Genomic DNA, 232500 nt, shown 5'->3' on the forward strand with positions numbered 1-232500 from the left:
GACAGAGACAGAGACAGAGACAGAGACAGAGAGAGAGAGAGAGAGAGAGAGAGAGAGAGAGAGAGAGCGAGGGAGAGAGACAGAGACAGACAGAGACAGACAGAGACAGACAGAGACAGACAGAGACAGACAGAGACAGACACTTCCTTTGTGACTGCATGACAGGGGAAGTTTCTGAAAGAGCTCGTTTCACTTTTGTCACTGGTACTGGAACTTTTCACTTCAAATAACTACAATGGGATGCAACGTTTACAGCCCTTACAAACACCTCCGTTAAAAGATGAGAACCCTTACACAACATGAATACATTTTACAATCGGAACGACTTCCATGAGCCTCGATATCTGTCCAGAATATTTTGTCGTTTTACGCTGGACTCGCCGATTATAAAACACACCCTTGACGTACGGTTTCATTTTCCTTAATTATAATACGTTCTTTGTGACATGAAGCTGATGAAGCAATGAAGATGTTTCGTACACTTAATAGGTACGCACTTTATGCGGGGCTCGACGTTAACTGGTGTCCCGGTGCCCAGGACGCTGATTTTTTACCGTCGGGCAACCAAATTCTACAAGCGGTTGGATTTTGGATGCCCGGTCAGGCACCCTGAAAATCGTACAATGAAATATCACCAAATTTAGAAGAACCAATCATGATTCCCAAATGTGCTGCGTTCACACGAGGTGTGCGTGAAGATGCAGCGAACTTGAAAATCCATGAACCAAGACGTACGTGAAAACGATCGGTCGATTAGGATTCACGATTTGATGATCACTACTGAGCTCCATCCAAAAGTGTGGATGTCGCACTCCACGGCCCTGAGACGCAGGACCATGACCACTTGCAGAAACCTCGCACGACTGGAACCAACCGGCGATCAAAAGGGGAGATCGTCGTTTCGATTTTCATTTGGGTGAAAAATTGCAAGTTGTCTGCAGCTACTGATATGGAATTCAAATCAAAACATTTTCATTTTTTATAAACAAGTGTTTTTTTAAAATTATTTATTTAAAAAGAGGAAAAACTGGCAAAAACCTTCACCTGGTCCTGAACCAAGAAAACCTCTTCACTGGACCCCTGTTCAGGAGGTGGAAACTCAGCATAGTGGAAAAACAAATTTCCCTCCCCCCACTGGGTGCTTCTTTAGGAGACACCATCCCCGCACTGGATGGCCGTTGTCTCCCGAAGGGAGGTCATCCACCCTTTGTCAGGTGCTGTTTTGAGTCCTGGAAGGGTGTCGCGGTCACCCGCCCCACTTAGCAACACCAGTGAGGAGTGTCGGTTTAATCACAGACAACCAGACCAATTCGGCAGGTAGCACTGGGTTACACGTTACCAGTGGCAGTCCCAAAAGGCTGAGCTGACTCCACACATCTTGCTAATGATTATAAGAAGTCAAAATTCCAGCTCGCATTCTATTGTTCCCCCCACCCCCCAATGCACACCTTCCATACCCAGATAAAGATGGATCGACATGATTGGTTCTGATGCAGAGCTTCACAAATAATTCATCAATTTCAGGAGATCATCAATAATTCATCAAAATCAAAAAATGAAGCAAAGCCTCTCCCACAGGGAGCACCGCCGCAGGGAGATCATGGCAAATGATCTGGACACGTTGCCACAACGGCTTTCATCCGAGACACGATACGTTCGATGTCGCTCACTCGATCGGGGTTTGGAGGAAAAGTGATCGATTCAGAGTCGTTTGTGACAACCATTCCGTACGATGAATCTTGGTGGCGTTAGATTGGGAATATTTTATCGCCAGTGCGCTACATGCGGGATGCCTACATCAATCGGGGATAATAATGCCCAATGCAGATGAGGCTGGAGAATGAGACCATTGTGACGTCAGGTTAATGTCACAATGGTTCAATGAAATGGTTGTAAAAATACCTCCCTGCTCGTTTGTTCCAGCGCCAGAGAATCGTGCATCGTTACAACCACGGTGGAGAGGGTGGTCGTTGGTTTATAAAGCCTTAACCACTTGAGTATCGTGCACTTCTTCAATGCTGTCAAAATAGTTCATGGATAGGCAAGGCGACACGTTTTTGTGTTCACCCATGTCTGGAACCAGGTGAGGCCAGGTAAGTGCAGATGACATTGGATCACAATGAACAGCATAGGTCAGGATTGGGCCATTTTGACTCCAAAGGGTGTGGGCAGGGGACTGTTTGCTGCACTGGCTATGATTGGCTACAGGCCTGTGCATGTGTCGAGCATCCATTGGCAGCCTCATGCTGCCTCACTCGTGCCGGTGGGGTGGAAGGTAGCGCCTGACGGGTGTGAGGTAGCGCCGGCGGAGCGTGAGGTAGCGCCGGCGGAGCGTGAGGTAGCGCCGGCGGGGTGCAAGGTAGCACCTGACGTGTGTAAGGTAGCGCCAGCGGGGTGTGAGGTAGTACCTGACGGATGTGAGGTAGTGCCGGCGGGGTGTGAGGTAGCACCTGCCAGGTGTGAGGTAGCGCCGGTGGGGTGCGAGGTAGTACCTGATGGGTGTGAGGTAGTACCTGCCAGGTGTGAGGTAGCGCCAGCACGGTGTGTGGCAGTGCTGAGATTAGAGTCCCATATGGCCATGCAGGAGCTAGTTTTAGTAAAAAGTGCTCAGAAGCTCCAAATGACTGGCTTTGGGCTAGGAGCTGTCATGAAGGAGTAGATAGCCACTCATGCTTGAGGGAGGAGGTTATCCAAGAACAGAAGCAGCTGATGGGAGCAGGTGGATCCAAAAGGGAATTGGCCCAGGGGACCATTACCTGCAGCTTTGTTTTGGCATCTGAGCATCCCAAATTGTTGAAGGAATGGCCTGTGGGGAATGTTATTCCCAGGCGAGATTTGGACCATGGAGGTTGGGGGCAGGAGAAGGGAGGGAGAATGTTAGACCAGCCTCGGGAGTGATTTGAGCTGAGATGGGCCCCACAGGGAATTTGTTGGCCGACCATGCTGGTGGTCCACACCCGTTTGGCTGTAGCCTGAGCTACCATCTCATGCTCAGTGGCTTGGACTCCAAAGGAGGTGTTGGAGACAACTTCAGACCCTTGGGGTCAGTCTTGCCTGGGCACCTATTAAGGATGTACTAGGAGGAACCACCTGGACAGACTCTGGCAGGCTGTACCTTTGTGACGGTGCTTCTGAGGGCTGAAGAGGGAACTACCCAAGCAGGTAGGAAGGCATCAGCCTCTCCTTGAGCAAGAAACCCAGCAAGAACAATGGTGTTTCAACCATACTGGCTTTGGAGCCTCATAATGCGATGATGATACAGTCAGATTGTGCATAATGTCGATACTTCCGACTTTGTCCTTGTGCACAATTATGTATCCAGTATACAAGTAGAGGTAAATTGTAATTTCATCACCACCCCAGCATCGAACAAGATTCGTTTTGTTAGTTATTTTGGTTGTACAACCTTGCTGACTATTTGGACCAGCAGCGAAACCACAACCTTATCGGTTCTCTCTCACCTGCAGGCTTATTTGAGAATATGAACTCTAATCTACTTCCTGCAGCACCTGTTTACCGCACTCACCTCAATGTGAATTCAAGGAAATACATGAAACTGGAAAGGGCTACTTTACTTATCGAACCTGTGCCAGAAGTCGAACTTTGTGAGCAGCAGAATTTTTTTTTTTTTAATTACATAAAATGTAACAATTGGAGGGGGTGTAAAAAGTTCTATGAACGAATTACTTGCAATAATCCAGACGGTTTAACTTGTATACAGCCTGGTGTTGGCTTAGCAGTTAGGGTGGCTGGCTTCGGATCTTAAGGTGCTGAGTTTGAGCCCCCTGTTGGTTGTTGAATTAACACCAGGGGTGAGGGGGGGTTGACTGAGCCTGTCATCCTTCCAAGGTTGGTGAAATGAGTACCAGCGTACTGGTAATAGAGGGCAATGCATCAGCGGCACAGCTGTGCTCCCAGAAAAGGATGCAACCAGCAGCCATAGGCTGCACCGGATAGCAGGATAACTTGCACCTTCGTAAATTAATAATATACACCTTGGTAAACGTTTTTTTGGTGAGTCTTGGCAAATTTCGAGGACGTCATTTGTGGAACCTCTTGAACACCCCACGTTGCAAAGGTCGTTGTGCGATGCACGCAGGAAGGCATTGATGTCCTGGCAGTCCCCTTAACCTCTCACTCCAGGTTATCACAAATCTCTTTTTATCCACAGCATTCCTTCAATGATAAATCACCTCCAACATGCTCTCGCCAACACGGCGGTGGATGGACGGGAGCCCTGAATCTCAAGGCAAAAAGGTCGGGGGTCTCGCTGTACAGATTGAGCATTTGCCTGTCAAGTGTCCAACTCTGCTCACTGAACCTTCTGCCTATCGAACTCGAGGTCATCTTTAGTGCATCGTGGGTTTCTGCAGTGAACACAAATAACACGTTCACCTGGATGGCATTCTTTCTCGTGCACTTCCCTTGGAGACTTGTTTCCTTCACCAGCGTCCTCAAACCTATCCTCCTTCTTGCTTACGGGACGTCGACTTCACGACCTTTCTGAAAAGTCTTCCACATCACTTTGCAAATAATTTCACTTCGTCTTGAGCAGTTCCTCATCCCAATGACAGACAGGCAGGTCACAGCTGCCTCCTTGGCTTCAGATCTTGAGTCGTTTGAAAAATAGAAAAATGAACTCTCTTGAGATAGGAAAAATTAAATGCTGGCAGTCTCACGAAAAATATCACTCGTCTAAGCCTTCAAAAAATCTTCTGTGGTTATTTTGTGGTGAACGTGCGGTCTGTGCAGCTACGTAGCCTTCAAATTTGTCATGACTTCTCATGGGCCAGTCATCTGCAAGCTGGCCTCCAAGACTTGCCATTGCATTGGAATTCTGTGCAAAGTTGTGCTTCCTTGGATGTCATCCATTGTGTCACCAACGCTGATAGCTTCATGGGGAAGGTTAAAGAGAGTCAAATAAGGCCACAGCCCGTTTTACCGTCACGGTAAGGAAGTAACTTTCTTCTTCTGTGTTCAGGTCAATATTTAATGCATTATCCTTCGTACCACTGCTGGGGGGATGGTGTTGTCAAATGTAGTGGGCAGTTCGGAAAGAACGTCGTATCCTGCTGGCTCAGGTGAAAGGTGTCATGGCGGCGGCGTAGAGCCTCTGTGGCAAGGCCACTAAATGGGAATTGTGATTGGCTCCACAGCGGGTCCCACGCACCCACTCGATTAGTGGGGAACCATGCCAATACGCAAGGCGCTACTACCAGTGGGCCTGGCCGTGGGGGACGATCGACTGCTACTGGGTGCATGGAGCTGCACAATTGGTTGGGCACCCTGCCCACATGCGCCAGCACACACTCAGGGTGAAGGGATGTGCCAGTGAGTTAATGAAAATGACAGCAGCTGTTATTGTTCCTCTCTCTGCCTTAGATCTCACTCACCTTCAAGCTGGACTGACTCCACACTTGCATTGCTTGCTGTGCCCACACCTCAGACAGCCGAGGAAGATGATAATCCACAACGCACCACCACCACCACCCTACAAAGACACGATATCCAAAAATCCAACCCGGCCCCACGTGCAACCCGAGTATTTAGATCCATCTCTGCCTGTTTAAGTTATTTATTGTGAACAACTACCTGTCTGTTTCTTTGTCCCCAAGTTTAAGGAGGTTCGTTCCATTTGTTCTATCCAGTGAGAACAAACCTATGAGCCTGGTGTGGCTTAGTGGTTAAGGTGGTGGCTTGGGATCCTGTGTTCAAGCCCTGCTGGCCGCTGAGTGAGCATCAGAGGGGTTGACAGCCTGTTATCCTTCCGAAGGTTGGTGAAATGAGCACCAGTATCCTGGAAATTATCCCTGCAGGGTCGAAGGCGAAGAAAACGTTGGCGTCAGGAAGGGTATCTGGCTGTAAAAACATTGCCACAAGAAAGGGTACCATGATTGGAGCCTGCAAAAAGCTGACCCCTGATCAGGGATAAAAGCTTTCAAATGGTGTGATGATGATATGAGTGAGAACAAACCTGGTTATATTTCATAAGAGGACATAGCTGCCTCACCTCACATCCTGCCATGATCATTGAAACATTTAGATTTGTTGGGTGTTCCCTGGAAGGAATTAAATTGAGGGGATTGTCTTGATCTGATAACTACGAGCACTTATAGAGGTTGCCAAAGGCATACTGATAATGAGGGTTCTATAAGCCCATGCTAATTAGTGTATTAATTGGCCCCCCAGGGATGGGGCTATTACCCAAGTTGGTAGACTTAACCATGGAGCCACAACCCCCAAGTTCCATGAATGGCCAATTGAAAGGTTTTCTGCCACCATGACACCCTTGACCCAGCGTTACCGTGAGGGGGAACACAGGATGAGATGTTATCAATCTAAACACTAAATTGACCACCCCCAATCAAAGGAAAGACCAAATACTGAATTGGAGTCATCAGGAGGAACTTGGATAGGATTCGGGTTTTGACTGCTACTCCTCCACCCCCAAAACCCATCCAGACGCAGCCAAGTGAACTGAACAAAAACAAAAGATTGTAATTAAAAAAGATATGTGGTCATGGGATTTATCATCACGGTTAGGTTTATGGCCTAATCTCAAATCATCAATTCAGATTCAGACCCAAATCACTGCTCCTGGTCATGGTGTCTAGTCTCCCACCAATGGACGGAGGCCCTCAATCTTAGACTTCAGATCAGAGCTGTCTTTCTGGACATATATCTCGAGCTGTTGATACAGTCTGGAAACCCACCTTGCTCTCCAAACCCCACCAACAGCATCCAAGGATAACTCCTCTCATGGCTGACAGACTTCCTCCACTCTCAGCAGGATCCTCCAATCTCCTCTCCCAGTCAAGGCTAGAGTGCCCTAAAGTAGTGTCTTTGAGCCCAGTCTTGTTCCTCATCTTCAACAATCTTACAAATTCTCTAGAAAAATCCAGCTCATGTCTGCTGAATCCACTCAAGCAGATATCTTATTCTTCAGATAGGCAGGTAGCAGCCTCTTTCCTTTCTGCAGACCTTGATAGAACCATTCTCCATCAAGCAAAGTCTTTCCTTGGCAAGTTTGAATTTTTATCAGCTTACAATGCCTTCATCTGCAGTTCAATGGAGTACTGACTGCTCCCCCTTCAGAATGGTGCCCCTGCCTCACACTTCTTGATGCCATTGGAACCAAGACCCACAAGATCATGGGAATCTCTGATGACAATACCGAATCTCTGAGCCAGTTTCTCTCACATCCCAAACACTTCTGTGATGTCTATCTTCTACCACCTCCTTTCTGGTCTTGCACCCTCTGCCCTTTCCTTGTTTCTGCATGATACAGTCTCTGCCTTATCCCACTTGTGGTGAAACTCCAAACATCCAGAAATCACTGTTCATCTCCTCATTCGTTCATCTCCGCAACCTTCTCAATCGATTGAATCTCATTCCCTCCAGGGATTCAAGATGGCTGTTCACCAACACCTCAGGTCACCCCACCCCCATGATCTTGTCTACCCTCATTAACTCTCCCCAAGCATACACCTTCCTTTCCAGGTTCTCTCCCCTATCCCTCACCCTCTTTTCGATATTTGTTCCACCAACAAAGAACCTGCCTTTATGGATACAATTCTTCCCCCAGAATTGGTGCACAACATTTTAGTATGACCAGGTAACACCTGCTCACAGCAGGAGCCACACTATGCTATACATTACTGTATGTACAGAGAGAACCTTGGAATGTCTCTTCCCCCACCCCCCCCTTTAACCACAGGGTACAATTCTTAACCAACTGAAACCTTCCTGTGAACATGCCGGGTACAACCACCGGTTTTCAACTCATTCCATCCAGTGAAATTCAGGAATACAAAGAAATCAAAACAAACAAAAAGAGACAGCAACTTGTTCCATGATGTCTCTTCAGTCCTCTTCTTCCTCTGGTTGAGCTTGTATCCAGATTGTTCACCCTGTGTCTTCCTCCCCCTCCCTTTGACCTCATTCTTACTCCACCTTGCTGTTTCCGTTTCCCCCCTTTCCATCTTGTTTGTTAAGTTGCGGTCTGTTCTGTGTTCTCTCTTCCACCAGTATGTATATGTATATGTATATGTATATGTATATGTATATGTATATGTATATGTATATGTATATGTATATGTATATATATATATATATATATATATATATATATATAAAAAACCTCACAAAGATCCACATGAAACACCCAACAAGTGAGGTCACCAAAACTTGTTAGGTACTAAACGGTGGACCCTTTGCTCAAACTGCTTTTCTTTCATTTGGGTCGTTTTATGTTCAAAACCAATTCACAACCCAATCAAGCAGTTCACTTTATTTATGGGCACAATCATTCCCACCTTCTTGTGGGGTTGGCTGGGGGAAGGATGGCCCAAGTCTTCACAAACAGCTGGCCAGGCACGACGTTTGACCAAGTAGTTTGGCCAGGAATTTGTAATTTGTGCAGGGAGCCAGCGATAGCTCGCCTACTCCTCACGAAGGACACCGTGGGATCAACATCCACCAACCAATTCCGGCTGACCGGACGCCTGTTTAACGTCCATCTGAGGGTCGGCACACACATTGATGAATCCCCTGCCTGAGAAACACCGGGACAACAGTTTATAGCTGGGTCTGGATTCAAACTCAGAGGTGAGCGAGTATCTTGGTCATCCTGTCAACAGTAGTTTAAATAAATAAATACACACCAAATTTTATCAATATTAATTGTTCAATGAAGTTTTTGTTTAACCTTGCGGTTCACATCATATCTGCACATGCTGAATATGGTAAACCTTTGTTGATGACATCACCCCTCATGGAATGCGATTTATAGCACCCGGAGTCCATCATCACGCAAGATGGATGTCCAAGGAATTATATCCCCTCAATATCTGGATGTTTCGGAGACGGTTTAAGCTCACTGGCCCTGATGAAGAACACATGAATCTTTAGTTGTTTTAATCTACCTTAGGCCATGGTTCACTGCTGCTCGCCAATGTCATCTCTGCTCCTCACAATGACCTTAACTTCCCACAACATGTTGTTAAGCATAAGAAGGTGAATTATGTCCTTTCAAAATCTACCTGTTCTAAATTTCCTGGATATCTATGGTATCCCAATGAGGAGATCATTGGTTTGGTATTCTTTCATAAATATGTATCCACAGATTCTAAACAACCAATGGTAAAAGCACTAAATAAAAAGGAAGGCATGAATAAACCTCCATCGGAAATCCACTTGAATATCAGGAAGTCTGAGGACGTGGAAATTGAAGACAGTCACACAGAACACAATGGATGACTTCAGGTATCTCAATTCCAGCTGGTTTTCTGGATTCTGACCCCGAGTAATGAGAGCCCAGAGCAGTAACAGACTGAAATGTGGTAAAGGGCAATTCTGAAAGGTGTGTGGACATCATTGAGGAGGATAACACCATCACAACAAAGAAAGAAGAACAAACAATTCCTACATCTGTACGACGATAGAAGCCTCCTCACCAAGAGGGGGGAAAAAAAATTAAATAAAAAAAGGAAACTATATCGATGTACAAGTGTTGAACCACACCAAGCCACCGGTACGAGGCCCCTACAGTGCAGAACTTCAACCTCATTGAGAAGCTGTTAAATATGGTTCAAAATGGATGAACTTTGACATGATTATATTAAAGAGTGCCAGCTTTAGCATTTTATACTTAACCTGCAAATCAGGACCAGCCTATTGTGCATCACAGGGGGAGAAAATTGAGAAAAGCAAAGGGGTCGAGGTGAGAGTGTGAGAGTGTGAGTGTAAAGGGGAAGGGGTCTGTATTGGTGAGGGTCAAACATTCTATGAATCATATTTGAATGTCGATTGCTCCTGACCTCATTTATCATATTTACATAACGACCAAATTTTTTTTTTTTTTTAATTATCGTGTTTGGTCTGACGTCACAATTGTATCCATTGTTTGTTTAAAAAAAAAGATTCTTGGCGGACAAAAAGGAAACAATTTGCGTACCGACATAGCGACAAGAGAAACTGTGCAGGAAGCAGACTCACAGCGCCGACTGGTGGTGGGTGACCATCGACTCGGATTGCTGGCCTCCGAGGCACCAGTTCCACAAAACCTTTACATTTGAACGATTTGCAATCACCAACCACGAGTTCACACACGAACCCAGAATTTACAGCAGCATTAACTGCACTCTGGACGGTGCACAACTAATTTTTTTTTTGCAACAGGAAATACCTAAAATATCCCCCTCATCCTTCAATTAAAAATAGATTCATATATTGTCCATATGTGGGCCTCCAACGCTTCACGTGAAAAATTCTATGGACTGCAAAAAGAACAAATAAATGTACATAAGGAGCACCGATAAAACACAAACAGTTACACTTTGGACATCATGTGTGCAGAAAAGGAGAGTCGAGTGAAAGAAACCACACTGGGTATGGTTGAGGGATGAAAAGGAAGAGGCAGACCTTGTACGTGTTGGATAGATGGGGTGGGTAAAGGCTACAACAAAGTTTGAGAACAGCAATGGCAGAAACATTTAAAAATAGAAGGGCACTTGGTAGAGCATGTACCTCGGCCACACAATGCCTGATCAACGAGAACATATCGGGTCCATGACATTTTTTGGAACATCATGCTGCACAGCACTAAATTGTTTTTAGCCCAATCTCTCAATGGTGTAGAATCACTGAAAAAAAAAAAAAAACAAGAAAGATCAGATCCGGACCTTCACCAAAATTGAATCAATTAATCATCACACACCTAACGTGTCCACCAAGTTTCATCCGAATCCGTCCACAACCTTTTGAGATAGTGCTATATATCGTTTTTGGCACCATCTCTCAATGGTGAAGAATCAGTTTTAAAAATTCTAGTCGGATTCGGACCTTCACCAAAATCTAATCAATTCTTCCTTGTCGTCACACACACACACACACACACACACACACACACACACACACACACACACACACACACACACACACACTAAATTTCATCCAAATCCGTCCAAAATTTTTGAGATATCCCGCACTTAAACAAAGAGACAGAGACAGGCATGAAAACATGACCTCTTTCCACCTTAGGTGGTGGAGGTAATGAGATAAAGAATGCACTGAATATAGCAATGAGATCTCTGCATTTAAGTGACATCGCATCATTTTAACGAATACATTCAGTGAAAGTCAGCAACACCACCTGCCCATTTGCAGTCAAGGGTAGGGCCATTCTCCTGCCTGTCAACTACACACAGATTCCTGCAAGATGTTCTGCCAATGAAACATCATAACAGACGGAGCAAAATTCTGGAACAAAGACCGTGCTGCCTGCCCGCTGCATGGGAAACAAAACCACCATACGTACTTCAGGGGTCGTACTTCAGGGGTCGTGATCAAAAAATTTTTTTTCCCATTTATTGATCATCATTGTGAACGCCTCGTGGATGATTCACTTCGCTTCACAGATATGCAATGGCAAAGGTAGATTCAAACCACTTTCCATCTGAAAAGGGAGAATTTTACTACATGTGAGGAGGAGGAGGAGATTGGGACCATACTCTGTGCAGAGCGTTGGTGCTGCCGAAGCATTCTCCTTGGCTATTAGACACAATCCTGGACGGGTCGCCACTCCGACACAGTACACCAGCAAGCTGGTACTCATTTTGCCGACCTCGGAAGGATGACAGGCAGAATCAAACCCACCTGGTATTAATTTAACAGTCAAGCGGGATTTGAACTCAGGATCCTCGGATGCCAAGCCCACCACCCCAATCGTCAAACCAACACCAGGCAAAGGAGATCCCACAAATGCTGAAAGTCCAAGACCCCCACCAATTAAGTATTTCACAAAGGCCGGTCAAACACGTTCCGAAACTGGTAGTTGTTCCGAGTGCGCGTGAAGGCAAGAAGGTGGAAAGATGTTGCTCATAATTAAAGAAAGGAGACTGATCTATAATAATAAATGTCAGTGCGTTTCTCCTCAATAACTCCAAAACCATGAAACCTAGCGGCCTAAAACTTTGCATGCATACTACGGGAACTCCAAGGGAGTGCATGAATGAAAACTGGGTATTAGGGTCAATTTAAAACACCCATTTTGGAGATACTCATCATAAGATAACAATCAAAGCCTTACCAAGATAGCGGCACGTCATCCTGGTCAGCTTGCTGTCACCTCATGGGGTCTTAATCTGCCGTTTTGGCCTGCTCAAAAATCCTTGGACTTGCAACAGGCCACAATGGGATCTGCATGATAAAGCACTTCAATATATATTTTTTTCATTTTCCACTTTCCTTACTCATATCAACCCTAATGTTGGCTCAAGATCCTAGGGTTGCGAGTTCAAGACACTGTTGCGCCGTTGGATTAACACCATGCGGGTCAACTCAGCCTGTCATCCTTCCGAGGTCAGCAAAATGAGTACCACGTGACTGGCAACAGGGGCACTGCATCAGCGGCACAGATGTGCTTCCAGAAAATGACAACCAGCAGCCACAGGCTGCATACGAATAAACAAACAAATTCATATCATTGAATGCCTGATCATAATGTAACACACACGTTTAACAATTCTCTTACCTTTCCATTTCCTTTGTGTTTTTGCTGAAATATATGTAAAGATGGTTTCTCAACTTCGATGTTTGTTCATTTGCAAGCCATGGCGATTAGGGCGTTCCGTTTTGCAAAAGTTTTCATTTTGAAAGGTCACTGTGTCCATCGATTGTTTGGTGAGGTAACCTTGCTGAAAAAGTTTCAGAATTTTCCCGCCATTTTGAATTTTCCAGAAATTAGTCGAATATCATAACGTACCCCAATCACACACATTCATATTTTTGAAATTCCAATATCACTATGTGCCTGTCAACTCTATATAAGCGTTTCATCTTCTCCAAAAAGTTTCTGAATTTTCCTGACATGTTTGACCAAGGGCTGCCATTTTGTAAAACATGGATTTTTCGTGAAATTTGCGAGTTTTGGCCGGTCTGTGATTTTTGTTACACTAATGCTTTTTCCTTGCAGAATAGACGACTATGAACATATAGCAGCAGCTACAGCAAAAATGCATCCTCGAGGATCAAAGAAATTATTATTTACAAAATATTTCCCTGTGTATATTTGCAGAATAGTTGACCATGGCAGCAGCTACAACAAAACAAGGACGTCCAAAAGGTTCCAAAAACAAACCTCGGCTTGAAAACGTGGAAACTGATCTTGGAGAGCGCAGTAATGGGTCTATTGTTCACAGTCATCCAGAACAACCAGAAATGGTCGCGGAAAATGCATCAACTTCAAAGCCCAGTTCTAGTGCAGTCAGTGCTTCAAACAGGAACTTTTACCTTGTTCACCAGACGTTGGATAAATTCGGATATAGTAAACTACCAAAGAACTCTCATGTCCTACGCAGATTCTTACTTGAGTTACAGCAGACCGGAACGATTAAAGCTGCAGCGGCTAAAACTGCTAGTGGACTGCGTGAAGTCTGGAAATTTAATTTCGGCTTGAAATTGATAATTGGAAAAAGTACTTCAGCAGACAAAGGAGAAGATGAATGTATGAAACTAATAATAATGACTGACAAATAGAAAAAAAAAAAAAAGATATCTGATCTGTATCATGAATGGAAGGAGTTAGAGAAAAGTAGCAAGCGCAAAGATAGATGTATGAAAAACAGTTTCAAGGAGAAGGAAAATAATTTTCTGGAGAAGTTGGAGTTACCTATGGACATCACAAAGAACAATCCAGAGGAAATTGAGAAAATCTAAAATAATAGAATGGAAAGACTATCTTACCCACTTGTGCCAGCAGCTTTCGAATGAGCAGATGGAATGTGCCATGTGATGTGATAAGATGGAAGAAGCAAGAGATAAGGCAAAGAGAAAACGAGACGAAGCAAGTAAAGAAAGAAAAACGAGAGAAGGTACAATTGTAGACGAAAAACACATTCATTAGAGTTAGAATCTTTGGAGTAGATGATGATGAATCACAAGATGAGAAAGTCAGCGATAGAAATAGACGTAAAAAGGACGTAATGTCATGTATCAGTCCCACTGCAGACAGATTAGGGATGAGTGAGGCAAAGGGCGATGATTGCGGCAAATGTTGTGAAAGGTACGGGACAATCAGTGGAAGACACGAACATATCTGTAACGAGTGCCTGGAGGCACGCTCAGGCTGATCGTGTAAAACGTGCTGAATCTATCAAATCCACATACAGTATAACATTCCAACTTTTGTGATCGTCCACTGGGACGGCAAAAACCTGACATTGAGGAAAGGAGTAACATCTGAGCGATGTTGCGTGTACATCAGTGGGGTCCCAAGTGATCAAAAGTTACTAGGCATCCCAGAGATCCCTGCCGGAACAGGATCTGCACAAGAAAGTGCTGTGACGAAGATGCTGCAAGACTGGCATGTGTATGACCAGGTCATCCGCAATGTGTTTGATACCACGGCTTCCAACACAGGTCGTTGGAGGGGAGCTTGTGCCCTAATCGAGTCCTTTCTTCGTCGAGCCATTCTCTGGATCCCATGCAGACATCACATATACGAGTTTCATATAAAACACGTCGCCGAGTGTGTCACTGGCAGACAAAGGATCCTGGTGTAAAAAATCTTTCACCACCTCAAAGCAGCTTGGAACTCTTTGTAAATCGACTACACAGAGCTGGTGAAGTTTTCGTGGGAAGATTCAGACCCTTGGCTGTGCCAGATAGCTCAGAGTGTACTAATTTGGGCTCGACAGATTTCTGGAGAACACCTTTCCCAGAGACGATTATAAAGAGCTGATTACTTTAGTTATCATCTGGTTGGGTGAAGACGTTGATAAATTCATCTTCATGCATCCGGGACCAGACCATCATGCAAAAGGTGGATGGCAAAAGCCATCCACTTTCTCAAACTGTCTCTACTACAGTCGCAGTTTACCATGGACGATGATGAGCGTACTTGTATGAACAGAACGGCTAATTTTGTCGGGCTCTTCTATGCGAAAGCATTCCTGGAATCCCAGCTCAACGTAGCAGCTCCGCGTAATGATATCAAATTAATGGCCGATATCTACCTCCACAGCGAATATGATCAGGGAGTGTCACATGCCTGCATGACATCGTGCCAGCGCCACACCTGGTATCTAACGCCTCAACTGGTTATTCTGTCGCCAGTGGACGAAGATAAACCAGCACATGAGTGAGAACTGAATGGCCAGAAACTTTTTGAAACTGAACGACCAGAGCTTCCAATCGGGGAAGCCTAAACTACCAACATTTGATTACGACTCTGGAGGAGAACCAGATCTCATAAATTTAGTGCGTGGTGAGTCATGGCTAATGTTTTATCTACTTGGATTGGATGAACCACAAGAATGGTTGCAAACCCCTGCTCATATGTGGGACAAGTTTTCTGGATACAAGAAATTCTTGGAATCTGCTTGGTCATTGCACGTCGTAAATGATGTTGCAGAGAGAGGGATTAAGTTTATTTCTGATTTTATTCCAATGTGCCATGATGAAGAGCAGCGTCAGGCCCTACTACAGTGCGTGGAAGACCACAGGAATAGATTCCCAAATTTCAATAAGACAACTCTGGCTAAGCTATAAACCTTGGTGATTCTTCACTTCATACAAGATGCTAGTCGATTGGTGTCAGTAAATGTGTGTCTATAGAGTTAAATTTGGTGGTCGTGACTATAGGACAACAGGAGTCTTTTAGTTGATTAGTATGTGCTTGGATTGGCCTGTAACGAAGTTGCGCTGTTCGAATAAGCTATTCGGTGTTGCAGAGTCTGAATATTTTGAAAATTGTTCATCGAACTTTTTTGTTTTTTCCTTCGAAAGTGTGCGAACGTGGTGATGAATTTCTAGATTTTTTTCACAACCGGCGGTTGCCAGGTAAAACTAAATGGCAGCCCTCAATATCATATTGTGGCATTCATTCGTCCAAAGAGATAAAAATGAACTTCAACAGAATTGATAGACACATTTTGGCCTTTGAATGAGTGCGCAAATGCCTAAATGTGTATTTTTCGCAAAAACTTATTTTCGTGAAATTTTCAAAATGGCAGGAAAATTCTGAAACTCTTTCAGCAAGGTTACCTCACCAAACAGAATTGATGGGTACATAGTGACCTTTCAAAATGAAAACTTTTGCAAAAACGGAACGCCCGAATGGCGATACAGTCAACAGCGGTGTAACTAACGTTTATCACAGCTGTTGCCGTTTTTGAAAATAAAATCACAAAATCGACATTGAAGACAATGCGAAGGTGATAAAGTAAACAAAGTATTCTCCATATTTACACAAGAAAATACAAATATAAAAACATATGTTCCTTTGTCTTAGTCAAGTCAGACAGAGGATTAAAATGGAAGACAAGTAACCTTAATAGTAAGAGTAATTACCATCTCAGAGTTCCAGGTCCAAGTACCATCTGCAGTAAGTCTCACCACCCCCCCCTAAGGAAAGCTCAAGTAATAATCTCTTTAAAAATGGAACATATGTTGTTTGAATGTAGCCCATTTTGTTCAATCCTGTACCAATGCCGGCAGATGGAACATCGTTTTACATCGATCCAAAGGATGGCAAACACATTTATGAACAGGCCTGCCAATGAAACGATGAGATTAATCCCACCTCTTCACTCAAGTCCTCTTCCTTCTTAGCCTCCATGAGGGGGTAAAATACTCCTCCCCCCCACTTAAATACAGTGCCTGTAGAAAGTCTACACCCCCTTTCAAAATCCTCACCTTTTGTTGCCTTGTAGCCTGAAATTAAATTGCATTAAATCAGACTTTTTCCACCCATATTTACACATTGTAACCCACAACTTCTACAAATTTCAGAAAATTAATTAAAAATACAAAACTAGAATATCTTGGTTGGATAAGTATCCACCCCCCTGAGCTAATACTTGGTGGAAGCATCTTTGACAGCAATTACAGCTGTGAGTCTGTTGGGATAGATCTGTACCAACTTTGCACACCTAGATTGGGCAATATTTGTCCATTCTTCTGTTCATTCTCAACCAAGTTGCGTGGGGAGCGTTGGACAGCAATCTTCAAGTCATGCCACAGATATTTGATTGGATTTAGGTCGGGGCTCTGACGAGGGCACTCAAGGACAATTATCTTTTTTTGTTCCTAAGCCACTCCAGTGTAGCGTTGGCTGTGTGCTTCAGGTCATCGTCATGCTGAAAGGTGAACTTCCGTCCCAATGTCAGCTTTCCAGCAGGTTTTCCTTGAGGATTTTTCTGTATTTTGTTCCATCCATTTTCCCTTCTATCCTGATGTGCCAGAGTCCCTGCTGATGAGAAACATCCCCAAAACATGATGCTATCAGTAACATGCTTTGCAGTAAGGATGGTGTACAATTGGCTCCCACCATGAGGTGGCGCTCAAAAAATAAATCAATAATATTTTTTTTTTTAAAAAGAAGACATTCTGTACCAATGAAGGTACAGAACAAAAAAAGAAGGCGTTCTGACTATATTTGTATAGAACCTTATCCACCCATGGCCCTCTGCAGTTTACTATACTGCCATGTGCATGGTGCTCTGTGAAGCGGCCAACAAGGGGGATTCTCCAAGCCACACGCAATGCTTTTAACTTACCTTAAGTCTTCTACCTGTTCTCACCTGTAAACAGGATGGAGACACGACATTTCCTTACCCTATACTGTTATGATGGACAATCACTGCTCCCTCAGTGCACATATTACACACAACTCAAACTCTGACGTGTCACTCATTCAGGTGCAACACCAACCTACTCGAGTACACATTCCATACTATTCTTAACACAACTCAACTCTGGACCCCACCTCCCACTTTACCGAATACCGAACTTGGACCCATCAAAGAACCGGCACAAACTTTGGTTTTGCTCCCAAAATCTCGGAGATTTGTTCAGTAGTTTTGTTGCATTTGCACATGTGCTGAACCAGTTTCACTCCGAGACACTATCATGGGAGGAGGAGGGGGTTGAAACTGTCACAGCACTCCTTGAACAAAATAATTGCAGCTTCCAAAAGTTAAATAAATAAAATGTATAGACTGTAAAATGGCACAAAAGGTTTATTTTAACATTTGAAGTTGTTACAACTTTAATTCAAACAGATTTGAAGAGGGGGTGGGGAATAAATCACGTCACGAATAGACAAAAAAGAAAGAAAAAAAAGAAAGAAACAAATCAAAAAAAATGAAAGGACAATGCAAAAAGAGAAACGATACTCTACAATGGTAAATGTGTAAGGATGAAAAGCGCAAGTACGCAAATAACTCGACAGTTCACATTTTAAACGATGTTCTCTATACCTGCACAGTTAGGAAACGAAAGCAACAACGGATTACAAAAGTTCCAGAATGACGAATTGCCAAAGCATGCTGCCATCTCAAAGATCCTCTAAAGTTGTTTTTTTAAATTTAACAATATCAAATACGATATCAAAGGCTTCAAAATAAAAACAATATCCAGGGTAGTACTTCCCCGTTAAGTCATTTGTGGTTTAGAAGTCGGATTATTATTGAATCGTTACATTTTGGATCTTCAATCTACTTCCTCTTCTTGTCCTGCTGTAATAAAAGAGAAATGGAAGCAGTGATCAATTTATTTTTGATGCATTCCGAACATGCTGTACAAATAACATATTGGATGTATGCAGGAACGGTCCAGGGGAGAGAAATATGGCACGCGACTCAGTGTCCTTCTCCTACCACCCCACATCCATATTAATCAGGCTTTGCGTCTTGGATTCAGTTGAGACAGCCTTATACGCCTCAAAGCATAGCACGTTCTTGTGAGAATGGACCGACAGGGATGGACCGTGAAACAAAACAGTCCAAACATTCAACCAACGTCAGACCTCTTATTCTTCATAACTGATGACCGACTGATGTACCATACTCTGGGTTGCAGAGCATCGGTTCTGCTGAAGCACTTTCTAGGTCTGGGGTCATGCTGGGTGATTTGCCATCCCTCTCCCAGCAGTAATTAGGGCAGGAATTTGTAACTTGTTCCTGATGCCAGAGATAACTCTCCTACCCTTCACAAAAGGCAGTGGGATTTCAATGTCCAACAACTAATGCCACAGATCGGACGCCAATTTAATGTCACCCGATGGACGGCGCGCACACCGACGAACCGCTCTGCCTGTGAAACACCAGGATGAAAGTGTATAACTGGGTAAGAATAGATGGCTTGGAGGTGAGCGCATATCTCGAGGCAGGCCATCCTGTCAACCACATTATTATTACTCACTGTTCTATTTGCACAAAGTTTCAATCCACCACCCAAGATGTTGTATAAATCTAAAACGGATTACATTTTGTTAATTTGTGCAACAACAATGTCCAATTTTTTCCCTCCTTGGAGTCTCCTTCTGTATACATATTGTCCACACCATGCACCCTCTCCTGCCCCCCCATTGTCTGTCCAAGTCTCTCTTTTATCTTGTCCTTCAACTCCACTGGTGGTGGTGGTTGTTCCCCCCCCACCCCCCCACATCTGTCTCTCGCTCTACCGTTCCTTTTGTCTTGTTACGGTCCTGATCTGTTCAGCATACAAGCTCTTCCACGAGCCTAGACTCTGCATACAAAAAAAAACTGACAGGCGCAAGACAGTCAAGCAGAATAACCCAACAGTGACTGGTAACTGTAAAATCCAAAACAAAGAGACTCTTTGCATTGTCATCACATTACATTACTTACAAGCTCACACAGCGAAAGGAGAAACCACACCGACCTCACCTTCTCATTCATGGCAAGAATTATCATGAGCTTGCGGAAAATGTTCACAAAATCCAGGAAAAGCTCAACACTGTGCCTGAAATAAAGCAAACGGAACGTCAGCATTATGGAGAAAACAATGGTACCAATTTCGAGAAAAACATTGGCACATTTTTAGTAACATTTCACAAATCATTAAATAGGTTGTCATTTAACAACCCAGAAACCACTCACAATTCGGGACTTTCTAAACGATGCAATCCACCCCAGAATGCTCAGCACGCATGCACACAAACCCTGAGAAACAATGATCTTCGGGGCATGTGAACTTGTGTCATACGTGCACGGAAAGGATCGTTACCCAAAATGGATCACAAAGCTCCGAAAAGTATGTGAGAAAGCTGGGGGAACACCTATGCACAACTAAAGGGTTGAGGAAGACAACACGTATCTGGTTTGGGTGTTATCTGGGGCTTGAAAAATCGATGCACACGGTAAGTTAAAAATCAACTTTAAAATGACATTTACACTTAAATAATGTTTGGGGGGGGGGCGGGGTTGTGAGTGCTGGTGTAAATATATTGTTTCTTTCCAGCACCGCAAGAGAAATTATACGAGATTTTAAAATTTATTGGTAAAAGCGCGTGTGCGTGTGTTTTAGCCAGTGTCGCTGCTTGAACTATCAACAAGAAATGGTACAAACCCCAACACCTCTCATCCATGGATATTTCTCATATTGTATATTTCCACAAGTCCATTTTTGCATCCAGCAAAACAACTACGGTTAACCATCCTGAAATTACCACCCTTTCGTTTAAATGTTAGTTATTTATTATTATTTTTAATGTTGAAGGCTTCAGTCACGGACTAAATAATCCTCATCGAGGCAAAGCCTTAAATAAAAGAACTGCATTAACAGAAAAGTAAGCAAAGACATAACAGTGAGAGAGTTTTTGAGGAAGTAAAAAATGCTGAAAAGTGTTAAAAAGACCATTTGACTTGGATTTCACGCGAGCAACGGCAGGATAAAAGTGCCCGTGCGAAGACAAATGGGTCACTGAAAACACGCGCACACATGAAATGCCTCCATCATTCATAAGTCATTTTGAAAGTCCCCTACAGTATTGCCTACAACCAGCTGCCATGCACAGCATGCAACAATTTATTCAAACAAATTACACATTCCTTTAAAAAATAAAAATAATAAAATCAAGTACTGCAGAATCAAATAATTCCGAATGAGCAGGGGAGTCATCTGCAGTCACATTGCACTGAGCTATCATGGAAACAAATTCAAGGTTATTCATCATCGACAAGCAATTCATGCACTGGAAAGACACTCGGTAGGTTTATCTACCACAAATAAAGAGTCATTCCGAGGACCAACAATGTCAATCAATTGGGGGAAAAGCCCAAATCAATTACAAAGCTTTCATTCAGTCTGGCGGAGTACTGCTGTCCCTTCTGGGGTGGTGGCTCCTGCCTCACATCTAGCTAGACTTCACGCTGTGAAAACCAAGGCTCTTCGGATCATTGATATCTCCCACGATGAAGCCAATTATTTGGGTCTCTCTCTCATCACAAGCAGGTCGGTGGTCTTTGTCTTCTCGTCTCCTCTCCGGCTTTGCTACCCCTGTTGTCTGTGATCTGTTCCCCCTGTATTTCCACAAGTCGCTCAAGGTCTGCCAAAATCAAGAATCACTGCTCACCTTCAGTTTCATTCTTTTTTCCCCCACCTCTGGAACAAACTCCCACACTCTTCAGGTCTTCAAAACAGCTGTTCCCCACCATCTCATATCTTCCCCCATCCAAAATCTTGATATTTTCTACCCCCATTAATCCACCTCCTTCAAATTCCCCGTTTTCCTCACTGAAATTCCCTGTGGTGTCCATCTTGTTTACCCTGCCCCCATCCCTCTCCCTTCCATAGATCTCATTGTCTCTGTTCCCCACTATTTTGTGCTTCCTCTCCCACCCATCTCCTGCCTTGTTATATGTTCTTTGTATTAGTTCTTACAAGAGCCTCAACATGTCATACAAAATAAATAAACAAACAACACTTGGTGGTGTAAGAATGTTTGCTCAGAGTCTGGAAGGTCGACGGTTCAAACCCCGGGCAAGTTGTAACAAAAACAAAATGGAACGGGCTGCTTCCTTGATTGACGATCAGCATTTAAAAATGATAGAGTATGGATAAACCACAGGCTGGCAATGAATGCATAAGCCTAATTGGGTCAATTATCTCCTATGTTTAAGGTCATCTGAAGAGACCAAAAATAAAGTGGAACCCGGACTTTGCACACACACACACACACACACACACACACACACACACACACACACACACACACACATACCTCTTTCAATCCTATTCTCTCCAAACGATGACATCAATTCCATTGGGTTATGCAAATTAGGCGTACTGGTACTGTACATGTCATGTCATGTCGGGGTCAAACGGGAATACAGGTTGTACTGTAAGCTCTCCACTTAATCCTATTTTGTAAAGTTTATGATTGTGAGAAATCTGCAAAATAATTTTAAAATGTCCATAGCTGCTGGCTTCAAATTCTGAGCTTTAACATTTAACCACAACCCTGAACGGATATTGCTCCTTTCAAGCAGCCAAGTATGACATCCTCCTCCTCACAAAAGTTATTTCCAGCGGAGATAACTAACAAAATGACAGTTCCACCCAAGTGCCGATTTTAAAATACCCATCTGAAGCTTTGAACATCCACCATACGAAGCATGTTATGACAATCATTCCAGCCACACAATGCTTCATGGCATGAGCACAGGATCCGAGAAATACTCACCACACATAATCCTTATCGCCATGGCGACATTTTTCCACAATGAGTTGGGTGTCAAAAAGGACAAAACCGCACATGACGATCAAGCCGAGATAGACATGGATCTGTGGCACACAGAAAACCAGACGTGAGCATCAAGAAATTCCATGAAAATGAACACGTCAGTCAAAGTGCTTCATGTTTGCATAATTTCCTGCGATGGCCACGAGTACATGGGAATTTTAAACTCTCGGGTGTATAACCGACTCTTCTTTAAGCAGCTGCACAAGCTCCTTTCCCCATGGCAGAGCAAAGGTAACAGTTAAAGCAAGTGGACGTTGTACCTTGAAAAGGATGACGGACTGGAAGAACATGTTGAAGAGAGAAGCCAAGCAAAGAAGGCACAGTGCCGATGATAGGGTTCCTGCACACAGTATGTGACCGATAAAATAATAAATAAATGCAGAGTTACATAATCTTACACCGAACAGGATGAACTGCTACGGAGTAACGAATCGCGTACGCACCGCCAAGGTAGAGGAAGGTGCGGTTGCGGGAGTACAGAGCGCTCAGCGTGAAGCACAAGAAAATAGCACTTGTGCCAAGGAATGCGGTCACGATGATGCTGCACGTGGGAAAGGGGTCAGACAAGAGAACTTCAACAAAAGTTTTTTTTTGTTTGTTTCTTTCAAACAAACATTTTATAATTGTGAATGCAACAGAAAAGGTTTGGTTCAACCATGGGGCAGAAAATATATTTCACTGGAATGAATTGAAGGATAGGTCTCTGCCTGCGCTAGATGTCGAGGGAGGGAGAGGGAGAGAGAGGGAGAGGGAGAGAGGGAGAGGGAGAGAGAGGGAGAAGAGAAGAGAGAGAGATGTCTCTGGCTGAAGTTATTGTGACAACAACGATTTTCAATTACTAGTCACACGACCATATACCTTTGCAAAACCAAGAGACATTTGACCTAATGAACCCAAAACTGAATCAGTTCATACTTTTGCCATATTTGGTTAAAATCCCTTTTGTAGTTCACAAGCTATCATGGAAACAAAAACAAAAAAAATCTGCTACGCACAGACAACCTAAAAACAAAGCCTCCCATGTCTTCGGCTGCATAGTCATAAACATCCAAGGATTTTTTTTTCGACATGCCATCATCGCTAAAGATACGATGACAGGGAACGCATAATTTGCCCAAGACTGGGTGTCCACACATGAATCTGTAAAGCACAGTCATGCATGCAATGGCACGAGTGCAGCATTTCCACCAGCCTTGAGAAGTTCAGCGTGGATGCCACAAATCCGAGGAGGTTTACCCCATTTCAACCAGTTCGCCGCAGCCTGCGTTTCCACAAATGAAGGTGGATCACAGTTGAATGGAGGGTCAGCAATTGGGATTGTAACACCTCCAACATCCAACTCAACAGCTGGTGGATCAGCCTGGTACAGCCACTCAAAGTAACTGGCCCAGCAGGCCTTCACTTCAGACTCTTGTCAAGAGCACACCGAGGGATGAGCTTGGAAGAAGGCAATGTGTGAAATCCCCTGCAAGCAGGAGAATCACTTGACCACAGGTGATCTTGCTCTACCCACTCAAATTCCTCACACATCTGCCTCCTTGTCCACCCTCATCGCATGTAGTTTTCACCTCAACTCCCTGAACAGCTCAGCTCTGCCATGAAGCCTGGCCCTGTGACTCTGGTCAATGGTATCCAATGTCCCTTGCGAGAAAAAAAGTTCTTCACCTTCCGGTGAGTTACAAGACATCCAACGGCAACACCAAGAATTGTGGTCTTGAAGGCACTCCACAACTCTTCAGGATTCCACAAAGCACCCAGACCCCCCAAATCCCCACTCAGCCTGTTTGCAAACTCCTCAGCTGCCCTCATCCTTGAGCTTGCCAACATCCATCCGAGGCTGGGATGGTACCATTCTCCCGGATTTAAGCTGCAACTTCAGAGTTCCAACAACAAGTCTGTGGTCAGTATTGAGGAACTGAGCACTCTAGTAGACCCTGCAGTTCTGGATCATCCTCCAGCGACCATCAACAAGCACATGGTAAATCTTTACCACACCGCTAACGTTGGAATACCAAATCCAGTGATGAGTCTATGGGCGCTGAAACCATGAACCAGCCACCCGAAGTCCATGACTGCTTGCAAAGTCAAGGAACTTAGTGCTATTCTGGTTCACAGTTCCAGACCCATGGGGGACCAACACACGCCTCATAACAATCCCTATCAGTTTCAATCGATGCATTGAAATCCCTCAAGACGAGAAGAGCATCTCACCTGGGGCAATGATTAACCACAAACTCGAGCGTGGCATAGAATGCATCCTTCACGGTGAGATTACTCACCTAAGTCAGAGCATATACAGAGATCAGGGAAATGACACCCAAGGAGTGACGAACCCTTAGTCTCATCATACGCTCCTTGACCGGTGTTACCTCAATTATCATTGGAGTCAACTGGACACAGACAGCAACTCCTTGAGCATGGTAACCATCAGCATGACCAGACCAATAATCAGTGTAACCACCTGCCATGATCAATCTCCGAACCTCAAATGCTGTAATACCGATGATCAAACGCTTAAGCTCAGATAACAGACAGGTGATCATCCTCTCTTAGGGAATGGACATTCCAGGCACCCACCTGAAGGGACCACCCTCAGGTTAACCCAAGGAGACCGCAGTCTGATGGAAGATAACTCGGCACCACCTTGACACACACTATCGCAACCAACCCGGGAAGGTTACCCCGTGTTTTTCCTCCCATCAAAGAATGGGGTTCCGAAGGCTTTGCCTCAATCCCGTCATCCAGCGAACTGCCCTGTGAAACAGCTGCACAGGAGGTACTCCCACTGAATGGGTTTTCAGTTTTCTTTGCGTTTTTGAGTGAAGGGTTTTACGGTATCTTCTTCCACTGAGTAGTAGTTTTATGGTGGCCGGAGTGCAAATCCTGCCATCAACCTCCTAAAAAAAAAAAAAAATACAACCCAACTGCAGGACGACGTCTGCAGACACAGTTGGGCAATAGAAATGGATGGCCGTTGGCTCACAAGGAGCTCCTCCACCCTTCGACAGGTTTTGTTTTTAATCCTATTGGGTATCCATATCCAAACACCCTCCTCAACAGAAAACCTGGTGGGGGAGATGGTGTAGTCGCCGATAAGCCGACAATTTCTCCCCCCACCTCCCCTCCCCAAAAAAGAAATATACCCATCAGAGATGGGGAATCCCCTGCCATTGAATGAAAAAAGGTCATACATATTCCAGATAATGAGGGAGGTGAATTGGAAACAAGACACCATTTGGTCATCATCTCGAAAAAGTTCCCCAGGGGTGAGGAACGTCGTAACCAAAAATAATTGAAATCAAATAAGCGGTTTTCCATTTATTACAAAAAAAATTTTTTTCAATATGGCAGCCCCAGTCAGCCATCTTTGATCCGGCCACGCCCAAAATCAATAGGGTTCTTCCTTTTCAGGTGGTACATGTGTGACTCAAATTTCAAGTCGATATGGCGAACAGTTTATGAGTTATCACACTCACAGGTATAAATGTTGACGCCCAGCCAGCCGGACGGACGGACGACCCGGGTGACAACAATATCCCCTTCCACCACGCGGCAGGGGATAAAAACCCTGCAACTTACACATTAGGTTCGAAGCAGACTCACCTGGGGTTAATGGCAATAACTGTGCTCAGTAAAGGGCCAAGGCCAAGACCTGAAAGAGAAAGAAAATAAATCAATAAAAGATCAAACCAAACCTGCAAGTATTAAAAGTTAGAATCTTTGGGGAGGGGGGAGGGGGGGGGGTGAGTGTGCCAGTGCCAGCGCCAGCGCCTGTAGAAGGTAAGAATGAAGAGTTACGTGATACTACCAGAGCACGTGCCCAGCAAAGCCAAGGACAGTCGTGACCATAATCACAAAGTGCAAATCACAAACCATTTTCTAGCTCTTCATATACAATTCCTTTCAAAATAGGTTTTTATTTCATGAAAATTGAAGACCATAACCTTGTACGTGCACCATATGCAGGACAAGGACATTAATAGACATCATTGGAATTTATCACAAGGACACAGGAAGACAATGGACGGACATGCATGGCATATAGGATTTCAACTCGTGTTCTCTGGATCACGAGCGAGAGGCTCAGTTGGAAACACCAATCAGAAGTGCATGTACACCTGGGCACAAGTCTTTCACATACTGGCTGACTAGGCCTGACAGACTGAAGGCAATTTCAGCAAGTGTTTGTAATTTTTTTTTTCAAGGTGCCAGTAACAACTCATCATCTCTTCAGGAAAGATCTTCAATGCCCACAAACGGTGAGCAGACGGGACACATGACAACATCCACACGAAGGACGATGCACTCTGTCATGGAACACCACGACGATGAAGCACCGATCGGATGGGTATTGAACCCAGGGTCACAAAGATAAGTGCGCTTGCTACCTGTGCACGCACCATCCCATTGGAACAACTGAACACCTAAACATGCAAGAACACTAAGGCATCGCTATATTGAACCCTCGAGCACAATGGTAGCCCGCCGGTCACAGTTTGAGTAAATCACAACTGTAGATCGACATATCGTTGCACCAACGGGCCAAATGCAAGACCGTTTACAAAACAGACAGAGATCAGAAATTCAAACAAATGTTGAGGTGGCAATGTTTAGTTTTTGTGTCCACCGCATGCAAATTCTAGTGAATGCTTGTATTTTTACTATGCGTGCCGCCAATCGTTTCATTGACTGGTTTAATCAAACGACAACATGATGTACATCACAAGCATATTGCATGTATCTGGGTGTCAATGAGGATGCAAAATGAAGTAAAACACACACAAAAAAAGGATAATTTATAACAAGCAATTGTTGTTTGTGTTTGTGTGCCCTTGTATATTTTTTCGTTGCTTTGAAAAGCAAGACTACATTTCCTTTGGTGTGCTCCTCCCGTGTCCTCCTGCCATCATACGACAACAAACGTTAACATTGGAACCACTGCATTAAAACTTGAGGTCCCGATTCTTCTGCCTCAATACCGGAAGCACGAGCTATTAAAACAGGTAAATATGATTAAACAAACATTTATGTTTCAAATACATTTATTAACTTTCCAACTGTATCACGTTATTTTAAGAACAAGGCGTTGGATGGAGAGATTCAGATTCTTTCATACGTACAAGATTAAAACTCGGCTCCCAGTAGACCGGTTTTTTTTATTTTGGTCCGGAATTTTTACATCATTAAAGAGAAAATATGATTAGACGTAAATGCGTTTGCAGATATGCCTCCACCTGCGTTAGACGTCAACCCACTGGAATGTTTGATGAGAGAGAGAGCTATGCAAACAAGAAAACATCAGATGCTTCCAACTCGAGTTGCGATCTGCAAAATGGATTCCCAAAAGACATGACCCTTCGCCTGTTTAACCCAAAATTTAATCGGTTAATCTTTGCAATGCACTCGATAAGTGTGCTGAGTCTGCTTGAAATCCCTCCTGCAGTTCACAAGTTGTGGGAAATATTTTAAATTAAAGGTCACATTGCCATTGACCTCTGACTGCAACATTGAATCAGCTAATCTTTGTATCATAACAGATACTGGTACAAAGTCCAGTTGAAATTCCTTTAGCGGTTCATAAGTTCTAAGAAACGATAATCTGCTACACGCACACAGAACCCAATTAGTCTCCGGCACCTTCGGCTGCGGAAGTATGAAAAGGTGTTAGTCAAATGGCACGTTCTCCTCTTTGCAAAGGAGTGTATTTTTCTTTAAGTTTCAGCATCTGCGATGAAAGATGCCCCATCTAAACATACCGATGTTCAGTGCGAATGCCGCGAGGATGCCGAGCCGCTTGAGGTCGTTGCGGCCATTCCGAGGAGTTGCCATAAGCCAGAAGAAGAGCCCGAGGCCCACAAAGGGTGAAGCGTGCACAAAAATCTAAAACACAGGATAAGAATGGGATTATAAAAACTCGTACACATCTTGTCATGCATTTAAAGCTAAAGACATTTGATGGCCTCCGACAAGAATAATCATCCGCACACCATTGTTTGAACTTTGTAACGTGAACAGGTACACTAAACAATTAAACAATTCACTCAAGCCGACTGGCAGGGTCTCCGAGCAGCCATCAAACTTACAGACTGGTGTCCTATCACTACTTTCTCAAACATCAACTCATCCTGGGAATTCTTTCAAAGAAACTTGCTCTCCCTCATGCACAGATTTATCCCCTCTCGTGTTCAGTTGTCTTACCCTTCCTCCCGCCCTTGGTTTACTGAAGCTTGTGGCGAGGCAGTTGTCCTGAAACAACTTGCCTTTGCCTCATGGAAAGCAAACCCAACTGAGGGCAATCTCAGTTCTTTCCACAAAGCTCGGAACAAGTGTGTATCTACCCTCAGGAGAGCCAGAAAACAACATCTTTCTCATCTCAAGTCTGAACTCTCAAACCTCTCTCCCTCCTCAAAATCCTGGTGGCGTTTAATCAAATCTATTTCTGGTGTATGTTCCCCCTCCATCCCCTCCCTTACCTCAAATGGCCGCACTGCTGATTCCACACGTGATAAAGCTGAATGTCTAAACTCGGTGTTTGCAGCTAAATCTTGTGTCCTAAACCCATCACTATCTCTACCCACTTTACCCAGTCGCACCCAACTGTCCCTGGACTCTGTATCCTTTTCTCCTGACAAGGTGGAGAGCTTGCTTTCAAACCTCGAGTCAGATTCTGCAACCGGTCCAGACGGCATCAGCCCACGTGTCCTCAAAGCCTGCTCTTCTGCTCTTGCTCACCCTCTCTCTGTTCTATTCACCCTCTCATTTGCCCCAGGTCATCTGCCATCTGCTTGGAAATCTGCTAACATCACTGCCCTGCAGAAAAAAAGGTGCAAAAACAGATCCCTGTAACTACAGACCAATCAGCCTTCTCCCAATCATCAGCAAGGTGATGGAATCCATCATCGCTTCAGACATGAAATCCTTCCTCTTCTCCAATGGCTTGATTTCCAATCATCAATTTGGTTTCACAGACCAGGTCACTCTACCCTGGATATGCTGCTTCTGCTCTCCCATCAATGGATGGAGGTCCTCAATGCCAGACAGGAAATCCGAGCCGTATCCCTGGACATATCACATGCTTTTGACAGTCTGGCATCCTGCCCTACTCACCAAACTCTCTTCCCATGGTATTCAAGGCCATCTCCACTCATGGCTCGCAGACTTCCTCTCCTGTCGCAGTCAACGTGTGGTCCTAAATGGAGTTCTTTCATCCCCTCTTCCTGTGCAGGCTGGAGTTCCTCAAGGTAGCGTTCTGGGCCCTGTTCTTTTTCGGTTTTCATCAATGATCTCTCGGACTCTCTGGAAAATCCTCTATTTCTCTTTGCCGATGACTCCACCCTCTGCCGTACCATCTGTCATCCCTCAGACCGGCAAGCAGCAGCTTCTTCGCTCACTGCAGATCTGGATAAAATCACAAACTGGTCCAACACGTGGAACATGTCTTTCAATCCAGACAAATCTCACTCTCACTATGTCTCTTCGAAAGGACCGTTTAGAAAACCCCCCCATCCACTTTCTCAACAATCCTCTGGAAGAAGTCTTTTCTTTCAAGCTTCTGGGTCTCACTATCTGCCATGACCTTTCCTGGGAAAGTCACATTTCCAACCTCGCCTCAAAAGCCAGTCGCCGACTGGGAATCCTCCGTCGTGCTAAGTCCTTCCTCTGCCCACTTACAAAGCTTTTGTCCGTAGCCTGATGGAGTACTGCTCTCCCCTCTGGGCTGGTGCTCCTGCCTCCCACCTTTCTCGGCTTCACGCTGTCGAAACCAGGGCATTTAAGATCATCGGCATCTCCCGCAATGAAGCTGAGTCTTTGGGCCTCTCACTCAATCACCACAGGTTGGTCGGTGGTCTTTGTCTTCTACCGACTCCTCTCCAGCCTTGCCCCCCCTGCTCTCTCAGCGATTTGTCCCCACCACATTTCCACAAGGCGCTCAAGGTCCGCCAACAACCCCCTTCTGGTAAAACTACCAAAATCACGAATCACTGCTCATCTTCACTCTTTCATTCCTCTTTTTTCCCGCCTTTGGAATAAACTTCCTCACTCTATTCTTTCCCATTCTTCCCTCCAGGCTTTCAAAACAGCTGTTCACCACCACCTCTTATCTTCCCCCATCCAAATCCTCGATATTTTCTACCCCCGATAATCCACCCAAGCCCACTTCCTTCATTTCTCCTGCTTTCCTTCCTGAAATGTCCATCTTCTCTTCGCCATGTTCCCCGTCCCATCCCCATCCCTCTCCCTTCCACAGTTCACCTAATGTGTCTGTTCCCCACTGTTTTGTCCCTTCCACTCCCGCCCCTCTTGTCTCATGCCTCCTTGCTGTGAGTTGTGTGTTAGCTCTCATACGTGCCTCGACCAAGGTATACAAAAAAAAAAAAAAAAAAAAAAAAAAAGAGATTGAAGTCTACAGCATGCCATTGCAAATCCCCATGCTTCACACCTAAAGCAAAGTTGAAAGATGGCAAAAAAGTTCCAACAAGAATGTCCTCCCATCATCAAATTTAGAGAGTTTACCTCTTTTTGGGGGGGGGGAGGGGGACTCAAAACAATACCACTCTTACTCTTGCACCTTCTTGCCATGTGGTGATCAAAACTACCAACTTTGGTGAATTTCTGCCCTAAAGTTTAGGAGGTAGCATGACAGACAGAGATAGACAGATGATTACAATATCTCCCCACTATGTTCAAAAAGCATGGGGATAAATAAATAAATAAATCTACAGCAACATTCTATGAGTAACAGGAATCTCAAAGCACAAACAGCAATGTTCAATGTTAGGCCACAGAATCTAAAATGCAATACCCATCAATTAAGAGCAGGCTCGATAAAGCTCGGTCTGCAATCGGAAAACAAACTGCAGATACATAGTCAACACTAAAGAGCAAACATCAAATATGGTCCACAAGTAGTCCTGATGAAACATGAAGGCAATCACAACACGGGTTCCTCGTCCACAAACATCACGCTTACAGCTTGTGAAATATATTTTTTAAAAGGGTCTTGGAGAGAATAACTAAATAAATAAAATAAACAACATTTTGCACCCACCCCGAGAAGTGGCTTTCACGACCTTGGTGCACCGAAAGGCCGCAAATATTAATTTGCTTGTTCGGTACCAGTATATCAGAAAAAGGGAGAGACTCGTTTCTAGCACGTCTCCCCTGGGTTTAGTTAATTAGTCGACATTAGTGTAGGCATTCGCTTTTGCTTATCCCCCATTGCATTACAAACAAACCACTCAGCCAGTTTTCTAACCAATTAAAAGAAAACAGCACCAATTTGGACCTGAAAAAAATAAATAAATGGCTGTACAACATTTTTCCTGGACAAGACGAGCTTTGACCGTGATCTATGTTTCACAAGCAATGGCACACGTTTACAAATGTGAATGAACGACAACGATTTGGTGGCATTTGCCATGCAGAGGAAGTAGGAAGATGGCCCAGTGGGAGGCTACCAGAGATGGCGCCATCTTGATTACATGAACAAAGACCATGTGCAATGGCCGCAAAAGAGAAACCAACCGGGGGGGGGGGGGTGTCAACGATGAAAACACAATCATGCGGTTATTCTACCATCACAAGACCCAAATATGGATAAACTTCTATTTTTTGTGAGGTCAAGTGCACAAGTCAAGAAAGACCAAACAAGGTCAGAAAGATGGAATCCAAAGGCCCGAGAAGAAAGCCATCCCGTGCTGTACGACGACGGGAGTTACCATAATAAAATCAGCAAATCCTGGTGCAGATCCAACATGGAGACATCGTTGCTCATGAAGTGAAATACAAATCACAGCTGTTACACTTCCATCAAAAGTAAGGGGGTCGTGCACAAGTACTGGTCACTTTAAAAGTGTCGCAAATGACTCATACATTCGTTAAAGGTGGAAGTCAGTTACAAAGTGCTGAAAAAGTGAAAGATAGCTCCAATGGAGTGATGGGTAAACAATATTACACAAGCTTTGCAGCAGTTGCGAAGCAGAAAATAAATTATCTTCAGCTCTGCATACAAAAAAAAAGCATAGTTTGAAATCCACTGGAGTTAGAAAACAAAAGAGTGCAACGTTGGTTAAGATGGTGCAACATGTCCATGTAGGTTTGACAGTCGCCGCTTCACGTCACCCAAGTGTTATAATGCGCACCTTCAACCAATTTCAACGCACTGAAGACCGCTCTTCAACGTTTCAATTACAATTCCCACATACAATTTGGTAGCTCGAGGCTCAACACGAGTACAACGATCGAAGCTAAAAGCGTCCCAAGGATTAATCAGCTAGACTCGTCGATTGGTCAAGACTAGAGTCACCGCACGACTCATCCTTCCACAGAGTTGGCGGAACACGTTTTCCTAATCATCAAGATCAAATGTCTCTCTAAACGAGGGACAGTTCAGACCCAGCCTCTCCTATTCTTGCCAATGACCAGTCAGTGAGATTTCCTGCCAGAGATCCATTTTGATAGATGCCAAGACAAGGGATTGTGCACTATCGACAGTCAGAGCCAAATATGTCACAAGCACAGAAGTCTGTTGAAACAGACAAAGCCACCAAAATGGGGCCCCGAGCACAATGATGGTTACGGTGACAGATATAGCTGTAATGGACAGCTATGACTGGTGTTGGCTTCGTGGTAAGGCTGGTGGCTTGGGATCCTAGGGTCCTGAGTTAGAGTCCAGTTTTCCACCGAATTAACACTAGGGGGTTGACTCAGCCTGTCACCCTTCTGAGGTTGGCGAAATGAGCACCATTTTACTGGTAATAGAGGCACTGCATCAGCGGCATAGCCGTGCCCCTAACCAATGATGCAACCAGCAGCCAAAAAGGCAGCACACAATGGGAATGGACAGCTCACTCATGCTTGATTGAAACTAAATTGTGAATTTTTCATGCACGACATCACCAACAGCATTCAAAACCAAGGGATCTTTATCAAATTTCCATCATGAACAGAGACTTTTTTTTTTTTTTTTTAAGAAATGTGCAGCTTGTACATTTGTTTCCCTTTTTTTTAACCAACTTAACTTGGTGATACAAAACAACAATGTGTTATAGTCAGAAGATTCAAAAATAGAGTGAAGTCAATGGCATGCCATTGCAAATTTAAAAGACAAAAGGTTCCACCAGGAATGACGTCATATCAAATTACGAGTTCCCCATTTTGACCTCTGTGACCCAAGTCCCCACCCCAAGGGCCATGAACCTGAGGGTTCAAATCCAACAAATCACATATAATATAATTATATATATAAAATATATTCCATGCATCACTCAATGTCGATTGCAAAGAGAAAATTTCATTTTCAAAAGTTTTTTTAATTTGCCTGCAATCGCAGCTTTTGGTATTCGACCTTTTGACCCTGCCGAAGGGTTTTTTTGTTTTTTTTTCAAAAAATGTGGGGATAATCGGATGCAAAAACCTTAAATTATAACGTCCTATCTCAAACGGTAATCTCATTCCCTGTAGTCGTCCGCAGTCACGTGACTAAAGTATTACAGCACAAATCACACGGCTCAAAACTTACAGCCTGAACACCGTTTAAACCAGTTTCGATGACAATATTTTACAAACAAACATCACCTGGGCATACCTGCGGGAAGGCAGAATGAAACTGCAGGATGGCTCCGGCAGCAGCAGACAACATGCAGATGCACAGACACGCGTACACGTTCTTGAGGTGTTCGCGTGTGCTCATGTCACTAAATGGAAAAGGAGGGTTTGCATTAATTCTGCCATGGAGAAGTGAAACCGCGACATAGGAAAATGGTGCAGACGATCACGTTCCACTTCAGAATCCGAGGCAACGCGAGACATGACGTACACATTCCAGAAAAAAACAATGGGGGGGAAAACCCTAATGAACACGAGGTACAGGTGGTTGCACTTTCATGATTAAAAAAGGTCCTTTAAATCAAGCTAAAGTCACATTAGTGTGCTACAATCACGAAATTGGATTAGGTTTTTGAAGAGATCTTGTGGCGTGAAAAGGGGAGGGGATGGGAGAACAAGAGGCGTGTATATTCCACGGATGTAATAGGATTTTAGGAGTGCTTTGGGGGTGGGGGGGAGGGAGGAGGTATGGGAATGTCAAACAGGAAAGTCCAATTCAAACGTTTTTCGAGATTGGAAGAAAAAGACGAAGAAGGAGAGAGACAGACCATCGTGGGGAGTTGGGGGGGGGGGGAGGAAGAGGACAGTGGGTGGAAGGATGAACTTGGCATGTTGTAGCGTTGTTTACAAAAGTTGCTTCAGAACCCCACAGCAGTATAACCGCTTGGGACAATTAACCCACAGCAAGTGCAAGGTTTATCAAAGACCTAAAAAGTTTTTGTTTTCCCCTCAACATCTTTCCATAATCACACCACCCTCAGGAGACGAAGCAGATATGATGCACGAGCAAATAATTTCAAAATTTTTTTCTACAGTGCTTGCATGAGCCTGCAGTTCAGAAAGAACAAACAAGCAGTGATAGACTGGTACTTATGAAATTGTCAACTTGACCTCTGACCTTGTTAAATAAAAGCGGTCTCTACAGAAGGGAGCGACGCAAACCAGAAGTTTCTGCAATGATTCTGTACCAAACCATCAAAAATCGAATGTTTGACCTCACTGTGACCTTGACCTTTGACAGATTTTGACCAAAATATAATCAGCACTAGTCATCACCCTCCTGAATCACGTGGTGTAATTTGACATTGGTAGCTTCTTCCATTCTCGAGTTATCGTGCCTACAAACAAACACACAAACAAACAGATGACGGAAGTCATAAATATACTTACGAAATCTTTAGATTTCGTGAGTAATAAAGCTTCAGGGACTTTTGATGCATCACAAAAAATACCAGAGAATAACCACAAGGCACGAGACGACAAACGTGGCAATGGAACGTCACCTGGGTAATGCAGGTGTGTGCACGTGACATCAAAAAGGTATCAAATGCACAAAACAAACATCAGAACCAGAACCAGGGATGTCAGGGCTGGATCGTCCGCTCCAAGTCTGCGAGGTCGGATGTTCAAACCCACACCCCGGACCAGTCATACCAAAGGCTTTTAAAATGCTACGTGCTGCTTACTTGCTTGACTCAGCATTTAAGAATAAAGCACGTACAAAAAAAAATAAAAAACACAACAAAGCAACAACAACCATAGGTTAGCATCCGTTGCAAAGGCTTTATGTGCCTAATAGCCTCGTGGCAGGTCACGTTCCTTGGAAGGGAAGTTCATGATGTGGTGATCAAATGAACCCGCAGGTGTGATCGACAGGTGTTCTCGACTCACATGTGCGAGAAGTCCATCAGGGTGCGAATGTTAAAGCTTCGTTCACGGAGTAAGCTCTCCATTTTGACAAATGTTCACCGTCTGGTGAGGGCAGGAACCAGTGCTGTCGTGAAAGTGAAGGGACGGTGGGAGAGAACGAGGTACGATGAGCACACATTGTGGACACGAGGAAAAAAATAAAATAAAAAATAAAAATAAGATAAAGTTAGTAAAGTTTAAAGATTACATAGAACATGAAAATTCCTTAACCACGAGTTTTATCACTTCCACAATTTTACAAACAAGATTAAATTGGAGAAACATTAACTCGTGGATCTGTAACAGCGAGAACCAAGTCCGTTGGAAACGCATGAGGGCCGTTTGTACAAACTCACCACAAAAAAAAAATGTACATATAAAAAAAAAAAAAAAACACAAGCACACAACCACAACCACCTTGGCTTGGAAATCGGGATGGTCACATTGCATAAACCTAAAAACATCAAAACCACCACAACCACAACCACCTTGGCTTGGGAATCGGGATGGTCACATTGCATAAACCTAAAAACATCAAAACCACCACCACACAACCACCTTGGCTTGGGAATCGGGATGGTCACATTGCATAAACCTAAAAACATCAAAACCACCACAACCACAACCACCTTGGCTTGGGAATCGGGATGGTCACATTGCATAAAACTAAAAACATCAAAACCACCACAACCACAACCACCTTGGCTTGGGAATCGGGATGGTCACATTGCATAAACCTAAAAACATCAAAACCACCACAACCACACAACCACTGCTTCCTCTTCCGAACAGCCAACATCCTCGCAGCCCGTGAGGTGGAACCCGCCCCTTGAAGCACGACCCCACCCCATCACCCTGAAGCTTCTTCCACCATATTAACACAGCATTGGATTACCGATCCCACCCTCAAAAACCTACTTCGATCTCCCTCACCACCGAGCGCGTTGCTTTTCCCTTCACAACGGACACCTTCCTGAGAGGAAACCAAAACACAACGCCCGACGCTCTCGGAAACACAACAATTACAACTAGTACGACGAACGCAAATTAAATAATCACAAAAAACCTCCGTCATTCGGTCACCACCGCAGCCCGGCACTCCGACATCGACGAGAGGGTCGACGGTGCGATGAAAAGGCGACAACGAGCCCGGAACGACACCACAAACGAGGGTTTTTGTGGAAGAGTTTTTTTTTTTTGTTTTAACGGCCGAGCACTCACCTCAAGCGTCACTCACACACGTCCGCAGATCACGTGATCTGAAAATGACTATATTCGTCATGATGACGTCAGCTTATTCTTCTTCCTCTTATTGGATTCTTCTTCATCTCGTTGGCTTCTTCTTCTTCTACTGAAAGCTCATTTAATTAAGTCGGTGGTAAATGGCTCGTTTCCTCATTTTTGTTTCATCCAATAATCCCAACCCAGAGATCGATGAAGTAATTGAGATTGAATGTGCGCTTTTTACTTTATATAGGCTTTAAAAAATTGCATAAACCTTAAAAAAATTGCATAAACGCTACCTCAAGGTAGCGTTCTGGGCCCTGTTCTTTTTCTGGTTTTCATCAATGATCTCTCGGACTCTCTGGAAAATCCTCTATTTCTCTTTGCCGACGACTCCACCCTCTGCCGTACCATCTGTCATCCCTCAGACCGGCAAGCAGCAGCTTCTTCACTCACTGCAGATCTGGATAAAATCACAAACTGGTCCAACAAGTGGAACATGTCTTTCAATCCAGACAAATCTCACAATGTCTCTTCGAAAGGACCGATTAGAACCCCCCCCCCATCCACTTTCTCAACAATCCTCTGGAAGAAGTCTTTTCTTTCAAGATTCTGGGTCTCACTATCTGCCATGACCTTTCCTGGGAAAGTCACGTTTCCAACCTCGCCTCAAAAGCCAGTCGACGACTGGGAATCCTCCGTCGTGCAAAGTCCTTCCTCGGCCCTCTTGAGCTCCTGACCACTTACAAAGCTTTTGTCCGTAGCCTGATGGAGTACTGCTCTCCCCTCTGGGCTGGTGCTCCTGCCTCCCACCTTTCTCGGCTTCACGCTGTCGAAACCAGGACATTTAAGATCATCGGCATCTCCCGCAATGAAGCTGAGTCTTTGGGCCTCTCACTCAATCACCGCAGGTTGGTCGGTGGTCTTTCTGTCTTCGACTGACTCCTCTCCAGCCTTGCCCCCCTGCTCTCTCTGCGATTTGGCCCCACCACATTTCCACAGGGCGCTCAAGGTCCGCCAACAACCCCCTTCTGGTAAAACTACCAAAATCACGAATCACTGCTCATCTTCACTCTTTCATTCCTCTTTTTTTCCCGCCTTTGGAATAAACTTCCTCACTCTATTCTTTCCCATTCTTCCCTCCAGGCTTTCAAAACAGCTGTTCACCACCACCTCTTATCTTCCCCCATCCAAATCCTCGATCTTTTCTACCCCCTATAATCCACCCAAGCCCACTTCCTTCATTTCTCCTGCTATCCTTCCTGAAAGTCCCTGTAATGTCCATCTTCTCTTCGCCATGTTCCCCGTCCCATCCCCATCCCTCTCCCTTCCACAGTTCACCTAATGTGTCTGTTCCCCACTGTTTTGTCCCTTCCACTCCCGCCCCTCTTGTCTCATGCCTCCTTGCTGTGAGTTGTGTGTTAGCTCTCATACGAGCCTCGACCAAGGTATACAAAAAAAAAAAAATTATCGACATTATCTTGCAATTAGTACGAGTCGGAGAGCACAGAGAGAGAGAGAGAGAGAGAGAGATATATATATATATATATATATATATATATATATATATATATATATATATATATATATATATATATATATATATATATATATATATATATACTGACTCAAGTTTGGATCGCTCCCCCCAAAAATCCTTACCATAATTCATGGACCGGTGTTTGTGGGTTTAGTTGGTTTCAAAAAATTTTTTTTATAATAATAATAATAATAATAATAATAAATAAATAAATAAATAAAAATTTCGAGTTGATCACTTCCGTTTGTTTGTTGGGTAGTCGATCCAGTCGAAAAAAAAAATTTACATTTTTTTTTGAGATTTGTTCTACCCTTATTATCAGTTAATACAATGGCGATTTCGATGAAACTTGGTTGGTGGGTTCATACCATGACCGAGTTGTGTGCAAATGAGAACCGTTGCTATGGACACCACCGTTGCCGAGCAACGGGACTTTGAAATTTTTGAAAAATCATAAAAAAATTATTTTTTCGAAAATCAAAAATCGGGCCACGAGCGACTGTGGGCAAGTACATTCAGCCATATTGTCAAAAATTTCCAGCCTGATCCTATGAAAACTGTCGGAGAAGATAAGACTTTGAATGAACCCTGGCGGAAAACAATAAAAAACAAAGTTCGTTATATCTCAGAGACTATGAGTCAGATATACATGAAACTGGTATGGTAGGTTCATGGTATGTCCTAGTTATGTGTGAGAAAGAACCGTTGCTATGGACCCCTCCGTTGCCTAGCAACGGCCGAAAAACCTCTAAATGTGGGGGTATTTTAATGAAAAAACAATCTGCAGCATTAACCCTTGAAGCTGGAATCATGAATTTTCTTGTGCTTAATCCTCAGGTCATTCCCCATCGAACGGGCCCATCGCATCAGGTTCTATTGGGTAGTCGACTACCCATGTCCGCCTACCGGCTTGTCTGTCTGTGTCTGTCTGTCCGTCCGCTCACCTTTAATCGCCTACAGGTCACAAGTTTAAACCGATCTTCAGGAAACTTCACCAAACGGTGGAGTTGATGGTCCGACAGAATCCTATTTCTTTTTCAGGTCAAAAGGTCATCATAGGCAAAAGGTCAACGACTTTTTCAAATTTCTAAACTTGTCCATTTTCATCCGATTGACGAGAAATTTGAATAGGATTTGCACATCGGGTCACCAAATTCGACCACCTATTATTTTTGAGGTCAACATAGGCCAAAAGGTCAACATAGGCCGGATTTCTGAAATCCTCAATTTCAATCTGATTAACTTGAAATTTGAAAAGGATTTACATATCAGGTCACTGAATTCAAGCACCTATTAGTTTTTGAGGTCAAAAGGTAAACATAGGCCAAAAGGTCAACATTGGCCAGATTTCTAAACTTGTCAATTTCCATCCAAATGACTTGAAATTTCAAGAGGATTTGCATATCAGGTCATTGAATATAACCACCAATTATTTTTGAGGTCAACAAAGGCGCAATTTCTAAAATCCTCAATTTCCATCAGATTGACTTGAAATTTTAATAGGATTTGCATATCAGGTTACCGAATTCAGCTTACTCTACTGGTACAGGGGCACTGCATCAGCGGCACAGCCAAGGCACACTTCCACAATATGAAACCACGGTCCGAAGTTAATTCCAAAGTAAAACTCAGTTTAGCGATTCTATAAGGAACCGGTTTAACTATGCTATAAAAACCGTTCAAAGCTACGACTACAAGTTTCGCATTTAGTTACATCAAGCATTATAATATTAAAAATATAATATTACACCATCATCCTCTGAAAAATTTTTTTTTAATTATTGAAACTCACCAACATCAGGTTAAACAGATTAATATTGTTGTGGAAATGTCTCCCGTGGGTTAAAATGCATCGCATGGAGCAGTTATTTCCTCAAAATGAATGTCTTACATAAGTCAGGTCAGGTCAGGTATGGGAGCATGCGCCAGAGCAGCGCGTTGCTGCGTCCAGTTTCCGCCGGTACTCCAGGGGCCTCCGTCTGGCAATCCCCCAGGTAGATGCCTGGCCCATCCCCATCTCCTTGCGATGCGGATCAACCTGCTGAAACCACGAGGCACGTGGTCGGCCCATTGGCATCCTCCACTCACAAGACTCCCTCGCTGAGAGAATCTGGTGAGCAGGATCAGCGTCAGGAAAACGAGCCACATGTCCATACAGCCGCAGCTGACGCTCACGGACTATGCAGGTAACAAATCTCATTTGAGTCTCTCTCAGCAACCGCTCCTTGGACACAAAGTCCGACCAGCGATAGCAAAGGATTCTCGAAGAGACCTGGTACCAAAGGAATTAAGTCTCCGTCTCAAATCCCCTGGTCAGACTCCAAGTCTCACATCCATAGAGCAAGACTGGAAGCACCAAGGACCTGAAGACTCGGACTTTCGTCCTCCTGCACAGGTACTGGCAGCGCCACACCCCATTATCTGGTGAATCCATGACTCCCCAGGCCCGACCCAGACGTGTATTGACCTCTGACTCACAGCCAGCACAGACATGAATATCACTGCCAAGCTAAGTGAATCTCTCCGTGACCTCAACATCCTCACGACAAACAGGCACAGACAGGACAGCAGCATCCAAGAGGTCATTGAAAGCCTGGATCTTAGTTTTTACCCAGGAAACCCGTAATCCCAGCGGCTCCGACTCCTCATTCAGCATCTCGTATGGAAACCTGTATGGAAAGATCTGAAAGGTTTGAGCGAAGGCCCCGGATATTTGAGGTCCACACTTTTAATGAAGAGGTAGGGGAGGAGGCTTTGGGTGCAGGGTGGGGGGGGGAGGGGAAGGGTAGGACAAGGGATGAGGGGGGGGGGAGGTAAGGAGGGTTGTTGAAAGAGTGTGGGGGATTGCAGAATAGCTAGGGGAGGGGCCGAATGAGGAGGAGATTTGGCTCTGTGGTGCTGGGGGAGCGCGGTGACAAGACAGGGGGAAGAAGGCAGTTGAGAATTTGAGGAGGTGGAGTGAAGAGATGGAGGTGAGAGGGCAGTGGAAGGAGGAAGCTTTGTGGATGAGAGGGGGGGGAAATTTGAGAAGGATGAGTGAGGGGGATGAATGGTGGGAGAAAGGTGAGGGGGAGATTTTGAGAGAGGTAAGAGGGAGGATTGGAGGGAGAAGAGTGGGATGGTTGCTTTGAGAGTGAGGGGTGAAAGGGGTGAGTTGGCACTGAAGTTGGAAAAAAAGAATGGTTGATGGAAAGCGAACATTCAAAGCAAACTGGGATTTTAAAAAGTTTTAGGTCAGAGATGCGATTTAACACAATTATTGATGGATGCAATAAAGGCGAATTCAGAGAATGGAGAGAAGAAATGCTGTCACAGTTGGATTTTTTAGGCAAGCTATGAAGGAGAGGTCGAATTGAGAGCAGTCAGTTTAAATAGCAGAAGAGTAGTGCATTATTATACAGTAAAGAGTACCACACGTATGAAAGAGGAAAATGAAGCATTATAAGAGATCGTTTTTGTTATTATTATTATTCATGTTTGAGAGAGTTTTCAACAGATTAGGTCATGGAAGGGTTGAAGAAAAAATATCGAGGAAGATGAAGAGGAAGAAGAGGAGATGAAGAAGAAGAAGAAGAAGAAGAAGAAGAAGAAGAAGAAGAAGAAGAAAAATTGAGACTCGTGAGTGTGCAAGGAGAAAGGTGGCGTTTTTGTTTTTTTGTTTTTTTTGAATTAAGATAAGAAATAGAGTGATTAGTTGGGAGGGATGGGGGATGTTAGGAAAGTGGGGAAGATAGAAATTGAAGGTAATGGGGAGAAAAAACAAATAAACACGATCGTACACCGAGAGTAACTAGTTGGCCTCAAGCCTCAAGGGTCGGCCTCAAGCCTCAAGGGTAGGCCTCAAGCACCCGGTAAGATAAGGTCAACAAAATCTCACAATATAGCACGATTTTTGAAACAAAACCGAATTAGGAACACACGGTAACATGTAGGTGAGAAAATAAACAGTTAAAACGGGACAGATAATGACCGGAAACTTAACTTTGAGATCGTCAGTAGAGAGCCCCGAAGGAGACCTGTCGACGCTCCAAACCCAGAACCAGAAGTTTGTTCACAATATTAAACAAATAAAATAAAATTGAGCCCATAACATCGGTTCATTTTGCTGATTCCATCCCACATTGACTTCCTCCTCAGTATAATTATTCCACTAGGTGAGCGCCTAGGGGTATTGCCCCTATTTTTACTGGTTTATCCTCTGAAATATGTCATTTGTGTTCTATTTCGTGTTTCACAAGGCTGGCAGCACAAGTTTTGGTGGCAAACTCCGTCAGGCCATCGCAACTGGGCCATGCCATCTCAGGACTAGGGGTGAGGGATCACGGGTCGCTCCATCTACCCAACTGAAACATCGTCCAATGTTAAGTGAGAGGGGAGGGGTATGGAGCATCACCAATAGCATGCATGCCCGAGTCCATAAAAGGTGGGGGCAAGGAAAAGAGTGGGCATAGAAACCCGGGAGCCCTGAGGTAAAGGCTGCATCTGGTCAGAGCTGCCTGCGGAAGCCAAGCTCCCACCCATGCAGAGCCACATCTCTCTCTCTTTCCTTCTCGGCCTGCTCACCTCCGCCACCTGTCGGGACTGTGTAGACCCATCCTGCAAGCTTTGTTGGGTTTGCATGCAACTCTCGTCCTGTGTTGTCCTGACTGCTTTGTCCATCTCATGTGGTGTGTCTGATTGGACCCTTAAGTTAGATAATTAAAATCTCCCCTCATTAGTTTGGTCCGTGGGCACGTATCGGTTGTGGGTTGAGGGGATGTTACCATTTATTTATTCCATACTGATTGCTTCTTGTATCCTCCCACCCCTTATGCTATTTACAATTAAACTGACTTGGTCTCGGGGTGAATTCTGACTGCCATGGTTCTCCTCGGGTAATTAAGAAAGGCCCGTTAAAGGAATTATAGGCCATGGTGCTCACCGCAGCACACTCAGCTCACTCGGCCAAATTAAAATCACGACACGCCAAACCTAATCGGCATATTGCTAGGCTGATTCGCATTTCCAATCCACACGGTATCATGGCATTTAGACTCGAGATCCAGTGAACACCCCAAAACGGTCAACCGTTCTGGTCATGTTGAGACGACTCGTCGGGTTCAGACCAGGCGACTGGAACGACCGGGCAATCAAAACAACGTGTTTAAATGCAGCCTGTAATGCAAACAATGAATCTGATCTACCTTTGATAGATGGCAAAACGTACGCAGTACAACAGAAATGTTCATATTCAATTCATGTGGTTTGATTTCCCAAACAGGAAAACAAAATTGAACAACTTCATTGAAGAGTCAAAACAGCAACTAACATCCTTTAACAAATATATTTTTTAACAGAGTGGTGTATAGTGTATAACAAACCAAAACGTCTTTAGAGACAAAACAGGAGTAAATGTACGGTACCTGGAATCTCTTTTTAAATGCAACATAGTACTGGACACACATACAGCTGAACAGGTTTATAAAGTACATGAAGGAGACAAGACTGTACCATCTACAACTTTACATTTCTGTATCTCAATCCGAAGCAATCACCGGTGACGGCTGCTCGACAAAATGTTCACAAACAAACAGGATGAAAAACAATATTCTTTCAGACAGAAGAGTAAAACAAGTGGTGAGCGGTGTTGCCTTTCCACAGCAAGTGGTGAATGGTGTTGCCTTTCCACAGCAAGTGGTGAGCGGTGTTGTCTTTCCACAGCAAGTGGTGAGTGATGTTGTCTTTCCACAACCCATCTGCCAACAAATACCAACCGATCCAAGAATCCCAATCTTCATCATCCACAGACTGTCAAGCCTGAGTTTCATACCTGGGGAATTGAAATTGTGATGAGAGCACACAACACAAATAGAAATACAATCAAGCAGATGAAGTTACAAAGATAAAGTTCACAATATAAGGTGTTCTTTTTACAATGGTAATCGTAGTAGTTTACATGGTTACAATGGGAATACAAAAACGAGTAAAAAGGGCAATTGAGGCGGTAAAAGGATGTTCTCTTGTTCGTTTGTTTCCTTCCCTACATGTCAACCATGAAGATTACAGCAGCTCCAGCTACTCAAATACAAAAAGATGTTCGGAACAAAAACAAGTACATTCGAGTCAATAATATTCTTCATATTCATGTCAGCAGTGAACAACGAAATTTAAACACGATGTCATTCAAAATTAAACGACATCCCCATAAATGACAATTACACGACATCTTCCATCCTGTGCTGTAGCATCCCTCAACCTTGAGATAAGCAGGCAGCAGCCTCTTCCCTCTCTGCAGACCTTGACAGAACCAGGAACGGGTCCACCACTTGAAATGTAGGTTGTTTCAGAAAGACCCGGACAACTTTGGCTTTTAATATTGTGACGTCCACGGGACTTGAACAGTCCCGCCAACGTAGAATGAGCCGAAACGATGGAGGCGGTTTATTTGTTTATAACCCAAACATGGCGGTTCTAATCGCTCTACCGCAAACGGGACGAGGAAGGTGGCATGAGTCACTTTTTACTGAGTTGATGATGTTTATTTGTTTTTATTATTATCAGAAATAACCAGACTCGGCAAGAAGAGGGATCCGGGGCGATTCGACGGGATGGTGTAGGATCGGGCGTGGGGAAAAAAACACAGACAATTCCAATGAATATACAGTTCTCAATCCCTCTAAGGCGCCAAGCACACACACACACCCACACACACACACACACACACAAAACGTAGCTATTTCTGGTGGTCAGGCTGGACCATGGTGTGGACGCAACTGTCCCTGGATCGGCGTCGGACGAGCCGGCCTTGCTCTCGTCAGGGGGGGGGCAGGAGAAACCGCGGTGCTGTCGACCTCCTGGTCCTGGCCCAAGTCCGCCCACAGCCGCCAGGGAACCAGCTCCGGCACCAAGCCGCGAGCAGGAGAGGGAGGCAGGTCCGCCCGCCGCCCGACCCCGCATTCCGAGTCAGCAGAACCCCAGAGCCAACCAAAGCAAGGCACGAGGCTCGGAAAGGCTCCCAGACACGATCAAGAACACGATCGATTCAGCACAACAACCAGGACGCTCTCTGCCGCCACAGCTTCCACACCAAAAAAACACGATCGTTCTGGTTGTAATCTTCTTCCTCTCCCTTTTCGACCCCGAACAGAACCTTTTTATCCTTCTGTCCTCGTCACTTCAATCGAGCTGTTTATTGGCCCACCGCCATCGCCTTCCGCCAATCGTGATCACGGGGCGGAGCCATCCGCTGCACTGTCCTGTGACGTCACGGCCAGTCTCCAGAGAATACCAAAAAGGGTTTACGCAGACACACTTACCCTATCCCGTGTCCCTATCTAATTACGTGACATTTATCATTTCCCCCTTGAAGAAATGAACATTTACTAGACAACTTATCACCACTGAATTGCTACTTATTACATCGAGATCCTGGTAAACTCGAACAGCATGGCATACCTAATTAAACATCCTAATTACCCTTTGAATGCATACCCCCCCCCCTCAAACGTAACACTGCCCCCTCCTCTGGTACCGCAGCTCCTGCAAGGTGTATCACAGGCGCTACCGTAGCAGCCTTAACACTTACTGACTCACACCTAATTAACCTAACGAAATAAAGTAGGAGGGGCAATGGGCAGCGAGTTGCAGCTAACTTTCCTATCCTGCTTAATGTACTACCCCCTTATGGCCTTATCCTCACCTAAACAATCATTCGTTTTTTATTTTATTTTATTTTATCAGATGAGAGCACTGAGCGAAGTTGCACTCCATCCTCTGGATCATCGCTCTTGCCCAGCACTCTTCCAGTGATCTGGGGAGGGGAAACAAAAGGTTCCACAAAAACACAACACTTATACTTTACATTCCGACTCTAAGCCTTAACGACACTATTCACAGGATATTTACAGTTGACCGCCTCCCCCAGTGGATGCTAATAGACCCAGCGTTACCTGGGGAGCCAATTTTCAAATTTGTTTGCCCCAAAATTATGCGGACATCATGCCCTTGCTGCACATGTCAAGTTGTGCGGGATCGAGTGGGACTCATACATCTTCACAACACTCACACCATGGTCATCATCACATTTCTAGGTCATGGTCCTCATTTTAAGCATGCAGGCTGAATCCCGTCATGGCCGTGGGGTGGGTTACCACAAGATGATGGGGGCATCTCAGGTGCAACCATGCCCACAGGTAAGCTTTAGTCCAACCCGGACGTTTCTCCGCCCCGCTCCCTTTGATTCCCTCCCCCCTGGTAGCCATCAGCTCTAATCCCGTACAACACTCTGGAAGGGGTCTCACTGGCTCCTCTGGCCTTCCTGGGTCGCCAAGGTCCTACCCACCTTGGTCGCCCAACCAGACCCTCTCCCAGTTGCCTCCAGACACTGTCACCATTAGCCACCAGGTGGTGAATCTCCTTGAAGGGGGTCGCAATTCACGCTCACCGTGAGCTTCAGCAATCCCTGTGGACAAGCACATCATCCCCACCCACAAAACCCACATGACTCCCCCACCTCATCGGCCTTACATGTGACACCTGCATTTCTAACAATTCGCCGACCATGACCTTCCCTATTACCACACCATGTCCAATAAAAAAATCAATGTGTGCACGATACATTTCACTTCTTAACTTAAAACAACTCACACAGCACTTGTCACCCGATCCACGCACCAGCCATTGGACAGCCACTTGTGCCCGCTTTGTTACCAATTACCCACTGTCCCGATTGTCACTCTAAAACCCAGCAGAACTTACAAACCCATGCCAATTTTCCCACAATTCTTTTTTTTTTTCCACGAAAGGAGGGCACTTCGCCACAATCTCACCAGCCGTGCATGGCCCTATATGCTCAGCCCGATCTAGTCTCCCGGACCCCCGACAGTGATCTCCGGACCCGACCTATGAAAGGGCATCTCGGATAGACCTGGCGGTTCAGCAGGAGGATTCACCCTCTCCGAGTCTAAAAGTCTATTGGAGAGTCCCTCCATCGCCGGGTACCGGCAATATCGTTGCATGTGTCCTCTTCGCCCGCACCGGAAACAACTCCCCATAAAAGGCCACCGTGAGTATCGGTGAAATGTCTCTTCCGGTTCCGGACCCCCTCGGCCATAATCGAATTGCTCTATTGGCTGGGCTGGACCCCGCCGCTTTGGCGCACTAACTACCGGATTACCCTTTATCAAACTCGACAGTTTCTGGCAAATTTCCTGAAACATTTGAGTAATGCCAATTTCTCCCAGCCCCTCTCCTTGATCCTGGATCTCCGCCTGTCGGACCGTCACCGATGGCCTCTCGGGCACCCGACCCGGCCGCCTCCACGAGGCCAGCCTGGCTGCGCACTCAGCCGCTCGGTGAACGGTGGGTGGATCCTGTAGCTCCACTAGCGCTCGGACCTCAGGGTCCGGAAGAGCAGCTAAAAATTTCTCTAGTGCCAGTCTGTCCCACGCCTCCACTGTAAGGTCCCGATACGCGATCCTGACTGATTGGTAAATGTCCTGTGCCAGTTCCTGCACTGTCTCACCCGGCTTTAATCTGCGGTGCTGGAGCTGAGCCCGCACCAGATCACAGTTTGCCACGAACCCAAACCGACGGCTCAACGCCTCGCAAATGTGGGAGCTGGTCAACATCCCCTCCGCGATCACGTTTAACCAGTCTGCGGCTGGTCCCCGCAACGTTGCCACCAAATTCCCTGTACGTTCCTGCTCATTCCACCCGTTTAGTCGGGAAATGCACTCAAATTGCGTCAGAAAAGCTTCAACGCTCCCTGACCCGTCGAAATTTACCAGGGGGATCACTTTTACGGTGGCCCGCTTCTCAGTTTCTCCCTTGTCCGAATCCAGCCCAGGGATCAAACACCCTTGTGGCTGCGTATCCTATTTCGGAGCCCACTGTGGCCAAAGATGTTTTGTGGTGAGGGTCTCATGGGTCAATTTTGCCTCCTGTTCCAAACGTTGAATGGACCGATTCACCTCTTCCCGCAGGATCTTCTGGGCCCGCACAACCTCCTCCAAGGCTCCGTCGCGAGTTTGTAGCTGCTCCTCAACCAACCCGGACACTCTACTTACAAAAGACGGCTCTACCAGGCCTTTATCCAAGACTTCATCTTGGCTCATAATTTTATCTTGTTCGTCCAAACGAGCCTCCAATCCTTTTACCTCCTCCGCCAAATTCATCCCTTGCTTCCTCAGCTCTCCCCACTCTTCAACTTGCAGCTGCATAAGAGCATCCACACAGGCACGATGACGTTCCAGGCTTTCATCCACTTTATCAACCCGAATGTTCGTTGCATCAATTTTATCTACCAATTTTTCCGTATATTTTCCCCCTCCAATGTAATTTCTACCTTTGTTTCCTCCAATCTATCCTCGAATTTACTTTGTATTTCTCCCAATTTAACATCCACACACTCCTGCATCTCAGTTTTCATTTTCTCCATCTTTTCCCCCAATTCATCCCTCATTAAATCAATCCGTGCACCCAACTGTACCCCCATTACCCCCAATTGATCTGTCATTTCTGCCCCCTGTGCCGTCATTTTTGCCATTTGTGCCGTCATTTCTGCCCTCTGTGTCACGAATTGATTTTCCATTTGTGCCGTCATTTCTGCCCTCTGTGTCACGAATTGATTTTCCATTTGTGCCGTCATTTCTGCCCTCTGTGTCACGAATTGATTTTCCATTTGTGCCGTCATTTCTGCCATTTGTGCCCCCTGTGCCGTCATTTTTGCCCCCTGTGCGGTAATTGCACTCATTAAACGTTCCAACATTGTCCAGATCGTCATCGTGCCGGTTTCCGGCGCTGCCGGCTCCGTTACGGGCGATGAAGCACGGTCCACGCTCGGAATGGGGGAGGTTCCAACCCTACCCCCGTCTCTCCCCTCTTCCCCCGACTCGCTGCCAGACACGTGGCCTTCCTCCTCAAACATCTGCACATCCGCCATGGTGCAGAAGTCCCGTTTGCTGCCAATTAATTTAAATTTGAAAAATCCCGCCAAAATTTTCCCGCGCTCACGCGCTTTTCTGTAGTTCTTTTAGATTCCAATTCGTGGCGAGATTTTAATCCTGGTATATAATTTAGAGGGGTTCGAACATCCAACACCCTGACACCAATGTGACGTCCACGGGACTTGAACAGTCCCGCCAACGTAGAATGAGCCGAAACGATGGAGGCGGTTTATTTGTTTATAACCCAAACATGGCGGTTCTAATCACTCTACCGCAAATGGGACGAGGAAGGTGGCACGAGTCACTTTTCACTGAGTTGATGATGTTTATTTGTTTTTATTATTATCAGAAATAACCAGACTCGGCAAGAAGAGGGATCCGGGGCGATTCGACGGGATGGTGTGGGATCGGGCGTGGGAAAAAAAACAGACAATTCCAATGAATATACAGTTCTCAATCCCTCTAAGGCGCCAAGCACACACACACACACACACACACACACACAAAACGTAGCTATTTCTGGTGGTCAGGCTGGACCGTGGTGTGGACGCAACTGTCCCTGGATCGGCGTCGGACGAGCCGGCCTTGCTCTCGTCAGGGGGGCAGAGAAACCGTGGTGCTGTCGACCTCCTGGTCCTGGCCCAAGTCCGCCCACAGCCGCCAGGGAACCAGCTCCGGCGCCAAGCCGCGAGCAGGAGAGGGAGGCAGGTCCGCCCGCCGCCCGACCCCGTACTCCAAGTCAGCAGAACCCCAGAGCCAACCAAAGCGAGGCACGAGGCTCGGCAAGGCTCCCAGACACGATCAAGAACACGATCGATTCAGCACAACAACCAGGATGCTCTCTGCCGCCACAGCTTCCACACCAAAAAACACGATCGTTCTGGTTGTAATCTTCTTCCTCTCCCTTTTCGACCCCGAACAGAACCTTTTTATCCTTCTGTCCTCGTCACTTCAATCGAGCCGTTTATTGGCCCACCGCCATCGCCTTCCGCCAATCGTGATCACGGGGCGGAGCCATCCGCTGCACTGTCCTGTGACGTCACGGCCAGTCTCCAGAGAATACCAAAAAGGGTTTACGCAGACACACTTACCCTATCCCGTGTCCCTATCTAATTACGTGACATTTATCATTTCCCCCTTGAAGAAATGAACATTTACTAGACAACTTATCACCACTGAATTGCTACTTATTACATCGAGATCCTGGTAAACTCGAACAGCATGGCATACCTAATTAAACATCCTAATTACCCTTTGAATGCATACCCCCCCCCCCCTCAAACGTAACAATATATTTTGAACCACAAATGATACGATGACATCCTTTGGTTTATATGATACAGAAATTCATAACGTTTTGTGCACACCATCAATACACTTCAATGTGAGCTCCGTTTGTCTATGTAGGACATCAAGGCTGCAAACGAGTTCTTGCCATGTTCGGCGCAGCATGTTTGTGTCCACCAGTGCGCATGCAGCTGTGATCCAAGAACGAAGAACTTGCAGGTTTGCTACCTTGATATTGTAAACATCTTTGACAAACTCCCACAGAAAAAAATCAAGGGGAGGTTATATCTGGTGATCGTGGGTGCCAGGCGGTTGGTCCGTCTCGACCAATCCAGCGACCTGGAAATTTTTCATTCAGGATGGTTCGAACGATCAAGGTCCAATGAGGAGGATTGCCATCCTGTTGAAAAATGATATTGGGTTGCAGGTCCTCAATCTGTGGCAAGGCGATTCCTTCCAACATGTTCAAGTAAATTGTTGAGGTCACGGTGTTCTCCACAAAGAAAAACGGACCCACCAAGTGGTCATGGAGAAGGTCACACCACACATTGACCTTTGGACTGTCACATGTTTTCAATGACTATATGGGGGTTTTCAGAGCCCCAGATCCTCACATTGTGCCAGTTGACCTTCTCCAATACATGAAAGCAAGCTTTGTTTGTGAACATGACCTTTTTTAGGTAACCTTCTTCATCCTCTACGCGACTGAGCATTTCCAAGGCAAATGCCTTGCATTTGAGTCCATCATTTGGATTGAGTTCCTGCAGAATCTGCACCTTATAGGCATGAAGTTTCAGTCTTTTCTACAAAATCCTGTGTACAGAGGTGGCTGGTAGTCCCAGTTCTCTGTATGCGCGTCCAACTGATTATCTGGGACTTTGTTGAAATGATTCACGCACTCGCTCAACGTCTGATGCACTTGAGTTTGGTCGACCAGTACTTTTCTGTTTCTGACAAATTCCAGTCTTGTGAACCTTCAACCTCTTGCACCAATCTCTGATACTAGTCCACGATGGCGGATTCCTTCCATATCTTGTGCGGAAATTACGCTGAACTTGCATGTCGGATCTCGTCTCGATGAACCATTCGACACACTGGGCTTTCTCCTGTGGAGTTGCCATTTTCTTTTACATTAAACCACCAGACATGGAAATAAAGAAAACTTTATACGAGTTTTTGTATCATATAAAACAAAGGGTATCGTTGTATCATTTGTGGTACTAAATATATATTAACAACCAAAGTTGCCCAGGTCTTTTTGGAACACCCAGTACAAGTATGTCCTTCAATCCTGATAAATCTTTCACACCCTGTACCTCCGAAAGAACCGTTTGGCAAACCCTCACATCGACTTTCTCAACAATATTCTTGAGGACATTCAGTCATTCAAACTCTTAGGTCTCACGATCAGCCATGATCTTTCTTGGGCAAACCGCATTTCAAAGTTGGCTTCCAAAGTCAGTCGCCGACTGGGCATCCTCTGTCGTACAAAGTCCTTTCTCGGCACACTTGAACTCTTATCCACCAGCAAGGCTGATATCCACCGTTTGATGGAGTACTCATCTCCCCTCTGGGCTGGCTATCCTACCTCGTACCTTACTCAGCTTGACGCCATGGAAACCAAGGCCTTCAAGATCATTTGAATCTCCCGCAATGAAGTTGAATCTATGGGTCTGTCACTTTCCCATTGCAGACAGGTCGGTGATCTCTCTGTCTCCTACTGCCTCCTTTCTGGTGTTGCTCCCTCTGCTCTTTCCATCCTTTGCCCCCCCCCCCCCAGGTTTCTGCAAGGTGCACGCAGTCCATCAGCAGCCCTTGTCTGGTGAAACTATCAAAATCCAGGATCACTGTTCACCTCCACTCATTCATTCCTCTGTGACTTTGGTTATAGTGGAGAATCAGCTGAGCCAGAGAACAACCACACTCTTAATAGCAAATGTCACCTTCAGGTTTCAAGGGATATCCAAGAAGACCACACCACAAATCTGTTTACTATGCACAGTTTCACTTCTGTTTGCTTAGTTTGTGTGACACTGTATGAAGATTATAGTTTATATAAAGTTCTTCATCGTCTTCCTGTTCTTCAAATTCAATGCTTTTCTACTGGTGTCAGGACCTCAGGATGACCGCCCAAGCATGTGCAGGATTAGTGCCTGGGACGCATGTCCAAAACATCTATTTTGGCCGTAAGTGAAGCAAAGATTGTGGTTAAAGACTTTTTTAAAGATAAATTGTTGTTAAACTTAAAGAAGCAAATTTTTTCTTTTACATGACTCGTGGCATAATGGTTAGAGCACCTGCTCTGAGTGTGGAAGATCAGCTCAGCGATTCGATTCTGACTCTGGCCAAGTTATATCAAAGACTTTTTAAAAAAATGGTACGTGCTGCTTCCTCACTTGAAGCTCAGAATTTAGAGGAGAGAGTATGGACAAACCCCATGGGCTGGCATCACCTGATGTGGACAGGGGGGTATTTATCCGTTATTTCCACGCTGATGCGGTGAGAAAAGTGATGTAATGTCACAAGTGGGCGCTACTGGCACCCAGGATACTCCGGAAGATATGTCACTGCCCCCAAAGGCTGGCTTTGTTTGGCCAAAGTCAAGTCCGGTGTTCTCTAATACAGTATATCGGGTGGATATGTGCGTGATTTGTGTGACAGCTCCTCCATGAGCATTCGACCCTGTAAAAAAAGATGTTTTTTAATGAAGTATTTATTTATAAAATACTCAAGTTGGTGCTTTTCCTTTTTGAGAGGTAGCTTGGGGGCAACTAGATTTACAAAAACTCTTGAATGGACCCCCGGGTTCAGGACGTACTGTGCGAGACGCTGCCTGAGATCTCGGATCAGCTCATTCTTCTTCTCCAGAATGGCCTTCAGGTTGCGGAATGCGGCTGTCTGTTGGAACTTCCGGTCCAGCTCCTTAGGAGGAGGAAAGGTGTAGTTTGGTGGGGGAGGTAGACAAGGTGGATTAACGAAGAAAAATTAACTCGCGGTTTTTTGGCAGATTGAAGATGCAGCAGATATTATCACAGACACATTAGAATGGAAAACAAGAAAAATGAAGAAAATGCCATCGATAATAATTAGGCATTTCACAGGACTGTGCAGTAACTGAAATGATCATTGATCTCCTAAAGGCAACCCTTTGCATCATCTCCTTTGAAGGGTAGAATGCTCCATAATTCAGCACCTCCTACTATCAACGCAGCAGAATAACAGTTTTATCGTTGTATATGCTTTCATTGAGTCTCACAAGTTGAAAGTGAACACACTTCTATTGATATACATCATGCTTCCTCAATTTCAGCATCTGCAAGCATATTACTCAATGGGTGATTGGGTGATTGCGTCATCCCGCTACAGTGATAAGGTGATTGTGTTGGCCACTCTCCAGTGATAGGATACCATTTCTCACTCCCCTACAGTCACAGGGCATTATTTCTAAGATAATATCAGTACCCAGTGACAGGTCATTCCCGTAGTGCTCCCGGCCTAAGTTACGATGTGCCCTTGGACATCTGATCCAGGACTGGAGGGGGAAATGGTGGTGGAGGGGGAAAGGGTTGGGGAGGTGAGAGGCCAGAGGGAGGAGAAAGCCGCTACTTGCTAATTACTCACATGAGCATGGATTAGTACAGGAAAAGAGTGGTGGAAGGGACGTTTTGCTGTCTCAGACAGATGCACCCACTCTTGCATGGCCCGATTAGAGTGTATATTTAGGTTGTACTTGAATGTTTAACATCATAACCTGCTCTGCAAGCTGTAGCTGAGCCTGGATGGCCAATACTTCTTGTCGACTCTTCGCCAGGCCCTCCTCAAGCACCCGTCTACAATCAGCAACCTTATCACGCTCTTTTTGTAGTCCCAGGTGCATCTTTGCCAACTCCTCTTCCAGCTCATGGTCACCACTGCTTGGTCCATGCTGTTCAGGTGTGTTACAAGAACGCGTGATGTCATAAGTTATAGCGAATATAGAAAAATGGCAAAGCTAATGTCACCATTTAAAGTATTGACCATAACCCCACCAAACGTTACTCAAAACTGCCATAACGGGCGGTCAAGCAAATAATGCACCATCAGAAGATAAACCGCAACATATCACTCCAACTGCACTCTGACATTGAACCCAGTGTAAAGCCGAGCCTAAATTCAAACTCCAACATGCACTCCACTCCAGTACTGAATTGCTGACCTGCTTCGATTCTTCCAAGTTGCGTACCTCTTGAAAGCTCTTCTCAAGGCTCAATCTCTCCTCCAGTGCTTGCGTAGCCTGCAGACCCAACCAGAACACCAAATGGAACAGTCAGTCAGTCATGGTGACTGACTCTGATGGCCACCAAAAAGGTTTCTTTGTCACATAGGCATTGTTAGAGATCGAGGACAACTCACGATAAGAGTGAGGACATCAATGAGCTTGGTTGAACAACATGATATTTTCTCAAATAATTTTAGAAGACACAAGCCTAACCATGTGCTGTGGTTGTGCTTAGTAATAGGAGAGGTGATGGGCTGCTATTCCGACCTGAGCTTCCACGGTGCTCAACCTTGTCTTCAGCTTATCATTTTCCTCCTTCAGTCGTGTGATCTCCTGAGAGGGGTAATCCAAAGGTGCCCACGTTAAAGCCGCAAACGCTCCCTCGTCTCACCGATTGCCCTCTCGCCAAAACTGCCACCCCTGCATTGTAGTATGGAACAAAATGATTTACATCCCTTATGTGTGATTACATTTACATCCCGGATGCTTGGTGCCAAACAGGTGGGATGCACGCACTTGATTTAGCAGGTCTGATGGTTCACCTTCATTCAAGGGAGCAAGTTTTGGTCTCCCTGGCTCTACGTTAGTCTGGAAGGTACAGGTTCGAGGAACTCAAGAGATACAACATTCGAGTATGAGCTTCAGGAAAGTTTGAGTTTAAGTTAATAGCAGGAATGAATCATTGTATACTCATGTGCACACACCACTGGAACACAACCAAAGACTTGTAAGATGAAAAAAAAATTCAGATTTTTGGAACATTACCTTCATGTTGGTATTGCTGAGTTCAGACGCCTCAAAATCAGCTATTTGCTCCAATAGTTCTCTGTAAATCAAAATGATATATTTTAAACAATATTCTGTGCTGAAAGTCTTCTTAAGCACACAGATGTGCGTGTGTGTGACCAGTGAGGCATTTCCATCTATGGTCACCTGTTCTCCAGTGTAGAGACATCGGCCTGCAGTGTGAGGTGCCAACGCTGGGCCTGTGCCAGAAGTTGGCGTAGAAGCAGCACGTTGGTGTGCGCCGTGTGGATCAACTCGGATTCCAACTCGCTGCGTAGAACATCACCCAGCTCATCCAGCAGCTCACACACCTCCTCTGCTGTGAACATCCCGTCCACCAATCTGGAAGAGGAGACGCATGAAGAGGTCTACAAAACGTATTTGGAAAGCTAGTACATTGGCCATTATGTTGTTGAAGAGGTGTTGAAGAGGTGTCCATGTTGGACCAGGGAAGGGTGGCTAGTCTTAATGTGTGGTGGTTTGTATCAACAGAGGGGACAGGTTGGCTTTAGTGTGAGTTGGAGCCGATGTTGATATCGCATGAGGAAGGGCTGGTGTCGAGCCAGATGGACTCCCGTTTCACTCAGCAATACCACCAATAGAGTATAAACAGGAAACATCTGAAGAATGGAGGATAATCTCACCTGCAACTTATTACAAACGTATGAACGAGTCACAGATGTCAGGCAATGGTTACAGAATGTGATTTAGGCACAGGAGGACGTATCATATATTTAACGACCACACACCAAGGCTCGTTTATGCATTGTCAATTAAATAATGTGTCCAATGACTTATAGTAGGGAGGTTATTGTACAAGGTTATAGGTCCTCTTACCTGCTCTCCTTGAGATCTGCAATGCAGGAATGCACAGCCCGCAGACGCAGCGTCCGCTGGGCACGAGCGAAGCGCAGGTAAGATACCACCTGGTGTTGGTGGTACTCATTGAGACTCGGTTCAGCCTGTCGCATGTACAGTGTACCACTCAGCCTCGTATATTGCATTCTCAGCACAAATTGTTTAAAAACCAACTTTTCATGTTATTACAAAAAAAAAAATGCGGATGGCTCATGTTGTCATGTTTCTCTGTTCGTCGGAGCAACGAATGCAGATATTGGAGACGAAGCGAGGGTCTGTGCTTTGACGGATCCTCGACAGGGTCATGCTGCAGGGATTGTAGTGTCCAATGAGTATGATGATGGAAATCTGTGCAATTGCCATTCTAAAAAACCACGAGCAACATGAGGACGACCGATGGTGAAAATGTCGCGTCAGAGGTATTCACTGCCATTGAGATAATCGTGGAGGAAAGGACAACGCTCTTGGTCCACAGCAATGCTCAAATGATCATCCGGAATGCGGCTTGGTGGCAGGAAAAAAAGGCACCCAGGTTCTACAAGGGAAACACAACAGCAACCACCACCACCACCACCCCCAATTCCACCTCCAAACTTGTGTGGTCAAAATACACAAAGATGTGATGCAAGAGTCCAGTTGAGGATCCTGAGGAGTCAGAGTTTAGTCTTTTTCTGCTGGACTCAGACTATGGATGTAAATAAGGACTTGAACTCGAAATATGACTGAGACCTGCCAGTTTTGGGGGTTTTTTTTGTTCTTCAAAACTCCAAATCGAAACATGAAATAAGCAAACGAAGCACTTGGTCAACTCCACGCAAACTTATTACAGTAATTCCTAAAATTTTATGTACCCTGATGTAAATTTTACACTTTTTATGGATTTATTCCATTTTATTATGGCTGCTGTTGGCTTATAATGGTCAAGGTGGTGGGCTATGGAACCTTGGATCCTGAGCTCAAATCCCACTCGGATGTTGAATTAATACCAGGTGGGGTTGACTCTGCCCGTCATCCTTCCGAGGTCGGTAAAATGAGAACCAGCTTGCTGGTATCCTGTGTCGGAGTGGCGACCCGTCCAGGATTGTATCCAATAGCCAAGGAGACTGCTTAAGCAGCACCAATGCTCTGCACAGGGGACGTCCCAACCTCTGTCTCTCGAAAGTGTTCCCTGTTCAGTGAACGAGCCAAACCTGGGATGATCCGAAGATTTGCATGCAGTGGTTTGGGGGTGTCATGGGGCGTGAGGGTCGTAAAGTGATGCCGTGTTGTCCTAAAGAATCGTGAAGCACTCACTTTACACGTGACCATATCCGATTGTCTGTACTACATAGTTGAAGGGTCATGGGTCACGATAGAGTGGGGCTGTTGTACATTAGTTCTGTCCAAACTGTTGAAGATCAAATTTATCATATAGTACTTAGTTGCATCCAGCAAACTCGCAATTACATCAAACACAATGTAATCCATAATAACAAATATCAGTGTGTCCGTCCATCTCCTCCATAACTCCAAAACCATGAAACATCCTCGCCCCCCTCCCCCTTAATAAAATGTAGTACTCTCCTCCCACACCTCTGTCTGTCTGTGTGTGTCTCTCTCTCTCTCTCACCCCCTCCTCGCATCCTCCCTTCTGCAGTGTATAGCAACGTTTGGTGAGGCGTCACTCTCCCCACCTCCCCCCCTTCCTCACCCACAGCTAGTTTCCCTTCCCTTCTCATTCCCTCCTCTCCTCCCTCCACCATCTCCCTCTCTCCCCACCCTCTCTCTCCTCCATCCTCTATCTCTCTCCTCCTCTCCATCCTCTCTCTCTCCCCTCCATCCTCTCTCTCTCCCCTCCATTCTCTCTCTCTCCCCTCCTTCCTCTCCCTCTCCCCTCCATCCTCTCTCTCTCCTCCTTCCTCTCTCTCCTCCTTCCTCTCCCTCCCCTCCTTCCTCTCTCTCTCCCCTCCTTCCTCTCTCTCTCCCTCCATCCTCTCTCTCCCCTCCATCCCTCCTTCCTTTCTCCTCCCTCCCTCCCTCCTCTCTCGCATCCTTCCCTCCTCTCTCCACTCCCTCCCTCCTCTCTCCCATCCCTCCATCCCTCCCCCATCCCTCCCCTCTCCCTTCCTCCTCTCTCTCCCCTCCCTCCCTCTTCTCTGTCCCCTCCCTCCCCACTGTCCCTCTTCTCTCTCTCCCGTCCCTCCTCTCCCTCCATCCTCTCTCTCTCTCTCCCCTCCATCCTCTCTCTCTCCCCTCTTTTCCTCCTCTCTCTCCCCTCTTTTCCTCCTCTCTCTCCCCTCCCTCCCTCCTCTCTCTTCTCTCCCTCTCTCCCTCTCTCCCTACCCCCTTCATGTAACCATCAGCGAGGCGATAGGTTGTATTTTCTCATCCAGTTCAGTAATTTATCGACCGACCAGACATTTATTATATATTTAATCTTACCATTTAATTTCAGTCCAATATTTCCACAGATCTGTCTTTGATAAAAACACCACAACTCCAGTAGAACTTGGTGACGCCAAAAAACAAATGAATTACTGAAATGTAAAAATAATAAATAGTTCGTCGAACCATTGACGAAGCTCCGCGAAGAATGGCGGTTAACGTTTCCATGGAGACGCATCCGGGGGGATTCTTCTTCAAACCAAGTTGGCGCCTGCGCACAGCTCCACTTCCTCCCACGATGTTAACCTCGAATCCAACATTAAACAACGTAATCACGTTTCCACAAGTTTATTCATGTTACCGACACCGATTTGTCGGTCTGAAGATGTTGGTAGTAAACGCGGTAAGTTGTCTGTTCAAACTCTCACGGTTACGTCATCTGGGTGTATTACGTCATCGGTTGGTCGCTGATGCCGTATAAGGAAAATCTGGTGGTTGTGGAGGGGTCTCAGCTTGGTTTATTTTCAGAAAGTGGCCATCCCACCAGAGGACCGGCACACAATGACCTACTCTTTACAGAATGACCCGTTGGATCTGCGATATAAATTATTCAATAAATTCGTTAAAACTCCAGGAAATGGCCATGACGTCTCCTCCGAGGGACCAGGTACCCGTGATTGAACCCCCCTCCTACCTGCGAAGCACCAATCCGATTTATAAACGATCCTCCTCCGAATACAACCTACAACCCTATTTACTTTACCTGTAGCTACCTGGCACTGTGCTACCTGCTTACCTCCCATACCTATTCCCACCCCCAGATCTTGCTCCTGTGTGACAGACACACTCCAAAATTACCCCTTACATCCTGTAATCTCTATTTTCATTGTTCTTTCCCATCCCCAACACCTTACACTTGTTCAGGTTAAATTACATCTGCCAATATTTTACCAAATCTATACAAGTATCAATACTTTCCTGGATGTGATCACCACCCCCTCTGATATCCACCTTACCTCCAAGCTTTGTGTCATCTGCAAATTTGGAAAACCTACTCTTCACCCCACTATCCAAATCGTTGATGTAAATATTGAATAGTAATGGTCCGAGTACTGATCCCTGAGGTTCCCCACTACTTACATCCTCCCAGCAAGACATCCTCCCACTCACAGCCACTTACTCCTTCCTTTCACTAAACAAGTTTACAATCCAATTAACTACCTGACCAGCCACTCAAGTCCTCACTTTAGCTAACAACCTCCGATGTAGTACCTCATCAAATACCTTCTTAAAGTCAATTACTACTCGGTCCACTGCCTTTCCCTCATCCACCCAATCAGACACTGATTCATAGAAGTCCAAAAAATTTGTTCGACAGACACTACCTTTGGTAAACCCATGTTGACTATCCCAATATTGGAGTGTGGGGTAAAAACCAAAGAGAACATATTGATGAAGTTTTATTCTGAGTCATGTGGGAACAGTATAAACAAAATGCACAAATGCAATCATCTTTCATAACATGAGATCAGTTTAATGAACAATATGTAAATAAAACAGATATATATATATATCTGTGTCGGAGAGGCGACCCATCCAGGATTGTGCCCAACAGCACCAACGCTCTGCACAGAGTATGGTCCCACTGGATGGATAGGTATGTGTATATATATATATATATATATATATATATATATATATATATATATATATATATATATATATATATATATATATATATATATATATATATATATATATATATATATATATATATATATATATATATATATATATATATATATATATATATATATATATATGTCTCAAATAAAAACAAGACAAAGTAATGAACGCTTCAAAGTGGGAACATTTATAAAGATGTAAACTCTTTCCTTTCTATTGAAGTTCAAGGTCAAGGGGCATGCAAGCATCAGAAACGTCAGCGAATAATTGACAACCACGTGAAAACACCACTAACCACAAAAGCAGCGGTAAGAAGCATCGTGCGTGCAAATCCGTGCCACAAAGGTAATTGTCAGCCGCAGAAACGTCATTTTGGCAACGAGCAACCATCACATCTCCAGATATACAGTACAACTAAACTCCCCGAATGGAAAAATACACCAAAGGATGTTTCACATCTTCGCTCGACGTCACGTGTCATCTCCAACAATCTCACAACACGACCTTTTGGTGATTGGACCTCCTCATGTCAGTGCACATCATTAACTCAACACAATGGGCTCAAAAGAATGAGCAAAAGAAATAAAAAAAAAATTAAATCATAAAAACGACCGCACTACATCTCCACTGTGATTTCAGGGGTACTGCATGTCAAAGCATGCTCTCACAGGAGGAACAGTGAAGTGGATGCCGAGAGGGAATGTTTTAAATGCCAGAGCATTCTACAAATCACACTTATGACTACTACTACGACTACGACTACTACTATTCCCACCCTTTTTGGGTCGTTTGGGAAAGTTTTTGGCCCAAGTGTTTTACGTCCATCAAGTAATGCTGGTGGACGGGACGTCCGTTTAAGGTCCACCTGTGGGACGACTCACTTTGTGATAAAACCCCTTACCCGCAAAGCATCGATGCGACAGTTTATAGTCAGGTCAGGAATCGAACCCAGATTCGACCGTTCAAAGCTAAGTGCACTCCCTCTGCTCCATCCTGTCACACACAAGATTGGCAAGCTTCCTGTGTGGAAGTATTTTGACAAAGTTAAATCACAACTCAAGAAGTTCCTTCCTCAGTTGTGCGCGGGTTTCTGGAAAAAAAATAAATAAATAATAAAATCAACTTTTGCCCGTTTTTGGCCCTCATAGAATGAAGGCTTTTTTGGGGGGGCCTACTTGGCACACGACCTTTTGAAGGACCGCAAGCTGGAACACCGCAGAGGAAACAGCAACCAGAAGGATGTGCCACAAACGGGTCACAGGTGACCATGCACATAAAACCACCTTTGATTGGTGAAATTGTGGCATCGACTGTTACGGAAACAAGTGAAGGTTTCAAAATGACGACGTCGCGTCACACAAAGTGTTAGGTATGGATAAACACATTCAAACGTATGGTGTTTGTCACAGTTTGTTCGATTGCAAATCACAGACCTGTGTAAAAATATCACTACGTAGTAGGACAGAGGTAAATGTCAATGAACATGGTATATCAGTTTAAGGTAAAGACCCAATGACAATCTGAATACTTCACAAACCACGACGTAGGACATGAGTTTGTAGATTTCAGAACTCTTCTTCATTTGAAAAGATTGTCTCTGCAGGGTGGTCCATACGTCTTGTTGCCTCTTGCTCAGAAATAGACAGCGCACATATTTGTCGTCTGTTTCACAGCGATGCTCACGACGTTGGTTTATAAAAACAAGAACACACACACATGGCATTCCAATATACAACAACAGAATAACTTTTGATTGGGTGAAAATAAAACAAAGGAGGAAGGGGGGGGAAGTGTGTTAATAAGGCAAATGGACCACCCTATAGAGACAAAATGCCAATGGATACACAAGTGTGGTGAATAACTTGGCTCTAAAGAGACAATGTTAACAGCAAGCCTTGGCTCAAACACGGTTGGAACCGTCATTAGAAGAATACCTTGGCTCTAAGAGACAATGTTAAAGAGACAATGTTAAAAGGGCCCGTTAGCAAGCCTTCACGTCGTTTGTTCGGATACACCCGGTTTTCATATCCACTCCGACACACCCAACTACGAGCTCAGGATGAACATGTTCCTTGACAAGGAGTCAAAATCCATTACATCCCAAACAAAATGATCGCCGCAATACTCCTGTGGAATGTTGGTCTGTTAATTCATTATTAATTACACAAACGGGGGACAAAAAAAGATTGGTGCCGATTTTTCATTGGGAAGAATGGGAGCAGGGGACCCACGTTGTAAACAAAAACAAAGGGGCAGGGGCACTTTTCATTAAAAATGAAAGGGGGTGTAGGTTTGAAGCAAAAATTAAGTGCGACCACATGACAAACAAGGAGGGGGAGGGACAGTTTCAACAAAATTAGGAAGGGGGAACATGTTCAACAAAAATGAGGAGGGGCATTTTAAACAAGGAGGAGGAGGGGCATGCATTTTAAACAAAAACGAAGGGGGTGGAAGTTTGTAGCAAAAACAAGGGAGGGGGGCATTTTGAACAAAAACGAGGAGGGGGCATTTTAAACAAAAAAAAAAGGAGAGGGGTTTAAACAAAAACGAGGGAGGGGTTTTAAACAAAAACAGGGGGGGGGCATTTTAAACAAAAATGAGGGGTCTAAATGCAGAACAGAAAAAGGGAGGAAGGTCACATTTTGAATGAATATAAAAGGTGGGGGTGTGGTATGTTTTTAATGAATATAAAGATAGGGGGGACATTTTGAACGAATATAAAAATGGGGGCACGTTTTTAATGAATATAAAGTTGGGGGGCACATTTTGAATGAATATAAAAGGTGGGGTGTGGTACGTTTTGAATGAATATAAAGAAGGGGGAACGTTTTGAACGAATATAAAGATGGAGGGGAACGTTTTGAACGAATATAAAGTTGGGGGGCACGTTTTGAATGAATATAAAAGGTGGGGTGTGGTACGTTTTGAATGAATATAAAGAAGGGGGAACGTTTTGAACGAAAATAAAGATGGAGGGGGCACGTTTTGAATGAATATAAAAATGGGGTGCACGTTTTTAATGAATATAAAGTTGGGGGCACATTTTGAATGAATACAAAAGGTGGGGTGTGGTACGTTTTGAACGAATATAAAATTGGGGGGCACATTTTGAATGAATATAAAAGGTGGGGGTGGGTACGTTTTGAACGAATATAAAGATGGAGGGGGAACGTTTTGAACGAATATAAAGTTGGGGGGCACATTTTGAATGAATATAAAAGGTGGGGTGTGGTACGTTTTGAACGAATATAAAGATGGAGGGGGAACGTTTTGAACGAATATAAAGTTGGGGGGCACATTTTGAATGATTATAAAAGGTGGGGTGGGTACGTTTTGAATGAATATAAAGATGGAGAGGGAACGTTTTGAACGAATATAAAGTTGGGGGGCACATTTTGAACGAATATAAAAGGTGGGGTGTGGTACGTTTTGAACGAATATAAAGATGGAGGGGGAACGTTTTGAACGAATATAAAGATGGAGGGCGAACGTTTTTAACGAATATAAAGATGGGGGGAGCATTTTGAATAAATATAAAAGGTGGGGGTGTGATACGTTTTTAATGAATATAAAAGCGGAGGGGGGAGGGGAGGAGCATGTTTTGATTGAGTATATAAGAGGGGGCCACGTTTTGAATTGGGCTTCCAAACATATGGCATCAATGGCGAGTTGTGAAGTGCAAATACAATATTTTCTAAGACAGAGAATTTTATAGTGCTCTCTGTGCCATTTCATAACACAGTATTTGGGAAAAACAAACATTAGTCTGCAATCATAGAAGGGTTATCTAAAGGCCGACCCATGGAATGTGCAGCTTACAGACTTTAAAATTCCTTTCCAAACCCAATATAGAAATTCATATTTGGTAAAAAGAGCCTGCACCAGCAAAGCAACAATTTCCTAAACTCCATTTCTCCTTACTCCGTCTGAGTTCCAAACGAATCATCTAAGACATCGTCCACACTCTCCCTCAACTGCCCATCTCCACTAATCTTCTTACTCCTAGCCCTGATCATGCTTTGAACACACCCGGAATCCCCATCGGGTATCTTCGGCCTGCATTCTCTCTCTTCTTCTTCCTCATCTTCTTCTTCCTCCATGTCCTCTTCCTCATCAGTATTCTCTCCTCCAGCAGTTTCTGTCCCAGAATCTAAAAGGTAGATAAAGGGTTAGGGTTAGCCATTACTTGGGAATCAAATCCATTATCCAGTACTTTGCATTATAGAACATTGTTTAATTATTTTTCTCCACATCATACCACATTATATTGTTACAAATTTGGAATTCAATTGCACACAACATACAGGTTCCCTTAGTCAGCTATGTCGATAAGTGCTTGTTCCCTAGATAGCTCACCTTTCATTGTTTAAATGTTCAGAGATCGATTAGATGCGCTGCGGATCGATTTAATAGTTAGGGAACGAAACAATGGAGACGTCCCTCCCCCTCTTCTGCAAAGAGGAAGAAGAACCCTGCCATCCCGTGACGTCAACAACTCCCTCCCACCCGTGGTTGAGCGGGGGGCGGATCACGAGGGCATGAGTCACGCCAGGTGCGGGGGAGGGGGTGGGAAGGATAAAGAGGAGATCCTTTCTTTGTTCGCGTGGGAGTCCCGTGGCAGAGTTCGGGGGAGTCCCGTGGCAAAGTTCGTGAAGAGTCCCGTTCTGAGTCCCATGTGCAGAGTTCGTGTGCTGAGTCCCGTGGGAGGAGTAAGTTTTTTTTGCTTTGGAGAGAGCAGTCGTTCAGCAGGCCATCGGGTCCTGCTTGGCTTGCTTGGCTTGAGGCCTTCGAAAGCTTTTTGCTTCGGCTGGCTCAGTGAGCTTCGGCTGCTGCTTTGTTTTGGAATGAACTTGAGCCGGTTGTTTGGCTCGAGCTGAGAGTGGAGGCTTCTTCCTCTTCTTCTTGGTTCGTGGAGCTTTTTGTTCTCCATTTTGTTTCCCGGCTTGGTGCGACGCATCGGCCTCTTCTTGGAGTTGGATCCTCGGGGAAGTGACGCATCGACGGGAAGGATCGGCGCCTCGTCTCACCGGCACGTGTTGAGGAACGCGGGAGGATTCGCGGGAGCTCGGGAAGGAACGCGGCTCAGGTGATTTGGATCCAGTTCGCTCTCGCTGGAGCCCGGGACCGGACAAGTTGAAGACCACATGAGGTGGAGAGGTTCAAGTTTGGCTCTGAGTTTCAGCTCACCTGTCCTCCGAGCTGGAGCTCGTGATTACAGGCTTCAGCCACCATTTTGTGTGTGTGTGTGTGTGTGTGTGTGTGTGTGTGTGTGTGTGTGTGTGTGTGTGTGTGTGTGTGTGTGTGTGTGTGTGTGTGTGTGTGTGTGTGCGCGCGCGTACGCGTGTCCGTGGGCCCGTCTAATAAGTAGGAACTGCTGTTAAGTGTAAATGACTGTACATAATAAGTAGACGGTTGTAGTTCTTTTGTTGCTTGTATAATTGCATTCGTGTTTTGCCTTATTTAATTGCATACACGTTTCATTATAATAAATGTCCTTGTGTGAATGTAAACCTGCTCGATGCGTCCATTCCCTCATTGACTGAACATTTCGTGTGTTGGGAGTTAGAAAGCCGTTGGTTTGCCGTCATAGGGGGACATTTGGACCGACGGTTCTCGGAATCACACACGGACAAGCTCGCCTCGGCAGTTTGTTCCGTACGAGTTCCGTCGAGGGTGGAATACCCCGGTAGTTGGATCACGTGGGTATTTAGGTAAATTGAAGATTGGCAATCGACCCTACCCCACGTGATCTGCCGATTGGCGTATTTCGGTTCTTGTACAAGGACCCGTCGCTCGGAGTTATCCGGGCGGCGATCTATGTTCCGGGCGATCGGTCGGGCCGACTCGACTTGCGGCTCCGTTCAGAGCGGTCGGTTGGCGGCTGACCCCCGGCCCATAACAATATGTTCGCTAGGATAGCTCAGAGGGAGTAAACCCTCCTTTGAACTCTCGAGTCTGGGTTTCATCCTCGACCTGACTACAAACTCGCATCAAGGAATGTGCCACCCTTCGAAAGTGAGTTCGACCGAATCTCCCATTCATTAGCAGTTGCTGGGGAATGTAAAGGATTCTATGGTCTCTATTGAAAAAAATAATAATAATAATAAAAATAAAACGGGGTCATTCGGGAGGTATGCCTGCTTTTGGCTTAATGGTTAGGGTGGTGGGCTTGGGATCCAATGATCCTAAGTTCAAACCCCACTTGGCTGTTGAATTAATACCAGGTGGGGTTGACTCTGCCTGTCATCCTTTCGAGGTCGGCAAAATGAGTACCAGCATGCTGGTATCCTGTGTCTGAGTGGCGATCCATCCAGTATTGTGTCCAATAGCCAAGGAGACTGCTTTAGGCAGTACCAACGCTCTGCACAGAGTATGGTCCCAATGGATGGATGGATTCAGTGCTGACACCTTGGCCATATTTCAAATTCCTGAACGAAAGTGCAGGGGCACTGCATTAGCAGGACAGCCATATCTCAGCAGCGATGCAACCAGTGGGCCAAATCCATAATTGGATCCTGGTCCAATAATGCATTCATGGAAGGAATCATTCAAAATTTATATTTTAAATCAGAAAAACAGTTGCGACTATGATGGGACCAGTTTAGTTATTTCTTCAGATGTTAAAGAGTTCAAAGTATCAATTAAACAAGTGGAAATGTATTTTCATAATACCAGCAAAACCACAATTACTACTTCTTTAACGGCCACAATTAATCCCATGAATCATGTGGGAATGGCTGACCTGGGAGGGGGGGGGGGAGATTTAATCCAAGTTTTTCACAAAAAGGCTGGTCAGGTCTAGCATTAGAGTGTAGGTTCACAAATGACGACACACACACACACACACACACACACACACACACACACACACACACACACACACACACACACACACACACACACACACACACACACACACACACACACACACACACACACACACACACACACACACACACACCCCGTCACCACTTAAGAACATGGGAGATCCTTCAGCACGGGCAACCGATGAGGTAACAAGTTCAGGAAGGTTGGGCATAAGCAGGATACCTTTTGCAGCATGGGAAGGCTCAGCATTGGAACCGTCATTAGAAGACCCGGTTCCAGCTCCAATCCCAGTCTCCGACTCGGTCTCAAGTCCCGATTCAACTATTGCTCCAGTTGCAGCCACAACCTCGGTTTTGGCTCCTGCATTCATCTGCATTGGATCTTCAGGATTTTCTCCCTGGCAAGAGCATGAAAAACACCAACAGTTTTTTTTTGCTCACGCACTTGAAGAACTGTCCAACAACAATGTCACGGTTTGGATGCAATTTTCAGCTTGGGTTATGAGAGACAGAAAAGTGAAGCAAAACGGATGTTTGAAGAGCTAAGGTGTGTTGTTGTGTGGTCGGTCGGCACAGCCTGCCTGTGAGGAAGCGGAGGGCTTTGAAGGTTGTTCTACATCTTCTTGTCCCACCTCTGAATTCCCTGTTATTCTGTCGGCTCCATCCCTCACCTTGACCAAGTCCACTTGCACTTTTCTGCTGCATAGCTGTGCAAAGTAAAAATCCAAAAAGTTGCGAAATTTCAAGGTTATCGTAATTTCATAATAAAAGCTCAACAAGGTTGAGGACGTAGGACAAATATCAAGGTCTAAATGAAGAATCTCCTCAATTACCCTTCAGATGTTTCCCCTTTTCCACATCCTTTACAGACTATAATCCTGGGCCTCACCCGATCAACCTCGGCATTGAACCTCGCTGTGCTGTCCAAGAACCGCCGTTTCTTGCCCACATGCCTCTCCTCGATCTGCTGTAACTCGGCTTCAAGTTTTTGCTGGAATAGAGCAGGTGATTGTTAACCCACAGCACAGTGCTTCATCCCATTCCAAACATAGTTTTGTCAAACAAAGTATGCCCATCCATAAGGAACAATTGAAGGATGTTGCATGCAATTTCTCATCAAACACCTACGAGTATCAAGTAATCTTTTCACTTCCTAAAGCCAGGTTTAGGAAGTGAAATTATATATATATATATATATATATATATATATATATATATATATATATATATATATATATATATATATATATGTATTACCAAATACAACCCATCACTTTGCTGACGGGAATATTAATGGCGGGGGGGGGGGGGGAGAAAGAGGGAGTGGTGGGAGAGAGGAGGGATGGGAAAGATAGAGGGGAGGGGGAGTGAGAGAAAGGAGGGAAAGGGGAGGGGAGCAAGGATGGAGGAGGGGTGGGAGAGCTAGGAGGGGTGGGAGAGCTAGGAGGGGTGGGAGAGCTAGGAGGGGTGAGGAAGGGGGAGCTAGGAAGGAGGGAAGAGCAAGGAAAGGGGGGTGGGGAGAGTGACGCCTACCCAAACGGCACTATACACTCTGGGAGGGGTTGGGAGTGAGGAAGATGGGGGAAAGAGTAGGTGGGAAATGGTGAGTGGGAGGGGGTTCGGGAGGATGTAAGCGTGAGGGTAGGGGTTCTCAACTTGTGCTTGGTAGTGGGACTTGTGTAGAATGGATGGGGGGGTCGGGGAGTGTAGTACAGGATTGAACAAAATTGTGTATGTTAAAACAGCAGGCGGAGACTGCCGGGAGGTGTCCATGGGGGGGGGGGTGGAGAGGGGAGAGGGTTTGGGAGGACGTAAGACAGTGTGAGGGAAAGGGAAGGCAGTTCAAGGTGGGTTGCGGGGGTAGGGTGGGGGTAGACAGTGCGAGGGGTGGGGAAGGGTAGGGTGTTAAAACGTACCCAAGCAGCAACATTTTCTTTTTAACCACTGGTGTTATATAAAACTGGGCGGGGGAATTTAAAACCCACGCTATGTACCTGGCAAAAGCCTGCCTGTATGCATGAATGCTCGCACATGCAGCAACCCTTGCACCCCTCCAGTCGGCTCACTCTGAATCTGATTTGTGCATGCCATGGTCCCATCAACAGAGGGGGAAGGGAAGAGGAGCAGGGAGGGTGAGAGGAAAGTGGGGGGGATGGGTCGGACAGAGAGAGAGGGAGAAGGGATGGAGCGGGAAGTCAGAGAGGTGAGAGAGAGAGAGAGAGGAAGGAGAGAGAAGGGAAGGAGAGAAAGAGAGAAAGGAGAGAGAGGGGAAGGAGAGAAAGAGAGAAAGGAGAGAGAGGGGAAGGAGAGAAAGAGAGAAAGGAGAGAGAGGGGAAGGAGAGAAAGAGAGAAAGGAGAGAGAGGGGAAGGAGAGAAAGAGAAAGGAGAGAAAGAAAGAAAGAAAGAAAGAAAGAAAGAAAGAGAAAGAGAGAGAGAGAGAGGGGGTAAGGAGAGAGAGAGAGAGAGGGCAAGGAGAGAGAGAGAGAGAGGGTAAGGAGAGAGAGAGAGAGGGTAAGGAGAGAGAGAGAGGGTAAGGAGAGAGAGAGGGTAAGAGAGAGAGAGAGGGGTAAGGAGAGAGAGAGAGGGTAAGGAGAGAGAGAGGGTAAGAGAGAGAGAGAGAGGGTAAGGAGAGAGAGAGAGGGTAAGGAGAGAGAGAGAGGGTAAGGAGAGAGAGAGAGAGTAAGGAGAGAGAGAGAGAGTAAGGAGAGAGAGAGAGAGAGTAAGGAGAGAGAGAGAGAGTAAGGAGAGAGAGAGAGAGTAAGGAGAGAGAGAGAGTAAGGAGAGAGAGAGAGAGTAAGGAGAGAGAGAGAGTAAGGAGAGAGAGAGAGTAAGGAGAAAGGAGAGAGAGTAAGGAGAAAGGAGAGAGAGTAAGGAGAAAGGAGAGAGAGAAGGAGAGAGAGAAGGAGAGAGAGAGAGAGAGTAAGGAGAGAGAGAGAGAGAGAGTAAGGAGAGAGAGAGAGAGAGAGGGTAAGGAGAGAGAGAGAGAGAGAGGGTAAGGAGAGAGAGAGAGAGAGAGGAGAGAGAGAGAGAGAGAGAGGGTAAGGAGAGAGAGAGAGAGAGAGAGAGGGTAAGGAGAGAGAGAGAGAGAGAGAGGGTAAGGAGAGAGAGAGAGAGAGGGTAAGGAGAGAGAGAGAGAGAGGGTAAGGAGAGAGAGAGAGGGTAAGGAGAGAGAGAGGGTAAGAGAGAGAGAGAGAGGGGTAAGGAGAGAGAGAGAGGGTAAGGAGAGAGAGAGAGGGTAAGAGAGAGAGAGAGAGAGAGAGAGAGAGAGAGAGAGAGGGTAAGGAGAGAGAGAGAGGGTAAGGAGAGAGAGAGGGTAAGGAGAGAGAGAGAGAGGAGAGAGAGAGAGAGAGTAAGGAGAGAGAGAGAGAGTAAGGAGAGAGAGAGAGAGTAAGGAGAGAGAGAGAGTAAGGAGAGAGAGAGAGAGTAAGGAGAGAGAGAGAGTAAGGAGAGAGAGAGAGAGTAAGGAGAAAGGAGAGAGAGTAAGGAGAAAGGAGAGAGAGTAAGGAGAAAGGAGAGAGAGAGAGTAAGGAGAGAGAGAGAGAGAGTAAGGAGAGAGAGAGAGAGAGAGTAAGGAGAGAGAGAGAGAGAGAGTAAGGAGAGAGAGAGAGAGAGGGTAAGGAGAGAGAGAGAGAGAGAGAGTAAGGAGAGAGAGAGAGAGAGGGTAAGGAGAGAGAGAGAGAGAGAGGGTAAGGAGAGAGAGAGAGAGAGGGTAAGGAGAGAGAGAGAGAGAGGGTAAGGAGAGAGAGAGAGAGAGAGAGAGGGTAAGGAGAGAGAGAGAGAGAGAGGGTAAGGAGAGAGAGAGAGAGAGAGAGTAAGGAGAGAGAGAGAGAGAGAGAGGGTAAGGAGAGAGAGAGAGAGAGAGGGTAAGGAGAGAGAGAGAGAGAGAGAGGTAAGGAGAGAGAGAGAGAGAGAGGGTAAGGAGAGAGAGAGAGAGAGGGTAAGGAGAGAGAGAGAGAGAGAGAGGGTAAGGAGAGAGAGAGAGAGAGAGGGTAAGGAGAGAGAGAGAGAGAGAGAGGTAAGGAGAGAGAGAGAGAGAGAGAGAGAGAGGGTAAGGAGAGAGAGAGAGAGAGAGAGGGTAAGGAGAGAGAGAGAGAGAGAGAGAGAAAGGAGAGAGAGAGAGAGAGAGAGGGTAAGGAGAGAAAGAGAAAGAGAAAGAGAAAGAGAAAGAGAAAGAGAAAGAGAAAGAGAAAGAGAAAGAGAAAGAGAAAGAGAAAGAGAAAGAGAAAGAGAAAGAGAAAGAGAAAGAGAAAGAGAAAGAGAAAGAGAAAGAGAGAGAGAGATGATTCCGGCAGATGTGATGCCCAGTTTAACGTCCATCCGAGAGACCGCACATGCATTGATGAAGCACCCTGCCTGTGAAACACCAGTACGAGTTTATAGCTGGGTCAGGATTCAAACTGTGATATTGCCATTGAAGATTGAAGAACGTGTGCCAAGTGTCTTCACCAAGTACTCCACTAAATGGTTGAAGAAACTTTAAAAAACGAAACGTTTAATTTTTATTTGTATTTATCTATGCCGAAGTGACAGGTCGTATAATGGAAGAAGAAAGTACAAAAAAAGGGGAAACCGTGGAAAATAAAATTTCACATTTTCAGCGAGCCAGCCACCACCTGTTGCACCGCAGAACACCACGTGGCCAACGCAGGTGAGTCACGCTGACCTATGCTTAAGTTTATCGATATACAGTATTCAGTGAAAGTGTGAATATTGTATAGCGCCCACCAAGTGGCTCAAGCACTCTAACGAAACGGTTGATAAGGAATGGCTGGCTTGGCAAGTAATGATGCGTCATATTAAGCACTTCCCAGAGACACCCAAGCAATGTCTAAATTAGAGAAATGAACACTTTTAGCAGTCAGAGCTGCTGCCAAGTTCAATGCTGGAGCTTAAATGTTGTAATTATTCTTTGTTTTTGAGACTCTGGAGGTTATGGCATGTGCAGAAATGAAATAAAGCCACGAACGCTAGCATCTCTGGGCGTTTATAAGAATTGCAATGTATCCAGCGATTCATAGGTATCGATAATATGAGTGAGGAAAGTGAGAAATTGTTATGGCCTGTTCCAAGTCGGGGCACGGTTGAGCAGGCTAAAAAATATGGCGGCTTCAGACCCCAGCGAGGTAACCCAGGATATGCCTTTAGACCCCATATAGAGTGAGGTGGCCGAGCATGCGCCTGATAAAGGATATTATTTAACAAGGCCATTAACTATCTTCAAAATGGGTGTTTAAATTCACCCAAAAACCCAATTTTCACTCTTGCACTTCCTTGGAGTTTTTTTAGGATGCATGCAAAGTTTCAGGCTGCAAGGTTTCACAGTTTTGGAGTTATGGAGGAGAGACACACACTGACATTTATTAGTAGAGATATTAGTCTGACCAACTCTATACCTGATGCACCATCAGTGACTGAACCTGCCGTTTCAGTACATGCATACGGTTACAGGTGACCACAGAGCGAACTTCTGGCACAACCGTCTCATTGAAGATCTCATTTACGAGACGGTGGTTGCGCAGGAAACGCGCTGCAGCGACGTGTTTCACCGAAAATCCATCATCATAATCTGAAAAAAAAATAGGAGAGGGAGTAGAGAGAGCGAGAGCGAGAGCGAGAAAGAGAGCGAGAGAGAGAGCGAGAGAAAGAGAGAGCGAGAGAGAGAAAAAGAGAAAGGAGAAAGAAAGAGAGAGAAAGAAAGAAAGAGAGAAAGAGAAAGAGAAATAGGAAGAGACAGAGAGACACAGAGAGAAAGAGGGAGAGGGAGACAGAGAGAAAGAGGGAGAGGGAGACAGAGAAAGAGAGACAGAGTGAAAGAGAGAAAGAGAAAGAAAGAGACAGAGACATGAATGACATACCAGGTTACAAATCTTACTTTCAGAATATTACTTATTTTGCTCTTCCATCCCATCCCATTGTTGGTCTTTCCAGGAGACTCACCCTCTGGATCTTCTGCAGGTTGGATAGTCATGTATGATTCGATCTTGTCAGTTCTTTGCCGTTGCCTGCTTTCTTCCTCCATGGCAGCCTCTGCACGATTCTTTGCATTGACATATGCCAGGTAAGCCGGGGAATTCAAGTAGACCTTCATTGCTTCGTTGTACTCAATCTGGCACAGTCAGCCTCGTCAGCATTTCCCAACATTCATATATGCCCAAAGCTCTTTACTACTGTTTACTCAAACAAATAAGCCACAAATACCAATTCACATGACCAACAACAACAACAACAACAACAACAGTCAAATGTTTTGTCTGTAACACCCAAATTATCTTCTCCCCCAATGCCGCCTTTGCTTCAGCTATAAGGCACCTTCTCTGCATCGTAGTCATTGATGTACTCCTGTTTCTCATCGTCACTCAGGTCCCTCCACATTCCACCAATGATCTTGCCAATCTCCCAGAGTTTCAGCTCAGGGTTTGAAGCCTTTACCTGGTCCCAAACCTGCCAGGTAAGCCAGGGAACTGTGATGGGATGGCAGCAACACCAGCGGCAACAACCACAACAACGAGCATGGCACCGACTCTCTGACCTTGCGGCTGTATCGCATGTATGGCATGAGGGGCTTGTCCGGAGGCTTTGGGGGCTTTGGCACCGTGATCCCAGGGTTGCTCTGCATGCATAACCGCCCATAACAGTGCAATGAGCTGAAATGCAATGGCAGGCAAAAGAAAGCCGACAAGGAGGAACAACGAGGACGGTACAGCAGCAATACCATACCCATCACCTTGCAGCTGATCGGTACATGTAATCACCCAGAATAACGAGCTAAGGAATATTTATTTGAGGCTAATAGGGTGGACAGTCCAGTTCAAAAGCTCAAGGTAACAATAAGGAAGATGACACGGGACTCACTAGTCCATGACAGAAGTATGCAGCTCCCAACCATGAGTCGCGAAAATGCCTGCCAGTTAGATCATACTGCAGCCTAGCCGACAACAGCTGGGACATCTGTGTATGGGGTAGGGAGGCATGGCAGTGGGGAATGTGGATGAAAGGTGAGGGTGCGTGATCGTGGGCACAAGCTCATGGGATGCGTTGAGCTAGGAAAGAAGGTATTGAGGATCAGCCATGCGCCGAGAGAAGGTTACAACATTCGAGTGAAAGCACAGAGCATGGTCAGCAAAAAATGTAAAATAAAATAAGCAATCATGCACAGTTAAAAGCAATGGTTAAAATACATCTGGGTGCATACATGCAAGAAAGGTCAACTTGCCAAGCAGAACAGTAATGGGGGTAGTGAGGATGGCGATGGATCATTATGCCTGGTGTTGGCTTAATGGTTGGGGTGGTGGGCTTGGGATCCTCGGATCCCGAGTTCAAATCCCATTTGGCTGTTGAATTAATACCAGGTGGGGTTGACTCTGCCTGTCATCCTTCCGTGGTTGGCAAAATGAGTGCCAACTTGCTGGTAATCTTTGTTGGAGTGGCAACCTGTCTGGGATTGTGTCCAATAACCAAGGAGACTGTCTCGGCAGCACCAACGCTCTGCACAGAGTATGGTCCCAATGGATGGATGGATGGATGGATGGATTGATCATTGAGATGAGAAGTGGCATGCAGTCAGTAGCAGGTCCCTTAAAAGCATATCCTGACGTCGAGGCCTAACGCGATTTCACAAGCTGCTGCCTTTGTTGCGATATTCAAAATGAAACTGACACTTAGGAAAGAGAAGCAACAAGACCGCAATCTCAGTTTGAGTAGATGAATGCTGACGACAAAAGCTGCAGATCCTAAATATACAGGAATGTTTTGAAAATGTGGAAATTGGAGGACTTTCTACATTTAACCAAATCAGGAGAATATTTTTGCTGAGTGCGTGAGTGCGTAGAGTGAGTAGAGTGAGTAGAGTGAGTAGAGTGAGTAGAGTGAGGAGAGTGAGGAGAGTGAGGAGAGAGAGAGGAGAGAGAGAGGAGAGAGAGAGGAGAGGAGAGTGAGGAGAGAGAGAGGAGAGAGAGAGAGAGAGAGAGAGAGAGAGAGAGAGAGAGAGAGAGAGAGAGAGGAGAGAGAGAGAGAGAGAGAGAGAGAGAGAGAGAGAGAGAGAGAGAGAGAGGAGAGAGAGAGAGGAGAGAGAGAGAGAGAGAGAGAGAGAGAGAGAGGAGAGAGAGAGAGGAGAGAGAGAGAGGAGAGAGAGAGAGAGGAGAGAGAGAGAGGAGAGAGAGAGAGGAGAGAGAGAGAGGAGAGAGAGAGAGGAGAGAGAGAGAGGAGAGAGAGAGAGAGGAGAGAGAGAGAGGAGAGAGAGAGAGGAGAGAGAGAGAGGAGAGAGAGAGAGGAGAGAGAGGAGAGAGAGAGAGAGAGAGAGAGAGAGAGAGAGAGAGAGAGAGAGAGGATAGAGAGAGGAGAGAGAGAGAGAGAGAGACAGAGAGAGAGAGAGAGAGAGAGAGAGAGAGAGAGAGAGAGAGAGAGAGAGAGAGAGAGAGAGAGAGAGAGAGAGAGAGAGAGAGAGAGAGAGAGAGAGAGAGAGAGAGGAGAGAGGAGAGAGGAGAGAGAGAGAGAGAGAGAGAGTCTTTGCCCATGCCCACTACCCTGGAAAGAAAAAAAAAAAAAAAAGAAACGAACAAACAAATACATTTTTTTGGTCTGGTGTTGATGTTGCATAGGCATGATGGGCCAAATGGCCTCCCTCCTGTGTCTAATTTCCTTGTGCAATACGAAGAGCAACGTGCAGAATGAGTCTTTCGGGAACATCAAAAGGCAATAAAACTCCACTGGACATTCAAGGCCGAAAGCGTACTCGTTCAGACCAATAACAGTCTGGGATAAATACTGTGAAGGTAGTGGGCGGTTGTGTAGTGTGATGCTTTGAGGCACCGGAGCCTTGCAAAAATGTAGGCCATGATGTCATCGCCAGATTTATCATCACATCAAGTTTTAACATGACACTAAATAACCAGAGGGCATAAATCCTGGGGGGGGGGGGGGGGGAGAGGTAACCCCCACCTCTTTCCTTGGAGGAATGGTCCTAACCGTCATCCACAACCCTCCCCCCACCACCAGAATTTTCTATGCAGTGGAAAAATAAATAGGCAATCATTACAAATAATTAGGTTTTTTTTAAAAACATTAATATTAAAACTTCATGCAACTGTAATGAGGAAATTACGTATCTAAATTTACAAAGTGAATACACGCAACCACATACTGCAAACCAGAAACCACGCACACAGTCTATTTTCCAGATGTTTGAGGGTTTTCCTTCTTGTAGTTGCCAGTGGGCCTTTTGTCACATTTCTTAGTAATAATGATATTGAAGATCAGTTTACCGGATTGGTGCTGTTCAAATATTATGTGTGCAACGATGTAATATTTCTCACACCTGGGGTGTTAATTACAGAAGTACTCCATCGGTCAAAAGTTTTAGAACACCCCCATTTTTTAGTTTTTACTGAAATTTAATCAGTTCAAGTCCAGTGAATAACCTGAAATGGTACAAAGCTAAGCGGTAAACTGCCAGAGGTTAAAAAAAACAAAAACTTTAGGTTTCCAAAAACTGAAAAATAATGTAAATTTCAGAGTTGTTAAAAAGGTCCTTTTCAGGGAACAAGTAATGGGTTTGCAACTGCAGTTGTTCTGCAACAATGGAAGTAAATTAAGGCTTGAAAGTTGATGCAAAGAATTCCTACAGGTGTCACAACTTTTGTTGATTAGTTACAAACCCTCCGTCTGTATAAAAGCAGTGTTGGAACAGACTGTGTTGCTACACCCTCTGAAGCATTATTTGGACAATATTGCACTGCAGAAAGTGGTATATTGCTATCATAATGGTGAGAAAAAGACAATTAACAAAGGAAGACAGACAGACCATTATAACCCTTAAAAGTGTAGGTCTATCCTTCAGAGAAATTGCAAAAAAGCCAAGGTGTCGGTGAGTACAGTTTCCTACACCATCAAAAGGCACTTCAAAACTGGAGGAAACTCTGACAGGAAGAGGTCTGGCAGACCCAAAGCCACAACACAATCAGAAGACAAGTTTCTGAGAGTCAACACCTTGCGTGATAGGTGGCTCACAGGACAACAGCTTCAAGCACAGCTTAACACTGGTCGAAGTAAGGAAGTCTCAGTTTCAACTGTGAAGAGAAGACTTCGAGCTGCAGGTTTGACAGGTCGAGTGGCTGTAAGAAAGCCATTGCTAAAATGGCAAAATAAGAAAAAGAGGCTTTCCTGTGCCATGAAGCACTGCCAGTGGACTACTGAAAACTGGAAGAAGGTCTTATGGACCGATGAATCAAAATTTGAAATCTTCGGTTCATCACGCAGGGTTTTTGTACGTCGTCGAGTAGGCGAAAGGATGGTTCCTCAGTGTGTGACACCGACTGTCAAACATGGAGGAGGAAGCATGATGATCTGGGGCTCTTTTGCAGGATCCAGAGTCGGTGACTTGCACCCTGAACCAAAAGGGCCACCACAGCATTTTGCAGCACTATGCATTACCCTCTGGTCTACGCCTAGTTTGTCAGTGGTTCATCCGACAGCAACATAACGACCCAAAACATACCTCCAGGCTATGTCAGAACTACCTTAGAAGAAAAGAACAAGATAGCAGGCTTCAAATCATGGAATGGCCAGCACAGTCTCCAGACTTAAACCCCATCGAGCTGGTTTGGGATGAACTGGACAGAAGCGTGAAAGCAAAGCAACCTACAAGTGCAACACATTTGTGGGAACTTCTGCAACAGTGTTGGGAAGAACTTTACGAACAATATTTGATTTCCATTGCAGAAAAAAATGCCACGAGTATGTTCGGCTGTTATATCTGCAAAAGGTGGCTATTTTGACGAGTCAAAAATTTAGATTAAATTTTGTTCAACCAAGCAATTCCATGATTTCGTTTTTATCTGCAATTGTTTATTTGTTCTATGCTCTAATTTCAGAGTACATTAAAACATTAAACTGCTTAAATTTCAGTACAAACTGGAAAAATGTGGGTGTTCTAAAACTTTTGACTGGTAGAGGATGTAAGTAAAAAGAATAGGTAAGTAAAATAAAGTAACCAACGGAACACCAGCCAGGGATGATGGGTGAGGGGAAGGGGATGGAGTATTTACAATATAACGCCACCCCCCCCCCCCCACACACACACAAAATTTCAATATCATCTCCCCCACTTTTCGAAATGGACTGACACCACTGACACAAACCAATTGAGTCCCCCGAATGAGTGATAAATGAAATACACACATTCGACCATAATAAACAAAACCTTAACACTCACACCCACTTCATCTCACAATTAAGAAAAAGTCAGATCAGTCCGTCTCTCACCTCTGTTTTTAAACAAAACTATGTACAATATTTTAAGCAATATAGATAAGTTTTTTTAGTGTTATTATTATTATTATTATTACGTTTATTTTGTATCATGTCGTCAGGATGGCCTGAGAGTACGCACATTCTCCTCTCAGCTGTCTCGCCTCGGTTTGAATCACAACCCAGTGATAAACTGTCACCCCTGTGTGTCACAAGCAGCATGGCGTTTCATCAGCGCGTATGCCATCCCTCGGGTGGACATTAGGCTGGGTGTTCCATCTGCCGGCATTAGTTCTTCAGTTGGTGTCTTTCACACTTTGCATGTTTCTTCGAGTTGCCAAAAGAGATAAAGCTTTGGGGCTGGATAAACATCCGAGAGTATTGAAGGAGATGACAGGGCAGATAAGCATGATGTCATGCTTATCTGCCCTCCCAACACGGGTCCGTGCCATTGATATATTTTAGGCCTACCTTTACTTGTACAATGTGATAGGCATTCTTCACAAGAACGGCCGCATCACTGACCCATCCAGATGTTGACTCATCGTCGGCATCCAAACTCTTTGATGCCTTCACATCTCCCAGAGTGTAAATACCTTTTGTAAACACAAGATGATTCACTAAATCTGCAAATAAAATGGTTGGAAAGTTCGTCTAGCTTCTGGACATTGCTGCAGTTGGCAAGTCACATGGGTCTGCGTTTCCTGTCACAGGTATTGTTACATCATTCCCTCCACAAAGTGTCCAATATATCGACATATCCAAGCTTCGGGACAAGCTCTGACCCCAATTATTTGGCCATGAAAGCACACAAAGCACAATAACTCAACCGATTGTGCACGTGGGGGTTTTATTCCCCCCCAACTGTTGCAGAGCCAAGCTGCTCCTCGGACGCATTGAGGCGCCGTAGCGACGCTCCGGCAGCACTACACCCCTGGCAGTGGGTCTCCAAGCAGCTGCACCAGAGCGATTTAAGCCTACGGCCCTGCACGCATGATCGGATCAGTGGGAAAACGGGAGGACAGATGATACGGTGGATAACGTCACACACCTCACAAACGAGTGATCGACATTCCAGCACAAAGCACTCGATGCATGAACACTTCAGCGGAACACTTTGTCATCAACAAGCACTTAAAATTCAAAATCATGGCATAGGGTCTCCATTTTTGTTGCACTGTATTCAAGTCAGTTCAAAGGTCACAATATATCTCGCACAAGCGTACATACACTTTTTCTATGGACAAATACCTAACCTCTTAAGAGTTAGACAACCGCATAACAATCACCATTTGCATTCTCAATTGCGGTACAGACAGAAAAAAAAAAGGAGGAAAAGGGTTGTAGAAGAACTACCATCATCAAGCACACACCCTTCACTTACCTGTCAACAGTCAATGAAGTAATTACCAACGTAATTACAATCGCATATAAAAAAACTGTGGACACAGCAATTCCCAGTACCTGTACACGTCCATTTACTTGTCTACCTTTGCTCACTACGGGGGTTTTTTTGTTGTTGTTGTTGTTACATACCATCGCTCGACTGTTGCTCCCTGGCTGCCCTCCCAGCTTGAAGTTGTTGTATGCCAAGTGACTGTAAGGATTGTATCCCACGAATGCCGGATGGCTCGGCGTTTGCTGAAGAATAAAGGTCGGCAAAGGCTGCACGTTAGCTACCGGCATCAGCATGGGTCGGACAAAATGGTCATGGTTATTATCAAACGATAAGTACAAATGTGCTTATTCGTCCATTCAAAGGATCCACTTCTCAATGCCGCATAACACGGATGCCTCAATGACTGCGGTCCCCATCGTGCAGCCAGACATCAGGAAGTCAGAGCACGTGCTCTCCTGTAGCCGAGAAAGCCAAACGAGGAGCTCGGCACAAGTCTCTCCATGGGATTGAGTATTAATCCCCTAATCAGGGGGAGCACCAATCCATACCTTCCGCTCGGTTAAAAAACAACCTCTCGGAATACCAATTGGCTTGGGGAAGGGTTCAGGAAAAGGGAGGTGGTTAGGGATCAAATAGCATGCTATACATTATGTGTATATACTGTACTTGGATAATCAAATACTATCGCTTTACCGCAGGGGTAGTTGTCCCTGCAGTCGAAGGAGCTGTAACTGGTGGTCGTCCTGCAAGAGAAAATTCAGGAAACGTACAGGAGATTGACGTAGTAGAGAGGGATACAGCTTTAAACACAGCTGGCAAGATGGCATTATCAAGTTCAATGAACATTGTGAAGAATAAAAATCAATTCATTCATTCATTTACAAAACACGAGCACTAAAGTAAGGCAACTTGCAATGAAGGAGTGTGGCCAGCTGGTGGGAAAGGACCGATTGGACCTAGCCCGTGGTTTCCAGGATTAAAGGGACTGAGGAAATAGAGACTATGGTCAGCTGATGGGAAAGGACTGATCAATTGGACCTAGTCCATGGTTTTCAGGATTGAAAAGACTGAGGACATAGAGACCATGGCCAGCTGGTGGGAAAGGGCCGATCAATTGGACCTAGCCCGTGGTTCTTAGGATTGAAGGAACTAAGAACAGAAAGACCATGGCCAGCTGGTGGAAAAAGATCGATTGGACCTAGCCCGTGGTTTTCAGGATTGAAGGGACTGAGAATACAGCGACAGAGACCATGGCCGGTTGATGTAAAGGGAATTGACCATGACCGGCAGGGGGAGGGGGGAGCACATCGGAGCATCTGTGGTCCTAAGCTTGCGGGATCGAAGGGACCGAGGATCAAGACGCAAGCGATCTCGGAACCATGATCGGTGGGACTGCGGGAGGGAAAGGACATAAGACCAAAGTGGTGGCTTGCGAAATCGAAGGGATCCAAGGATAATGGCCGACGGGAAGGGACCGAAGACCTTTGTCAATGAGAGGGAGGGTAACCAAGTGATGACTATCAATAATAATAAAAATACAGTGTGTATGTGTGTGTGTATATATTATACATACATACATATTATATATATATATATATATATATATATATATATATATATATATATATATATATATATATATATATATATATATATATATATATATATATATATACATATACACATATATATATATATACATATACATATACATATACATATACATATACATATACATATACATATACATATACACACACATATATATATATAACAAACATACAGTGGGGAGAACAAGTATTTGATACACTGCCGATTTTGCAGGTTTTCCCACTTACAAAGCACGTAGAGGTCTGTAATTTTTATCATAGGTACACTTCAACTGTGAAAGATGGAATCTAAAACAAAAGTCCTGAAAATCACATTGTATGATTTTTAAATAATTAATTTGCATTTTATTGCATGAAATAAGTATTTGATCACCTACCAACCAGTAAGAATTCCGGCTCACAGACCTGTTAGTTTTGTATTTAAGAAGCCCTCCCATTCTCCACTCATTACCTGTATTAACTGCACCTGTTTGAACTCATTATCTGCATAAAAGACAGCTGTCCACACTCAATCAATCAGACTCCGACCTCTCCACAATGGGCAAGACCAGAGAGCTGTCTGAGGACATCAGGGACAAAATTGTAGACTTGCACAAGGCTGGGATGGGCTACAGGACAATAGGCAAGCAGCTTGGTGAGAATGCAACAACTGTTGGCGCAATTATTAGAAAATGGAAGAAGTTCAAGATAACAGTCAATCTCCCTCGGTCTGCGGCTCCATGCAAGATCTCACCTCGTGGAGCCTCAATGATCATGAGAAAGGTGAGAGATAAGCCCAGAATTACACGGCAGGACCTGGGCAATGACCTGAAGAGAGCTGGGACCACAGTATCAAAGAAAACCATAAGTAACACACTACGCCGTCATGGATTAAAATCCTGCAGCGCACGCAAGGTCCCTCTGCTCAAACCAGCGCATGTCCAGGCCCGTCTGAAGTTTGCCAATTACCATCTGGATGATCCAGAGGAGGAATGGGAGAAGGTCATGTGGTCTGATGAGACCAAAATAGAGATTTTTGGTTTAAACTCCACTCGCCGTGTTTGAAGGAAGAAGAAGGATGAGTACAACCCCAAGAACACCATCCCAACCGTGAAGCATGGAGGTGGAAACATCATTCTTTGGGGATGCTTTCCTGCAAAGGGGACAGGACGACTGCACCGTATTGAGGGGAGGCTGGATGGGGCCATGTATCGTGAGATCTTGGCCAACAACCTCCTTCCCTCAACAAGAGCATTGAAGATGGGGCATGGCTGGGTCTTCCAGCATGAAAACGACCCGAAACACACAGCCAGGGCAACTAAGGAGTGGCTCCGTAAGAAGCATCTCAAGGTCCTGGAGTGGCCGAGCCAGTCTCCAGACCTGAACCCAATAGAAAATCTTTGGAGGGAGCCGAAAGTCTGTGTTGCCCAGCGACAGCCCCGAAACCTGAAGGATCTGGAGAAGATCTGGATGGAGGAGTGGTCCAAAATCCCTGCTGCAGTTTGTGCAAACCTGGGTAAGAACTACAGGAAACGTCTGATCTCTGTAATTGCAAACAAAGGTTTCTGTACCAAATATTAAGTTCTGTTTTTCTGATGTATCAAATACTTATTTCATGCAATAAAATGCAAATTAATTATTTTAAAATCATACAATGTGATTTTCAGGATTTTTGTTTTAGATTCCGTCTTTCACAGTTGAAGTGTACCTATGATAAAAATTACAGACCTCTACGTGCTTTGTAAGTGGGAAAACCTACAAAATCAACAGTGTATCAAATACTTGTTCTCCCCACTGTATATAAACCACCATTACTTACTTGACATGGTTCTTCACCACACAGAATCCCAGACGCTCGGCCGGAAACAAGAAAATTAAAGGAAATTTTCGGTTTCAATGAATTCGCCGGAAACGTCCGTCGGCGCCGAACAGCTGGACCGGTGCACGACCAGGGTCCGTCGGCCAGGCCCAGGTGGACCGGTGAAAGACCAGGGTCCGTCGGCCAGGCCCAGGTGGACCGGTGCACGACCAGGGTCCGTCGGCCAGGCCCAGGTGGTCCCTCGTCGCACGACCAGGGTCCGTCGGCCAGGCCCAGGTGGTCCCTCGTCGCACGACCAGGGTCCGTCGGCCAGGCCCAGGTGGTCCCTCGTCGCACGACCAGGGTCCGTCGGCCAGGCCCAGGTGGTCCCTCGTCGCACGACCAGGGTCCGTCGGCCAGGCCCAGGTGGTCCCTCGTCGCACGACCAGGGTCCGTCGGCCAGGCCCAGGTGGTCCCTCGTCGCACGACCAGGGTCCGTCGGCCAGGCCCAGGTGGTCCCTCGTCGCACGACCAGGGTCCGTCGGCCAGGCCCAGGTGGTCCCTCGTCGCACGACCAGGGTCCGTCGGCCAGGCCCAGGTGGTCCCTCGTCGCACACAAGCGATCGGTCGAGAACCCGGACGGGCCGATCACGATGTGTGAGCCTCGGTGTCGGACGGGGATCGGGCGCGGAATGTACTGTATGTACTTCCTGGAAGCGATCCCGATCCCATCGACGATCGTCCAAACCTCCAACGACACACGCCCTCGTCTTCGTCTTCCTCTTATTCTTCTTCTTCTTCCTCTTATTCTTCTTCTTCTTCTTCTTCTTCTTCTTCGCCGTCGTCGTCGTCGTCACTGTTCAATCGATCGAAATATTTGCGAAGATTTTACAGAAATCAATTTTTAAAAAACCAACTTTATGAAACAGCTCGGTCGACGTCACAATGTGGTTAATGTCCGAATGGAGTTAATTAACCACCCAACGGTGTCTGAACTCGTGGTTCCGGGAAATGGAAGAAGGGAACATTCAATGTGTTAATTAAATAAATAAACACTAGGGGTGAAAAATAAATAAATATCAATAATCCTAATAAAAATTAATTAATTAGGTCTACGAAAGGCGTCAGGTCACTTTGACTGGGGGCGGGGGGGGGTGCAAAGCACGGAGCAAGTACAGGGATGTCCGTGGAGGTCGAGCTCCCTCCCGCACGTTTTCCGTGCAGGCCGAGCTCCCCCCCCCGCACGTTGTCCGTGCAGGCCGAGCTCCCCCCCCCCGCACGTTGTCCGTGCAGGCCGAGCTCCCCCTCCGCACGTTGTCCGTGCAGGCCGAGCTCCCCCTCCGCACGTTGTCCGTGCAGGCCGAGCTCCCCCCCTCCGCACGTTGTCCGTGCAGGCCGAGCCCCCCCCCGCACGTTGTCCGTGCAGGCCGAGCTCCCCCCCCCCGCACGTTGTCCGTGCAGGCCGAGCTCCCCCGCACGTTGTCCGTGCAGGCCGACCTCCCCCCCCCCGCACGTTGTCCGTGCAGGCCGAGCTCCCCCCCCGCACGTTGTCCGTGCAGGCCGAGCTCCCCCCCCCGCACGTTGTCCGTGCAGGCCGAGCTCCCCCCCGCACGTTGGTTGTTTTCCCCGTTTGTGGGTTTCACCATGTGGGACACGGTGTGGGACAAGATCTCCAACTCGTGTGTGTTTTTGTAACGAGTGGACCCGTTGGTCCGATGGACCAAATTTTCATTGGTCTTCCAGCCTTGTTACATCGAACCCACCTGCTGTACTATTTGAGTGTTAACTTGGTATTCCAGATGTGGTGGGGTGAGGAGATGAGATGAGGTGAGGTGGCGTGAGATGAGATGCGGTGAGGTGAGATGAGGTGGTGTGAGATGGGGTGAGGTGAGATGAGATGGGGTGAGGTGAAATGGGGTGGGGTGAGATGGGATGGGGTGAGATGAGGTGGGTGGGGTGGGTGAGATGAAATGGGGTGGGGTGAGATGAGGTGGGGTGAGATGAGATGGGGTGAGGTGAGGTGAGGTGGGGTGAGATGAGATGGGGTGAGGAGATGAGGTGGGTGGGGTGAGGTGGGTGAGATGAAATGAGGTGGGTGGGGTGAGGTGGGTGAGATGAAATGAGGTGGGTGAGATGAGGTGGGTGGGGTTGGGTGAGATGTAATGGGGTGAGGTGAGATGAGGTGGGAGGGGTGAGGGGGGGTGGGTGAGATGAGATGAGGTGGGTGGGGTGAGATGAGGTGGGTGGGGTGAGATGAGGTGGGTGTGAGGTGGGGTGGGGTGAAGTGGGGTGGGTGAGATGAGATGGGGTGGGGTGGGGTGGGGTGAGATGTGGTGGGCGTGGGTGGGTGAGATGAGATGAGATGAGATGAGATGAGATGAGATGGGGTGGGGTGGGGTGGGTGAGATGAGATGAGGTGGGTGGGGTGAGATGAGGTGGGTGAGATGAGATGAGATGAGATGAGATGGGGTGGGGTGGGGTGGGGTGAGTTGAGGATTGATGTCGATTATACATTTGTTATTATTATTGCCAAATGATAACATTCTTATTATGGTTGTAAATATTTTTAGTATTTATGAGTATTTTCTTTGTTGCTGTTATCATTGTTTTTGCTATTTGTTTTTTTTATCCCCGCCAACCAACGAAGTTGGCGGGGGATATAGAAATGGGTTCCGTCCGTCCATCCATCCATCCGTTTTAACTACAAATCCCCTCAAGATAGATTTACGAAATTTGGTCCACGTATCAAACAAGTGGTGAACTGGTGCCTTTTGATATTTTCGAATTGATAGGTCACATGGTTTGGCAGCCATGTTGGATTCAAGAAAAATATTATCTAATGTTTTCTCTGGAATCACATAACCTAACGAAGCGAAAATTTGCAACTATCATCTTCCATCATGTCTGCATACATAGTAAAAATTATGACGTCACAAGTCACATGGTTTGGTGGCCATTTTGGATAGAAAAACACACCTCATCTGATTAACACGAAACTTCACACACATATTCCACTGGAGGATTGGAGGCAGAATGTAAATTTATGATGTCATAGGTCACATGGTTCGTCAGCCATCTTGGATTGAAAATTAAAAAATTTTTAAAATCTTCTTCTCCAGAACGGCTGGACAGATTGAGGTAAAATTTCACATACACTTTCCCCAAGACATCCTTTCAGAAGTTTGTTAATTTATAATTGATAGGTCACATGGTTTGGTAGCCATATTGAATTTACCCTAAAACCTTCAAACATCTTCTTCTCCAGAACGGCTGGTCAGATCAAGGGGAAACTTCACATACATATTGCACACGCTTAGGGAATATAAGTTTGTTAATCCTAATTTACTATGGCGGGGGATATCAAAGACTTTGTCTTCAACGGATGCTAGTGATAATTACAATGCCATGCTGTGGTAGAAAGACCTGTTGAACTGCTCTATACACCTTAACATGGCGTGCGTTTAAAACATGGGAATTCTTCCTGGTTCTTTATAGTTAATTAGGAAAATAAACTCAGGAGATCATGACTATCATTTTCATGTATCACACTTCACATCAAAATGCTCCAGTCGAACTCCACAAGAAACATCACACACATACATACATACATACATACATACATACATACATACATACATACATACATACATACATACACACATACATACACACATACATACATACACACATACATACACACATACACACACACACACACACACACACACACACACACATACACACACACACACACACACACACACACACACACGTCCTTGAATTGTAAGGATTTGTTTTTAATTCAGTCTCGTTATTATTCTGCATATTTATGTACAAATGTTTGTTTGAGAAATCTTTTTATTTCGCAGTTATTCAAATTTTCATCTCGGGGGGGGGGGGGGCAAAAAGACCCCTTTTGCCCGAGGGACCACAATACCATCAGGTCGCTCCTGGAAGGGTCATTATTCATGAACCAAACTGTGAAATTTCGTTCTTATTGCCTCCTTCCAAGGGCTCTTTTCAGAATCTTCACTGAACCTCTGCCACTCTGCTGGCCTCCACTTGTAGCTCGTTTGTAGTGATATTTCCTAGAATAATTTTTAGCTCACCTGGAACGTAGTTCCAGGGAGCTTATGGGATGGTGCATCGTCCGTCCATCCTTCCACAAATACTTTCAACTTATTCTCTGAAACTGCACATCTGATTTTGATGAAACTTTACCACAATGTTCATCACCGTGTATGTACTAAAGTTTGTTCACGGCATTAAAAAGAAAATCCTATCGGAATTTACTTTCTTCTCCGTTACATATTTTTTGGGTCATCTATGCCTACCAGTGGTTCCCTTGTTATCTTAACCAGCCTCCACCGGGTGAGTGCCCAGGGGTGTTGCCCCTATGTTTGTGTTTCAGCACCATGTCTGGACGCAATGCTTTGGTTGCAATGTTCACACTTGACAGGATCATCTTGTCATACATGAGCATTTTATGTTTATTTTCAAGGATCGGATTTGGTTTATGTTTCCATGATTGTTCTGGGACCGGGATGTTGAAATGTTTGCAGATGTGCCGGTGGATTCCTCTACAGACGCTGTCATGTCTTTCTGTGTCAGGCTGTTCTGACATGAGTTTTTACATCCCGAAAGGACGTGACTGGTACTTTCTGTTTCTTCCCCACAAAACCTGCTCTTGTCCGATTGGCTCAATCCCAACATTTTCTTAAAGGCATCAGTGCCGTGTCCTCGGTCTTGGGCGTTGATGACCACTCATTCTCCATCCAAATTCATTTGACCTTTTGTTAGCCATTCCCAAGAGCCTTCCTTGTAAATCCCTACGGTGTGGGGTACATTGTGAGAATTTAATCCCACCGCTTCTGCCACGTTTCTTTGAAATCAATCTATGCAAGTATCAATACCTTCCTGAATCTGATCATCACCCCCCTCTGCTATCCACCTTACCTCCAAGTTTTGTGTCATCTGCAAATTTGGAAAAACCTACACTTCACCCCCACTATCCAAATTATTGATGTAAATAATGAATAGTAATGCCCGAGTACTGATCTGTGAGGTACCCCGCGACTTACATCCTCCCACTCACAGCCACTTTGCTTCTGACCACTAAGCCAGTTTGAAATCCAATTAGCTACCTGATCAGCCACTCCACAAGCCCTCACCTTGCCTAACAACCTCCGATGTGGTTCCTCATCAAATACCTTCTTAAAGTCGAGATATACTATGTCTACTGAAAATGTCGAAAGAAAAAGTGAAAACCGAAAAGTGCAATTACAGGCACACTTTAAACATTTTTAATGAATCTTCTCCTCTTTTTCTCATCGTAACCTGCATCCCTTGTTTGTCTTTCTCCGTCGACTTGCTCCCTCCACCCTGATATTGGCGTTTTCCCCTTCCTCCTGCTGTTCCCCTTGTTATGTTGAGTCCTGGTCTGTCCTGTGTCCTCGCGCTTCCACGAGCCTCGATCATGTTTTTTTTTATTTAAAAAAAAATGCAATTAACATTGAGGTCGCATGACATTTGTAACGATTTTTTTCATTTTACCCCCAGTGCAAGCTGCAGGAAATGGGATGATAGGGGTCAAAACAGAAGAAAAAAAAATGTTTTACTCAAAATTTGATATTGGGTCATTCATGGTGGAACTGTTTTCCATATTTCAACTTTGTTCGAGGTGAGAAGCGTGGCGATTTGTGATGATGCGCCATCGACTTCCAGATTTATTTGGCTTTTGATAAAATAATCGACTGGACCCCTTCCATATTCACGAGCCTTCTTTATTTTAAATACAGAGGGTAAAAACTTTTTCAAAAACTGGGGGCATGGAGGTGACATTTGAGATGGCAGAAGAGATCTTTCAGAGCCAATAAGGTAGGTATGATGAATGCAGAATGGAGAACAGTCTGCGTGAACAAGGGTTGTAGACAAAGCAAAAACTCAAGATCATCTCGAATGGTCCCCAATCCAAAGCCATGATCTTTTCTACCCTCGTTCACCCACCGCAATCCCTCCTCCTTCCAAGTTTCCTTCTGGATCCACCTTGTCCACCCCATTCCTCCCTAGACCCATTGTTGTCCAACTCGCCACCCTCTATCTTGTCCTTCAACTCAGCTGTTCGTTCCACCCCCCCCCATTCCTTCTCTGTACCGTTCTGTCATGCTGCATCCTAATCCGTTCAGTGTTACACCTCTTCCATGAGTCTTGACTGTTAAAAAAAAAAACGAAACAAATAAAAAAAGCCTTTGTTGGCACAAAACACCTCTTTTGCTCTGACAAGGGGTTAACTGCCAAAACATCAGCATCTCCTTGCTTCCAAAGGTAGTTATGATACTTCGATGATCGTTCTGCTGATCCCATCCCATGTATGAGAGACGGTTCAATTGTTGAACTCTACGAGCCGATTCGTGCATGATGATTCCCTAATGCTTAAAACTTTTTTTTTTGAAAGAACGAGGTTTGCAATAATTTGCTCTCTGACAAGTGAAGTTCATACTGAAGTGCTTTGAGGTTCAAGATGATTACATTCAAAGAATAAAAAGAACAAGCTCAAATGAGCTAAGATCCTCGTCCTCTTAATGATGACGTCATAAAAACGAATATGACGTCATTGTGATGTATCAGGTTTGCGATAAATTATTCGTGCTAATGCCCGGCTTGATTCCCGCAAACAAAATTCAAACAGCAGTGATGTGGGGGGTCTGAGTGCATTGGGGGATCCTGATGAGTTGTGGAGTGCCTTCAAGGCAACCGTCCTTGATGTTGCCGTTGGATGTCTTGTAACTCACTTTCAGGTGAAGAAGAATTTTTTCTCTCAAGGGACATTGGATACCATTGACCAAAGTTGCAGGGCCAGGCTTAATGGCAGAGCTGAGTTGTACAGGGAGTTGAGGCATAAAACTGTACGTGTACTGAGGATGGAAAAGGAGGTCTATGCGTGAGGAATCTGTGAGGGGGAAGAGCATCACCCGTGGTCGTGATTCTCATCGTCCATACAGGGAGTTCACGCATTGGGTTTCTCCAAGCCCATCCCTCGATGTGCTGCAGTTAGAGCGAAGAGTGGTAGGCTCTTGACAGAGGAGTCTGAAGTGAAGTCCCGCTGCGTCGGTTACTTTGAGCGGTTGTACCAGGCTGATCCACCAGCTGTCGAGGTGGATGTCAGGGGTGTTACAATCCTTATTGCTGACTCTCCCATCAACTGTGATCAACCTTTGTTTGTGGAAACACAGGCTGCGGTGAACCGGTTGAAATGAGGTAAAGCTCCAGGGATCTGTGGCATCCATGCTGAACTCAAGGCTGGTGGAAATGCCGTACTCATGTCATTGCATGCAGTACTGTGCTCTGCCTGGAATACAGGCATCATCCTAACTGACTGGAGGAGGGGCCTTGTTGTCCCTCTCTGGAAATGGAAGGGTGATCGCCAGGACCAGAACAACTACTGAGGGGTGACGCTGCTCTCAGTGCCGGGCAAGGTCTTTGCTCGGAAAATTTTTGATCGGGTTCGCCACCATCTGCTTGAGCACCAACGCCCAGAGCAGTCAGACTTTACATCAAAGAGGTCAATGATTGACTGTATCCTTGGCCTTCGGGTCATCACCAAACACAGACAAGAGTTTCAGCAGGGGCTGCTTGCAGCCTATGTTGATCTCTGTAAAGCGTTTGATTCAGTGAATCGGGATGCCTCTGGAGGATTCTTGGTCTTCGTGGGGTGTCACCAAAACTGATCAATCTGATATCTGAACTATACTCTGGTATTGTGTTGTGAGATGTGATGGATATGTGGATACAGATACACAATGTTAGTACAATTTTAAAACATTTATTGAACAAACAGATTATATGTGCCAGCACAGGAGATTCTGGACAGACAAGTTTACTCCAGATCTCTCAACATAACCGGAGAATCTTCGTCTTGATATAGTTTCCAGTAAGACACAGTTTTTATAATTTTCTGACACCAACGCCAGTTCGCCCGGTCTTGACAATTTCCAGGTGAACCTTATCTTCAGTCTTCTTTGAAAGCTCCTGCTTAAATGGTTGGAACACATATTCAAACCCGGACATATTAATCGCACAGAATGCTCGAATGACGTCAAACGCCAACCCTAATGGCCATTAAAACAAGTTTCCAATATGTAGGTTAAAAGTCAGTCTGCTTCTCCGAAAACTGGGAAGATATATTATCTTGAAGCGACCAGAGCTTCGTGAATACATCTGGACACCTTTGCAAATCCACATTCCAACTTGTTTATGTCTGTTTTAAAAATTCCTTTAGATAGCTTTTAAAATGATAGGCAATTCTTCTTATATTCAACCTGATACAAACTGTAATCGTCAGGTGATCTATCCATACAAAGGAAAAATATAATTATGTTAATTGCAAATGGATACATACTTAAAACTAGAATGGGCACTGGGTAGAGCGCATACCTTCGCCTCCGCTACTTTTTTGTTCTTGGCATGAGAGTGGGGGGAACAGAACAGTGAACATTTTGGTGTTGGTTTCATGCAAATCGGTTTTGATTTGACCGTGTGATGACAAAAACCGCATATTTTGAAAGGTCGTGACCCCACTGACCTTTGACCCCCAACCGCTAACAAGGGTAATGACTTAATTGTGTCATGTCGCCCATCACAAGATTGGGCAATGAATTCTGAACATTTTGGCATTGGCTGCATGCCAATTAGATCAAAATTGACCGCGCTATGGTAAAAATACGAATTTGACCTTTCCGTGACCTTGACCTTTGACCCAATCGCTCCCAAAATCTAATCAAATGTTCCTTGGATAATAACCCATCATCCCACCAAATTTCAAGCGATTTGGTTTAATACTTTCTGAGTTATGCGAATAACAAACAAACACACACACACACACACACACACACACACACACACACACACACTCACAAATAAATAAATAAATAAATAAATACACAGCGACCAATACATAACCTTCCGCAGAATGCGAAGGTAAAAAAAAAACACACAACATTTATGAATTTTTAAAACAGGCTACATGGGCAATCTTTGAATGAACATCTCATATTCCAAAGACATTAGCAATCTATGTACAAATCATCTTTCCCAACTCTCCCAGCCAATAAAGTTCCATTACTTGCTATTTTCCTTTGGAGGTAAACAGCGATGCAAGGATAGAGGTGCTGATCCAGCCTGGCCAGACAAATGTCACACACCTCATGCTGCCCTGGGTATCAGTCTTCATCTTCTTCCACATATGGCTTTGACACCTGGGCATATGTAGTACCTCCAGGAAAAGGGCAGTGTTGTCTCACTGTAACATGACATTTCTTGATCAGGATCAGTTTGTTTGGTTTTTCTTCTTCGGCATTTTAAGAAACTTGTGGCATTTCTCCAACCAAGAAGAAACAGCAACCACAAGCAATTTATTTCAGAAGTCCAACGCCAGCTTGCAGAATAGTATCTCTCCTGAGCCTCCTTTCCCAGCATCATTTCACAATCAGTCATGTTGAAAAGGTAACCACGTTTTATCAAACTTTGTGGATGAAAGTGGGCAGGGAGAATATGTGGAGAAGAGTAGCATCTCATGCAAAGTACTGTTGCCAAAGCCCCTCACACCACATATAGTGAAGCCGGAGGCATATTGGCACGAAGTGGTCAGGGTGGAGAAGAGTGTAGAGAGTAGGAAGTCTCGAGCACAAACTGCTTTGTTGCACCCCACCACCATTGTCCACTCTGCATATTCCAATGTCATAATCACAAGGAATTCGTTATTCAGATATTTCATTTCTTGATTCCAGCCATAAAAGGCCAGGATGTGTTGTTGTTGTTTTCTAAATAATGATATACCACTGACAAAGGACAGCAGGATCGATGATCGTCTCAGAGATAACATCTGCCCATGGTCATATTGTTGTGGGCCGGGTATTGGCTGTGAGCACGACCGCTAGGTGGAGCAGTAGGGTCGACTCTACCGAACACCCGGAACTTAGATCGTACCTTTCGGATAACTCCGACAGGTATGGGTCCCTTACCGGACTGCGAGTCGTCAATAATTACACCACGTGGTACAGGGTTATTTACCAATCTTCAAAATACCTAGAGGTCCACGTGGCGAGTTACCGAGTACTCACACCCTCGTACGAGTCGAGCCGTTAGCGTGCCCGACCCGTGCACAACCCGAGCAGATGGTTGCCGAAGTTCCGTCGGTCCAAACGTACATTTACAGTGGCAACAGCCTTTATCATTCGCCAACACGTGTCACGCTAAGCCAATGGAAGAAACACAGCAACAAACTGATACATTTAACAAATGTATTTATTTATAAAGGGACAGGGGAGCACACAAGAAGGCAGATTATCCGACTATAGAGGGAATAGCAATTTATGTACAAGCACTTATGCAGTTTTACTAAATGGACTGGTGCCACACACACACACACACACACACACACACACACACACACACACACACACACACACACACACGAACCGGTGGCCGCAGCCTTTATTGAGGCCTCCAGCTTAGAGGGAAAGGCGAGCTGAAGACCAGAGCCTGCCTCGGACCTGTCCGCCTCATGTGGGTACGTTGAGCTGGCGGGTGGCGGGACTCGGACCTTTCGCGTGTGAGGCGAACGCGACAACCACTCGTGTCAGGCAAACGCGTTCTCCACTCGTGTCACCCGTTTCTCTCTCCTTGTTCACCGACAGAGACATGGCGTGCAACCCTTGCGGTTCTTGTGGAGGAAGGATCTCTCAAGCTCTCCTCATTCACCGACAGAGACAGCGCGCAACCGACTTGCGGTTCTGGTGGAGGAGGAGGAGGATATCTCTTCGTCCGATCGTGCCGCGCCCTTATTCACCCTTCTCCAGGGGGGAGGGGACGCCTCCGCCCTCCCTCACTGGACGGTTTTGGCGCGCAGAATCGCTTGTCGCCCTGTCACTGGCCAAAACGAGCGGCAAGTCCGTCGATTGGCCCGGGGGCATGGTGACGTCACGCAGACCCCTTTCTCACAGTCGCGGGCTCTGATTGGCTGAGCGGCAGCCACCCCACCTGTAGCACGCTGATTGGTCAAGGGCTGCCGCGAGGCTCCTCCTTGAACTCCGCCCACCATGGCATCGGCGTGAGGAAGCGAGGTGAAGGTGAGGGTGATGCTGGCACTGTTGTGGTTGATGTTGGTGGTGTAAAAATAAAAGAAAACCCTGACTTATCAAAGCAACTTCGCAGCACATGTACATTTAATTACCCATTAGACACGGGACGGGGACCCTAACTAAAACACATAGTTACCGATATAACTGTTCTATAGGACCTGTATGTTTGTGTGCTCATGGCTTCCAGATTCACAACAATATAACATGCTCATTCCAAATTGCCCATGTATTTTTCAAACTTCAATGTTGCACAGATCATTAAATTCTCTCTCTGTATTGGAATTCTCATATGGGAATGATGCTTGAACAACCATTGTAGTGGCCATGGCTGCTCTCTTTAAACAACGAGTAAACAATGAAGAGAAGACAGTTATAGTACATTTGAAGAGTACAATAATAATCACAAGCATTATTATTCCAACAAAAATCCAATGAAATAATGTTGCCCATGTATTTCCTTCAGCCAATGCCAAACTTTAATCTTTTGTAATCATATAATTATTTATCCTCTGCCTTAATTTTGACATATTGACCAGTATTTCTGGTCTAAATTACCAGAAATTTAAATTAATTAAAAATAAATTAAAGTAATATTTCTAAATTACCAGAGGTTCATATTTACTTTGAGTAAAAATATTTTGTTGTATTTCTTAAATTACTAAAATGCTAACATGAAATTTGTGTGCATGTTATCGTTACAATACACAACTGGTGTGCAGAACATCAATTCAAATATTTCTTCAGTCAAGCACTAAAAATTTTCTTTTACTTCATTTCCTCTCAATAAAATATACAAGCATAATCTGTCGTTTGTCAGATAATTTTATCCTTGCCTATGGCACACCTAATTAATCCCAAAATCCTACAGAATGTTGACCAAGTTCCCAATATTTCTAGTCATAAACAATCTCATGAGTTCAGTCTCAGATAGGCATTGCATCATCATAATCTTATTTTCCTTTCATCTATACTTCATTAGTTACTTAAAATCAACAGATATTGCTGATAGTCATCATTATCATGTCAATATCATTACAGTAGTTATCCATCCTGATTTCACATTACATATTTTCCAGAAAACATCAAAATCATCGTTTTGATCTCTCAATGAGTGATGCATGAAATTTGTGTGATCATTGTCTTGGTAATGATCTTCTTCATGCAAATTGCAAGCAAATTAGCCATACATTTTACAATAATCATTTTAATACAGACAGTAAAACTACTACAAGTTCTTCACACCTTCCTGTTACAATTTTGTAAGCCACATGGCATTCACTTCCTGATGCATAGTCCAGGTAGATTTAATCTATTTCACAAAACCCTTCAGAAGGACTTGTATACTGGATTTATTTATTTTATTTTTAGAGTCTTGCCCCCCCAACTTGACAATCAGAACAATTCCAGAATCCTCACAACCAAATGTTGTTAACCTTTCATTCTATCAATTGCTTTTACTTTTGGTGTTACAGTTGAACTGAACTCTGACCCTCAACATCAACTCAGATTCGTATACAATCTACACCCCCGATTTTTAAATTTTTTTTTTAACATTTGCTGGTCAGTTTGATATCGATCAGTAACCCATCAGTAAATCATTTTAATTTGGTTTTACCAGCCTCCTACCTCTACATCACATCTTTGATCTCTGCATCATATCTCCCATGATCTAATTTACCTAAATTCGCACCTTACAAGGATTTCCAAGGAAACCCAACACAGGTGGAGGCCATTCAGCCCACCATATCTACACGAATACCATACTAGCTTATCAACACAACATCCAAGGAAGACAATACAAAAAAAAAGTTTTTAAATTAATGAGATAAAAATATTTTTCTCTCTTCCCCTCAGGAGAGGGGGCATGGGCTTGGTTTAAACACACATCAACCACACAACCCTCCTTGACAGGACCCTCACCAATAGCACTCCATACACATGCACACAATCACCCATCAATGCTCAAATTACCTAAAAGTCTTATCAACATCCCTATACACCTCTATCGCCATAGCTTCCAGGTACCTATCTAATTCTAATTTAAACTTATCTACTTTTTCTGCTGCCACTACCTTTCCAGGGAGACCATTCCATGCATTAACTACTCTCTGAGTAAAAATCCCCGACCTCACTACCGTCTTAACTCTCCTCTTCTTTACTCTCAGGCTATGGCCCCTGATATACTGTACTTAAAGAAAGCCTTGCTATTATGTTTAATATTCTTAGCCATGTCCTTCTCATACTCTCTTTCAGCTTACCGAGTTATTTCCTTAACCTGACTGGCTGTTCGTGGTCAGTCTCGGATAGACGTTGTCTCTAACATGGTCAAATCTTACTATACATCTCATTGTGACTACATCAATTATATTATTTATCAAAACTTTTCAAATCATGGACACAAAAGTTCATTGTTCTCTCGTGATGTCTCCATTGCAGATTCTCATTTTCTTTCACTTTAATGAGCACAATGTTTTCCTCTGGACCGAGATCATAGCAGTCTTTGATTGTTGCTTCAAGCAAAATGTTATCGAACTGTAAATGAGATACTCTCACAATATTTGTTAGTACAACACAAAATGTACGTAACCCATTTGATTCGTGTTCACCAGGGGGGGTTGACTCAGCCTGCCATCCTTTAGAAGTCGGCAAAATGAGTACCAGTGTGTACTGGCCGAGGGGCACTGCATCAGCGACATAGTCGCGCTTCCAAGAAATGATAGCTACCCCGGCAGCTAAGCTGCCATACGCAAGAAAAAGCAGAATGCATGCTTGTTCTGTAGTTCGCAACTCCTTGGTATGCACTCCTAAGTCCCCGCGCATGCGCAATAATCTATCTATATACTGAATTACTAAAACTCTCATCTTGTATGTATGTTCCCGAAATACAGCCAAAACGGTACACGTTAGCACAAAATTTTAGGGCTACCTTACTCACCATTCTCATGCGGTGTGCAGTATCAAGTTTCGTTCAAATCGGCAATGAAAAAAATATTTAAAAATCAATTCCCGATTCAGTCAAATACTCTTCGGGAGAATTTGATCAATGCAAACAACCTCAGCAGTATCGTTCTCTGGAGCTATCTTTTTTTCTCTCGAAATGATTTTTTCCATTAACCGACGTCACAATGGGAACCCAACGGCGTGAACAATCCATTCGATAAATAAGTACGTGCATCACTGACACACTACTTACTGCTCTTCCGGATAGCGATCACACTTCACGTATTTACTTCACGGCTATTTGGTGTTAATTTTGTGACCTAAAAATGACAAATCTCTCTCACACTGATGTTCCAAAACCGTGAGCAATACCAAAGTATTTTGCAACTCTGTATATAGTCATTCACGTCCTGGTTATCCATGAAAAAATATCTTTCCTTCAACGCGTGATGTCATTACGTCTACATTGTTTTTTTGTTTTTCCCTTCACTTCCTCATCTCTGGGAATGTATTTATTTTTAATTTGTGGCCTTAAATTGTAGAGATGTTTGAGATTAAAGCGTCACACCACTTGGAGTTAACCTTACAAAAGTGATTTTAACATCTCTTAACCACAACATCCTCCCAGACAACATACACAACACAAACCGGTGACACAACAAATCAGTGGACGAATGTTCCTTCGTGTGGGCAAACAAGGTGAATAATCTTCGAAATCTTGAGAAAATCGTTCCCGATTCATTTAATTTACGAATTTTGGTCAACAAACGACACATTCGCATAACGAGTTCATTATTGGGCATCAACACGACGCAGTACACCACAATGCAGTTCAGTATACTGTATATGACGTCATATTTGCTGAACCTTTTATTATATTATATATCATTTTAGGGGCATTTTCATCCCTTTCGCACAGACGGCCTGGCGTACCATCTCATAATGGTACCGTACATACAATGTCGGCTCCTTTTACCTTCCCAAAATCATGGAGGCATCAATAATTCCACAATCCATCACATTTATTTCTTAACCCTTATTTATGAAAGATCCTGCCCTCAATTATACATTGTAAACCAACCTAGCATTCAAATAAATCCATCCCAATTCTGTAAACTTACCAATCGCATACGTATTATGTGGACATTCAAATTAATTTATTTAATTGGACTTTTAAACCAACGAGTGCGTGTCCGTACGTGCAAAAAAAAATATATATATATTTTCAAACCTTGAAAAGGCACATACTCAGGTCCCCAGCATCAATTGTGACGTCATATCAAACGAAGAATTGTGACGTCAAGTGTGACGTCATAGCACTGTGTCCTGTAATTGGTTTAGTAAATAAATGGCCATAACTTGGGAACCACTTGTCCGATTAATATCAAACCTTAAAAAAGGCACATCCTCAGGGCCCCAGCAATATACCGGACCAGTGGTTGTCGAGAAACAGCGGTCACAGACAGACAGACAGACACACAGATTGCTGGAATTATTTAAACCAATGTCACAGCATCATAAATCTCAGCGTTACCATAGTGACCACATAACGTTTGACTCGTGGCTAATTAAATCACCCTGTTAGTTTATAAAACGACATCATTTACATGACATTTCTCCGCAGTTTAAAGAAAAATCCTCTTGTTCTTTATGCTGAAAAATTAAAGTCTAAAGAATAGACGTTAAACTCACTCACGACCTCTTGTATATGGTTCGAATCCTGAATCAAAGGTCAATTCTGCCTTCAAGCTGTTACCGAGATTAAAATTAAATGGCATTGTATGTTCCATTTTATTTCATAACCCAGGAATTCCTTTTACTCTGTTAACCAGCCTTATCATTCTTGCATTGTTATTGTTTTTTTACTTTTGACGGCTGAAAAATTATCATCCCATGTCAGTCTTGCGTGCACACAAGAGCAAACACGGTCAAATAATATCTCCAGCTTCAACACTTTATATCTTTGAACCATATTCTATGAATAATTTATTGTCGCATTTTAAATTCATTTCAATTCCACTACCCTCAGGGCATTTCCCTGTCTCACTTCTCATTTGCAATACAATACAACTTATACAGATACATAAACAGACAGGATACAACTAATCATACAAGAGCTCTTAGATCAACAATACACAAATTTTCCTCAGTTTGAACCTCAATCCCAAGCTGGAAGCACAATTCCAACCAAAAAAACCCCACTATTTCTCAATTTCCAACCTCTGTTGGACAATGCCCTATTCTCAACTATCTATGAAACACCCTGTCATCACCTCAACTATCTCTCAACTTCCAACCTCTGTTGGACAATGCTCGATTCAAGTCTGCATTGAAAGTGCCAATGCATACTGTTAAGCCAGGCAAACACCGAAAGTACCAGTGTAGCCAATCTCAACTTCCAATCTCTATTGGATAACAACCTATCTGAGTCTGCATCGAAAGTGCCAATGCAAATTAGGGAACTATCCAGGCATACACCGAAACAGTGCCAGCGCAACCATTAAAAACAGTGGACCCCTCAGCCTGATCAGGACTTTTCGGGACTCCAACAATACCTTTTGAAAACGACACGTATTCTTCAACATCAACATCAATCACTGAACCAGAAACCTCAAATCTATCCAACTCAAATTTCGTTCGAAGCTTGTTGACCTTGAACAAGGAACACGACAAGCCGGCAGCACACACACTCACAAAGATCACTATCTCTCACTTTTTCTGATCTGTGAGCTCATGCCTACCACCAGCTCTTTTAATGCTCATGCATTGGCTCGCCAATTGTAGATACAGATACACAACGTCAGTACAATTTTAACACATTTATTGAACAAACAAACAGATTATAATATGTGCTAGCACAGGAGATTCTGGACAGACAAAACTACTCCAGATCTCTCAACATAACCGGAGAATCTTCGTCTTTATATAGTTTCCAGTAAGACACAGTTTTTATAATTTTCTGACGCTGACGCCAGTTCACCCGGTCTTGACTCATTCGTTTCAAGCGTCTTTCTATGTGTGAGCGTGATGTGTACGTTGACACGCAGTCTCTATGGCATTTGAGCTCGAAGATTCGTCTGCCTGTAATCTCTGTTCAAGCTCTTCATGCATACCATCTTGTCTTGCTTTGCTTGACCGGATGATATTTCGCACTCTGTCTGGACCACCTGTTACCAGGGGGTTTCCAGCTTCAGTTGCATCGCAGGGACTGAAGAAACAGTCTCCCATGGTGATGGAGCCTCAACCTGTAACAATAGAGGTAATTATAAACATCAGTAAACATTTAAGTTCTTTGTTTGTATTTTAAAAAATTCTCAGGAAACAGGTTCCACCCTGTGTACTTTTAAAATTCAATAAAATAGTTGTTTTCAGAGAGATCATGTTAAATAATAGCAATAAAAACTTGCTTGCAAATAATATCGATCATTCTACTGTATCAGAAGACATTACTCTTACTTAAAACTCAGTTCTCCATGTTCCTTTCATTACATTACAAGCCCCCAACTTACTTGATCAGAAACAGTTCATGCTGTGGATCTTCTGAGGTCAGCCATTTCTTCACAACTGTACTGGGGACAAACCGCTCGGCGCAAGTTATTTTCAAACAGTTTTGTTGTTGTTGTATAACTGTACTGCAAAAATGCAAATCGGCACAGACAAATTCAGGTGGGGTTATGCTAATTTGCATATTAATGAGCGAAATTTCAATGTTATCAAATTGTAAGTGGGTTTATCATGACCAGTGACCCTAAAAACATGGGTGTAGACATCTCAACCAGGCTATTTGGATGCTTACTTTTGGAGATATTAAGAAAAATAGTAATTTTGACAATGGCCACCGCTAATTTTCATATTAATGGCTTTCTACAAAAATGCTCAAGGGTGCCAGAGTAGCATTATTGGGAATATTCATTCAGATGGTCTGATGATCACAAAAATGCAGAAGAAACATTGTGCGGACCCTAATGCAAGGTCATCTTGAAAAATGGTGTTTGACATCCGGACTATATTATGAGAATATCATGGAGCAGAATGTTTGGTCGAGAGCAGGGGAAACAAAGGAATGATTATGGCTGGGAACGCAAAATAGGAGAAGGTAAACACCGGGACCAATTGCATGAGATAGGCATGTAATGGGACAAACACCTATATGACCCTTCCATATAATTATGCACCCCGTGTCACACGGGATGAAGGGGACGTAGACACTGCACGCCTGAAACGAAGCAGAGTGTTTAATGAAAGGATAACTGGACATCCACTAAACACCTTTTTTTAAGCAATATCTTTACACCATACTAAAAATATGAACAAAAACAAGTGTTGGGTTTGCTCACAGCTTCCCTACTTAGCAAAGCATGGACTGCCCCTCTCAGCAGTCCCATTTTCAGGGGAAGACATATGTGAGTACCTGGATTGTAGACAAGCTAATCTAGTCCTATCTCAAACAGGAGGGACAAATAGGGATGTTAATGTGAAAGTACGAGAGAAAAACAACTGGAAAAATGAGGGATACAAATGTACACTATTTGCACTGGTACGATCCTAAGTATCAGATGAAAGGTAACTTCCTATATAGAAGGGAAAAAGATGATCACACTCCCTGATATAGGACAAATTTTGCCTCACTATCTAAGGGGGTAGAACAAGTAACTATTGAAGGACAAATTACTGGGCCAAGGACAGATACAAGGATATGAATGAATAATCTCATGGAACCCCAGGCATTATTAAAGGTACATATCCATGACGTGGTACAACATGTAAGGAAGGTAGCTGCAGAGTAACATGGTTATTTTAAGGAAGGAGGGTTTGTATCTTGGTTAATGGGAGTGTTTGGTGGAAGAGGAACACGGATACTCCACATATTGATTGTTGGGTTATGGATATTCATCGCTATTGTTGTCATCATCATATGCATAAAAGTAATGATCGGTGTGTGTGTGTGTGTGTGTGTGTGTGTGTGTGTGTGTGTGTGTGTGTGTGTGTGTGTGTGTGTGTGTGTGTGTGTGTGTGTGTGTGTGTGAAAATTTACCACAGTAACAACGAGAGTGGTGCGTGAAGTCTCCCTGGACCAATGATCTCTGAAGATCCAGAAAATGAAGAACTTGGTATAAAATTAAGTCGAGACACCGTGACGGTGGTATCTTTTAGAAAATATGAAAGTACAGACACTTGTGCCTTTGGGAATGACAAAAACCCAGTTGAAAGAATTGAACAATTATTGCTAAAGAATCAGAAGCAGATGGATGATTGTAATAAAGAGATATGGAATGATAGAAATACCTTTAAAACTTCAGGGGGAAAAGAATTTGAACGGCTTGCCCAAATTCAATCTGATTAGTATAATTGAAAAAGAAATTGCCCATTGGGTATATGTTCGGTGTGCATATGGTTCTTTTTTTTCCAAAATTGCTTAGGCGCCCCATCTCTGTGGAGGGGAGGTGGTGGCACCCTGTTGAGTTGCATCCACTTGCCAGGGTGTTAACCCAACACAGAGCGCAAGTCTTGGTGACGCGGTGGAAACGAGCCTGCTGCATGCCAAACGACAAATTTAGATTTTCAGTCGATTTGTTCTTCCAGAGCAAGCTCTTTACTTTGTTCTGTTTGAACAAAAGGGAGAAACTGTGGGAGCTGGATTATTAAATTGAATTTATAATCATGTAAAAAGCAAAATTTACTTTGTTCTTTTATTAAATTATTGAATTAACTTGGTTTAGAAATGATTTATGAGTAGAGCTGATAGACATGCATGCTGAAAAAGCTAAAATATACATGCTGAATGAGCTTGCACAGAAAATACACACATTATCTTTACTTTAGCCCCAATAACCTATTGTTGTCATATCTGTTAAATAAACTCTTCACCTGCGATCAAGTAGTCAGCAGAATGAAACAATGACTCTCTCTTACCCATCTCCTTGTATCAGAAAAACAAACTCCAACCATTGTAAGCGACATATTTGACAGACTAATACCATTGTATGTGGCATATCTGATATCTTGGTGAAAACTGTATATAAACGCTCAGAAATTCCCTGTACCCTGAAGCCTTCAACTCCCAATACCATGGGGAGTTTGAAGTCCTCATTCTGTGCACACAAGTGTCTTTTTGTTTTATTTGAATAAACGGATGGTATATGAACTTACTTGATTCCTTTCCTTGAGGTAGTAGGCCTCGGCCCCGACAATCGCCAGACTGAGGCCCCTGGAGTACCGGGGGAAAGTGGACACAGCGACAAGCTGCTCCGGCACATGCTCCCATGCCCGACTTGACTTACAAACGATCCCATTTCGACACCTCAGTATAAAAACCAGCAGGCGAGGGTGAAACACCACAAATTTTTATCATCCCAATTCATTTCCAATATAATTGGCAAAATGCATGCAGGATCTCTGTCATCCATTTAAAACAATCAATGGGACCAACATGAGACAATTCAAACAAAGAATGATCTGTGAAAATGAAAGACCTCTTTGCTTCATATTCCTTATTGCCCCCAAAGTCATAATCCATCGATTCAGCCAAATGATGTGTTAATACTCGAAACATGGAACCACTCCGCCATTGTGACACTTTTGCACGGTGAGAGCAGGTACAGGTTTAATCCACGGTGCATTGATCGGGGGAGAGGAGGGAGAGGGGGTGCCAAGAAAGAAACACACATGATGGACAAGAGTGTGATGTCTCGTTTCAATTATTTTGGGATTTTCAGTGAGGCGATACAAATTGGCGTGCAAATATCAACCGTCTCCATTTCAGCAATGACATCACAATAATATATAAAAGGACCCCACCCTTTAATACACACATCTGTGCGTGCGCACACACACAAACACACACACACACACACACACACACACACACACACACACACACCACCATTTAAAACTTTTGATGAGACTGGGAGATGAAAAAAAATGTTTTTTTTCATAATATCAAGGTGAGCAGGTCATTTCAATGCAAGACTCAGGTGTGCTCTTCAATAAGCCAGGAGGACATGGTTCAATGCTCTGAGCCAGCAGTATCCTTCATTTAAACAATGCCTGGTTTACCTCAATAGTAAACGAGAAGATTGTTTGGGACGGGGTTGGGGGGGTGGGAGGAATGGGGTGGGGGAGACAGAGGGAACCTGTGGATTGTCACCTGACTTCCTGTTCCTGTATGGCCGTTCTGGAACAGAATGTTTTAACAGCAGGAGCAGCAGCAATAATTAATACTTTCTGCCCATGAAAATGAAATGACTTCAAACCTCTACCCACATCATACACCCCAAAAACTGATATTGCCATTTCTGAATTGAGTGACACGCACAAGCCTTTGCAATACCATTACAATGCATCGTTGCCCCCACCCCACACCCTTCATCATAAAAGTCAGACACCTGGGCCTTCCCACCCGACCCCAAATCCTAATCCCCCAAAACAGCAAACTGGTTCCCCAGCTCCAGCTCGAGTGGTTTGCTTTTGTCGTCCTCTCTCGCTCGCATTCGGTGCTTCACAGTTTCAAACGTCCTCTCCAAGTCCCTTTCTCTGCAGAACAGAAATGGTACCTTTGCAGCATGACATTTAAAAAATGGACTCATAAAGCCATTTTAAAAATGGACACTTTAAACATCTCATTGGGATTTGATCATGTACAGAATTTTTCCAGAATTGCATATCAGAAAGGCAATGTGCGCAAGTGGGTGAGCTCTACTCACCTTCGGCTCTCTGTTTTGGTAGCGGCCTGTAGTGAGGGAAACTGCGCCTCGCTGGAGATCTCTGGTGGTGCCTGAGGGCCGCGTCGAGGATGGTGTGGCGTTGAGCGATATCCGGGTGGGCGGTACACCCCGCCGACGACACCGGGTGTCGATCTCGATTCCGAAACCTCAACTGATGGTCGATGGTGGGTGAGGGGGGTGGGAGGGGAGAAGTCACTTGAAATAAATAACAACTTCCGAGCAACTATCAAGGCTTCCAAATCAGAAACTCGGTCTCTAAAGGCTAAAAGAAGACACTTTCAAATTTAGCATTTTTTAAATCACAAGAAGTACAAACCTATCCAAAGGGGTTTTTCTTGTCAAAATAGGCATTCGTATCTCAGTTGCTGCGGACACCATTTTGGTTACCAAGGAAGGATTCACTGAATATGGTCACGAGTGTTCAAATCGCGATTGTTATAGCCGATGTATTCTTGTCATTCCATAAAAATCCATCAACCACCAGATGTTTAAAAAATATATATATATATCAATGTTGATTGGCCCACGTCAGCAATTTTTACCCCCACCACCGGAGGTGAAGGAGGTTACGTTTTCACCCCTTTCTGTCTGTTTGTGTGCAGGATATCTCAAAAAGTTGTGGATGGATCCGGATGAAATTTTGTGGACAGGTTCGGTGTGTGAAAAGGACAAACTGATTCGATTTTGAAGATCTGGATCTGGATCTGACTAATAGAATTTTGAAAGTGATTCTTCACCATTGAGAGATAGGGTGAGACACAGTTTCAGGACGTTTGTCTGGAGCATTCCATGGCTCTTTGGACAACTGCCCAATCATTAAAGAAAGTTCCTTAAAAAGTTATAAAAGAGAAAGGGTGGGGGTTGGGCCCCAAGGTTGTTTGCCTTGGGGGCCTGTGCTGACTCTCAACACCCCTGATGACTGTTGTTAATATCAGCACAATCTCGGTAATTAAAATAATCACACATTAACGCCCTGTCACACCTTGACGATTTAGCCAGCGTATGCCTGACGTATGCAAAATTTGGCTAAAACGCTGGCACACGTCAAATACGTTATGGGTGAGTTTGAATACGTTAAGAGCACGTTGGCATACGTCGTAGTACGCCGAGGTGTTAGACAAATTTTCCATGCTTGAAATTTTTCGACGTATGCCAGCGTATGACACACGTTCCGCATAACGCTGGCCATAAGTTGTAGGCACGTGACAGGATCGGTGACACACGTCGACACACGTTACTTGTAAGTTACTCATAAGTCGAAACACGTGGAGGTAATGTTTAGCGTACCCGAAACTTATTTCTAACCTATGAGTAACGTGTTGTAGGCACGTTACGCGATCGTTGATACAGGTTACTCATAAGTCGAAACACGTCAAGGTAATGGTTAGCGTCAGTGTTTCAGACTCCCTGGTTGTTTTTTTTTTTTGTTTTTTTATATTTTTTTTCTTCGGTATGACGGTAATGTTGACACTTCGATTTCTAGTGCGGTTATAATATAATATAATTAATAGGCTGCCGCTCAACGATTTAAATCATAACCGCACTATAAATCGAAGTGTCAACATCACCGTTATACCGAAAAAAAAAAAAGAAAAAAAAAACCCAGGGAGTCTGGAACACTGACACTAACCATTACATTGACGTGTTTCGACTTATGAGTAACGTACAAGTAACGTATGTCGACGTGTGTCAACGATCGTATAACGTGCCTACAACTTATGCCAGCGTATGCGGAATGTGTGTCATACGTCGAGTACATCGAGAAATTTTCAACATGTTGAAAATTTCTCGACGTATGCCAGCGTACTACGACGTATACAAAACTTACCCATAATGTATTCGACGTGTGCCAGCTTGGTTTGGCAAATTTTTCATACGTCGGCATACTCTGGCTAAAACGTCAAGGTGTGACAGCGGCTTCACACTTCGATGTCTAGTGCGGTTATGATTTGAATCGTCGAGCCGCAGCCTATGAATAGCCTACGCCACGTGATCGTCGACGATACGCTACCGCGCGCTATGCATAAGTTAGACTATCGTTGGGCATAGGTTGTGAACGCCGACAAACGCTCAGCATTCGTTGGTATAAGTTATCTATATGTGATTAAAACGTTATGTGTACGTTACTAATACGTTATGCATATGTCCAACACGTTATTATACGCCCAAAACTTAAAAAAAAACATCAATAGTTCAGCGTACGCCAGCATTTTACATACATTTTGAGACCTTGCCATATGCTGGCTAAATGTCAAGGTGCGACAGGGCCTTTAGGCCAGTTATGGTCCGCAAGCAACCCCCTTCTGGTAAAACTACCGAAATCAAGAATCACTGCTCACCTTCACTCTTTCATTCCTCTTTTTTTTTCCCCCACCATTGGAACAAACTCCCACACTCTCTTCAATCCCACTCTTCCCTCCAGGTCTTCAAAACAGCTGTTCATCACCATCTCTTATCTTCCCCCATCGAAAACCATGATCTTTTCTACCCCCGTTAATCCACTCCAAATCCACTTTCCCTGCTTTCCCTCCTCAAAGTCCCTGTAGTGTCCATCTTGTTTACCCCGTGTTCCCCGCCCCATCCCTCTCACGTCCACAGATCTCCTCATGTCTCTGTTCCCCACTGTTTTTCCTTCCCTCTCCCCCCTCTTGTCTCACGTTCTGTGTGTTAGCTCTCATAAGAGTCTCAACGGTGTGAACAAAAAAAAAAAGATAATAAAGTGACAACTTTATTCATTTTTCAGGATAATTCCCATAAACGTTATAAACACCATACATTTGGTTAAATTTATACAGTACACACTTATGAAAAAATTAATGTTTTGCTTAACAATGTTGAGAGCACGATTTTTTGTAAACTTTGTCTAGATTGTCGCGAGACACATTCAGCAGTAGTCTGCCGGCATACTTTCGTTCCAGAAACCTTGGTAGCGATTTTACATTGCCTCAACGTCTTGATGGAAGCATTCCCCCTGCTCGTCACTCACCGCGCCCAGGTTTTCGGGAAAGAAATCGAGATGCGAATGTAAAAATTTCCAGGACACGCGACAGCCCATTTTCTGATATGCATCGAACAGTTTCTGGACTCCGTGCGGGAGACTCGTGGTTACCCAAGAAGTTCCCACAAATTTATTTGAACATCTGCCATGCTTTTAGTTCTAAGACATAGAGGCTTTCCTCAAAGCCTTCATGCTTCAGAATGTCCCCCTGATTTGGTGCCTCACAAAGATTCCCTCCTTCAATTTCACGGCACTGATGTTTGAAAATTTCTCAACAAGGTATTGGAACCATCTCAAATTAGTCTTACCCATGGCTTTCACAAAATTATTCATCAAACCGAAGTTAATGTGCAGAGGTGGCAGGAAAATCTTCTTTGGATCGACTCAAGGAACACACTGAACACTGCTCGTTCTTGGTTGATATGTGCTTCTGTGATGCCAGTCACGTGTGATGTAATGATTGCATGAACCTCCATTAATTATAATTAAGGAAATAACCTTTCAAGTTTGATCGGTCTCATCACGAAAACTAGACATGCCAGAGGAAAACAATTTTTTTTATTTTATAATCAGCGTCTCAAGAGCTATCGAGACTACCTATACATCTGATGAAAATGACTTGCTGGCCAGTGCTAATATTATTTTGTATGCAGCCTGTGGCTGCCAGTTGCATCATTGCTGGGAGCGTGGTTGTGCCAATGATGCAGTGCCCCCGTTTCCAGTGGACTGATGCTCATTTTTCCAACCTCGGAAGTATGACGGGCTGTCAAACCACCTGGTGCTATTTAATGGCATGAACTCAAGAACCGAAGAACTCAAGCCAGCCACTTTAACAGTTAAGGCAACACCAAGCTTATTATAATAAAAGATGAAGGTGAAAACCAAACCTGTGGGCCAAATGTGGTTGCTATTCCATTAGATTGCATGCAGAGGTCGCGATGCCAGCAATGTCATGTAACCCTTCATCGACATTTAGCCAATGTGGGTGGTATGCACAAAATACATGCAGATGACAAGTCACAAACACAACAGGGGGCAACCTCCCCTACACCAACACACAAACAGAGTTGATGGCCAGGAAGCCAGAAACACAGCCGTGGATCGCTGCTTTTCCGTGAGGGGTTGGCTGACAATTTGCCAATAAAAGCCTTTTCAAGCCTGTTTAAGGCTGAATGATCTGTGGCGAGCAGTGTGTGCAACAGCTGACATCCCCACCATACCCTAAGCCCCTTCATGGATTGGAGAGTTCCATGTTTTCCACACACTGGAACTGAGCCGGAAAGTGCATTACATTTTGATAGGACATGTATGTATGGGCACCTCTTCCTTCAAAATAGGACAATGTAAAAAGTGAACCATATTGTTTGGTCGATGTCAGCCATCTTGGTTTCACGGAACAACTTCATAAACTTGCAAGGTCAACCACCTCCCCCCACCCCCCACCACCCCAAACCCCGGTCGATGTCTGTGAAGTCTTGGATTGATCAACTCAGCCACCATGGACAAGATCTTTAAAATAATTGTAAGTCCAAGATTGCCACAAAGCTGCTGAAGAGAAATTAACTCAATCTCACGACTTGTAACGACTCTGTGAAGTTGAGTTTATCGGTGTCGCAGTCCCTGAGAATAGTTGTGGCACAAAATATGGATTAATAATACTGTTGTAGAAATGGCTCCGATGGGTTAATAATGCTCAGAATTGAGCAGTTATTTCCTTAAATTGAATGTCTTGCATAAGCATAAAGTAATTATTTGCGATATTCGATATGCATTGCTTTTATGTCGAGTTGGATGATGTCCCCATTTCCCAATGTCTGTCCAAAATTATTAACCACTTTGACCGCGTTTTTAGCGTCTGCCCTCTGTCATCGATGAGTTTTTTAGGATATCACGAGGTCTTGAGGTGCTCGCTTGGCAGGAAAAGCCACGATAACCCTGTTGAGCATCAGCAGCCCTGTTCGGTGGGGCGGGAAGGTTTCGCTTCACCCACAAACGTGCTCATGGTCCAATGGTAAGTGAGAGGGGAGGAGAGGGGCGTGATAAGTCATCTGTAATGCACGGGCCAGAGACAACAGTGGGTAAGAGGTTTTATTATGGACTCGTTACATGCTGTTATTGCTTTCTTGAGTTTCCTTCCCCATGCCATTGGGTTATTAAATACACCTGGTCTTGGGGTGCATTCTGGTTGTCGTGGTTCTCCTGATTAAGAAAAACACGTGGAGGACTAATTGGCCACGGTTCTCAACAAGGTACATTCTCAACAGCGTCGCGCATCAGGTGCGCGTGCCATAATTAGCATAGGATGCGTGACGCCTAATTGGTGTAATGATGGGCAGATTCGGAATTCCAATCCGAACAGTATCACGACATTAGATGCGTAATCCGGCGGGGAAGACCCTGAAGTGGTTGATCATTATGGACGCATTGAAGCGACTCGCCAGATTTTAACCAGGCAATCGTAACAACATTCATTTACAAATCACAAGAACAACAGACTTTCAGCCAAATTGACTTGGAAGTATAAATAAGTTGTGTGCTTTCAATCATCTGGTGAGTGATTACACAATAAAGATCGAGATAAACCTCATCCTGCACAGGTCAGGTATGAGAGCATGCGCTTGAGAGAAGTGCGTCGCTGCATCCACTTTCCGCCGGTACTTCAGGGGTCTCTGTCTGGCCATCCCCCAGGCAGATGCCTGGCCAATCTTCATCTCCTCGAGATGCTGATCAACCTGCTGCAACCACGAGGCACGTGGTCGGCCCATTGGCCTCCTCCGCTCACGAGACTCCCTCGCTGAGAGAATCTGGTGAGCAGGATCAACATCAGGAAAATGAGCAACATGTCTATACAGTCGCAGCTGATGCTCACGGACTATGCAGGTAACAAATCTCATTTGAGTCTCTCTCAGCAACCGCTCGTTGGACACAAAGTCCAACCAGTGATAGCCAAGGATTCTCCGAAGACGCCTGGTACCAAAGGAATTAAGTCTCCATCTCAGACCCCTGGTCAGAGTCCAAGTCTCACATCCATAGAGCAAGACTGGAAGCACCAAGGACCTGAAGATTCAGACTTTCGTCCTCCCGCACATGTACCGGAACGGCAGCGCCACACCCCATGATCCAGTCAATCCATGACTCCCCAGGCCCGACAGACATCCGTTGACCTCTGGCTCACAACTAGCAGAGACATGTATATCACTGCCAAGCAAAGTGAATCTTTCCATGACCTCAACACCCTCACCACAAACAGGTACAGACATGATAGCAGCATCCAAGATGTCATTGAAAGCCTGGATCTTGGTTTTGACCCAAGAAACCCGTAATCCCAGCGGCTCAGACTCCTCATTCAGCATCTCGAGTACCCCCAAAAGGATATCTCGAGTCACCACAAAGATGACTGCATCATCTGCGAAATCAAGGTCTGAGATCTTGACATTCCAAAACGATGCACCGCAGCTTGATTTTGCCGACTTCCTCCCTAGAATCCAGTCCATACAAGCGCTGAAAAGTGTGGGGGCCAGCACACACCACTGATGAACTCCAGTAACAACTGGAAATAAGTCAGAGATGGTACCACCACATCTCACAGCACTCTCAGTATCAGAGTGGAGTTCACACATCAAATCGATCAGTTTTGGTGGCACCCCACGAACACCACAAATTCTCCAGAGGCCATCCCGATTCACTGAATCGAACGCTTTACAGAGATCAACATAGGCTGCAAGCAGCCTCTGCCAAAATTCTTGTCTGCATTCGGTGAGGACTCGAAGAGCAAGGATACGGTCAATCGTTGACCTCTTTGGTGTAAAGCCTGACTGCTCTGGACACTGGTGCTCAAGCAGATGGTGGCGAACCCTATCAAGAATTATATCCGAGCAAAGACCTTGCCCGGCATCAAGAGCACCGTTACCCCTCGGTAGTTGTTGCAGTCTTGGCGAACACCCTTCCCTTTCCAGAGAGGGACAACAAGGCCCCTCTTCCAGTCAGTTGAGATGATGCCTGTGTTCCAGTACATCTACATCTACACGAATGTTCATCTACACGAATGCAGCATTTCCACGAACCTCGAGAAGTTTGGCATGGATGCCACAAATCCCTGGAGCTTTACCCCATTTCAACCGGTTCACCGCAGTCTGTGTTTCCACAAACTAAGGTGGACCACAGTTGATTGGAGGGTCAGCAATCAGGATTGTACCAACCCTGACATCCAACAAGACAGCTGGTGGATCAGCCTGGTACAGCCACTCAAAGTAACCGGCCCAGCGGGCCTTCACTTCGGACTCCTTTGTCAAGAGCACACCACCCTCTGCTGCAACTGCAGTGCACCGAGGGACGGGTGTGGAGGAACGCAATGCGTGAATTCCCCTGTAAGCAGGACGAGAATCACTTGACCACAGATGATGCTCTACCCCTTCACAGATTCCTCACACATAGGCCTCCTTGTCCACCCTTCAGTGCACGTGCAGGTTTCCGCCTCAGCTCCCTAAACAGCTCAGCTCTGTCATTCAGCCTGGCCCTGCAACTCTGGGCAATGCTATCGAGTGTCCCTTGAGAGACAAAATTCTTCTTCACCCTACGGTGAGTTCCAAGACATCCACCGGCAACATCAAGGAGGGTGGTCTTGAAGGCACTCCACATCTTTTCAGGATCCCCCAAAGTACCCAGACCTCCCAAATCTCCACTCAGCCTGTTCGCAAACGCATCAGCAACCCTCTCATCGTTGAGCTTGCCAACATCCAGCCTAGACTGGGATGGCACTGTTCTCTTGGATTTACGCTGCAACTTCAGAGTTGCTACAACAAGCCGGTGGTCAGTATTGAGGAACTGAGCACTCCGGTAGACCCTGCAGTTCTGGATCATCCTCCAGCGACCATCAACAAGCACATGGTCAATCTGCTTTGCCACACCACCAGCGTTGGAATCCCAAGTCCAGCGATGAGCCTGTGGGCGCTGAAACCATGAACCAGCCACCCTAAGTCCATGACTTCTTGCAAAATCAAAGAACTCAGTGTTATTCAGGTTCACAGTTCCTGACCCATGGGGACCAACACACACCTCATAACCATCCCTATCAGTTCCAGTCAATGCATTGAAATCCCCCAAGACTAGAAGTGTATCTTGTCTGGGGCACTGATCAACCAGACTCGAGCTGGCATATAATGCATCCTTCACGGTGAGATCACTCACCTCAGTCAGAGCACATACAGAGAACAGAGAAATGACACCCAAGGAGTGACGAATCCATAATCTCATAATACGCCCGTTGACTGGTGTTATCTCAATTATGATTGGAGTCAGCTTATTGGACACAGCCACAACTCCTTGGGCATGGTGACCGTCAGAGCGACCAGACAGATAGTAGCTGTAACCACTCGCCATGGTCTCGCCGCAATCCGTTCTCCGAACTTCAGAGAGTGCTGCAATACCGATGTCCAAATGCTTGAGCTCGAATGATAACAGAGACAGGTGATCGTCCTCTCTTAGGGATAGGACATTCCAGGCACCCACCTGAAGGGACCACCTTAGGTTAACCCAAGGAGACTGCCGTGTGGACGACACCTCAGCACCACCCCGACACACACGACTGCAATCTGACCCGGGAAGGTTAAGCTGTGGTTTCCTTCCCATCAAAGATTGGGGGTCCCGAAAGCTTTGCCCCAATCCCGTCATCTGGTGAGCTGCCCTGCGACACTCCCACTGTGTGGGTTTTCAGAATTTTTTATGCTTTTGGAATGTTTTGCAGAATAAAGGGTTTTACGGTGGCCGGAGTGCAAATCCTGCCACCAACCTCCTAATATAAAGTAAGCCAACTGCAGGAGGACGTCCGCAGACACAGTTGCGAAAGAGATATGGATGGCCATTGGCTCACAAGGAGCTCCTCTGCCCTTTGACAGGTTTTGTTCTTCATCCTGCTGGGTGTCCATATCATACACCCTCCTCACCAAGAAACTTGGTCGAGGAGATGGTTTAGTCACCGACAACCCAACCATGGAACAGGTTAGTACAGGTTTACATCGTACCTGTAGGACGTCACAGATCTAATCTGGCCTGACAACTGCACAAGTAATGGCCACTTTGTGGATCATTCTTCTCGGTCAAGGTCATAAACGCGGATCATGTCACATGCAGTATACACAGGCTTCAATAATCAAGTGAAGAACCAAATACTGCATTGGAGTAATCAGAAGGAACCTGAATAAGCAAAGATCAAGTCATCAGGAGGAGCCTGGATAGGATTCGAGTTTCAGCTGCTATTCATCTCCCACCCATCCCATCCAGACACAGCCAATTAAGCCTTACAAAAGTAATTACAAGAATTCACTTCTCTGCAGATAAAGAAAGATGAAGAGTAAAGGAAATAAAAGAACAAAAAGAACAAAAAAAGAAAGAAAAAGCAAGAATTAGAATGAACTTTAACAGCACTCCTCGACGTCGTGATTGAGCTACATACCTCCGCCCACATTATTACATCATGACACATACTTGTATCAAGTTTGATTGAAATTCCTTCCGCTGTTCTCAAGTATCACATTTTTACCTGACATGACCTCTGATCATTGACCTCTCAATGCCAAAATCTAATTACTTCATCTTTCCCTCATAATATACAGTATATGTATACACTACATAGCCAAAAGTATGTGGACACCTGCTCATCCAACATGTTATTCCAAGATCATGGGCATTAATATGGAGTTGGTCCCCTTTTCGCTGCAATAGCAGTCTCCACTCTTCTGGGAACGCTTTCCACTAGATGTAGGAACATTGCTGCAGGGATTTGCTTCCTTCAGCCACAAGAGCACGAGTGAGGTCAGGCACTGATGTAGGGCGATGAGGTCTGGCTCGCACTCGATGTTCCAATTCCTCCCAAAGGTGTTCGATGGGGTTGAGGTGAGGGCTCTGTCCGGGCCAGTCAAGTTCTTCCACACCGATCTCGACAAACCATTTCTGTATGGACCTCGCTTTGTGCACAGGGCATTGTCATGATGAAACAGGAAAGGGCCTTCCCCGAACTGTTGCCACAAAGTTGAAAACAGAATCGTCGAGAATGTCGTTGTATGCTGGAGCGTTAAGATATCTCTTCACTGGAACTCAGGGGCCGACCCGGAACCATGAAAAACAGTCCCAGACCATTATTCCTCCTCCACCAAACTTTACAGTTGGCACAATGCATTTAGGCAGGTAGCGTTCTCCTGGCATCCGCCAAACCCAGATTCGTCCGTTGGACTGCCAGATGGTGAAGCGTGGTGATTCATCACTCCAGAGAACGCATTTCCACTGCTCCAGAGTCCAATGGCAGTGAGCTTTATACCACTCCAGCCGATGCTTGGCATCGCGCATGGTGATCTTAGGCTTGTGTGTGGCTGCTCGATCATGGAAACCCATTTCATGAAGATCTCGACGAACAGTGCTTGTGCTGACGTTGCTTCCAGTCAGTTTGGAACTCTGTAGTGAGTATTGCAACCGCCGACAGACAATTTTTCCATGCTACGTGCTCCAGCACGTTATGTAAACTTGTGTGGCATACCATTTCACGGCTGAGCTGTTGTTGCTCCGAGACGTTTCCACTTCACAATAACAGCACTTCCAGTTGACCGGGGAAGCTCTCGCAGGGCAGAAATTTGATGAACTGACTTGTTGGAAAGGTGGCATCCTATGTCGGTGCCATGTTGAAAGTCACCGAGCTCTTCGGTACGGCCCATTCTACTGCCAATGTTTGTGTATGGAGATTGCATGGCTGTGTGCTTGATTTTATACACCTGTCAGCAATGGATGTGGCTGAAATAGCCAAATCCACTAATTAAAACGGGTGTCTGCATACTTTTGCCCATTTAGTGTATCAAGTTTGGTCAAAAATACCATCAGTGGTTTACAAGTTCACGTAGTCACAGAACTTTTACCGAACGTGACCTCTGACCTTTCACCTCTTGACTCCATAATCTAATCCAGTGATCTTTACTGTTGTTTTAGAGGGGGTGGGGGCACTTTTGCCGATAAGACATCAGTGTGAGAGCCGCCACACCGCCTGCAGGACTCTGGAATGGCTGCGATTGGGCCCCGCCTCCACATACTCTTCTTCGTTGTGGTTAACTTGGCTGCAAGCACAATTGTTTGTACACTGCAACCATATCCTTATGTAGTTATGTTACTTTTATGCCTCGTGTTGGAACACTCATTCGAAACCATTGGGTCAATTTGACAGCATTTATGGCAGATTACAATGGAGTGTTTTCACATTTGTGAATAATCGGACACACGTCAGGGGCTGCACTTCAGGCCACCAGGGGCCGCTAGTAGCTCACGGGCCATGCAATGAAGAACAGGGATCCAATCAGTTAATCTTTGCATCATTATACATACTTTCACCAAGTTTGACTTGGATCCATTCAGCAGTTCTTAAGTTATCGTGGCAATGAAAACTCATCACGGACAGACGGAGGCACAACCGAAAAACATAAAGCCTCGGGCGACTTCATCGACGGAGACATGATAAAGAGAAATGTGAAAAAGTAGAAGGAAGTGGGAAAGGAACAGAGATCAAAAATACTGATATTAACAGGCCTACCTGCCATCCTTTTAAAGTCACAAGCGAGATTGTTGTATTTTACTGTAAAATGATGATGATCTTACCGCAATATTATGTAGAACAAGCAATGTAATGTAACAAATTGCACTTTTGTTCATCGGATAAAGAACACAACAAAGATGAAAAGTAATTAAAGAACCTGTTTGTTTGTTTGATGTTCCCATTTGAGCACACAACTCATGATGCTGTAATTCCAGGTTCAATTCTCATATACCGTGTCCATTTGTCCATTGGCATGTCTGTGATACATGTAGAAACTCTGCCATGAGTCTTAGACAGTAGGAAAAGAAATATTAAAAAAAATTGTCACCTTCAGCTGTGTTAAGCATTTGCACTCTTGGAACAGCAATTGTGATTGGCGAAGTATTTCAAGGCTGTGTTGATTGGCTGAGCTGTGCCCACTTTAGATGAACAGTTTCATGGTAATCGATGTGAATCGGTCTTTCACGGCGTTAGTAAAATCCAAACCGCGAATAATAATGCCACAAGTTGAAAACTATTTAACTCGCAATGTAATAACAATAATAAATGCTTGAAAACCACTATGACTGTGATCTTAACGAAATGCAACAATTCCTGGCAAATGTTTGTTATACCTGAAGCGGCAGGTGTGTTGGCGCTACTTTTGTTCCAGGGACCTTCGCCCCTTTCGCCCTCTCGTTGGAATCCATCACCACCCACCTCGCTTTCCTTTTCCTCCTTGCTTTCTCCGTCCTCCTCTGGCAAATCCTCACTGTATAAAGAGCACAAGTGCAACAAGTGGAAAACACATTCTCACCAGTTGTGTGAATGTTCAATCTACGTGTTCAGCGAAAGGCGGAAAGTAGGGGAAAATAAAGTAGGATGGGGTATTGAGCAAGCAAGGTAAGAGAAAAGGGGGTGATCTTTAAAAAATAATAATAAAATAAAAATTATGGGCAGGAAACGGATGATTTCACCTCTTGACCAGACAAATCTCACACTCTCATTATGTCTCTTCGAAAGGACCGTTTAGAAAAACCCCCCCATCCACTTTCTCAACAATCCTCTGGAAGAAGTCTTTTCTTTCAAGCTTCTGGGTCTCACTATCTGCCATGACCTTTCCTGGGAAAGTCACATTTCCAACCTCGCCTCAAAAGCCAGTCGCCGACTGGGAATCCTCCGTCGTGCAAAGTCCTTCCTCGGCCCTCTTGAGCTCCTGACCACTTACAAAGCTTTTGTCCGCAGCCTGATGGAGTACTGCTCTCCCCTCTGAGCTGGTGCTCCTGCCTCCCACCTTTCTCGGCTTCACGCTGTCGAAACCAAGGCATTTAAGATCATCGGCATCTCCCGCAATGAAGCTGAGTCGTTGGGCCTCTCACTCAATCACCGCAGGTTGGTCGGTGGTCTTTCTGTCTTCTACAGACTCCTCTCCAGCCTTGCCCCCCTGCTCTCTCTGCGATTTGTCCCCACCACATTTCCACAGGGCGCTCAAGGTCCGCCAACAACCCCCTTCTGGTAAAACTACCAAAATCACGAATCACTGCTCATCTTCACTCTTTCATTCCTCTTTTTTCCCGCCTTTGGAATAAACTTCCTCACTCTATTCTTTCTCATTCTTCCCTCCAGGCTTTCAAAACAGCTGTTCACCACCACCTCCTATCTTCCCCCATCCAAATCCTCGATCTTTTCTACCCCCGATAATCCACCCAAGCCCACTTCCTTCAATTCTCCTGCTTTCCTTCCTGAAAGTCCCTGTAATGTCCATCTTCTCTTCGCCATGTTCCCCGTCCCATCCCCATCTCTCTCCCTTCCACAGTTCACCTAATGTGTCTGTTCCCCACTGTTTTGTCCCTTCCACTCCCGCCCCTCTTGTCTCATGCCTCCTTGCTGCGAGTTGTGTGTTAGCTCTCATACGAGCCTCGACCAAGGTATACAAAAAAAAAAAAAAATTTTTCATGAAATATTTTAAAGAATGATTTTGGGCTGTGTTACCTCTTGAAAAGAGTAAAAAAAATTTCGGTTCCATAAAATTTTGCTCTGAAGGCCTCAACCCCAGTGTGTGGGCTGGTGTCATATATATATATATATATATATATATATATATATATATATATATATATATATATATATATATATATATATATATATATATATATATATATATATATAGTTACGGATTCGCGCCCGTCGGCGTGCTGACGGCCACGTAACTCGAATCGCGGCACGTCGCCCACCGGACGGACAATCCAGTCGTGACCCTCTCGGACTAACGCCGGGAACCAGTCACGGGTGGACCTTTCGGTCTCACCGCGATCGAGCCAATCGGCCCCCGCGTGGGATAGGGTTGCTCGCCAAATTCGACCTACCTAAGTACCCACACGGAGGGTAGACCGGGCGATCGCACCTCGCCGCAGGTCGACTTCGGATACGGGCCACTTAAGCGACCCGTTCCGTACTATCGGGATAACCGAGCGGTGTTATCGTCGGCCTCGACGGTTCGATTAATTATCGGGCGTATTCAGCCCACTACCAACCCTTTGCGTGAAGCAAGATGAGGATTCAAGGAAAGAAATGACGAAGCGAAGCGGGAAACAGTTCAACATAAAGCACATTTATTCGCGATGAACGGAAAGCACACATATACAATTCCACCAAAAGCACATAGAAAAGAAAGAGAAACACAATGCAATTTTACACAAAAAGCAAATGTAAAAGCGAAGACACAATGCAGAGCTAATACCGACTACCGAGCACACGGCAACACTTATACAATTTTACTTCACAGACGGCGCCGACAACACACATTCCCAAAGCAAAAGAAAAGAGAACCACCCTCCAGGATGAGGGGGTAGGCGGGCCTGGGGCCGAGACCGTGTCGGGCCTACCCGTCTGGTGATGAGACGCGGAGCGGCGGTGGTGCCTCAACTCCGCGGGCCTCGCGGACAGTGTCTGGTAGGGGGTGGGAAGGGGGCCCCCTTGGTCGCACTATCTCAGCGCGGGGGGAAACAGGAGGGGGTTGCTGATGCTCGGGGAAAGGAGGATTTTTACTCTGTCTCGGGTCCCGCGACGAGCGTCTCCACCTCGACCAGGTCGCGCCGTCGGCCTCCCTGGTGTGCAGCTCCCGGCACCGACGCGAGCACCCCCTCGTCTGCCTTCGCCGCCGCCGCCTCTCCACAGCTCCGTCCTCTTCGCTCCGACTCCAACTCCGAACTCTTCCTCCTGCGAACTTCCCAACTGCACTCAACTCCAACGCACACGACGACTACTTTTCTGACGAACGCAGCCGCTTATATAAGCCACGTGGCTTCGCCTTTGACCCCCTGCCTTCGACCTTTCACCTCGCTCCCCATTGGCCCGAGAAAAAGTGGGCGTGAATGCATTTTGATCCATGAATTTGCATATAGCGACCGCCCTCCAACGCCCTGGAGGCGGGGCCAAATCGCCCCTTGCTCACCGATTGGACGGAACAAAAGTGGGCGTGAGTCGTTTTTGATCCGTTTTTGGAGCGGAAAGTCCGTGGTTTTGTACACGCTGTTCGGCGCGTGCCCTGCACGAGTCCAATACCGGTACCCACAAGCGGCGCAAGAACGGTGGCGATGCGACGGTTGCGAGGTGTGACGGCAAAGGTCGTGGCCGCCGTGGCGAAGCGGCGCTGTGGTGGGTGGTTGATGTTGTGATGACTGTTGAGACGTGGCCGGCGGTGGCAATAATGGCGGTTGGTCCAAAATAAAGATAGTAAAAGAAAAACGGCTATCCTGAAGAGTCGCAGCACGCATGAATGACATGTATTCCCACTAGACCACGGGTTTGGGCCTAACTACACATATACTTACCGAGATATCTCACCTAAGGGACCTGAATGGTGGTTTGCGAATTTGGTCAACCACAACAAAATATATATATATATATATATATATATATATATATATATATATATATATATATATATATATATATATATATATATATATATATATATATATATATATATATATATATCTATCTATCTATCTATCTATCTATCTATCTATCTATCTATCTATCTATCTATCTATCTATCTATCTATCTATCTATCTATATATATATATATATATATATATATATATATATATATATATATATATATATATATATATATATATATATATATATATATATATACCGGGCGTAGTGGCGTGCGCCTGTAATCCGGCTACTCGGAGGCTTGGGTTGGAGGATCGCTTGAGGACGGGGGTTCTGCACTGGGCAGGGTGTGGAGCAGCCCGGAATCATGGCGAAACCCAAATCCTGATCCCTGTGTCGTAAGAGGCGACCAGGGTTGCGTCAGGAAGGGCATCCGGCGTAAAACCTGTGCCAAATCAGTATGCGGATCATAACGGATGATCCGCTGTGACGACCCCTAACGGGAGCAGCCGAAAGACGAACAACAACATATGTATATATATATATATATATATATATATATATATATATATATATATATATATATATATATATATATATACCAAACTGGATGGGGAAGGCAGATTATCCCTACCCTGTAGGATATTAGTGAGTCGGCTGCATTTTTACCAACAAAGTAATTCTGCTCTCTCTCTATCGAGTGCAACCTGTGGCTGCTGGTTGCATCATTGGTTGGGACGTGGCTATGCCACTGATGCAGTGTCCCCCTTACCAGTACACTGGTGCTCATTTTGCCGACCTCGGAAGGATGGCAGGCTGAGTCAACCTCCTGGTGTATTTTTTTTAATTCAGCGGCCAACGGGGCTTGAACTCATGACCCTAGGATCCCAAGCCACCACCCTTACCACTCACCAACACCAGGCTTAGTAATTCTGCTGAGGTTAGCTAAGAGTCTCGGAGGTTAGAATCCAAATGCTTTAAACTGGAAGATTGAATCATCCTGAAAATGGTCACTGGTTCAATGCAAGCGGAACAGGAATGGTTTTGAACTAGAGCTTGGAAATCTGAATGGTAAGACAGAAAACCTCACATTGTAAACATATAAATTTACTTTTTTTAAATAAATATATTGTTGCGAATTCGCGCCCGCCGGCGTGCTGGCGGCCACGTAACTCGAGTCGCGGCACGTCGCCCACCGGACGGACAATCCCGTCGTGACCCTCTCGGACTAACGCCGGGAACTAGTCACGGGTGGGCCTTTCGGCCTCACCACGATCGTGCCAATCGGCCCCCCGCGTGGGATAGGGTTGTTCGCCAAATTCGACCTACCTAAGTACCCACACGGAGGGTAGACCGGGCGATCGCACCTCGCCGCAGGTCGACTTCGGACACGGGCCACTTTAAGCGACCCGTTCCGTACTATCGGGATAACCGAGCGGTGTTATCGTCAACCTCGACGGTTCCGATTAATTATCGGGCGTATTTAGCCCACGACCAACCCTTTACGTGAAGCAAGATGAGGATTCAATGAAAGAAATGACGAAGCGAAGCGGGAAACAGTTCAACATAAAGCACATTTATTCGCGATGAACGGAAAGCACACATATACAATTATGCACCAAAAGCAAATGTAAAAGTAACACGACAATTCTGCACAAAAAGCAAATGTAACAAAAGAAGACACAATGCAGATCTACTCCCGACTACGCGAGCACACGGCAACACTTACACAGTTTTACTTCACAGACGGCGCCGACAACCCATATACTCCAAAGCAAAAGAAAAAGGGGCCACCCTCAACGATAAGGGGGCAGACGGGCCTGGGGCCGAGACCGCGTCGAGCCTACCCGTCTGGTGATGAGCCGCAAAATGGCGGCGGCGCCCCGACTCCGCGGGCCTCGCTGGCACTGCCTGGAATGGGGTGGGAACGGGACCCCCTTCTCACACTATCTCAGCGCGGGGGGGAAACAGGGGGGGGTTGTTGATGCTCGGGGGAAAGAGGATATCTGGCTGGCTTGGGTCCCGCGACGAGTGACTCCACTGCGACCTCGACCGCGTTCCCGGCCTCCCCTCTCCGCAGCTCCCCGACTCTGACACGAGCACAGACCTCCACAAAGCTCCTTGGCTTCTCCAGACTCTCCGGACCCCGACAGACACTCTCTCGACTGATTTCGCCGCCGCCACAACTCTCCAACTCTTCTCTTCGATTCGCCCCGCGCTCGGCGCTTTATAGTGCGACAGGAGAAACCACATGCAGATTTTTGGATCAGGATCGGCTCGGGGGCGGAGCCACGCTCGCCCATTGGACGGAGGAAAAGTGGGCGTGAATCATTCCTGATCCTCGAATCTGCATATATCGATTATACTCCGACGCGCCTGGAGGCGGGGCCAAATCGCCCCACGCTCGCTGATAGGACGGAACAGAAGTGGGCGTGAATCATTCTTGATCCGATTTCTCGGAGAGGCCGCTTTTTGCACCCGCTGCTCGGTGCGCGCCCTGTACGAGTCCAGGATCGGTGCCCACAAGCGGCGCGGGAATGGCGGTGATGCGATGGTTGCGAGAGCGAGTTGTGACGGTAAAGGTCGTGGCTGTTGGCGTTGTTGTTGTGAAGCGGCGTTGCGGTTGGTGGTTGTTGTGTGAAAGCGGTTGTGGAGAAGGTGGATGTTGTGAAGGCGGTTCTGGAGAAGGTGGCTGTGGTTGTCGAGATGCGGTTGGTGGTGGTTGTGGTGGTAGTAATGGCGGTTGGTCCAAAATAAAGATAGTAAAAGAAAAACGGCTATCTAAAAGGGTCGCAGCCCAAATGAATGACATTTATTCCCTCTAAACAACGGGTTTGGGCTAACTACACATATACTTAGAGATATCTCACCTACGGGACCTGAATGGTGGTTTGCGAATTTCGTCAACCACAACAATATATTTTTTAATAAAAGAGGAATGATAACTTCTGGATTCACTGTTTTTCCATTCAAGAGATGGTTTTGAAATCTCCATTTCCAAACAACAATCAAATCAATACCGGTTGAGCAATTATAGTCAGAAAAGGTACAAACTGACAAAGGAAGGGAGACTAAATAAATTAATTCAACAAGGATATACAGTGCAGTTGTTCTGCCATGTGGGGGGGGGGCAGGGGGGGAAGGGAAGGGAAGGATGACAAACACAAGGTGACAAACAATGCAAAACAAATAAGAAATCAACTTGAAGAGAAGATACTCACCCAACTTGTAAGGCTTGTATCCTTAACCCACTGTAATCAGTCTCTTTCTGCTCAAACTCTTTCCATTCCTCTTCTTCCTGTACCAAGCATACAATTTAAAGAGCATTTTGTATCATTTGCATAATATAACAAAGGATGTACATTTTCACCAAAACATATCCCAGAATGGAACATCAGAATCTGTACTGCAAAGTGGAAATGGTCAGTGTATTTGTGTATATTTGATTCCGTTCCAGTTTCTTGTCAATTATGACCAAACTTGGCATGTGTTGTCAGGTGACATAGGGAGAGGGGAGGAGGGGTTATCCCAAGGGGGTCAGCGGCACGATCCTCTGGGGATTGATCATGATGAATGTTCATACAGCTACTGAAAGTCAAGAGCGCAATATGACCTTTGGGTAAGCAATGACATTGGACGGATGAATGGTGTCAATGGAATGTCGAAAAATGAAAGCTTCATCATATATATATGTATATATATATATATATATATATATATATATATATATATATATATATATATATATATATATATATGAATCACTCATTAATTCCTTAGAGATATGCTAGAAAGCTGTACTTTTGCAGACTGATGCAACTTAAAACCAGGCTACCAAGAAAAACACATAAAAATAAAAATAATTAAAAAAAGAAAATCACAAAAACTGTTCCGAAAGTCCCTAAACTAAATTATCCGCACACAAAAGTCAGCATGTGCAGCCTCGCTCTGCTCACAGTGGGTCAGGTAATCAGAGCCAATTAGACGTCAGGTGATCTTGCATGGGAACGATTGTTCGCAAAGGTAGCTGGTGTTCCTCGTTTTTAAGACGATACGATTTGAGAAGTGCCTGTAGGTTTTTTGATTTATGGGTGATGTAGAGTTAGTGGAAGGGAATCGTAAAGATTTATAATTTACAGATGACGTACCACAGCAAGTGTGACTGCAGATTTTAGGTAACAGGCAACGGCGCAGATTAATCGGTACCTGAATCTGAGCTCGACCGGCGCTGTTTCTCTATGTAAACCACCATTCAAATCAATATGGCTTCAAGATGTGATGTTGATGGCAAAATCTAAAATCGACCCTTTCGGGATTTTTTGACACTTTGAGATTGGCAAAAAAAATTCAAATTATTTTTCCCTTCAAATTAAGATTGATTAATGATTCTCACTGATTTTCAGAAAAGAAAAAAAAATGCAGTTGGGATACCCTTTAACGTTGCAACTTTATTCATTTTTCAGTACAATTCCCATAAACGTTGTACACACCATACACTTGGTTAAATTTACACAGTACACACTTGTGAAAAAACATGTACAACAACTTAAAAACGTCCAGAAATCTTGGTGGCAATTTTCCATTGCCTGAACATCGTGATGGAAGCGTTCCCCCTGCTCGTCACCCACCGTGCCAAGGTTTTCGGGAAAGAAATCTCGATGCGAATGTAAAAAATGGTATTTCCAGGACACACGACAGCCCATTTTCTGATATGCATCGAACAGTTTCTGGACTCCATGCGGAAGACTCGTGGTTACCCAAGAAGTTCCCACAAATCTATTTGAAAGTCTCCCATGCTTTTAGTTGTAAGACATGGAGGCTTTCTTCAAAGCATTCATGCTGCAGAATCTCCCTGTGATTTGGGGCCTCACAAAGATTCCCTCCTTCAATTTCATGGCACTGATGCTTAGAAATTTCTCAACAAGGTATTGGAATCCTTTCAGATTTCACAAAATTCTTCATTAAACCGAGGTTAATGTGCAGAGGTGGCAGGAAAATCTTCTTTGGATCAACTAAAGGAAAACACTTTCAAACCTGAGTCTGTATCTACAACTTCAACCCTTTCCCCTATCGGCCTCGAAGAATACTCAGAGTTGATGTCCTCCAAACTGCTCAAGTGCACAAGAGCAGACTGTGGCTAACACATACCATGAAAGCTCCATTAAATTAGTCGATTGAAGGAAAGGATAAATGCACAACGCCTCCTTGTGAAAAGATCGACAAAAATTCCAAAACAATGGAAAGGTTTCCTCTCAAATGTTCAGAATAAGATGAATGTGAAGAACCTTGTGCTCTTTGAGGTCAGCTTTGAAATTTGCTCATCCAGGAAATATTTTTCATACCAGATAAAATGTGCACCTCTCAAGCATTAAAACCAAAGAGCATGTGGAGCCGGCTAATATCAAAAAAAAGGAAGCAGACAGGCAGCGCATCATCTTTTCCTGCTTCCATGCTGCATCATCCCTGCCATCAGACGTCTCATTGTTAGATCATCCGATACAGATGAGTTTCTGTTCGTCCTGCTTTCTGGACAGAAAGGGAAACAGGATGTCCATGCCAACACATAAGTAGGGGAAACACTCTGGGCTACTCAACTTCAAAGGTTTCGTTCTCCATGCATACATTCTTTACACTAGGTAAAGAAGAAGAATAATAATAATAAGAATAAGAAAAACAATACTCTAAGGTTCTTGAATGAACCTGAAGTGTCCAGCATTATTTACAGCAGAGAGAAAGTTTATGATTAATGAATTGATGCAAAGCAGAAGAGATGCTGCAGTAGAATCTGGATAATAAGTGTATGCGCATATTTTTAGATTTAGTGGAGCACATAATAGTCCTTGGGCTTATGTAACATTTTCTGGATTTGTCATTTTTTAGGGGTAGATTCGTGTTACCCATGTCTAAACACATCTAGAAACTTCACTGGTTTAGAAAAAAAAAGGTTGCCAGTTTTTCCATTAACATTTAGGGCCTCCATTTTGAATTTCAAAATGGCCACCACCAAAAATCTTCTTTTAAAAATAAGATTGCAAATTAACCATAACTATTCATTCAAATATCATACAATATTTATTTTATTTTATCTAAACTCATATAAAGGGGACAAAGATTCATTAGAAGCAAACTAAGAGCACCAGATATACTCTAAATATTGGGAAAAATTCAAGATGGCCACCTGATTTCGGGGTTTTTCTATGTAAAATGCCATTACTTTTGAACCATTAGACATAAGAAGATGTTTTTGGTGTCTAATCATATGTTTTGGCACAGGAGGATTCCAATAATAACAACATATTTATGATTGGAACACTCTTTGCCAATCCTCCAAAACATTTAACAGAAATAGTATAGAGCATGTAATTCAATATAAATTTATTTGGGCGGTTATACAATTAGAAGATGGATAAGCTTTTTTTACAAAGGTATGAAAATGCTACATGTATGAATCAGGAGTGTCAATGTTACTGATTAAGCATTTATAATTGTCATTGCTTCAATCATCTTCGAGATCTTCGCCAATCCTTGGTGGTGTTTTGTTCGTACAGCTGTCGCCTTCCCCACCACATTTGTAAAGCTCGGCACAGACCACACCGTTTCCTCTGCATGAGCACCTTCTTGAATACTTTGATTTCTCACAGTTACACCTGACGAGCTGCAGCACTGAGACTGGAGCTGGTGCAAACTGAGAAAAACCAATCAGTAGCATTTTGTCTTGGTTTCGCCACCCAAGGTCAAAGGGTCAAGAAAAGTTAGGTTCAATACCATATCCTGGCACCAGATATTACACTGGACATGGGCACGGCGTATATGTTCAATCCATGCTCCCTGAGTCGGTGGCAGTTTGTCAACTCCTTGTTCATCTGTGAGTTGCTTGAACAAAAACCATCTCAGCATCTTTGCTTGCCCAAAGTGGACTCCAACTGGAGAGAAAAGAGAGCAAAGAAACTCTTCACAACCATGAAGAACTTCTTCAGATGGCTCATCCCCTTCGCCAAGGTCAGCTAGTACTCTCAGAATGGTGGGGCTTGCCTTCAGGAAAGTTGTAAAGCACCCCTTCTTTCCCTTCCCTTGGATATGTCCTGTCGTATCACAGCCTGCACCGGAAATCAGCTGTATTTGATTTTGGTGTCAGAGACGTTTGCCTCTGTGTTTTGCATGCTTGCACTATGGAATGTGAAAGAGTGCGACATGTGTTGCTGAGCTCTTTGGCACGTGTGTCTGTTGTTGCAGCTTGAGTTCCTTGTAATGTCCACCTCATCATAGCAACTAGTTCTGCAGGTACACACTGTTCTTCACAATTTGTCAATGAGCCATTAAAGGTCCATTGGTTAGATTCGCAGTCTTGCAAGATAAATTGCCTGATAAGTTTTGAGCAATGAACGATGGTTTTCATGTCTCGTCTGATAGCTAAAACATCACGTTTCTCCACAACAGTATCTATTGCTGACCGAACAGTTTCCTTAGAATGAATGACTGCAGGTTTTCTTCCTTATGCTTCAGTTATTGTGAAGTTTGATATTTGTTGTTCTATTTTGGTGAGAAGCACTGCACGTGTAATCTGTGGGTTTGGAATGCCATAATTGTGCATAATTTGGTTGAATCCTGTTGCTACTTCACTCATAGTATGGATGCTTCCTTGATCTATAGATTCCTGCAATTCAGCACTGAACTCGATCGCTGCAGAAATAAATTCCACTGTATTTTCTGCCTGATGTTCTCTGTTGCTGACTCTTTCTTTGGCTTGTATGTACTTGCGCCAGTTAATGGTATGGCAATTTTTGTGATATTTAATGTCCCTTGAAAGAAAGTCACCATCAGTTATGATGTTTGCCAGGTTTACTTTCCATTGTTCATTCCCGCTAACATCAACTATGTTTTGGATTGATACTCCAATATCGACACTTCTACAAGTAATAAGGCGTTCTGTCTTACCACCACAAATCTTCTCGTTTTGACAGAAGAAACAGTGTTCCTTTTGGAATGGAGGGTAACGAGATCTAGTTAGTGTGCTGGTAGATGCAGGAGTTGCCTGCTTTGGGGTGTTAGATGTTTGTGATGTGGGAGGGCGACCACAGACTTTGCTGTATGACAATACACTTGATTCTTGAGATAAAACTGCTTTGTTATATCTAGCTTTGTCTCTCTCAATGTGTTGCTTGTGTGTTGCTTTACCATGACATGATTTGTGCCACACTGCATGTTGGTTGCTCAGTTCTTTTCCAGATATGCCACTCAGTTGTTGATGCAAATGAACATACTCAGGGTTTTGATATTGAGCCCTCTTGCTAATACAGTCCAACAATGATTGGTATGATTCCAGTTCTGGTAGTCGCAGATGCTCCAGTTGATGAACACCTTTAATGTCAGTGAACTTGTCTCCTTGACACAACAAGCAGATTCGAAAGTCAATGGAAGGTTCAGTTGCATGCTTCTTACACGATGCCATGGTTAAACTGGAATCATAACCATAAGTGAAATTAACAATTTGCCATAAATTTCAATGCCTTAAGTATTTTATAGGATGGGATGTCCACTGTGCATTTTTGGTCTTCTGAAATAAAGCAGTAAGTTATTTGGTTCACAGTGGATATGCATCATATTGCAAGCAGAAAATATTCGTCAGATACCAGTAATAAATGTCACATTCATACCAATATTTCTTGACATTAACATCAAACCTGTTGATATCCATGCAAACAGAGTTCAGATGAACAGTTGTCTCAACTACAATGCATTTGGTACCCAAACTCTATTTGCACACACTTTGAATTATATGTTCAAAATAACGTTAAATACCGAAAAATCATACATATAGGGTAAAAACGGCAGCCATTTTGAAATTCAAAATGGAGGCCCTAAAAGCTAATAGAAAAACTGGCACCTTTTTTTCTGAATCAGTGAAGTTTATCGATGTGTTTAAACACGGGAGCCAAGAATCTACCCAAAATCTTGCTATTTTTACATAAGCCCACAGACTATATGTGCTTATATGTAGAAAAAAAAATCCTGACATATGTGCTTACAATGGAAAATGTTCTTCAGATTGGCTGTCGAGATGTCAGTTTTTACATCATTGCAATTTTAATTATCCATACCTCGGAAACATACTAAATACATTTTCAGTCCTCGAGCACGTATCGGTTAAACCACGCAACAAGTTCGTTCACCATGTCCGGGAAAAAGGCCAGTCTTCCACTCCCTATCTCCTTCAAAACTTCAAAAACTTTATTTATTTTAACACAAAGTCGAGACTTGTGGAGGAGCTCGACATTACGCCCATCAAAGCCTGCACTATTATTACCAACCTATGGTTGTTTGTCCGTGTTCTATCCATTTTAAATGCTGAACGTCAAGCAAGGAAGCAGCACATACCATTTTAAAAGGCTTTAATTTGAGATTTAGAACTTTGAGCTCCAACGATGATATCGCCGATGCTCATAAAAAGGTGGAAGAACCAACTCCTGTACACAACTATGGTAGAACTGACCTCAGCTTGATAGAACTGACTGACAGCTGCAGGTCATCCTTCAAAATCCACACCTTACAGGAAAAATTCCCACGTTCAGCAGCGAAACAACTACCCTTATTCCACATGAACATTCCTTCCGGTTAGTTAGATCATTCGGGGAGTCTCGATAGTGTTAAGACATCTTCAAAGATTCTCCTGCAGTAACTTGTGGAGAACATTCTTACTCAAGAACAAAACCAATCCAATAGTGATGAGCAACATGAACAAATGGCAGTCAAATGTGGAGCAGTATTAAACATTACTGAGCATGACCGCATCGCTTTGCTGATGGAAGTTAAACACACACACACACACAAACCCTTAAACACATAAACCCTCAAACACACACAAACACACAAACCCTTAAACACACAAACCCTCAAACACACAAACCCTCAAACACACAAACCCTCAAACACACAGACAAACCCTCAAACACAAAGACAAACCCTCAAACACAAAGACAAACCCTCAAACACAAAGACACACAAACACAAACCCTCAAACCGACTCACCCACACTCAAACCCTCAAACACACACAAACCCTCTGTCGACATATGTGTATCCATAGTTATATTAGTTTATGTACGTCATTATCTATTAGTATGTCATGAGTAGTCAGTATGTAGTCAGGATAATAAGTATGTTATTATCTGTTAGTTAGACCTGTCTTGTGTGTCGTTTCAGATGATGTCTTCATCGCATGTACCGTCAAGAGCAAAATATACATCTTGAGATTACAACATTCGATGAGTTTTCTTTATGAAGACAAATCAATCCACTGAAGACTCAACGCTGACTCCACTCTGACAACAATGGTGGTCGTCTCATGCCCAGCAGCTGGCTGCACCTACCAGACCAGTGACGAGGAAGCGTCAGTAGTGGCAGTCCTACTGAACATCCACGCACTGTCAAACGCCCAGGCCACCGCCCTAGCAAGACCGAAGCTAGACCACCCCCACATCGACATTGGGGTGGAGCAGGAAACATGGAACAATTTCATCAGATGCTGGGAGGCATTCCGCACTGGATCGCACATCAGCGTGGAATCCGCCCCGACACAGTTATTCCAATGCGCCAGCGAGGCCCTAGGCGACCTCATTCTCAAATGAGACCCGAACATCCAGTCTCGCTTGATGCAGAGGTCCTTACAGTAATGCAGTCGTTTGCGGTCATCCCTGTCGCCAAAGGTGGCATCAGAGCAGAACTCATGCAGCTCCAACAAGCACCCGATGAACAGTTCCGCACATTTGCTTCTCGAGTCAAGGGTAAAGCAGAAACTTGCAGATTCTCTACCTCAGCCCCGTGCCAGTGCGGTCGAACAGTCACGGCCAACTACACCCAAGAGACAGTTTGTGACGTGCTACTGGCCGGCATCGCGGACATTGACATTAGAAGAGAAGCCTTATGCACGGAAGACATTCAGACTATGTCCGTAAATGATGTTATCGCATTTGTTGAGGGGCGTGAAACGGCACGCAATGCCACACTACTATCCTCGCTATCTGCTCTCTCTTCGTTTAAACACAACAGGACAGCACTCCATCCACAAACCTCTACCCACAAAGCGGATACACACCAACATCCAAATAAAACTGTCACACCTACATCTGCTGAGAGAACCAAAACTGCCCCTTGTCCAGATTGTGGGAGACACTTCCAACTTTATAAGGAAAGGGCCAACGGCGGCTGGAATACCAAACCCCAAAACAATGTCTGAATTGCTGGCAGTCACATAGTCGTAAAGCTACGCGCCCTTCTGAAGTCGGCGCTGCAGTGTCGACACCTGATACCGAGGATCAAATATCACAAATTTCATCTCTTGAGTGTGTTCCCAACCCCTGCGCTGAGGTCCAGACAGTAACTCTTGAGCACAAAATTTTCCAAAAGAGTGAATGGCGTACAGCAAAGTTCTCAAACCACCCACGTACTACTTTCCAACTCAGCCTGGCGGAGCCGATCAATCCCCGACAAACACAGACAGTCACTATCAACGGGGTCGCAGATACTGGGGCCCAATCCAACCTATGGGGTCTCCGTGACTTTGAAGAGAAAGGATTCTCAAGAAGTGACCTTCTTCCTGTGCGTGTGAACATTCGGGCCGCGAACAGAAATCCTATTAATATTGTTGGGGCATTTCCCGGCGTATTCAAAGGACGATCACCTGTTGGTGAAACCATATCTTGTATTTCGATGATATACGTCAGTGATTCTGTTTCAGTTATATTTGTCATTTGATACAATGGTTGATTTATTGATGCCAGATAGAAAGTTCCCAAATATGGGTAGCTGCCCCAGAGCTCCAGAGAAAGCACCGCCGGCCACAAGCCCTCAGTCATGCAACATTGATGTGTGTCAGTTGAGGTCCCTCAACGCAGGATGTACCGATCCGCAGCACGACGATCAAAGGTCCTTTAACTGCCCCCAACGATTGTCAATCCCCACCCGCCCAACATCACTACCATTCCTCCCCACCGCAGAGAACAATGATAGAATGCGCGAGTGGCTACTGGACCGCTACGCCAACTCAACATTTAACACTTATCCTCACCGGCCTCTGCCATGCATGACAGGCCCCCCGATCGAAATACACATCGACGAATCGGCCAAACCCCGGACATGCCACACCGCGGCACCAGTACCCTTACACTGGCAGGAACGGGTTCACAGTGACCTTCTTCGTGACGAGGCCCAAGGTGTGATAAAAAAGTTCCCTGTAGAGAACCAGTCTCCTGGTGCCATCGCATGGTAGTGACAAGGAAGCATGATGGGACCCCAAGACGGACAGTCGACCTCTCCCCGCTGAACAAATTCTGCAAAAGGGAAACATTTGCACAAGATTCCCCATTTCAGTTGGCACGTCGCATCCCTGATGACACTTGGAAGACAGTAACTGACGCTTGGAATGGCTACCATAGTGTTCCCCTACGCAAGTCGGACAGACACCTAACCACGTTCATAACCCCCTGTGGGCATTGGAGGTACACACGTGCCCCTCAAGGTTTCCTTGAGTATATTCGGGTGACGGCTACAATCGCCGCTTCGATGCCATTCTGTCCGATTTCCAGAAGAAGGAAAGATGTGTGGACGACACGATCCACCATGACAAAGACCTGGAAACACACTGGTGGAGGACCATAGACTTTCTGTCCACTGTAGGATCCGCAGGTGTTGTCCTCAACCCTGACAAATTTCAATTCGCCCAACGCAGTGTGGACTTCGCCGGTTTCCACATCTCCGAAGAGACGATCAAACCTCTGCCCAAGTACATCGACGCTATCAAGTTCTTCCCCACACCCACCTGCACAACAGACATTCGCAGCTGGTTCGGACTCGTCAATCAAGTCGCCAATTATGCTCAGCTTCGCGACGCCATGGCACACTTCCGCCCATTCCTGAGTCCGAAATACAAGTTTTTCTGGACCCCTGTACTGGACCAGGCATTCCATGAATCAAAGGAGGCTATCATCGAAGCTATCTACAAAGGTGTCAAAATTTTTGACATCTCGAAGCCAACATGCCTTCGTCCTGACTGGTCAGCTCGTAGAATTGGCTACTTTCTCCTTCAACAGCATTGCCACTGCAGTTCAGGTATGCCAGACTGTTTCCCGAGTAGCTGGAAAATCACACTTGCTGGATCTCGCTTTCTGACAGGGGCAGAGCAATGCTACGCACCAATTGAGGGGTAAGCTCTAGCTATAGCATGGGGTCTAGAACAGACCCGCTATTTTACTCAAGGCTGTCCACACTTACTCGTAGTCACAGACCATAAGCCTTTGAAGAAGATATTTGGAGATCGAACCCTCGATGAGATCTCAAATAACAGGCTTATCCGTCTGAAACAACGCACTTTACCATGGTATTTTCGCATTGAGCACATGCCTGGAAAAACAAACTGCGCAGCTGACGCTGCATCAAGATACCCATCACCAGACAGCCAGGTTGGTGCGGATTTCCTTGAGGACTATGCCGAATCCATGGTGGCAGCCTCCATATGCCGAGATATTGAAAGCATCTCAACTATTTCATGGCCTCTTTTAGCTAGAGAAACACAACGAGATCCTATCCTGTCCGATGTCATGTGTGCTATTGGAGACGGTTCAATGCTGGACGATCCATCCTGCAAAGAGTATGTCTGATACAAAGACTCCCTGTACTTGACAGATGGCGTTATCCTCTACAAGGACCGGGTAGTTGTCCCATCATCCCTTCGCCAGCAGATTCTTGAAGGCCTTCACTCAGCCCATCAGGGTGTCTCGGCAATGGAACTTCGCGCTCAGTCCATTGTTTTCTGGCCCGGTATGACAAATGACATTCAGCAGATCAGGTCCAGATGCCAGGATTGCAACAAGAACGCCCCATCTCAGGCCCCTCTACCATCCGAACCAGCAATCCCCCCATCCACCCCATTTGAACAGGTATTCGCAGACTTCTTCGATTTTGGAGGGCACCATTACCTTATAGTTGGTGATCGCCTCTCAGGATGGCCTGAAATCTTCTCGACACCAACGGGAACCAATCAAGCGGGAGCGCGCGGCCTAACGGCATGTTTGAGATCATTCTTTTCGACATTTGGAGGGCCGGAAGAACTATCTAGTGATGGAGGCCCATAATTCGTTGCGAGCGCCACACGTGAGTTCTTCTCTCGATGGGGGGTGAAGCATCGCAAATCATCCGCCTATCATCCATAGTCTAACAGACTTGCTGAAGTGGCTGTCAAATCAGCCAAAAGGCTCCTAATATCTAATCTCAGCCCTTCAGGAGCACTCGACAATGACAAGCTCCTTCGTGCCCTCCTTCAACTCCGGAATACCCCGGACCCAGACTGCAACATATCCCCGGCCCAAATTATATTTGGTCGCCCCATTTGCGATGCCTTCTCATTTATGAACCGTCTCGTGAAGTTCTCCAATCCAGTCATCCGCTCCACATGGCGTGAGGCCTGGGCTTCCAAAAAGTCCACACTCCGTGCGCGGTTTACCAAAACCTCCGAGGTGCTGAACGAGCACGCAAAGAGACTCACACGACTGTCAGTCGGCGATAGATGTTTCATCCAAAACCAAACAGGGAACACCCCCAAAAAATGGGACCGTACCGGCATTGTAGCAGAGGCATTACCTAGGGGTGTAAATTAACATTTTTATCCACCGGCCAGCAGGGCCGGTGACTATAAAAAGTTACCGGCCCAGCAGAATTTCTACCGGCCCAATAAAATAAAGACAAAAGTCACAAATTTGATATCAAATACTTTTCATATACTCACTTGTACTATTACAGTACTGTAGGCGGCCTAATTAACTTTGACAGACTCACTGTCTTTATGAACTGGCAACGAACAAAAATCATTAATAATGGCAACAAATTCATCACTCAGAGTCACAACAATTCAATCTGATTCAGAATGGGAAAGATAGACTGACTCATATATGTCATACTGACACCCACTCAGAATCACTCTCAGTCACTACCTGACAAATTCTGAGTCAGACTGTCAGATTGACTTTAGGTGCTGTACTGCATCACGTGGTTGGTTGTCATATATCATGACTCTCCCGCTGGGGGTGTCAGTGATGTACATCCGGGCACGCAATAAAGCGGAGTTACTGCTACGCTCTCACTCGCCATGTTCCGCTGCACCTCGGACATTACAGGTGCTACGTCGAGTACTACGCGCTTGTTACAGGTGGGGTTTTGGTGGTGTACATTTCGCGCCGATCAGCGAGGCTGGTTTCCAATAAGTAAAAAAAATTGAGGTTTTATTTTGGATGCAGAATATAATGAAATTCGAACACAAGGACGATGACGCCAAGACGTTTGTTACAGGTGGGGTTACATGTTTAGGTGCTACTACGTCGAGTACTATGCGCCAAACCGTCAAATCTCGCACAATCACACGTGATTTGGAACGAGATGAAAACAGACAAACTGGCCGCCGCAGAATTACCGGTGATTTCTGCGGACGAAAACAGTAGTTCTAGTTGAGAAAACTAGTAGAGAAGCTAGTACAAATTGTACAAAATAACAGGAATCCCCGGTGATTCGCCAGCCAGGCAGGTAAGGCAGTATTGTGTACCCGCCCAGCACAAAAGTTAGGCGCCATTGGCGACTGGGCGGCCGTTAATTTGCACCCCTGATTAACCCATGACCAGTATGTGGTCAAAGTTGACGGATCAGGACGCTTAACGACACGTAACGGGCGCTTCCTTCGCACCTTCCAACCTGCATCCACAGAAATCGAATGTGTACCTCCATCCAACTTGATCACCAATCAGCCACCCAAGGTCTACCGCTCGATGCAACCATCGACCCCCATGACACCTCCAGTTCATGGACCTGATCCACAGGGCTCTGATGTATCGTTTAAGGCCCAGTCACACCTTGACGTTTTTGCCAACGTATGCCGATTTTTGAATTTTTTTTCTAAAACGCTGGCACACGTTGAATACGTTATGGGTAAGTTTTGATAACATTGAGAGCACGCTGAAAAACACTGCCATACGCCGTTGTACGCTGGCTTTAAACGTACTTTTCGGTTGTCCTCAAATTTTTGCATGCTTGAAATTTCACGACGTATGCCGGCGTATGACTCACACGTTCCGCTACGCTGGCCACAAGTTGTATGCACGGTCTGCAATCGTTGACAGACGTCAACACATGCTACTTGTAAGTTAATCATAAGTTGAGACACGCCGAGGTAATGTTTAGCATACCCGAAACTTATTTCTAACCTATGATTAACGTGTTGTTGGCACGTTACGCGATCGTTGCCACACGTCGACAGACGTTACTTTTAAGTTACTCATAGGCTGAAAGACGTCGGTATAATGGATCGTCCTTGCGTCAACGTCCATGGCCACGGCCAGGACACTTATTTGCAGCATTCTTCAAACTTTTCTTCGGCATGACGAGGATGTTCACACTTTGATGTCTAGCTTGGCTATGATTCCAATTGTCCATCGGCAGCGTCTATTTAAAATAGTCGAGTTTGAGCGTTTTAACACGTTCAGAAGAAACGCTTCAAATTTCCAAACCCCAGCATCAAAAAAAAAAGGCGAGTGACAGCAATTTAAATCGTTCATTGTAAACAATGAAAATAGTTGAGTGGTACCGTTTAAAAGTCGTTGAGTGTAAAAAAAAATCCAATTGTTGAGCGCAAGCGTCTACTTTCAATAGTGGAGTTTGAGCGATTTAGCACGTTCAATAGAAACGATTAAAATTTCCGAGCGCCAGCGTCAAAAAACAAAGGCGAGTGACAGCAATTTAAATCGTTCATTGTAAACAATGAAAATAGTTGAGTGGTACCGTTTAAAAGTCGTTGAGTGTAAAAAAATCCAATTGTTGAGCGCAAGCGTCTACTTTCAATAGTGGAGTTTGAGCGATTTAGCACGTTCAATAGAAACGATTAAAATTTCCGAGCGCTAGCGTCAAAAAACAAAGGCGAGTGACAGCAATTTAAATCGTTCATTGTAAACAATGAAAATAGCTGAGTGGTACCGTTTAAAAGTCGTTGAGTGTAAAAAAAAATCCAATTGTTGAGCGCAAGCGTCTACTTTCAATAGTGGAGATGCAGCCATTTAAATCGTTGAGTGGCAGCCTATGAATAGCAAACCCCACGTCACCGGCAAAGATAAACTGCCGCACGATATGGATAAGTTAGGCTATCGTTGGGCATAGTTTGTGAACGCCGGCTACACGATAATTATTCGTTGGTATATCGTATCTATAAGTTATCGAAGCACTCTATGCACATTATTAGTTCATTGTGCATTTGTCCAACCCGTTATGAATAGACCTAAATCGTAAAAACAAGCCATAGCTCATTATTGAAAAAGCCCCATAAAAAATTAGCCACGAAGAACTTCGAACAATGGTGCAAAGATGTCTCCTACCCGTGGACACAAGGAGGATCCATCATAACCCACACCCTCCCCTCACACTCACCTACTACTGCCAACATGAACAAACTACTACTAATACTAATACTAATACTGATACTGAAACTGATACTGTTACTGCTGACATGGACATCGACTCAAAAAGGACTCGAAAACACTGTTGGGTTCCCCTTTTAATATACCAATTCCCAAAACCGCTGGGAACACGTCTTTATATGGCAGTTGTAAGTTAGAAACACGTTCATTTATTTTTTTTGTCGACCGGAAGACGTCATTGTAATACGTCTACATACGTCAATGTGTGTTGGGACTACGTAAGGAATTTGTTCAAAGCTCGTCAAACATAAGTTAGAAATAAGTTTTGCGTAAAAAAAGACATTACCGCGACATGTTTCGACTTATGAGTAGCTTATAAGTAGCCTTTGTGGACGTGTGTAAGCGTCCGCATATCGTGTGTACAACTTATCCCCATCGCATGTGGAACGCGTGTCATACGCCGAGTAGGTCGTAAAATTTTGAACATGTTTAAAATTTATTGACGTACTCTACTTACTACGACGTATGATAGCGTACTTTAGCGTTGTACTCATGTATACCAAACTTACTCATACCGTATTTGACGTGCCCCAACGTTTTAGACACATTTTTCTTAGGTCGGCATACGTTGGCAAGATCGCCAAGGTGTGACTGCGATGTTGACACTTCCATTTCTACGGCAGTTATGATTCGAATCGTTGTGCGTTAGCCTTTTAATAGGCTACGTCACGACATCGTCGGCGATGCGTGCAACGCGCTATGCCTAAGTTAGACTATCGTTGGGCATCGGTTGTGTAGGCCGACAACAGGTTCAGCATTCGTTGGTATAAGTTATCTATAACACAACGAAACGTTCTGTGTCCGTTACTAATGCGTTATACATAAGACCAAGTCGCTATGAATACGTCCGAATCTTTAAAAAAAAACATCAAAAGTTCAACGTAAGCCAGCGTTTTACATACATTTTAATACGTTGTCATCGCTGGCTAAATTGTCAAGGTGTGACTGGGCCTTTAGGGCAGATATGGACCACCCAGTCACGCTGGACCATGAGACCATACATCCCAGGCCGTCACTAGACCCCTCGGCAATCCCCACCATAGGGTCTCCTGATCATAGCGCACCCTCCACATCCTGCAGAGTAACAGCACCGACTGACAAAATCCCTGCTACTTTTAAGCGCCTCCTTGAACACAAGCAAGGCCTCAAGGAAACGATCCAACCTCCGGAGGATGGGGGAAGACCACAATGATGACGTCTTCCCATCAACTGATCATGGAACCATGAACTTGGGGGGGATGTAGACATATGTGTATCCATAGTTATATTAGTTCATGAACGTCATTATCTATTAGTATGTCATGAGTAGTCAGTATGTAGTCAGGATAATAAGTATGTTATTATCTGTTAGTTAGACCTGTCTTGTGTGTCGTTTCAGATGATGACTTCATCGCATGTACCGTCAAGAGCAAAATATACATCTTGATATTACAACATTCGATGGGTTTTCTTTACCCTCAAACACACACAAACAAACAAACAAACCCATAAACACACAAACCCTCAAACACACACACACACACACACACACACACACACACACACACACACACACACACACACACACACACACACACACACACACACACACACACACACACACACACACACAAAGCGACTCACCCACACTCACACCCACCCACCCCCACTCAAACACACACACAAACCCTCAAACACACACCCACAATCAAGGCGACTCACCCACACTCAAACCCACCCACCCCCACTCAAACACACACACAAACCCTCAAACACACACCCACAATCAAACCCACCCACACACACAACCCTCAAAAACACACACACACACACACACACACACACACACACACACACACACACACACACACACACACACAGACAGACTCACCCACACTCAAACCAACCCACCCCCACACCCACACTCAAACCAACCCACCCACCCTCAAACACACACACAAACTCAAACCCACCCACAAACCCTCAAACCCTCAAACACACACACACACTCAAAGCGACTCACCCACACTCAAACCCACCCACCCCCACTTACCCACCCTCAAGCACACACACACACACACACACACACACACACACACACACACACACACACACAGACACACACACACACACAGACTCACCCACACTCAAACCAACCCACCCCACACCCACACTCAAACCAACCCACCCACCCTCAAACACACACACAAACTCAAACCCACCCACAAACCCTCAAACCCTCAAACACACACACACACACACTCAAAGCGACTCACCCACACTCAAACCCACCCACCCCCACTTACCCACCCTCAAGCACACACACACACACACACACACACACACACACACACACACACACACACACACACACACACACACTCAAAGCGACTCACCAACACTCAAACCCACCCACCCCCAAACACACACACAAACCCTCAAACACACACACACACACACACACTCAAAGCGACTCACCCACACTCAAACCCACCCACCCCCACTTACCCACCCTCAAGCACACACACACACACACACACACACACACACACACACACACACACACACACACACACACACACACACACACACACACACACACACACACACACACACACACACACACACACGAACGCTGCCTTGAACGCGGTTGTGACGTGCCGGACTCAGCGCCCATTGTAATTGTCGCCATCAAGGTTTCTGAAAACCGTCCACCATTCCCAGAGTGAACCCACCTTCACTACCGGACATTCCATGCCCTCGCTCTTGACCATTTTTTCCTTGTCCTTCTTCGCTTTCCTCGTGGGACCAGCAGGCGTGGGCCCTCCCGTCGGGCCTACAACGCCACCAGCACCGACAAAAGCACCGGCGGAGGAAGACTCTCCAGCCACCACAGCGACCGCCGCCGAGGCCGAAACGACATCGCCATGCTTCTTGGTCTTTTCCTTTCTCTTCTTTTTGTCCTTTTTAGCGAAGAAATCCTCCAGGGTCTTTTGCTCGTTGTCTGCCATGGTCTCGTGTGCCTGGCCGGCGGTAACAAGCCCTATCCGCGCATTCGCAGCGCACGATTCGTCTCAGCCTTCTCCTCTGAACCGGCGCCAAATCTGCCGAGCCGCCCTCGCCCAACTCCGTCCTTCTTGGCTCGAAAGTGAAATGAAGGATTTAAATTTATTTATTTATTTATCAATTTCCCCTTTAACCGTCCCCAATCACACACACACTCACTCTGAAATTAACATTGTTCCTCTATTTTGAAAGAGTTAAAACTTCTCTTCGTTACCATGCAACCACAAAGACCTGATGTGTGTGTTCGATTACCAAGCGGCTCGCGAGCGCTTGCCGAGCCAGCCGTTCCGTATCGACGCTTTCGAATGGAGCGCGTGCTCGCGTGCTTGTATGATGGGACGGGTCGAAATGTATACGTGAATTAATTAAATGTACATTTTATCAAACGTAATGCGATGTTCGTGTGTAAATTTCCACGTACAGTACAGAACTGTAGCTGAATATCGATTCGAAATTCCACTCGGAGCGTGACGTCATTGCTAGCTGCTTTTCCATTGGCTGGTGCTCGCGCAAGCTGATTGGATGAGCGCTCGTGACCATTTGGCGGCGAACTGTGACGTGTTATTTGTCCATCGATTTGCCAAGCATTTTATATACTAATGCGTGGCCGTACGTGCAAAAAAAAAAATAATTGTGACGTCAATTGTGACGTCATAGAACCGTGTCCTGTCATTGGTTTGGTAACTAAATGGCCATAACTTGGGAACCACTTGTCCGATTAATATCAAACCTTGAAAAGGCACATCCTCAGGTCCCCAGCAATATACCTGGCGAGTTTCAATTAGATCGGACCAGTGGTTGTCTATAAACAGCGGTCACAGACAGACAGACACACAGACAGACAGACACACAGAGATTGCTCGGAATTATAGATAGATTATTATTTTAAATATCTATTTAATTTGAATCCAATCTCACTGATTAATCATGGTATTCCTCACACTCTTTTCCTTCTCTTTTCTTTCTGTCGTTTTTTTTCTTTTCTTTCCTTCTCCTTTTTCTTCCTTCTTTCTAATTCATTTTGGTTGGAGCGTTCGCTTTGAGTCTGGGGACGGTGGATGGTTCGAACCCCGGTGGAGTCATTTCAACGAAGACTTCAAAATGATACGTGCTGCTTCAGTGCTTGATGCTCAGCATTTAAAAAGGACACAGCACGCACATTAACAACCACAGGTTGGCAACCATTGCGCAAGCTTTGATGGACGTTATGACATCCTGCGTTGAAGTTCTCTGTCGCTCTTTCTCTCCCATCAGGAGTTGCCGAAAGCCTGGTGTTGGCTTGTTGTGGTGGCTTGTTGACACCTGGTTGTTGACACATGGTTGGGGTGACTGGCTTGGGATCATAGGGTCCTGAGGTCGAGTCACGTTGACCACTGAATTGACACCAGGTGGGTGTTGATTCAACCTGTCATCTTTCTGAGATCGGCGAAATGAGTCCCAGTGGATTGGTGGAGGGGCACAGCATCAGCGGGACAGTCGCGCCCCAACAAAACAAGAGCTACCTGGCAGCCAAGCTGTCATCCGGCCGAAGAAGAAGGAGGATAAGACGAATGAGTTGCCGTTTAAATCCATCCACGATGTTTTATGTTCATGTGTGAATCTGTGATGTCACAACATCGTGGTCGAGTTTAGTTCATTGCCTGCCCTCTGTGCCATCTCATTGTTCAAATGTAATTATGACCTACAATGTAGAACGCCAATCACAGCCTGACGATCAGGTGACGTCACAGAGTGACAATGCACTGGTGTTCATTGGTTGAGGAATTTTAAATCCAGGGATCACGTTACTGTCACACCCATCCTACCACGACATTTGGGTTCATCAGAGGACGTCAGTTGCAAGCACACTCAGCATTGGCTCATTGGCTCATGTCCACATCACCGCAGCCTCAAACAAAAACTGCATCAGGCCATGAAGGACAAGCACCGAGGGATGTTGACCGACGATGTGCTCCTTCATGATGACATTACTGTTATGTGCACAAATGGCCGTGTTGTGCCGACTACGATCTGTGACTGTGCCTTCAAGCAGTTGGGTCACAGCACTCCCCTGCAAACCCCGACATATCCTGGACCTCAATCCCAGTAACGAATCGTCTGTTTAAACATCTGAAGTCTCAAGGCAGCCTCCTTAACCGTGAAGCCAACACCAGGCTCCATTGAAGTGAAGGAGACACGATATTAAATAAATAAAAAGATAGGTGGAGGTGTCTTGGGTTATTGTGGAGCGTGGTTTTCCTCTTATACAAGCGCTGGTTTGGGTCTTGACTCGTCAGTTTTCATTCAACTTCATTCATTTGGTACCCAACGACTTCTGGATGCCAAAGATCCATCACATGATATGGTAGAGGATCTTCAGGTCTCCTTGGATCATTTTCAGAGAATGGATGCAGAGGAAACTAGAGGGGGAGCACTCGGGAGAGTGCAAAACCTCCGCCGCCAATACTGCTGGGTCACTCAAGTGAACCTTCTTATATCTTATTCATTAAATATGTCAAGTGCTGAGAGTTATAGTTCTTTTCTCCAACATTTTTTTTTGGGGGGGGGGTGGTTGGAAATCACTTAAAACATGTAAAAATGCCAAAAAAAATCGAAATTTTGTTGAAAAAAAAGTTGCAAAAATTTTTTTCTCTAACAATTTTTTGAGGGGGGGTTGGAAATCACTTAAAACATGTAGAAATGCAAAAAAGATGTTTTTTCTTTTTTTGGGGGGGGGGTAACAATTTTTTTTGGGGGAGGTTGGAAATCACTTAAAACATGTAAAATGCAAAAAAAAAAATTTCTCAAACAATTTTTTTGGGGGGGCTGGAAATCACTTAAAATATGTAGAAATGCAAAAAAAAAAATTCTCTAACAATTTTTTTTTGGGGGGGGTAACAATTTTTTTGAGGGGGGGTTGGAAATCACTCAAAACATGAAGAAATGCAAAAAAAAATTCTCTATTTTTTTTGGGAGGGGGGGGTAACAATTTTTTTTGGGGGGGTTAGAAATCACTTAAAACATGTAGAAATGCAAAAAAAAAATTCTCTAACAATTTTTTTTTGGGGGGGGGGTTGGAAATCACTTAAAACATGTAGAAATGCAAAAAAAAAAAAAATTTCTCTAACAATTTTTTTTGGGGAGGGGGGACCAAGTCCAAAATTTAATGGCATGATCCTTGGACCATACCTACCCCCCCCCCCACCAAGTTTCGTCGAAATCCGTCGAGGAGTTTTTCCATAATGCTGTTCACAAACAAACAAACAAACAGAAAGGGGTGAAAACAGTAACCTCCATCCATCTTCGAAGATGGCAGAGGTTAACTAGAAGGCCACTCGGTGGAGTGCACACCTCTGCCAGGCTGATTTGCAGATTAGTTCACGTTTTGTATCCCACTCCCACTGTGAGGCTGGATCTGGATTAGGGCATAACCCAAATCTAATTGGCTTGTTCTGTCTGCCTGTCTGGCAGTGAAACAAAATTAGAAATCATTCCAAACCGGAAACATACTGTTTTTAAGAACGTCATAAAGGACACAAACAACAAGCACTTGTATGACGCATGGGGGCGGTGGCCTTTTTTTCTTATCACCTTTCCTCCATACCTGCCCCAGGGATGTCCACATTCTTCCTGTAACTCCTTCAACAATCCAGGCTTACCACACCTCAACTCTTTTGTTCTTCTTTTCTCCAGTTTGTGGGGAACCATTTACAGTTCATTCCCACGCTCCTCAGGCCTTCAGGCAAACGGTGACCACTTCTCCATCCCTACCCACAATATTTTATATCCCCATTAACCCTACCAAACCCAACCTCCTTGTTTGCAGGTTTCCTCCCCCCTTTTGCCTCAATCCCTCACTTGTCTTTTCAAACTGGGATTCCATTGCCCCCATTCCAAGATCTTACAACTTTGCATGGCCAGCCAGCCTGAGATCAACTCCAACTGAGGCCTTGTTGTTTTAGGCCTCGATTCCTGATACATCAACTCCCTCACTCTACAGATGCATCAACAGATTTGTACTTGGCTCACTCTACCCGGACGTTTTGTTTGATTTTGATATGACGTCACAATTGACGCTGGGGACCTGAGTATGTGCCTTTTCAAGGTTTGATATCGTTCTTCTTCATCCGTTTCCCAAATTATGGCCATTTATTTACCAAACCAATGACAGGACACGGTGCTATGACGTCACAGTATGACGTCACGGCCTGTGTGGTTGTTTCTGGCACGCGGTTTTAATTATTTATTTATTTATTTTCACGTCCGGCCACGCACTAGTATAATTAATAACGCACCACAACGAGCACTTCCGGTCTGAAGTTCCCGGATATCCGGCATCAAACGCGTCCACGTGTCCTGTTTACTCAGCCGGAAGCTTGAGCCTCGCTCCTTGGCCTTGCACGTGCCTGGTACTGTGACGTTTAATGAATTAATGTTTACAGATATTTCGTGCAGAGTGTGTCATCCTCCACCCGATCCTCCACCCGATCCTCCACCCGATCCTCCACCCGATCCTCCACCCGATCCTCCACCCGATCCTCCACCCGACCCTCCACCCGATCCTCCACCCGATCCTCCACCCGATCCTCCACCCGATCCTCCACCCCATCCTCCACCCGATCCTCCACCCGATCCTCCACCCGATCCTCCACCCGATCCTCCACCCGATCCTCCACCCGATCCTCCACCCGATCCTCCACCCGATCCTCCACCTGATCCGACTCTCCCCGTTCCTCTTTGTCCTCCCTGCCAGTCCCGAGAGCATGGACGACGTCCTGCAGCTCAAGCGTCGAGTGCTCGAGTTGGAAAACTCCTTGGGAAAGGAACGGACGAGGAGCCACGAACTGGAGCTGCGTTTGCTGGAGGGAGGAGGAGGAGGAGGAGGAGGAGGAGGAGGAGGAGGGGAGGAGCCATTTCGACCCAAGATCGAGACGATGAGCTCGGAGGTGACCGATTCGAACCCGTACAGGTGAAGGACGTGCATCAGGAGGATGGGCTCGCAAGTTCGAGAGTGAAGGGAAGGTGTCCTCTTTATTGTGGTGGTAAACAAGATAGAATATCACGTGGTGTGTCTCCACGTGGTTGAGTGCGTGTGAGGATGCAGCTGAGAAGGTCTCTTGGAGTTCCCATGATGATATGATGCTGGGAACCGACGTTCAAATCCCTCATTCCATGTGTTTGTCCTCGATCTCCCAATGAGTAATTGGTCGATGACCAAATGGCATAATGGGCCAAATGGCCTTCTGTGTTAAAATTCGTTGCATTTCCTTTTTTTATTTGTCCTGAATGTGATTTATGGATAAGCTTCACCTTATGCCTAAGATGACTATAAAATAGCCTGGTGTTGGCTCAGTGGTTAGGGTGGCGGCTTGGGATCCTAGGGTCCTGAGTTCAAACCCCGTCGGCCGCTGAATTAATACACCAGGGGGTTGACTCAGCCTGTCATCCTTCCGAGGTCGGCGAAATGAGTACCGGTTCCAGTGTGTGTGTACTGGTAAAGGGGCACTGCATCAGCGACTCGGTCACGCTTCAAGAAACAATAGCTACTCCGGCAGCTAAGTTGCCATACGACCACCACCGCTGCATAAAATAATTTAATAACAAAACCACCCTATCTGTCTTTGTGTCAAACTTCGAAAATGCCCAATTGCATTTCAGACTGCCCAACCCACACATATGTACCAAACATTCAGATCTTTTTGGGTTTTGTACGATAAAATTGACTGGGAGGACCACATATAGGTACCGACGCTCGCCTTTGAGCTGCCCAGCCTGGGTTGGAGTCTTGCCCTGGCTGTAAACTGTCGCCCTGGCGTTTTGCGTATGGAGAGATGTACGCCGTCACGCCTGAGGATCCGTTTGCCGGCACTGGGAGCGTTGGTGGACTTTAAAGATCCCACGTAGTCTTTCACGAAGGAAAGGCAAGTTATCGCAAATTCCTGCTGACCTACAGGGGGGCACTGCATCATCGGCACAGCCATGCTCCCAGCAATCATTCAAACCACTAGCCACATGCCACACGCATGAATAAACAACTCGATTTTTGTGCTTTCCCTAAATATTCTCCATTTGAAAGAGAATGGCTTTGTGTTCTCCACTGTTGCACACTGTTACGGTCTTTGGAAGACCCTGCGGAGTCACATCCAACACATATAAAGGGGACCTTGGAGTTTAGCTATTTCCATAGGATTTTATTGAGTGAGATTACCTAATCCCCTCCTATCGGTGGACAGGGTAATGTGTTGTGTTTGTGTATCAAGATTCGAACCACCTTTGCAACCACCGAACCACCTCAGGAGAATTGCCAATAGTTAAGAGTATTTATCAAGGAAGTGAGGAAGGGCTTTCACAGAAGATCCAGGTTGGAGTGGAGGAAGTAAAGGAACAGCTAGGTAATCTAAGAGTAGATAAGGCTCCGGGTCCAGATAATATGGACCCGAGAGTATTGATGGAGGTGGCTGAGCAGGTAAGCGAGATGTTAACGGATATTTTCAAAAGCTCACTGGAGTCAGGACAGGTACAGGAGGATTGGAGAGTAGCAAATGTCACACCATGATTTAAGAAAGGATCCAGAGAAGAATTGGGAAACTATAGACCTGTTAGTTTGACTTCAGTTGTGGGGAAGGTGTTTGAGACATTAAGTACCAGATGAGGAACCATTTAAATAAATACAAACTAATTAAAGGTAGTCAGCAAGGGTTTAACCAAAGGTAGTTCCTGTTTAATAAATCTTTTATTAGAGTTCCATGAAGCAGTATCTGATTGATTGGGTGGATGAGGGAAAGGCAGTGGACATAGTATATCTCGACTTTAAGAAGGTATTTGATAAGGTACCACATCGGAGGTTGTTAGCCAAGGTTGAGGGCTTGTGGAGTGGCTGGTCAGGTAGTTGATTGGATTGTAAACTGGCTTAGTGAAAGGAAGGAGTGAGTGGGAGGATGTCTTGCTGGGAGGATGTAAGTAGTGGGGTACTTCAGGGATCAGTACTCGGACCATTACTATTCATTATTTACATCAGCGATTTGGATAATGGGGTCAAGAGTAAGCTTTACAAATTTGCAGATGACACAATAATTGGAGGTGAGGTGGATATCAGAGGGGGTGGTGATCAGTTACAGGAAAGTATTGATACTTGTTCGGATTGGGCAAGAGATTGGGAGGTGCAATTTAACCTGAGCAAGTGTAAGGTGTTGGGGATGGGAAAGAACAATGAAAATAGAGATTACAGGATGTAAGAGGTAATTATGGAGTGTGTCACACAGGAGAAGGATCTGGGGGTGGTAATATATACGGGAGGTAAGTAGGCAGCAAAATGTCAGGCAGCTATAGGTGAAGCAAATAGGGTTTTAGGTTATATTAGAAGGGGGATAAATTAGAAATCAAAAGGGGTGGTGTTAACATTGTACAGGAAGTTAGTGAGGACCACATCTAGAATATTGTGTGCAGTTCTGGTCACCACAGTTCTGGAAGGACATAGATGCCATAGAGTGGGTTCAAAACAGGATTACTACATTGATTCCGGGCCGAGCCAGACTCAGCTACGAGGAGCGGCTGAAGGAGACGGGGCTTTATTTACTAGAGAGGAGGTGGTTATGAGGAGATATGATTGAGATGTTTAATATAATAAAGGGTATCGATAAAATAAGTGTGGATGAATTATTCAACAGAGAAGGCAGTGATAGGACCAGGGGCCACAGTTTGAGAGTAAAGAAGAGGAGAGTTAAGACGGTAGTAAGGGAGGGGACTTTTACTCAGAGAGCAGTTAATGTATGGAATGGTCTCTCTGGAAAGGTCGTGGCAGCAGAAACAGTCGACAAGTTTATATTAGAATTAGATAGGTACCTGGAAGATATGGAGATAGAGGGGTATGGGGATGTTGATAAGACTTTTAGGTAGTTTGAGCATTGATGGGTGATTGTGTGCATGCGTATGGAGTGCTGTTGGTGGGGGTCTTGTCAAGTGGTGTTGTGTGGTTGATGTTGCATGTTTATCAACCAAACCCATGCCCCCTCCCCTGGGAAATAAACAAATAAATAAATAATACAAAAACTACAAAAACACTTCATTAACTAGAACGGGCACTCATAGAGTGCATACCTTCGCCGCCACTACTTTTTTTTGTTCTTGGTATGAGTGTGGGGAACTGGTTTCATATGAATGGTCTTATGACACAAACCACATATCTATAATGTCATGACCTCCCCGACTTTCGGGGGCTACGGACTAAACAACAATCAACTCGCGTCGTTTTGGCGAGTCTTCACTCGCAAGCTCGGTGAATACAACGTTTCAACAAGAGAAGGTAATCTCGTTTGATGCTGGTTTCATGCAAATCGAATAAGAATTGACTGAGTTATGCCGAAAACCGCATATTTTTCAAGGGCGTGACCCCCCCCTGACATTTTACCCCAACCGGTGACATGTGTTATGACGTCATTGTGTCACAAGATTGGGCATTAAATTCTGAACATTTTGGTGCTGGGTTCATGTAAAGCGGACAAGAATTGACCGCGTTATGACAAAAACCGCATATTTTTCAAGGTCGTGACCCCCCTGACCTTTGACCCCTAACTGGTAACAAGAGTATGGGCGTCATTGTGTCATATTGCATATCACAAGATGAGGCGTTGAATTCTGAACATTTTGGCGTTAGTTGCATGCAAATTGAATAAAAATTGACCGTGTTATTGTAAAAAGATGATTTTGACCTTTTCGTGACCTTGACCTTTGACCCGAATGATCCCAAAATCTAATCGAATGCTTCCTGGCTAATAACCAATCATCCCACCAAATTTCATGCAATTCGGTTTAATACTTTTTGAGTTATACGAATTACAAGATTACAAATAAATAAATACACGCCGACCAAAACATAACCTTTCGCAGAATGCGAAGGTAAAAATTCTTTTTTTTGCATTTTCTTCTTTGGCTCTTGTGGTGATAAATTGGTGTCGTGTTCGTGCAGGCATGATGGGCTGAATGGCCTCCACCTGTGTCTGATTTCTTTGTTTTCTTTTCCAAATCCTTTCTCTTCCTCTGTCCGATCATCTTTTCTTGATTGGTTGCACACCAGTATGTAAATAGTGGATGGGATGGGGAGGTATTGCTTGGCCGTTCTTGATTGTTGACAGGAGTGGGGAATTGAGAGCACAGTTCTCGATCTGGGGGGATTAATTTTCCAGGAAGGTAATGTGGGAATTTGACACGAGGACGCTACATAAATGAATTGTCTCGGACAGCGTCCATGATTGCTTAGGCCTAAGTCACATTTGCCACGGCGGCTGTGGGGTCTCCAAAATCTACAGCCACTAGCAATTATACGGCGGCTGCAGTATTTCCACGGTCACACAATGTAGCAGTCACATATGTTTTTATTTTTCGGGGAGCCGCACGGTATATTTAGAAATTGCGGACACTGAAAACGTGGGGTTGCCGTACGGTCTTTCATTTGATGTCGCACGGTGACCTTAAGGGGGCCCTGCGGTGGCCATAGAATTTTCAAGGCAGACGCAAGGTGCCTGCAGGGGGGCCCTAAGGCGAACGTGCGGCCAGACGGACGGTAACGAATGGGTTAATTTTTTTTTTTGGCTTGTCGAATTGCTACGGCGAATGTAGAAATGAAAAAAGTTATAACTCTGCGTTATAATTCCTAGGCGACCCCTACGGCTTTTAAACGATAGCCAAACGGCGTAGGGCCACCCTGAGGCCACCGCAGAAACTCTACGGCTGCCGCATGTTTGTCAATTCAGAGGGCGCATGGCCGCCGTATCCTCGCCGTAGAGCAAATGTGATTTAGGCCTTAGCAAGTTATCATGCCACAGAGTTATCTGCGGCTCATTGGCTTCAGGGTCATGGGTCGGGGAGAAGGTCCAAGAAGTCCCCTCGCGACCTGGACCGGCCGAACCCATAACAATACATTACCTCGACCAATATAATTTGAGCCTTATGAAGTGGACATGCCTCAAACATGATCCACGTAGTTGCCATTGCGTATTGGTTACAGCTCTTGTTTGTATGCAGTTAGAGATCTTGGCAATATTTATCGGTGGTTATTCCAAGCTCAAAATGTGGTGAAAGGAAGTTGGCAAGTGCATAAAGCGGGGGTAAGCAATTGGTTCACTCTGTCCGTCTGTATGTCCGTCTGTATGTCCGTCTGTCTGTCCGTCTGTCTGTCTGTCCGTCTGTCCGTCTGTCTGTCTGTCTGTCTGTCTATTATCGAGGAACTACTTGATTTCAGTCGAATTTTATAACTTGAACATGGATCTGCAGTTTAGCAGTACTTTGACTCTGAATTTGGCAAACTGTGCAGAAGCTTGTCCTGATCACACATGTGCAGAGAAGAGCGAGATAATTTATTTTTACTATGTCTGCCTGTCTGGCAGTCAAACAAAATTAAACATCATCCCAAACAGGAAACTTACTGTTTTTAAGGATGTCATAAAGGACACAAAGAACAGGCACGAATAACTAATGTAACGTGTTAAATAAGGTGGTGTGAAAGGACGCTGCATCAACGGCGTTTCAAGTTTCCTCATTACCTGTAGTGCGGTTTTGTGAAATTGTCTTGAAGGTGTTTTGATGATTCTTGTGTCTAACTGTGTGTGCAGTCGATTGATGGCGCTCAAGAGGATGGGAATCGTGGATAATTATGAGGTAAGGTGCAGTTAACGTTTGGTTGATGCCAAAAATGGTGTGGCATTGGGAGCTATGCCTGGTGTTGCCTTAAAGGTTAGGGTTGTGGGCTTGGGATCTGATGATCCTGAGTTCAAATCCCACTCGGCTGTTGAATTAATACCAGGTAGGGTTGACTCTGCCTGTCATCCTTCTGAGGTCGGCAAAACGAGTGCCAGTTTGCTGGTGTCCTATGTTGGAGGAGTCACCCATCCAGGATTGTGCCCAATAGCCAAGGAGACTGCTTTGGCAGCACCAACGCTCTGCACAGAGTATGGTCCCGATGGATGGATAGGGAGCTGGAGTGACTCAGCGATAGAAGCATTGATGATGTATACGGGGTACTGGGCACCTCATGAGGTGAAAAACAAACAAACTTTCAAACGGGATGTTTATTTTTCTCATTATGCAAAAAAATATATATCCACAAATGCAGTCCTGGAGCTTTATTTGCACATCCAACGATACATGTGATGACGGAGGAAAAAGCACAGGAATTGGAGACTGGAGGTTATTCGATCAACATCTTGGTGTTTCTGTTTGTTCAAGCTAATCCTGTTTTCCGGTTAATCATTTTATTCATCGGTTGCTGGATTTGCCGTCACCAGCGTTTGGACCTAATTGAAACTACATCTACGTCTATTCTTTGGTGCAGAAAATCCGAACCTTTGCAGTCGCTGTGGTGGGAGTTGGCGGGGTGGGCAGTGTCACGGCGGAGATGCTGACACGCTGTGGGATTGGCAAGGTCAGGTCCAGTTTGAACGGTGATGTTGGCAAGTCCATCGATATTGTTGTTTTGAATAACTTGATATAAATCAATCAAACCATAATTTAATAGGAAACAATTTGTATGAATACATTGAGGCTCATTTTGTGAAGGGTTTTTTTTTTTCTTTTCTTCTAAATTACAGCTGTTGCTCTTTGATTACGACCGAGTGGAACTCGCGAACATGAACCGGTTGTTCTTCCAGCCCCACCAAGCCGGACTCAGTAAGGTGTCTGCAGCAGAATTTACTTTACGGTAAGCCACCTGGTGTTGAACCAACTCTTCCTGAAATGTGTCCCAACATTTTAAACTTGGGTACTTGTGTTCTATTTCAACACCTTTCTGCGGACTCTCTCAAACACTTGTCCTCATTCCTCCCCACACCCCTTATTTGTCTAAGTGTCCCTCCATTTTGTCCCTCAACCCTGCTGTTGGTGTGCTTCCCCCCCTCTCTGTCTATTATTCCTATTGTTCTGTTCCGTCCTTATCCATTCTATTGTTGTGGGCCGGGTTCGGTGGCGAGGACGGAGCAGTTGAGCCGTCTCCCACCGAACACCGGAATCGAAGGTCGTAACTTTCGGATGACTCCGAAGGTCACGGGTCCTGGAGGCCAATATTTTGACGGCGTAGGGTTAATTGTCTAATTCCAATTTACCTAACTACCAGGGAAGCCATACCCTCGGCCGACTTTGTCTGAACCGAGTCACTGTTACCGACTCAGATCCGGCGTAACCGAGCGGGGATTACCAAAGCCTGCTGGACCAAATGAACAATTTACGGCACAAACGGCCTCAATATTTCTCAAGCCCGCACCCTGCTGGGTCAATGGTAGAAATGACAGGCAACGAGCTGGAATATTTAACAGGGGATTCATTTTACAGTAATCGGGAAGGGAGACACAGAGCAGACTTAATCACAAATATGCAGGAAAATGTACAATGGAATCATTTAAACAGTTCTACTTACAGACTGGCCACAGACAGACACACACACCCAAAAAGAAATGGACCTCGTGGGTCTTTATTCGGCCCTTCAGCTGGGGGTCAGAATCTGGCCGGGTACCTGGCCTCCTCGTGCGGTCTCACCGACTCCAATCCACCACGGTGGGACTCGAACCCACGACCCAGAATCCAACGAGCCCATGATCCTGGCTGCCACAAACGATGATACGAGCACCATGGAACACCTCCGCCATGACCACCACCACCACGAGGAACCCGAAGAAGGCCGCAGACCGCCAAAAGACCTCAGAAAAAGACCTCAGACCAGACCAAGACCGCAGACGACAACTACTGCAGACCAAAGACCAAAAAGCCAACAGCAAAAAGCGACGACTCAGACCAAAGAGCAAAAAGCCCCGACACGACCACCTTTCTTATCCTCCACCCCCCCCCCCGCCCCCACGTGGGTGGAGGGATCCGCTCTGAGGTAACTCGCCTCCGGATTGGCTAGGGGGCGTCGGGTGATCGGTGTCCTCCCCTCATTGGACGAGGCGAACATCCCATCTGGCTGGGGCGGGGTTGGCCCTGAGGTGATCTCACCCCCCCGATTGGACGAGGGGAACTTCCATCTGGCTGGGGCGGAGTCGGCCCTGAGGTGAGGGGGCTCCGCCCACATCCGTAGCCTTGAACACGTGGGTTATGGCGCCGTGGTGTGAAGTGGATTGATGTAGAAAACTAACTTAAAAAAAAAAAAAACTCGCAGCGCACGTACACATAATCACCAATTAAACATAGGGACGGGACCCTGACTATAAACACATACTTATCGAAATAACTGAACTGCAGGGACTCTGGCTGTTGTGTGCAAATGGCTGCCAGATTCGTAACACTATGGCCTAGCTATTCCATGACCCTCGACTTTGTACAGACACACACACACACACACACACACAAAGTGCGTGGAATCTGTCCGTGGAGCTTGAAAGCAGTGTCCACATCTCACTTCAGGAATGTAAATTCCGATTTTTATTTCAAAATATTTTGCATATTACTTTCATTATGGGACATTTGGGATGGACTGAAGTGCTGTGATAAAAATGATATTGAAACTCTCAATCTCTCCCCCAACTTCCCCCCCAACCCCTGTCCCCACCAAAGGAATATTAACCCGGACGTGCAGTTTGAAACACATAATTATAACATCACGAGCCTCCAACACTTCCAGCATTTCCTATCTCGAATAAGGTGAGCGAGTATGTGGAGACACCTGTGTGGCTCGATTTGCATTAATTGACATGTTGGTGATTGGCTTGTTGTGGATATGAAACTGCCAGAATTTTTCAAACCATCTACTTGCAAACGGTGGTGGAGTAGCAGTAGGAGGAGTACGAGGAGCAAGGGATAAATTGAGAAGAGGAACAATTAGAAAAATGTGGGGAGGGGGATGGGTGGTTAGCTCGATGAGGATGGGAGAGAAATGTCAGAGATTCAGAAGCGATAGGAGTAAGGGAAGGAGGTGTGTGCGTCATACATTTCCATCACCTCCGCATACATAATACGTAGATGGCCCTGAGAAAAGTCTGATCCTTGTGGTTTGCGACACAAGAATGAAGAGTTCATTTGCTTTTAAGCATTCCTGTTATCCCTCGAGCCAAATTAAATAATGTAAAGATGTTTATTTGTAAATTTATTCTTTCTTTTTTCTGTATGGGAGAGTGAGGTGACTGAGGGTAAAAAGGCACCAAACTGGTAGTGGTTTCACAGTTGGGCATAACTATTACTACGACCATTTTCCCATACTAGGGGGTTGGTTGGACAGTTGGACACAACAAATAACGCAATGACAGAGACAGACACACAAAGTATGATGGAGGGAGGACAGAATGGATTGTGGGTAAGAATGGAGAATGACATGATATGGTTGTGCACTGCTTGCTTGAAGTCCAAGAGGGAAGAGTGGGATTGAACCGTCTCAAAAGGCAGTCCCACAAATGGGAAAGCGAGGGTCGGGGGGCTGAGCGAGAGCGCAAGGGGCTGAATGGGAGGAAAGGCGGTTAAAACCAGACCACCAACCTGCGATGTGAGAGCAACAGGCCTTGTGCTTGTGCCTCGTCGTGGGGGATGGCAAAAGTTGTGGACACGTTCAGTATGTGACGAGAACAAGCCGGTTCTATCTTGGTTTAGGTCCGAATCCAGATACGGCCTATACCAGTGCGATACAAAAGGCAAACTGTCCAGCCTGGCAGAGGTATGCTCTCGACCGAGTGTCGTTCTAGTTTTCCTTGTCTTCATCCTTGCATGAGGCGAGCAAGAAAGCCTAGAGGTACGCACGCTCGTCTCTGAGCTGTCTAATCTGGGTTAGAATCTCGACGTGGCTATAAACTGTCTTCCTGGTGTTTCGCAGGCACGATGTTTCATCAACGTGTGCGCCCGTCCCTCGGATCGATGTTAAACGGACGTCCCATCTGCCAGTTTTAGTTGGTAGACGTTAAAGGTCCCATGGTGTACATCGTGAAGAGTAGGCGATTTATCGCCAGTACCTCGAACAAATTTCAAATTCTCGCAATAATGTACAGGGGGGCACTACATTAACGGCACAGTCGTGCTCCCAGTAATGATGCAACCAGCAGTCCCAGACTGCATTCAAAGTGAAATGAAATGAATCATATTAATGCTCCATAAATGATGCCTCCATTCCACACCTATATTTTGTTACTCCATCCAATTTTATTTCCCTGTGTCCTCCTTTCCCAATTTTCTGTTCAATCAGACCCGAGAGCCGTAAACCACAAATACGGTGCTGAATGGGATGATGTTGTTGGAGAGCCTCGAGTGGTTGGGATGCTATAGTTAAGTGGTTGTGATGCTGTGTTGTTGATACCCGAGTTGCGCTTGTGCTTAATGACTTGCAGCGGAGGAGGTCTTTCTGGATCTTCGGTGGACTTGGTGCTGAGCTGTGTTGACAACTTTGAGGCGAGAATGGCTATCAATACGGTGAGAGCAAGGTTTGACAGCCCAGTCTATCCTATAAAGAGATATGAAGTACAAGCCTGTTCGCTTTTCACTTTGTCGGCTAATTTTGCCTTCTTCGGTATTCTTTCCAAAGTGTGATGCTCCACCACGTCTTGTTGTGTTGCATCAATCCGGCCTACGAGTGCTGGTCGGGTTGTGCTTCTGCTTCCATTGAATCGGTCGATCATCTTGGGGGGGTTTACGTGCATTCCGATTAGGGATGAAAACCCACTGGTGCTGAAAGGGCGTTTGTTGTGCATTGTGCTGATGATGTAGGCATGCAATGAGTTGGGGCAGATGTGGATGGAGTCCGGAGTGAGCGAGAACGCAGTCTCTGGCCATATACAGATCATCATTCCCGGACGCACGGCCTGCTTTGCGGTACTTCAACGTACAGCGTCAACGCATGTCCTCAAACACTGCATTACTCCATGTTTCACCATGATACGCTACACTGTAGTGCCCCACATGTGTACCATTACAAAATGATCCCCACTCCCGCACAACCTCATTTGATTCTGTACCTGGTGTGCCATGATGTGCTGAACTACTTGTCGTCGTTCGGTGCATCCATCGCACCTGGCCTAATGATAAGGACGTTGAGTTGACCTCCCAGACGTTGTGGGTTCCAATCCGGATGAAGGCAGCAGTTCTAAAGGAGTTGGATTTTAAGATTCTGAAAACTGAGCTTGTTCCAGGGGTAATTTCCGTGTGATTGTTTTGGATTACTGATGAACTTTTGGAAAAGGGTTTCCCGCGTGCCCTGACTTCCACTGGTCGACATGTGATGCAGTTAATCCATTATGTTTGGCTTTCGATGGACTCGGGAAATTTTGGATCTGACTTGAAATGAGAAATTAAAGGGTGGTGCCACCAAAATCATGTTGAGCGATTCATATATATATATATATATATATATATATATATATATATATATATATATATATATATATATATATATATATATATATATATATATATATATATATATATATATATATATATATATATATATATATATATATATATATATATATATATATATATCGACACAATCTGTACGAAGGTGTTATTTAGTCTGGAATGAAAATCATGTGTGTGTGTGTGTGTGTGTTTTGTGGCAAGCAGTGTGCACCACCATTGGTGGTGGCTGAGGGTCTGGACGAGTCGACGCTAAAACGGGACGGTGTGTGTGCGGCCAGCTTGCCCACCACTATGGCGGTGGTGGCCGGCCTGCTAGTCCAAAATGCTCTCAAGTAGGTATTTGTTTCATGGTGTATGTGTGCACAGATAATCTAGTTGTGGTATCACATGACATGATTGCAAAGCTGTTCGCTGAGCCTTGTTTGAGATACTGGACAGATTGTTATTGCTGTTGCTCTTCCTTATACAATCTGTCAGTCAACATTGATGACCGAACACTTGTTAGCTTAACAACTTATAATGGGCGGCATATGGCTTGTGCCAAATAAGCTCTTGCACCCTGTTAATGCAGAATCGGTGTATAAACAGGAAAAGAGAAGAGATCACAAAAGGGTGAAAACATGAAAGCTACAGCGGTTATAAATCGATTTCCGTGCCAAAGGAAATCCCTAAGCTCAGGTATGGGAACATAAGGATCTGTTGATCTGATTTTATATTTTCAGGTGCGGGTCTCGCGCTGCCGAGTGTAAAAACAAAGAATGACGAAGGTCGGATAAGAAATCGCGTGCAGACGATTGGGAAACTGTTCTGCATGTGCAGCTGAAAGAAGAAACCATCAGAGAGCAATTGTAGTGACCAAGAATACGTGTTGGGAATGGCCATAGCTTTTGTCCCACGACAAGCTGATGAGGATGATGTTAAGCCTGGTGTTGGCTCAGTGATTAAGGTGGCTGGCTTGGGATCTTGGGGCCCTGAGTTCAAGCCCTATTGGCCGCTGAATTAATACCAGGTGATGTTGACTCAGCCTGTCATCCTTCTGAGGTCGGTGAAATGAGTACCGGAGTACTGGTATAGGGGCACAGCATCAGCGGCGTAGTCGCCCCCCAACAAAATGATAGCTCAGTGATTCTTCACCACTGAGTAAGAGGGCCAAAAACGATATATAGCACGATATATTTCAAAAAATGTATTGGGCCCAATATGTTCTTGTGTATCAGGCATGACATGGCGGAGGTGTGCGCTCTGCCGAGCGCTCTTCTAGTTGCATCATGGTTTTACCACGGGCTTCTGCTGGATCTCAAAGCAGTCTTGTGTGCTATGAAGAATGAATAATCCCTTTGATACAATATGATGGTGTGTGCACTACTTGCCACTGGAAATGTAACATTTGATATCTCTCCTCCACCTGGTGAACTTCCACCCACCTGTCATGTTCCTGTGCATGCCGACTGCAGGCACCTGCTGGGGTTTGGGACGGTAAGCAGCTACCTTGGGTACAATGCGCTGCAGGATTTCTTCCCCAACATGTCTGTGCGACCAAACCCCAGCTGTGATGAGCTTTACTGTCGCAAGAGGCAAGGAGAAGAGTTGGTAAATGCCGTGTACCCTTTGCTTTATCGACAGGCTAAACTTTATATTTCAATTTGTGAAATGCGATCATATTTACGTTTCCCTTCATGAAATAAAAAATAAAAAAAATCGAATTCCTTCCCACGGATTCCAAAATATTTTCACTCGGTCCCTTCTCCCTCTGCCCCCGCGGTACCAGGCACGTCGGGCAGCACAGCTGGAGTCTGTTGAACCTGCACTCAAGGAGACCTCCGATGTAGTCTTGCACGAAGAAAATACATGGGGTAAGTAATGTTAATCGATTGGAGCGGGGTCTTATTCACATTGCATTATTCTACTGCCTTTGCTTTTATTTTGACATCGCCTGGTGGGTGCATCACCTAAAATTGGAGGTTAATATACAAAAATGCTTTTTTATTATTTCTTTTCTTTTCTCAATTTTTTTTTTTTTTGCGAATGGAACACATCAGCCAACAGTAAATATTCAGATTATCAGAATGATCAAATTTAATCAATCGAATATAAACATCGACGGGCAATCCGTCTATATAAAGTGGCGGATGGAATCAACAGAACATTGATCGATGTATGCTAACCACCATAAGGAGGCAAAGAGAAGCTGACGCTATGTTAAAGCCACATCAGGGATCAGGGGAAACGTGGGGTGCGAATGAATTGAATGTACTGGGGATTCAGATTGGGTGAAAAGGGGGGATAATAGGGAAACCCCCCCCCCCAAAATAAAGGAGGAAAGGGAAGATGAGATGGAGAACAAAACATGATGGGAGGTAAAGGGAAAAGAATGAGAGGTAAGATAAATAATAATAATAAAAAAAAATAACAAAGATCGAGAAAAAAGTTTAAAATTTGAAAGAGGCGAGAGGTCAAAGTTGATGAAAAACGCTCGTTGATCCCACGGGGAGCCAAGGTGCCGATCCTGCAGATATGGCTTTGCTCTTTGCGTTTATGACCGCACGTGGTGCTGAAATGGAGAGAAATACCGGAGACTGCCATGAGACTGAAAGAATGTCCGGGGTTATTTAAGTGTTGAACAACTGGCTTCGAGAGATATAGACAGAGATGGATCTGTGACATTGATCTATCCATCGGAAGCGATTACCCAAACTTCACCCGGTCTCGTATCGATTTTATAAATGGTCATACAGAGAGTACACACGATTCCGTAGGTGACGTTCGTGGAGGGGCAGTCAAAATGGTCAGTGACATTAACACTGCTTTGGGGTCCTGAGATTGAAGTGGTTGCCTTGATGAAAGGGCAAGTGTTGCACAAACTCCTTGACCACACAAACGTTCCTGCCGGGAGGTTAGAGGGAATTCCTCAAATTCCTGTCCTTGGAAAAATTAGGTGGTTGTGGGATTATCGAGGTAGTTTTTTGATCATTCTGTAACGGTTTGAAGTTCCTCTGGATTTGATGTTCTTCCTTCAAAGTTTTTAATGGGATTGTAGGTAAATGTGAATGGAATCCTTTCTTCAGTTTTGGTTTCTCAGGTTACAAAGCCGTCTGTGTGTCGATTTTGGCGGCATGCTCCGGTGCACCAGCCATGATGGAGGTGGGAGAGTCACGCTCGGCAAATAGCTTGTACATCTCTTTGGATTAGAAGTCGGAAATGTCGCTGCACAGATGGCAGAGCCTGAAGAATTGCGAACATGGGCATGGACTTTGACGTGGGACGATGATTTTAAAAGGTAGCCGTGTGAATCGGTGGGTTTGTAACGGACGGTGGTGGCAAGCCGCTCTCTCTCTCTCGCGAATGGAATCATTTATCTCGAGAAAGATTGTGAAATCAAGGGCAGGTTGGAAGGAATTGTCAAAGTTGACAAACCATTCAAGATGCTCTCTGCAACAGGACGCGGCATTGATCCAGTCTATGTATTGGCGAAATAATTCTGTTGTGGGACGGTCAAACTGTTCGAAATTCCTTTGCTCGAGACGAGCAACAAAAACGTTTGCATTGCTCGAGTCCATTTTGGTACCCATGGCGACACCCGTTGGTCTGCTTGTACAATTCGCCAGCAAACTAAGAGCGGTCGAGATTGAGGATCGGTGTCCTTGATGAAAGAGGTTAGAGATTGGACGAGCTTTTCTTATCAAGATAAGTGGAGAACAGCTGGGTAGTCTGAATCGTGGAAGTTCACCGTCTGAACAACACTCATCTTTTTTTTTTCTTTTTTTTTTCTTCGAGTTTTACGTTCTTATAAAATAGTGCCTTTTGTATTCAAGCTATTTTGAACGTATCGATTTTCAACAAGAGCGATAAAAATTGCTTTGCAGTGCACGTCCCCTCCCGATGTGATACTTTCTAAGTCCATAAAGGGCATAACCCTGATAAATTGATGAAACGCCCTGAAACTCGAACTTGTTTTGTAACTTATCATCATAAGGCCATGTACCAAGTTTCAGTTGAATATGTTCAAGGGTATTGGGGGGGGGGGGGGAGTCTGAAAAACCACAGGTGGGATGGACAGATTTAAAACCAAACCTACAGTCCACTCCGGTGAAACCAGTGGAGGACTAATATTAATCGATGATTTTATTTGGAACGAGAACGGCACTCGGTGGAATGCATGCTTCCTCCAGGCTGAACGGTTTACGTTTTGTATCCCACTAATGGGCCGGATGTGCATCAAAATCTAAACGCTTTGTTCTCATCACCTACCCAACTCATCGACCTCGTTTTGTCATCATAACCCATCCATACCTTTTTGACATCCTGCTCACAAACGGACAGACAAACATGGGTGGAAACACAACCTCCATCTACCTTCAGTAGCGGAGGTGATGAATGGCTGTGGAAATGTATTTTTTTTTTTTATTTGCGATCGTTTCGCAGGTGAACTGCTATCCAACATGTCTGTAATGGAAACCGAGGGCAAGTTGAAACGTGTTGTGCTCATAAATCCTGTGTCTTCTGTCATGAAGGTTTCTTTTCGAGCATTAATCGTTTGTTCATTTTCATGAGCACGACAATGCGATTTGACAAACCCAGTAAATTAAAGTGTATGCTGTGGGTTTTGTTTGTGAGACGTAATTGGGGGAATGTTTTATTGGCAGGGATTGAACTGGTAGGTGAGACGACGACAGAAGAGGAGGCGGCAGCGACGGGACAGGTTCCCCACCTGCCGGAGGGTCTCTCTCTGGCGTACACTCGGCCCGCACAGGTGTGCACAGGCCACAGGATAGTCAATACTCGTATGATCTTTGTGTGCATTAAACCTGGAGTCACTTGCAATATACTGTGTTGCTAATTCGAGAAGAAGTTCTGTTGGTGCTAGGTGATTGTGTGTGTGTGTGTGTGTGTGTGTGTGTGTGTGTGTGTGTGTGTGTGTGTGTGTGTGTGTGTGTGTGTGTGTGTGTCCTGTGTTCCACAGGTTTCTCTTGGGGAGGAAGTTGAAGATACCGAGGAAAGTTTGGATAGCCTTATGGCCCAATTAAAGTGTCTCTAATTTGAATCTCCTCCTCTCCCAACATTCCTCCGCTCCCAACATTCCTCCGCTACCACATTCTTGGGAATGGACCAACACGCTATTTTGTCATTCTGAAAGACAGCACACCATCTTTCATTTGCCAGCAAGACAAATTGGCCACTTGGGGAAACCGTCGGAAAACAAAAATCAGTTTGATGTGAAAGTCTTCAGTAAACGAAGCTCTCCTGCCTGTCGAGGCACTGAATCATTTCCCCACAAACTGAAGGATACAGTTGATAGAACATTTTGATGAAGGTAATTTAGTTTGATTGTTCGACATCCAGATCATTTAATTTCCCTTTTCAAAAGAATTCCTTTCTTTGCATATAATTGGTTGTTTGTTTGTTTGTTTTTTTTTTGAAGTTCTGCCATACTTGGTTTATTTAAACAGTTGTACGTCCAATGCATAAGTGAATTCAAAAGACCTCTTATTCCCTGACTGATGAAATATGTGTTAATATTTAAGTTAAAATGTCCTTTTCTTTCGGTTAAATTGTTTACGTCAAAGCTCCTATAAAATGAGTCGTTGGCACCCGATAAATGTTATCTTCATTGTGCTTTTGGCTTCTATCCTGAAACATTCTTCTTCTGTACATCTTTGTTTGCGCACGGAGATGTCGTGTATGGGTCGTCAATCATCACACGGTATACAATTCATCCTTGTATGCACTTCTAAACCCCCTGAACGAATGAGTTAGTGTTTGGTGGACTTGAAACGTGCACAGGAAGGTTTTTGGAGTTTACAAAATAATTCAGTTGCATGGTTCGGGATGGAAACGTGTAGCGTGTCGGGGCCGCCTCCGGCTGGAAATGGTATTTCTTATCCCAGCAGTTTACAGTTCTATACTGTATAATAATAGTATCTCTGCATAAAAACCGTATAGAATTGAAGAGCATCCATCCATCTGTTGGGCGTATACTCTGTGAAGAGCGTTGGTGCTGCTTAAGAAGTCTCCTTGGCTATTGGACACAATCCTGGATGGGACACCACTCCGACGCAGGATACAGCAAGCTGGCATGCATTGTTGCCGACCTCGAAAGGATGACGAGGCAGAGTCGACCCCACCTGGTATTAATTCAACAGCTGAGTGTGATTTGAACTCAGGATCCGAGGATCCAAAGCCCACGACCCTAACCATGAAGCCAACACCAGGCATAATTGAAGACGACTTGGACAATTTAGATACTTGCTCTATTTTATGCACTCCTAAACCGCTGGACGTTGTACTCTGGGCGTGTAAGGGAATGTTCTATTGTGTTGGGATGGCCACCTCCAATGTAGGTTTTTACTTTTATGTTGAAGTGTGAAATTATCATAAGAGTGGGTGATTTATCATACCTACTAAAGCGTAAACTTTTGTTTCCATGTATGTGTACAGTACATCGAGTTATTACCCCCGCCACTGAAGGTGAAGGAGGTTGTTTTTACCCCCTTTCTGTCTTTGTTTGTTTTGTTTGTGTATCGGATGGATCCGGATGAAATTTTGTGGACAGGTTCGGTATGTGACAAGGACAAACTGATTCGATGTTGGTGAAGATCCGGATCCGGCTACTAGAATTTTAAAAAGTGATTCTTCACCATTGAGCGATTGGGCCAAAAACAATAATATATAGCACGATATTTCAAAAAGTTCGGGACAGATTCTTATGAAACTTGGTGGACACGTTGGGTGTGTGTCAAGGACTAATTGATTCTATTTTACTGAAGATCTGGATCTGAGAATTATTTAATTTTTTTAAGTGATTCGCACCCATTGAGAGATAAGGTCAAAAATGACATCGTGCTGAATTGCATGACATTTCAAAAATGTAATGGGCCTGATATGTTCTTGTGGATCAGGTATTGTGTGGCGGTGGTATGCGCTCCACTGAGTGCCCTTCGAGTTTTTAATATGAAATCGGCAAAAACTAGCAATGAACGAAACATGGTGAGTTAGAAGGGTTTTTCTTCTTCATTTTTGCTCCAGTCTCGGCTCAAGCGTGCGTTAAACGCAAACAATTTTTTTTTTTATCTCCCGAACAGTCATTGGGACCGGTAGGGGGCATGCATTGCAAAGCAATTTCCACTCTTGTTTGTCTGGTGCTGTGATGAAGGGTCACGGTGGATAGTGGGGTTGGTCTGAGTCTGACTGGATGAAGGGCGAGCGATGCTGACGTCAGCAACGATTTTTGTCTGCACTCCCCATGGCGATGGCAATGGCCTTGTCTGTCGTGAATTCCAGTGCCCGTTCGGCTAACAAGTATCGAGGTACGTGACCGTCCACGACATCAACCACGAGGTCGTCCTGGAGCACGTCCTCAAGTGTGTCTCTGACCTCGCAGAAGTGTGAGAGTTTCTTGAGCTCAGCAATAGATTTGGATGGAAGTTAACTGTCCTGTTGTCTGGCGGCTCGTATAATAAGTACTGTAATTGAAACGTTGGACAATGACCGACTGTGTTGCGTTGTAGTTATCCAATCGCCCTTTCATGGGTTACGAATACTGTACAGTACTTCAGTTCCCTGGTCGATCCGGGCATGGCCAAATTGTTGAACAACGTCGATGTCTCGACACCACGTGACCACATACTGACAGAAGGACTGCTTTCATCCGTTTTCTCATCTGAGGTATACCATTCGCTTTGAAGTTGTACATCAAACGCTCAGCATACGTGTTCCACTCGCTTGCATTCATCTGAATTCATTCATCGATGCGGCCGTATGACATCATTATGGAGTCTGCACACAATTATATTATATTAATACGCGAAGCCATATTTTGTTGACGTTTCTCCTCCGTAACTGCCGGACAGATTTGTCGCCACTTTCGGCATGCGGGTTCTCTGTGGTCGAATGAACATCATGGGCTATGTGGGATCGCGCCACACGGACAGGTTTGGGAATTTTTGGCGATTTTCTAATTTTTACATTCGTTTGCATGGCGACGTGTGACGTCACCGCTGAAAGGCGTAATGACGTCATAGCATCATCGGCCATTCGCTGACGTCATTACGTCCGTCGTCGACAGACCGTCACCGCTGAAAGGCGTAATGACATCATCGGTCATTCGCTGACGTCATTACGTCCGTCGTCGACCGACACTCACCGCTGAGAGACGTAATGCCGTCATGGCATCATCGGTCATTCGTGACGTCATTACGTCCGTCGTCGACAGACAGTCACCGCTGAGAGACGTCATGCCACTCCGAGAAAACAGCGTCCGCAATGTAAAACCCTCTTCTGCACGAGCTGATTACCTCAGGTGAATTTGACACAAAAAATGTAACAAGAAACATTGTTTATAAAGAAATTCGATTAATCACATTATGAACACTGAATGTAATGACGTCATAACGAACCCCGGCGCGGGTTTGGCTCGTGGGAATAAATCTGAGAATGCCATAAACTGTGTGGGTGCCACCGAGGATTAAAGGTTTCTCCGAAAGATTATCCTCGTCGCCATCCGCATGTATTGTATTTTTTTATTTTAAGGAACACCAATTTCAGTCGATTCGGCTTTTATTCACCAACGAAAGTAAAATATTTTATTCAACGTGAAAATACAGCGGTTGGAAGTGACGTAATTCACACTTCCGGTTGTTATAAACTACAAAGGACGATACAAAACGTCACGACGCTACGGCTCTCGCCGTGGAAGAGGTCAGACGTACGATGGAACTGTCCTTGTACAGTGAATAATAACCTAGGCGGTATAGTCCGCGACAGTGATTTCACTTTATGGTGAATGTTTATTTTGTCGTTTTCGCCATATTTACTCGTTCAAAATGTGTGCTTGACTTTTATTATGGGCTCGAGTTTGAGTACATTGAACTGTTTTTGACCAGGAAACGGCATGAGGTAAACGAGGTTTCCAGTCCACGCTCTTGAAACCGGAAGTGATGTCTTTCCGACCAACAGGTATTTCATATCCAACTTGACCAGGAATACTGTACAACGTACTTTTGTCTTTTTTTTAATGTTATTTTTTACGATATCGGATGTTTCTTTTATTTTTTTAGGAATATACGTTATTGGCTGCTTTTCCTCTCGTCATGATCATCGCTTCTCGAATTAAGCCTTTCACCCTTTTCCCCACACAGCGGTCCATTTGCCCGTGTTAAACGTGTGTAAAAAGGGGGGTATTTCGGACACGTTTGGAGAGTCATTTCCCTGGTTGTCTTGGTAACCGAACATCGTTAAAGTCTGAGAGACTCGGTAAATGGGTTTACCTGTTTGGTATCCCCAGGTGAACTCACGGCTCATGATGCTGGAAACACGTATCGCCCTTTGTCTGTAAATAATGTCCTCAAATGTAATTCATGTAAAAGTTACACCGATCTATTTGTCCTGATTGTGTCCTCTGAGCCTTGATAAGTGGAAAAAAGCTCAAATGAGCTGAGATTCTCGTCCTCTTAATGATGACGTCATAAAAACGAATATGACGTCATTGTGATGTATCAGGTTGGCGATAAATAATTATCTGTGCTAATGCCCGGCCTGATTTCCCGCAAACAAAATTCAAACAGCTTGCCTAGTTTCGGAGATAATGGTATAGGCGATTTCCATTAGCGGTGATATTATGACGTCAACTTTTTTTTCTAGGAAGAATTTCCAAAATCGGAGATGGTTACTGCCTGCGCGTGGGCTTTCTGCATATACATGGCAAGTTTCACGAAGATCCGATGAAAACTCTGGGTTGTGAAACAAAAAATAGGAATGACGTCATAAAAATTGATATGAAGTCATGGTAACATATTGTTGCGGTATTCGCGCCCGCCGGCGTGCTGACGGCCACGTAACTCGAATCGCGGCACGTCGCCCACCGGACGGACAATCCAGTCGTGACCCTCTCGGACTAACGCCGGGAACCAGTCACGGGTGGACCTTTCGGTCTCACCGCGATCGAGCCAATCAGCCCCCGCGTGGGATAGGGTTGCTCGCCAAATTCGACCTACCTAAGTACCCACGCGGAGGGTAGACCGGGCGATCGCACCTCGCCGCAGGTCGACTTCGGACACGGGCCACTTAAGCGACCCGTTCCGTACCATCAGAATAACCGAGCGGTGTTATCGTCGACCTCGACGGTTCGATTAATTATCGGGCGTATTCAGCCCACTACCAACCCTTTACGTGAAGCAAGATGAGGATTCAATGGGAGAAATGACGAAGCGAAGCGGGAAACAGTTCAACACAAAGCACATTTATTCGCGGCACACGGGAAGCACACATATTCAATTCCACCAAAAGCACACAAAAAAGAAAAACACAATATTACACAAAAAGCAAATATAAAAGCGAAAACACAATGCAGAGCTAATACCGACTACCGAGCACACGGCAACACTTATACAATTCTACTTCACAGACGGCGCCGACAACACATACCCAAAACCAAGGAAAAGAAATACCCTCAAGGATGAGGCGGGCCTGAGGCCGAGACCGGGTCGCGCCTACCCGTCTGGTGATGAGACGCGGAGCGGCGATGGCGCCCCAACCCCGCGGGCCTCGCGGGCAGTGTCTGGTAGGGGGTGGGAAAGGGGCCCCCTTGGTCGCACTATCTCAGCGCGGGGGGAAACAGGAGGGGGTTGCTGATGCTCGGGGTATGGAGGATCTTTATTATCCCGCGACGAGCGTCTCCACCTCGGCCAGGTCGCGCTGTCGGCCTCCCTCGGGTGCAGCTTCCTGCACGACGCGAGCACCCCCTCGTCTGGTGTCGCCGCCTTTCCACAGCTCCGTCCCCTCCGTTCCGACTCCAACGCACACGACGAGCAGCTCCACCGCCCGCGAAGTCTTGACTCTCTGTTTCCGACTCTCCTACTCTCCTACTCTCCGCCTCTCGACTCTCCTACTCTCTTACTCTCCGACTCTCCTCCTCTGGACTCCTCTACTCTCCGCCTCTCGACTCTCCGACCCTTCTCTGACTGACGAACACGGTCCTTTTATCCCCCCGTAGCTTCGCCTTTGACCCCCTCCCTTTGACCTTTCACCTCGCTCCCCATTGGCCCGAGAAAAAGTGGGCGTGAAGGCTTTTTGATCCATAAATTTGCATATATCGATCGCCCTGGGGGCGGGGCCACCCGCCCCTCGCTCACCGATTGGACGGCAAAAAGTGGGCGTGTGTCGTTTTTGATCCGTTTTTGAAGCACAAAATCCGTGATTTTGTACACGCTGTTCGGCGCGCGCCCTGCACGAGTCCAACACCGGTACCCACAGCGGGGCAAGAACGGTGGCGATGCGACGGTTGCGAGGTGTGACGGGAAGGTCGTGGCGGTTGTGGTGAAGCGGCGTTGTGGTTGGTGGTTGATGTTGTGACTGGTGGTGGTAACAATGGCGGTTGGTCCAAATTAAAGATAGTAAAAGAAAAACGGCTATCCTGAAGAGTCGCAGCACGCATAAATGACATGTATTCCCACTAGACAACGGGTTTGGGCCTAACTACACATGTACTTACCGAGATACCTCACCTAAGGGACCTGAATGGTGGTTTGCGAATTTGGTAACCACAACACTATCATATATGTGCGGTAATTCATCTCTAATGCCCTGTTCGATTCCCGCAACCAGAATTCAAAAGGCTTGCCTCGTTTCGGAGATAATTTTTGAGGCGATTTCCATTAGCGGAGATATTTTGACATCATAACTTTTTTTTCTCGGAGGAATTTTCAAAATCGGAGATGGTTACCGTCTGCGCAGGGAATTTTTACATATATATGCCGAGTTTCAGGAAGTTTCGATGAAAACTGTGGGCTGTGTAACAAAAAAGTCCGCAAGAAGAAGATGAAGAACAACAACGTGAGTAAGACTTAGAGATCCTCCACGAGGATCTAAAAAGAAGAAGGAGTTACCTGCCCACACTCATCCACATGTCGATCTCGCCGCTTGTTCTGTTCCCGATGATGTTTATTTGTCGTTTATCGAGCAAGGCTTCGTACTGTGAGTCAAACCCTCTTGAGAAGGCTGGAATTTTAAAGTTTAGCATTCTTCTTCTTCGTTCGTATGAAGCATCATTGGCTGAGGACGTGACTGTGCCACTGATGCAGTGCCCTCTGCTGGTTGGGGCAGGAATTTGTAATTTGTTCAGGGTGCCAGCGACAGCTCGCCGACTCTTCGCGAAGGACACTGGGATCGTTGACGTCCACAAACGAACGCCGGGAGATGGGGACAGCCGTTTAACGTCCATCCGACGGATGACACGCACATTGATGAATCGTCCTACCTGTGAAACACCAGGATGACAGCTTATAGCCGAGTCGAGATTCAAACCCAGGCGAGACTGCTTGGAGGGGAGTGTGCGTACCTCTCGGCCATCCTTTCGGACCACTTTGGCATAAAAAAAGTATTTCTTCCATGAAGGTGGAAGCTCAGTTCCCTTGGTGCAGTTTTGTCTTTCTTTGAATTAATGTGCCACCAGGTGTGCTCCAATTCACCTCCACCTTTGGACTTCAGGATGTTTATTATCCTAATTTTCATTAATATTTGTGAGATCTGTTATAGTTACGAGGGAGTCAAAAAGTTTCCCTGTGACCATGAAACGAACTCGACACGTGTAGTTTACAGCCAGCGTCACACATTGTTGCCAGTGGTGGGCAAGTTCTCCAATTCCAATAGGAAAACTAGGAGGGTATTCGGTAGAGCGCATACCTCCGCTCCGTAATGCCCGAACCACGAGAACATATCGCGCCCAATACATTTTTGAGATATCGTGCAATATATGAGTTTTTTGCACTCAATGGTGAAGAATCATTTAATGATCAGATCCGAATCTGGATATTCACCAAAATTGAATCAATTCCTTCTTGTCACACACCCAACGTGCCCACCAAGTTTCGTCCGAATCCAGTCCACAACTTTTTGAGATATCCTGCCCACAGACAGACAAACAAACAAACAGACAAAAATGGGTGAAAACATAGCCTCCTTCACCTCCGGTGGTGGAGGTAATAAGTTTTTGGTTCAAACATTTTAGCGGAAAATGCTTTCAGACACTCCTTGTACTCCACATTGTTTGGTCGTCATTTTCATGTTTGACATAAGCAACCCTGGTATTATGACGTGATTTGTCAGACAAACCACCCCTCCCCCACAGTGCTCCTGCTCTGGCGGCGTTCGTACGGGCAGCCATGCAAACAGGCCCGGCGCAAAGCCTCGGGAGAGACGAAGCACGAGAGGGAAATCCGCGATGCACGCCGCTCTTCCTTGCGTGATGATCCGGCGTACACACCTCAACAACAACCACGACACGGGATGCGTTACATCGCCTGGGCTTGGTAAGACGAGACGGCAAGATGTCGTCCATGTGGAAGGTTAAAATACAACTTTGAAGGTAGACTACACAGGGAGGGTCCTATTTTTACCTCAAATTCTGACTATGTGCTTTAAATGTACAACCGTTTTACAAATCGGATATATTAAATGTGGTTCTTTCATAAGAGATAAGAAACTGAAAACTTATCACTGAAGGAAGCAGAATTTCCTTGTTGGGAAGCAGAATGCTTCCTGCATTGCACGAATTAAACTTTGTGTTTGAACCCCACAAACCACAACCACCATTCTGTTATGAGTGTGCAGATCATGCTTTCCTTGATTCGGTGAAAAGGATTTTCACACGGGAGAAGGATCTGGGGGTGGTATTAGATACGGGAGGTAAGCAGGCAGCACGGTGCCAGGAAGCTTTCAGAAAAGCAAATAGGCTTTTAGGTTGTATTTGGAGGGGGATCAATTACAAATCAGAAGAGGTGGTGTTAACATTGCACAGAGATTTAGTGAGGACCACATCTAGAATAATGTGTGAAGTTTTGGCCACCACAACTCTGTAAAGACATAGATGCCATAGAGAGGGTTCAGCGCCGGACTACTAGATTGGTTCCCGGCCTAGCTAGACTCAGTTACGAGGTGATATGATAGAGATGTTTAATATAATGAAGGGTATAGACAAAATGTAGAATTATTCAGCAGAGGAAACAATGACAGGACCAGGGGCCATAGCTTGAGAGTAAAGACGGTAGTAACGGAGGGAATTTTACTCAGAGAGTAGTTGATGTATGGAATGGTTTCCCTGGAAAGGTAGTGGCAGCAGAAACATAGATAAGTTTAAATTAGAATTGGATAGATACCTGGAAGTTATGGAGATAGATGGGTGTGGGGATGTTGGCAGGACTTGTCGGTAGTTCGAGTATGGATGGGTGAGGGTAACTGGTGTTTGTGTAGTGTAGGCAAGTCTTGCGTGCCGACAAGAGTGGCCTTCTCCTGTGCCAAAGCTCCTTTTTATTCCTTGTCGTTATTCATTGACAGTGGGCAAGCTGTTCTGTTTCTACAAATGCATACATACAATCTATATAAATATTTTCAAGTGTTTGTTTGTGCAGTTGTATGCTATTCTTTCATGGCCAAACCATTGTACCTGGAGGCCCCAAATTTTGGGTGTAGAAACTTCAGAATCTGAGCAAGGTTTTAAACTACCACACATTGGCCTTGACATCCATTTTGAGGTCATCAAAGGTCGCTATAAAGTGTATATTGGAATGTGGGGTGAGGTAGTGCTGCCGCCGGCCCACGGGCCAAGGTAACCACCACGAGGCCAATAACTCCAAAGTTTTTCAATGTCCAACACATCTTGAAACCCCCGCCAGGAAAAGCTCACCCAGCCAGGCAGCACTGGGTATCTCACCCTTGGGCAGCCCCTGGTAGTATCCCATAATGTATACACACAATATCCCTCTGTGCTTCAAGTAAAAATGAAATATGCAAGTTTCTTGTAATGAAGATGAAAACCAAATCAAATTGATTCTTGGCCCCCTTGTCCTGCCTCCCACGGTGACATAGGGCATTCGGTCTTCCCACTGCCGTTGCTACGTTCCTGTTCACGAAGTACTGTGTCGAGAAGAGGAGGGTGGCCAACATGCGTTCACGCCGTCACATGCGCGATGCGACCGAAGGTGAATATGAGAGCCCTCGCTATGGAAAAGTGGTTGAGGGAAGAGTTGTTGAAGATGCGGTGACATCTCAAACTTAGTCATGCTCTTAATGACTCATGATTTAAGGGACATGTGGAAAATGCTGAACAAAACAGCTTTTTGATTTGTGACCTTCAGGAAGCTGCTGTTAATGGACTCTGTTTAAAAAAAAAAGAAAGAAAAAAAAATGTTGTTATGACTCTTTAGTGCATGTGGCCATGCCATGTAAACTGAAATAAAATAGGAAGACTTGAGCAGCTCGTTGGGGTGAAGAGAGGGGGTTGTTCCAATTGAGTCGTCTCTGCCACGACCCCCACTCCACCACACCCCAAAGGTGTTCATGACGAAGGTTAAAACTGCCAATGAACCGCATGGAGGTGCAATGTCCAGTGTCGTGTTCACATCATTGCTGGGAATGCAGCTGATGCAGCACTCCCTCGAGGTTGGGGAAGGTATTTCTGGACTATGGCCTCGATATCGATATAAGCTTGTCTATTCTTTGTGGAAAAACACTGTGTGATCTTCTCTGTCCACCAATTAATGCTACCAGGCGGTTATACCCAGCTTAAAGTCTGTCCGAGGGATAGGTGCCCTTCATGAGGCAATGCCCTACCTCCGAAAAAAACCACACGGACGGTTTAGTCGGGTGGGGAATCAAACCCAGCCTTGGAAGTGCGTTACCTCTGCACAATCATGTCTGGACTGCTCGAAGAAGCGGGAAGATCAAATGTCCGATGCACGCACAGTGTTGAAGTGTTAAAAGATGGAGGCCTCAACTTTCCATCAAGACACGGAGCTGGATAAAAGGCTTGGTTTTTAATCGTGATGAGAAGTGGGAACGGCACCTGATTTAAAGAACCAAGAGTTGATACACCTTGATAAAGGTATACCTTAACCTATTTCTCCCTTCGCTATCTCGTCATACCTATTCATCCTCTCCTTCATGGTACACAGCTACATTTGCTCGTACCTTTTCCCAAGGTACCTTTCACCCTCATTTGTGCTTTGCCAAACAAACAAGACAAGTTTTGAGCTGTATGTCGCATTACTCCTTTGATCTCAGTTTAATCCATGATTTATATTTTCAGGAAATAGCCAAGATTTTCCCACAATGCTTTTGGTTTTGTGACCAAGCAAGAGTTTTGCTTATGGTGTTTTCATGATGCACCAATAACGAACACACAATAAATACATTGTGAAAAATCAGTCATGCTGTCCTGATGTCTTTTGACAATTGTCGACATTCACATTATTCTTTAGCGATACCCTAACCAAGACCATCATAAGATAAGGACGCTCGCCGTCTCCGTTGATTGAAATTTTTATTTTTTATTGGGAGTGCCCTTTAACCCAACCTTCCATTTGAACCTCATTTCCTACTAGTGAGGTTTGTTAACAGCAAAATAGGTTGGTACCGTTACACGCCGGATAAAAGCACCAAATTTGGCATGCAGCTACCTATTATAATTACAGAAATTTCTGTCCGAGGAGCCACCGAAAATAATCGCCTCAAGGTCAAGGTCATGATTCCAGGTCATGATACAAGAGTAAGGAATCCACTATATCTCTGCAGCCGTTCGTTTTAGGCCATATAAATGTATTGCCAACAGATAGGAATGTGCCCCTAATCTATCAGGAAAAGACATTTAGAAGCCGCTATGATGACGTATGTGGTATTTATGATGTCATCACAGCCAATAATTGAAGCAAATACTTGAAGAATCTCCTCAGTTTGCTTCATCTGTCATAAAACTATAGGAAATTATTGTAAATATAGTTCAAACAGATGGAAACCATGTCCCAAAATCCACTTTTGAGTACGTTGTGACGCTCCTGAAGGATATGACGTCATAAACAGTGTAATGACGCTGCGTACACTGGGTATTACGATGTCCTCATGATGCATCACAGAAAATGGAGACGACCATTTCTGGGCTACATCTACCTATTGTAGATGAATGTCAGAACTGGTTGACTAGAGCTTCTGCGATGCTGCACAACAGAACATTCTCTGTAGCCCTACTTCTACGGAACATGTCGTCCATGGCGTCATTTGGAAAATGACATTATCAGTTACAAACAAGAGTCGAGAAATGATATTTGCTTCAAGTGAAAATCAAGTCAGGGGATTAGTATCCGGTACTCACAATTACTTTCCACACTGACACCGGCAAAGTGGCGTACACTTAAAGGAGGCACCGACACACTTGCAAACACGACACTGCTTCTTGCAGCTGCACTTTCTCAGCAGTCTACAGGTGGCGGAAACTGCAGGTTACGTGATCCAGATGGGCTGCCAAGAACTATCTTCTGCGGTCCAACCAAACCCATTCGGCATGACATCACGTCGTTTTGGTTCATTGCTGGTAACCCAGATACTCAACTGATACGATGCCCTCTTGAAATGTTGATACAGCGCATCCTGAAATAATATGGAGGGAATACACAGGAATGTTTTCTGGAGTAATCGTAAATGTGGAATAATTTTCGTGAATATAGCAGAGCTCGAAATCGGCATCGCTACTTACCTGTGTTGGTGGTAGACGGTTCAAACTCTTGATTGTCTTCTGACAGAACAGGTTCTTTCTGGTTTTGTTGACTGAGTTGGAGTTGCCAGAATTATCATATAGCCGCACGACAAACTTCTCAAACGTCTTAAACTCGTGAGAATCACGATCAGCAATGACGAATGGATTTTCCGCCAGATGTACGAAGGCGTCCGCGACTTCTGGAGATTCTAACCATGCCTGTCACGCAGTTGCTTTCCCTTTATTCATGAATGTAGAGGTTGTGTCACAACCTGTAAACGCATGAAAGACGGGTAGCGCTCGCGATCTTGCTTCGCCGATGCGGTGATATAAATCGCTGATATGATAAGTTCGGAAGTTCCTTCCAAAACCAAAACCAACCCATATGTCAGCGTCAGTTGTGACACAGTAGTTAATGTTACTGTGTCACAACTACCGTTGTTTCAGTCGTTTATCGTTTACTTTCCACACAGCACTGCTGATTTTCCAGATGGAACATTGCAGGGCATGCTTCCGATCTCCCTGAACTGCATCACATTTTCCAGGAATTTCCGATACGTCTCCTCAACACTTTCAACACCTGCAACTGGGCAGTTGGTGGGACATTTCAGTGGATCCAACGTCAAGATTTGGCATATGACGCATTTACTCCAGTCCAGCTCTGTTTCAACTGCATCCTGCTCCTGGGTCTGAAATTGATAAAAATGCATAGTATCCCCAGAATATTCTGAATAGTGTTCAGTGATGATCGTAAAATAGGGCAGACTAGCTTATCCGAATCAGCGAGCACGTCAGGCACTGCCATCACGGTATCTATTGGTGTAATGGCACCAGTTTGCGTGGTTTCTTTTCGATTGTTTACAGCATGAATAATTCATGGCCCTCATGTTAATGCTCGGGAACATTGTTTGTTTACTTTTTTAACGATGGAATGAAGTTGAAAATTTGCTGAAAAAGGGTCCAATAAACCTGGGCTGCCCGTCAATACACAAGATTCATATTCTTTACGATGATGTTCGGCTGTCTCGACCTGTTTGTCTTAGCTCTGTCCAAGATGCACTCTGCTTCCATCTGAACAACAGCAAATCTCTGAAAATCAACTTATCCTAGTTAGGGGTTTTACTTGAAGAATCCAGATGCAGGCATACGTATTTATTATTATTTTTTTTTATATACCTTGTTGAGGCTCGTATGAGAGCTAACACACAACTCACAGCAGGGGGGCATGAGACAAGAGGGGCGGGAGTGGAAGGGAGGGTTCTAAACGGTCCTTTTGAAGAGACATAGTGAGAGTGTGAGATTTGTCTGGATTGAAAGACATGTTCCACGTGTTGGACCAGTTTGTGATTTTATCCAGATCTGCAGTGAGCGAAGAAGCTGCTGCTTGCCAGTCTGAGGGATGACAGATGGTACGGCAGAGGGTGGAGTCGTCGGCAAAGAGAAATAGAGGATTTTCCAGAGTCAGAGAGATCATTGATGAAAACCGGAAAAAGAACGGGGCCCAGAACGCTACCTTGAGGAACTCCAGCCTGCACAGGAAGAGGGGATGAAAGAACTCCATTTAGGACCACACGTTGACTGCGACAGGAGAGGAAGTCTGCGAGCCATGAGTGGGGATGGCCTTGAATACCATGGGAAGAGAATTTGGTGAGTAGTGCAGGGTGCCAGACTGTGTCAAAAGCACGTGATATGTCCAGGGATATGGCTCGGATTTCCTGTCTGGCATTGAGGACCTCCATCCATTGATGGGAGAGCAGAAGCAGCATATCCAGGGTAGAGTGACCTGGTCTGAAACCAAATTGATGATTGGAAATCAAGCCATTGGAGAAGAGGAAGGATTTCATGTCTGAAGCGATGATGGATTCCATCACCTTGCTGATGATTGGGAGAAGGCTGATTGGTCTGTAGTTACAGGGATCTGTTTTTGCACCTTTTTATGCAGGGCAGTGATGTTAGCAGATATCCAAGCAGATGGCAGATGACCTTGGGCAAATGAGAGGGTGAATAGAACAGAGAGAGGGTGAGCAAGAGCAGAAGAGCAGGCTTTGAGGACACGTGGGCTGATGCCGTCTGGACCGGTTGCAGAATCTGACTCGAGGTTTGAAAGCAAGCTCTCCACCTTGTCAGAAGAAAAGGATACAGAGTCCAGGGACAGTGGGTGCAACTGGGTAAAGTGGGTGGAGAAAGTGATGGGTTTAGGACACAAGATTTAGCTGCAAACACCAAGTTTAGACATTCAGCTTTATCACGTGTGGTATCAGCAGTGCGGCCATTTGAGGTAAGGGAGGGGATGGAGGGGGAACATACACCAGAAACAGATTTGATTAGACGCCACTAGGATTTTGAGGAGGGAGAGAGGTTTGAGAGTTCAGACTTGAGATGAGAAAGATATTGTCTTCTGGCTCTCCTGAGGGTAGATACACACTTGTTCCGAGCTTTGTGGAAGGAACCGAGATTGCCCTCAGTTGGGTTTGCTTTCCATGAGGCAAAGGCAAGTTGCTTCAGGACAACTGCCTCGCCACAAGCTTCAGTAAACCAAGGGCGGGAGGAAGGGGAGGACAACTGAAGACGAGAGGGGATAAATCTGTGCATGAGGGAGAGCAAGTTTCTTTGAAAGAATTCCCAGGATGAGTTGATGTTTGAGAAAGTAGTGATAGGAGACCAGTTTGTAAGTTTGATGGCTGCTCGGAGACCCTGCCAGTCGGCTTGAGTGAAATGCCAGACTCGACGACGGTGAGGTGGTTCTCTGATAACAGCCAGAGAGACGTCCACTTTGACAAGGACGTGGTCAGAAGAACCGATTGGAGCGAAGGAAGAGCAGCAGATATTGTCAGGGAAATTTGTCAAAATCAGATCCAGAAGAGATGGAGTACCATTGTTTGAGATCCGAGTCGGGAAGTTGACCGATTGAGTCAGTCCTAATGAGTCGCAGAAAGCTTTTGCTGATGAAAAGCCAATATACGTATGTTATATTTTACCTTGCTCTTCATCAAAAATGATTCAGAAGCTTCATAAAAAAATTCCATAATGCAGTTTCAATGTGAGACATCCAAAATATTTACTGTGGAACTTCTGAAGCCGTTTCTCCAAAAGGGAAGTCTTTTTTTTTTTTTAAAGGAAATTGGTACATTTCTACATCAGACCAGTGAGGTTCTAAGCTTGGTATCCTTAATCCTACTCCCATCATCGACATCAATATGCCACGTCACCTGGTCTGGTGCATCTTGGATTGGACAACCAACCACCTATCTACCTACCTACCTGTTAAGATAGCCAAACTATTTATCAAGGAATGCAGATTTGATTCCTTCACCAGGCAAACTGGTCCAAAATAGTACTACTAGGTAGGCCTAGTAGCCTTGGTGGGTCTTGCGCTGCATTGATTTTTTTTTCCATGACCATGCATTTTTTTCAACTTGAGGGGGAGCACTCGGGAGAGTGCAAAACCTCCGCCGCCAATATTGCTGGGTCACTCAAGTGAACCTTATATCTTATTCATTAAATATGATGTCAACAGTGCTGAGAGTTATCGTTCTTTTCTCCAACATTTTTTTTGGGGGGGGGGGGTTGGAAATCACTTAAAACATGTAGAAATGCAAAAAAGAAATCGAAATTGTTTAAAAAAAAGTTGCAAAAAAAATTTTCTCTAACAATTTTTTTGGGGGGGGGGGGGTTGGAAATCACTTAAAACATGTAGAAATGCAAAAAAAAAAATGTTCTCAAACAATTTTTTTTGGGGGGGGACCAAGTCCAAAATTGAATGGCATGATCCTTGGACCATACCTAACCCCCCCACCAAGTTTCGTCGAAATCTGTCGAGGAGTTTTTCCGTAATACTGTTCACAAACAAACAAACAAACAAACAAACAAACAGAAAGGGGTGAAAACAGTAACCTCCGATCTTCGATGGCGGAGGTTAATAATGGAACCGACTTTAACAACATATTTTTATCGCAGTCTACGAGTACATCCCGGATTTTCCATCATAAACTTGCCTTTTAGCTTATATTACCTCATCGACGTTGCCTTCCATTATTGCCTTTGATGGGTTTCAGCGGACAAAATTCATTGGACTGCCTTGAAAATCGCGGTCAAAAGCACTCTGTGGACGTCATATTGACGATCATTGTTCGAGGAAACTACAGTCCTCCGCCGTGATTAGGAGCATTGGAAGGGTGTGGCCGGTAACGCCACACCCAAATATTATATTGGTGCTAATTAACGAATGAGCGAATTAATTAGATGGCTCCTCGGCCAGAATTCATTAGTACACCGCCTATTTTCTTTGTGAAAAAAATTACACTTTTATCCAGCGTATAACGGTAAAATTGTTTCGGCACCACACTATACCCTTTGCCGCGTGCCACCATCATCCCTTTGAACTCTGCACCCGTTCCTTTCCTCCACAGCGGTTCACCTTTCATCTTGGTCCTGTTCTTCCTCCTTCTTTGTGTTACACCCAAACAGCAGCATTGGCCGACCCCAAGTCGTATCCCCAAAACTCTTCACAAAACGCATCCCACATTCCTCACAGAGGAACGCCTTGACGTCGCATCGCGCTCGAGGACGCCCGAGCATTCCGGCCAAGGCGGGGGGTTCCACTTGCCCGAGCCTCCTCAGCCGTCGCCCGGCCGCTCGGTAGCACCGCCAAGGCTGAGGCTCAACGAGAATCCAGCGCGAGTTAGTGGACAGCCACGTGAGGAAGGCTTTTAGGCCGGCGTCCCCGTGGTGGAGGTGGATCCACATTGTGACCGAAAGGCACAAGGAGAGATCCAATGGACCTGGGCCTCGTCCCAGAGACCCCAAGAAGTCTTGCAGAACCACATCACGGTTAATGGGGTCTGTGATATCCATCTTTATAAGGAGGGGATACAGATGGAGCATAGTTCATTAAATCTCCCTGGATGGTTTCTCGGAGAACACATGATGATCCAATGATGGCAAAAAGTATAGGCCTATTCATTTGTTAAAGGGTGCAGAGGGCAGACGATAAAGTGAGTGGCATTCACAAGTCACCATTTAAAAATAATAACTTTGTTACACCACCATGCTTTGATCTATATGCAAAAATGGTGGAAATATTTAATTTCATATGCCATGCTCCCGACATTAACACTCCTCATCCCCTCATCTTCACTTCCCACTCCATCTTTTCCCCTATCCTAAACGTTCCAACCTGCTAGAGAGCATGCATGCCCTCCTCACCTGTTCATAGCGGATGTTTTGGGGATGTCGGTTAGTGCTCCTGGCTTGGGAAATCAGCCAGGGGTCGAGGTCAAGTCCCAGCAGGTGCACAGGTGGTGAATGGGTGCACACATGCTGGTAGAATGCCACAGCAAAGCCCTAAGCAAAGATGTGACAATTAAACCATCTTAATAAGTTAACTTAAAATTAACAAAAAACATTTTTTTATTTATTAAAAAAGAAGTTATTAAGAATAACGAAATATAACTGAAAAAAAACAAAAACAAAACCATTGAATTAACACCAGGTGGGTTGACTCAGCCTGTCATCCTTCCGAGGTCGACAAAATTAGTACCAGTGCACTGATAATAGGGGCATTGCATCAGCGGCACAGCTGCGCCCTCAGCCAATGATGCTACCTGCAGCTCTGTGCTGCATCCGAAGGAAGAGGAAGAGGCCATAATCACCGATTACTGGAGAAAAAAAATGCTGCCCTGGTGTAGTGTCAGAGATGGTGCTGCACCTTGCTGCGCACTTATTCACAGAGAATGTAATGCCAGAATCTCCAATCACGTGGATGTAAAAGCTCACAAGGTATCCAGATGGCTGAAAGGTGTGTGTGTGTGTGTGTGTGTGTGTGTGTGTGTGTGTGTGTGTGTGTGTGTGTGTGTGTGTGTGTGTGTGTGTGTGTGTGTGTGTGTGTGCGCGCGCGCGCGCGCGCGCTACGTCTGCACTGGTCATCATATTGGACAATGTACAGGACTTATCGTCGAGGTCTTGATCAAATTTCTTCTGAGCACTGTAATTTAACTTCACATCTGCAATCCCTTGTTTCAACGAACTGGCATTCCATTTACACGAGGCAGGAAAATTTGTCAAGTTAGCCAACACTAGAATCTCTTCTTTTGGAATGATACCATGGTGTCGTGAACGTCCTTAATCCAAATACAGATGAGATAGGACCACCTGTCGATCCCATCGGAAGAAGAGCATGCTCCGAGGCCAGGGTGGCATCATCGCCGGCTCGAACCTCAGAATGTCACTTGTATTTGGATTCATCTCGAAACGAGAAATAAAATACCCAGGAATGAGACGGCTCGGGTGAGTATCCTGCGACGTTATTGGAAATGTACATGGCAATGTGTCCACTGCGTACGGGACAGCAAGCCTACGTAATGACGTCAGAAATCCAGAACCTTAAGTTTACATTCACATCATGTTTATGTCGAATTGAAGAATGGCATGAAGAGTGCCCTTTAACGTAAAAGGTGACGATGTGTTTTTTTTTGTGTGCACACGGGGGGAAAGAGGAAGAAAACAAACGATGGAAAAATGGCAAGTGGACATTCTCATTTCTGATGAACCGAAGCAGTTTCTTGGCAAGAGACATGCTGCTGGACGGTTTGCCATCCCTCTCCCAGCGGTAGTTAGGGCAGGAATTTGTAATTTGGTCACATGGTGCTGTTCGTGAAGGACACCGTTGGATCTTTGACGTCCACCGACGAATTCCGGCACACAGGATGCGTAGTTTAACGTCCGTCTGATGGGACGGCACACGCATTGATGAATCGACCTGCCTGCGAACCACCGGCATGGCAGTTTATAGCTGGGTCGGGATTCAACCCCCTGGTTCGAGGTGAGTGCGCGTACCTCTCGGCTATCCTGGGGGGAAAGCATACAGGTGGGGGCATGGAGTGAGGACGTGTAAACATTCCACCATCTTGGGTACGTAATAAGTATACATGACCAAAATAATAGGCAAACCACTTTCACATGCCATTAACTCGTTTTGGAAAAACCTTGCTGCCTGATCCATTGCTCACCTGAGAATACATTGTGAGAGTTTATTCATTTTATAGAAACCATGTCAATGTGTAATAAGTGGCATTCTGAATCAGGAAACTCTTCCCCCTATCTTGTCCTCCCTCCCCCTCCCCCCCCATAAAAACTCGCTTTCACGTGTACTTTGTCCTCCCTCCCCACTCCTCCAATTTATATTTTGATGTTTTATGAAGAAAGAAAGGAAGGGCCTTACCCCGGAGTTACAACCCACGTCGAGAATCGCGAGGGAAGTCGTTGTTTTTGGAAACAGCTGGTCGAGTAAATTCGCCGGGATTAGAGACACACGTGCTTGTGCCGGGTTGAATGAGTAGTAACACCGGAAGTTACCGTACGGAGCTGCTCCGAGCTCGCTCGGAGTGGTCTCGCGCCCCGAGTCTTCGAGCTCGTCGTTTGCCATGTGACGTCACTCACCGCCGCCACCACACATCCTTCAGGTTCTTGTGATATACAGGATTATGGTTTTAGTTTTTTTTTAATCTATGTTTTTTTTTATATTTTCCACCAAAGTTTCTTATGTTTAATCAGAAAATGTGGTGAATTAATGCGATGACGCCGCTGGAGTTACCACGCGCCCGCCATGTCAATTTCGCACTCTTTAACAAAAAAAATAATTAATTTTGGACTGGCTCACGGACTTTTTTTTTTGGTTATGGTGACCAATATAACCCGAACCACTGTTATTATATATTTAATATAGGCTTCGCTTCAGAGAAAAAGGGAACGAATGCGAACGAACGGATATGAGCCACGTCGGTACTTGTTGAAGAGATTCCATGCGGTCAGCCTCAGATCCAATGAAGGTTTTCACGGAGACAGGAAACCCACACAACACATACGGCGCGTGCGCCCTCTATCGGTAAGTATCGGTACAACAACCAATCAAGACGCCCTCATGGTGATTCTTCTTCTTCCTCTTCTTCCGCTCAGCCTCTTCTTCTTCTTCTTCTAACACTTCTTCTTCTCCTCATCTTCCTCTATATACACCACGCACCCGAATGTGATCGAAATTGTTGATTATCCCATCGAGTGGAAATGAATTTAAATGGATTTCCCAGACTCCCTTCAGGAATTTTAGTGCTCCATGGTGATTGCTTGCTTACTTACTCTTACTGGACTTGATAAATGTCTTGGTCATGTTTGGCGGCATATGGAACCCCCTCGAATGGAAGTGCTTGGGATGACGTCACACGTAATTTAGGACCAACTGTAATTGTATAAAAAAACGCTTTTGGTGAAACATGATGCGTCGTTCCTCGGGAGCGATAAAGTATTCCTGTTTCGACGGAAAGCAAGTCATGTAAACGGCATTGATGGACGTGTCGTGTACTTTTCAATCGGTGCCAATTTGTTGGTACTTTTACATCATTAACTTTGTTCCATTTACTTGTCCAACCAATGGCGGTCGTGTGGGCGTGTCTTTTTATTTGGTTTTTAACCAATCATTTTTCCGCACACTACTATCAGCTCTCGGACCTCCCCCGCAGGGGACAAGCATTGAGGAAGACAGAGCTTGGATGAGGAGATAGGAAGGCTTTAACGGAAATGTGACGACGCTTCCCTGCCTAGCGGCTCGCTATTTACACCGTCATGGAAATGACTCACGGACTTCAGTTTCACTGGAGTTAAACTAAAGTTCACTGGAGTTAAACTAAAGTTTACTGGAGTTCAACCCCATTCGCGGCCCTATCTTCACGAATGCTTTTCCTCTTTTGACTCGCAGAGCTTCGTACCGCGTGCCGCGTCGCGGCCCTATCTTCAATGGGTTTCCACTTCTTTCAACCATGCGACGACCATCATTGAACCACTTTTAGTGAGCAGCTTATTCTCACGGGCACTGGTCATTTATGACACTCGAGTCACTGAGTGGATCATATTGTTGCGGATTCGCGCCCGCCGGCGTGCGAGCGGCCACGTAACTCGAATCGCGGCACGTCGCCCACCGGACGGACAACCCGTCGTGACCCTCTCGGACTAACGCCGGGAACTAGTCACGGGTGGGCCTTTCGGCCTCACCACGATCGTGCCAATCGGCCCCCCGCGTGGGATAGGGTTGCTCGCCAAATTCGACCTACCTAAGTACCCACACGGAGGGTAGACCGGGCGATCGCACCTCGCCGCAGGTCGACTTCGGACACGGGCCACTTTAAGCGACCCGTTCCGTACTATCGGGATAACCGAGCGGTGTTATCGTCGGCCTCGACGGTTCGATTATTTATCGGGCGTATTTGCCCACGACCAACCCTTTACGTGAAGTAAGATGGAGATTCAATAAAGGAAAAGACGAAGCGAAACGGGAAAAACAGTTCAACATAAAGCACATTTATTCCGCGGCAAACGGAAAGCACACATATACAATTACACCAAAAGCAAATGTAAAAGAAGAAGAAACACACAATAATACACAAAAAGCAAATGTAAAAGCAAAACACAATGCAGATCTAACCGACTACCGAGCACACGGCAACACTTATACAGTTTTACTTCACAGACGGCGCCGACAACACATACTCAAAGCAAAAGAAAAGGACCACCCTCAAGGATGATGGGGGCAGACGGGCCTGGGGCCGAGACCGCGTCGGGCCTACCCGTCTGATGATGAGCCGCAAAATGGCGGTGGCGCCCCGACTCCGCGGGCCTCGCGGACAGTGTCTGGAATGGGGTGGGAAACGGGGCCCCCTTCTCGCACTATCTCAGCGCGGGGGGAAACAGGAGGGGGTTGTTGATGCTCGGGGGAAGGAGGATATCTCCCTGGCTCGGGTCCCGCGACGAGCGTCTCCACCACGACCTCGGTCGCGTTGCCGGCCTCTCCTCTCCGCAGCTCCCCGACTCTGACACGAGCACCCCCTCGACTGCCTTCGCTGCCGCCACCTCTCCAAAGCTCTGTCCAACTGCCTTCTCCGACTCCTCTCTTGACTGGCTCTTCCCAACTCAACTCCGAACTGCCTTGACTGACTTCTACTACTTCTTCCCAACTCAACTCCGAACTGACTCCTACTACTAGCAAACGCGGCCCTTTATAGCCCCCGTGGCCTCGCTCCTTCACCTTCGACCCTTTACCTCTGGCTGGCTCCCCATTGGACAGAAGAAAAGTGGGCGTGAATGCTTTTTGATCCACGAATCTGCATATAGCGACCACACTCCGACGCACCTGGAGGCGGGGCCAAATCGCCCCACGCTCGCCGATAGGACGGAACAGAAGTGGGCGTGAGTCGTTTTTGATCCGATTGCTTCGGAAAGGCTGGTGCCTCTGCACCCGCTGCTCGGTGCGCGCCCTGCACGAGTCCAGTATCGGTGCCCACAAGCGGCGCGGGAATGCGGTGATGCGATGGTTGCGAGGGCGAGTTGTGACGGTAAAGGTCGTGGCTGTTGTTGTGAAGCGGAGTTGCGGTTGGTGGTTGTTGTGTGAGGCTGTTGAGACGTGGTTGGTGGTGGTAGTAATGGTAGTAATGGCGGCTGGTCCAAAATAAAGATAGTAAAAGAAAAACGGCTATCTAGAGGGGTCGCAGCCCGAATGAATGACATTTATTCCCTCTAAACAACGGGTTTGGGCCTAACTACACATATACTTACAGAGATATCTCACCTAAGGGACCTGAATGGTGGTTTGCGAATTTCGTCAACCACAACACTACCCCCTCCCCTTTTTACAGACTCGTCCCGAGTCGTCAAATTTTCGTGTGCCATCATGTGTAGTTTTCCCCTAGTACATTTTACCTAGGGATCCCTGAGTGCGACATTCATGGTATTCGTGTCCCCAAAATAAATAACCTGAGGGCTGAGTAACTACCTAAACAAACTCACTCACACGGACGACTTAAATAAAATTGCCGGCGCTAGGACAGACATGCCGGGGGCGCACTCATATGTACAGTACATCTTAACCTTAACTTACAAATTTTACACTAAACCATGGCCCAGGATCACTGAACTCTGCAAAAAGAAAGCAGTTAGCAGGGAGCCAGGCTGCTCGCATGCAGTCTCTGGCTCAAACAATGCAGGTGACAGGGAACGTGGCCAGCTGCTCACACGCAGTCCAAGGCCTTCCCTTTTTAACTGAACGCAGTGAACCACAACGGTGCATGGGCTGCACAAACGCAGTCTCCGTGCCAGCTCAAGTGGCACACGCAATGAACACAACGAACGGATGGATGGATGAATGGATGCACGCAAACACGGTGCACGGGCCGCCACTGCAGGCCCGTGTTGTAGCTGCCAACAGGGCAGTTCTCGCAGCTTGCAAACTGTTGCCTTGCGGATCCTGGCGCACATGGAAATGAACAGGGGGGGGGGGCAAAGCAAGAATTGAACGGGGCTGGTGAACGTGGGCAGTGGGCATGGCATGGCAAAGGCAGCAGGCAAACACAGCCTGCAGAACCAGGCCGTTGCAGGCAAACACAGCCGGCAGATGAACTGGCCGGCACAGGCCTTGAAGTACCACAGCTGCAGACGATCCGGCCGGCGCAGGCCTTGCAGCACAGCAGCTGCAGACAATCCAGCCGGCACAGGCCTTGCAGCAAAACAACAGCTGCTGATGAAGTTGGCCGGCCTCTGCCTTGCAGCAACGCAGCCAGCAGATGAAGCTGGCCAGCCTTTGCCGTTCAGTGGAGGTTGGTGGAGGGAGTGCGGTGGTGCTGGCCACTCGGAAGGCGGGCTCGGACCTACCTACCTGTCTCCCTCCCACCTATCGCCTTTGCCTGTCACTGTACATACCCACTCCCTTAATTTGTCAAACCCCAATTTAGCCCCAACTTATTTTTTTTTATTTTTACTTCCCCACTATAAATCGTCCCCTAACCCCCTTTATCGTCTTTGTTCGGCTAACCTATCCTGTCACCTAGCCTACTCCCAACCCCTACGTTCCCTTCCCGGAGGGGAACAAGGGAGAGCTAGCGTCCTGTGTCGAGGCCCAACGAAGCCTCAGAATGGCCTCCCCAGACTTCAGCGATCTAAACACAAAGTGGGTCCAGCGGCCCACAACGAGAGCGAGGGGATGGATGGTGCGGAGGGGTACACTTCCTATCTACCCTAACCATTTAACTGTTAAACTACCCCGGGGCTTTCAACAAGCGCCTCTCGCTTAAACTATTGGTTCTAACAACCCAGATTCCCATCGCCTGTGTTGGTGTCCTCACAATTTCGGGCCTCGCCCCCCAATTTTCTCTCCGTGCCCTCACACGGTCTCATGGCTGGGACACGTGGCTCCCTTTGGCAGGCACGACCCTCTGCCGAATCTCCAGCTATGGCACCCCCGGGCACTACACTGCCTCCGAGCCTACCAGCTCCCTAAACACCGGGGAGTGCCCCCCATGGCACCTCCCCTGAAACGCACACGTGGCAGGCTGGCTTCCCAGGCCCCTTTCCGAGGGTCACCCATGCCCACAACACTGCCCACGCGGCTAATGGCACCCCGGGCCCCCGCACCAAGCAGGCGCACCCGTGCCCACTACGCTATCCCGGCCCCCCATGGGCCCTTGGCCTACCACGGCCGACTAGCCTGGTGCCCGGGGTACCCACTCAGCGATACTCACCTTTCGCAGCCACGCTCCCAGACCGTCAACAGGGCTCCTGCACCCCTCCAAACGGGTTTCGAGCCTACACTCCCACCAACAACAAAACGACCTCCATTTTGTAATTGAACTAACCCCCTAACTCACTCTACACTGACCCCGGGGTCCCTTGGGCGGGAGTCACTCCTCCCCCCAATCACTCATCGCACCATGCAGTCCCCATTCGCTCCATACACACAGACCCACTGGCCTCACTCACTCACCAAGCACATGCTTCCACTTCACTCACCAACTCTTCAACACACTCACCGCTGAACTCTGCCATCCTTCTATCTGCATCCCCTAACTAACTCGTGCTCCCACGTCGTCCCTTAAACTACAGCACGCTCCTTTTAACACTACGTAGCTCAGCTACGTCCCCACTACACATTCACTGTCTGTCACTGTCTTCTAAATCTATTCCCATTTTCCCATCCTAAATCTGGCTACAATCCCTCTAACTAATCCATTCCACGGGCCCCATGAGGACTTACCCCTGCCCCATGGAGCCGGTCTAACTAAGCTAACCCTTCCCCCTAACTAGTTTCCATCCTGTGCCCTGGTCAAGGGGGTCTTCCACCCCTTGCCCAGGAATCCTGTGCACCCGAAAGTGAGGCTTGCTTTTTCTTTTTTTTTTCTTTACATGCGCAGCACCAGCGCGGCAACTCACAGCTCGCGCACTTTGCACCTGCCCATGACGTCATGCAGCTGCACGTGTACCTCGTCCCTCCTTGGACGGTACCATCCGGCAGGGATACCCCTCCTGCCGGATTCCAACCCCACGTGCAGCCATGACGTCACCGTGCGCATAAAAAAAACACAAGCCCCACGTCTCGAGGGGTTCCCCACGCGAACACATGTGCTTTGCCCGTTGGAGCTTCACACACACGCCCGCGTGGAGATCCCATCCGGTCCAAATCCGAAATCCTGCCTAAACTTTGTCCGTCCGCGGGATCGGCAAATCCACCGCTGGCGTTTCCGGACCGGGACTTCACTCTCGCAAGCGAGCACGTGGGGGCCTCGTGCGTTGCACAGCACGGACCTCGTGCTCACTGCTGGGTGAACCCGGCACGGTCCCCGAAACAACTACAGCCGCTACCCGGCTTTCTTTCCTCTGTCGCAGTCTCCATCGCCATTCAACACACGCACTCCCGCGTGTTACGACGCTAACACACCTCACCATTAAACTCACACCGGGAGACGCGGCTGCATGTTCACACATGCCGACCGACATCTCCCTTACACACAACGACCTTGCACACGCTGTCTCTCTCACACTCGGCCGCTCACTCACGCATGCCATCTCCCTCGCACACGTGGCTCCACTCACTCGCGGCCTTCCACTCACTCGTGCCATTTCCCTCACACAAACCACACCACTCACACACGCGGGGGCACTCGCCCGCGGTGTCTCACTCATACTGGCCGTTTCACTCACACACACGGCCACTTCCACTTGCGGTGCCCCTTTTACACACGGCGTGCTGGGAAGCACACACTCCGGCACACTCGCCACCACACCACTCACACGTGGTGCTCCATTCATACTGGCCGTTTCACTCACACACACGGCCACTTCCACTTGCGGTGCCCCTTTTACACACGGCGTGCTGGGAAGCACGTACTCCGGCACAATCGCCACCACACCACTCACACGTGGTGCTCCATTCATACTGGCCGTTTCACTCACACACACGGCCTCTTCCACTTGCGGTGCCCCTTTTACACACGGCGTGCTGGGAAGCACGTACTCCGGCACAATCGCCACCACACCACTCACACACGGGGACGCACTCACACCTTGCACCACACACACAGGGACAACCACACTGGGGATTCGTGTCCCCACAAGGGTCTCCGGGGCCTCTATACCCCCCAAGCTCTCCGTGCACCCGTTCGCAGCACTCCTCCCCCGACCTCGCAAAGCACGACCGAACCCACCTGGTCGTGACTCGCCTCAAGGGGGCATACTCCCTCCCCTCGTTTCTGGAGGAGGCCATCCAGCTGCTCGCACTGGGTCCCCACCCAGTCCACCAGCTCACCCCCATTGTCCTCCACTACCTCCGTGTGTGTGTGTGTGTGCGTCTCTTACCCCGTCTTCATCGTGTAGTCTTCCCTCTATCGTTCCCATCTCCCGTGTCTCTGCCAACTCAGTCACCTCTTCACCCTTTACCTCCCTTGTCTCAACTATTATTTCCGTCTCTTCCCTTGTTATCTCCCTCGTGCACGTTTCCGTCACCCCAATTAGTTTGTCCCTCTCGGTTACCGTCACTTTTTCCGTCACGACCCTCGCCCAACACGTCCCCCGAATTATTTTTTTCTTACCCGCCTCCACCTCGGGCCCGACAGCCGTTGCACTCCCTCCCAGCTCGTTCGCTCCCACACGTGGCGTCGCCATTTTGAGCTCCCCGGTTACTGCCTTCATGCCCGCCTGCAGGCTTCGGCCCATGTTCCGCGTCTCACCCCGCAGCCCTTTCATTTCTTCCTTCATGTTTGTTTCCATCTTTTCGTTCATGCTTTTTATTTCGTTCATTTGTTGTGTATTCGCATCCATTTTTTCGTTCATTTGTTGTGTATTCGCATCCATTTTTACGTTCATTTGTTGTGTATTCGCATCCATTTTTTGTGTATTCGCATCCATCCTCATTTTCATTTCGTACATTTCCCCACTGATTCCTGCCAGCATGGCGCATAGCCGGGCCATGTCGGGTGCGCTTGGGTGAGCCGATTCGGCAAGGATCGGGGGGTTTGGTGGAGAGGGGGAGGGGAGGTGTCGTACACCGCGGCCGCCGCCGCACCTATTTCGGGCTCTGGGTTCAGTTGGGCGAGTTCGTGTTCCTGCACAACCAACATTTCCTGCTCGGGGTTTTCATCCTGGACCATGGATCCTACATTACTACACATATACATTTCTAATACCCCCGGCTCCCGCTCGCCTTGAGACGCCATCTTATTTCTCGTAAAGGGTTAATTTAGCTCGCTCCTAATTTGGAGGGAATCGGGGGTCGCTCCTCTCACCCCTGGACCGATTCCCGTGAATTTAGCTGGAGACAGGAGAGCCCGTTTTCCCGTTCTCCGATACCAGTGCCGCGAGGAGGGCGATGAGTTTATATCCCACTCCTGACACCAGTGTTGCGGATTCGCGCCCGCCTGCGTGCGAGCGGCCACGTAACTCGAATCGCGGCACGTCGCCCACTGGACGGACAATCCCGTCGTGACCCTCTCGGACTAACGCCGGGAACTAGTCACGGGTGGGCCTTTCGGCCTCACCACGATCGTGCCAATCGGCCCCCCGCGTGGGATAGGGTTGCTCGCCAAATTCGATCTACCTAAGTACCCACACGGAGGGTAGACCGGGCGATCGCACCTCGCCGCAGGTCGACTTCGGACACGGGCCACTTTAAGCGACCCGTTCCGTACTATCGGGATAACCGAGCGGTGTTATCGTCGGCCTCGACGGTTCGATTATTTATCGGGCGTATTTGCCCACGACCAACCCTTTACGTGAAGTAAGATGGAGATTCAATAAAGGAAAAGACGAAGCGAAACGGGAAAAACAGTTCAACATAAAGCACATTTATTCCGCGGCAAACGGAAAGCACACATATACAATTACACCAAAAGCAAATGTAAAAGAAGAAGAAACACACAATAATGCACAAAAAGCAAATGTAAAAGCAAAACACAATGCAGATCTAACCGACTACCGAGCACACGGCAACACTTATACAGTTTTACTTCACAGACGGCGCCGACAACACATACTCAAAGCAAAAGAAAAGGACCACCCTCAAGGATGATGGGGGCAGACGGGCCTGGGGCCGAGACCGCGTCGGGCCTACCCGTCTGATGATGAGCCGCAAAATGGCGGTGGCGCCCCGACTCCGCGGGCCTCGCGGACAGTGTCTGGAATGGGGTGGGAAACGGGGCCCCCTTCTCGCACTATCTCAGCGCGGGGGGAAACAGGAGGGGGTTGTTGATGCTCGGGGGAAGGAGGATATCTCCCTGGCTCGGGTCCCGCGACGAGCGTCTCCACCACGACCTCGGTCGCGTTGCCGGCCTCTCCTCTCCGCAGCTCCCCGACTCTGACACGAGCACCCCCTCGACTGCCTTCGCTGCCGCCACCTCTCCAAAGCTCCGTCCAACTGCCTTCTCCGACTCCTCTCTTGACTGGCTCTTCCCAACTCAACTCCGAACTGCCTTGACTGACTTCTACTACTTCTTCCCAACTCAACTCCGAACTGACTCCTACTACTAGCGAACGTGGCCCTTTATAGCCCCCGTGGCTTCGCTCCTTCACCTTCGACCCTTTACCTCTGGCTGGCTCCCCATTGGACAGAAGAAAAGTGGGCGTGAATGCTTTTTGATCCACGAATCTGCATATAGCGACCACACTCCGACGCACCTGGAGGCGGGGCCAAATCGCCCCACGCTCGCCGATAGGACGGAACAGAAGTGGGCGTGAGTCGTTTTTGATCCGATTGCTTCGGAAAGGCTGGTGCCTCTGCACCCGCTGCTCGGTGCGCGCCCTGCACGAGTCCAGTATCGGTGCCCACAAGCGGCGCGGGAATGCGGTGATGCGATGGTTGCGAGGGCGAGTTGTGACGGTAAAGGTCGTGGCTGTTGTTGTGAAGCGGCGTTGCGGTTGGTGGTTGTTGTGTGATGGCTGTTGAGACGTGGTTGGTGGTGGTAGTAATGGTAGTAATGGCGGCTGGTCCAAAATAAAGACAGTAAAAGAAAAACGGCTATCTCGAGGGGTCGCAGCCCGAATGAATGACATTTATTCCCTCTAAACAAGGGGTTTGGGCCTAACTACACATATACTTACAGAGATATCTCACCTAAGGGACCTGAATGGTGGTTTGCGAATTTCGTCAACCACAACAATATTATTTCATGAACACAACGCCCAATTGGCCCACTGGTGATCCGCCATTTCTTGCTTCTTTTTGAACTTGTGACTATTCACCCGTACTCAAGATTAACAGCTTATGAGACCGCTCAGAAGGGACAAAGTCATCAACCTTTAGCGGTGAGTAGAAGTTGAGAACTTGATTTTCTATATTGGTGACCCCAACACGATCGCTTGTTATCATGTCTGTCGAAGCTATGTCCGACGACGACATCCACCAAGGTGCATCTGCTGAGGTACCCGCGTTACCGGCCGTTAGCATAAAACTCCCTTCTTTCTGGTCCAACGATCCCACATTGTGGTTTCTGTTGGATCTCTCCAGGCAGAAATAGCGCAAGAAGTGGGGGGGGGGGGGCTCCTAATTGCTCCTCCAGCCTTGGAACGTTATACCAAGCTCATGGCTGAGCTTATCAGGCGTACCTCGGATTCAGAGCAAAGGAGACGACGCCAACTACTCATTTCGGAAAAGCTTGGTGATAGAAAACCCTCTCAGATTTTGCAAAGGACGAGACAGCTGCTTGGGGACAATACATTGGAGAATACCATCTTAAAATCGCTGTTAGTCCAGAGGCTTCCCACCAAAGTCCAACTGATCTTGGACTCAAATACAGATGCTGTCAACCTTGAACAACTGGTGTATCGTGCCGACAACATCATGGAAGTCTCTTCTCCTTTGTCCTCCACGACACAAGTAGGAGATGTTTCAAAGCCTCACCTGCAACGTGCACCTCAACCAGACTAAGTCTATGCCTTGGCCACCCAGGTTGAGAACTTTACCAGACAGGTACAGGCTCTCACGACACAAATACAGGTGGAAAGAGAGAGGAGTAGAAGCCGAGGGCATGGTCCAACTAGAAGTTGATCAAGAGGACACAATCCCAAGTCAAGCACCCACCAACATACCAAACGGATGTGCTGGTACCATTGGAAGCATGGAGAAAAGGCTCACAAATGCATCAGCCCATGCTCATACTAGTCTATTACTCATACCAGTTTGAGACTAGCGGTGACAAGTCAACCAGGCAGTGAAACATGTTGTCGCCTATTCTACAAAACCGACAAGGCAACAGGTATTTAGTGTATAATGGTGCTGAAGTGAGTGTTTTACCATCTTCTCACAAAAGCAATGGCTGGCCGACGTCAATACAGCTGCAGGCAGTGAGTCGCTCGCCCATCACCACCTACGGGGAGAGATCTTTAGCACTGGATCTTGGACTGCGACAAATATTTTGATGGCTATTTGTTGTTGACGAGTTGCCTACATCCATCATCGGAGCTCATTTTCTTCGCCAGTTCGTCCTACTATTGGATGTCAAACATCACAAGCTCATTGACACCACGAGCAACCTTACTGTGCGGGGAATCATCAATCGTACACTCTCCATCAGCCCCATGTTCGTGAAAGCTACATCTCCTTTACGTTATGACACCTTCCTTCATGAATACCCAGAGATTGCTCATCCAATATACAGGAATTGTGAGATCAAGCACTCAACCACTCACCACAAAAGTAACTCGTGGACCTCCAGTTGCAGCATGACCACAGTGCCTTGCCCCAGATCATCTGACTATCACCAAGTCAGAGTTCGAGCACATGCTCAAACTTGACATCATATCGTATTAAAATATGACAGCAACTAGTCTTTGCCCTTGCATATGGTACTGAATAAGTCGCCGGGTGACTGGCAGCTCTGTGGTGACTATCATGCACTTGATGAACGCAGCATTCCTGATTGCTAATTCCCCATTTGCAGGATTTTTGAACCTCCCTCGAAGGTGTACGTGTTTTATCCAAGATAGACCTTATCAAAGCATATCACCACATACGAGTAGAGCCAACTGACATACACAAAACAGCCATCACAACACCTTTTGGGCTCTTCGAATTTGTTCGCATGCCATCCGGCTTGCATAATGCTACGCAGACGTTTCAGAGGTTGATCGATGATGTCATCTGTGGTCTCCCTTTCGTCCACACTTACCTTGACGTTCTGCTAGTCGCAAGCCTGACAGAAGAAGAACATGAGGCACACCTCCAATTAGTTTAAGCACCTTGCTAAGTATGGCACTGTCATCAATCCCAGCAAGTGCCAGTTTTGGGTGCCATCACTCACCTTCCTCAGCCACGTTGTAGACAAACACGGTATCTTCCCACTGGAGGAGGGGGTCAAAAACATACAAGTCTTTCCTGCACCCACATGACTGCACAAGTTGAGGAAGATTATTGGCCTTTGTGAATTTTAACATGCGTTTCATCTTGAACTGCCTGGATCTATCTCAGCAGTTGACGGACATACTACGTAACAACAAGGGACGAGCGTTGAGGAAGGCTTTAACAGAAGTGTGACGACGCTTCTCTGCTTGGCAGCTCGCCATTTTACATAGTTGTGGAAATGACTCATGGACCTGAGTTTCACTGGAGTTAAACTAAAGTTCACTGGAGTTAAACCGCATTCACAGCCCGATGTTCAGCGACGCTTTTCTTCTCTTGACCCAGAGCTTCGTACCACATGCCGCACCACAGCTCTATCTTCAGTGGGTTTTCACTACTTTCAACTACGGGCCTACAATCATCGAACCCCTTTTGGTGATCAGCTTATTCCCACGGGCCCTGGCCATTTATGGCACCCGAGTGACCGAGTCGATTAAATTATTTTGTGGACACGACTCTGAATTGGTCCACTGGTGATACACCACTTCTTGCTTCTTATTGAACTTATGACTATTCACTCACACTCAAGCTCAAGCTCAACACCACTCAGATTGGACAAAGTCATCAACCCTTAGTGGTGAGTAGAAGTTGATAACTCGATTTTATACTGATGTCTATTTATTGCAAGGATATCCAAGGAACTTTGATGCAGGAAGAGGCCATTTGGTCCACCAAGCAGCTTGCTATCACTTTCCAAGTCAGTCGTTCCGTATCACAAGGAATTCAGATGTAGGTGGAGGCCATTTGGCCAATTCTAGCTGCGCAACATCAACACCAATGCAAAATATAAAATGAGTATATATGTATTGTTTTTTTTTCTTTCCAGGGGAGGAGTGGACAAAGGCAGTTCTTGGGTGAGAAACACACAGCATCAACCACACACACACACACCACCCCTTGATGAGACCCCCACATGCACACAATCACCCATCCATACTCAAGCTCCCTAAAAGTCCTACCAACATCACCATACCCCTCTATCTCCAACACTTCCAGGAACCTGTCAAATTCCAATTTAAACTTATCGACCGTTTCTGCTGCCACGACCTTTCCAGGGAGACCATTCCATGCATTCTCACTCATGGTGGAGGTGCACAAGCAGCAAGTTATTGGGAGCAGAAACCAAGGTAACATCTCTCGAAAGGAGAAAGAGCCAACTTTGCGGTGCAATTCGAGGGAGATTCAAGTTTTGAGGTCAGATTGGGAGAGTTGATAAGTCGGATTACTTTGAATTCAATTCTGTCCATTAAGTATGTGGAGCTAGAACATTCCCAGATGTGAGAGCAGTACTCGATACAAGGACAAATCAATCAATTGTATCGTTGAAGTAACTGTTCAGAGGAGGAGAATCTTTGACATCTGAACAGAACTCCTAGTTTCTTAGAGGCAGACTTAGCTATTTGCGTAATGTGTGGATTCCAGGATAAATTTGATGTTAGAGTGATACCTAGTAGGTTTATTGTATCACATGGTGTAATTGTGGAGCTTTCAAAGGAGATTGAAGAGTTGAGGAGAGATGAGACAGATAGAGAGATTTAGAAACATTAAACTAAACTTGATTACATTTGCCCCACTGGGAAATCTTATCCAAATTTAAAGAGGTGGCGGTGATTAAACAAAATGTATATCGGGTGAGGAAAGATGGAGCAGATGGGAAAACCATGGAGGAATGTAATGTTGAGTCATCAGCATACGAGTGCATTTAGTGATTTGTAAAAGAAAGAAGGTCATTGATAAAAAGAAGGAAGAGTGTTGGAGACAGGACAGGACAGAACCCCGAGGGACACCGCTGTTGATAAGGAAGGGGGGAGATGTTCAACCATTAACAATTATGGAGTTAGAGCGGTGAAAGAGAAAGCTCGATATGAGACAGAGCAGAGTGAAGGAGGAAAGTCGAAAGAGTGAAGCTTGGATATCAGATCCTGATGCCAAACTCTGTCAAAGGCTTTTGAGATATCAAGGCTCACAACAAAGGATTCCCCAAAGTCTTTCAGAGAAGAAGCCGAGACATTCGTAATGTTAGAAAGGATATCACTGGCAGATCTTGCATTGCGAAAGCCGTATTAATGGTCAGATTAGAAAGTAGACTGAGATTCAAGATGCTTGAGAAAATGGGAATTGAGAAGACATTCAAAAACTTTGGAAACAGTAGAAGTCAGAGCAGTGGGATGGTAGTTCGAAGGGTTTGAACGATCATCCTTCTTTAAACGAGGCTGTACTAAGGCATGTTTCCAGGTAAGAGGAAAAGTTTGGGTTTTTAAACAAAAACAAAACAAAAGTGCAAGTACAGGTGTGAGTTCTGAAGCACACTCCCGCATAACATGAGGAATCCCATCTTGTCCATATACCTTATTTATGTCCAGAGAGAGGAGTGTTTTTTTGACTGCATGGAGAGAGATTATAGGGAGGGACATAGGATTGGTGAGGGGAGCGTCAGAGGGACATGGAACGTTCGAGTCATCCAGTGTGGGGTTAGAGGAGAAAAGAACCAAAACGAGTTGCTTTATCGGTCGGAGAGACGGCGATAGTATCATCGGAACGGAAAAGCGAAGGAAAGGTAGAGCGACAGAAGTTGTTGGAGATACTTTTAGCTAAGGACCAGAAAGATCTATTAGTGGAAGAAGATGAGAGGTTGTCACATTTCTTTTGAATAAAGGAATTCTTCGCTTCACGAATAACATGTTTGCAATGATTTCTGGCAGATATGAAAGCTGAATGCGAGTTGGAGGAAGAAGAGTTTTTCCATGTCCGACATGCCGCATCCTTCGCACGAACGGCCGCAGAGCAGGAATTATTGAACCAGGAATTGGTAGGAGAGATGGATTTGAAAGAGAAGGGAATATAAGCCTCCATTGCTGCAACAATAACCTCAGCTATACGTTCAGCAGCGATAGAGGCATCGTCCGAGGAGAGGCAGTAGTCTTCCCAGGGAAAGGGTGTCAGAAAATAAGTTTTGTAAACCAGTCCAGTCAGAGCTATTGAACTTCCAATACCGGCATTTATCAGAGCAGTTGGAGAGAAACTGCTCTGATGGTGGTGGGTCAAGAGATGTTCACAAGATTGTGATTAGAAGAATTAATTGGAGGTGAAATTGTGTGGCGAGAGCGCAACGGATCCTAATTCGTCAAGATCTTCAAACATGCAATGGCAAGCGATAGCAAGTTGCTTGCTAATGGAACACACTCCGACACATCACAACTGTGGTCTCTTTGCTTCATGTGATTTTTTTGTTTTTGAGGTTTTACTTTTCATTCATTCGTGTGCAACGTGATGACTGGGAGTACAGCTCTGCCACTGATGCAGTGCCCACTGTCGGTTAGGGGATAGATTTGTAATTTGTTCAGGGTGCCGGCGATATCTCACCTACTCTTCCCAAGAGACGCCGTGGGATCTTTAACATCCATCCACCGCGGGAAGACGGGACGCAGTTTAACATCCACCGAGGGACGGCATGCTTTGTGATGCGACATCCTGCCAGCAAAACACCAATCTGACTTAGTTTGGGTCGGGAATCAAACTAAGATGAGATGGCTCAAAGGCAAGTGACCCTCTGCACCATGTCAGACGAGGTGTGTACTGACGCACACCTTCACATCATTTACATATTTATAAAAACTTCAATTATACATTTTGGGGTTATTGAGAAGTTCAAGCCCACCATGGGTAATCTGAACATGTATTGACATGTAATTTCTATCATCATGATACTGGCGTTAAGTGGGGTGAGAAAAAGAAGGGGCAATACCCCTGGGCGCTCACCTGGTAGAATAATGATACCGAGGAGGAACTCAACATGGGACAGAATCCCCAAAATGAATCAATGTTATCGGAAATGGCTATGTTGGGGGGCAACCTCCCCCCCCCCCATAGACCCAATTTTTTTTTTTTTTAAGCCGTGAACAAACTTCGGTACATCACGGGTGATGAAGGTTGTGGTTAAGTGTCGTGGGAATTACTTGTGTAGTTTCTGAGAAGAAAGCAAATACCTATTTTTTTGGGGGGGGAGTGGGGGGGGCAACCCCTGTCGATGCCTTTATGGCCCAATTTTATTTTATTTTTGTAAATGTCATGAACAAACTTTGGTACATACAGGGTGATGAAGGTTGTGGTAAAGTTTCACCAAAACCATATGTGTAGTTTCAGAGAAGTTGCAAGTATTTGTGGACGGACAGACGATGCGCCATCCCATAAGCTCCCCGGAACGATGTTCCAGGTGAGCTAAAAATCAAAGTTTGTGAAAGCTTTATTTATTTATAATAGCACTTCCTGGGAAGGACTTTCTTGAAGTGCCCTTCAAGGTTTTAAAAGGCAGGAGGAAAACTGTAAGAGAGACGGTTCTTCTTCGCTGTTTAAATTTTGGATGAGGTCACTTTTAAATAGTGAATGAATTCCGTACGAGAAATGTTTCCGGAAGGAACAATTTTACAGGGGTAAAACCTTTCGTGTCTCCACAATCATTCTGTAAAAACCCACGAACCCTCATTTCACAAAGCCTTGTTTTATTGGCTGTGGAAAGGACAAAACGAAGTTCAATACGCTTAACATCCGAGCAAAGTACCATGCTGTCTATTTAAATAGGATGAGATAAATAAATCTAAATATTATCATTATTCTTTGCCTTTTTTAAAAAAAATTCCGTATCCAAACACTTCCTAAGGATAACAATCACTTCATATACTGTACAAATCAGATATAGAATACATGGAATGTTCATGCGTGCTGGGTGGTATTCGGTCATGACGCACTCACACTAAATATGTCGATATAACCACAGAGTACGTTGGAGTAAAAATCCCACAACCCAAGCTCTGTTCGGATGGTGTTGCGAATCACTTGGCTGGTACAATTACCTCGGATTCCACTGTCGCTGGTTCGTATGGAGGTGGGGAAGTGGAATTCCTGGACCGTGTTGGTATATATTCGTTAACTGCTCAACACACTCGTCGCAATTGGATGAATGACATGTCGCTATTTCCAGAACCCACATCATAGTCACAGAGCATATAACAAGTCTCGTTTTAAAAAACACGTCCTAAAAGCGTTTTTCAGATACGTGAGTCCCTGAGAGGTAAAGTGGGCTACACCACATGGTACGACGTGATAAGAAGAGCGATCCTAAATTCACGTTCCCGTTTAGAATCCCATTTGACTCCTGGCGGACGAGGTTCAGTCGAGTCTTCAAATGTTTTATTCGGAACTACTGTTAACATTGAAGGTACACTGACCTTGATAGATTAGTTCAGCGCACTGAACTCAATTTGGCTAACGATGTGAGATAGCCCGGTTTATTTCTCAGGGGATCACATGCGTCGCTGTTTTACATATACATCTCCTTAAACCCATCCCGGTACTCAACCTTCCACTTGAGCACGGTATTGTTTGCCGTTTAACATTCACTACCGTTAATTATAAGAAATTATTAGTTGAAGACAATTTACCAGAAAGATAAAACGAAAAGGAAGAGTGCAGAATAAAATAAATAAATAAATAAGAGGAGAAATGGTGTAAGCGTCCGGAAAATGAAGGATGAGAAACAAAATCGGTCCGTATATGATCGAGGATAATTACAGACAGAGTCAGGCAGGAAGTAAAGTGAAATTGCTAACTGCAGGTTTACAACAGAGAATGAATCACATCAATTACGGGTTCCGAAGATATTCAGGAAGAATGTGAAGATGTAAATGATGTCCAAATACAGGGAGAGTGCTGCGAATACGTGCTCCTCGGGGCTGAGGGAATAGCGGCGATTGCCCAGCAGCAGCTGTGTGTCGAACACCAGGAACTGAGGTGTACAAGGGAGTGAGGTTGCCAACACAGTTATTTTCTGATTTGTAACGGCATGTAATCAGAATCCTCGGATGACTCGGGATTCAAACGTTAAGACTCAATTTTTTTTTTAAAAATCATGCTGAGAGTCATCATCTCATACTAATTCTCGTAAATAATTCAAAATATCTGCAGCATTTCAGTCATGAGGACGATGCTACGAGTTTAATGATATCACCACCTGTGAAGGATGGTGGTAGAGATGAAAATGGAGACACTTGTGTGTTGAAAATGTCAATAAGAAACAATATCCGTAACACGGCACAAACGGGCCAGAGCGGAGGAGTGATCAAACGGTGAACGACTCTCGGCCAACTGAGCTTTGTCAGCATGATGCGGCCACCCCAAACGGACGTTTGTGTGGTCACGGATAAGTGTGGGTGGCCGGGACAATGTTTATGAAGCCAGGGACAAATGTGGGAAGTCGTGGACAAGGTGTGGGTGGCCCCAGACAGCGGTTGCGAAGCTGCGGACAATGTTTGGGCATGTGCGGACAAGGTGCGGGTGGCCGCAGATAAGGAGTGGACGGCCACGGATAAAGGGTGGGAGGCTGTGCACAAAGTGTGGGAGGCTGTGCACAAAGTGTGGGAAGCCGTGGACAAGGTATGGGTGGCTACGGATAAGGGATGGTCAACAGTGGACAAGGCCACCCATTGATGGAGTTTTCTGTTGGTTCCCCATTGATGGAGTTTTTTGTTGGCTCCCCACTGATGGAGTTTTTTTGTTTGCTGCCCATTGATGGAGTTTTTTGTTTGCTCCCCATTGACGGAATTTTTTGTTGGCTCCCCATTGATGGAGTTTTTTGTTTGCTCCCAATTGATGGAGTTTTTTGTTGGCTCCCCATTGACGGAGCTTTTTGTTTGCTCCCCATTGACGGAGTTTTTTGTGTGCTGCCCATTGACGGAGTTTTTTGTTTGCTCCCCATTGACGGAGTTTTTTGTTGGCTCCCCATTGATGGAGTTTTTTGTTGGCTCCCCATTGATGGAGTTTTTTGTTTGCTCCCCATTGACGGAGTTTTTTGTTGGCTCCCCATTGATGGAGTTTTTTGTTGGCTCCCCATTGATGGAGTTTTTTGTTTGCTCTCCATTGATGGAGTTTTTTGTTTGCTCCCCAATGACGGAATTTTTTGTTGGCTCCCCATTGATGGAGTTTTTTGTTTGCTCCCAATTGATGGAGTTTTTTGTTGGCTCCCCATTGACGGAGCTTTTTGTTTGCTCCCCATTGACGGAGTTTTTTGTGTGCTGCCCATTGACGGAGTTTTTTGTTTGCTCCCCATTGACGGAATTTTTTGTTGGCTCCGCACTGATGGAGTTTTTTTGTTTGCTCCCCATTGATGGAGTTTTTTGTTGGCTCCCCACTGATGGAGTTTTTTGTTTGCTCCCAATTTATGGAGTTTTTTGTTGGCTCCCCATTGACGGAGCTTTTTGTTTGCTCCCCATTGATGGAGTTTTTTTGTGGGTTCCCCATTGATGGAGTTTTTTTGTGGGTTCCCCATTGATGGAGTTTTTTGTTGGCTCCCCACTGATGGAGTTTTTTGTTTGCTGCCCATTGACGGAGTTTTTTGTTTGCTCCCCATTGACGGAGTTTTTTGTTGGCTCCCCACTGATGGAGTTTTTTGTTGGCTCCCCATTGATGGAGTTTTTTTGTTTGCTCCCCATTGATGGAGTTTTTTTGTTTGCTGCCCATTGATGGAGTTTTTTGTTTGCTCCCCATTGATGGAGTTTTTTGTTTGCTCCCCATTGATGGAGTTTTTTGTTGGCTCCCCATTGATGGAGTTTTTTTGTTTGCTGCCCATTGATGGAGTTTTTTGTTTGCTCCCCATTGACGGAGTTTTTTGTGTGCTGCCCATTGACGGAGTTTTTTGTTTGCTCCCCATTGACGGAATTTTTTGTTGGCTCCGCACTGATGGAGTTTTTTTGTTTGCTCCCCATTGATGGAGTTTTTTGTTGGCTCCCCACTGATGGAGTTTTTTGTTTGCTCCCAATTTATGGAGTTTTTTGTTGGCTCCCCATTGACGGAGCTTTTTGTTTGCTCCCCATTGATGGAGTTTTTTTGTGGGTTCCCCATTGATGGAGTTTTTTTGTGGGTTCCCCATTGATGGAGTTTTTTGTTGGCTCCCCACTGATGGAGTTTTTTGTTTGCTGCCCATTGACGGAGTTTTTTGTTTGCTCCCCAATGACGGAATTTTTTGTTGGCTCCCCATTGATGGAGTTTTTTGTTTGCTCCCCATTGATGGAGTTTTTTGTTGGCTCCCCACTGATGGAGTTTTTTGTTTGCTGCCCATTGACGGAATTTTTTGTTTGCTCCCCAATGACGGAATTTTTTGTTGGCTCCCCATTGATGGAGTTTTTTGTTTGCTCCCCATTGATGGAGTTTTTTGTTGGCTCCCCATTGACGGAGTTTTTTGTTGGCTCCCCACTGATGGAGTTTTTTGTTGGCTCCCCATTGATGGAGTTTTTTTGTTTGCTGCCCATTGATGGAGTTTTTTGTTTGCTCCCCATTGATGGAGTTTTTTTGTTTGCTCCCCATTGATGGAGTTTTTTGTTGGCTCCCCATTGATGGAGTTTTTTTGTTTGCTGCCCATTGATGGAGTTTTTTTGTTTGCTCCCCATTGACGGAGTTTTTTGTTGGCTCCCCATTGATGGAGTTTTTTGTTGGCTCCCCATTGATGGAGTTTTTTGTTTGCTCCCCATTGATGGAGTTTTTTGTTTGCTCCCCATTGATGGAGTTTTTTTGTTGGCTCCCCACTGATGGAGTTTTTTGTTTGCTCCCCAATGACGGAGTTTTTTGTTGGCTCCCCATTGACGGAGCTTTTTGTTTGCTCCCCATTGACGAAGTTTTTGTGTGCTGCCCATTGACGGAGTTTTTTGTTTGCTGCCCATTGACGGAATTTTTTGTTGGCTCCCCATTGATGGAGTTTTTTGTTTGCTCCCCATTGATGGAGTTTTTTGTTTGCTCCCCACTGATGTGGAGTTTTTTGTTTGCTCCCAATTGATGGAGTTTTTTGTTGGCTCCCCATTGATGGAGCTTTTTGTGTGCTCCCCAGTGACGCCAACCAATGATTGTTTGTCTGTGCTCTTAACCTTTTAAATGCTGAACGTCAATCAAGGAAGGAGCATGTACCATTGTTAAGGTCTTTGGCATGACTCGACCGGTGTTTGAACTGCCGACGTCCCAGACTCAGAGCAGACACTTTAAACGTTCCATTTTTATTTGTCCGACTCTGAAGTAGCAAATTCTGATGTTGAAGAGTTATGTTCTTTGGAAAAGTCTCAAACATGTGTTACATTAATGGTATTTCAAGGAAGCAAAAAATATCTATAAGAGGTCGTTTGGCTCTTTGTGAGTCATGTACCACTTAACCTGTACAGCAGTTACCATATCCAATTCCTCAGCAGAAGGAAATATAACTTACCAGAGTGAAAACCAATGCACCCAGGCCCCCATAAATCGTTTGCAGCCAAGGTAGCTGAGGATAGGAAGATGAGAGTGAGGTTAATGAATCAACACATGTTTACTTTAACAAACCAAGTCAACACCAGGAAATACTGGGTGGGGATTTTGTTTACTTGGCAAACCAAGGAGAGTGAAATGTCACATAGAAGCATTGAGATTTGGAAAACAAAACAAAGCCTAATGTGTGGATGTTTTACACATATATAAACCATATGACTTCCAGATCAATATTCAGACCACAAATGTTCACAACCAAATGTTGAGAGAGGTATGTTAACCGCTGTGGCAAAGAAGGTGAATTGACGTTTTGGTCGTGAGGCCTTCTTCAAAGCAAGAGAGTTTGCTGTTTGCATTGTTTGCTTGAAGAAAGGCCTTCTCTTGCTTTGAAGAAGGGCTTATGCCCAAAACCTCAATCTACCTGTTTTCCCACCACGGTGAGCATACACCTCTCAACATTTGGCTGAGAAAAGTCATCGTCCTCATTTCTCCACCGACTCGTCCTTATAAACACTAGTTTCTCATTTCATGTCATTCGATTTCTGCTTGATTCACCCAATAACAAGATTCTTACTTACAACTCGTTATCCGTAGAGCTAAGACACAAGTCAGGAGATACTGTACATTATAAGATGAAGGGAACTTTGATATGGAGCTTGTGTGCAGAATCTGGAACGATGTGGTAAATAAGAGGCCATATATATCGATTACAGACTCACCCTTCCATCCCCTATATGTTCAACACAATTAGTCTCTTCTCTCCTCTTATTCAATCCTCCCCACCTCTGCCCCCAACCCTCTTTCCCTTCTCTCCCGCTATCATCCTCCATTTTCATAACTTCGATTTTCTCATCTTTGCCCGACCCCTACCCAAGCAGCAACTCCCAAGTAGTTTATAAGCCCAATGTGAAAATACAGCGATGCTCATTATGATGATTACTCACGTAGCCAAAGGGTATAGTGAAGCAAGCAACAAGGCCAGTCAGGAAAACTACCATCAGGAGACTGTAGAGAAGACCGTGGCATGAAGTGAAGTCATACTGGTTGGTGGTAAAGAAAGGTGTAACGGTTTAACCAGTAAGCTCTGCCGTTTAAGTGATAGTATGTTCTACTGAACATATCCAGAATCCCCCCTTAGCCCATGCCCGGTGTCCCACCTTGGTTTGGAAGCAGAACAATGTGACGGCAAAACAGACGAGGGCCGTCAGGCCAAGACATAACACCACTGACTGTGTAGTATAGAAACTGCAACAAACACATAGTCAAACACACACACACACACACACACTTCATCATAAACTAAATAATACAGAGGGGTGGGGGAGCAGGGGTGCAGGGGTGCAGGAGAGAGTATAAAAACTGAAGGGAAACTCACCTTGCAATCACACCTGCTAAGTAAGACAAGGCCAGGGTCTATGAAGTGGGAAGAAAAAGTGAGTAAGAACATTCCTTCAAACATGACTACAACATTGTCATCTTGATCATTATCATTACGATTATCATCAGTGTCAATTATTACCGAAACATTAATAGATGTCAAGTCTAGATTGCTCTTTCTTGAATAAAATTGGCAACAACAATATGCAATACAATCATTCAAAGTAATTAGATAAAGTTGTTTCCTCCATCAATGAGGAGGGACTCGGATGGGGGTTTACGAGGGTAGAAAATATAATGGTTTTGGATTGGGGATCATCTGAGATGGTGATGAACAGCTCTCTTTAAGACCAGGAGGGAAGAATGAGATTGAAGAAGATGTGGAAGTTGATTCCACAAGTGGGGAAAAAAAGAGGAATGAATGAGTGGATGTGAGCAGTGATCCTGGATTAAGGTAGTTTCACCAGAGGAGGGTTGATGGTGGACCATGTGAGCCCTGCAGGGGACAAAGCATGGAAAGAGAAGAAGGTGCAAGACCAGAAAGGAGGCGGTAGAAGACAGAGAGACCACCGACCTGTCTTGTGATGGGAAAGTGATAGGCCTATAGACTTGGCTTCAGTACGGGAGATTCCAATGATCTTGAAGACCTTTTGTTTCCACAGCGTCAAGCTGAGCAAGATGTGAGGCAGAGGAGCCAGCCCAGAGGGGAGAGCAGTACTCCATCAAACTGCGGGTGAAAGCCTTGTAGGTGGATAGCAGTTCAGGTGTGCCAAGGTAGGACTTTGTATGACAGAGGATGCCCAGTCGCTGGCTGCCTTTGAAATGTTGTTTGCCCAAGAAACATCATGACTGAGAGTGAGACCCAGGATTTTGAATGACTGAACTTTCTCAGGGAGGATTGCTAAGAAAGTAGATTGATGGGGTGGGGTTCCAGACGGTTCTTTCAGAGAGAGATAGTGAGAGTGTGAGATTTTTCAGGAATTAAAAACATATTCCAAGTGTTTGACCAGCTTGCAATTTTTTTTCCAAGGTCTGAAGAGAGGGTGGAATCATCAGCAAATAGATAATGAGGATTTTCCAGAGAGTCAGAGAGATCATGGTTGAAGATCAGGAATGGCACTGGACCCAAAACACTGCCTTGGGGCACTCCAACCTTGACAGGGAGAAGAGATGAAAGGATTCCGTTGAGAACCACATGTTGGCTACAAGAGTAGAGGAAGTAAGTAAGCCATGTGTGGAGTTGGCTGTGGATGCCATAGGCAGAGAGTTTGGAGAGCATGGCGGGATGCTACACTGTATCGAAAACACGAGATATGTCCAGAGAGATGGCCCTGATCTCACGTCTGACATTGAGGGTTTGCATCCATTGTTGGATGAGTTGAAGCAACATGTCCAAGGTGGAGTGACCTGGTCTGAAACCAAATTGGTGATCTGAGAGGAGGTTGTTGGAGGTTTTCATGTCAACTGCGATGATGGATTCCATTACGTTGCTGATTATTATTGGAAGTAAGCTGATAGGTCTGTTGTTAAGGGGATCCGTTTTTGATCCTTCTGATGTAATGCAGTGATGTTGGCTGATTTCCAAACAGATGGAAGATGACCCAGCACAAATGACGGGGTGAAAAGGGCAGAGAGAGGATGTGCAAAAGCAGCAGAGCAGGTTTGTAGGGCATGTGAGCTGATGCCATCCGGTCCAGTGGTAGAGTCAGAGTCGAGAATAAAAGAACCTACTCTACCTTCTCAGGTGCAAAATACAGAGTCTGGGAGCAGTTGGGTATGACAGGAAAGGATGGAGCAGAGGAAGAGCATGAGAGATTTGTGGGAAAGTTGGTTATCGCCAAGTCCAGAAGGGAGGATTTGCCATCTGGAGAAATCTGGGTTTGAAAGTTCACAGATTGAGTCAGTCCCATGGAGTCACAGAAGTCCTTTGCTGAAATGCCATGATTGGTGAGAAAGGTAACAACACCCAGCCATGTTGCATGGTGACAATTGAAATCACCACATATACAGAAGATAGAGTAGGGATTAAAAGTTTGTCCATGTTGAAATAGAGATAGATGGAGTCGTCACTGTAAGGAGGACAGTACAACAGACAGAGGAACAAGAGGTGGGAGGGAGGAGAAGTTGCAACCAGAGGTACTCCTGGGGGTTGGGAGGTGTAAGGTCAGTACATGGGCAGTGATAAATTGAGTTCTTGATGTAAAGTGCAATCCCACCACTGGGGCGTGGTTCAGGCCTATGAAATCGAAGGAGACAGTAACCAGGGAGGGACACGAGGAAGTCGGCGACGTCCTGTTGGAGGAAAGATTCTGTTACATTGATGATGTCTGGTTTATCATCAGTGCAGTGGCCTGAATTGAGAAATCAATCAGCTTAGAGCAAAAACTTCAGATGTTTGAGGTCCACATAGTTAGAGATTGGGAGGAGAAAGCATTGGGATTGTGCAGGATGGAGGGGGGGGGGCTTTGTGGGGGCAAGGTGAGGCTTTGGGAGATGGGGTGCGGGGGACGGTTTGAGTGTGTGGGGTGTGGGGAAGGTTTGAGTATGTGGGGTATGGGGTATCCTGGAACGGCTTATGTGTCCAGATTCTTGGATAGGAATGCTCCAGGCAGTTTAACCAACACTTACAGAGGTTTAAATCCCTTTTTCTCTATTTAAATCACTCCAACAGCGTCGGTAAAAAAAACTGTTCCTTTCCCACAAAACCACACGTCCCACCAGACCGGGGAATAGTCCACTCGCCCTCTGCAATGGAGATGACGCCACACATGGGCGGAGCAAAAATATTCACAAGGCAAAACATGAATATACATTTTACATTCAGACTTGGTTACATCACATGGGGCAAGGTTTGAGTGTGTGTGGTGCGGGGGAAGGTTTGTTTGAGTGAAGAGTATGGGGGAAGGTGAATGTTTTTGTGTGTCAGATGCCAGGGAAAGTTTGAGTGTGTGGGGGAAGGTTTTCAAGGGTGAGGTGAGGGGAAAGCATTGGGAGGGTGGTGTGAAGAGGAGGCAGAAAAGGGGTGGGGGGGACATGAAGCTTTGGAGGGGGTGGGATGGTTGCTTTTCCCAATTCCATATTCCCAATTTTGACAGATGGAGATAAAGCTTATGGGATGGGGTGATTCGAATGCTTGCTAAACACATGGAGGAATGCTGTGCTGTATGAGCTGGGGTGAGGGGGGAGATCTCGGTTTTGGATGAGGCACGGAGCAGCCAAAAACCTCAGAAAAAGAGACATATATCATGGTAAAGAAGCAGAACATATGCAGCATTTGTGAAGGAGAAACAAGGGTTGAAATGTATTCTTAAAATGATTTTTTTTTTATTTAAAAGAAGCATTTATATTTCATGAAAATTCCGTTTGGTGACGGGGTTCATCGGCACTTTATTAATGAAGCTATACACAATTACCAGAGGCACGACGGGTTCCCAATGACATTGTTCGAGATTGGTGAGAGGGGTCAAGCTGTCATGGTAAGAGCTGTAAACTGCAATCTGGTCGTTTGAAGTTACAACAGAATATTGATATAGTTTGTACTCACATACAGAATGAGCAGGATGATATTATAGGGGAACTTCCGTCTGTGGGTTGGTTCGGGGTGTGAGGGGCAAGAAAGGTGGTTGGGAGGGGGATTGCTTAGGTCAAGGGAAAAAAAGTTCTCAGGTCATTCATTTTTAATCAAACTCAGTCAGAAAATGAAGCACTTTATGGATTATTTTTCTCAGGGATTTCAAAAGTAATTTCTTTGGAGTTGGCAATGCACTGGCAAATGGCAGGTATTCAGAAGTAACTCAACACCACGTTTAGCCCTATGTTTTTACTCCACTTTATGTTGTTTTTTTTTCAAATCATACCTGATACTCTGAGACTTTTTATAGCCCTAACCCCAATAAAGTCAGAGAGAAAAAGGTAATTTCCCCACTGTGGCTGTACCTTAGGGTTGTGCAGCAGCAGAGTATCAGGTATGTTGTCAGAAACACCGCACTGCAGAGAATAAAAGGAAAAAAAGGCATATACAATGAAAAATGCTCCTGTCACTTCCATCACTGAAACAAAAAGCATGGTATATAAAGGGCACATTGCTGGAAACAACACATAAAACGTTGTTGAGAAAATTTCCTCAAGCAAAGGATTAATCTTGGAACGGTGTGCTTGATGTTTAGTTGATGACCATTGTCCGGTTGTGTGAGGATAGATCAACAACCACTCCCAAAGCAGATGGGACAGCTATTGATTTTACCATTATGCAACCAGACTCGGTGGTGTGATGGTTAGACCGAGTCTGGGAGGTCTGTGGTTCAAGCCCCGTCCGAGTCACAACAAAGACTTAAAAAACTAGAAAGAGCAATCAGAGAATGCAGATCCTCACCATGACTTGTTTAATAGTACATCCGTTATCGGCAAACTCGCATTGTAATAGTACGCACTTTAAAGACGTACTCACATTGTAATAGTACGTAATTTATAGACACTCACGTTGTAATAGTACGTACTTTATAGACATACGTTGTAATAGTACGTACTTTATAGACATACATTGTAATAGTACGTACTTTATAGACATACATTGTAATAGTACGTACTTTATAGACATACATTGTAATAGTACGTACTTTATAGACATACATTGTAATAGTACGTACTTTATAGACATACATTGTAATAGTACGTACTTTATAGACATACTTGCATTCTAATTTTCCATACTGTTATATTACGGTTGTGGGGGTAGATGGAGGAATTTAATAGCAAAGTTTCGATTGAATGGACTTGTTTGGTCCGTGGACGTGTAGGAGACATCTTAATGTAAATTAAGTAGGGAAACTGTGAGCTTAAGTGTTACTTGTCACCACACAGGGGGTGGTGCAGTGTTAATTAGATAGGGATTAAGACCAATTTTCCCCAGTATGTAATTGACCCCTGTGACCTTTCCTACGTTTTTGCATTTACAAGCCAGCCATGAAGGAGTTGTGTTTTTATAACAACCACAGCCAAAACAACAAGCAAGCAAAACGTGCCGAGCAGGCAGTAGCCCCGCCTTCCCGGTTTTCGTGCCAGCAAGCCACGCCCGGAGGTAGGAGAAGGAAGAGGTTTTGGTTTTGTTGGTTCAGTTGGGTGAGTGAGGGATGTGATCCGAGAGATGACGGAGTTAGGAGATGGCGTGTAAGAACAGGGCATTATGGCCGGCTTTCCTTCGACGCATGAAGAAGGAGGCACGATTCTCATATTAATGCTGAGGAGAATTGGCTCGCGAGGTTGATGAGCAAGACACTGGCCATTGACTCTTGTCTGGTCGTGAGAGACGGACTTCGAAGCCTCGTGTATATCACCAAAGAGACGGCGCCATTCTGCAAAGCAGCGGGTCGGTAAGCGTGACCGATGAAGAAGCTGCACGGCAGTTGGTGAGCCCTGGTGTTGAATATTGCCTTACGAATTATGTCATGTACGTTTCCCGCCCGAGAGCGGCTCAGCACCATTTTGGGGCGCCTATTCCCATTCAGGACGAAGTGCCTCAATATCAAAGTTCAGCAAAGACCATCTCTGAACAAATCTAAGTGCCATAATAAAGGGAGCTAAACCCAAAGCAAAAAGCCGGATGGTTGGGCACGTGGATTGGTGCTCATGGCCGTGAGGTTGATAAAACGTTCACATGGGAGGAGATTGAGAAAGATGATCCCTACAAGGTACTCGATTGTTTTGAAACATATGTGTGACCGAGAAAGAACAAGTGAACAAGAACGGCACTGGCTCAAGCAGCAGAAACAAAAGAGTGAGGAGACCTTTGATTACTTTGTGAAGGACCTGAGGATTATTCTCATGGACTGCAAGTATGCCGATCCCAAGGACTTTCTAATAGATGCAATCATTAATGGCATTTTTTAATCCAGGGTTCTGGAAAGGTTACTGGATCGAGGTGAAGGACTGTCACCAGCAAAGGCTCTCGAGATTGGACAACAGTTTGAGTTGTCTCGCAAGCAAATCCGCATCGTGCGGAATGAAGATATCACAGCTCAGAGCTAACAGCAGGTCAGTGGATAATGAGGTCGAAAGGCCCACCCGTGACTGGCTCCGGGCGATAGTTCCCGGAGGGTCACAACAGAATTGTCCGTTCCAGTGGGCGAGGCGGCCGCCATTCGAGTCGAGCGGCCGATCGCACGCCGGCGGGCGCGAATTCGCAACAATACTTACACTCAGAAATTTTCAAAGACTTCCAGTTAACACTGAACTTCACAAGTCTAAGAGAACCCTGAGAACTTACCACATCATTCGGCCAGTTGCTTCCACGGATCTTTCCTTGGAACTCGAGGGGAGGTCCGTAATAGCTTCATGTGAGCTTGTCAATCTGGATCAGGAGAACGTGATATCGGGGGAGACCGCTGAGAACGTTGGCCTCATTGCTCGACTGAGTTCCCTGGCTGGGGTTCAGTCAGTGGATAATGAATCAGTTCCCCCAGGGCTACGAGATTTTCCCGATATCATCGGTACGTCAGAGACCCTACCCAAGGGTCTACCGAATCAAAATACACCCAACAACCAATGAGGTTGTACATGCTGCACATCGGAAACCCACTACGCTAATGCCTCGGATGATCGAGGAATTGAACAAGATGGTGGATAACGGCTTCAAAACTCCAGTGGAGGAGCCAACCGAGTCGGTCAGCTCAATGGTAGCTGCAGTTCGCAATGGTAAGCTAAGAATATGTTTGGATCCTCGAGATCTCAACAAGGCCATTAAAGGTGAACATTATTCCATGAAGACGGTTGAAGAGGTGGTCTCCAACATTCCAAAAGCCAACTTGTTCTCAGTACTGGATGCAAAGACTGGGTTTCTGCAGATTCTCCTGGATGAGGAGTCATCAATCCTGACGACCTTCAACACACTGATGGGTTATTTTCGTTGGCTGAGGCTACCATTTGGATTGAAATGCACCACAGAAATATTTCAGCGTATCATGGATCAAATGTTGGATGGCATGATTGGAACTACAGCGATCATGGATGATATCTTGATTGCAGGATGAGATTGAGATCATCACAACAGCATTCTACAACCTCAAATTGAACATGCAAAAATGCAAAGTTCGCCAAAAGGAGGCTCGGTATGTCGGGCATCGACTTACTGCAGACGGACTCAAGCCTGACCTCTCAAGAATTGAAGCCCTCCGTAATATGCCTGTTCCACGGAATAAAGAGGATGTGTGGCATTTCCTTGGATTTCTTGCTTTCCTGGCGAAATTTATTCCTCAACTGAGTGAAGTCGATGCACCACTTTAAGCTTTACTGAGAGCTGATCGTATTTTTGACTGGCAACCTGCACAGGACCAAGCTTTCCATAAACTATTAGATCTCTGCTGTCAGCAGCCTGGACTGAGATACTATGATGTGAAGGCACCAGTAGAAATCCATGCAGATGAAAGTCAAAGTGGTCTCGGTGGTGTCTTAATGCAGGAGGGGAAGCCGGTTGCATACACTTCGCGATCCCTCTCGGAGGTGGAACAACGGTATGCTCAGATTGAAAAAGAAATGCTTGCGATCCTCCATGCCTGAATGAAATTCCACTGCTACATATTTGGCAAGGCAGTGACTGTATTTACAGATCACAAGCCACTTCAAGAGGTTTTCAAAAAACCTCTTCTGTCTGCTCCCATGTGTCTGCAGAGGATGCTGTTACGTCTGCAGTGGTACGATCTCGAGGTCATGTATAAAAGTGTCAAAGACATGCAGCTACCAGATACACTATCTTGTGCTTATCAGACTCACCAGTTGTCGGGACACAAAGTCAATGTGGAGCAGGTTTCCATGTCAGACTTAATCTCCATCACCAAGGAGAGGGATGTCCAGCTGCAGGAACAGACTCGACAAGAGTTACAACTTCTGTTGGACCTAATCCACACTGGATGGCCCAGCTATTGAAACTAAGTTCCCATTCCATTGAGACCATACTGGGATTCAAAGAGCGAGTTAGGTGTCTGATGGAATTGTCTATAAAGGTATGTGTATAGATAGTAGTGCCACCTAGTCTCAGTCAGCACATGCTCTCACCTTGGTATTGGAAAGTGCATACAATGTGCTTGTGAAGTGCTCTATTGGCCAACAATGAACCAACAGATCGAAGAGGCAGTGAAAAGCTGCACTATATGTGCAGATTACCAAAACAAGCTTCCTTCGGAACCGCTCCTACCAACACAGATTCCACATTCACCATTCAATCAGGTCACCATGGACCTATTCTAGTTTGAGTCAAAACAATACATTTTGGTTGTCGATTATTATTCGATATTTATAGAGGAATGTGAGCTCAAGAATATGAGAAGCCGCACAACGATTGATGCTCGAAAATCCATTTTAGTACACATGGTATACCTGAGGGTTTTAGGAGCGACGATGCATCCTTGTTAGTGTCCAAAGAGTTTGAATCGTTCCATTTTGATTATGACGTTAACCAAACTACTTCCAGCCCTTGATTTACTCGTGCTAACGGTGAAGCTGAAAGAGCATTGCAAACTTAAAAATTGTGGAAGAAAGCGGAGGATAAACATCTGGCTTTGTTAGACTACCGCACCACTCCCCTAGGAGGACTACACTCCCTGCACAGCTGTTGATGGGTAGAAGACCACGTAACAAGCTGCCTGCAAAGCACAGCTTACTTGTAGCAAAACCCTCCTGCTTTCATGAGGTGAAACGGCATTTTGACATGGAAAAGACCATGCAAGAGTTCTATCATGATGGAGTGGCACGAGAGCGGCCACCTTTTCAGGGTCATCAAGTCCGTATGGAACCACTTCCTGACACTACAAGATGGGTTCCTGGTGAAATGGTACAAAAACACGAGTCCCCTAGGTCCTACGTGTTCCAAGCAGGAAACCGTTTGTTCCGCAGGAATCGCCAACATGTCCGATCTACAAACAAGCTGGCCAACCACACTGGCTATGTGTACGAGCCAGAGATGGGAAACTCGGACGATGATGAACACAATGATACTTCCTCCCCTTCTCGTACCAGCAATGGTGATCACTGCAATGTTTCTCCTTTGCCCCCTTCCCCTACATCTCTTTTGCCCCCCCCCCACTCTTGTGCTGGATGAACAGCTCCATGAGCCTGTTCCTTCTACTACTCACTCAGGCCGTGTTGTAAAATGGCGGACAAACTGAATCTTTAATTTGCTTTGATTTTTGTGTGTGGGTTGGTTGCTCGGTGTGGGTTTATTATTATTATGACGACTATGTGTGTTCATAAAAATTGTTTATGTGTTGATTGTAAGTGAAATCCAATCCTTAAATTGGTCATCATTTATTTATTTTCATTCTGAAGGAGAGATGTCACGTAAAGAAGTTCCTGCGGCTTGATCTGAATCGCGTTGATCTCGCGAGACCCGGAATGCTGCTTCGGTTTGGAATAAAAGATAGTTATCCGACAGTGTCCATGTATTTGGCATGGGGTTGCGTTGGGTCCCCACGTGGTGTCAGTGTGTGACCCTTTACATCGCTTTCATTTCTTTATCACATACCTCCTCTCTGTTGCGTTTACCGAAAGAATTATTTGTTAAAATTTAAAAAACGATCCAAAGACACCTTTTTCAGGGTTTATGCAGGACGTGCTGCACTGCGCAAACATGTCAGGTTAAACGGAATACCTGGAGCGGAATGTAAATTCCACTCCAGCGTGGAACAAAGTGATGGAGGTCACATGGAGATAACCACCGTCAAGACATAATGATTGTCCGGATACATCCAGAGACAGAGAGGTAGACAGTTAGGGAGAGAGAGGGAGAGAGAGGGGGGGTAGGGGAGTCTCTAACATCAGAGAGAATGTTATGCTTTGTGAACAACACACAACACACACTTACTTGGCCGATATTGGCAATTTTTCGGGAATCTTCAGTTTGGAGTCACCGTGATTACCGACTTCAGTACGTAATGCATACAACCCAAAAACCTTGAGTAGCTTTCACCGAAAAACGCTCCATTTATATCGACGTTTCAGGGAGATGTTCACAAACATTAATCTTTATAAACAGCTGCGTGTGACGGGTGGAAAAAAAATTTGGCTCGATAATTTAGAAAATACGTTGATATGGTAAATGGCTCAGAAACTCACAAAGAGAAACATATAATGTTTGTAAAGCAAAACCAATAACCAATTGCTTTTGAAACAGATGAGAGGACAAAGGAAAACCTGATAGAACCTCCATAAGATACGGGATGAAACTTTACCACCATGGCACCCGTAACAGGCATGGTATGTCCACACACCCGCGGAGAGTCCGTACAGATCCAAATCTACCCATATGTACCACGTCTGTGTGTGCTGTATACGTACCTCTACCTTGTAGTAACCGTCGACTGTACATCCCGATCAGGACACGAACTGTACTGTACAGCTCGGTAAGTGGCTTTTTAACTCAAGCAAGCACTCTAACGGAACGCCTGGCTTGGCAAGCGATTACCAATTGCCGTAAATACAACTATGCACCCGGAAACGCCCGTGCAATATTCAAATTGGACAAATCAACACTTTTTTTTTTTAGGAGTCAGAACTGCTGATACTTTCAAATCTGGAGCTTACATTTTGACATTCTGCTGAGTTTAAGCGATTTTCTTGGTTATTCATATGCACAAATGAAATAAAGCCAAGAACGCTGATGTCTCCAGGCATTTATAAGCATTGCAATATACCCAGCGATCCGTAGCTATGATGAACAGGCATTCGCCAATATGAGTGAGGAAAGTGAAAAAAAAAAAAAAACTTCATCGTGAAGAAATCATTGCGGCCTGTTCCAAGTCAAGGAATGGTTGAGCAGGCCAAAAACATGGCGGCTTCAGACCCCAGCGAGGCTCCCCAGGAAACACCTTAAGATCCCAGACAATGAGGTGGCCGAGGATGTGCCTGATCAAGGATATAATTAAATGACCCAAACACCCAATTTTCACTCTTGCACTTCCTTGGAGTTTTCTTCGGATGCATGCAAAGTTTCAGGCTGATGAGTTTTACGGTTTTGGAGTTATGGAGGAGACAGACACACACACACACACACACACACACACACACACACACACACACACACACACACACACACACACACACACACACACACACACACACACACACACACACACACACAGCCTTTTATGAGGAAAGATCGACTTACTAGGAAGACCAATACATTGCCAGGCTCGACTTCACGAACATCTGCACGGTGTTGCTGTCAGAGGAGAGACAAAGCACCAACGCATCAATCGATTTCACATCCAAACTTAATCAACCATTTGTTTCTGTGCACAATCATTAATTAACATTCAAAGATGATATATTGCACAAAGCAATTAAAGTCTTCACGGGGAAGGGAAGAAAAGAGTGTTGGTTTTTAATGGGATAATTTTCCTGGGAGGTATTAACCAGCTGTCCCATTTTCCAAGTCGATGGTAAATATCACTTGTACTTGTCAATCTAGTTGTATTGATTTGAGATGGTTGGTTCATACTGAATGCTTTGATGGCCTTGTCTCTTTTAGATCCTGCTTGGTCTATATGCTATCCCAGAAAAGGTCATGGGCCACCAATGAAGTTATTGACATTGTTTACCAAGCCTTTGAGTGTTGTCATTTAATATGATGTAGGGACTGTTGTGCCATAATCACAGCCTGGACCTGTAATCCTTCATCTGCTCCCGGTTTTCGTTATCATCCCCTTCCTTTGTTTCTTTTTGGGTTTTTTTTCCCTTCATGTTTTGTCGTCATGATTGGCAACCCTGTAAATGGCATTCCAACAAACCTAAGCATGAACAACAATATGTACCTGGACTCATTGCTCCACAAAATGTTTCCATGTTTCTCTCAGGTGTTGAAGCGTAACATTCCACTTCATGATGGCATTTTCTCTTCCCAACAGCTGATTATTATCATTCTTTCGTTTGAATTCCATCAATTCCTTCCTCTGTTGCCATCTGTTTATTATACAACAAAATGTGGTTGAATTATTGAACTCCTTCCCTCCTCCCCTCCCCCTCCCACATTCACTTAATGATCATAATTCATGGTTCTGTAAATCTGACTCGCGTGGGAAGCAGTGCCCCATGACTTTTGGTAGGACAACGTGTAATTAACTCGGTGTTCCAAGACATTCCATGAGTGAGAAACCTTCAACGGCAGATCAAATCCGGATATCTTGTCGTTATGTTGACATTTATGTGGAAGATGTGCCGTCACTGTTGGCATTGTCATCATTTGTCGAAAATTCAACATTTGGAAAAAGGGTTTGGGGGGGAACCCAACATGGGATGCAAGTTTCCCTGTGGAGGATATACCTGCAATGAATTGTAACCTGGAAGCCTGGGATTCCCCAATGGCATCTTCATGCAATGGCCTACCTGCACGATTAGCAAGAATAATGATGCCGAGATCACTGGGGAGAGTTTAATGGGTATTGCCAAGGAACAAAGACGTCAATACCACTGGAGTACCTTGAATATTCCGGAGCCATTACACTGCGTAACCAGTGTGACAAGATCGTGCGGTGGAAATACATTTACCTTTGAGCCGTCTCGTCTGTGTTTGATTCCTGACCAGACTATGAACAGTTGGATTGGTGCTCCGCAGGCATGGTGTTGCAAACACAACGTGCGCCGTCCGTCGGATGCATGTTAAGCCGGGTGTCTCATCTGCCAGCAATAGCCGGACATTAAATATTCCACGGTGTCATTCGTGAACTGTCAGAAAATTATCGCCACGTTAAGCCAGGTGTCTTGTCTGCCAGCAATAGCTGGTGGACATTCAATATCCCACGGTGTCATTCCTGAGCCGTCGGCAAGTTATCACCAGTACTCCGAACAAATGACAAATCCCTGCCTAAACTGCATGTACCATCCATCGGGACCATACTCTGCACAGAGCGTCGGTGTTGCCAAAGCAGTCTCCTGAGCTATTGGGCACAATCCTGGATGGATCGCCACTCTGACACAGGATACTCTAATGGCTCAATCATCCCATCAAGTTGGTGCTCATTTTGCCAAACTTGGAAGGATGACAGGCTGAGTCAACCCCACCTGGTATCAATTCAATGGCGAAGCATGATTTGAACTCAGGACCCTCGAATCCCAAGCGCCGAAACTGCGTGGGTACCATGTGGTCTCGTCTTCTCATATATCCCTGCAGGTTACATTGCTTGGCAGGTTACACTGCTTTCTACCTCGGAGGATGGTTGCTATGCGGGTGGCAACTCATCCACTGTAAACAAATTCATTCACTGGTACTGACACATCACGTGTGAATGGCCGTCTTCGGCTACGAAGGACAAACAGGCATCAACAACACTGCCAAACCCAAAATCTGTGACTCCGTTCCAAAAAACACCTATTTAAAACACTGATGTGTTTTTCTTTCCCCACTCTCCTGCTATGTGTCAATACAAAGGTGAGCGACCCTCACTACAAATAAGGAAGAATGGATGGAGTTCAATTGGTGAGAAATTACACAGCCATGAGACACCAAAGACGACGTATTTGAAATAAGTGAAGCAAGGAAAGGGCAATTCACAGGCATTGACACATCATGTGTGTGGGAGCAAAGGAAGCTCCAGCGATGTAGTGGGAAAAGGGAAGGACCACGTGATGACTGGTCAAAAAAAGAATAAAGAGAAAGGATGAGGTGAAGGGTAAATAAAAAGCATTGACTTACCAATAGGTAAATACCATCACGATACTGAAGGTGACGAGAAGTTGCAGCATTAGGATCAGGTACACCTGGAAGGACAGTAAATTAATAAATGAACAGATTAAATGGTTCCTTTTGTTGTAAATTTACAAAACCTCATTTAATGTTTTGGAATACATGCTTGAGGCTCGTGGAAGAACAAGAGTAGAATGGAAGGAAACAAAATGGAAACGGGGGAAACACCAACAGCAGAGTGGAAGTGAGTGAGATCGAGGAGAGGGAAGGACACATGGGGGTGAACGAGCTGCACACAAGCTTGAATGAAGTACAGCGAGAAGAGGAAAAGGAAGGTGCGGATGAAACAGAAAAGGAACAAATCAACTGACAACTAACAAACAAAAAGAGGTGGGGGGGGGGTCACAATAACTTGGAAAAAGAGAGCTTGGGAATGGGGTCATTTGAGGAAGAAGAGATCATGAGTATAGATGGGGAGTGACCCGATGTCATGGTGAACAGCTGTCTTGAAGCCATATATGGAGTAATGGGAATGAACAGACTGGGAAAGTTGGTTCCATGGGTGGGAAAAAAAGAGGTTTAAATGGATTGCTTCAAGAAAAAGAGGTTGTTTTAAGGACAATTGCTTGTGATGATGAATGACGGAACAAAGCGATGGCATTAGACGTGCAGAGTTGAGTTTATACAACAGCCGGTGCCCCCAAGGAAAACAGCCACCGATCTGCAGTTTTCGAAACATCTCACCTTCCTCACAAACACCCTGCGAACCGTCTTGTCATCCCAGCAGCCCATTGTGAATTCTTCACTCGAGCTGACCACGTCGTCGCCTCCTGGTTTGAGGGATAATGACGTCAGACTCTTGCGCTCGCTCCATGTGCAAATTGATGAAGAGCTCCTTAAGAAGCATTCAACTTGTTGAAAGGCCTAATGTGTTACTAGCGGATGTCACAAAGGATGCCACGGGTTTCGAACCTCCCATGATACCCGTCGCTCTAACGTGATGCCAATAAGAATGTTACGTACCTCCCATGGCCTCACTGTAGCTGGGCGGTGGGGTGGATGAGGGTGGAAACGTAACCACCGGTGGTGGAGTAGGAAGGTCATCCTGGGCCGGATTGTCAATACCCTGGCTGTGCACTTTGCTTGCAGAGAAGAGCTAAAGGGGAGGGGGGGGGCAAAATGTGCTGAGGATGAGATCATGAAGTTCATGCATGAGGACATTCCATGTGAACCAACATGAGATCGTTATTGCTCCATGTTTAGTACTTTCCATGACTAAAGTACACTGAACCGAACAATTACATCAGACCGGTATGTATTGAGAATATTTGAAGCACAAACATTCGTAATATGCGCTTGGCAGAATTACTGAGAGGTACGCATGCTCGCTCTCACCTGTCCAGCCTGGGTTCGAATCCCGATTCCCGACCCAGCTACAAGTTGTCGTCCTGGTGTAGCACAGGCAGGGCGATTCATCAACGTACGCGCCGTCCCTCGGATGGACGTTAAACCGAGCGTACCATCTGCTTGCAATTAGTCAGTGTACGTTAAGATCTCCTTCACGAAGAGTAGGTGAGCTATCTCTGGCACCGTGGACAAGTTTCCAAAATTCCTGCCAGAACTACTGCTGGGAAGGCAATGGCAAACCACCCAGTGTAATCCTTGCCAAGAAACACCAGCATTTATTAAATTATTATATGAAGTCCTACTGCAGTTACGAATGGTGATATGCAATGATAATCATGAATTATGTTAGGAACAATGGGAAACAATAATAATAATAACAATTATTATTTTAAACATTTTTTAATATAAATAATTTATATAAATATATTTTAATATATCATACTATTTAATTATATTTCACACTTATTGTTATTATCAGCGAGAGTTGTTGCGATGGAGACGTTTAAAAGGAAACGTGGTGATGACACATTGTCCATGTACCGTTTCCATTGTGACGACAACACGATAAATAAGACGTTTAAATGCCCCTTGGAACGATGCGTCACGTTCGACTTGGAACCCTCGGACGGCGAATCATGGCGTTGCGTTGATCGTTTCAAGGAAGACCAATCCGATTTAATCATGGGAAGGATCGGGATCAGAATGGAGGTTAATCGTGAGTCTCATTGTTATAATAAGGTTGAATCGTCTGAAACCCGGATCGTGAACACTGTGTGACAACCGCACCACGTGATCATGGACACTACGAGACAGTCGGACAACGGGATCATCAACACTGACAAGCTCACTTACCTTTCCTTTCGTCATCGTGATGACGGCGCAGGAGCTGTGCAAAATGTGAACGAGCAATCCCTGCGCGATTCTCTGCACCTCTCTCTCTTATATACCACGCCCACTCTCCGCTTTATGAAACCACGCCTACTCTCCGCTTTATGAAACCACGCCCACTCTCCGCTTTATGAAACCACGCCCACTCTCCGCTTTATGAAACCACGCCCACTCTCCGCTTTATGAAACCACGCCCACTCTCCGCTTTATGAAACCACGCCCACTCTCCGCTTTATGAAACCACGCCCACTCTCCGCTTTATGAAACCACGCCCACTCTCCGCTTTATGAAACCACGCCTACTCTCATATACCACGCCCACTATCCGCTTTATGAAACCACGCCCACTCTTTTTATAAAACCACGCCCACTCTTCTCTTTATAAAACCACGCCTATTCTCATGTACCATGCCCACTCTCATATACCACGCCCACTCTTCTCTTTATAAAACCTCTCCTACTCTCCTACACCACACTCTCACCTTCCATTGACCACGCAGCCTCAAATCCACCCTCTCAACCATCACGCTTCATTCCCAGTAACCCTCGAACTCACATCACCGAGAGGGTTGTCGGGTGACAACACTGACGTGACGGCACATTCACTTTTTTGACATCCGTTCGCAACCACCTCATGTTTGTCTGTGTGGTGCACTGTGCTTTCTCATCTGCGGCGGGTACAATATCGCCACCGTGCGAACTGGCTGGGTGTTGGCTCGGCGACAAGCCATGGAGTTGCAGCAAAGGCCTTCTGCGACTCTGTAAGTTTGACCCAATCCGTAAACTTCCCAACAGGTACAGGTAGTGGTACCTCCTCCCTCCTACACCGAGGAATGACGAACTTTCCTTCGAATCTCTCTTGTTCCTCTTCTGCCCCCATTGGCTCTTCTGATCACTCTGGCTATTGTAAGGGAGCAATATCAACGAGGTAGGATATCAGGTTTTTCATGGATCTGCCATTGGACTGTGGGCAGTCTTAAAAAAACAAAGACAAATGTGTCCAAGAGCCGCGTCCTAAAGGCAATAACAACAACTTCTGATATTTCGTCACGTGCCTTGATGGAGCCAATAGCGAGACCCGTCATGGAGGCTCCTGTTCATGACGACAAAATCGTGTATTTACGAAATTACAACACATTAAATGGAATAATCTTTAAATGGTAACGTGAACTTTTCGAAACTTTAAAGCAAATGTCCGAATATATTTAAAAGTTCATGATAGACGCTTTCAAAAGGCACCGTCAATGTGAGGATGTGTACAGGTGTTTAGTATTTAAGGAGATCCGGATCTTGTATATAAAAGAGCCGAGTCCGAAAGGTAGAAGAAGAAGAAGAAGAAGAAGAAGAAGAAGAAGAAGAAGAAGAAGAAGAAGAAGAAGAAGAAGAAGAAGGTGGAGCTAGCTCTCTTGGAGCCACGTTCACTCCGCGAGACGCGGCTAAAAATGCATTTCCGTTGTTCATTCAGTGGGACTACTGAACATATTCACACCAATGTCAGGTTATGAACCACCTATCACAAATACTGATGTTCATTTTCGCAAACATTGAGTGTTTTTAGAATTTTTAATTTGAAATTGCCAGATGTCCCAAAAGAATCGAGTGATGACATAATACTTAGTAGACCAATCACAACAGATGTCTTTGTCAGAATCAGAAAAACAGCCAATCACGGGGTCTCTAATAAATCAGAGACCCCATGATTGGCTGTTCGATAAATTGAGGTCCATGAAAACAGCCAATCACGGGTTTCTCTCGATGGCCTGTTGAATACACCTGTGAAAGGGGCAATCCATCCATCCATCTGTAGTGTTCACGGACCAGGTGGACAAAGGAGCCTTAGGCCATGATCGCCAGCAAGCGAGGACTCTGCTTTATTGCGGGACACGAACGTACAGCGCGAGCCGCCTAGCGGGCGGGACATAATATATCAAAACCCCAATCACGTGACTACAAGCATCTAATCTACATACAGCACATTTCCTCCCCCTCTAAATGGCAGAGCTTAACAGACAAAATCCTCCAAATACTGAGGGCGCTTTCTGATCCGTCTAGGACGAAAGGGGCAGCTAGGAGATGCAGCAACAGATTCCTCCTGATTAGGTAGGGGTGACATACCAGTAGGACTCATCCCACTTTCAGCATCACAAGCACCAGGTAGACAAGCTTGTGTGTTTTCTTTGGTCGGGACTGGTTCAGGTAAACACCTCGAATCCGCGATCCCAGTCGGTGCCGGCATGTCTGGAATTGGCGATTCAACAGAAACCAGAGGTGGTGGTCCCACATGTTCCGACCCAAAGGTACCCGGTACGGATGGTGATGCTGAACAGCGATCATGAATTTGGTCAACATGCCGTTTCCACACTTTCCCATCATCAGTTTTAACCATGCAGTTGGCTGGCCCGAGTACCACGGAGACCACTGCCGGAACCCACTTCCAATCGTGGAAATAATCACGTACCATTACACGATGCCCTACTTCAAAGGTGCGCACCAGCGTTGGACGTGACACCGCCCCAGACACCGACCTCCTAGGTCTCAACAAATCCAGTCGAGACCGCAATGCACGCCCATACAAACGCATAGCAGGTGTATCACGGGTGGTTGGATGAACAGCATTTCTATAATGTAACAAAAACACATCAACCATCGCTAGCATAGATGACCCCTCCCCTCTCCACAAAGCACGCTTTAACGTCTTAACAAACGATTCAGCCTGGCCATTCGTTGCCAGGTGGTATGGTGCTGACTTTAGATGCTTGACACCATTCTGAACCATGAAACCATGAAAAACACCAGAAACAAATTGTGGACCATTATCAGAAACCAAAACTTCAGGTATCTCTTTGTTTGCAAAGATTGATCGTAGCTTTTCAACCGTGTTTTCCGCCATCGTGGATTGCATGACCACAACCTCCGGCCACTTAGAGAACGCATCAACAACAACCAAGAACATCTTGCCCTTAAAAGGACCAGCAAAATTACATGGATTCTTTGCCATGGCCTCTCTGGAATCGGCCATAAGCACGACACCCGCCGTGGATTGTCGGCGTCTGACTGGCATGTATTGCAATGCCTAATCATCTGCTCAATGTCCTTGTCCAGACCCGCCACCACAAGAGGCTATGGGCTAGACTTTTGGTTTTAACGACGCCGAGGTGACTGGCATACAGCTCCTCAAGACAATGTTGCCTGAACTTTGGGGGAATCACCGTTCTCATACCCCACATAATACAACTTTGAGCTAAAGACAGCTCTGATGATTTAGACGCAAACGGTTGATACTCAGGTGTTGAAGGCAGGTCATTCCAATTTCCAGTGGAGCTCGCCTGTACGACACAGGTGAGCACAGGATCGTGGGCCGATTCAACAGCCACCTGCTTAGCCGTGACCGGCCCACACTGGATTTGGCTCAGTGTAAACACATCAACATGATCGGATGATTCAGACGAAGGTGGGTCCCCCTTGCAAAGCAATCGCGAGAGACCGTCACAGTTGGCATGCTTCTCGGTGCCCCGGAACTGGATATCGTAGCTGTAGGCAGCAAGGAACAAACACCATCGCTGTATTCATGCCACCGCCGCCACTTGGACACCTCGCTTTGGTTCCAAGATGAATTGGAGTGGTTTGTGATCAGTCTGCAAGGTGAAATGATGACCAAGCAGGTGTTGATGAAACTTCCGCACTCCCCAGACGAGGCTGAGAGCCTCCCGCTCGATTTGGGCACATTTCTGCTCTGCTGCTGACAGAGTGTGAGATGCAAAACAAACAGGTCGCTCAGAACCATCGTCCATCTTGTGTGATAGCACTGCTCCGATGCCGTATGCAGAGCTGTCGCATGCTAAAAAGAGCAGACGTGTCGGCTCGTAGTGGACGAGAACCGTATCCTCTGTGAGTAGCAGCTTGACACGATCGAAAGCTGCCTGGTGGTCGGATCTCCATGCCCAGCGTTCCTCCTTCCTGAGCAGTCGTGTTAACAGGGCCAACTCAGAGCTCAGATTGCTCACAAATCTCTGGTAGTACTGTGTCATACCAATAAATGAGCGAAGCTGAGTCTTGTCCTGTGGTGGTGGCATGTGCTGGATCACCTCCACCTTCCGTGGGCCTTTCAACAGCCCCTCCGGCGTGATGACGTGCCCAAGGTATTCCAACCGTTGTTTGAAGAACGCACACTTGTCCCTGTTCAAGCGGAGCCCACAAGCCTCCAACTTCGTCAGCACTTTATCAATGTTGTTGAGGTGCTCCTCAGCCGTTTTTCCTGCAATGAGTATGTCATCCAGGTAGGTTTGAGCGGGAAGGCCTACGTTTTAACAACGTTAAAACCAAAAGTCTAGCCCGTAGTCTCTTGTGGTGGCCGGGTCTGGACAAGGACATTGAGCAGATGATTAGGCATTGCACTACATGCCAGTCAGACGCCGACAATCCACGGCGGGTGTCGTGCTTATGGCCGATTCCAGAGAGGCCATGGCAAAGAATCCATGTAATTTTGCTGGTCCATTTAAGGGCAAGATGTTTTTGAAGAATCTCCTCAAACCGATGCTCTAATCGGCTTCGTATGGTTTGCACAAGGTGAATGTCTGCCCAGTCCAGCTTGATGCGGGTCAGCCAATCCTATCCTCGTCGCCAAACTGTAGTGTTTACGGACCAGGCAGACAAAGGAGCCTTAGGCTATGATCGCCAGCAAGCGATAACTCTGTTTTATTGCGGGACATGAACGTACAATGCAAGCCGCCTAGCGGGCGGGACATAATATATCAAAACCCCAATCACATGACTACAAGCATCTAATCTACATACAGCACACCATCCATCCATCCACCCATCGGAACCATACTCTGTGCAGATCATTGGTGCTGCCAAAGCAGTCTCCTTGGATATTGGGCACAATCCTGGACGGGTCGCCACTCTGACACAGGATACCAGTATGCTGGCACTCATTTTGCCGACCTCGGAAGGATGTCAGGCAGAGTCAACCCCACCTGGTATTAATTCAACATCCAAGTGGGATTTGAACTCAGGATCCCAGGATCCCAAAGAAAGGGGCCAAAGGGAAGATAATTTTTATTTTTTTTAGATCCTCGTGGAGGATCTCTGTCTTACTCATGTTGTTGTTCTTGTGGACTTTTTTGTTTCACAGCCCACAGTTTTCATTGAAACTTCCTGAAACTTGGCGTATAGATGTAAAAATTCCCTGCCCAGACAGTAACCATCTCCGATTTTGAAAATTCCTCCTAGAAAAAAAGTTATGACGTCAAAATATCTCCGCTAATGGAAATCGCCTAAAAAATTATCTCAAACTAGGCAAGCTTTTTAAATTCTGTTTGCGGGAATCGAACAAGGCATTAGCAGAGATGAATTGCCGCACATATGATACACCACTATGACGTAATATCATTTTTATGACGTCATTCCTATTTTTTGACATTTTTTGTTTCACAACCCCAAGTTTTCATCGGATCTCCGTGAAACTTTCCATGTATATGCAGAAAGCCCACGTGCAGGCAGTAACCATCTCCGATTTTGGAAATTCTTCCTAGAAAAAGTTGACGTCATAATATCGCCGCTAATGGAAATCGCCTATACCATTATCTCCGAAACTAGACAAGCTGTTTGAATTTTGTTTGTGGGAATCAAGCCGGGCATTAGCACAGATAATTTATCGCAAACCTGATACATCACAATGACGTCATATTCGTTTTTATGACGTCATCATTAAGAGGACGAGGGTCTTAGCTCATTCGAGCATGTTTTATGATGTGTCACGATGAAATTCGATAAAATATGCAAAAACTTTTCATCAGTGGAAATCTACTGGAAGCAGAGAAGCTGAAATTGTCAAAAATGCTCGAGAAAAAATTGAAATTAACCTCAGTATAGTGCCAGAACGAGTATGGTTTGCAGATGTTCACTTACATGTAGTTTAACCTGGATTGGTTCAAAGGCAGTTTGTGACATAGCTATGTATTGTCAGGAATATATATATATATATATATATATATATATATATATATATATATATATATATATATATATTTCCATTCTGATGTTAATATGAGAAGTTTGAGATTCTTTACATTGATGTAGCATGCATGTTTGGGTATCTTCCCTCCCCCCTCCCCCACTCTCTATCTCCCTCTTGCTATTGGCTCTATTTACAGTTTAATGGACAAATTAGAGCGTTATGGTTGACAAGTAAATGCAAATATACCACTGAAATGCAAATAAAATGTTCATGAATACATGGTTGCTAGGGTAGATGTCTTCATTCGCAACGGATATGAAAAGTACCCTTTTATGGATGACTATAAATGTATGACTATGAAAAGTCCTCAGTAATTCCTTATGTCACCTTTGCTTGCACTAGTCAAGGTTCAAATTCAACAAAAGCACTGTTACGTCACCGTTACTAGGGAAAACAGGTCCTTAGCAACCATTTTTTCTATATTGCTATGTTTTGGGTCAGTTCTGATTAACACTCAATTTTCAGACTGAGCAACATGTGGTTTTTGCTTCAGATACACATATTCAACATATTTATCATGGTCCATGCCTGGTGTTGGCTTAATGGTTGGGGTGGTGGGCTTGGGATCCTAGGATCCTGAGTTCAAATCGCACTCGGCTGTTGAATTAATACCAGGTGGGGTTGACTCTGCCTGTCATCCTTCCGAGGTTGGCAAAATGAGTGCCAGCTTGCTGGTATACTGTGTTGGAGTGGTGACCCATCCAGGATTGTGCCCAATAGCCAAGGAGACTGCTTAAGCAGCACCAACGCTCTGCATGGAGTATGGTCCCAATGGACGGATCATGGTCCGAGGTACTCCCAAGACGGGGACTTCGGAACTCAAAAATGAAGCAAAAAAACATGCTTCAGCCCATGATCCACATGTGACATGGCTCTCTGTACAGGTCCATTTCAATCTGTCCTCTCAACAAAAGGTTTGGACCACCATCTACTTACATAGCACGGGATATTGATTCTGCATTGGAATGCTTTCAGGAAATCTACTTCTCTCATGCACCAGTTTATCCTATCCCATCTGTGACTTTCCTATGCATCCTATCAACTCTGGTACACTAAATCATGGAGGGAGGCGGTTCCAGTCAAAAGCAGAGTTTCCTCACCCAACCACATTCCTCGCTAGTTTCAGCGTTTCCTGCCTTCCTCCATCTCCTCTTTTCCTGTTCGTTCATTCCCTTGATGTTTGTCCCATTGACTAGACAGTTCTACCTTCCTCCTTCATATGAGCCTCGCTTCTGTAAATAAAATATTTTTCTCTCTGTACTGACATATCATAAAGTCCATGTGGTTGAGAAATGTAGTTGAGAGTCACAAGGTCATTAGACTTTCGACCAAAAGATTCACAAATCACAAATCAGACTGACTGGATAAGAGACTTGGGATGACTGGCTGGAGATGAGAGTTGGGATGGCTGACTGGATATGAGAGTTGGGATGACTGACTGGAGATGAGAGTTGGGATGACTGACTGGAGATGAGAGTTGGGATGACTGACTGGATATGAGAGTTGGGATGACTGACTGGAGATGAGAGTTGGGATGACTGACTGGAGATGAGAGTTGGGATGACTGACTGGATATGAGAGTTGGGATGACTGACTGGATATGAGAGTTGGGATGACTGACTGGATATGAAAGTTGGGTGCATCATTATGATCCTGAGAGTAAGAAGAGACGGTCAATGGAGTACCGCCACAAAGGATCACCGACTTGGCTCCGTCAGATTTTCATCTCTTCCCTAACTTTAAGTAACACCTTTGTGGAGAACCTTTTTTTTCTAATGATGACGTCAAAGCCGGTGTAAAGCACTGGTTAAGTTGACAGGACACAGTTCTATCGTGATGGCATCACAAAACGACTTTAACATTGGTAGAAATGTGTGGACCACAGTGCTAACTATGGTGAGAAATAAATCTACACCATGGTAGAAGAAAGATCGATGTTAGTATTTGTCTTTGTTTCATTCGAATATCTTTACCTGTTTTGGAGATTAAGAATATGAGGCATTACAATACTTTTCAACAGGAAGTTTGTTGAGTAGTGCTGCCAACAATATGGAACAAGAAAAAGAGCAATCAGAGATTGCAGACTCTCACCAGGATTTCTTTTGAGTGGTGTATTTTTTTTATAGGTTTTAGGGTAAATCCAACATGGCTGCCAAACCATGTGACCTATGATATTATATGTGTGAACCTTTTGTTCCTCATGGACAGGTGGTCATACTTGTAAGATTTCGCCTCGATTTGTTCAGCCACTTCAGAGAGGATTTTTGAAGGTTTAAAAAAAAAAAACATAAAAAACAATATGGCGACTGAATCACGTGACCGACGACGTCATGAATTTTTTTTCTGTGTACCATTTTATCCCTAGATGACCCTCAAAATTTTTTATACTGATAGGATTTGGCATTCTACATATGCAAGTACCCTAACCCTAACTGCACCTACCTCCAAGTACCGATGAAATAATTATTTACATTAACCGCCGCTAAAGGGAATTAATCAGCGCATTTTATTTCCTGTTATCAAAGTACTCAAAGCTGCTTTAGTCGCCAAAATACCAAAAATCCTCCGATTTTCACCTGGTTTTCCACGTTGGGATTTAGCCGATGGCTATCGACTGCGAAAACTGAAAACAGAATTCCAAAATATCTTTCCGTTCGTTCGTGAGAGCCGGTAGAGTGAAACTGCATCACAGCCGTAAGGCCTAACGTTAATCGAATAGGCCAGAGGCGCGAAGTCCTTTATTCGCTCATAAAAAAAACAACACAAAGTCACACAAATTCAACACACACATCATCGTGCAGGTAATAACGTCAGGCATCCGGCGATATCAATTATAAAGGTGAAATAAGCCATTTTCGTCGCTAAAGGGGCCCCAAACCATTGCGGCCTACAACTCTTCTAGGCGTGATGCCAGCTGCTGTGATGCCGTGATTTCTTTAAACACTCATAAAATGATGAAACAAATTCCGAAAACGTCCAAACATACCTCAAAATGTTCAGGTAGTTTTCCATCCTCCCTGAGCTTGTCGAGAAACAGCGGTCACAGACAGACAGACAGACAGACAGACAGACAGACAGACAGACAGACAGACAGACAGACAGACAGACAGACAGACAGACAGACAGACAGACAGACAGACAGACAGACAGACGCACTGCTGGAATTATAGATAGATACGGAGGTCCAAAGTTTTTCCGTTTTCCAATATGGCTGCCGCACCACGTGAGCTATGACGTCATAATTATCATTAGAACATTCGACATGAGTAATCGCACCAATGGTGAAAATTTAGTCTCAATCCAACAAGCAGTTGCAGAGAAAAACACGAAAGTTCTTTGCGAACAGACAGGCAGACAGACAGACCTAAATGCAATACCCTCTCCTCTGGTGAAGGTAATAATGTACCATGTTGGAGAGATCATATGGAGTGGATGGTCACATACTGACATGTGTGTAGTAGATGGTAAAATACTGATATGTGGAGTAGATGGTCACATACTGACATGTGTGTAGTAGATGGTAAAATACTGATATGTGGAGTAGATGGTCACATACTGACATGTGTGTAGTAGATGGTCACATACTGATATGTGGAGTAGATGGTCACATACTGATGTGTGTTGTGGATGGTCACACACTGATGTGTATGGAGTGGATGGTCACATACTGATGTGTGTTGTGGATGGTCACACACTGATGTGTATGGAGTGGATGGTCACATACTGATATGTGGAGTACTGTAGATGGTGACATACTGACATGTATGGGGTAGATGGGCACATCCTGATGTGTGGAGTAGATGGTTACATACTGACATGTATAGAGTAGATGGGCACATCCTGATGTGTGGAGTGGATGGTTTCATACTGACATGTGTGTAGTAGCTGGTCACATACTGATATGTGGAGTAGATGGTCACATATTTACATGTGTGTTGTAGATGGTCACACACTGACATGTGTGTAGTAGGTGGTCACATACTGATATTTTTGGAGTGGATGGGCACATACTGGGATGTGGAGGCGGTGGTCACATACTGACATGTGTGTAGTAGGTGGTCACATTCTGATATGTTTGGAGTGGATGGGCACATACTGATATGTGGAGTAGATGGTCACATACTGACATGTGTGTCGTAGGTGGTCACATACTGACATGTGTGGAGTGGATGGGCACATACTGGGATGTGGAGTAGATGGTCACATACTGACATGTGTGTCGTAGATGGTCACATACTGATATGTTTGGACTGGATGGTCACATACTGATATGTATGGAGTGGATGGTCACATACTGATATGTGGAGTATATGGTCAAATATTGACATGTGTGGAGTCGATGGTCACATCCTGATATGTGGGTGGTAGATGGTCACATACCGATATATGTTTGGAGTAGATGGTTACATCATGAGATGTATGGAGACATACCTGATAGAACGAGCTCAGGGTCGTGCTCAATAGTAGGATGTCAGAATGCACACCAGTGAATGACGAGTGCAACACCAATATAGTGTCCTGGGTCCAGTACTGTTTATCATCTCTATCGTTGACCCTCTTGTCGAGGTCACTATTGACTCCGAGCTAAAACTGTTTTGCAGATGTCATACCCAAGCTGAATCTGAAATCCTACAAAGATGTGAAATCGGTCATGGACTGTTCTCATACATGGCAGCTTCCATTCATCACAGAGATGTAAATTGGTCCATTATGGAAGAAGCAACGAAGAGTCTGCATATACGATGGAATGTAACTCTGGCCTGAGTGAAGTGAAAACTGAGAATGAAGAAAGAGACTTGGGTGTTCTGTTTGATTATAAGGTCCCACGTTAGTGACACATCCAATAGAGCAAATGTTGAACATGCAATCATCAAGAGGTCATTTTCAGGGGGAGGAAAGTGCTACTCCGACTTGACAAAGTCAGAGCACGA

The 232500-nt window shown here is 45.4% G+C and overlaps 9 protein-coding genes and 3 long non-coding RNA genes across 27 annotated transcripts in view; 4 read left to right on the forward strand and 8 right to left on the reverse strand.

Moving 5' to 3' along the window:
• LOC147013732 (uncharacterized) overlaps window positions 1-13914 on the reverse strand; it is a 74336-nt gene extending 60422 nt beyond the window's left edge. The window contains exons 1-2 of the long non-coding RNA XR_015050497.1: window positions 12089-13914; window positions 5394-5810 (exon numbers count right to left, since the gene is read on the reverse strand). This is a non-coding gene — a long non-coding RNA (uncharacterized LOC147013732). The remainder of the gene's footprint in view (window positions 1-5393; window positions 5811-12088) is intronic.
• A 4090-nt stretch (window positions 13915-18004) lies between these two features.
• Window positions 18005-37199, reverse strand: TMBIM6 (transmembrane BAX inhibitor motif containing 6). 4 transcript variants are annotated; one of them, XM_085850900.1, is made up of 10 exons: window positions 37067-37199; window positions 35828-35930; window positions 34137-34245; window positions 28306-28429; window positions 26153-26201; window positions 22993-23090; window positions 22810-22889; window positions 22490-22590; window positions 19692-19767; window positions 18005-18515 (listed from the first exon to the last, which is right to left on the reverse strand). In XM_085850900.1, the coding sequence occupies exons 2-10, from the start codon at window positions 35887-35889 to the stop codon at window positions 18498-18500; spliced, it is 717 nt and encodes a 238-aa protein (XP_085707026.1). In that variant the 5' UTR covers window positions 35890-35930; window positions 37067-37199; the 3' UTR covers window positions 18005-18497. The 4 variants fall into 4 exon arrangements, with proteins under 4 accessions (XP_085707026.1, XP_085707023.1, XP_085707024.1 ...); XM_085850897.1 differs by having other exon boundaries at window positions 18005-18518; window positions 37067-37198; XM_085850898.1 differs by lacking the exon at window positions 37067-37199 and adding an exon at window positions 36912-37060 and having other exon boundaries at window positions 18005-18518.
• A 6452-nt stretch (window positions 37200-43651) lies between these two features.
• On the reverse strand, window positions 43652-59453 carry LZTFL1 (leucine zipper transcription factor like 1). 3 transcript variants are annotated; one of them, XM_085850910.1, is made up of 10 exons: window positions 59274-59453; window positions 56703-56827; window positions 56013-56207; window positions 55845-55905; window positions 55596-55667; window positions 55347-55412; window positions 55044-55094; window positions 54573-54746; window positions 53640-53743; window positions 43652-44418 (listed from the first exon to the last, which is right to left on the reverse strand). In XM_085850910.1, the coding sequence occupies exons 1-10, from the start codon at window positions 59313-59315 to the stop codon at window positions 44400-44402; spliced, it is 909 nt and encodes a 302-aa protein (XP_085707036.1). In that variant the 5' UTR covers window positions 59316-59453; the 3' UTR covers window positions 43652-44399. The 3 variants fall into 3 exon arrangements, with proteins under 3 accessions (XP_085707036.1, XP_085707035.1, XP_085707037.1); XM_085850909.1 differs by having other exon boundaries at window positions 55017-55094; window positions 59274-59432; XM_085850911.1 differs by having other exon boundaries at window positions 55017-55094; window positions 59145-59333.
• On the forward strand, window positions 59356-73658 carry LOC147013737 (uncharacterized). Its single transcript, XR_015050498.1, has 3 exons — window positions 59356-59490; window positions 68470-68605; window positions 73529-73658. It is a non-coding gene; the product is annotated as an uncharacterized LOC147013737 (long non-coding RNA).
• On the reverse strand, window positions 60890-84425 carry LOC147013738 (SWI/SNF-related matrix-associated actin-dependent regulator of chromatin subfamily E member 1-like). 7 transcript variants are annotated; one of them, XM_085850903.1, is made up of 12 exons: window positions 83652-84425; window positions 80937-80986; window positions 80381-80485; window positions 74453-74548; window positions 74130-74210; window positions 73910-74041; window positions 73538-73706; window positions 72994-73166; window positions 68490-68591; window positions 68233-68307; window positions 67824-67998; window positions 60890-64923 (listed from the first exon to the last, which is right to left on the reverse strand). In XM_085850903.1, the coding sequence occupies exons 1-12, from the start codon at window positions 83656-83658 to the stop codon at window positions 64691-64693; spliced, it is 1398 nt and encodes a 465-aa protein (XP_085707029.1). In that variant the 5' UTR covers window positions 83659-84425; the 3' UTR covers window positions 60890-64690. The 7 variants fall into 7 exon arrangements, with proteins under 7 accessions (XP_085707029.1, XP_085707028.1, XP_085707027.1 ...); XM_085850902.1 differs by having other exon boundaries at window positions 68182-68307; window positions 73910-74029; window positions 83652-84424; XM_085850901.1 differs by having other exon boundaries at window positions 68182-68307; window positions 83652-84423.
• Window positions 84426-85243: 818 nt separating this feature from the next.
• Window positions 85244-103857, forward strand: LOC147013739 (uncharacterized). Its single transcript, XR_015050499.1, has 2 exons — window positions 85244-85457; window positions 94325-103857. It is a non-coding gene; the product is annotated as an uncharacterized LOC147013739 (long non-coding RNA).
• Window positions 100513-103973, reverse strand: LOC147013740 (uncharacterized). The gene is made up of 4 exons (XM_085850913.1): window positions 103859-103973; window positions 102744-102792; window positions 101218-101340; window positions 100513-100953 (listed from the first exon to the last, which is right to left on the reverse strand). The coding sequence occupies exons 1-4, from the start codon at window positions 103971-103973 to the stop codon at window positions 100899-100901; spliced, it is 342 nt and encodes a 113-aa protein (XP_085707039.1). The 3' UTR covers window positions 100513-100898.
• A 63-nt stretch (window positions 103974-104036) lies between these two features.
• CDV3 (CDV3 homolog) lies at window positions 104037-141459 on the reverse strand. Its single transcript, XM_085850912.1, has 5 exons — window positions 141100-141459; window positions 124104-124180; window positions 117614-117750; window positions 105412-105583; window positions 104037-105241 (listed from the first exon to the last, which is right to left on the reverse strand). Exons 1-5 carry the CDS (start codon window positions 141373-141375, stop codon window positions 105121-105123), a joined length of 783 nt encoding a protein of 260 aa, XP_085707038.1. The 5' UTR covers window positions 141376-141459; the 3' UTR covers window positions 104037-105120.
• Window positions 141460-145662: 4203 nt separating this feature from the next.
• UBA5 (ubiquitin like modifier activating enzyme 5) lies at window positions 145663-163336 on the forward strand. The gene is made up of 13 exons (XM_085850914.1): window positions 145663-145818; window positions 146163-146378; window positions 152017-152062; window positions 152736-152825; window positions 152992-153101; window positions 154946-155032; window positions 156700-156781; window positions 157076-157180; window positions 157928-158055; window positions 159178-159313; window positions 159492-159576; window positions 162367-162473; window positions 162684-163336. The coding sequence occupies exons 2-13, from the start codon at window positions 146173-146175 to the stop codon at window positions 162756-162758; spliced, it is 1257 nt and encodes a 418-aa protein (XP_085707040.1). The 5' UTR covers window positions 145663-145818; window positions 146163-146172; the 3' UTR covers window positions 162759-163336.
• Window positions 163337-164853: 1517 nt separating this feature from the next.
• On the forward strand, window positions 164854-173916 carry LOC147013743 (uncharacterized). Of its 4 annotated transcripts, none has more exons than XM_085850918.1 (4): window positions 164856-165027; window positions 166603-166675; window positions 170844-171024; window positions 172580-173916. In XM_085850918.1, the coding sequence occupies exons 2-4, from the start codon at window positions 166657-166659 to the stop codon at window positions 172767-172769; spliced, it is 390 nt and encodes a 129-aa protein (XP_085707044.1). In that variant the 5' UTR covers window positions 164856-165027; window positions 166603-166656; the 3' UTR covers window positions 172770-173916. The 4 variants fall into 4 exon arrangements, with proteins under 4 accessions (XP_085707042.1, XP_085707044.1, XP_085707043.1 ...); XM_085850917.1 differs by having other exon boundaries at window positions 164860-165105; XM_085850919.1 differs by lacking the exon at window positions 164856-165027 and adding an exon at window positions 166373-166498.
• BCDIN3D (BCDIN3 domain containing RNA methyltransferase) lies at window positions 172893-182705 on the reverse strand. The gene is made up of 3 exons (XM_085850915.1): window positions 182458-182705; window positions 180444-180581; window positions 172893-180092 (listed from the first exon to the last, which is right to left on the reverse strand). The coding sequence occupies exons 1-3, from the start codon at window positions 182659-182661 to the stop codon at window positions 179652-179654; spliced, it is 783 nt and encodes a 260-aa protein (XP_085707041.1). The 5' UTR covers window positions 182662-182705; the 3' UTR covers window positions 172893-179651.
• Window positions 182706-199416: 16711 nt separating this feature from the next.
• FAIM2 (Fas apoptotic inhibitory molecule 2) lies at window positions 199417-230710 on the reverse strand. Of its 2 annotated transcripts, none has more exons than XM_085850922.1 (12): window positions 230556-230710; window positions 220280-220412; window positions 220001-220086; window positions 219266-219330; window positions 216743-216796; window positions 209527-209577; window positions 209135-209174; window positions 205589-205626; window positions 205371-205458; window positions 205158-205253; window positions 204176-204229; window positions 199417-200716 (listed from the first exon to the last, which is right to left on the reverse strand). In XM_085850922.1, exons 2-12 carry the CDS (start codon window positions 220284-220286, stop codon window positions 200570-200572), a joined length of 726 nt encoding a protein of 241 aa, XP_085707048.1. In that variant the 5' UTR covers window positions 220287-220412; window positions 230556-230710; the 3' UTR covers window positions 199417-200569. The 2 variants fall into 2 exon arrangements, with proteins under 2 accessions (XP_085707048.1, XP_085707047.1); XM_085850921.1 differs by lacking the exon at window positions 230556-230710 and adding an exon at window positions 221516-221649.
• Window positions 230711-232500: the final 1790 nt, after the last annotated feature.

Source organism: Eptatretus burgeri, chromosome 13 (genome assembly GCF_056783735.1).
Source record: "Eptatretus burgeri isolate ZD-2024b chromosome 13, Ebu_testis_v1, whole genome shotgun sequence".
Classification (NCBI taxonomy): Eukaryota; Metazoa; Chordata; class Myxini; order Myxiniformes; family Myxinidae; genus Eptatretus; species Eptatretus burgeri.

What these genes read in the sequence shown, in the direction of transcription:
- TMBIM6 (XM_085850897.1), bottom strand. Translation starts at nt 35,889, where the DNA reads ATGGAGAGCTTACTCCGTGAACGAAGCTTTAACATTCGCACCCTGATG. An exon ending in CTGATGGACTTCTCGCACAT is followed by an intron (nt 34,246 to 35,827) that starts GTGAGTCGAGAA and finishes TTTTCCATTTAG; the next exon opens with TGACATGAGCACACGCGAAC. An exon ending in GGCGATAAGGATTATGTGTG is followed by an intron (nt 19,768 to 22,489) that starts GTGAGTATTTCT and finishes GCTTTATTTCAG; the next exon opens with GCACAGTGTTGAGCTTTTCC.
- LZTFL1 (XM_085850909.1), bottom strand. Translation starts at nt 59,315, where the DNA reads ATGGAAACGTTAACCGCCATTCTTCGCGGAGCTTCGTCAATG. An exon ending in ACTTGGAAGAATCGAAGCAG is followed by an intron (nt 54,747 to 55,016) that starts GTCAGCAATTCA and finishes ACACCTGAACAG; the next exon opens with CATGGACCAAGCAGTGGTGA. An exon ending in AGCTACAGCTTGCAGAGCAG is followed by an intron (nt 53,744 to 54,572) that starts GTTATGATGTTA and finishes CCTCCTCCTAAG; the next exon opens with GAGCTGGACCGGAAGTTCCA.
- LOC147013738 (XM_085850901.1), bottom strand. An exon ending in ACATGCGATACAGCCGCAAG is followed by an intron (nt 74,042 to 74,129) that starts GTCAGAGAGTCG and finishes CTTACCTGGCAG; the next exon opens with GTTTGGGACCAGGTAAAGGC. An exon ending in ACCTGCAGAAGATCCAGAGG is followed by an intron (nt 73,167 to 73,537) that starts GTGAGTCTCCTG and finishes TTTTTTTTTCAG; the next exon opens with ATTATGATGATGGATTTTCG.
- LOC147013740 (XM_085850913.1), bottom strand. Translation starts at nt 103,973, where the DNA reads ATGGGAGCATGTGCCGGAGCAGCTTGTCGCTGTGTCCACTTTCCCCCG. An exon ending in ACCTCAAGGAAAGGAATCAA is followed by an intron (nt 102,793 to 103,858) that starts GTAAGTTCATAT and finishes CTGGATCTTCAG; the next exon opens with AGATCATTGGTCCAGGGAGA. An exon ending in CCACTCTCGTTGTTACTGTG is followed by an intron (nt 101,341 to 102,743) that starts GTAAATTTTCAC and finishes GCATTTTTGCAG; the next exon opens with TACAGTTATACAACAACAAC.
- CDV3 (XM_085850912.1), bottom strand. Translation starts at nt 141,375, where the DNA reads ATGGCAGACAACGAGCAAAAGACCCTGGAGGATTTCTTCGCTAAAAAG. An exon ending in TGGAATGTCCGGTAGTGAAG is followed by an intron (nt 124,181 to 141,099) that starts GTGGGTTCACTC and finishes TGCTTGGTACAG; the next exon opens with GAAGAAGAGGAATGGAAAGA. An exon ending in ATACAAGCCTTACAAGTTGG is followed by an intron (nt 117,751 to 124,103) that starts GTGAGTATCTTC and finishes CTCTTTATACAG; the next exon opens with TGAGGATTTGCCAGAGGAGG.
- UBA5 (XM_085850914.1), top strand. Translation starts at nt 146,173, where the DNA reads ATGGACGACGTCCTGCAGCTCAAGCGTCGAGTGCTCGAGTTGGAAAAC. An exon ending in GCACGAAGAAAATACATGGG is followed by an intron (nt 159,577 to 162,366) that starts GTAAGTAATGTT and finishes TTTTATTGGCAG; the next exon opens with GGATTGAACTGGTAGGTGAG. An exon ending in CGTACACTCGGCCCGCACAG is followed by an intron (nt 162,474 to 162,683) that starts GTGTGCACAGGC and finishes TGTGTTCCACAG; the next exon opens with GTTTCTCTTGGGGAGGAAGT.
- LOC147013743 (XM_085850916.1), top strand. Translation starts at nt 164,964, where the DNA reads ATGGCGATGGCAATGGCCTTGTCTGTCGTGAATTCCAGTGCCCGTTCG. An exon ending in TTCGGCTAACAAGTATCGAG is followed by an intron (nt 165,028 to 170,843) that starts GTACGTGACCGT and finishes CCTCCCCCACAG; the next exon opens with TGCTCCTGCTCTGGCGGCGT. An exon ending in CGTTACATCGCCTGGGCTTG is followed by an intron (nt 171,025 to 172,579) that starts GTAAGACGAGAC and finishes ACGGTGACATAG; the next exon opens with GGCATTCGGTCTTCCCACTG.
- BCDIN3D (XM_085850915.1), bottom strand. Translation starts at nt 182,661, where the DNA reads ATGGCAAACGACGAGCTCGAAGACTCGGGGCGCGAGACCACTCCGAGC. An exon ending in ACGTGGGTTGTAACTCCGGG is followed by an intron (nt 180,582 to 182,457) that starts GTAAGGCCCTTC and finishes ATCTTTGCTTAG; the next exon opens with GGCTTTGCTGTGGCATTCTA. An exon ending in AAAACATCCGCTATGAACAG is followed by an intron (nt 180,093 to 180,443) that starts GTGAGGAGGGCA and finishes CTCCTTATAAAG; the next exon opens with ATGGATATCACAGACCCCAT.
- FAIM2 (XM_085850921.1), bottom strand. An exon ending in GCAATGTATTGGTCTTCCTA is followed by an intron (nt 209,578 to 216,742) that starts GTAAGTCGATCT and finishes TATTCTCTGCAG; the next exon opens with TGCGGTGTTTCTGACAACAT. An exon ending in TTAGCAGGTGTGATTGCAAG is followed by an intron (nt 205,459 to 205,588) that starts GTGAGTTTCCCT and finishes TGTTTGTTGCAG; the next exon opens with TTTCTATACTACACAGTCAG.